The sequence below is a fragment of the Maniola hyperantus genome, chromosome 9, assembly GCF_902806685.2.
Source record: "Maniola hyperantus chromosome 9, iAphHyp1.2, whole genome shotgun sequence".
In the NCBI taxonomy this organism is placed as follows: Eukaryota; Metazoa; Arthropoda; class Insecta; order Lepidoptera; family Nymphalidae; genus Maniola; species Maniola hyperantus.
In genome coordinates, this window is record NC_048544.1 from 9,500,257 (window position 1) to 9,788,614 (window position 288,358).

The 288,358-nt window shown below is 37.2% G+C and overlaps 15 protein-coding genes and 1 long non-coding RNA gene across 29 annotated transcripts in view; 10 read left to right on the top strand and 6 right to left on the bottom strand.

Annotated features, from left to right (window-relative positions):
• Nucleotides 1-9,299: 9,299 nt before the first annotated feature.
• LOC138402830 (uncharacterized) lies at nt 9,300-12,354 on the top strand. The gene is made up of 3 exons (XR_011237173.1): nt 9,300-9,403; nt 9,497-9,672; nt 12,213-12,354. It is a non-coding gene; the product is annotated as an uncharacterized lncRNA (long non-coding RNA).
• On the bottom strand, nt 11,390-39,252 carry LOC117984860 (retinol-binding protein pinta-like). Its single transcript, XM_034971519.2, has 5 exons — nt 38,889-39,252; nt 21,921-22,080; nt 17,165-17,345; nt 13,956-14,147; nt 11,390-12,674 (listed from the first exon to the last, which is right to left on the bottom strand). The coding sequence occupies exons 1-5, from the start codon at nt 39,034-39,036 to the stop codon at nt 12,432-12,434; spliced, it is 924 nt and encodes a 307-aa protein (XP_034827410.1). The 5' UTR covers nt 39,037-39,252; the 3' UTR covers nt 11,390-12,431.
• A 2,009-nt stretch (nt 39,253-41,261) lies between these two features.
• Nucleotides 41,262-67,144, top strand: LOC117985246 (citron Rho-interacting kinase-like). 4 transcript variants are annotated; one of them, XM_034971937.2, is made up of 32 exons: nt 41,262-41,592; nt 42,157-42,254; nt 42,715-42,867; nt 43,742-43,938; nt 44,555-44,720; nt 47,504-47,619; nt 47,853-48,033; nt 48,492-48,627; nt 48,973-49,066; nt 49,479-49,661; nt 50,604-50,868; nt 51,677-51,742; nt 52,493-52,702; nt 53,178-53,294; nt 53,817-53,969; nt 54,362-54,622; nt 56,031-56,099; nt 56,744-56,991; nt 57,586-57,742; nt 59,319-59,420; nt 59,842-60,009; nt 60,395-60,604; nt 61,266-61,382; nt 61,892-61,998; nt 62,481-62,549; nt 62,637-62,693; nt 62,790-62,843; nt 63,810-63,954; nt 64,555-64,747; nt 65,169-65,434; nt 65,544-66,589; nt 66,756-67,144. In XM_034971937.2, the coding sequence occupies exons 1-32, from the start codon at nt 41,388-41,390 to the stop codon at nt 66,787-66,789; spliced, it is 5,643 nt and encodes a 1,880-aa protein (XP_034827828.2). In that variant the 5' UTR covers nt 41,262-41,387; the 3' UTR covers nt 66,790-67,144. The 4 variants fall into 4 exon arrangements, with proteins under 4 accessions (XP_034827828.2, XP_069356600.1, XP_069356601.1 ...); XM_069500499.1 differs by having other exon boundaries at nt 44,555-44,681; XM_069500500.1 differs by lacking the exon at nt 51,677-51,742.
• An 856-nt stretch (nt 67,145-68,000) lies between these two features.
• Set1 (SET domain containing 1) lies at nt 68,001-92,840 on the bottom strand. Of its 5 annotated transcripts, XM_069501114.1 has the most exons (32): nt 92,483-92,840; nt 92,111-92,347; nt 91,453-91,702; nt 89,933-90,121; nt 89,093-89,238; nt 88,973-89,002; nt 88,314-88,433; nt 87,956-88,043; nt 85,900-86,085; nt 84,466-84,584; nt 83,299-83,450; nt 82,811-82,950; nt 82,557-82,712; nt 81,802-81,940; nt 81,218-81,339; nt 80,713-80,919; nt 80,013-80,222; nt 79,092-79,207; nt 78,864-78,987; nt 77,792-77,873; nt 76,930-77,069; nt 76,646-76,764; nt 76,213-76,438; nt 75,585-75,717; nt 75,114-75,243; nt 74,626-74,911; nt 74,163-74,355; nt 73,571-73,677; nt 73,074-73,268; nt 70,306-72,630; nt 69,494-70,237; nt 68,001-69,089 (listed from the first exon to the last, which is right to left on the bottom strand). In XM_069501114.1, the coding sequence occupies exons 2-30, from the start codon at nt 92,344-92,346 to the stop codon at nt 72,457-72,459; spliced, it is 4,515 nt and encodes a 1,504-aa protein (XP_069357215.1). In that variant the 5' UTR covers nt 92,347; nt 92,483-92,840; the 3' UTR covers nt 68,001-69,089; nt 69,494-70,237; nt 70,306-72,456. The 5 variants fall into 5 exon arrangements, with proteins under 5 accessions (XP_069357215.1, XP_069357214.1, XP_069357213.1 ...); XM_069501113.1 differs by having other exon boundaries at nt 69,494-72,630; nt 92,660-92,840; XM_069501112.1 differs by having other exon boundaries at nt 69,494-72,630.
• A 923-nt stretch (nt 92,841-93,763) lies between these two features.
• LOC117984867 (cytochrome b-c1 complex subunit 6, mitochondrial-like) lies at nt 93,764-95,805 on the top strand. The gene is made up of 3 exons (XM_069501126.1): nt 93,764-93,901; nt 93,995-94,089; nt 95,476-95,805. The coding sequence occupies exons 2-3, from the start codon at nt 94,000-94,002 to the stop codon at nt 95,647-95,649; spliced, it is 264 nt and encodes an 87-aa protein (XP_069357227.1). The 5' UTR covers nt 93,764-93,901; nt 93,995-93,999; the 3' UTR covers nt 95,650-95,805.
• Nucleotides 95,806-96,031: 226 nt separating this feature from the next.
• Nucleotides 96,032-146,426, bottom strand: LOC117984854 (rabankyrin-5). Its single transcript, XM_034971513.2, has 21 exons — nt 146,297-146,426; nt 145,887-146,192; nt 145,450-145,630; nt 142,498-142,598; nt 141,814-141,950; nt 109,989-110,215; nt 109,346-109,489; nt 107,539-107,908; nt 106,608-106,792; nt 105,485-105,672; nt 104,606-104,759; nt 103,638-103,800; nt 103,473-103,549; nt 103,069-103,237; nt 102,339-102,575; nt 101,592-101,809; nt 100,389-100,588; nt 99,865-99,977; nt 98,404-98,526; nt 98,086-98,210; nt 96,032-96,887 (listed from the first exon to the last, which is right to left on the bottom strand). The coding sequence occupies exons 1-21, from the start codon at nt 146,298-146,300 to the stop codon at nt 96,758-96,760; spliced, it is 3,552 nt and encodes a 1,183-aa protein (XP_034827404.1). The 5' UTR covers nt 146,301-146,426; the 3' UTR covers nt 96,032-96,757.
• LOC117984865 (uncharacterized) lies at nt 112,246-128,660 on the top strand. Its single transcript, XM_034971525.2, has 5 exons — nt 112,246-112,446; nt 116,856-117,019; nt 122,574-122,747; nt 125,332-125,488; nt 126,736-128,660. The coding sequence occupies exons 2-5, from the start codon at nt 116,968-116,970 to the stop codon at nt 126,857-126,859; spliced, it is 507 nt and encodes a 168-aa protein (XP_034827416.1). The 5' UTR covers nt 112,246-112,446; nt 116,856-116,967; the 3' UTR covers nt 126,860-128,660.
• On the bottom strand, nt 118,315-133,893 carry LOC117984857 (uncharacterized). 3 transcript variants are annotated; one of them, XM_034971517.2, is made up of 2 exons: nt 119,672-120,860; nt 118,315-119,556 (listed from the first exon to the last, which is right to left on the bottom strand). In XM_034971517.2, the coding sequence occupies exons 1-2, from the start codon at nt 120,853-120,855 to the stop codon at nt 118,749-118,751; spliced, it is 1,992 nt and encodes a 663-aa protein (XP_034827408.1). In that variant the 5' UTR covers nt 120,856-120,860; the 3' UTR covers nt 118,315-118,748. The 3 variants fall into 3 exon arrangements, 2 of the variants coding, with proteins under 2 accessions (XP_034827408.1, XP_069357225.1); XR_011237170.1 differs by lacking the exon at nt 119,672-120,860 and adding an exon at nt 133,855-133,893 and having other exon boundaries at nt 119,442-119,556; XM_069501124.1 differs by lacking the exon at nt 118,315-119,556 and having other exon boundaries at nt 119,668-120,860.
• On the top strand, nt 132,773-139,184 carry LOC117984866 (uncharacterized). Its single transcript, XM_034971526.2, has 3 exons — nt 132,773-133,211; nt 135,162-135,326; nt 138,820-139,184. The coding sequence occupies exons 1-3, from the start codon at nt 133,166-133,168 to the stop codon at nt 139,086-139,088; spliced, it is 480 nt and encodes a 159-aa protein (XP_034827417.1). The 5' UTR covers nt 132,773-133,165; the 3' UTR covers nt 139,089-139,184.
• A 614-nt stretch (nt 146,427-147,040) lies between the features above and the next one.
• Nipsnap (protein nipsnap) lies at nt 147,041-153,701 on the top strand. The gene is made up of 6 exons (XM_034971520.2): nt 147,041-147,227; nt 147,331-147,513; nt 148,364-148,532; nt 149,234-149,367; nt 149,937-150,070; nt 150,797-153,701. The coding sequence occupies exons 1-6, from the start codon at nt 147,178-147,180 to the stop codon at nt 150,943-150,945; spliced, it is 819 nt and encodes a 272-aa protein (XP_034827411.1). The 5' UTR covers nt 147,041-147,177; the 3' UTR covers nt 150,946-153,701.
• Nucleotides 153,702-154,308: 607 nt separating this feature from the next.
• On the bottom strand, nt 154,309-193,000 carry Tao (Serine/threonine-protein kinase Tao). 4 transcript variants are annotated; one of them, XM_069501123.1, is made up of 21 exons: nt 192,804-193,000; nt 183,552-183,635; nt 181,607-181,836; nt 177,142-177,259; nt 175,008-175,271; nt 174,604-174,726; nt 173,597-173,837; nt 172,510-172,646; nt 171,101-171,174; nt 169,481-169,785; nt 168,865-168,980; nt 168,020-168,190; nt 167,146-167,357; nt 166,713-166,863; nt 166,146-166,258; nt 165,304-165,430; nt 164,725-164,826; nt 164,071-164,205; nt 163,369-163,527; nt 163,014-163,132; nt 154,309-162,913 (listed from the first exon to the last, which is right to left on the bottom strand). In XM_069501123.1, exons 3-21 carry the CDS (start codon nt 181,828-181,830, stop codon nt 162,790-162,792), a joined length of 3,015 nt encoding a protein of 1,004 aa, XP_069357224.1. In that variant the 5' UTR covers nt 181,831-181,836; nt 183,552-183,635; nt 192,804-193,000; the 3' UTR covers nt 154,309-162,789. The 4 variants fall into 4 exon arrangements, with proteins under 4 accessions (XP_069357224.1, XP_034827406.1, XP_034827407.1 ...); XM_034971515.2 differs by lacking the exon at nt 192,804-193,000 and adding an exon at nt 183,981-184,246; XM_034971516.2 differs by lacking the exon at nt 192,804-193,000 and adding an exon at nt 183,981-184,245 and having other exon boundaries at nt 169,481-169,740.
• Nucleotides 184,433-192,701, top strand: LOC117984864 (chromobox protein homolog 1-like). The gene is made up of 6 exons (XM_034971524.2): nt 184,433-184,581; nt 184,945-185,034; nt 185,803-185,926; nt 186,573-186,719; nt 188,425-188,603; nt 188,998-192,701. The coding sequence occupies exons 2-5, from the start codon at nt 184,945-184,947 to the stop codon at nt 188,601-188,603; spliced, it is 540 nt and encodes a 179-aa protein (XP_034827415.1). The 5' UTR covers nt 184,433-184,581; the 3' UTR covers nt 188,998-192,701.
• A 1,992-nt stretch (nt 193,001-194,992) lies between the features above and the next one.
• LOC117985247 (uncharacterized) lies at nt 194,993-200,598 on the top strand. 2 transcript variants are annotated; one of them, XM_069501120.1, is made up of 2 exons: nt 194,993-195,498; nt 196,946-200,598. In XM_069501120.1, the coding sequence occupies exon 2, from the start codon at nt 196,952-196,954 to the stop codon at nt 200,459-200,461; it is 3,510 nt and encodes a 1,169-aa protein (XP_069357221.1). In that variant the 5' UTR covers nt 194,993-195,498; nt 196,946-196,951; the 3' UTR covers nt 200,462-200,598. The 2 variants fall into 2 exon arrangements, with proteins under 2 accessions (XP_069357221.1, XP_069357222.1); XM_069501121.1 differs by lacking the exon at nt 194,993-195,498 and adding an exon at nt 196,560-196,584.
• Nucleotides 200,599-209,820: 9,222 nt separating this feature from the next.
• Nucleotides 209,821-214,791, bottom strand: LOC117984855 (uncharacterized). The gene is made up of 2 exons (XM_034971514.2): nt 214,663-214,791; nt 209,821-213,469 (listed from the first exon to the last, which is right to left on the bottom strand). The coding sequence occupies exon 2, from the start codon at nt 213,461-213,463 to the stop codon at nt 209,972-209,974; it is 3,492 nt and encodes a 1,163-aa protein (XP_034827405.1). The 5' UTR covers nt 213,464-213,469; nt 214,663-214,791; the 3' UTR covers nt 209,821-209,971.
• Nucleotides 214,792-251,532: 36,741 nt separating this feature from the next.
• On the top strand, nt 251,533-264,335 carry LOC117984862 (pupal cuticle protein-like). Its single transcript, XM_034971522.2, has 3 exons — nt 251,533-251,666; nt 262,053-262,299; nt 263,755-264,335. Exons 1-3 carry the CDS (start codon nt 251,655-251,657, stop codon nt 264,159-264,161), a joined length of 666 nt encoding a protein of 221 aa, XP_034827413.1. The 5' UTR covers nt 251,533-251,654; the 3' UTR covers nt 264,162-264,335.
• Nucleotides 264,336-274,965: 10,630 nt separating this feature from the next.
• The window catches only part of LOC117984880 (glucose dehydrogenase [FAD, quinone]-like), a 13,905-nt gene continuing 512 nt past the window's right edge, over nt 274,966-288,358 (top strand). The window contains exons 1-12 of the mRNA XM_034971543.2: nt 274,966-275,072; nt 276,139-276,183; nt 280,424-280,663; nt 281,661-281,832; nt 282,638-282,837; nt 283,627-283,751; nt 284,397-284,577; nt 285,200-285,460; nt 285,898-286,049; nt 286,989-287,154; nt 287,820-288,030; nt 288,302-288,358. The exon at nt 288,302-288,358 is cut by the window's right edge and continues 133 nt beyond it. Of these exons, the coding sequence (XP_034827434.1) occupies nt 276,166-276,183; nt 280,424-280,663; nt 281,661-281,832; nt 282,638-282,837; nt 283,627-283,751; nt 284,397-284,577; nt 285,200-285,460; nt 285,898-286,049; nt 286,989-287,154; nt 287,820-288,030; nt 288,302-288,358 (1,783 nt within the window). The 5' untranslated portion in view covers nt 274,966-275,072; nt 276,139-276,165. The remainder of the gene's footprint in view (nt 275,073-276,138; nt 276,184-280,423; nt 280,664-281,660; nt 281,833-282,637; nt 282,838-283,626; nt 283,752-284,396; nt 284,578-285,199; nt 285,461-285,897; nt 286,050-286,988; nt 287,155-287,819; nt 288,031-288,301) is intronic.

Below are 288,358 nucleotides of genomic sequence, written 5' to 3' on the forward strand. Positions count from 1 at the left end.
CGTACCAAGTTTCATTGGGAATCCATTCAGTAGTTTCAGCGTGATGCGCGGCCGTGATACAGACAGACAGACAGACAGACAGACAAAAATGAAAAAATTCCAGTTTTGGGTTCAGTATCGATTATAGAGTGCCCTCGAAAAAAAAAATTTCAAAATATCTTCAATGTACAGAATTTCACCTGTTACAGTTTTATTATAAGTAATAAAATAATAATAATAATATTGATTCAGATACAAGTAGCCCTTGACTGCAATCTCACCTGGTGGTAGGTGACGATACGTCTTGCTTACGACTATTTCGGATCGGAAATTCTTGGATTCAGGTTAAATGCAGTGCAAAAAGAGAGATCATTAGGATTCCGTACCTCAAAAGGAAAAAGGAACCCTTATAGGATCAGTTTGTTTGTCTGTCCGTCTTACAATAAGTACGCAACCTTCGTACAAATAGTACTTTTTATTTATTTATTCAGATACAAGTTGAGCCCTTGACTACAATCTCACCTGGTGGTAAGTGACGATACAGTCTTGCTTACGGCTATTTCGGATCGGGAATTCTTGATTCAGATTAAATGCAGTGCAAAAGAGAGATCATTAGGATTCCGTACCTCAAAAGGAAAAGGGAACCCTTATAGGAATCAGTTTGTTGTCTGTCTGTCTGTCTATCTGTCAGTCTGTCAGTGTTTCGTGTCAAGAAACCTGTAGGGTACTTCCCACTGACCTAGAATGATAAAATTTGGCAGGTAGGTAATAACAGTTATAACACACGTAAGGGGAAAAATCTGAAAACAATGAATTTGTGGTTACATCACGAAAAATAAATAAAAATGTGTTCATTAACGAATAGTTAGTATTTTCAACTTTCAAGTAAGATTAGTAAACCAAGTGTGATATCATATAAAAGGACCTTACTTGTACATCAAAAACCGATTTATTTATTTTATCCATACTAATATTATAAATTGCGAAAGTGTATCTGTCTATCTGTCCCGTCTGTCTGTCTGCTAGCTTTTCACAGCTCATCCATTTAACCAATTTTGATGAAATTTGGTACAAAAATAGCTTGCATCCCGGGGAAGGACATAGGCTACTTTTATGATAAATAAGATTTAGTTGGATACCGCTATTTTTCTGGAAATAACGTTAGATGCGAAACTTCAATGGGGCTCTCATATAAATAACTTATCGAACAGACAGTTCTGCTGCATATGCGGTAAAAAAAGATTCGCCAGTTGACAGACATAGAAACGGCGAGACTAGTATATTTTAGTTACTTTCACAGCATTATGTCATACGGCATATTATTAGAAAAGAAAAAGAAAGAAAAGAAAAAACGTTTATTTTTTAAAGCTGTACCACACATTACCAGTTACCAACTGGTTAGGTTATCCCAGCGCCTCTTATACTTGAGTAATAAAGTCAAAAACCTCAAGTAGAAGAAGCGCCGGAATAAAGTATGTCATGTGTGGCACAACCAAAAAAAAAAAGGTCCCTACTCAGCATAAATGCATATTGTCTTGCACAAGTACAAAAACATACAGCGCTGGTTTTCAGTAGAAACCCTGATTCAGATGGCACCACGGAATTATTATGGGGTAATGCTGCTGATATAAATTCTATTTTTGTGCTGCAGAAAAGGGGCTGTTCGAGCCATATATAGTATGGGACCACGAGAGTCGCTGAGAACTAAATTAGAGAAGTTAAAATTATGACAGTGCATAATTCAATATATTTTTGAAAATTTATTGTACGTATATAAAAACATAAATAAATTAACAAAAAAAGTGACTGTCATAAGTTCAAAGTGACTGTCATAAGTTCAAGTTTTCATAAAACGTAAAACTAATTAAAAAATCCTATTACATTGTAAAGGATTATTTAAATGATAAGCAAGCTTGGGAATGAGTTGCTCGGCTTTGTGATAGTTCTAATAAGTTTAATTTATGATTTTGTAAAGTGGTGATAATAAAAAGAATACCCGGCTGAGTTAGCTGTGGGCTCTTCTCAGTCTTGGGCACGTTTGGATTTTGGAACCCTCGTAGCGTTTGCGAAATAATTATCACCACTATATTTTACAAATCCAACAACTGACAATCGAAAAGAGTAATTTATTACCTATTTTGAACAAATCATTTGACTTGACTTTTGATCCCGGAAAATCAAAGTTCCCACGGGATTTTTAAAAAACCTAAATCCTCGCGGACGAAGTTGCGGGCATCATCTAGTGCATAATAAATAGTTTTTGATTTATCATGCAAAATGTCAAAAATACTATTTACCTATTTATTTATTTTATTTTTCACTAGCTGCCCCGGCGAACTTCGTACCGCCTAACAGTCGATTCTTTTTCAGGAATTTTTTAAAAAATTTCTCTCCGTAAGAACCATATTCGTACTTCAAGGAATAGTATAAAAAAAGAATTAGCGAAATCGGTTCAGCTGTTCTCGAGATTTGCGATCAGCAACACATTTAGCGATTCATTTTTATATGTACCGAAATTCTAGTTACATAGTAGTAATAATTAAGGTTACATTGTAAATGCTTATCTCTAAACGGAGATTTAGAGATAAACATTTTACTATTGTAGTACGGAAACCTCGGGGCGCGAGTCTGACTCGTACTTGGCCGGTCGGTCTGTCGGTCGGTCGGTCGATTTATTTAGAATGCATCGTATCGCAGCTGGTGGTAGTAGTTTACATATATCCTACTAATATTATAAACTAGGTGAAGCTATGATAGCCTAGTGGTTAGGACTTCCGCCTTCTAAACGGAGGTCGGGGGTTCGATCCCGGGCACGCACCTCTACTTTTCGAGTTATACGCGTTTTAATTAATTAAATATCACTTGCTTTAACGGTAAAGGAAAAACATCGTGAGGAAACCTGCATGCGAGTTCTCCATAATGTTCTCAAAGGTGTGTGAATTCTACCAATCCGCACATGGCCAGCGTGGTAGACTATGGCCAAACCCTTCTCACTCTGAGAGGAGACCCCTGCTCTGTAGTGAGCCGGCGATGGGTTGATCATGATGATGATGATGAGGTGATGCCCACGACTTCGTACGCGTGGATTTAGATTTTTAAAAAATCCTGTGGGAACTCTTTGATTTTCCGGGATAAAAAGTGCCTATGTCACTCTCCAGGCCAACCATACCCATGCAAAAAATCCGTCGATCCGTTGCTCTGTTGCGACGTGATTGAAGGACAAACCAACGAACCAACAAACAAACACACTATCACATTTATAATAGGTGTAGTGATGTGTGTGTGTGGATGTTTGGATGTTGTTACTCAATCACACAAAAACGCTGAACAGTTTGGATGAAATTTGGAATGGAGATAGATAAAAGTGTTAATTTAGGGTATACCCTAAATTAACACATAGGCTACTTTTTATCCCGGAAAATCAAAGAGTTCCCACGGGATTTTTAAAAACCTAATTCCACGCGGACGAAGTTGCGGGCATCAACTAGTAATAAAATATAATTTGGACTTATCCGAATTCCGAAGTCAGGGTTGTCAAATCACACTTACATTATAAAGGCGAAATTTGTATCTGCGTGTGTGTGTGTATAGGTTTGTTACCCTTTCACGCAAAAAGTACAAGACGGATTTGGCTGAATTTGAAATAGTGATCGCTTTTGAAAGAGTTCTCGCGGGATTAAAAAACCACTATATCCTCGCGGACGAAGTCGCGTATATCATCTAGTTACAAATATAAGTATGTAGGTCATATTGTGTGCTTAGACAATTTAATTATATACTTGAGTTTTCGTGTAACGGAAACAAAAATGGATTGGCGGAAGAGGAAAAAGAAACGGTTTAGACTCGCAAAAGCTTCTCGCAAAAGCAAATCCCTTGCAAAGAGGAGATCTATTAAAATTCATCAGAATCTTCCAAACCATATATTATCTTGTGATGATAATGCCATTACTTTTTCGGGGTTATTCCCGTGCGTCACACCCGACGTGAGTAACAATGTGACTCGACGGGAATTTTATTTGACTGAATATGTACTTTTCCGGGATGCTGAATTTGATAATGACATTTATTTTCAAATCCAAAATAGCAGACATGCACTTTTCACAAAAAAATAGAAATGGGTGTCGTTTTCAGGGTTTCCAGGATGCTGGTTTTGATAATGACATTAATTTTTTAATCTAAGATGGCGGGCCAGCACTTTTTATAAAAAATAGACGCGAGTGTCGTTTTCAAGGTTCTCCAGGATGGTGAATTTGATGATGACATTTATTTATTTTTAATAATACTTATATATTATACTTCTATTTTAGTGGATCACGGGATTTTCTTTGGCAAGGAAACGACAAAGCAAAAAATCGAATTGAATTAGATTATGATGCTATCACACCGTACCATTTAGTAGCCAGCTTCTGAAAGGTTGACACTGTGTTTGTAAGTTGATATTATTTAGATACTAGCAAATGCCCACGACTTCGTCCGCGTGGGCTACACAAAATTTCGAACCCCTATTCAGCACCCCCTCCAGAGTTGAATTTTCAAAAATCCTCTTCTTAGTGGATGCCTGCGTCATAATAGCTATCTGCATGCCAAATTTCAGCACGATCCGTCCAGTAGTTTGAGCTGTGCGTTGATAGATCAGTCAGTCAGTGAGTCAGTCAGTCAGTCAGTCAGTCAGTCAGTCAGTCACCTTTTCTTTTATATATTTAGATTAGGAATTAGGGTTAGGATAATATAATTATTATGTTACTAGCTGCCCCGACGAACTTCGCACCGCCTACAGTCGATTCTTTTTCAGGACATTTTTAAATTTTTCTCTCCATAAGAACCATCCCCGTACTTAAGGAATATTATCAAAAAGAATTAGCGAAATCGGTGCAGCTGTTCTCGAGATTTGCGATCAGCAACACATTCAACGATTCATTTTTATATAATAATATAGAGATTTACTATTTGTTGTCAGATTTGTCAATGCTGAATTATGTTGTATTTTAGTGACTCAAGACATTCCTTTTAGAAGAAAAACAAGGAAAATAAAATGAATGTGCCCAATATACGTACCACTAAATCCAACATGATGCTGCAACATTCATTCCGTACTAAATATTGAAAGGTCTACCCATACCATACTTGTAAGTTGTTATGCTATGTTTTTTTGCATACATTCTATATAGATAATACTCACAATATATTTACGTTGATTGTATGTTTATTAATTCCAGAAATGAATGGAGAGCTTCAATAGTTCTGCGTCGAATGATACATCTAATGTGACTGTTGAAACAGAAAATGATACATATTGTGTTTATGTGTGTAGTGGGCTTTTAGAGGGAAATTGAATTGTACCTACTTCCTACTTATAAAAATAAAATTTTCATTTTGAGATCAAAGTGGAATTTATTTAGACTTTTTTATACACAAGTAGATGGTATATATAGTTTTTAGTCGCTACTAATAGATAAGTGTAGGCAACAAAATTTATTTTCACAGACAAACGAATGTGTAATCATGTGTTCCTAATAGGTAATCCGCCAGCACAGAGAATTCAACTCCTAGAGTACGCATATACAAGGATTTACATGAAAACAAAATCGTAAAATGTTGGCGGGGGACAGGGGAGAATGCTTTGTTGTGATTGGTGGACTGACTAATAAAAACAATGTGCGGAATGAGGGTACCGAACGGGCGTGGGCGATGATTCATTTAAAATTCCGTGGGAGTCACCACGATTTAGCAATGCAATTCCTTAGGTACAGCATCAGGGTCGAGAAGTGGGTCTTCGAGTTCAATGATAAGTCTTTACTTGGTAGATATAGGTACCTACCTCTCAATATCAATTTATAACCGACAGTTTTAAAATCCCATAAGTTTTGGTGGTCATGTCCCCTGCAGCATCAGGATTGAGGAGTTGAAATCCACATTTATATAGGACAATGTTGCAAAGTTTCTTTATCAATTAAAAAAAATACGCAAATCGGTTCAGAAATCTCGGAGATTCTGTGTACATAGGTAGAAAAACACAACTCCTTTTTTAAAAGTCGGTTAAAAAAGTATCCTTTGTTAATTCTCTACTTGTCTGTAAAGTCCCGTCACAATAGGTTCTGCCGTTCCGAAGATTAGCCCGTTCAAACTTCAAACAGACAGACAGACACGACAGTTTTTAAAAAACATTTGATTCAGCTGTTATGGTACAGTTCAAATAACAATATTATGAGCTTGCGTAGTTATTTCGAAATTACAGACAGACACTTCATAGAAGTATGGATTTCTATAATATAATATAAGTACGAGTTGTTTATACACGCTGAGGTAGTAGTTACCTAATAGGTATGTATGTAAGTGAGATTTTATAGGTATTCATCAAAAGATAAGTAGGTAATCATTATCATTCAAAAAAAATTTAAAAATATCTATTTCAGTAGGTAAAACAATTTCACATAGTGCGTAGTAATTGGGACCATCCCAGTAAGGTGTTTAGTATTGCTACGAGTACTCGGGGCAGGCGACCCCGCTCTTCCATAAAATCTTATACAATAATAATTGAAATAGTAGTTCCCTTCATAAATCATATATTTACAAAAATTCATCGGTGACATCTGTCCAACTATCTGTGTGCCATCATCATATATCCGGACGCTAGTGTGAGCGCATGCCTCGCTACACTGCTCATCACTGAGTCTATTTCTTTCTATCACAATGTAGGTGAAATAGCATACAGGTTACCCACGTGGGCCGAGCAGTTCGTACGTGCATCCAGCGTCACCTTAAGCAGACAAAACATTGGGGTTTGATGCAATATTTATTAAAAATATTTAAAAAGCACATAAGTCTGGCTCAAAAGTAAGCTTAAAAGCGAAAAACAAAATGTGTGACGGTGTGTTTTTTACCCTCCAGATCTACGGAAGGGGGCGTAAAAGCTCCAGAATTGTATTTTCATGGGTAAGTGTTTAATAATTATTTCATCGCTTCCAACCGCGATTTTTACTCCGAAAATTGCTGAAAATTAAAGATTTGCATATTATAAGTGTAATCATCTCGTGACAAAGTAACAAAATCACGTTTCATAGCGTAATTTAATATTTATTTAATGCATTATTTTAGGCCTCATTTGTAGTGATGTGTGTACATACTTTATCGATAAAATCAAATTTATCGTTTTAATAATATTTGCATACTTTTGTAGATTTCCAAAATGTCCTTGACCATAGTTAAACAAAAAGAGACCAACTATTGATTTGCAGTTTTGAGGAAGTAAATTATTTCTTATGTTTTAGTTTTTTTTTTAATTTTTGTTAAAAATGCAAAAATCCCTATGACGATCATAAGGATTTTTGCATGTTTAAAAGCATGACAAATAAAATTTTATTTCAGGTTATAAATAAACTAAAACCACGTCAAGAGCTGGCTAATAGTCAAACCAAAACGAGTCGAACTTTATCTACCTTAGAAGCCTTGGGTCTGCTGATTGTGAATAGATACCCAGGCTGGCTGCCAGGTAGGTATAAACTTTGTAACAACTAATCACTAATCCAACTCCTCAATGTCATGTTGCAGGAGTAGGTAAGTAGTTGGTAAAGACTGTTATTGAGGATAATTTTTTATTCAATTATAAACTTTTAGAAGTTCTTATTTTTGAATCGTCAAATACATCTATTTTTGGTCAGTAATAAGGAAAATAAAACTTACCAGGGCCACTGTAGTTCATCGTGAGTCTTATAGCTTTTTAATTTCATTACTTGTTTTTTTTAACAGATTGTAAAGAGAGTCGTATGGTGTTGGCGCAAGACCGTGGCGTGTGGAAATCCTATCCTAGAGAGTATCGAGCAGCTATAATATGCCAGCTGATCTCAACTTAGATCTGATTTGTTTCACGTATAAAGACGATCCTAAAACAAGTCACATTTCTTATCTACCTACATTTGAAGCGGTGGGAAGTAGAACCAACAAACTTTTTGCCTATCTTCTTTTTTACTCAATAAATTGATTTGAATTAATTAAAATGTGTTTCCTTTTATACTAAGTACTAGCTGATGCCCGCGACTTCGTCCGCGAGGATTAGTACCTTTCCTTTGTTACTTCTCCGTCCTTTCAAGTATATCCAAAATCAATTCGATTGGTTGTTTAGTTAGGGCGTGAAGGAAGGACAAACACACTTTCGCATTTATAAATAAAAAAATATTCGAAGAGATTTACTGTTTTTTAATGAAAGTGTTCCGTCATCTGAACATAGAGAATTAATTTAGCTGTAATATCGATATCCTTAAAAAATTCGTCGTCCCAACCGTATATGGGTGCACAGTGACAAGATGACGCACGCACACATAAATGAATTGACACGCATTTGGAGCTTAGTATCCATCGTAATCATTCATCTAAGATTTACTCATCACACAATCGAGCACAATGACAGAAGATGAAGATTAGCATTTGACGTTGACACGACCTTTTTTAAACTGGTTTTTCGGCTCTGGATTCTAGCCTTTTTGAGCCTTGATGTGAGTGACAAAAAAGAGTTAGACCATAGATAATAAAGAATCAGCGGAGAGGGGGAAACCACGGATGTTAGATCCTAAGCTTAGATGATATCATAGAGTAAAGTAATGATAGGTATCTAAGATGGAATGAGGAGGTTTCCAGGCAACGTTCGAGAAAATTTTCATAGATGGCGCTGCATTTTACAACCACTAAAGATGAAAAATAATACCTATATCTATATGAACTAACTTTAATCATTAATGTTTAGGTCTTAGGTCGTGTCAATCAATGAAGAGTAAGAGCTAGCGTGCACTGCAATTTTCCTTACGTTTCTTCCCCACAAAATCTGTGAACTACAATAGTAGTAATTAATTAATTTCGCATCCGATTTAAATTTAAGATGATATACATAGATATGGGTATTATCTTTAGTGGTGGAAGTTTTCAGCGCCATCTATGAAAATTTTCTCGAACGTTTGCCTGGAAACCGTCTCGTGCCTTCTCATTATTATTTTCAAAATAATACTTATGCATGACATTGACAGGGGGGCGCTGTTGGAGAACAAAGGCTTAACTTGACGGCAACATTAGTTCCGATCATCGCCACGCGCCAAGGTACCTAGCCATGTCCCACTGTAGTAAGTTTGGAGTTGGAGGCCTATGCCCTATACAAAATTAAAGACTAGTAATTAGTCATGAATACGATATGATCCTTATGAAGTATAAGGATACTCCAAGAGTTGCATTTTCTAAAATAATTTCTTACCGGATGTCGTGTAGTAATGCGTTTCGCAACTCGCCCAGATTGTTGGAAGGTGGCATTCATGTTAAAAGTACTCTGTGGTGGCATTCTAGATTTGACACTCCTCTTAAGCAAGTCCTAAACGTGTTCAATTTGATTCATATCCGGGGACCGTGCTGGTCACTCCATCACCGTTACACCAACATGGTTTAGGTATGCCTTTATCCTGCATTAGAAGATATGCCTGATATGCACTTTGAGCCCCGAGCATTATCCTGCATTAAAATGAAGTCGTTGTCAATACAGGGGGCAAATGGCACAACATTTTTCCAAGATGGCGGTGCGAGCGGCAAATATACGAAGTGGCAAAATGAAGATTCGCAAAGAGCACGTCGAAATCTATAAAATCACCAATTTTCAAAACTCCCGGAAAACTTTCCAGGCAAAACTATCAAATGACTGTTATTTATAAAAATCAGCTAGTAAGTACCTACCTAAGTAGATAGTGTAATATTACTTTACTTAGATACATTAGTCATATTTTCTGAGTCCTCGCTCAGTGCAACGAACTGCGGATTCTTATTTATAGATTACTGGAGTCATTATAATGCAAAGTGAAACTAGATCCTCATAGGCATCCCTGTGCAATGAACTGCAGTTTTTTACAACTTTTTATTAACCGTCCAATGGCGCGTCCACTCCATATACACAGTACTTAATAAAAAAAGTATAAGTATTAATAGTTCGCAATGCACCTTCGAGTACCTGCGCGCATAGGTACCTACATATAAATTATTTACATAAGTACATTAATTTATGTACACGAAGGTGCATTTGCGAATTACACCTGATTCGAAAAATGGTTTTCACATACCCGCAATTTTTTTGAAAACCTAATGAACCACAAGAGATAGACGAGAAAAAAGTTACGTCTAGGGTAGGTATAAAAGGTAAGTACTTACTGTAAAAAAAATATTCAAGATTTTTTACCACTTTGTGGGCGTTATTATAATAATAACCCCGGAGATATAATATTATGTACCTATATTGAATACTCATGCCAAATTACAGCTTTCTAGCACTAAGAGTATCTGAGCTAAGCCGCGCACGGACGGACAGACTGACAGACGGGCATGGCAAAACTAGAAGGGTTCCCACTTCCTTGTTGATTACGGAACCCTAAAAAGGGCTTACAGGATAGGTCTCCTGTTATACTTATTTTATATTTTGTACCCGGTTTATGTACCTAGGATATATTATTATGTTAGGTATACAACTTACAAGTGTGTTTTTTAAACTGGGACAGTATGGGGAAATCCAAAACCATTGGAGATCTTGGACGATCTAACCTAGGTTAGATCGTCCAAGTTGGAGATACATGGAAACTGTCTTAGGCACCTTTAGGTCTTTTGAATGAAAACACTTTTAGCATAGTCAATTTTTAGATCAAGCGTGAGGTGTCCATAAAAATCAATGAAATTGGCAAAAAAAATTCAATGCCTGATCGACTCGGTTTCATGTAAGGATCATTTCATTGTATCGAAAGAAAAAATCAGGACAGCAGTAGTTGATCAAAAAGTAAATATTTTTCATAAAATTATTATTTTTTCATAGTATTACTTCAACTGTCCCGATTTTTACTTTTCGATAATAATGATGAAATAAATGATCCTCACATAAAACTGAGTCGATCGGTATTAAAAAAAAATAGTCAATTTAATTGCTTTTTATGGACAACTCACGCTTGACCAAAATTTGATTAGGTATGCCAAAATTGTTTTCACAAAAAACAGCTAAAGGTTCCTAAGACAGTTTTCCTGTATCTCCAAAGGGATTTCCGCATACTGTCCCAGTTCACTCTGTAAGTGCTCCATTTACTCCATAACTCTATACTTACTCTACTAAGTAATATTACTCTATAGTACTGCAACTCATTACTATAAGTACGCGACAGGTCGAAATGGCAATCGGGGAGAAAACGCCTCACGCACTCGAATAGTTTACCCGATGCAGGCGAGCGCGGGTGACGTGTGGGTGTGCGGGGCGTCCCTCTACCTCATACCGCGATTGCCATCTCAACCTGTCGCGGACTATAGCTAGCGTCCTAGAGCAGCAAAAACTCGACAGTCGTGTGTAAGTAAGCCTTAGGATGCAAGGAAAAACAAAATGCGAGTGGCCCCCGGCGGAAGGGGCCTGAGCTATTATAGTAATTTTTTTTATTGTACTTATAGAATTTGTTTTCATAAATTAGCATTAATTCAATTACTTAAGTAGGTTTTTCTAATTAGGTATTACTTAAATTAACTATTATTATGTACTAGCTGCCCTGGCGAACTTCGTTCCGCCTAACAGTTGATTCAAATTTTTCTCTCCATAAGGTTTGAACCCCCAAGTTTTCAGGAGTTCCCATACAAGAAGAAGGAGTTTAAAAATATTTTTTTCCTACCCTAGTATGTGGGGTATTATTGTTTAGAGCTCATTGAGTAGAGTAGGAATATGTTTATTTTTTTTATCTTAAAAAATAAAGAAATGGGGGCTGGGGCATTTTTGTGACGTGGGCTATCTCGAAAACTAAACTACTGCAGGAATACGAAATTTCGGTATATTATGTACCATATAGGTACTGTATTTGAACAACAAATACTGAAAACAACGATTTATACTTAAAATAGTTTGTAAGCTGTGACCCAAAACAACGAACATTTTTTGGTTTTTTGATTTTCTTTCACGTGATGTTCTAGATCGGAAAAGATATATTTTATAGACCCATAATAATAAGTTCATAATAATGTACGGAACCCTAAAAGAACGAGGCCCGACTCGCACTTGACCAGTTTTTTTTTAAGATAAATAATATATTCGTATACCTAGGTACTCTACTCAATGAGCTCTAGCTTAGATAATGATACGTGCTATGGTGACAAGTTTTTTCCGGTTCCTTTTTTTACCTCCTGTTATATAAAATTTTTAATTAAGTATTGAGTTTCGTGTCAACGTTCTACACCAAATATCAAAATTTCAGGTTTGTAACAGGACAGCAGAGTGACATTACATGAAAGGTACATACGTATACGTAGGTTTTTAATTTTCATAATTAAGGTAGGTAGTTTTAAAAAACTGGCCCATTAGTCCTTATACCTTATGAATTACTATCATTAATAATAACTATGATGAGCTACCTATAGAGACTCCGTTAAAAAAAAAATACCAAGGCTTAAATAAAACTACGCATATCTAAATACTAGTCGATTTGGAGTTGTCTAAAGGAACCAACTGCGCCATAGATATTGTCCTCGTAAACTTCATCTGGCGTCACGTCACACAGCTCGCTGAGGTGCCGGAGGTATTCTCGTAAGTCATCAACACGACGGCGCCATTTCTTCGCGAGAACCTCGAGAGACTCCTCTTCACCGCCCCATTCCACTGGCAGCACTCTTGACGGGAAGTGATCGAACAACTCTTCCGTTTTCGAGTGCAAGTAATACTGGAATTTCAATGTCCGTTTTAATCTGATTCAGCGATATTAAACAATTTGAGAGTTACGAGGCCGTTTATTTTAATTTTGCATAACAGTAGCGGAGCATTAATTTCAATCTGAATTGCTAATTTCTGGGTCAATGTTTACTGGGTTCATTATCAAGGCAGACGCCCTTTAAACGCCTTATTGCATAATATAATATTATGTGTATGGCCGTATAACATTTCATATAATTAACACAGTCCAAAACCAGGAACAAAAATATGACCTCCATGATATTGATCGAGTAGGTAGCAAATAGCATTCATATAGGTAGCATAACTGTTTTAAGAATATTTAATAATAATAATAAAATCTTTATTTGTACAAAAGAAAAATAAACTGCCTTAACCCTATCTTATAATATGAAAACACACACCTAACCACTAGATACGCCTTAAATTTTCTATGTATGAAAATGATGTAATACATCATTATCATCACGATCAACCCATCACCGGCTCACTGCAGAGCACGGGTCTCCTCTCCCATAGGGTTTTGGCCGTAGTCTACCACACTGGCCAAGTGCGGGTTGGCAGACTTCACACTCCTTTGAGAACATTATGGAGAACTCTCAGGCATGCAGGTTTTCTCACGATGTTTTCCTTCACCGTTGTAGAGCATACGAAATCATTAAAGTTATAATCTTGTATGTTCTACAACGGTTTTATGTCTAGACTCTGCACTAGGTGCTATTATTACCCACATAATAGAAAATAATGTCGACGATATTGTAAATTTCAGGAAGGGTAGAGTGGTAGAATCAAGGAGTATAGGGAGCAACACCATCTTACTCGTAAGGGGCTCTAATACCTAGATATATTTATGAGAGAACACGATCTAGAGCTATAATAGTGATGAAATTGTCAAGCTTATAAAAGTCTTTAAGGTCGGCCGCATAATATATTTTTTCAGAAAATTTCTGTCAGAAAATTTCTGACGCACCCTGGAGTCTGGACGATCGTCCGCACCACCCCGACACACCCCACACTTACCTAATCTGAAATTTTGCTCCAGTTTGCTCCAGCTTTATGATTTCGAAGCTTTCTCCGAAGAATGGGATTTGCTTTTATGTATTTATGGAGAGTGTGGTAAGCATATTATGAAGCGGACACTCCGATCCGACAAAATTCAGACAGTCTGCGGAGACTAGTACAAAATGTATGAGCAGAGTTCCCTCTGGCACGTGGCAATTTTTTTTCTGACAGTCTATTTCTGATATGCGGCCGTTAAAGTTATTGCACTCACTCGTTTCCTGACTTTTTCGTTGACGCAGGATCGCATGAGGTTGATGGAGGAAGCGACGAGGGAGGGCGCGCCCACCACGTGTATGCGGCGCATGCGCTGCGGGTAGGCAGCCTGCGCGAGGTGGATGCTGCGCCGCACCGCGCCCGCCGCCATGGCCACGCGGGTCGCCAGCGACGCTCGTACGTGGGAACACTTCCCGAACAAACAATACACCTTCATTAGGTACTCTATTCAAATACTAACAGACACGGTGCGAAACCTTCCGCTAACTTCACTACCTACTCTATAGGTAATACATAGAAAAGACTCGTCGAAATTTTGACCAATTCTCAATCCTGATGCTGCAAATCGCACCACGCATAAACCATAAACATTCAGGAACTATTCATATGGTAGTTAAAAATAATAAGTATTGAAAATTCCGAGACTTCATTATGGAAGTTCAAATCCCAATCCTGATGCTGCAGGGAACTGCCCGCCCAAGATATGGAGATTCAGAATTACTGTTTTATTTTATTTTATTTGTTTTATGCAATCAACAGAGATATATACAATATAATTTTACATAATAACAGATTGTTGATGGTGAATTAATATTGTAAGTGCCTTGGGGTAATTTTGACAGAAATTTCTATGAGATGGCCTAATGTCTTCATTTCGGTTAATTATAATATAAACAATTTTTCTAATGAAATATGTATGTCCATTTATGATTCACCTGTCTTTACATACCTGAAAGATATTTGGAAAAACAATTGAAATACTGAATACTCATATAAGCAGATATACCTACCTACTTAGTTTTTTTATTTTAGCATTTGATTCGATCGTCTTTATTCCTGAAACAAAATATTATCACGCACAGCAACATAATCACATAAGAATACTTTTATATACTATTTTAATAGTCCCAATTGAACACAATATTGCTAGCTGGCCTTTATGCATAGTGCATTAACAAAGATAATTGTGTAGGTATGTATGTAGATTCTATTACCGTGTGCAATCGCCAAGTCTTTCTTTTTATTACAGAAATAAAGATGTTTTATATTGACACGGTCACTATAAAATGTTGTTAGTTAACTAATTAATTAGATAATGATTTATGACAAAGGAGAAGGGTCACGCCCCATAGAAAAAAAACCCAGACCCGACAGAAACGTTATCTATTTTTATTTTTATTTTTTATGTAGTTCAATTATATTCAATTCTGTCCCCTCTCACTTCTATCCTCCGCTTGGTGCTATTTGTCATAAGCTTGGTTTTTGACATGTTCATATTCATATTCATGAATATGTCCAGGAATATATTTACCTTGGCCAAATAGTTTCTTTTCAGGCTCGCCAAGATAAAGAAATCACAAGGCGTATCGAAAATGCCTGGAGAAGCTTTTGGTCATTGAAAGAACTGTTTAAAGGCAACTTTCCATTACATCTTAAGCGAAAGCTCATGGACATGTGCATTCTGCCAACTCTCACGTATGGTGCTCAGACTTGGTCCCTGACAAACTCTCAAAAGTCCAAGCTCAAGGTTTGCCAAAGAGCCATGGAACGCAGCATACTAGGTATAAAACTAGCAGATCGCGTAAGGAATTCTGCTATACGTTCCAAAACGCGAGTAGCTGACGTTGGCCTTGCAGCCGCTTTACTCAAATGGGACTGGGCAGGTCATGTGTGCCGTATGCCAGATGAGTTATGGGCAAAATCTGCTTCTTTTTGGACGCCCCAGAATCATCAACGCCAGCGTGGTCGGCCGAGGCGACGTTGGCGTGATGAATTAGATAAATTTACAGTTACGTGGCCTGAAGAGGCACGAAATAGAAAATTGTGGAAGGATCGGAGGGAGGCCTTTGCCCAGACGTGGGACAGCACAGGCTGATTTAGATTTAGATTAGATTAGTTCAATTATATTTTTTATATTTGAAATCAATGGCTAACACCAAAATATTGCCTTATGTTTTTGTTCAGGCGTTACACAAAAAAAATACAAAATGCCTATTTATCTATAAAATTCGTAAACGTATGTAACTAAATGACAATGCAAAAATCAAGTCCGGTAAAGAGAAAGCCAAAAATCAATAAACGAAATGTGAAAACAAAAACACACAGATCTCAACTCAGAATGCGAAGGACCGCGCCCATAGATAATACACTATTGCGCCGGCTGCGAAAAAAATAATTACATAATCCAGCTGCATCTCCAGGTCACTAAACTTTTCTTTAACAGCTTTTTAATTCGAAATTACCCCAGATCTTATTTATTATGAAAATAATATGGATGTATCCGAATCACCCCAGAGGGGTATTTATAAATGCACTGCAAAAACAGAGCTAACATAATATTATGACTCTTTACTGAATGCGTAAAAAGCGATTATCTGCTCGTTAAATTATCTTACCAAGACTCCAAGGAAATGATGTTCGGGTTATTACGAAGTACCAAAAAACGCGCGTAGTAAATCACGGAAAAAATCGACAAAATGCACCTGCATTTGACACTAGTGACTCACGACGTCTGTAGTGTAAAGGACAATAAATATGGCGTACAGCCTGGTGATCCTATCGGTTATCAGTATAATAACGCTAGTATTGGTAGAAAAAACGAACTTTCGCATTTACCCCAAATTCACATTTACTCCAAGGCACCTTACCTACCAAGCAACGACTTCGTGATTTCTTCCTACCAACTACCTACCTAGTAGGCCTAGACCTTAGTAGACTTAGTAGGCTGAGAAACAATTTTTTTTCTTTTTCATGGCTTTTAAACGCGTTGCTAAATTGCAACGTAGATTTATCATATAGATATGATGCAAGTACCTAGTATAGATTATTATTAGACAATAAAGTACCATAACAACATAAGTATAAATAGTTATATAATAATTACAAGTAATTAAATCCACGCACAATGCACATCCGGTCAATCTCCTACAGCCACAATACCTACAGAGTAGTTCACATGATGCCAATACAGCCAAGCTAGGTAGGTATTTACTCATTAGTTATTTTATAAACCAACAGCCAACTGCAGTGGTTGTTAGTGAGTCAAAGAACATCGTCAGTTGACTCTCATCTGTGTCTGAATTTTCGTCCGCCATAAAGATGGGCCACACCTGATTTCTGAAGAGATTTTGGTACTTAGCCTAAGATCTTAATCCCATATTAAAGCATTATCACTATGATATCAATACTGGCTTAGACCTAGCTTACCTCCCAAATAAAAGCATCTCCAGCGATCAAAGTCTCGTCGTGCATCCTTGCGTCGCTGATGAGCAACACCGCGCGCACGGTCGCCGCTATGTCGGCTGAACTCTCTGGATAGTTCGGCCGCATTCTGAAGATTGTGACGCGAAGACCCTCGTCTGTTAGCTTCGGGAGGGGTGCTATGTCTCTGTTGCAAAGAGAAAGAATATTGAAGTATTTAATACTTTCTTCTTTTCTATATTCCAGATACTTTATATAGGGTATCTTGTACTGGTACATCACTGTTAGTGTCACATGTAATCACATGATAAACGGACGTGATTAAAATAGATAATAGATGACCAAATAAAATCAAATGCCGAAGGGAAGTAGGTACTTAGGTGAAATAATACCAAGAAAATAAACAAATTCCTTGACCTGCATCTTGAGGAAAATGTAATTAGTTTAGTCAGCTAAATGCAGAGTAGGTAATGCGAAAAATATTTCTGCAGTCGCTTCTATAGTAGGTACCTATATAATAGGTTCATTTGAACTTACAAATATCAAATACGGGTAATTGATTCATTTAGGTAGGTCCTTAATAAATATTTTTTACAAAAAAAAACCGACTTCAAAAGGTACTACCACAACACAACCACTAAAAAGTAAAAAATAATTTAATTTATTACCGAATATATTATGTATACAAGAGTTGTATGTAGTTCTATAATAATATTTTTTTAGAGTCAGTGCCAATGTAGAGTCACAAAACTAAAACAATATGAAGAGTAATTTACCACTGGTTCGGAAAGTGAGGCCCATTAAACGGGGGCAAAAATGCGAGATGCATGCCACTGGACGAAAATTACTACAGTATAATTAAATGATACCACGTGGTATAATTAAATGATTCTACGTGGATATGTAGGTAGTTACCTACCTAGTCCTAATTAGGTAGGTAAGTACCTATCTACTCAAAGTTTAGTTTTAATTTTTTTTTCATTTCACGCGGGCATGATTTCTACAGTAGGTAAGGCTAATTAGTTACGGCTAGCTTTAAGTTTTATTGTAACATTTACAGTAAAAAAATGTATTATTGTTTTTGTAATTACTTATTCGCATCCTAAATAATTGTTGAAATAAGAATTAATTATTTTAATTATTTTTTTGGCCATGGATGTTTAAACTTTGCGAATTCGCGACAGCAAAAAATTGCATAAGTGTAGGTACAGTTGGTACGTAGAAAAGTTAAATATAAATGACTTAAACTGTTCCTGCGTAGTTTAAATCTTATACTTAATATAAAATTATTCCAATAAAATTAAATCAGTGAATAATTAATCTCATAGTATTTTTTCCTGCACTTAATTAGTTAGGTTGTTTGTCCGTTGTACGTGAAAATCTCATAGCTACCTACATTTATTTAAATACAGCTAAAATACTTGAATACTATTTGTATACGTAAGTAATTAAATAGTTTTTAATACAATATGTCAAAAACTAGAAGACCCGTCCCGTCTTTGCACAAGTAGTTACTTCCCTATTCCATAGAAATAAGACAGACAAAATATAATGTGTTAGGTATATAGTATGTACCTATAGGTACATATTTTTCTTGTGAAATATTCTAAATGATCATGAAACTGTACATTGAATTGCACTAAGTAGTTTAGATACCTACCAACCAATTATTACCAAATTAGGTAGGTAACCAATTTTTACAATTTTTTATTAGAATAGAAAGTACATAAATTTTTAATATTACAATAAAACTTAAAGCTAGCCTTATCTAATTACTATATAAATCATGACCGCGTGGAATGGTGCCAAGAATACTGGCTGCATTTCCGCGCTGGACAGCCAGGCTGATCCGTTGCGCAAAAAATGAGCCAGCCCTTCTGTCACCAGATGAGGCTATTAATCGCGGTGAAATGTCTCGTAAAAAATTTTTAGCACTAAGACTCCATGGCCCCAGGGTCTCCACGGCAAACGGCACAAAAATGTAACTCTCTATAAGAGAGGCATACTTGCGCCTAGGGATTGCAATCCCGCAGCTCACTCAATCCCGCGGGATTGATATGCGGGATTGATCAATCCCGCGCGGGATCCGCGGGATCCCGCATATTTGAAATTATTCACCTTTTTGCCCCGTTTGTATGTAAGATAAAGTATTAATTTTTTGATCTTATAGGGCTATTAAGATCGAAAAATTAATACTTTATCTTATTTAATATTATGTTATAAAATCGAATTGAAACTACAGGTTTTTGTTTAAAAAATCAAGTATTATTAATTTAACATGTCTTACATTATGTACGTATTACCACAGACCTTTACCAAGTTGATTGTCGTCGCCTTTATTCCCTTTCTCGGGATTCTCAGTTTCATTGGACTTGGACATGATTCATTTATTCGTTACTTGCAAGTATGTATTTAATGTGTACCTACTTGTAAGCAAATGTTCACGCCACATTACGACATCATATTCCCATTTACGGGCATAATCAACATATAAAATAGCACAAAACAAAAATAAATAGAATACATTAATACGTTAAACGCCGGACGGTGAATACGAAAACACTCTGTCTGTCACATACAAAACCACGCGCGAAGCGCACGGTGGTCGGTGAGTCTATGTGAAACGAAGCCACAAGCCAGCCCCCGCCACTGTGTGAAACGGCAACGTCGTGCTCGAGCCACTCGCTTTCTTACGCAAAATTTCACGAATGTTTTAGCGGTAAATTTAAATTTGCGGGATCCGCGGATCCGCGTTATGAAGGTGCGGGATCCAGCAGATTAATAAGTGGAGCGGGATCCCGCGGGAATGCCGGATCCCGTTTTGCGGGATTGCAATCCCTACTTGCGCCGCTTGCCGTTTTCAGCTGTTTCTGCTGCGGCTCCCGGTCTTGATGCCGTCTTCCTGATATGACACGGGGCCAATGTGTCAACGCAAGTTGCGTCCCACATTAGCGCCCGTCCCCGTTCCCAGGAAACCAGCGTCAATCCATCAGGTCTCTTGCCATCATCCCGACTAATCCCTGCCGGCTCAATGAGCGCAGGAATATTTATGGTGGCAAGAGCTCTTTTATTTGTATCGTTAAGAGAGCCATGCCTAAACAGCCTACCAGAGCTCCTTTGGCAAGAGAGTCCGTGGATTCCAAATTTATCAACCTCTTTTCCACACGGACATCTGTGCTGATGGCACAGTGGTGTTCCCAATCTGAGACCTAGAGCCACATGAAAACTTTCGTTATCTAAAAGTGTGCCGAGATTTTTTGATGGCAAGGCATGCAGCCAATACCCAGATTCCTTTTCGGATAATGCTAGATGCCTGGCACGATCTCTGTCACTCGTAAGATTTTGAACCAAATTCGTATGTGTCAGTTGAACCAATGGCAAATCCCAAAGTTTTTGTGTAGTACGTTCCTTCGGGATGTCGACATTGGGACATCTGACCTTCCAACTCTCTAGGGCCTCTGTGGCATAGGTCAATGATGAATTGGATTTGAGAATTTGAGAACTAAGCTCTTTTATACTATGCACAGAGGACAGAAAAGCCGGAAGAGCTACACTGGAAATTTTCCTCACGCCGATGCCACCGTACATAAATTGGTTTCATTTAAATAAATATGTATATTATATACGAGTAGGTACTCTAACCTTTTAATATAATATACCTACTTACCTACCTATACCTAGCCTTAAAATTGATTTTTTGTCTAGAATCTAGATTTTAGAATAAATACTTAGGTTTCAGTTGTATTCGGAGTGCAGGCCGCTTATATCGACATGGTGCTATTAATGATATAGTCCGTCGCGCTCTGGCCACTGCCTCCATCCCAGCTCAGCTAGAACCTTCCGGCTTGTTCAGGGATGACGGCAAGAGGCCAGATGGGATGACTATAGTACCATGGTCGATGGGGCGTGCGCTGGTGTGGGATGCGACCTGCGTCGACACGTTGGCAGCGTCCCATTTATCGGGCACGTGCCAAAAAGCGGCTGCAGCAGCCGAGTCAGCTCAAGAGCTTAAGCGCCGTAAATACTCAGTCATTAGTAAGGACTATGTATTTGCGGCGCTTGCGTTTGAGACTCTGGGCCCATGGTCATCGGACACGAAAGCTTTTATAAACGTCGTGTCCCAAAAGCTGATCCACGCGTCTGGTGACCCAAGAGCTGGTGCTTATTTCGCTCAACGGTTGAGCCTTGCCGTTCAGCGAGGTAATAGCGCCAGTGTTTTGGGCACAATGCCCATAAATGACCATTTGGAAGGCGTATATTTTTTGTAAATATAAATTTTTAGTAATAAGTTTTTCTGTATGTTTTATAGACTAGAGATAGACTCTAAATGATCTTAGGTTTAACTTAAATATTTTTTTATTTAAATTAAACCATTTGGTTTGATTTAAATAAATTTTATTGTATACTTTCAATGCTTTTGAAGTCGGTTCACTTTTTTTAAGTTGGGTATCATTTACATACATATACCTACCTGCGACTGTAGGTATAATAAATAAGTAAGTATTCTTTTTCGGGAACCTACTAAGTAAGAAGGTAAGATGGGAACCTACTATGTTAGAAAAAATGTAGGTACTCAAGTGTCAACAACAACTGTACAAAGTTTCAACTCAATCTGATGAAAGATGGGTGAATTCATAGGTAGGTATAACGGTCAACAAACGAAAACAAACATTAATTAAGTATTTTTTATACTAATAACTATGGATAATTTCGATATACCTAGGTAAGTATACTTAGTAGGTATAAATTATGAAGGGCTTACATGAACTTGCAAACGTCATTTAGAGGTGGTTCATTGAGCGAGCGATGTTCAAAGAGGTCTCTGTACCGCGAGCGAGAGTAGCAAAATGTTTCCAATTTTTTTCTAGCTCTTTCGAAGTCCATACGGCACCCTCGCAAAAAATTCAATAGAAAATGTGTTTCTGTGAACAAAAAAAAATTAAGAATATTAAAACCAGAACTTTCCCCTAATATCTATTATCATGATGATAATAATAAAAATGAAAGTCTATATACTTAATTTGGACGATATCTGTAGGTACATATTTTTTTTAAAAATAGAGATAGCGAGCAAACGAGCAGGCGGGTCAGACGAAGTGATTATTGCCGCCCATGAACATTTGCACTACCTATCTACCTACCTACCCACCTATTGACATCATCATCATCATGATCAACCCATCACCGGCTCACTACAGAGCACCAGGTCTCCTCTCAGAGTAAGGGTTTTGGCCATAGTCTACCACGCTGGGCATGTACGGATTGGTAAACTTCACACACCTTTGAGAACATTATGGAGAACACTCAGGCATGCATTCCTCACGATGTTTTCCTTTACCGTTAAAGCAAGTGATATTTATTCAATTAAAACGCACATAAATGCGAAAAGTTAGAGGTGCGTGCCCGGGATCGAACCCCCGACCTCCGATTAGAAGGCGGACGTCCTAACCGCAAGGCTATCACAGCTTTTGACATACTTACCTACCTAAAATAATTCGTACAAAAATTAGATTTCGCTTCCGCTATTTTAGTATAATAGAAGGTTAAAACTAAAAAATTTAAGTAGGTATTACGAAATTATGGCTATCGAGGGCCAATCACGAATCACGAATAAAAGTCTTTATTGGCATGACTACGGAACTCTGCTTAACTTATCCATGACCTGACACGTAAAATTAAAGACTGGTTATTTAATATAACAATAGAAATGCTAATATAATAATAATATTATTTATACTTACTTAGTAGGAACTATGGAACTATCGGAGTTATAAAAATTTAATAGGTAGGTAAGTACGATACAAATAACGATCTATTTTTAGGGTTCCGTACCTCAAAAGACAAAAGGAACCTTTATAGGATCACTTTGTTGTCTGTCTGTCTGTCCATCTGTCTGTCGTGTTTGTCAAGAAAACCCATAGGGTAGGTACTTATTTGTGAACGTCAGGATGGCTGGACCACCACAGAATTTGGAAGTTTAAGCCATGCTAGGATTTAGTACCTATTTAGTACTATTTGGTACCTGACATCAAATAATTAGTACCTCGATAAATAGGGAGAAATTTTATAATCAAAGTGGTCAGCCATTCTGACCGTCAGGATGGCTGGACCAAGTCGGTTTTACTAAGTTGGCGGCGTTAAAGTTAATATGTTTTATCGTAAGGATTTAGTACCTAGTTAGTACTTAAACATAAACACTTTTTTTTATTTATTTGATACACAAAAAAAAAGTTATACCCAAAATCAGTTTTGTATGGGAATAGGACCAAGTCAGTTTTTCTCAGTTAAAGGCGTTATAATGAATTAATTTTTACGCAAAGATTTAGTACCTAATCAGTACCTAAATATGAATACTTTTTTTTTGATTTTTTCGTTACACAAAAAAAAAGTTATACCCAAAATCAGTTTTGTATGGGAATAGGACCATGTCAGTTTTTCTCAGTTAAAGGCGTCATAATGAATTAATTTTTTCGCAGAGATTTAGGTCCTAATTAGTACCTAAACTTAAATAGTTTTTTTAGATTTTTCCGACAAACCAAAAAAAATACTCCAAGAATTGTAAAGGAGTAGTAGGTACCTACTCTACTATACATGGGGCCAAGTTAGTAGGATGGGTAACCGACTTTAGAGGTCCAATTTGGTCTTTACATTTAATCCGTGCCTCGGAGAGCACGTTAAGCCGTCGCCATCGGTCCCGGTTATTATCACTTACATTTGACAATATAACTGTAAAACCTAATAATCGAAATTTCATTCCCGTAGTGAGTTGTATGCAGAAGAATAATGTTGTTGGATGCAAAAGAATTGTTGTATGGTGAGGTAACCCACCGCATTAGTATCCCAAGAGAACTTCAGCCATTATATGATTTATGGAAAGGAGTCACGACCCTCAGCAATGAGAATTAACGACTATAAAGAAGAACCTTTATAAAAACAAAGAAACAGCAGAATAAGCCAGTACCAGCCAGAATAAGCAAGGCCAGTAACTCAGTAGTGGGTCGGCGGCGGCGGTGTGTTGATGATGATTATCTACCTACCTACGTCGCGGAGACCAATCCCTAATCTAAGACTACTTATAATTATGAAAATAAATCATAAGGACAGACATATTTTTTTTTTAATCAGACTTACATACTAAATTAGATCTAAAATCAATAGTTACCTAACTTACAGACTTTACTTAACTTTCAGACTTAAGTACATAATAAAGTTAAATCTAAAATTAATAAGTACTTAACTTTCACCACATCTAGGTACCCTTTTGGCACTTAAATTAGGACTTTGATTGCTGGGTGACTAGTCGACCGTGCGTAATGGCTCTAAGCGAAACCTATCATATAGATTAGGTGTTATTTAATGCATATTCCTTTTCAAAAATTTAAAAATAAAACATGTCAGTACGTGGTAGAATTGGCGCGATTGAGTATTATAATTATTTAAGTGTTTGCGTTTTCTTAAAACCGATCATGTGCGAGTCGGACGCACGCGACGGGTTCTGTACCATCGTACAAGATAATATAACACTTTTATGTGCAATACTGCAAGTTAATGACGGGTGGCGCCATCTACATTTGATTTAGTAAACTAATTATTTGTTCTTGAGTCTTGACACGTTCTTCCACTTCCTTAACACACTTCCCCGCTCCACACCCGGGCAAGGAGGCCATGCCTCGAGGCCCGTACCCCCATATTAACCTAAGTCAAACGGAGAAGACCCCGCTGCTGTTGAAGGTCATCTAAATATATAAAAGGAAAAGGTGACTGACTGACTGACTGATCTATCAACGCACAGCTCAAACTACTGGACGGGACGGGCTGAAATTTGGCATGCAGATAGCCTATTATGACGTAGGCATCCGCTAAGAAAGGATTTTTGAAAATTCAACCCCTAAGGGAGTGAAATAGGGGACGGTCGCGAGCATAAGCTAATTTTATATTAATTTTTAACCACCGACCCAAAAAGAGAGGTGTTATAAGTTTGACGTGTGTATCTATCTGTGTATCGGCATCGTAGCTCCTAAACGAATAAACCGATTTTAATTTGTTTTTTTTTTTGTTTGAAACGAGAGCGTTCTTAGCTATAATCGAAGAAAATCGGTTCAGCTGTTTGAAAGTTGAAGTCAGCTCTTTTCTAGTTTTCTTATAGAGGTTTTTGTGTCGGGGGTTTTTTAAATTTTGAGTTATTTGTGATGTAGCCACAAAGTCGCGGTTTTCGGATTTTTTTCTTTACTTCTTCTATAAGACCTGCCTAGCTGCTAATCATGATTCTAGTTCAACGGGAAATACCCTACAAGTCTAGATTCCCTTGTCTTGACAGACAAGACAGACAGACAGGCAGACAAAGAAGTGATTATATTATAAGGGGTCATTTCTTCCTTTCGAGGTACGGAACGTTAAAAATGAGTGCCTATATAGGTACTTACCTTGTTCATCGGAAGAATTTTTAATTCGTGCGTAATTCCGACTCGCACTTGATCGATTTTGCATCCCGAATTTAACACATTTCCGGTTGCAGTTTAGGAAATGTATGTAGAATGCCTAAATAAAGTAAGATGATGCGGGGCTATTCCGTCGGCGGGGCCATTGCGACTTTTGCCTGTAACTTTTATACTACAACTAGAGGATGCCCGCGGCTTCACCTGCGTGGATTTCAGTTTTTTTAAATCCTCTAGGAACTCTTCGATTTTCCAGGATAAAAAGTAGCCTATGCCCTTCCTCGGGATCTAGCCCAAGTTTGCACCAAATTTCATTAAAATCAGTTCAGCGGTTGGGCCGTGAAAACTTAGCAGACAGACAGACATACAGACACACTTTCGCATTTATATTACTAGCAGTTGCCCGCGACTTCGTCCACGTAAAATTTCTGGTTTCTCATGAGATCTGAAATTTTCCCGCTGCAAAAGACCTCACTTACCTACTCACTCAGTCTCACCTTAAGGCACGGAACCCAGAATACCTAAATGCCAATTTTCATATCTCTAACTCAAAAACATAGGATTTTCGTATAACTCATATGCCGTATTTCGTATGCCGGCCTATCGGTATTTTACAGGACATATTTCGGAGAGTGTGCTCAGGAGCTGTTCGACTTTGTCCCTCCCTCACCTTTCTACCACCGTACCGCAAGACTCCGGGCGAGTTTCCACCCCTATGTCGTCAACATTCCATCTTCGCGTACGAAACACTTTGCGTCATCATTCCTCATACGCATGGCTAGGGTCTGGAACACTCTTCCAAGATCAGTGTTTTCTGTCAATTATAATCCGGGTATCTTTAAAACAAGAGTGAATAGGTACCTTCTAGGCAAACGCGTCCCATCTTAGGCCACATCATCACTTCCCATCAGGTGTGATCGTAGCCAAGCGTGCGCCTATAACGAATAAATAAATAAAAAACTTTTCAACCCCCATTTCACCCCCTTAGGGGGAGAATTTAGATAGATCCTTTCTTATTCAGACCTACCCCCTAGAAAGAACCCACGTTGCAAATGTCAAGTAAAAATAACAATAGTTAAAACTTTTCTATAAAATCTTTTCCCCCCTATTTTACCACCCTTAAGTGGGGAATTTCCCAAATTGAACTATACAGATTTTTATTATTTAAAGCTAATAATCTAAATGTCGATTTTCATGTCTCTAACTTCATAAACATAGGACTTTCATACAACCTCCCCCCCCCCCCCCCCCCCTTTTACACCCTTAGGAATTTTTCAAAACCGTTTCTTAACTGATACCTACGTCCTAGAAAGAACCAACCTTCCAAATTTCAAGTTTGTAGGCTTTATAGTTCCTGAGATTTCGTGATTAGTCAGTCAGTCAGTCAGCGAGTGATGATTTAACAATAGCGGCATCTAAGAACGCATAGCAAAAACTATTCTTCTTAGATTGTCATTTAGATGGCACTGCTAACGTGTTAACTGTTTGATCGACAGTCATGTGTGTGTCGGACACCATTTTTGACAAGTGTGGTGAAAATAATTAAGCTCCACGGATTTTGTTTCGAAAATGAGTAAAATTTATCATTTTTTATGGTTTTTATGGGTAAACGACGATTTAAGAAACGGAATTATTATGTGCTATTCAGTTTTACTATGCGCTTTGTTTTTACTGAGTTATTTGATGCGACATAATAACCCCTCAAATTCTAAGATGGGGGTTATTCCAACCAAAATCTTATGACGTAATAGCCCCACTATTTTAGTATGATAATTGAAAAAGTCAGTGATGTGCTAGGGTCGATATAATAACGATAAATGTTTATACGGGGCTCTTACTATCTGATTTATAGTTAAGTAGTGTTCGAACAAACCCGACTTTGTTTTATATATTAAGATAATGTATTTTTTAGTTATTTCGTGGGCATTGTAATGTGTTAGCGACTTTTTTACTAGCAGAGCTATCACTGGCACTATGAATATTGCACAAAAATGATAAAAGTAACTGTGATCGTTACGTTTCATGCGCTGGCCGCGCAGCCGCCGCGTACTTGTGTCCATAAATATCATTATAATATTGTTGTGGCTTAGTCAATAGATTGAATCCATACTAATATTATAAATGCGAAAGTGTGTCTGTCTGTCTGTCTGTCTGTCTGCTACCTTTTCACGGCCCAACAAATTAACCGATTCTAACAAAATTTGGTACAGAGATAGCTTATATCCCGGGGACGAACATAGGCTATTTTTTATCCCGGAAAAATCAAAGAGTTCCCGTGGGATTCCTAAAGACCCATCCGCTTAACCGATTTGTATGAAATTTTGTACCTAGGCAGCTTGCATCCCTGTAATTGATATAGGCAACTTTTTATCCCGGAAAATCAAACAGTTCCCACGGGATCTTTAAAAACCTAAATGTGGATTTAGATTTTTAAAGATCCCGTGGGACACCTAATTTAGTTTTTTTTACTATCCTACAAACAATAATTACCTACCGTTTTTTTAATACACTGACTATTATTACAAGAGTACTTGGTATTAAAACTCTTACTATTCGCCGTTAAAGAAAGATAAAGCTTTTTTATCAATAACTTAACGATAACAATTTGAAACCGATTAGAATTTATCGAGTTATTCGGCACATCACTAGAATGTATGGAGGCGCGTCGCAATTGTCCCGTAATTAACAAAAAAAAAGATTTTAAAGGAATTTGAATCCCCCTACCTTTTTGTAAAACTTAGAATAGTATGTTTTCCGACGTGAATTGTATGAGCCACTAAGTATTAACTAAATAGAATCATAGATGGCAGAGACACAATCAAAAGTCGAAAAAGCCCCGCAGCGAGGTTATTCCGCCATTTTCCAGAATTCAAATACAAATTCTTGGTTGTTACAAAAATATTGATTTTCTACAGAAGTAATACAACGTAACCATTAACAAATAAATTATTTTTATGATGCACTTACTAATTTGTTGTTATTGCTTGCTGTAGTGAAATAGCAAAGATTTGAATTTTACACGTCACTTTTTTTGGCCGAATAGCCCCGCATGACCTTATGAAATAAATAATGTTTTATACATTGCCTGGATATTTTAGGTATTCCAAAAAATGCATAAAATATTCATTTCCACAATAAACAAATATTGGCGATAACATCTTTAGGTTGGTAACTACTAGTATTATAAAGAGAAAAGACTCTGGAACTACTAGACTGATTTTAATAATTCTTTCGCCATTAGAAAGCTACCTGTTTTAACCAGATTTATTTTTGGTAATTTATTTTCCTTTGCACAATTTATATTCTTTCTTCTTTCAAATAAACATTACACTCATTTATACTAACCCACTACTCACATGCAAAACTTCTTCTAGGAGTATTTTTTAATATTTTATCGAAAAAATTTAAAAACCTATTTATCTGCAGGTACCAATTAGTTAGCTAAATCTTTACAAAAAGATAAGTTAATTATTACGCCTTTGATTGAGAAAAATCGACGTGGTCCCATTTATAGTAGAGTAGGTACCTACTACTCCTATACAATAGGCTACTTGACTCATATCTAATTTCGTCCAATAAATGATTATTTATTATAGTATTTTGCTTAAGACAACGAAATATATCAATAACAATTATTAAAAACGCAGGATGGATATATAAATCCAATTTAAAAAAATACAGTTTTTATTTTTATTTGAAACGCAGAAAACGCTGTCCGCCATGATGTGACGTCATTAAATATGTAAACAAAGAAATGTCATCCCGATGTGACGCGGGGACTAACGTAGTATCCATATATATAAAATTTAGAGTCGTGACTAACTTATATATCAACGCACAGCCTAAACATCTAAACAGCTGATCCTAGATACATGAAATTTGGTGGGTGTGTTCTTTGTAGGTAAAGAGAAGGTATCCACTAGGAAAGGATTTTTTGAAATTCCACCTCTGAGTGGGTTAAATGGAGGTTTGAAATTTATGAAGTCCACGCGGGCGAAGTCACAAGCATAAGCTAGTTTTTATATATTTCTAAAAACTCATAGTAAACGTAAAAAATTATCGTTTTCTCTTTATAAATTGAATAAGTTATTAAGTAAGACTTACAACAAAGTGATCTTTGCAAAAATAAATTTGGGTTGAAGTCGTTAGTCATATAGGATCCCTTTAAGCAAGTCTTCGCGTGTTACGTATATTTATTTCACTGGGCACTCTAATCCACAACTTTCCTGTGGTCTTTATCGATGCGTTTTTTACATTCTCGGATGATACAATAACGATAATTACTATATTTTTCATGTAAACTAGTATAATAGAAGTCATGTTTGTTAACTTTGGGAGGTTATGCTGTTGTTTACAAATGCATGACGTCAGAGCACAGATAATCTATCGGCCAAACATGGCCGACAGTGTTTTCACCTGTCTAAGAAAAATATTTTTTTAAATTAAAGTTTTACGGTTTTTAGGGCGCAAAAAAATATAGTGTTAATTTTTTTGATATAATAGGACAAATATTAACCATTTAAGACCAACTTAAAAAAATTGTCAAGTAGCCTATTCTAGGAGTATTTTTTGGTTTATCGGAAAAATCTAAAAAAACTATTTATGTTTAGGTACTAATTAGGACCTAAATCTCTGCGAAAAAATTAATTCATTATAACGCCTTTAACTGAGAAAAACTGACATGGTCCTATTCCCATACAAAACTGATTTTGGGTATAACTTTTTTTTTGTGTATCGAAAAAATCAAAAAAAAGAATTCATATTCAGGTACTGATTAGGTACTAAATCTTCGCGTAAAAATTAATTCATTATAACGCCTTTAACTGAGAAAAACTGACTTGGTCCTATTCCCATACAAAACTGATTTTGGGTATAACTTTTTTTTTTGTGTATCAAATAAATAAATAAAAGTGTTTATGTTTAAGTACTAACTAGGTACTAAATCCTTACGATAAAACATATTAACTTTAACGCCGCCAACTTAGTAAAACCGACTTGGTCCAGCCATCCTGACGGTCAGAATGGCTGACCACTTTGATTATAAAATTTCTCCCTATTTATCGAGGTACTAATTATTTGATCTCAGGTACCAAATAGTACCAAATAGGTACTAAATCCTAGCATGGCTTAAACTTCCAAATTCTGTGGTTGTCCAGCCATCCTGACGTTCACTACTTATTTCCCGTTGACCTAGAATCATGAAATTTCGCCGATTGGTAAAATAAATAAAATAAAAATCTTTTTTATTCGTATAAACTTTTACAAGCACTTACGAATAGTGGAATGCATCTACCACTGGTTCGGAATGCCTTTCCTACCGAGAAGAACCAGCAAGGTAGGTTTTATATCACAGAAAAAATACGAAAACTTGAATGTGTGGAATCACAAAAATAAAATAAAATATGTTCATGAACAAATAAATAATTAGTGGTTTAGTTTATTTAGCTATTGGTATTTAGGTTTAATTTTACACCACCTCCCATTGTCCATTTGTTCGTTTTTTCCCTAGCGTTAAGGTTGTCTGGAAGAGATCGCTATTTAGCGATAAGACCGCCTTTTTGTACCTACTTATTGAGATTTCTTTTTGTAACCTGTCATTTGTGTTTCTGTGGTGCAATAAAGTATATACATACATACATACATACCTATTTTCAACTTTAGTAAGATTACTTACTATACCAAGTGAGTTATCATATGCAAGGGACCTGTATATTCTAAAACAGATTTACTTATTTTAATTTTTATACATACTTAGCAGTTTTTGATTTATTGTGCAAAATGTCGCTAAAATACGATTGTAGTACGGAACCCTCAGTGCGCGAGTCTGATTCGCACTTGGCCGGTTTTTTTGTGTTTGTGGTTATTGAAGTCGGTTTTTTTTCCACGTTTTGCACGATAAATCAAAAACTACTAAGTATTGGAGGCCGGCTATACTAGCCGTCTGCTATTGGAGGTTGACAACCATTAAGCTCTTTTCAGACTACGCTATAATATAATAGCATTAGCATTAGCATAGCACAACGATATCGCGCACAATACATTGTTATGGATACGTTCACACTTTACTGTACGATATATTATTGGCTTACTAGCATTAGGTCCTTATGTGCTATACTATATATATCACAATAGTATAGCGTAGCCTGAAGCCCGCTTTAGGCAAATCTGCACCAGTTAGGACGCATCATGACTCATCCCGTACCATTGAGTCACGATGTTCTTCTTCGGCCAGGTGGTCCTTTGCCGGCTATTTTCCCCTTAATTATGTGCTGAATGAAGCGGTATTTGGTTCCCATATTATTTATAACTAGCTGATCCCCGCGGCTTCGCCCGCGTAGATTTAGGTTTTTAAAGATCCCGTATAGCCTATGTCACTCAGGAATAATGTAGCTTTCTACTGGTGAAAGAATTTTTAAAATCGGTTCAGTAGTTCTAAAGATTACCCCCTACAAACAAACTTAACGACATTACCTCTTTATATAATATACAACGGGCCGTGCAGCAGAAATCGTAATATTTTAATTTCGCCATAACTTCAAAACCAAACGTCCAATTTTAATCATTCAAAGACCAAATATTATCTCCATAAACTGTTCTTAGTGATGAAATCATTTATTTTGATAAGGATTAATAGCATGAGTAAAATAAACGCGTTTAAATGTAGTCCAAAAAAAATTCAAGATTTTTAAATAAAAAAAATGGTTGCTGTGCCTCACTCGACATAGATGGGTATAGTGTGTCGCGGACTTTTTTGTAGATATTTATAAGATCTACAATTAATTAGAACATTTTATGGTTCTATCTTTTATAGTTTAGGCAGCGTACGCAAAATAAGTAACTTTTCTGGTTGATTTTTTACACCTTGTGTCCGAAAAACCCAAATATCTTACGGAACCCTATTTTTTTCCAAAATAAAATATAGCCTATGTTACTCGTGGATAATGTAGCTTTCGAATGGTGAAAGAATTTTTAAAATCGGTCCAGTAGTTTTTGAGCCTATTCAGTACAAACAAACAAACAAACAAACAAACAAACAAAGTTTTCCTCTTTATAATATTAGTGTTATATTTTAATTTCGCCATAACTTCAAAACCAAACGTCCAATTTTAATCATTCAAAGACCAAATATTATCTCCATAAACTGTTCTTAGTGATGAAATCATTTATTTTGATAAGGATTAATAGCATGAGTAAAATAAACGCGTTTAAATGTAGTCCAAAAAAAATTCAAGATTTTTAAATAAAAAAATGGTTGCTGTGCCTCACTCGACATAGATGGGTATAGTGTGTCGCGGACTTTTTTGTAGATATTTATAAGATCTACAATTAATTAGAACATTTTATGGTTCTATCTTTTATAGTTTAGGCAGCGTACGCAAAATAAGTAACTTTTCTGGTTGATTTTTTACACCTTGTGTCCGAAAAACCCAAATATCTTACGGAACCCTATTTTTTTCCAAAATAAAATATAGCCTATGTTACTCGTGGATAATGTAGCTTTCGAATGGTGAAAGAATTTTTAAAATCGGTCCAGTAGTTTTTGAGCCTATTCAGTACAAACAAACAAACAAACAAACAAACAAACAAACAAACAAACAAACAAACAAACAAACAAAGTTTTCCTCTTTATAATATTAGTGTAGATAAGTACTGCTGTAAAAATCTGGTGTATTGCGATGTATACCTAGACTACCTGTTTTTAGATATACTTAGCTATTATTTAGATAGGTAGGTACGAGTATTTAATTATATGCAAAGAAAATAATCACTACGTAGTAGGTGTAATACAGGTATGGATAAGTATGCAGCTTTATAAGCAGTGTCTAGAATCATAGATGCCTAGATACTACATTCTAGGTCCAATATTAGCATATTCAAGTAGGTACCTACAAAGATTGTGTAAATATTTCTATACTAAGTACCTACGCAATTTCTTTGTTGCTTACACAGTAGAAAAAAAACTACCTAATACGTAAAGTAAAATAAACATGTTTTAAGTGTTCAAACAGCATTTCAATGTGTCCTCGTGCAATGTAAATATGCCGTGTAATATGACTTTAAATAAGGACTTGAGATTTTTGGTAAACTAAGAAGAAAGGCATCGCAAGTTGGTTGCAATTTGCACCCAGTTTGAAACACAATATGTCATGTGGTCTGTGGCTGTAAGTAAGTAGGTACCTACGTAATTATGTTGGACGTAAGTAGTAAGTACCAAATAGTTTACTGTTGTATATTTTTAAAACAATTTCGGGCTATCCTTATTTAATCATATACTTAGACAACGCGACTCAGGCCTAGGCGACTGTTTTATATCTTTAAAACAATCCCGGGCTATCCTTATTATAGAATATAGACAACGCGACGCAGGCCTAGGCGACTGTTTTATATCTTTAAAACAATCCCGGGCTATCCTTATTATAGAATATAGACAAAGCGACGCAGGCCTAGGCGCCGCCTCTGTGAGTACCTAATGTAATTTGTGAGTTGCAGGTACCTAGGAGGGCTTTCCGATTTTTTTTGTCATTTCCGACTCCCAAAGGTCAAATCGGTTTGTGATGGGTTTGCTTACCTACCTACAAAGGTGGTTAATTCATGAATCAAAATTTCGATGGGCTAAAGGTTTAATCAAAAGTTTTTAAATACCTAGTCATAGTTCAGTTACTTGTAGGTAAGTACTTACTACATGACAAAGAATGATTATAATATTTTCATAATAAGCAGTTAAAGACAGTATTTATTTAGGTCTCGTATTGTACCTACTTGTAAATGCCTTATTTGTAGTGAATTCTTAGTGATTTATTGAAATTAACGTACTTAAGTAATTAGTGTTACACAAACTACAAACTCAAGGGCCTCAAATTAAAATGTCCTGACCCGACGCATGTGACATGCGATACAAATTGCAAAACATCTAAACTAGACCGTGACTAGAAATAAATTCAATAGCTCAACGGTTAAAGGAGCGGACTGAAAATCCGACAGGTGCCGGTTCAAACCCCGCCCGTTCCACTATTGTCGCATCTACTCCTAGCACAAGCTTTACGCTTAGTTGGGGGGAAAGACGAATATTAGTCATCATGATGGACTTGGCTAAGATAACAATCGGGCTATGAGGCAGGGGGACGCCCCGCACACCCGCACGTCACCCGCGCTCGCCGGTGTTCCCTCGCGATTGTCATTTCAACCTGTCGCGTACTATAGCTGGTAGGTATAATACCTTATAATAATATTATTGTTATCTATATCTAAATAATTGTTGTCCTTCGTTTTAGTCAAATGGTCAAAGTTAATTTCTGATCGTTAACTTCAGGTTATGAGTATCAATAAAATTTTATATCTTTCGATTATTTATTAAATCACACGCTTAATTACTGATTTGTTCGAGCATGAATATTTAGGTACCTATACAAAATAATAACGCCGTTTTTTTGTTTGTATCACGATATCAGATTTCTTGATAAATAAATTTAGCAGATATATTTGAGGAAAATCGCTGGAATTTTTTTGGGAGGATAATTATGCTAATTGCTAAACACGTACAGTATGTATTCTATACTATATAAATAAAAATAAAAAATAAAAATGAAAAACTTTTTTAAACCTTCCTGAAATGTTCTGAAAGATAGCCGTAATAAACCCGTATCGAATTGCACTGAGAAGTTTAGATATCAATTTTTTACCGTAAATTATGATAAGTTATGTACAATATGTAATATTATGTTTTGATAAGTCTTCGTTTTACTGATACTTTTACTGATACCCGTTCAGGACTTCCGTCCTCTAGCAAAGTAAGTAAAGGGTTATTTAAAAATGATAAGAAAGCTTGCGAATGAGTTGTTTATAACAGCTTTGTGATACTTAGTTCTAATAAGATTAAGTGATTTTGTAAAGTGGTGATAGTAAAAAGAATACCTACCTACCTGGCTGAGTTTGTTGTGGGCTCTTCTCAGACTTGGGCGCGTTTGGAACCCTCGTAGCTTTAGTTTTAAGTTTACGTAATTAATAATTCATCATGATCAACCCATCGCCGGCTCACCACAGAGCACGGGTCTCCTCTCAGAGTGAGAAGGGTTTTGGCCATTATAGTCTACCACGCTGGCCAAGTGCGGATTGTCAGACTTCACACACCTTTGAGAACATTATGGAGAACTCTCAGGCATGCAGGTTTCCTCACGATGCTTTCCCTCACCGTCAAAGCAAGTGATATTTTAATTACTCAAAAACGCACATAGCTCCGAAAAGTTAGAGGTGCGTGCCCGGGATCGAGCCCCCGACCTCCGATTGGAAGGCGGACGCCCCAACCACTAGGCTATTATCACCACTATATCATCTTACAAATCTAACAATTTTGACTATCAATAAGAGTAAATGTTACCTATTAATTTCTAAAAAATCAACAGAGATTCCGACGAATTGAAAAGCTCCTCTTTTTTTGAAGTCGGTTAAAAACTGCTAGTCTGCGAAATGGCTGAACCTATTCTGACGGGAATTTCGCACTGCTGGTAGAAGACTAGCATTTCTATGCTATTTAAAGTGATCTAAGCTATATTTTATTTCAGGAAAACAAAAGGAAAAAAAAAACAAAATAGCGTGCTTTTAAAAAAGCTAATTTGTCAACGGCTGAAATATTTTTATTTACGTACATAATCCCATTAGACTTTATTTGTCCATTAAATCGCGTTCAAATATTTACGTTTGTTATTTTTAAATATGAAGGATAATGTTAAGTAAGGATCGGCAAATCATATATAAGTAGGTATACCTATTACCTACTTACTTACATAATTTTAAGCAAAATAGGTACCTGTACGTACCTACATTCATCGTTCGGCATTAAACGAAATAAAAATTGAAGGTAACAGGGGATCGTAATTCATAATATTAAAGGCCATGATATACATTTAGATTAGATTAGATTTATTTTAATAGCTATCTCTCCGTTCAATACCTACTTACTACTTACTAGCAATTTAAAAAAAACCGGCTAAAATATGCAAATCGGATTCACGCACCGAGGGTTCTGTACCTACCTTGGAAAACACGTAATGATTTTGTAGTTTTAAATAACATATTTTGAATTGTAAAATAAGTAGGTAAGTAACTTTGTAAATGGTGTATAATCACAATTTTTTTATGTTACTCAGGTACTGTAATTTTCGGATATAACAGGTGTGATGAAAGTAAACCTTGCTTATTGCCAAATTTCATAAATCTAGGTCAACCGGAAGTTGATACCTACCTACCGGCTACCCTATAGGCATTGACTTATATATTACTTCGTATGGACAGGGCCATTGAACAAACAAAATGGCACCGACTCATTGGTGCTTTAGCACCAACGCAACCTCAGTGACGTCTGGATTCCAAACGGGTCGTTCATTAGAATTTAAGAGGCGCTGATTTATTTGGTTCCAAAACCGTGAAAAATTTTGTTCGCTTGGGCATATCTTGTCATTTATATAGATGCTTATAGGTTTTAATTGATTTGCGAATAATCATTGAACTTCAGGTAGGTAGACTGTAGACATAGTCCGCGACAGGTTGAGATCGTAATCGGGGTATGAGGCGGGCCCCGCGTACTCGCACATCACCCGGGGTGTTCCCTCCCCGATTGCTATTTCAACCTGTCGCGTACTATAAGTACCAACTTTTCGATCCCTTATTGTAGTTACAACGTAAAAGTTTTTATGTTAATTTACTTGGTCGTCGTTAGATGTTTTTTTGGTTGGTTTTTTATGGGTTTGGGGTTTAGGTTGTTTTTAGGGTTCCGTACCTCAAAAGGAAAAACTAACCCTTATATTATCTCACTTTGTTGTCTGTCAATCTGTCTGTCAAGAAACCTATAGGGTAGGTACTTCCCGTTGACCTAGAATTATAAACTTTGGCAGGTAGGTAGATCTTATAGCACACGTAAAGGGAAAAATCCGAAAACAGTGAATTTGTGGTTACATAACAAAAAAAAAAATGTGTTCATGAACAAATAAATAACTATTATAGTATCTATATTTTCAATTTTCAAAGTAAGATAACTACTTATACAAAATGGGGTATCATATGATATGGCTTACTTTACCTGTAGTATTCTAAAATAGATTTATTTTTAATTTTTATGCATAATAGTACCTAATTGTTTTATCGTGCAAAATGTCGAAAGAATACGACTGTAATACGGAATACGTATCCCTCGATGCGCGAGTCTGACTCGCACTTGGCCGGTTTTTATTTAGTTTGTCTTGGAGGTTGACGAGATGCTCTACGATGTCTCTTCTTCCAATACAAATTCAAATAAGTAGGTAGGTGAGGTATGCATCAATGATTAAAGTAGTAAACTCGATCAGAATTTAGAATTTGCTTAAATCTTGCGAAATTTTTACACATGATCAGAATGAAGACGTGAGTTATATTGTAAACAACTAAACATTTGTATTTATTTAGCTATACATTCACGACTACCTATCCTCATTTACTTAAATCACTACCCATATTATAAATGTGAAAGTGTGTTTGTTTGTTGGTTTTTGTTTTATTAGTTTGTTGGTTTGTTGGTTTGTCCTTTAATCACGTCACAACGGAGCAACGGATCGACGTGATTATTTGCATGGGTATAGTTCAAGACCTGGAGAGTGACTTAGGCTACTTTTTATCCCGGAAAATCAAATTCATCAGGCATCAGGTAATAATAAGTAGAGCAACTTGAATATTTTTGTTACCTAATAGTTAACCTTAGATTTATTACGATATATTATGTTTGTTGGACTGGTATTTAACAGGGGGACTTAATATATAAGTATAGTATAAGCAATTTACTAACCTATATATGCTTACCAAATAATTTTAATTAAGTACCTACCTATATATAGTTTGACTTTTAAATGTGAAAACTTGAATCAGAATAACGACAAAATTTCTAAATAGATTATTTCAAGGCTACTAAAACCTGTCTAATCTCTAATTAATTATACGGTCCACAGTTTCCATTGTTAAGGGAAAAAGTATTTTATTTATTTAAATAATGTGGTTGATAATAATAATAACAATAATTTATCATCGTTTATATAACGTTGAATCTAACATCAGTTTCTCTTTGATTTATATTCCACACTAAAATGCAATTACATGTACCTACCTAGGTACCTATCTATTTACCTAGGTAGGTACATGGTACCTACCCTACCTAGTAGGTAGGTACCATGGTACATAGGTGCATAGGTACATTTCCAAGTATTATAGTATCATTTAAATATTTTTAACCGTCGAAAGATTAGTAGATTTTAGTTTGATATTTTTAATATTACCTAAACATTCTGGATTTGGCAGGTACGGGTTCGCTGCACACATACTACGAAGGTCCCGGATCCCTCTCTCCAGGTCTCCGGGCATTTCGTTCACTTCTTGTTTAATCATCTCTTCTTGCTTTGGCGAGGGTCCTTGAAGGAAGGCCATAGCTTTTAAATTTCACAGTACCGAATAAAAAAAATTAAAACTTTATGACTCAATTAAAATTAATTGAACTAATTTTAATTTTAAATAAAATTGAAAAAATATAACGCTGCGAACTCTAGCTGAGTAAGGATAAAACTGCTAACGAGTCATTTTCAACGTTCATTTATAAACTAACTGGCTTGCACTATCCGCAAACATGACATCGAACCGAACACATTCTTTGTATTACATTAGGTACTTATAGGTTTTTTGTTTTACTATGGGTCATGTAAGAATTTTCAATTTATGGACCAATTATCAAGTTTAGTTTTTAGCATCACTAATTATAGTGACTTATATGGTTTTCTAAATAAGTAGGTATAACCTTGAAGTGTTGGCTTGAACTTGGCTTGAACATGTTAATTATTGGGCTTTAAAATCTTCTTCCTGCGTAGCTCCCTCAATTTTGAGGATCGTGGCTCCCCTTTGATATAATCTTTACTACGATGTTTTTCCATTTTCCTCTGTTTCTTGCCGCGTGGATTGCATCGCAGATAGGTGTGTCGCACTATTTTATTTGGTCTGATCAACGTCTCGGGCTACGTCCGCGGGGTCTCTTTCCTTCCATCTTCCCAGTGACCATGAGTTTTTCAATATTGCTGGCGTCTTTTCTTGCGATGTGACCGAAATACTCGAGGGTCCTCCGCAGACAGATGTTAGATAGCCTCATTTTTATTTTTAGTTTGTTAAGTATTGAGACGTTGGTTCTATGTTCAGTCCACTATATGTTGAGCATGCGTCGCCAACACCACATCTCGAAAGCATCAATTCTTTTCATCAGTGGCTTTATGAGTCCACGTCTCAGCTCCGTAAAGAAATATGGAAAACACAAGAGTTCTTACTTTAAAATAGATAGGATTTATTTTCAAATAAGTAGGTAAAGATGGAATTTGGAAAGATTTTAAAATTTACCTACTGTGATTTAAGACGAGTCATAAAAGATATGTGAGATGTGTGTGTGTGTGTCTGCAAGGAATTTTTATGCTTTGAAAATACAACCACAAATGTGACCCGAGAAAAGGTTGTGCCTTGTAGAAAACATTTGCTTCTGATGATTTTTAGCTATGCTCTATTTTTACCAAATAAAAATAAAACTGAAAGGTAGTAAAATTATTTAAAAAACCGCCTTCTAATTTGGCGGAATCTCGTTTTTTTAACTGGCATTACAACTCTGGGTCCTAGCCTGCCATCTAAGACAAAGAATCAAGGTGGACTTGTCAGACGCGTATATACCCGAAAACAAAACAACAAAAGCAAATAGGTACCTAATATGCCTAATACAGTAAGACAAGGCTATATGGCGAAAATCGGAACTAACGTTGCCGTCAAGTGTCCCCTTCATCTTTGTTCTCGTTTGAATATTCTAATTCTAAGCCTTTGTTCTCCAACAGCGCCCCCCTCTCAATGTCATTCAAGTGCCAAGAGAGCCCTGTCGCACTGTACTTACGAATGAAAGGTTTCTTAATTATTTGCGCTCGCTACTCAGAATAAGGACTGTTAGAAGTAGCCCTATTGTGACACTTACTGTTAGAGCGAGATAGCTAAATGCATTTAAGCTCTTGTTAGAACGTGACAAATAGATTATGTTTTGTCCTTATCACCGTGGCCACTTTTTTTTGTTTGTCAAAATGTATTTGTACGTGAGTATTTGACAAACAACGTGAAGTGTAGAAGGAATGACATTTCACAAGTAAGAAAATCTGCTTGAGCGAGAGGGACTGAGAGGGCCACGCTAGTTGCAAATCTGGACATATCTGTGAACGTAGTAGTACATCCAAATTCTTTGCCTGTCATCTACTTACTTGACTATGACAAACAACAAGCACTAAACTGGCAAGCGTGTGGACGGGTATTTGCTTTGCATCATAGAGATTTTGCATATTATGCTTGCAATCGCTTGGGAGCGCTTGTCATTCAATCCGATTGGCTGCAAGCGTGCCGCAAGCTAAACACTGTACGTATTTATAAGTACTTAGTACTCTGAGCTGAGGTGTTTGCCGATGTTTGCTGAATCTGAATGTTATTTGACGCAAGCGTTTGGTGACGCCATAATGACTTAACAGCTAGAACCCAGAGCCGTAAAGCCCGTTGAAAAAAAAATATGATTTGACAGGTGTTGTAGTTTATGAGTTTGTCTTGTTTGTCTATGGATTCCATTTTCAAATAAAAACGTTAAAATACCGGACTGTTGGCAATCAAGTTGGGATCATGAAAAATTATGAATTTTGTACCTAACCAGTTAAAAACTTTAACATAAAGACAATGGATACGATGGATTGTGTTTGATCAATTGTGATTATAAAATTAGTAAGATGGAACCCTCAAAAGAGGCTATTGCTGTTCGCATCACGCGGTTAAACCGACAAATTTTGGGAAAAGTGACCAGTGGACCCAGTAAACTTTGTAAGAAAATAGACCGTGAATCGTTATTGGATGCTATAACAGTTTTATATGATGAGTGTAACGAAGATCCAGTCAAAAAATGCGATGAACTTGTGCGAATTTTTTTGGATAAGTGTAAGTTAAAGTTGTCTAAGATAACACTAATTATTGGATAACACCTGCTCCTATGGAATGTTTATTTCGCTACTATGAATAGAATCGTTTTCATTGAAGTATGAGAAAATAATTTTTATTTATCATATTCATATCTTACTGCTTTAAAAAACAATTTTTTCTGATTGACTTGATAAAAAATATTTATTTATTATTTCATACTTTATTGCACACAACACAAAGTAAATATTGGAAAAACATACAAGGATCTTAATCTAATAGCTGTAGCATGCAAAGGCGGCCTTATCGCTAAAGCGATCTCTTCCAGGCAACCTTTGACGAAAGGAATCACGAAAGCACGGGTTGGTGCGGCAGCCGAAAATGGCCCTAGGTATATTATATTATTATAAATTAGACTACATACACAGTACATACTAATAATACACAAATATATATAAATATATATACCTATATACACTTAATTCCTACTACTTAGTACTTAATTCATAAGGTATACATGTTTATTTATAGATGTCAAATATCAGCATAAAAAATCCAAATTAAAATTATTTGAAATTATTTTAGATCGAAGCACTTTAGCTGAGCTACGGAGGGCTAGGGTATGTGTGTCAGATTTTGAGATGATTCAAATGATTGGCCGTGGGCACTATGGAGAAGTACAAGTAAGTTGATTATTTTTCGTAATTTTGCCCATATATAATTTTCATTTTTCACATAGTGTAATAAAATTAGTAACAAATAGATATACAAGCTTGTGATAGCCTAGTGGTTAGGACGTCCGCCTTCTAATCGGAGGTACTCTTGTAACTTTTTGGAGTTACGTGTGTTTTAAGTAATTCAACATCACTGGCTTTAACAGTGAAGAAAAATATCGTGAGGAAACCTGCATGCCTGAGAGTTCTGCATAATGTTCTCAAAGGTGTGTGAAGTCTACCAATCTCTCTAATGCCTCTTGTACACCTTACATCTTTTATCGTCATTATCTTGCTTCAGTACTACAAAGGATGGGTAACATTATAAGTGGGTTTCCACTAGAAAAACCATGTGCTAATATTAATATATAACAATGACATTCAAAAATAGCATGTTACCAACTCTTTCCTTTTCCTTATTTATTTATAGATGGTACGAGAGAAACAAACTGGGGATGTGTATGCTCTAAAAAGTGTTCGCAAAGATGAGGCACGTAAGAGAGTATCTGGAGCCGAGGATGAACGAGACATACTTGCTAATGGCACAGGACAATGGATACCACGTCTGCAATATGCTTTTCAGGTTATCTTTTTCATTTTATGATAACAATAAAATTGCTACAGTCCATTTTAGACAATTTTATTATGATCACACTAATATTTTGCATGAAATTTTAGTATTTGACACAGAATTTAGAAAATAAACAAATTTTTGTTTTTACTAAACCAGTCGTTTTTATAACTCAAATCATAATCTTTTTTTATCAAGTCCATTGTATTCATCTAATTCTTAATTTTCTGGTTTGTAAACCAAGTCAAATATAATTAACTAGCAACTGCTTGTTGGTTCGCTCAGCGAAAATAATTCTTAATTGATAAAAGCATACCAAGGGTTTGCCATGGAGAGATGTTACAGTCACCCAATTCAGTGAGGACATCCAAAAATCTGCCCTTCTTCCTTGTCTACATTATACAGGGAACCTCTGTACAAAATATCAGCTTTGTAGGTCCAAGGCTGGGTGTTAGTGAGTCAGTCAGGTAGTTAGAACACTTTTTATATATTCCTGCAACTTCGTTCGTGTGCATTTAGGTTTTTAAACTTTCGAGATCGCAGGGATGCTGTGAGATAAAAAGTAGCCTTTATGAGCGCAAGCTATCTCTGCACCAATGAGATAATGCCTTTAATTTCGTCCATGTGGAATTAGGTATTTTACCAGTGGGAACGCTTTTCTGGGACTGAAGTAGCCCGTACCCATTCCTGAAATGCCAGGTATCTCTGTACTACCAGGTATCTCTGAAACGCTAGCAGACAGACAAACAGACAGACAGACTTTCGCATTGATAATATTAGTATGGATATGGATTTAGATCAACTTATCTTAAATGTATAGTAATAAATATTTCATCTTTTCCCTAATATTAGAAGTCAAAATCTTACTTTTATGTACTTTTTACAGGACAGCAGCAACCTGTATCTAGTAATGGAGTTGTGTAATGGAGGTGATTTAGCTGGCCTGCTTGCGCGACGTAACCATCCGTTGTCGGAGCGAGATGCGGCCTTCTACATCGCTGAAGTGGCACACGCGCTGAAAGCCCTGCACGCGATGGGCTATGTGCATCGAGATGTTAAACCCCAAAATATATTGTTAGACAGGTAAGTCAAAGTCAAATTGAGCAGCGATTTTGTATACTTTCTGATAGTTAGCTTAATTTGCTATACAATGATGTAGTGGTGATAATTATGTAAACTTAAAACTAAAGCTATGAGAGGGAACCAAACTCGCCCAGGTCTGAGAGGTAAAGACCATTTAACATTTTTGGTACACACACACATACTTTAATTAGAGCACTTTCATTATAAAATATTAGGTGTTTGTTGCACTTAAATAAAACCAGGCCGGTCTTATTTGGTGATGTGACCGAGATGTGGTGCGAGCCGCCGGCGGTTCCCGGTCCCTTTCGATCTCATAAGGGAGAGATCAGAGAGAGATATAAGAAATAATAGTTTATGCGATAGAAAGATGTTTGTTGTGTTGCAGTGCTGTGCGAGCTGAATAACTGTACTTTATTGCGTCTCAACAAGTCACTATTTATTTAAACGTCTTTACAAAGTGATCCTTCTGTACCTGAAAGTATGTGTATGTACTAACTAATAAATAGCTAAGTAACAATGTATGTGGTCCAATTAAGAGAGGAAATAAAAGAAAAGAAACAAGTGTAACGTTTGGGGGCGATTTTGACGTAAGTGTCGTTTGAACGTTACGTTTTAGATGCGGGCACGTGAAGCTGGGGGACTTCGGGTCGTGCGCGCGGCTGTCGGAGGGCGGCTGCGTGACGGGCGCGACGGCCGACTACGTGGCGCCCGAGCTGCTGGACGACTGCTCCGGCGCGCACACTGTGTGTCTCGAGTACTGCCGCCGGGCTAACACTGCCATTGTGGGTTCGCACGACACTAACGCTTGTACTGGAGAGTTACTCTTCTAAAGAGGACATGACTTGTCACTAACTTAGCGTAGGTTGTGGTGGAATTGCTTCTTGTCTTCTGCAAATAGACCGGTTTCCGCACTTAGGCTGCATTTTTACGCTACGATACGCTCTTTTCTCTTCTTCTTTGCAATACCGGCAGGCGAGGCGGATGTCATGATCGGATAGCAACATCGCAAACCTGTTTGCAAGTATCACTCATCAAAAGCTTGTAAAAAATTATTCCTTGATTTCGGCGATTAAAAATATTTTTAATATGATTGATTTCTCTGTAATATGTACGGATTCATAGAATTCAAGTGTTTCCGCCAATCCGCACTAGACCAGCGTGGTAGACTATGGCCAAACCCTTCTCATACTGAGAGGAGACCCGTATTCTGTACTGAGCTGGCTATCGGTTGATCATGATAAGTGTTTCACCTCTCGAAAACAATACCCTATGCCAATAGTGTATTGGTATCTCATTTTCTCGAAAATTCATTGCTGTCTGCTGAAGTTAATATCTTTATACTGGCGATGGCGGTTGACAGCCAGGACATTATTCCGCTAACACTCATCGTTGCCCACCGAAAATATAGCAGCTGCAGACGAAAATATAGCGGACCTGCGTATTTTATTCCGCTCCTACTCATAGCTGCCAACCGAAAATGTAGCTTTAGATGGTTTTGTTTCTTAGGCGTGAAGAATCCATCTTCCCACTTGTTTGATCCCTGTAGCCATCTATACTCACTCCAGAAGCCTTGCAAACCTCCTACTTTGCAAAGGCCATTCTGCAGCGAGGCTGATTTTCTCCAAGCTTGTGTATTATCCACGCTAATGCTGCTGCACTTAAGTGGATTGCTATAAAGTATTTAAAACTAATTCGCAAACAAAGCTAGCTCCGTGTGATGTAAACAGTATGTAATTTTTTAAATTTTCACTGTGTTATGGTAGAAGGTTTGTGTATTTGCATTTTTACGTTATTTGGCATGTATCTTTGAAGTACTAATAGTATTGTAATAATTGTTGTACCTACCTAATCTGTTATAATATTTATATTCATTCCAATTTGTAATAGAAGCAGTGCTGACAAAACCAGAAAATTAATGGTAATACATGGTCTAAGAGCCGATTGTTTAGTCGCCAAATAATTTTTAACTGAGGAATCATCATCATCTCAACCCATCCCTGCCAGCCCACCACTGAGAATGGGTTTCGCGAGAAGAGCTTAGGCCACAGTCCATCACGCCGCGCTGTTGTTAGACTTCACACACCTTTACGTGTGAGAATTCTCCATAATGTTCTCAAAGCTGTGTTCTCATTCTGAGAAATCCTTGCTCGGTAGTGGGTCGTCGATGAGTTGAGATGATGACACACCGCTTTGAGAACAATATCGAAAATTCTCAGGCATGCAGGTTTCCTCACGATGTTTTCTTTCACTACATTTTCAATTGCTTGAAAGTAACTCAGAAATAAAATTACTACTTTTAGTACAGAACACTCAACTCAATGCCTCAGTTGGGTTTGGAAGTTTCAGCCATTAATCAGTTTCTACAATAACACTCAACTCAACTTAATTCCTCAGTTAGGTTATCAACAATGACATTCTTATTAACAATGAAAGTTTCAGGCCCTTAATCAGTTTCTAGAGAAACATTCAACTCAACTTAATTCCTGAGTTAGGTTATCAACAAGGAAAGTTTCAGCTCTTAATCAGTTTCTAGAGAAACATTCAACTCAACTTAATTCCTGAGTTAGGTTATCAACAAGGAAAGTTTCAGCTCTTAATCAGTTTCTAGAGAAACATTCAACTCAACTTAATTCCTGAGTTAGGTTATCAACAAGGAAAGTTTCAGCCCTTAATCAGTTTCTAGAGAAACATTCAACTCAACTTAATTCCTGAGTTAGGTTATCTACAAGGAAAGTTTCAGCCCTTAATCAGTTTCTAGAGAAACATTCAACTCAACTTAATTCCTGAGTTAGGTTATTAGCAATGAAAGTTTCAGCCTTTAATCAGTTTCTAGAGAAACATTCAACTCAACTTGATTCCTGAGTTAGGTTATCAGCAATGAAAGTTTCAGCCCTTAATCAGTTTCTAGAGAAACATTCAACTCAACTTAATTCCTGAGTTGGGTTATCAACAAGGAAAGTTTCAGCCCTTAATCAGTTTCTAGAGAAACATTCAACTCAACTTAATTCCTGAGTTAGGTTATCAACAAGGAAAGTTTCAGCCCTTAATCAGTTTCTAGAGAAACATTCAACTCAACTTGATTCCTGAGTTAGGTTATCAGCAATGAAAGTTTCAGCCCTTAATCAGTTTCTAGAGAAACATTCAACTCAACTTAATTCCTGAGTTAGGTTATCAGCAATGAAAGTTTCAGCCCTTAATCAGTTTCTAGAGAAACATTCAACTCAACTTAATTCCTGAGTTAGGTTATCAACAAGGAAAGTTTCAGCCCTTAATCAGTTTCTAGAGAAACATTCAACTCAACTTAATTCCTGAGTTAGGTTATCAACAAGGAAAGTTTCAGCCCTTAATCAGTTTCTAGAGAAACATTCAACTCAACTTAATTCCTCAGTTATGTTATCAACAATGAGAGTTTCAGTCCTTAATCCGTTTCTTGAAAAACACTCAACTCCTCAGTTAGGTTATCAACAATGAAAGTTTCAGTCCTATCAGTGTCTAGAAAAACTAATTTCATGTAAGTGGTTCAATAAACATGTAAGTCTTATAATATAATGTTTCATTTTTACAGTCTGCATGCGATTACTGGTCACTCGGCGTGGTGGCTTTTGAAATGGTGACGCTTAAGCGACCGTTCTCTTCCGATGACGATGACACCGTAGCAATAATCCTAAGTAATATACAAAAGTAAGTATTTTGCACCACAATTTATTACAAGAGGCTGAGATCTATAGAACGCACTCTGACTAAGCTTAGACTTAATACAGAGTCAAAACGAGACAGAGCTATATCTCTCACATAAAACTGTCTCGCTTTAACTCAATCTTAAGTCTGAGCAAATTCAAAGTGCGTTCTATAGATCTCAGCCTTACAATATATGAAGTATAGCAAGTATCGTTTCTATATTATAATCATAACAGGTATGAAAGGGATTGCAAAGCTGTGCCTCCATTTGAACCGCTACCCAACGGTCCTTCCAACACGTGGCGCGCACTAGTCAGCGGGTTACTGCGAGTGTCCCCCTCGAGAAGATACAACTATCTCGACACACTGCAGCATTCCGCACTCGCGCATCTCGCCTTGCACGCCATACGTGATCAGGTAACATGATACACCACAAGCCAGGTACCAGCCATACCTACGTAACCAGCTAACTTGAACTACGAGCTATGTGCCAGACATACGTGAACACTATGTGTCATACATGGTCAGGTAACAAGATACACTACGCGCCTTACGTGATCAGGTAACAAGATACACTACGCGCTAGGACCAGCCATACTTGACCAGGTGACATGATTCACTATGAGTCATACGTGATCAGGAAACATGATAGCGCTTTACAAATGTTCAGATAACATGATAACACTACGCGATATTCGTGACCGTAGTATGGTATAGTGATACGCACGCGCCGTCGTGCAGGCTGCACGCAGTATACATATGTACAAACCTCGTTCTACCTGCACTGGTTAACTGCACAGTTTATCTCTTGCGGGACTTTAGGCGAGTAAATTGCGTAGTTAACAGTTTGATAGAACAAACACAAAATGTTTTAGGTACCGCCATGGGTGCCACATCTTCGTGGTCCCGAAGACGCCACTTTCCTCCCAAGCCCAACCAGAGAGCCTTCTCCGCCTTCCGCTGCGCCCTTCAGAACAAGACCTCCTTTTGCTGGACATCTACCTTTTGTTGGTAAGTTGGGCGAATCAAACATTTTTTTCGATATATTTCCATAGGTATCCTATCATTGTAAGGTTTATATCTTGCATAGTACCTATTTATTTTTTCTCGCTATCATTTAACTTGATAGACTGCTGAGTGCTGAGCTATTTTTATCATCAAATTCCCTGAAAGTTGTAACATTGTATATCTTCTCAAACGAAATAAAAGATCTGTAGATCTGTGTGATCTACAGATTGACAAATAAGTCATAATTACAGAGTTAGAAGTTTTCTATTTTATATCTTTGATGTGTCTTTATTATTATTTTATGTTGTTGCACTGTTAAATGTTTGTTTCGTTCATCAATTGCTTCAGGATATTCATACGTGGCTCCGGATGAAAATGAGGACAGCAGCGGTGGATTCAATGCCTCACATGACTGTACAACTATTGATTTGGCCACATTCAAGTAAGTGTATTGGAGAAAAAAAGTCCACTAAACCACCACTGGCTGCATTTATTTGACAAGAGCCATTCAATTCGAAAAATGTATGTTTTGATCAATGATGGCGATGTTTTATGTTTGAACTTAGAAAATGGAGAGTCATTCCTCTTTAAAGATTGTTGAATGTGTTTTGAGTTACATGTATGTTAACCTCACAATGCTTTTTAGTTTAATAAAAGCCATTTAGTTCGAAAAATGGATATGATATGGTAGATAATTGTTTTTATATTTTGTATTTTTTCGCCATTCTTTGCGTCACTCTTTCCAAAAGCAACATAAAGCGATAAAACTGACAATTACACCAACTTTTTTTATTTTATTTAAGTTAATTTTATTCTTCTAGGGTTTCCTTGCGATAATAATAAGGTGTTTTCAGGTCTGCAGAGAAGCTAGCAGCGATGCGTGGTCGCGAAATCGCGTCACTCCAGAGCAAGCTCGCGGCGGCCGAGGCGGCCACCAACGGGGCGGTGGATACAGCGCGGCGCCGCGCTGACGCCGATGCCGAGACGCAGCGCGCCAAGCTGCAGGCCGAGATCACGGCGCTCTCGCTGCAGAACAAGTAAATCTCCTTTTGACCCTTGCAAACTAAATATAAAAAGCTTTTATAGCCGAATGGTTAGGTCGTGTCCGCCTGCTAATAGGAGGTCGGGATTCGATCTCGGGCATGCACCTCTAACTTGTCGTAGTTATGTGCGTTTTAAGTAATTAAAGATCACTGGTAGTGGTAAGGTTGTCCTTTGTTTTTTAGCATATCCTGTATTTATTCTTTTTCATAGTATTAAGCAATAAAGATGTTTTAAATTAAATTAAATATCACTTGCTTTACAGTGAAGGAAAACATCTGCATGCCTGAGAGTTCTCCATAATGTTATCTCAATTTTAATGTGTGTAAGTGCCACTCCGCACTTGGCCAGCGTGATAGACTATGACCAAACCCCTTCCCACTCTGAGAGTAGATTCGTGCTCTGTAATGAGCCGGCGATGGGTTGATCATGATAATGGTGATGAAAACACTATAAATACTAAATATCCAGGATATTTATTTTTTGATGCGTCGTTATTTTACCGTACTCGCCTAGTTGGTAATCAGTTTGTTTTAAAATATCGCATTTTTGACTTAAAATCTTTTTAACTGAATGCATCTGCTACGAAATAATTTTTGAAAATAAAACGGGTTTGAAATTTGTGCACTCCACGCGGATGAAGTCGCGGGAATAAGCTAGTATAGTTCTATATAAAATAATGAATATAAATAGTGATTACAGAGACAAATAATAATTAACAATAACTTAAAGACCTTTGTGTTCATGTATAGATCACGAAATCTCCTTTAAAACCTCTACCACTGCTAAAGATTATTATAGGAGTAGAGATTTCAAATGCATTTCTGTCACAAATGGTTTTTTTTTGTTACAAATGAAAAAGAAATAGACCTTATATTTTACTAAACTGTGGTTTTAACATGAACGCAAAGTTTACATAATTCTTGTTAACATCGCAGGCGTCTCGAACGACAAATAGAAGTGGAAAAGGAGGAGCGCATGGCTTTGCAGCGCACCAACCAAGAGTTACGGTCGGGCATCGCCGAGCGGACCAATCAAGAGCTAAGAGCCGTACAGAATCAGGCCTCTGAGCTGCAAGCCGAAAGGGACTTGTTAAAGAGCGATCTAGCCAGGGTCGAGGCGAGGATGAAGGAGCTCCAAGTGGAATGTTCTAGTGCTGTGGCCGCGGCGGATAATGCTCGAGCCCAACATAAACATTATAAGGTAAGCTTATGTTGTACAAAGATCTGGTGGATTCTGGTGGAAGTAGAGCATTTGTATCCTTAAGTGGTCGACATTGAATCTACTAGTACGAAACGTTTTTGCTCAACGTTTCTGATACAAATCGCTAAACTGTGAAATGCGCATCGGGCGTCCGGGTTTCCTTTCCTGACACATAATTTAAATGCCTTCAAAGCAAGAGTTGGTAGCTTGGTGGATAGCCATCTTATAGGCACGCTTCATCCTAGTGCTTTCCATTAAACATGATTGTCGCTAAGCGCAAACCTATTTTGCGATAATAATAAAAATATTCACTGGATGATTCGAAATCACGGTCTAAAAGTTCAAATAAAATTCTTTCCAATTTCAATTTCTAGAGAAAATTATAACTCAAAAGTAGGCTTGGTCTTATGGCATATTAATTAATGATAACCAACTCTCTTCTGTGAATACCAAGCTTTTAAATGAGATTAAAAGTTCCTCAAAAATTGTTAGTGTTGGAACTCCTCCTGGAACTGAAAATGTTTGTTATCAGCGAAGGAGACAAGCGTGCTTGTTTGTTGGCTATTTAATATAAAAAAATTCTAGAGCTGCTAAGCTCGCCATGTTGGGTTAAATTTCCGCCAGGAATGTGTAGGCAGTAGGCACTGTATCAGGCCCATAAGTCTGAACAACCTCAAACCCACCGAAATGAGCATGCGGAAGATTTTTCCCACTAAAGCTAAAATGAGAAATTGTCGTACATCCCTAGTGAAAGGCAGCCTATAATTTTTATCATTATGCTTTATTGATGCATGTAAGTTTTATGCAGGATGTTATTCAACACGTGCAAGATTTACGCCACAGATGGCTCACGGAAATAAATGTGAAGCCTATTGTAAGTGTATCAGATAGATATGGTAGTTAGATGGTTTTTTTTCATTTATATTCATGGTACTTATCAAAATTGTAGTTGTAGCAAGTGCATACATAAAAAAGGTAAAGTATTTGTGTAGATATACTCGTAGTTTGTGTAAAATAGTTGTAGACTTCAGATTAGGAAGTGATTTTGTCCTTAGTTGAACTACATACATCAGTTTTCCACCAAAAAATAACACGTCAGTTTTACATATTTCATCCGTTTGTTAGTGAAAACATTAAATAACTGTGTTAATTGTTGTTTATAAACGGTTTTTGGTCTTAGATGAATCTTACTAATCAATCGGTGACCGCAGTCTGACTAAATATATGAGGATTAATAAATTGGTATGAAGATAAACTATTTTAATTTTTGGCGTCTCGTCAATTCAAGGTCACAGATGGAACGGACGCCAAATTGATTGCTCTATAATAGCCGCATTAAAGCTATATGTGACTTTGCTCAGACTTTACTTGATAACTTGATAAAACAAGACATAACTCTGTCTCAAGTAAAGTCTGAGAAAAGTCAAAGCATTTATAAATCTCAGCCAAGGGCCCTTTCACAATACTTGCGATGCGAGGTCTCGTCGCAGGAACGACTTCGCATCTCCATGTCACTCCATACTATCATTATTTAATGTCCGTGCGTTGTCGTAGACTTTTACGATGCGCAGTCACACAGAAAGTATTGTAAAAGGGCCCTAATTTTTTTTGCGGATACTCTTAGGACACAGTAGCAAAAGAGCGCGCAATACGTCGTCAAACGCTAAGCGGGGGCGAGGCGGACGGGGCGCGTGTAGCCACGGCCGAGGCGAACGCGGCTCGCGAGCAAAGAGCGCGCCGCGAGGCAGATGCGCGCCTCGCCTCGGCCGAACAAGAAGTTATGCAGCTACGGGCCCACGTCGAACAGTTGAAGGAGCAGTTGAATAGTGCAAAGGTGAGGCTTTTAGGCTTTACGACTATATAGTTTGTATAAAGCAAAAGAGCAGTAGCAAACGAGCGTATGTTGCGCCATACATATTGAATTTACGATGATGTCACTCTGTATCAATCATAGCGATTAATCTGGAGGCTAGTACGGATATAGTGATTTCCGTGTCAGCCCCCACTCCGGAATCAATTATATTGGAAACTAGCTTATTCCTGCAACTTCGTCCGCGTGGACTACACAAATTTCAAATCGCTATTTTACCCCCATGGGGATTGAATTTTCTTAGCTGATGTCTACGTCATTATAGCTATCTGCATGCCAAATTTTAGCCCGATCCGTCCATTATTTGAGCTGGTGCGTTGATAAATCAGTCAGTCAGTCAATCAGTCAGTGCCTTACCCTTCCAATACTTCTCGGCCGTCAATAATTGCTTTATTAAGTCAGGAAGAAAGTTCTTGGTAATTGTACTATTGTTTTGTAGGAGTGTGTACGTGACAAGGAGCGCGTTTATGCTGCGACGAGCCAGCAGCTAAGCGAAACGCAAATACAGTTGGCGCAAGAGCGCATGCGCTGCTCCTCATTTGCTGCACAAGTTCAGGTATATTAATGAAACCTTGCTATCAGTGCTTCAAAAGGTAAGTAAGGGACAAGATGGCACACTTCTAAACTTTAGAAAATTATGACAATAAAAAATATAAAATCTACATAAATAATACTTATTATAAATACCTAAGGGATTGGGTACAAGGTAGGAGAAGACAAAAATTCAAATTTTTGTATTTTTAACTACATACAAAAACATTGGCTAAATTATCTTCATGTTTGTGTCGATAAAGCCTTATAATAAATAATATAGAAATAGTGCAATGGCCAGAGTAAAATAGACAGACCGCACCTATTTTTTTAAATCACCATGTTCAAGTTGTGCCATCTTGTCCTCTATCTTTTGTCTCGAAATATTAACGCGACAAGATAAAGGAGTCTGTCATAACGATTACAGTTTTTAGTAAGCGTTCCGGTAAACCAAGTTTCGAGCCAGATTTTGAGATTACTGTTTTAGTTTATACAATCCCACGAAATTTCGACGGAAATGGCTCTCTGACTACAGCTGTGTGTATAGGAGTTGGAAAAGGGCGTACACGAGGCAGCGCAGCGCGAGGCGGCGCTGGAGGAGCAGAGCGCGCGCACCGAGGCGCGCCTGCAGCAGCGCTTCGAGGCGGCCGAGGCGCGCGCCGCCACCGCGCTGCGGGACGATGCGAGGCACAGGGAAAAGGTAAACAATATACTACCACTGTAGTAAGTGTAGTAACAAAAGATGTTTAACTAAAATAAAAAATATAGATATATGTGTATAAACCGGCTCAAACTCACATTTATATGCCCAACTAGTTTCAAACTAATTAACAGGTCTCTAATCTAATTGATTTGGAAGATACGAGAAGCGATCGAAATTAGCCGTTGCATGAATTATTTCAATCGAGACAATAATCGGATGCTGCCCCCAGCTTAGGAACCGCTTTCCAAGATAACGCCATCGTTCTTGGACCATGACTTCGGCATGCCTGAGAAGTCTAAAAATAGTGCTGTCCCTTTCACAATATATTCTGTTGAAAAATATAGCACTATTATATTATTAAACATGTTTGATGATGTTGGATTATACAGGTGAACACGTTAGAACAGCTTGTTCGTCAGCTCGAGCGCGAAGTGAGTGCTTTGGAGAACCGTTCGTGCACGCGTTGTGTGAACAAATCTGAGAGCGCCGTTAAGGCCCAGGTCACCAGTAGTACCAACACTGAGGAGCCAGAGGAAACTGACGCTAACAGAGACAACAGGAGCGATACTGAGAGCGTGACGGACGCACACGTGAACGCGCATGTTTCCGTCCTTAAGGAGCAATTGGAACGCGCTGAGGCACAGTTACAGGTAAGCTGTTATCCCTAGCAATATGTCTAGCAATCGTATAAATACCGGACCGCATTACAGCGGCGCGTGAAAATATTATTTCAATCATTTCGTATGGTGCATGTCGCACTAGAGCGTTGCTAGGCGTCGCGGCATACAGACCATTCACTATAACTTGACCCTGCCGTCTTGTTGACACCATTACGTTGTTTGCTTTATTCCGTAGAACTTAGAGCTAGCGCGCACTGCGGTAGATTTCCGCACGTTTTTTTCCGCAAAATCTGTAAACTATAGAACCATAAAACTGGTATCAAAGTTTTACCACATTTTGGATGACGAAAATCTGGATAATTCTCTGCTAATAGACGCCTGAACATGCACTGCAGACCGCGACGGCAAAGGCAACGCAAATCTTTGTATACTTCTTATACCCGCGTTATGCAAATTGCCATCGCACTATGTCTGCTGCTATCGCGCGACTAGTTTTGTTGATAAACAAATATAGGCATAACTTTTTTTATAATAAGATAAAGTTCAAAACTAAAACCCCACTACGATCCCCTTAATAAACGCTGAAATATAGTAAAATTGGGTTTCTGTCGCTTGGTGTATTTTAAAAGTATACCAAGCGCATTTATGAATTTCCTCTTTGATTTGACATCCCACTATGCAATAGCAAAAAAATTTTTTTGGAGATTTCCCACTTTTTGGATGTTATATCCGTCAGATCAATTTTGTTAGTATAAAATGTAGCCTATGACCATAACAAGGAATCAATTGACATCTCATTCATCAAAATTAGCCTATTAGTTTAGCCGCTACAGTTTAACACACATAAATACAAACCTACATACATACACAGACTGCCAAAATCACAACCCTTGCTTATGGCTTTGCCATATTTGTGTAAAAAGGTAAACGGGCACTGTAGCCATACCTACCCAGTATGCAAACTACGACGTACACAAACGAAATTAACAGCGTATATTCAAATACATCTCTGCTGCTCGATCGCGGTAGAATGATAGCTATAATGTTACAATTGTAATCACCTTTGATTGGTTAACGCTCGCTCACTATTGGCTACAATGCATTGTTTCAACAAGAATCGCACAAATTCAGCCAATCACAACAATTGAGATTGTAATAATGATTGATGCAGGTTTTACGAAATCGTCCTACTTATTTACACTGGCAGGTCGCGTTGTTGTAGGTCATGAGAATCACAAAATAATTTAAATAAATTTTGTACTTACCATGAAAGATTTATACTTTTTTCAATGTTTAATAACTTTTCCCCCATCGATTTTGAATCAAATATTTATATTTACAGAAAGATTTTGATTTAAAACTATTTTGGTTCATGCCCGCAACCGCAAAGGCGGGTCCAAAATGCCCGATTACCTTTACTATATTCTTTTGTTTGAAGGCCCGAGCTGAGGAAATAGCGACACTACGTCAAGAAACCCGAGCTGCTAACTTAGCAAGATGGCGCAAGGTAAATATTGTATATAACCCGTAAAATGCTTTACCCACAATTGAAAATAATTTTTGAATGAAGTCAGCGGGAGTTGTCAAGGTCATCCTATTAGCAATGGACGGTATAATTGAGGAGCTGGCGAACAAAACAGACTAAGATAAAAAAAATGAATTGATGAAAAAATACTCTGCCGTCCTGTCCGTTGATTTGCGCAGGCCCTTATAGTACGCGGTATAAAATGTAATGTAATGTACATCGACCTATAGAAGGAGATAGCGGATTTGTAGAGCATTGTCTCTGACGTTGAAACCGACAAAATGTCATATACAACCCGTCGGAAACATCCGCGAACCTGGCTTAATGACGTCATGCAATATGCTCGCGTTGGCAACGGTATTGGCACTGGTACTGGCAACGGTACTGGTAGAACGTAGTGTTTACATCCTCTTTGGGTACTGGATAGGCGAAAATGGGCGAGATGCGGGGAAGCACATTCCAGCGAAGTGCGCAGATATTTCCGACGGGTTGTAGGTATGAGTGACACAGAAAACGCTCTACAAAGCCAAAATGTCATTCTAAAGGCCGATGTACATTATTTATTTTGCTTTTATTTTTTGCCGCGTATTGTAAATATGTTATTGTTTTGTATTATTTTGTTTTAGGAAAAAGAATTTAATGATTTATCTCTAGACGCAAAGATAACAGCAAGAGAACTAAAGCGAGTGGAAGAGCGCCTGACATCGGCGCTCGAAGCGCGGAGATCCGCCGAAGAGAAGGCGGGGTTGGTCCACAAGGAGATCACTACGATAAAGCCGCAGTACGAACAAACTAAGAAAGAGGTCGACAAATTGAGAGAACAGGTGGATAAGTTACAGAAGACTAATCAAGTTTTACAGGCGGAGGTAGACAGGTGGGTAAACAATTTCTTTACACTTATTTGTTTCTCTTCATATTTATTATATACTAGACTAGAATAAATGATGCCCGCGACTTTGTCGGCGTGGATTTGGGTTTTTAAAATACCTGTGGGGACTCATTGATTTTCCGGGATAAAAGTAGCCTGCTTGCCCAGGATGCAAGCAATCTCTGTACCTAATTTCAGAGACTGACAGACAGACAGACATACTTTCGCATTTATAATTTGTATTAGTATGGATAGTATGGATGACTTTGTCTGATTGGATTTATGTTTTAATAATCCCAAGGGAACTCTTAAGGTTTTTCGGAACCAAATTAGCCTATACGCCCTTCCCTGAGATGCAAGGTATCTATGTACCAAATGTCAAAATTGGTTACAAATTCCTAGCAGTTAGTCATGAGACGAGACAGCTCTAAAATCTAAAAACCGCGCGTTGCTAGAACTCTTCATACAAATAGGAGGTTATTAATAGGGATATTAAAAGGGAAAGGTTTTTGAGTTGAAACAGTTATGATCTAGGGGTGCTTTATTAAAAAAGAACAAGTTTATGAAAAATAATCATTTTGTAACTTTACCGAGATTCAGGTCGCGGAACGACATACGCAAACTGAAAAGTGAAGTACAGTATAGCGAGAAGCGTAGGCTGCACGCAGAGGAGCAAGAGGAGCTTTCGTCGCGGGAGCGAGCGCAGCTGCGGGACGAGCTGGCGCCGCTCCGCGCGCAGAATAACGACTTGATACAAGTAAATTCATTTTTCTTTTATTGAGAACTCTGGTTACAGTAAATGCAGGTGAAAAGTATTTTAAAAAAAATTCTGCCTACGAGCATGCTATATTTTAAATCTAAGTACAATCTACATAAAAGTTCACAAATTTCACATTATGTAAGTATAAAGAAAAAAATTACAAAAATTAAAATTAAATTTTAAATTTTCTATCACGGCACAAATTGCAGCACGTGTTATGGTTTCGAACCGCAATATAGTTGACAATAACTGAACAGAGATATTGAAAATAATTAATCAAATCACGGGAGTGTTTACCTCACCAGTTCCGAATCCGTCCGCAGTCCTGACACCAAAACCATCACCATCAGCGCTTTCCAGCTTAAATGGATCTATTTAAAAATAAAGACCCTCCCTTTTCGGTTAAAATATTTATTAATCATCATTTATTTGACTAACTTATTCCCGCGTGAACTACACAAATTTTCAAACCTCTATTTTATCCCCTTAGTGCTTGAATTTTCAAAAACCTTTCTTAGCGGATGTCGTCATAACAGCTATCTGCATGCAAATTTCAGCCCAGTAGTGTGAGCTGTACGTTGAAAGATCAGTCAGTCAGCTTTTCCTTCTATATATATAGATGACAATATAGTTTTAACTGTTTAATTTCTGTCGCAATAAGCATTAAGACAATGAACTCTAAATTCCTGCATGTAATATGTTTAGGTTGTTTGTTTATTTTCTTTGTCCTGAATGCCTGACACATGTTTTTTGTAAACAATCGATTACAACACACAATGACTAACACCTCTGTCACTACTTAACAAACTATTCTTCACCAGGATGGATTAGAAACGTGGTTACGGTGCGCTTATACTGTAAGGCCAAATAATTATTATTAATCAGCTAAATAAAAGTGTCAAAAAGTTCTTAAAACTTCATATAAAAATCGCGGACGCAGCAATCTAACCAATCCAACGTTTTGGACGTTTTAACCTACATTAGGACAGTCTGGTTGTATTGAACATACAACCAGACTATGTTCAATATTTCATGACCGTGTCCACGAGTTTAGTCAACACAAATAAATAAATAAGTGGTGGTAAAAAGTTGAGTAAACACGATGTCGGACTCCTGCCGTCGTGGAACAAAATCTGTTGGGAATAAACCCACACTTTGGCCCAAGCCCGTTCACCCACAACCAGGCAGGGCGGCGTGGGGACAACGCATGAGGCTCGCTATGGCGGCCGACATGCTCGAACAACGATGCCAAGCCATTGCCGCTGCTCTCTTTGCGTTACATGCGCATTTGGCTACGGTAATTAATAATTTTACAACCTCATCTGTGCTAATATCTAATTAGGCGCATAATTTGCGACTGTTTGCCCGAGTTCGTGCTCAAACGTTGACTGACTCACCAAACAGAAATTGCCCCTCTAATTCAAGTCAGTCGCAAATTATATGCTCGTGAATCCGCGCTCTAAAGACATTTTTTGAATTCGCTCAACTTAAAGAAAATAAAATGTCAGATCCGGAAAAGAAAATGAAAACCTTCAATTTCATGTTTGGATATGTACGGTAAATGTTGTTTCAGAATAACAAAGCTTTACAAGAAGCGTGTAGTCTGCTGGAGGAACAGCTCACAGATCTGGAGAAGCTTGCGGATCTTCATGAACTGAAGAACAAAGATCTGGAGGTATTTATTACTGAACAATAAATATTTGAATAGGAATTGTTTTTGTTACAAACACATCTAGCAATTTGCAAAGTATATATAGTATTTATATACTATATATAGTTTTTTTGTTGTTGTATTGACCTGTAAATTTATAATAAATTTATGCAAACATTAAAATAAATTTGCAAAGCACAATCATTTGCCATACATGTATTGTAAGTGTGTTTTGTTTGACTCAATACATCACGATGTTATTGAGTTAAATCAAATCGTAGTATGACCTGAATATGACCTGAAACACTACCAACACCCTCCTTGGGATGCTACTACATCCAGATAGGCGTGCTACTGTTGCGTATACGTACCGTTCTGCAAATGTGTCTACATCAACGTAACTGGTAACGTGCTTGTTGTCTATACGTATTTGTGGTTTGTATAGAATGAAATGACCCGCTTGCGGAGCGAGTTGGAATCGTGTCAGAGCCGGTTAGCGGAGGCCGAGCGCCAGCGCGCGGAGCGGGCGGCGGCCGCGGCGCTCGCCGAGCAGCGCGGCGACGAGGCTTGCGAACAACTGAAGATGGCCAACTCGCATCTACAAATTTTGCGTGTAAGTTTTCATTTCTCTCCAGCTATTTTCAACAATTTTTAATAAAACCGCATTCAAAATTCTTAGTAAAATATGACCACGGTACATTTAGTACTTTTTGGAGAAACTTCGTAGAGATAATGGAGACTTAATTTGAGCTTTCATCAAATACCAACGCGCCAAGGGCTTGGTTCGTAGAAAGACTCTTTGGAAAGATGTCATTAGAAAATGCCAACCAGAATCAACTGTTCGTTACTATTGTAAATGAATGTAATTTTCAGCATCAGCATCTACCTTATTTATTCAATCGCAACAATCTGCTCATTTTATCAAGACATAATCAAAAACAATCAGATTCTAAAAGAAGAACTTTTCTTTAAACCCTCTTATAATACAATGTTGATAGGAGCGGCTTGATAACCGGGAGTCTCTACTTGCGGAACTAGAAGGACGCGTGGTGACGCTCGAGAGCGAACTGGCTGCGCGCGACTCGGCGCTCGGCAACGCGGGGCGGCGCGTGCGCGACCTGCAGGAGGAGTGCGCCGCGCTGCGCACGCGAGCGCACCACCACCACTCGCAGGCGCTGCAGCTGCAGGCCAGCCTCGCTGATGCGCAGGTAAATAAATAAATTCGATGCAAAGCGAGCTAGTCGTGAGGTCGAAGCTTTGGAAGCCAAAACTTCAGCTCACTAGTTTTAAGGCCAATCTAAAAGTGCCTGAATTTCTAGTCTAACCCCGAATTGGTAAAATGGAGTTTAGTCTTTGGATTAGGAATTTAGGCAGTTCAAGATTGGCCTGACAACTTGATAGACAGAAGCCGAAATTTTGTAATTAACCTTATAGCGGTAGTGGAGTGCGAAAAGACCGAGCTTAATTGCATGCAGTGCAACTTGCAACATTGTTCTTCTCAATTACTGAGCGTACGAACAAAAAAGATTCATACCATCAGTGAAGACATTTTTGAGAATAGCATATGCACAGGAGTGATTTAAGTACAGTTAATATAAGTGGCTTGTAGCTGAACTACTTATAATTACAATGAATATTAGTAAAAACTGCACGTTTTTATGGTACTTGCAGTGGTGATATCTCTTTTCTCCGGTGGTTTACAGTGTACTGCCCATAATAAAAATTAAAGTGTGTGATATAAACTTTCATTTCATAGACAAGTGGTTTTATTGGATATGCCGGCCAACTTGTCCCATTGTCCTTTTAACTTTGTTGACTACAAAATTGGTCCTTCGAACCGAATATTCCAAATGCATTGGTATAACGTAGGAGGAGACTGAAGCGGCGCGCGAGGCGCACGCGGCGGCGGCGGCGTGGTGGCGCACGCGCGAGACCAAGGCCGACGCCACGCTGCGCCAGCAAGCCAAGCTCATCGACTTCTTGCAGGTAATGCGCACCACGGTCCCCACCGCGCTCGAACATCTCCACACCCACCAACCCTAGCGAATATTTTCATTATCAACTTACATAGTCCCCCACACTGGCCAAGTGCGGGTTCGTAGACGAAACACATTTGAAAACATTTTGGAGAACTCTCAGGCATACAGGTGTCATCACGATGTACACCGTTTAAGCAACCCTTCCAGCATCAGTTTTCCTCTTCAATTATAATATCCTTATCGACCTTCAAGTCGAGAGTGAATAGGCATCTTCTAGGCAAGCGCGATCCATCTTAGGCATCATTACTTGCCATCAGGTCTGATTGCAGCCAAGCGCTAGTCTATAACTTTTTTTTTTTTTTTTTTTAAACGTACAACTAAATAAAAAGTTTAATAAATGGCAAATACACTGTGACCTGACTGCTGTACCACCTATAAAATGTGTATTTGCAATAATAAATTATGATTATGATAAAACGTTGTTTGGAATTCTCAAATGTATTCATGTTAATCCAGGCAAAAGTAGAAGAAGCAGGTCGGAAAAAATGCTCGCTGAGTAACAAACTGTTCGGTCGTTCGGGTCGCCGCACCGCCGCCTCGCCGCCCTTACTGAGAGTCAACAGGTAGACACTTCTAGAAACATATTACTTAATTAGCTGATGCCCGCGACTTCGTACGCGCGGATTAAGGTTTTTTAAAAATCTCATAGGAACAATTTTGTGTGTCTACAGAATGCAAGCTATCTATACTAAATAGATGGTGTCTACGATTTCGTCGACATGGGTGTTAAATACCGTGGGAACTCTGATTTCCGGGACAAAAAGTACCCTTACGTCTGTCCCGGTAATGTTATATATTTCTGTAGCTTTCGCCAAAGCCGTAAAAAGTTAGCAGACACGCACACTTAGCATTTATAATAGTACTAGCATATGCCGCGATTTCGTCCGCGTGGACTACACAAGTTTCATAATCCCTATTTTACCCCCAGGAGTAAAATTTTCAGAAATAGTTTCTTTGCGGATCTCTACGTCACAATAGTTATCTGCATGCCAAACAGTCAAACAAGTAGTTGGAGCTTATTAATAATTACAATGCGCTTTTACAGAGAACTGCGTGAGGAAGTGGAACGTTTACGAGCTAAACTCGCTGCGGCAAATGCCAATGGAGAGGTCAAGTATGTTAGATATTTGCGTTCTTCTATATTCACATATGTATTTATGTGTAAAACCGTCAATTTGTAATAAAATGTATCGCATTTCAGTTTCATGCCAACACCGAGGCGAGAGAGAAAGGAGAAACCAAAGATAATAGTGAATGGGTAATAATTTATATATTTTTAAGTATTTTATTTTCAATCCTCTGTAGATTGTACAAAGACTACCAAAAACATTACCCTGTAAACTTTTATTTGCAGTGCTTTTGACATTGACACGCCAGATGGGAACGATGATTCTTTATTGATAATATGGTAAGCAGTCCTATTTTTTACTATATCTTACATTACAATTTAACTTGCTATGGACATCGTAACTAAAACTCCAATCGGTTGTGCATTTTTATGCTAAATTCATCGAATTCAATTCGCTTCCGAATAAAACTTGTGTTCCACAAAGCTGTTAAACGTGTTGGTACTGTGTGGTTCCGAGACGGTCAAGCTGCTTGATGGAAAAGCATGCAGCTCGATGCGCCTGTCAAGCAGCTTGAGCTAGCAAGAGGCACTTTTCTCATTTCGTACCCGATCGTCGTACTTATCGGTGAATGGTGATTTTACTTTCCAAAGCTCTGGCGCGTCTCGGTATAACGATGTTATTAATAATAATAGAAATTAGAAACTCTTTTTAGTTCCGTTGTTTGATATTTTTTTCACTGTCGTCTGACAAAGCGTCATGATTGCTAACTGATGCGCGTTTGAGATATGCTTCATCAAGCCGGCGTGAACATTAGCCAAACATCGCGTCAAGCAAAAATTTTAAATCGCATCAATCACGGCCAATCTTGCTCGTAAGCACGTAAATGCTTGACTCAAGCTTCAAGCAAATATTATAAACGGTCAATATGCTACATCATCATCATCAGCAACCGATAGACGTCCACTACTGGACATAAGTCTCTAGTAGGGACGCGCCAAGGTCTTGCGCCGCCTGAATCCAACATGATTGGCTCAAGCAAAAATCAACGAGCTTTGTCATCAAGCCGCTTGATCACTTGAAAGCCCTTAGGCGCGACTGCGCCGATTTTTGCGCCGCGCAAATTGACTCCTTTAGATCTTTGACCTTTCGCTTCTCGCGCCTTAGTACTTTACAGGAGTACAAGTGGAGTGAATTTTTGCAAAGAGTAACCCACCAAGTTTCTTGCTGGATCTTAAGTACGAAGGACGTTCTGAATCAGTGTTAAATTCACTTGATTGGAAAGCACTGTATTGTGTTTCCCGCAGGTCTGACGGGTCCCGCGAGCGTGTGCAGGCGTGCGCGGTCGAGCGCACGCTGCTGCTGCGGCGCGGCGAGCTCGAACTGCGCGCACGCTTCGTGTCGGCTGAGGCGCGCGATTTGTCTCACAACGAGGCTAACAGAGCGTTTACTGTAACTATACTTACTATAGTTACCTATCTAATTAGTTGTTCCCACTTCAAAGTTATAAAATAAATAAGACGAAGTTGCATCCTGCAGGCATAAACTAGTATTTTTGAACTTAGGTAATGCAATTGAGAGCTTTGCAGCATAACTTTGAACTTTGCAACATATTTTTGATAAATAAATCATTATTTATTTATACAACAACCCAAACGACTTCCGGACTTGTAACAGGCCGCCATGTTTTAAAGCATGCTCGTGTAATAATAATTGTATAGTAAGTATAACATAGTTTAAAGTACACTGTCGCATTAGGGCTCCCTGTGAGGACACACACATACATAATAATAAAATGAATGAAATGAAAAAACAATATAATACCGAGCTTGATTTTCAGAGTTTGACCAACATTTGCGTATCACCACTTACACTTAGCCCAATGATATTGTCCGTTCATCGTAACTTGACGCGTGAGTAGTATGTTGGCACCATTGCAAATCACACAATAATAAAGCCAATGGTGCCAACAAATTACTCACGCGTCAAGTTACGATAAACAGATAATAGATTTCTTTCTCTGTTCGTATTTTATAACCCCTTATACAACAGATAAAGGTAGAAAACTCGGATCAAGGAGCCGAAGCAATAGCCGTTTGCTCCACAATAGCGGCGCGCACCGAGTGGCTCAACAAGCTCGCGCCGGCCAGCAGCCCCGGCCGCGGCTACGAGCCGCCCGCGCTGCTGCGGACGCGCGCGCCGCCCGCCACCGCGCTCTACGTCGCGCCCAACGTTCTCGCTATAGGTACGTATTATGCAGACACGATTAATGAGGCATTGAGGGCTGATCTTTCAGTCGACAAATAAACTTTAACTGATGGATTTTGATGTTATGACAGATTTTGTATAGGAAATAAAAAATCTGCCAATACTTCAAGTCCTCTTGCAACAGTTATTTGGCCTCAAGTATATTCTGGTAACTTATGAAAATTCGAAAGACCCGAAGTAGATGTCAATCGATTCGTAATATAGTCCGGGTGATATAAACTGTTGTACATTTTATGTTCAAATAATATCAGTAAGATGGACTGCTCTGATTTTTTTTGCCATGTCAAATGAAAGAAGAGATATTCTGAGTTCATAAAATAATACCAAGCGACTGAAAGATAGTTAGAGTTAGTGCTAGTTTTGAACTTGTTTGATAAATGTATGCCTCCTTTATTTAGGTTGTCTGGACGGTTTACACTCGCTGCGCGGTCCGATCCGTGTGGAGTGGGAGGGGGACGTGTCGCCGCCGCGTCGCGCGGAGGCGTGCGCGGTGCAGCTGGCGGCGGCGGCGGGCGCGCGCGCGCTGCTCGCGTGCGGCGGGCAGCTAGCGCACACCGGCCTGCTCGCGCTGGGCTCGGCTCTGCGGCGCGCCACCTCGCTGCGACCTGTCGTCACATTAGCCAGGGTTCAGCTGCCTGATACTACTGCACCGCACTTAGTCAAGGTACGGGCACAGAAAACTAACTAAAGAAGCAAACTCACGTCACGTGATCTCCAAGAATCGTCTTTCTTCTATATAGAATGACTATCACGAATGTATTCTCTCTTTGCAGGGAATTGCAGATGTTACGGAGGGCCACTGCGCGGCCGTCGCCTGCGGTCGCCGCGTGTTCCTCCTGCGCTTCGACGCAGCGAATGCAGAGTTCAAGATCGCGCGCTCTCTCACCGTCGATCGCGCGCCTTACGCTCTGCTTCTTACCCAAAATTTCATATACATCGCAGGAGAAAAACCCTTGAAAGTGAACTTGCCCTCGGGAACGCTCGAAGCCTTTGCCATGGATGAACCCATCGTAGCCGCTGCATTTAAAAAGCACTCCGCACCCAAAGCGATTGTACAAATTCAAAGCAAACCCGTTGAAATACTGCTCTGTTATGACGAATGTGGAGTATTCGTCGATAAAAATGGAAAGCGAACACGGAACGAAGACCCTAAGTGGACCACAGCCGTGCACGCCTGGGAATACGTCAGTCCGTTCCTCTACGCCGTCGGAGAAGACCGGGTCACGATCATTTATATCCACGACGACACCTACAGAGCACCGCCTTGTACTTGCGACACTACCTCTTTAGCTTCATCGGCGTCGGAATGTTACCAACCCGATATATTTAACTACAAGTGCAAAGAACCTTCGCTATTAGGAACGGCGCCGAATGGTATCATTATTAAGTCAAAGGTTGACGATGAATACCAAGTATCGATCGTGGAAGGCAAGTCAGCATTTAAGAGCATAGGTACTTCATTAGATTCGTTAGCGACTATATCGGATTCGAAAGGTTCGTCGACTTCGGACCTCGCTCAATCTTTAACCGATGTAGCGCCCCAAGACGTGTCTCAAGAGAGCGTAGAGTTGACTACAGGGTTTTTAGCTGATATAAGAAAAAGAGCTCAGCAACTACGAGCAAAACATCGTCAAGAGAGGTCTGCAGATGATGTAATTAAAGAAATTTTGACTACAGAAGTTGGTTTAAAACGAACTTCAAATGGGAGGAGATCCCCTGCAGTGATATCAGAGTTCGACTCGGATTCCGAGTCTGAGAGTGAAGAGGGGACCGGATCCACTAAATGTACAGCAGACTTATGCGCTGAAATGTTTTCAAGGCAAGTTCGCTTCAATAAATAGACTACATACCAAAAGTACCCCTTAGATCTTGTCCTAATAAAGATGATTACATGGTTACAGATCCCTAGTCCTTAATAATCTTAATCAAAATTACTTAGATTTATTTACTTGACAGCCTTACCGTAAACATTTTATTTTTTGCAGACGTAAGTATTTTACTTTAAAATTAGAAATATGAAACAATGGAATTCAGGTTAAAATGATACTGGTGAAAATCATTTACAGAAAATGAAACGCATTCTTATTAGCTCTAAGTGCATTGCTGCAGTACAATGAAAATTCATGACAAATGCTGTGTAACAGTATATCATCATCATACATTATTGATGTAGGGATGGAAAAATGAAAAGTTCGTACAATCGACTTTGTTAAATTAAAGGATATAAAATATGTGTATTTCCTGGTACTACGTACTTATTAGTTGTAAATGTGTTATTTATTTGTATAATTTACCTACGTATTAGGTATTAATTACTGACGCAATTTGTACTTAAGTTATTATTGGTTCATTTTATTTATTTATTCAGATACAAGTTAGCCCTTGACTGCAATCTCACCTGGTGGTAAGTGATGATGCAGTCTAAGATGATAGCGGGCTAACCTGGAAGGGGTATGGCAGTTTTTATTAAACCCATACCCCTTTGGTTTCTACACGGCATCGTACCAGAACGCTAAATCGCTTGGCGGCACGGCTTTGCCGGTAGGGTGGTAACTAGCCACGGCCGAAGCCTCCCACCAGACAAACTTCATTACTTTAACATAGTAATAGTTTTGAGACATGACTTTATTTTAGTTTTTTATATTGTATACCATTACGGAGTGTAGGTATACAGTTTAGTTAGAAATATTTTACACTTGCCTTTCGAAAATTATTATACTTAACCAACTTTTACTGTGATTTGATAAGCACTTTTAATTTGTTTACGTAAGATTTAGTAATTATGATACGTACTGAATATTATTAAGACATGTTTGCCTAATATTATACTTACTGTAGTAATAATTATTAGTTAATACATAATAATAAAATATTTTTAATAAGTTCTGTTTTTTTATTCTCTGTAAAAATACCGGTCAAGTGCGAGTCCGACTCGGACACAAAGAGTTCAAGAAATAACATAGGTATTATGTATTTCGTGATGTTACCACAAATATCTCCCAAGTGCCAACAACTTATATGATTCTAGGTCAACGGGAAGTACCCTTTGAATTTTGATTCCCTTAGCTTGTGTTGACAGACAGACAAAGTGATCCTTCAAGTGTTAGTCTGAAGATACGGAATCCTTAAAAAAGGAAGTATCTCGAGGTCCACAAAAGCGGTCTATGAATAGTTTGCCGAGTAATGGATCTATCGCATCATCTCTTGGAACAAATAAAAACGTTGGAATATATTGTTGGAATCTTTTATTTACAAACTTATACATTTTACATTATATAGTAAGAAGTGCTTTTGGAAGGACTAAATCATTTATGATTTTTGCTATTCTGTTATAATGGGGAGAAAAGTATATTCGTCCTGAAATAACATAATGTACTTAAGAAACTACGACACAACAAATTTTATCTGACAAACGGCAGAGATCTTTTTATTCACAATAAAATAATATACAACACAAAATTATACCTACAGCGTGTAAATCGCGACATCCTATGCCTAACGAATTATAGATCATCATCATATCCTATAGATTCAGTCAAAACCGCATATAATACATGACTCATTATTTATTTTTTATTTACTTACACAAATTCACTGGGTTCAGTATTTTGATCATTTAAGTATAAGATATGCAGTTCCATAAAAATCTAGAAAGGAGTCCGTGTCGAGTTTATAATTATTATTAATATGGACAAACAAAATAAAAACACATTTACCTTCAATCTTTAAAACCCTATACACTTGCGTTTGTATTTTTTCAATTTTAATTGAAGCACATCGTAAGATTGGCTTAGGTACTAGCTAGCGAACTAGCAATGGGTGTAATCACGGGCAAGCATAACTTTTTCAGGAACACTTGACGAGCATATCTTGTACATTAATGATCACAGGTCCACTATTAAAACAATATAAGATATACTAGATCACACACCACAAGCACACAAAAACATCAATTTTTTACATTATGTATATTATCAAAAGTAGAGGCAGTTGTTAATAATATATTACTATAATATTACCAGGCTCATAGCCAGTCTTGCACTTTCTTTGTAGTGTTTGTAAGCGCATTTCAATTGAGAAGATCATCGGCAAAGTAACTCGCGTACTTATCAAACTTATACCACTATCAGCAAAACTTTCACTCGCTATCGCTGTTTTTATTTTTAAACAAGTATTACGAAAAAGTATGAGTAATAAAATAATTTTGAAAATACGTACAAGTTAGACCATCACCTTTATGGCGGTGTTTTTCCTAGCTGATACGCATAGTATGTTTTTCATAGAATGAAAACCTTACCATGTTATTTGACTGTTTCAAGCTTTAAGGTTCGTACGCACCTGAGCGGCGCGGCGCGGCGCTTCAGTCCGACTGCAGAACGCGTCACCTCAGGCCGCTCGACGGTGCCTACCGCACTACAACTTCAGTACGCGGCACCTCGCGTCACTTGCGCGTCACTTTTATACCCGTTCGCGTACGAGCGCGAAGCGCCGCGCCGCGCCGCTGGGTATGTCGCACTAGCGTCACTGCACTGCGCGTCGCTTCGCTGCGCTTCAAAATATTCTCTCCAACCGTGCCGCGCGGCAACGCGCGGTGAAGCGCTGTGCAGCGCCGCTCTAGTGCGATATGCGCCATACAAAATGATAGAAATGATATTTTGAAGCTCTGTGCCGCGACGTGCAGCTCGCTGAAGCGCCGCGCCGCGCCGCTCAGGTGCGTACGAACCTTTATATTACAAACACAATACATAGCCAGCTACAATAAGTTGAGATTGCGAAAGTGACGATTTCATCACGAAATATTAACGATTTTTGTTACAGCAATACAGAAACAGAGTTCCCACTCTAAGAATGGTTGAGAAAAAACGCAGTTAGAGTTTCGTATTCATGCTTATAAAAACCGTCTTTGCAAAACAAGAATACATATATTTTTATATAATCGGAAAAGTTAGTTTTGTGTTTTTTTTTCATTAGTGTTTGTTCGACAGCGCACCGATCGCATTAGGTATAGTCCGCGACAAATCGAGATGGCAGTCGGGGTGTGAGGCGGGGGACGTCCCGCACACCCGCGATCGCCCGCACTGGGTTAGCGCAGGGGCTATGCGGGGCGTTCCCTCCCTGATTGCCATCTCGACCGGTCGCGTACTATACCTTGTTCGACTATAGTTAGGTATTGGTCTCACATTGTAATAATTCTTCATGCTACATGCTAACATCCTAGGTTTTTTCAGATTTTTTAGCATATTGATTTAGGAGTTGGGGCTTGACATTCAACTCTTAAAATTGCCACTTTAGGGCTCTTTATTTTGTAAACCACATATTTTTTTCGAAAAACTGTTCATGAAAGCTCATAATAATCATTTTAAATTACCTTCTTCTTAACGAGGTCTAAACTCGAGGATGTTTGCCAAAAAAATTCGAGACTTCATTTCGGATTCAGAAGTACCCCGATTAAAAAAAAAATTAATAACTAGCTGATGCCCGCGACTTCATTCACATGAACGAACTAGCTAACAGCTAGTTACTAATATGAATAACTAGCCGATGGCCGCGACTTCGTTCGCATGGATGTAGGTTGTTTTTAAAAATTGCGTGGGAACTTATTGATTTTCCGGGATAAAAAGTAGCCTATGTGTTAATCCAAGGAATAATCTATCTCCATTTTGATTTCGCCTCAGTCTTTACGCGCCATAACTGTGCCAAACAACTTTACAGACTTTTTTGACGATACCTAGCAATAGACTGGACGAAACTATACGGGTTCCTTATTTACTGTGAAACCCTAAAAATGGTTCTCATATTATGAATATCTGTAGCAGTCTTGTATCCTTTTATTGCTTTCGTAGTAATAAGCCTAAAGGGTGCTTGCATAAAAAGGCAGGTTTCCGGTACCGACAGATCAGTGTGGGTAAATTAATAGCCCCCATATGCACCGACCTGTCAGTACCGAAGACCCTGGTTCTTTATGCAAGCGCTTAAGTTTTTAACACCAACTTGAGGTCGCTAGTTCTTAACGTGAGTTGTGAATATTTTGTTTAGCAGAGCGCCACTCGAGACGAACACGATTAGCCGTGACAGATGTTTTATAAAATAATAACAAAGAAAAATAATTTGCTCTAGTTTTTATAATTTGATAATTAAAATCAAAGAAATCCTTAAAGAATACCTATTAAGGATTGACACAACACATTTAAAAGAGAAAATAAGACACGTCAGTATAAAAACATCTATATAATATAATAGTTATTATTTTGCACAATTTGATTTATACACAATATTGTCTTTTATTATTTTTGTATTTTAAATCGTCATATTCCCATTTCGATATTGGGCTTAGTAAATTTGAAATATAAATAAGAACAATTATATTACAATTGATAAACCATTTTATAACACAATTCGGTATAATATTATAGTTTATATGATTGATTTCTTTAACGTCTGTAACTACTAGTTAAGCAACAGAGAGGCTTTTTGTTGTCCGCGTGGATATAGTAGTTTTATAAAAATCCCGTGGGATCTCTTCGATTTTCCTTGATAAAAAGTAACATAATGTTCGTCACCGGAATGCAAGCTATCTCTGTACTTCAAAATCGTTTAAACGATGGACCTATATAGGTTTGAGATCAGGCATTAGAAATATCTACCCTCATCTGTTATTAAATCGTGATATTTTTTACTGTTTATCACCATTGGCAAATGATTTAGCTAGGCGACCTATTCGCGATGTATCAATCTGTACATTATCTAGCATATATTCTTTATCACGATTAAATAACAGATGAGGGTAGATATTTCTAATGTGGGATTTTAGACCATATGGCCTGCGCACACTGCAGGACGGGACGACAGAGGATATTAAATTTATCAATTGAATTTGATATTAATCCAATCGAAAAAAGATATATATATATTTCAATGCTCGGTTGCTCGCGAGAAAACTACGCTGCGATGCTCCGAGGTCAATCGCAATTTTCGCATTTATAACAGTATGGATTTTTACTGGGTTTATGATTCTATAAATTGCGTCCGCGTCGTAGCGATGGGATTATGTCAATACAAAACTGCAAATTTTCCCCATACGAAATACCATAATGTCATTAAAGATAGTGATCCCTGGAAGTTGTGATTCTTACGCAAAAATCGCAGAGTTCCGTAAAAATTACTTAAGGGTCACCAAACGAGCGAAAAAGTGAGTTATTATGCTGCATTCTGTTTCATCACTTCCCATAATATTATATTATTATAAATGCGAAAGTGTGTTTGTTAATTTACTGGGTTGTTGGTTGTCCCTTAATCTCGCCGCAACGGAGTAACGGATCAACGTGATTTTTTGTATGGATTTAGAAAGACCAGGAGAGACGGGTTATTTTTATGCCGCCAAAGAGTTCCTACAGGATTTTTAAGAACTTAAGTCCACGCTAACGAAGTCGCGGGCATCATCTAGTATTATATGTATACGGTTTCTGTCAGACAACGACGCAAAATGATTTACCCGTTCATGTTATTAATGTTACGAGACCCACAAATCCTTTGACCAGGCCTCATCGGGCCGGACTACGTCAGACCGACGGATACTCTCTCTCAATATTGGATTGGAACACATCAAACTTGATTTCAGAGTACCAAACACGAAAATGATATCTAACCACAAGCAGCACGACGACAATGAGCAGCGTACAGCATGAATCAGTTGAGGAAGCCGCGGCACTGCGGCGCGCCGCACAGGCACGGGATCTTCTCGTCCTCGAGGGGAAACTTGTAGTCGTACGTGATCTCCTCGTCCACTGCGATCGGCTGCTTCGAGTATATCACGATCTTCTTCTGCGACTCTATCGTTATAATCTTCGCGTAGCAGTTGGGCTGTTGGACAAAACAGTAGTAAGGGTGACTGTTCACTGAAGCATATCAGACTTTAACACGTCATCTCTCAAAAATCTGATTGGTCCACTAAGCACATACCCGTTCTGCTTCGGTTGTCAGGCACCCTTCCTTACCAACGTTGATAGTATTCGAGCGTTGAAACACTTCAGCATTAAAGTAAAATTGACTTTAATTCCTTATATTAAAGTTCAAGTTTGTCCATACATCTACAGCCAGCGCCAAATTAAAATCGGTGGTAGTGAATTTTTGACTTTAGGTATGTTTTACTCGGCCGTTATTGTAAATTGTCGACACACGAATTCTATCATCGTTGGTGAAATGTAAAGTTTCACATAATTATGATTTGCGTGACCAATAAATAATAAAAGTTTGGAAAGAAAGTACAAAGATGGCCACACCATATCATAGAGAAGTGTACTAACATTGCAGCTGTGGTTGATGAAGCGCGCGAGGTTGCCGCACTTGGTGGCGTCGATGATGGTGTCGAGGTCGATGCGGAACAGGTACGAGGAGCCGATGCCCGTCGCCTCGTAGTGCGCCTCCCGCACGTCCGCCACTATCGGCCGCACCATTTGTCCCACGTACTCTATTACCATCTCGTCTGCTGCTATAGGCTCCTATAACAATAATTACGGTTAATGAATTAATTCTTCAGGTACGTCAACGGTAGAGAAAAGTTAATTGTAGTGTATAAGAGTACAATCAAGGCGTTGAATAACTACTGGTAAGAAATAAAATGCGAGGTGGGCCGCATATATGACTGACCTCGGTCATCCACTAGGGAAATTAATCATGCATATCAGTCAGTTAAGTTGACAGCCAGAGGAAGTTGAGAGAAGTTAAAAGTTAAAAGTTAAGTAAGAAATAGGAATCGATATTGGGACTAGTTAACACTTATTTATTCTTAAAAATATAATACCTGAGCAAAGAGTCCCCAATCGTGAATTCCAGATTTTGCAAACTTGAGCTGCTTCTTTCTGAATTTCAGTTGATTGAATTTGAGAAGATCCGAGTCCGTATCCAAACCTGTATACATATCATTTCATAAATATTTGAAAAAAAAAACAGATACGAGAAAGGCATTCAATATAAATATTTGAAAAAAAAAACAGATACGAGAAAGGCATTCAATATAAATATTTGAAAAAAAAAACAGATACGAGAAAGGCATTCAATAAGTCCTCATTCAAATTTCAAATCATCCAGATCCTTTAGTGCATTAGGAAGTTAGTTTAGTACCGAACAGATAAACCGACAAGAAAGAGAGTTAATAAAAAATCTATTATAGTCCACAATAAAATTCCAAAGACTATTAGAGACATTGATTTAAATCAATTTAATGTAAGTCACATGAAATTTATTTAAATTAAGATTAAGGTGGCTTGCGGAAATGTGCGTTTACATTGAATTGAATGAGATGAAACATTTCTATTAGAAAATTATATACAATCTCATTGTAAAACATATTTGAAAGTATGAAGATGTTAGAATGTAAAGAATTTGAATGGTACCGAAGGCGGTGAGCAGGCGGCGCTGGTTGGAGCGCGCCTCGCGGGACAGCAGCTGCATCTTGGACGCCTTCTTGTCGTCGGGCGGCGCGGCGGCCAGCGCGGCGGCGCGCCCGTGGTGGTACTTGTACTTGGCCTTCAGCCGCGCGTCCATCTTGTAGTAGCCCTCCGTGCGCGCCGACCCGCTCGAGTGACCCTGCGACAACACATGTGTTTTAAAGCTCTATGAATGTAAGCCAGATTGAGGTTGAGTAGGATCAAATTGGTGGTATTGGATACACTGGTCGTCGGTCGGCAGCACGCCGTACGCACAGCGCAATACTCCGCGTCCTTGATGACAACACTTCGTACAGTCCGCGACAGGTCGAGATGGCAATCGGGGTATGAGGCGGTGGGTCACCCCGCGCACTCGCACGTCACGGGATGTTCTCTCCCCGATTGCCATCTCAACCTGTCGCGTACTCACCTGCAAGTCTTCGTAGATGTTGGTGTGCCTCTTGGACTTCTTCCTAGGCGGCGAGTAGGTGAGGTCTGTGGGCGGGTGGTCGACCCAGTGCGTGTCGTTGAGCCAGTAGCCCTGCGCGTCCTCGGCCAGCAGCGCGTCGTAGGCGCGGCGCAGGTGCTCCACGTCCTCGCGGTCGATGCCGCGCGTCAGGAATTCGTACATGACCTGCAGCTCTGCCATCATGTCGCGCGGCTTGAACGTCACGCTCGAGTACAGCTTGTTGTAGTCTTCCCGAGGTTCAAACAACCTGCGCCAAAAATATAGTTAGCAATCCCTGAGACTTATGAAGGCATGTATACTAGACGTACCGTGGCGTTCTAGCCGCTGCTGATGCTCGAGGCGTACTTCAATAGTGTTACAACCACAACACAGTAATGTGTCAGAAGCTTTATTAATGAAATGAAAAAATGTATTTGGAAGAAAATCATTTTGAAGATTTGTAAACATACTTATTCTGTATCTCCGCCAACTTTTTGACTTCATGTTTTCTCTTATATGGTTTCTTAGTCTCTTTCTGTTTAATCTCATCGAGTTCAACGCGCGGGCATTCGGTATCCGGCTCTGCCATCCAGGTATATCCTGATGAACAAAATGAACATTACATGCAAGATCCAAAAAAGTGAGTCTAGATGACTACTTGGATTCCTATCAAGGATTCTACAGCCATCGCAGGCTGCGGCGAAGTACTTAACAACAAACAAACTAAATGTCGCCATAGGATCTTCCAGCTCTCGCCATCACCCTCTACTTAACCATGAAGGAATATTCTCTACGAAATTCTATATACAAGTTCCAAGATAAAACGGTCGGAACAGCTGGGTATGGTATAACAAAAATCTAGAAGAAGATTTTCATAATGTTACGGTTGAGCACATTTCACCTGATCCTGTACAAAAGCAAGGAATGACGTCTTGACGTACCGTGGTCATGCTGCAGATGGTTGGGCGCGTGCGCGCGCGGCGGCGGGCGGCAGTAGGAGTGGTCGAGCGCCACCTGCGACGCCTGCGACGCTTGCGACGCCTGCGAGTGAGGCGACGACGAGTCCGACAATGCCTGTTGGCGAAAAACATATTTTGTGTATCATCATACTAATCATAAATAATATAAACCATACTTACCATACCTACTAATCTTATAAATGCGAAAGTGTGTCTGTCTGTCTGCTAGCTTTTCATGGCCCAACAGTTTAACCGATTTTGACGAAATTTGATACAGAGTTAGCTTACACTTCGGGGTCGGACATAGGCTATTTTTTATCCCGCAGGTTATTTGTTATTGACGCAGGTAACCCTATTTTCTTTAATTTTACGTCACCATAGCACTCGATTGATATTTGACATATTGTCGACTCAGGATCAAACTGAAGTTCCCTCACTCTACCACAATCGACTGAAAATATGCGCTGTCCCAAATAGGTCACACTCCCCTTAATTTTCATTAGCAACCGCCTAGTTTCTTGCTTGTCCTGGTTAGTAGGAAGAACATTTCGAATCAGTGGCAAATTCCCTGGACAATTCTATTCCATAGAGAAGACTTACAACGACTTACTTCTTTAATACCGTTAACACTGGGCGCTGATTCAGTGTCACTGAGCGAAGGGAGTCTCTCCTTCTTATCCTTAGGTTGCTCCGTCTCATCCTTCCGCCTCTCTTCATGTTCCCCTTCTGACGTGATCTCCCCTTCTTCTATCTCATGGGGTTTACTCTTCTCCGGAGATTTCAAGTGATTTCTGACGGGACTACTTCTAGGTTCTTCTTCTTTAGGCTCTGGTAAACTGTTAACAAAATTCTTTCCATAAAAATGCCATAAAACAACGCTTTTCTTAATTTTTGAGCTTAATTACAATTTTCGAAGCGAAAGTTGGCACAGAGATGGTTAAAGAACCCACAAGAATATTTATTATGACGAAAAAATATAAATTGTACGGAAAGTTGCAGCCCACATTAAATTACAATTTTCTTAGTATATATTTAGAACGTACCTAGTGTCAGGCGGTTTTTCGGGCGGAGGTCCAGCATCCACCTCCATCGTCTTTCTCTGTTCTTCCAGGAACTCTCGCTCGATCTGCTCCATATATTCTGTGTTCCGTCTTCTTCTCTCCTACAGTTGAAGGTTGCATTTTATATTATAAACTGAGAATTTTAGTCAAAGTAAACTCTTTCTAAAGGTCGATGTACAATATTTTCTGCAGATACATCTTAGTTTATAGTTACATTGGCGTACACTTTGTTCTAAGGGATATGCTAGTAAAATTATTATGTTTACCTGGTACTCTCTTTCCTCTTCGGAATCGGAATACACGCGATCAAGTAACACACCCCGTGGCTCTTCCTCTGGGGAGAGAATCGGCGAGCCCAGCCGGTCGTCCGTGTCGGACGCTTCCACGGGAGGTATTGGAGTTTTTTCTATAAAGGAATCACAGAATCAATAACTAGAAATCGACTGACATGATAACATACAGATCAAACTGCTGGGTCTATAAAATTAAGATTAGGCTGGCTAACACTATTATTTTGAGGCATTATTTTATAAGTGTTAATTTCTCATTGGAGACTGCTTTGGTTTAAGTGTTTTTATATATATACTATCTATTTATCTAATTGTAACTGTTTGTCTCTACAAAAAAAAAAAAAAAATCGGGCCGTTTTTGAAGCACTTATTTACAGTGTGTTGTCTCTAAAGTACTGCCCACTAAGGCATTTTGAGAAATTCTAACGGGATTTCACACTTTTAATTTTATGGGTTTTTAAAACCCGACAAGTCACAGGCTCTGACTTCATTTCGTGGTAAGTAGTGGTGCAGTCGTCTTAGACCTGAAGATGGTTAATCTGTTATAGCTACAGTATAATACGGGTATTATGGATTTGTTACACCCATAACACCTGTAATCACTTTCTACGAGGCATCGTACCTAAGGATAATAAAATAACTATGGCTGAAGCCCCCAGTTTAGAAATTACCAAGCCAATTAAGAAATTATAAATTCAAGCCAAAGTCAATTAAGAAATTATAAATTTCCTGACTGCTGGGAATCGAAACCAGGGCTCCCACAAAACATATTAGACAGGGCTCAGCAGTGTACTCGGGCGGTTGTCAAACAAATGAAATAGTAAGAAATGTACCATACCCCTTCTTCTCAGCTCTTCTTCGCTGTCCGACGATGACGAGTACACCTTTCTTAGCCTCTCCTTGTTTGGTATGACCTTGAACTGTAAATAAACATATTTTTTTACTAGTTGCAATGGGTGGATGCTATTCCCGTTGAGCTTTCCCATTGACGGTAATACTGGCACTACTTGTATAACTATTCCCGTTGCGTTTTTATACCTCGACAATTCGCGACCAAGAAAACGCTTGTTTATTTCATTCTCGAATCTCGACTCAATATTATGACCTATTCATAGATCTCTAGATATTGTTTCATTGTCTTGTTGTAACTTTTTTCTGTAAGATATCGTCGATTTTAATTTTAAGCAGGCGTTTAAAAAAAACGCTCTAAATGGGAAATTTTGTAGGAGTACATGAGTCTCACTATTTCCATTCGTCGTTTCTTAAGTCAATGAGTATAGTGAGACTGATTTGAAAAAACGTAGTCTCAGTAATTACCATTGCAATGGGTAGTGGGAATAGTGAGAAACACACTTTGCTATTTGTGTTATAGCGCGCGCAAAATAAGTAGCCCATTCTGAACACTAAGGGTCGAGTAGGTGAAGCTGAATGAATGAAGGGACAGCGGAGTAACCCATTCAAAAAAACTTGATACTCTGCCCTACTAACGAATGAGTCAATTAATCTATTTTGCCTTAGTTTAGTAAATTAATTTAGAGTCATAAAAAATATATATTGATACTGTCTATAGTTACCGATCTTATAAAATAACATTTAATTTGAAATTAACTTTTTCAGGGTTTAATTTTTTTTATAGCACACAATTAAAATGAAAATAGTTTTAAATGCTCGGCCGAGAAAAAATTTAAGTTAAACTGAACTTTATTTCATTGTAACATGACTCGCTATTAGCGCCACGACGGGTACGTGGGCGATACGGCTGGTCCACAACTCGCTCCGATATCTCACCTGCGAAGAGTCCAGCTCAGGCTCGGAGTCGTCGGCTCTTGGGCTCCGAGCGCTCTGACCCTGACCATGACGAGCGGTATAGAGGTGTTACGACTCGTCCTCAACTCGTTGTGGTATCTCACCTGCGAAGCGTCCAGCTCGGGCTCGGAGTCGTCGGTGTCGGAGTAGATGCGCGGCGCGGGACCCTTGTGCTCCGAGCGCTCCGACCCCGACCACGACGAGCGCGACGACGACGACGACGACGACCTGACAATAATTATGGTGCTCAAATATATTTGCGAATGCGATTCTTTATGCGAATCTTTGCCCATTAATTCCAGTTTTAACTCAATATTTGTGAAAAAGCTAACCTCGAAGAACTGGTGGACTGGCGTCTTCTACCCGTCGATAAATACGATCCCGTAGTTCTATTTCTCGGACTTGTTGGTAGTTCTTTTTCTTCGTCAGAGTTCTGGACGATTTCCTCCTAAGAGAAAATTCGAATAGTATAAATAAGTAAATGTTCATTACTCCTTCCAGCAGGATGGATCAGAACTATACAATGTTAAGCCATTTTGAGGCATTATTCTGGGGCGCGGTGTATAAAGAAGTGGTAAATGCCTGAGAGGTAGCGTGGACGTATCTACTAGACTAAGAATCAAGTTACTACCCAACGGATAAAAGTTAATAATCATTTTTGTTGTAAGAGAGGAATATGCAATGAACTCATTAGTTTTAAAGAGTGCAGTTTTTGTCTAAATAAAAAAAAATTACGCAGTAAACGCCAAAGCCCAAATCGAGCCCGTAAAAATCAGTACCCTTATTATAAATGCGAAAGTGTGTTTGTTTGTTGGTTTATTGGTTTGTTGGATTGTCCTTCAATCACGTCGCAACTGTGCAACGGATTGACGTGATTTTTTGCATGGGTATAGATAAAGACCTGCAGAGTGACATAGGCATACTTTTTATCCCGGAAAATAAAAGAGTTCTCACGGGATTTTTAAAAAACCTAATTCCACGCAGACGAAGTCGCGGGCATCAGCTAGTATTATATATTGCATAATATTGTAAATCGAATCTTTGAAACAAGCAACGACCGAGTGTCTTATTGGTAGAAAGGGCATTCGGAACCAGTGATGGATTCATTTTCAAAAAAGGTGGAGGTTCTCAATTCGTCTGGATCTTTTTTATTTTTTGTGGATTCAAAAACACTTAAAAACCTTTCTATTTCTATTTAACTCTCCGACACTGTATTAGCCGCGCCTTGGAAAGTGCTTAGTTAATTAACTTACCTGGTCACTAAGTCGCTTAGAAGAATCTTCGTCCATAACGACGGGGGAGGGAATTTTTCGCTTGCGTCGAAAACTGGGCATCTTCGGTATGGCCGCGCGCAGACCTAGACCTATGCCCATGCTGTAGCCGCCCAGATCTAGCCCCAAGTCTCGGGATTCCATTATTGATTTTATCGAATCCACACTCTCCTCCTTTTTGTTGGAGATATCCTACAAAAAATATTAAGATGTTATGTATCTCTAGGAAGAAATATGGTACAAGACTTAAAAAATTGGAACATCTTATTGGTCGAATCCTGAAACATCCTTAATAAGCACAGCACGGCGGTAGCACAGAGTAACCGACATAGCTCAAGGGTTGCGAAGCGTAAGTGGCAATGGGTAGGAAATAGGTATAGCAGGAAAAACCGATAGACGTTGAGGTCCCGAAGTACTAGATGGCGACCTCGCATGGGAAAGCGCAGCGTTGGCAGGGGCAGACGACATCAAACGTGTCGCTGGGAGCCACTGGATTCAGGCGGCGCAAGACAGTGGTTTTTGGAAGTCCCTACAAGAGATCTATGTCCAGCAGTGGACGTTTATCGGTTGTTGATGATGATGGCTTGTGTGTCAAAACAATTAAAATTACAGATACGCCTACATTTAAGGAAGCGTTTCAGTGTTCTTGGGTACACCACGAAGTTAAAGACAGCAGACTCACTTGAAGTGGCTGAGTGACGTCTTCTTTCTGGGTCTTGGTGCTTTGCCTGGTCTTTCTGCTCTGTTCGTCCCACCACATTTCAAAGTTCTTAAACGCTGTGCTTTCGATCATCTTCTTGTTGAAATCTTTTTTAAGGATCTGCTTCAGTTCCGTGGTGACGCGCTCTATCACGCTGTTTATAGTGGGGAAGTGAGGGTTGTCATGCTCCTAGAAAAATACATTTTTAATCTGGTTTTTGCTCCAAATAGACTTACGTTTATTTTACAAATCGAATTTGTTTGTTCTTAATACTTGTTACTACTAGGTATTACTTACTATTTCTTAATGTTATCTAAGAAATCAATGCAAATTATAAATTTATTTATTTTGTACAAAATGTGTTTATTTTACAGTACATATGCCTTAAATAAAAAAATTCTTTCCTTCTTTATTTTGATTCGACTAGGGGCTTTTCGGGTAGAAATATAAACCTCGACAGGTACAAACCGCAACATCGTCTGTATACCTGTCGTTCGGCGGGCTGCGCGGGCGGGTAGTGGCGCGGCAGCAGCGGCGGCGCCGCGAACCCGCCGCCCGGCCCGTACGCCAGCGCCATGTCCGGCACTCCGGGGTATGCCGCCGGGTAGCCTACGATAATATTAAAATATAAATATAATCCTTATTGCACTTTAAAAAGCTGTGAGGTATCGTCGGACTCCCGACGGAAGCAAAAGTGCACTGTCTCACTCACTCATATTGGCAACAGTACACGCTGCCCAGCAATGAAAATTCATATACATCCGATAAAAAAGCCAGTTTAAAGTCAGTTATGGTAGATTAATATTTTCATGTAGTAGTATCCAAATATAGCAAAAAGTCAATTTAGAGTTTTATAATACCGTTTTATAGTAAAACCGACAATGGGGCCGATTCTCTTGTACACAATCTCTAAACTAAACTAAATTAACAGGTTCCGCAAGCAACATTATGAAACGGATAGCAATAGATTTAGGCGTGACATTTTAGTTTAGTTTAGAGATTGTGTACAATGGAATTAGCCACACTGTTCTACTATAATAACTATTCTTATTCTATTGTGAAGGGGTATACCTGAGGTGGGCCACACCGACTGGAAATACGGGTGCGGGTGCGGATGCGGATGCAGCGTGGGCGGGTACGGGTAGTAGGCCTCCGCAGGCACTTGCTCCTCGATCTTTGCTTCCGTCGACGACAGCGACGATAACGACATCTGGGGTAGATGATTTAATACTTTGTAGACTTCTAAAATACCGTTTTCTTAGAGCGGTTTAAGATAAGCCTTTTTCACACGCACATCTCGTACGAGCGTAGACCCGCTTATAATTTTAAACTCGTATATAAGCGCGAGCTACGAAATACGCCAATCCATATCGTTATTGACTCAACACGGACTGATTGGTTTGAGCGAACACGCCAGAACAAGCACGTTCGTTATATTGAAGAGCGATATGTAAGCGCCAAGCGCGTATACCAAAACGAGCGAAAAACGATAGTGTGAGACCACCCTTAGGTTGCCTGGCGACTGAAGCGAAGCTTAGCAGCACATGTTAGTGAACCAAACAGATTATCTTTTGATAATGTGACTAGTCTACATCTCTAACTCTTTTCAATGTGGAATATTTGCATACTCATCCGTAACAACCATTATTTTCTACTATAATAATAAATGCTAATAAGATGACATAAGTCGTAATCCAAAGTCAGGTAACTTCTGCCGAAATCACAAAAGTTGTCCTCAATCGGCAGTGCCGTTTGCGTTATTCCTGCAATAAGAAAGCATCACACTATTACTACTTATTAAATACTTTTCTATAAAAAGCAAATACCTGATCATCGTCCAAATTATCCTGGTCTTTGTCGGGCGGCGCGAGCGGCGACCGCCGCGGCTCTCCCGAAGTCAGCAGCTCGTCTTCGGAGGACGATATATCTGACCCTATTTTGTCTATTTGCGGGAACTTCCGGCGCTCCTCCTCTTTCGCCCTCTTTAAAATTATACATCTTTAATAACTACTACTAAATAAGTAAATACGCTAAGTTACATAGTTACAAGCGACTCGCGGTAAGCAATAAAACTTCTTACCCTTTCTATAGTCATCTTGAGGCATTCGAGATAGAATTCTCTACTGAGGTAAGGCGACGGCGTATTGGATAGGGGCTCTTGGTTTACTTCTGTCGGTTGGCTGATGGATATTATACTCTCCCTGTCTTCACTGCCCGAACCTGTTTTAATGTAGTAAAATTTATCGTAAGATTGTGTTCATTCGTTCTTCTTTGTATAGCCGGCCAAGCAATTGAGGTCCCGTTCACAGGCCATTAACATTGCACGTTTTTTTTTGCAGGATAAATATTACTGAATAGGTATAGGCGCATACTTAGTATATTCATACGTTATTCTGCAAAAAACTTATACAGTTTTAACTGCGTGTAAACTGTTTGCAGTATATTCACAAAATACGACTATAACGTATGACTTAACATGATTCGGAAAATCTTTGCAGCAAAGTCTTGTTACATTATTATGTTTTTGACTTTAAACTAGATTCGTCACTAAGCTTAACAATCACTAACCTTCGTCATCCGAAGGTGGGTTATGGGAATCCAAGTCTGGTATTTTGGCGGGCAAGCGGTCGTCATCCTCCTCTTCCGAGGAAATGCCGAGGGAAAGGAAAGGCGGCGCCAACCCACCGCCGCCGCTCGCACCTTTGAGGAGCATGGCGATCCTGCAACATTCTCTTATTAGAATGGCTGCCTACTTAAAGCTGTGGCTGCTGGATCTGGGTAGTGTTATCCTTCTCCCAATGTTTTCTGTGGCAAAGGATGACACTGCTGGTCCTATGTTTGCCTGCTTAAATAAATATTAATGAATATATATTAAACTAGTAGGGTGCGTGGGTGCGCGGATCACTGAAGTGGTCCGCAAGCATGCAGCGTTGTTTTTTCAAAATGTGGACTTTATTCGCCATGCATTTTTTATGGAAAAATAAATTCCGCCATCATGAATTTTTTTCTATTAATCGAGTAGACCTTTGGATCCTGATCATCTTTTGCGAAGAAACTACTCTTCCATCTTTTATACTCTTCGAGATAGACACCGACGTTTGTATGGCGGCCATCTTTTTTTCGCCATTTTGAATTTTTTTTCAGCTCACTGGCAATCGGATGACGTTTCGAGTGACATTTGCTCGAGCATCTCCCACGTATCTTCAATACCTTAAGCGTGCTCTTCACCTGACTCCGAAATCCTCAATCATCAGCTCTCTCCGTATTTTTCCTCCGAATGAATTTTTGTCCTCTATACGAAACCATCAGTGAAAAAAAAAAATTCATACAATAATGTTCAGGAGAGGTGATCAATGAGTGAGTCAGTCAGTGAATCAGCACGAACAGCTTTATATATATATATATTAATATTAATGAAATTAGATAATTTAGAAATAATTTTGCACGCCATGCTTGGCAGGATATGTAACTGATTACCTAACTTTTAAGACCCCATGTAAATAATATACATGTACCTACCATATCTAAGCAAAATAAATAAATGATTATGATTATTATTATGATTGTATAGTCCGTACAAAATGACTTTTCACGCGCCATTTTAACTCTATGGGTCAACTGTCATGTCAAAAGTACGGTTCACCTTTAAAATAAGAACTAAATCGTACTTTTAACATAAAATTTGCCACAAAATGTTAAAATGGCGTGTGAGAAGTCATTTTTTCCGCATTATACCTAGTATCCAAGTCGACATTTTTCGGTTCGTCAGCAGGCGGCGGCGGCTTTGACTCTGGTTCCTTCACCGCAGCTACTTCCGGCGGAGGAGTGGGCTCCTCGCTTTTGCTTTTCACCTCCTAAGTAAACACTTTATTGGGTTTCCTACACATTTTTGTAACATAGCAATTTAGGAGACAGGGATTTTAGGCCGGAAACATTATTTACGTGTCGTGACGCGCTTATTTCATACATTTAGTACAATTAGAGACAGACACGACACAAAGCGTCACAAAACGCGCAGCGTCACTATAATGTGTCTCTAACCATACTAAATGTATGAAACCGATATGCTTCTGGCGCCTCACGCCACGCCAAGACACGTGAATATGTTTCCACCATTAGAATTACAAGATACTAAAAATAAATAGCAAAATCAAGTTGCAAATAGGACTCGATAATGCGGTATTCGATTTTCTTATCATTTGCCTAGCTTTCAAGTCAACATAACATACACAAACCACAATACATACAACAAATAAAGCTATAAAACATGGCGCAGAAAAGGGCACCTAACTACATTCTAAGCTGACGAAACAAACACAACAAAGCATGCAAAAAGTAATGCTAAATGGACCAAAATATTTATTATTGAAGTTCTTATAAAGAACATACCTTTACCTTTTTTATTTATTTGTAACAGTTGAAATAGAAATACAAGAAGTTGACATCTGATGTTCACGACATAGGTACATACTGACCTTTAAATTAATTTTAAGTTAATTTTAATATATATTAATAAACAGTCCATATATGTATAGATACAGGATTACGCGTCACCTCATCTTTTCTACTATTAGGTATAAACTACTATATTGACATATATTTTTACCAAATATCTAGCACTATAGTAACTATATGCTGCCTTTCCACCAGGGATGAGATAAGATGCGTAACAAGGCATGTATTGAAATAAGGTCACTACATTATCATACCTTAGTTCATTAGATTTTTTCCACGAAGTAAGTTATAAACATGAAGCAATCATACATTCACAGTTCACACATGCCTCCCTACGCCTCCTCGCACATCCCTTTTGTAAAGACAATGTTATAAAATATATATACATCGATCGTGCACCGCTACATAGTAGATATTATGATAGTCATAACAATAAAAGTCGGTGTATAAAAGTAAGATTTCTGAAGGTCGCGGCCGAAGCGACTGAGGCGAGCGATGGCCGCGCAGCGGTTAACGCAACAATAGTAAAACCACAGAATACTTAATAGTCTAAAACCAAAAATCATGAAAATGTACGGCGTTAGCCGCACGCGAATGACGTGGGACCATACATTTTCATAGTGTTTAGTATAGTCCTGTCGTCGCGGCGCGTCCGTAGCATTCGTCATTCGCTTCCGCCACGACCCACAAAGTCTGTCTTTGATCCAATCGAACCTTGTCGTTGATCGTGTGTTGCAGTGGCGGGAGGGGCGTGTGTGGCGTGTGGGGCGCGTGCGGCGGGAGTGGCGTGTGCGGGGCGGGCGCAGGCGTGTGCGGCGCGGCGGGCGTGCGCGGCGCGCGCGGCGACGGCGGCGGCTCGCGCCCGCTCCACGTGCCCGGCCCGCTCGACGACTGCTCCGACTTTGCACCATATTAACTACACTTAGTAGGTCGGCCACATATAAAGGTGCCTACCGATTTGCTCCATTTTTGACGGTCACTTGTCGCTCGAGATGCTATTTTGACGATCAATAAAATCTGTCACCTTCTGACAGATTTGCTCGATTTTATCGATCGTTGCTATTGCATGTTGACGATCGATAAATATCTAGGTTTAAATCGAGCAAAAGTAGACATTACGAGTACTTGTCGATTTATCAATTGACAAAAACGATCCACGTGATCAACTAAAAATATAATGTTTTTTTAAAAACAAAGCCTTACAATGTGCGGTACACCACTTACACATCTTCTCACTAGGAAGGGTATTCCAAACCAGTGGTAGATTCATTTTATTATAGGTCCAGTTCCAAGTACAAATAAAGCTCTATAGATATCAGCCTATGTATTTGGCTTAATAATAAATAATTATGTCCAAAGCAAACAACTTGTATGCCTAAATGAAGTATGACTGAAAAAAAAACAGATAATACACGAGAAAAGGGGCACAATCACACTCCTGTATGGTATGGATTATGTACAAGAATGAGTTTATTGACACTGTCCAAAGGCAAAAGCAAACATAATTTTTGTTTAGCGAAATAAAACAAAAAGCTGTTAATTAAGCAGGTTCATATTACTATATCATTCCAGTCCAACAAACCAATCCAGTGCTGGAATGCTACTAGAATAACGCGAATAGCGATTTGATTCCAGCAAATTTAGTCCAGCTAAATGCGGATCATCAACGCCAGCGTGGTCAGCCGAGGCGACGTTGGCGTGTGAATTAGATAACTTTACAGTTACATGGCCTGAAGGGACACAAAATAGAAAATTGTGGAAGGATCGGAGGGAGGCCTTTGCCCAGACGTGGGACAGCACAGGCTGATTTAGATTTAGATTTAGATAATGCGGATGGGTTATGGCAGTTTTAGTACTACCCATCATACACCGGATTTTTCAACTCTGCACTGTAGTGAATTATATCATTTGGTGATATGGCTTTGCCGGTAGATTGGTGAATAGCCACGGCCAAAGTCTTCCACCAAAGACCAGTCCTGAGCTAATTTAGAAATTATAAATGCCAAAACGGACTAAGCCGGGAATTGAAACCCTGATGAGATAGAGAGGTCGTCAAAATACTGACTGGAATAATAGAATCAATAAAAAATAACAGAGGCAATGGGGACAAAATTCTGTTGTGTACAATCTCCAAACTGACAGGTATAAAATATACTTTCCACTAGAAGCATTATGAAAGGGATAGCAATTTTAGACCTGTCATTTTAGTTTAGGGATTGTATACAACAGATTAACCATGCCTTCCATTTCAGTCCAGCGCTGAAATAAGCCTTACAGGATGGATCATATTAATGTGAACTGGCATTATTGATTCAAAACAGTAAAGTTTATATTATAAACATTAGTGACGAGATAATTGGACATATTTTCTGAAAAAGTTAAAATTGAGATATTACGAACAAACTGATTACGGTAAAGTGAATTGTGTATCGCAAGAGAAATATCCAATCCAATCCATCAGCCTGTTTGCGTCCACTGCTGGACATAGGCCTTTCCGAGAGCGCGCCACCAAACACGGTCCTCCGCCTTTCTCATCCATCCATCAAGAGAAATATACCTACTGAAAATATATCTATGGTTGGGTCGGCATTATGGATCCTCTGGAGACGCTTGACGATGGCGATTCTTGTGAAATAATTGACATATTCAATAAAAGTAAGTATATTAAATGGTATTTCTGACTTTACTTTTAATTTAACAGTTGGAACTTTTTCAGTAAGTATGTCCAAAATTATTATTGTTGTAAGTAATGGTATGGTGTGTGACTCACGTGCGGGTGGTGATGCGAGGCGTGCGGCGGCTGCCTCCAGTCGCCCCACCACACCGAGCCTGAGCCGCTGCTGTACCCATAGTTGTAGCTATGGGGAATCAATGTGTATGTTTAAAATATTATGCATATAAGTATTGATGGGATTGCCGTGTTGCAGTGCGTCTCGGTTGTTTGCTGAGGCTCACACCGATGATTTTTATTCTATTATGAGAAAAGAACTGCATCACTGATTGATTGTAGTGGGGAAACCTTTTTATAAAGCACTGGGTGTCTTCCACACACGTGAACATCAAGTTCCCAAGACGGTACACAAAATAGATTAAATAGTATATATTATATAGTATAAGAGTACACTCACGGCGAGGGCTGGTAGTAGGGGTCGTAGGGCACCTGTGCGGGCGTGTACGGCAGCTCGGCGACGTGCGCGCTCGCGTACGTGTCGCTCGTCTCGCTCGTGCGCGCGTACCGCTCTCTGTGCCTGACGAGTTAACGAATACATCATTAAACTATACAAAGAAATGTAAAAAACTCGGTCAAGTGCGATTCGGTCTCGCACACGTATAAGTTCCGCAAATTGCTAATGCGGGTGGCCGCCATTTTAGTGACGTCAGCACTAGACTGAAGTTTCGAGCTGATGGTATATTTTTATTTCAGCTGACGTCATTTCGATATTACACACATCGAGAAATGGTTCCAACGCAATAGCAATTTGCGGGACTTATACTAAGGGCGAGGCTTATACGAGGCTAAGTAGTAGGGTGATGGCACCTAAAAAACGGCATGAGCGTTATAGGATCGTAGCGTTGCTTTCTTTGTAACTGGTATCGAAGCTCGAAAGAAAACTAGTTTTTTAAGGCTGTATATTGCCACCCGTCCCTCATCACCTAATTGTCATAGTACTGCCTGAGCGGGGCCTAGTTCCTTATCCTCGTTGATATTCTATGACTTGTTTCAATGTCTAATCAAAATTTCAGTCTACCAAACGATTTTAAAATTATTAATTCAAATTAAATGTACCTTCTCTTACATTTCCTCTTGCAACGTTTGCTTGTAAAGTAAAATATTCAATTTTAGGGATCATGTTAAAATTATAATAGCTGCATTATAAGTATAAGCAAAGCTTGAAACTACGCCTACCTATCTCTGTCTCTGTGACTTTCTGTATCTTTGCTCCTCTCGCTGCGGTGGCGATGCCGATGCCTGTGCTCGCGCTCGCGCTCGTCGTCCGAGCAGCGAGTATTGCTATCATTGTGCTCCGCATCCTTGTAGCGAGGATAAGGTTCCTTGTGACAAAATTAGGTACATTGGAATTTTAGGCAGCATTCTAGTACTACTCTATTGTTACTTTCACACTAGAAACCACAATAAATACACTGACTGCGTACGCAGTACTGACTTACCTACCTACCAACTATACAGTTAGTATTTTACATTTGGCAGAATTCGATAGTCCAAACCTTTTAGCTATATGAAACATAACTGTATTGGTTTAGAGCTCCAGTTTGTCCATATATTTATAGGGACACATTTATTTAGCTAAGTTCACGGCCGAAAGTAATGTACATCGACCTTTAGAAGGAGATAGCGGTTTCGTAGAGCGTTTTCTCTATCGTTGAGATCGACAAAACATCACATAGGTATGAGTGACAGAGACAAAGCTCTACAAAGCCAAAATCTCACTCTAAAGGTCAATGTATAATATTTCTTGCCGGCTACTGTAGCAAACATGACAGTCAAAATAAGTAATTATAAATCTACCCACTTGTATTATCTTTTGTTATAAAAAGGTAAACAAATGGGTAGGGTCTCGTATATGAGAAATAGATATGCCCTCTTGTGCGGAGCACAGATGAGCTAGCTAGTTTTTTATATAGGACAATTGTAACTTAAATTAGCCCACGATACCAAAAACAAACCACTAAAGAAAATCTAACATTCATTTTTATAGATTTTATATACAATTGTAAAATAGGTTACCTTTTCTGTCAACTTAGTTTCTTCCAATCTTTTACTAAGCGCTGGATCCAGTTTAGTAGGTCGAGCATCTTCAACTAAAATCGGAACCTTGACAATTGCAGGAGCTGGTTGAGGTTTCCTTTCCATCGTTCTACCTTCGAACATCTCATGGCATTTCTTACCAAATGGATCATGAAATACATCCAGCACCTGAAAATGTGATAATTAACTAGTTTACGTCCACAACTTTTGTTTTTGAGGATTCTGGTTTTATTCCTCCTGGAGGAATCCTTTATTTTCCTTAAAAAAAAAATGTCTGTCCTTTAAGCTATGTGCCAAAAAAATCGGTCAAGAAATTGAGTAACAAACAAGCAGACACAGATACATGTTTTGATTTGTAATATGTATTAGTAATATTTAGATTTATGTATCATTTCTTCATCCCGACATGTTTCTGATTTTAAATTCAGCTGGTTCATTGCGGAAAAACTGCATCATTATTACTATCTCATTACCAACAAAACCAGTATATTATGCTTTCTCTTTAGTTGACGGACCACCTGCAGCATTGTCAACTACACTGCCAGGTGATTAGTGTGGTTAGTAAGTATTGTTTTGTAGTTGCAACTATGACCGACTGATCACATGATAAGACACAACAGAAAAAAACTAACAAAAAAGGATTAGTTCAATACTAAAGACCTTTTAGTTTTAAACAATTAAATATGACTGACTTTAATGGTGAATGAAAACATCGTGAGGAAACCTGCTTGCCAAGTTCTCCATAATGTTCTCGAAGGTGTGTGAAATCCGTCAATCCACAGCATGGTGGACTATTTTCATTCTGAGAGTAGCCCTGTGCTCTGTAGTGGATCGGCAATGGGTTGATCATGATGATGATGAAAGATCTTTAAAGTGTAGGTAATTTTTTGTCACTGTGCTGTAAAATTTAATTTCGTAGACTGGTCCAGTTCTGTTAACTGGCTCCTCAAATAGCATTTTGGTAAAAGGGATAAATGAAAACATCAGTTTCTCAACCCAACTCATTGGGATGTTGTCAATGTCATACAGACATGTAGCACAATATTTTAGCCTCAGAATAAGGACTGTTAGAAGTAGCCCTATTGTGACACTTACTGTTAGAGCGAGATAGCTAAATGCATTTAAGCTCTTGTTAGAACGTGACAAAATGATTATGTTTTGTCCTTATCACTGTGGCCACTTTTTTTTGTTTGTCTAAATCTATTTGTACGTGAGTATTTGACAACAAACAACGTGAAGTGTAGAAGGAATGACATTTCACAAGTAACAAAATCTGCTTGAGTGAGAGGGACTGAGGGGGCCACGCTAGTTGCAAATCTGGACATATCTGTGATTTTAGCTTACTCGTAAATACAGAATAAGGAGAAAGATAGTCATGAACAAAAAGAAAGGTTGGATCACTGAATGAACTACTTTTCTAAATTCTCATTGTAGGTCTTTCTCCACAATTGTATAAGTGTCTTTACTTGCTATATCACTGATATATAAAATTTACATACCTGACCCATAACAGATTTCCCATTATATTTTTCAATACATATTTTAGAATGTTTTACGTCTTGAAATACCACTCTTGCAAACCCTAAATGTCGATTTGTTATAGGATGATAAAATATTGTTAATTCCTCATATGGTCCAACTTTGTTTATCATATCTGATAAAAAAGCTTTATCAATGTTATCATTTAAATTCCCAATTGTAACTTCTAATTGTGGTGGAATTCCTACATAATTTTTGTCTATCCTAAATCTGAAAGAAACAAAGTTTAAAATTCCCGCCAGCAAATGTCAAATTCTTATGTTGGCGACATTGATTTAATGGACAATAAAAACATAACATGATAACCAAATTTTGGTTAGAATGTTATATTTTTTTAGTTTTCTTTAGTTTACAGAAAAAGAAAATATTCGTTCTATATAATAATATAAAAAAGAAAACTACAACATCCAATTTACGTGGTAAATCACCAAGATGACAACATAACCTATAAGACTACATTAGCATTTCATTTTGTGGTTTTGCTTTACCTGAATTCTTTCAAAAATTGCATTTAACTACAACAAAGTCCTTAGACTGTTATGCAATTAGGTATAATAATTGTTTAATATGAATATATTCATTATTTTAAGTGACTAGTGTAACAAAATATATCAATACCTAGGAAGAGGTAAATCTGCTGGCTCTGTCTTATTCCATATTCTGGATAATTGGGACCTTGGATCTCTGCATTGTACAGGTGGATAGGATGGATCTCCAGGGACAGAACCATCATATCTATACAACTTAGTAGCTCCCTTTACAAGAAGTGGGTCTATAAGCAATTTGTAGTTTTTAGGTGCTTTGTGAAGCACTGCATTATGACCTGGGGTTTTATGCTCCATCCCTCCATTCATTCTGAAAAAGTACAACTTATATTAGACCTAACCTCAAACTCTTCAGAAATACGTAAATATTTATAGAATATATTAAGTGTGATATATTTATTAATTTGTTACTTAGAGAAAATAACTTATTTGATTGAAAACAAACCTGAAATGTTATAAAAAACAATAATGGTAAAAATAATTTGCAATTTAGAAATAGCAATACAGTTGAATCATATTGTGTTAGAAAATAGCTAATACAATGTACAATACAATAAATATTTTAAGGAAGAAGCATTTCACTGAGATTACAACGATATTGAATTATAAAATATTTCTTTACAATAAGCACTCTCCATGGTGACGGCCACTCGACTAATGAAAACGTAATATTTATCAATTATAAAATCAGTATTGCTAATTAATGTTATGAAGACATTATTATTTAGTTATAAATTCATTTGAATCAATAATTTATTGTTAATTTTATTAAAATAAAAATAAAGTATTTTATAAAGGATGCTGATTTGACTATGTACCATAGACTACATACCAAAGAGTATGTCAAAGAGAATAATAATTGGAGTATGTAATCTCTGTGCTACACACCGTAGACTGAGTAAAAAAGCTAGACAAAAGAACTGTGTAACCGTGTGTGAGATAGCGATAGTACGACGTAACGATGTATAACATGATTATTAGAGCCTCAATAGCTCAACCGGTATAGGAGTGGACTGAAAACCGAAAGGTCGACGGTTCAAACCCCGCCCGTTGCACTATTGTCGTACCTACTCCTAGCACAAGCTTGACGCTTAATTGGAGAGGAAAGGGGAATATTAGTCATTTAAAAAATGGCTAATATTCTTTTTAAAAAAAAAAAAAAAAAAAAAAAAATTACCATTGTTTAGTAGTTAGTCAATATTTGTATAAACCACTCAACAATATTTTTATTAAATTATTTTATGTGAAAACAAGTAAATAACTAATGAGAAATACAATGACGCCACGAATTCTCAAAGTTTGTTTTGCAACTAAAGTTGTATTCCTTGAAAAAAATCGGTTATATGATAAGAGACAAAAAATAGGTTAGCTGCAAACGTTCCTGCATCTACCTATTATTCTATCTACGGTTAGTTCCGATTTTCGCCACGCGCCAAGATAGCCTTGTCGCACTGTACTACTTCTTGTTACTTTAAAAATCTTTGTACGGAAGCTGCTATACCTAGTCTAAGGGAAGCTTTGATAAAGTTTATGTTGGTAGCATTGGTATTTAAGCCGCTTACAGATTAAGCAATATTACAGAGAAAGACTTGGAAACTTGGAAAGACTCCTCTGAAATGCCTCTGAAGATACAAGTCATACCTACAAGTAATTAGTCCGTGGCTTTTTTTTCTGGTTGGTGGTCCGTGGTAATCTCTTCATGCCAAAGAGTACTCACTCATTCACTACATTCTCGGTTCTCCATGGTTCTCTGGTCTAGTGATTATATTATTATCATTATTATATTTCCGTGTGCAAGATTTTAGTTGTTGCGTCATCGAATTGATCTGGGCGAACTTTTACATTAAACCATCTAAGCATAAAAGTAATAAAATTGCCTTTTAATAACGAATATTTTGTTAGATACCTAAATAATTAAAACACGGTGATCAATCGGCTTTAATCTCATTCATTACAGATACAATGTCCTCTAAAATGATCCCGGTTGTGAAGGCGGAGGAGGCCGTGGAGGCCGAGGAGGAAGAACTAGTGGATCCTCAAGTAGAATTACGAGTATGTAACTTAGACATCATAATACTATAACAGTAACACAAGCTGTGTGATTCGTTTGTACCTACTTCCCGTTATAAATATCTTTCTGTTAAGGATAACCTATTCATTTACTATCTGCCCTATTCCTTCCTTGCATAACTACAGATTTTTTTTTGAAAATAGATTCAGTATAGGTAGGTAGGTACTTCTTCCTCGGTGTCTTAACACCTGCCCCAGCTTTGCAATGGAGAGTGTATCTAAGATTAAATTTGAATGTGTTCTACTTAAAAACCTTCCTCATGGAATAGTCTAAAAATAATGTAAATGACAGTGAGAACCACTGACCACATTGGCAATTCAAAAAGACAGAAGTTATAAGCAAATGTACAAGTATAATATTATGCTGACAGATTATTAATTATACTAATAATAAAAAAAACTCATTCAAGTTTCAAGATCCTCAAATTGATTATATTATTGTTTTCTGTTCTTTTTAGCTTGAGAAAAATATTTTTGAGAAACCGAAGCAAACAATTTCCCTTACAAAGGTTATATTGATGTACCTACATAATATATAGAACCCATTTACTAAAAGAATGTGGACGCAGAATGGACCTGGTCCATTAAAAATTAAAAATATTAAAAACTCAACAAGCGGCAGACAAAAATTCGTAGTAGGTACGTGTATATTCGCATCTTTGTCACTGATACATGTACTTTGTCTGCCACTTGTTGAATTTTAATGTTTTTTTTTTTAAATCGACGCCAAGTCCATTCTTTTAGTAAACGGGTTGTAGAAAGATATTGTGGCTAATTCCGTTGTACACAATCTCTAAACTATACTAAAATGGCACGTCTAAATCTATTGCTATCCCTTTCATAATGTTGTTTGCGGAAAAGGTTAGCACTAGATTTAGACCTGTTAATGTTGTTTAGTTTAGAGATTGTGTACAAGAGAATCGGCCCCAATGTCATTCATAAGATCGTCGTAAATTGAATAGATAAATTCCATGTTTTCTCCATAGTTTTTTTTAGTAAATCCAATTTAAATGATTCCATAATCATTTACTAAAGTAGTTATTTATAGAAAGTTATTTTTTATTGTAAAGAATGTGAAAATATTGTTTGGGTATTTTTATCAGTATCAGTACATAGTGGCTGAATTTATTACTAGCTTTTGCCCTTGACTTCCTCCACGATACATAATATATAATAAATAATTTATAGTCTATATAGTATTTGGGGATAACATAGCTATCTATCAGTGAAATAATTTTTGAACTTTGATTGTAGTTACGGAGGTTATCTCCCACATTCAAATTAACAATTTTCACCTTTTAATAACATTAGTGTAGTTTTATTCATTTATTGAAAATAAAAAGTAATATGAAATATATCTTTTTCCAGGAAGTCTGTAGCCAAAAAGCTGATGCACAGAACTTGTGGGCAAAATACCAGGAGTGTAATGACCGTGTGAACTCCCGCTCAAACACTGCCGAGACTTGTGAAGAGGAGCTCATTGACTACATTCATGTCCTTGATAAATGTGTTAACAAGGACCTTTTCAAGAGGCTTAAGTAGATTTATAATTTAAATTTAGACAAATGGGTTATTTTGTCCATTTGCCATTTGTAAAATATTATCTGCTTTAGGGTGGTATGTAGATCATAGATGATTAGTAAATTATTTTACCAAGTAACAATATATGTTTTTTTGTAAATAAATAATCACAGTTCATTATTTTTATTTTCTAGTGGCTTCTACCCCCCACATTTTTTCCCTGACCGAATTTACAATTATCACCATACTGGTACTACTGATAGCTTATTTTCGCAAAGATCTCTTTTTATTGGATAAAACCGTATGAAAATCTGTATAGTCGTTTTTGAGATCAGCCCGAACAAACACGAACTTAGCGCGCGGGGGACCCTAATTTATAATAGGGGTTAAAATATAAACACCATTTCAATAATAAAATTATAATTTTCATAGAATTTAGAATCAAAAATAAATTGTATCCATAGCCACAATGATGAATGAAATGGCAAACTAAGCCAATCAATAAAAAATATATAACTTACTATAAAAATAATTTTTTAACAATAAAAATGGAATGACAAAAATGCATTTTATTCTGTATAAGTGCGAGAGTTCTACCATAAATGACTACAGATATTTTACTCAACATTGTTTAGCTTATAGAATTCTTCAACCTTGAACTTAAGTAGCTAAACAATAATAATATTTATAAGTTTTAACTTAAAGCTATAAATGTCAAGAAAAATAAAAAGCACTCTATGACTTTGGCATAGTAGATCTCAAAACTGTTAATCTTAACTGTACAGGCACTAATATTTTTGCAGCAATCACCTTGGAACATAAACAAGTACATTATTTGAAAATATAGAGAGGGTGTCTGTATAATTTAAATTAAATATGATATCCTATCAATCTAAATGAAGTTATAAGTAAGAAAATTGAAATTAAACTTTTATTATACAACAATTTTGTGACAAAATATTAAAATACAAAAATGCCTCATAATTTCTAGGAATAAATTTAGCCATTTACGTCATTAATTATAATTTTATTGCGTAACATTTCTCAAATAATGCAAAAAGCCACGTCTAATTTTATTAGTATCAAATTGCTTATCACAAATTTCTATCGAACTAATTATCATCTTCCACTAACTGGCGCCAACTTGCAACACGTTGAAACATATTTCACAGACTCTTTGTGGTTTGTTCATCCCAAACTTGAGAATAGGAACGTCTTGATTGGAACATTGCTTACATAACATTCGCCCGCAATGTCGACTGAAAAAAAAATCAATTTGATAAATGATAAAGATTAAATGTTGAGGAAACAAGGTCGTGCCACCTCTGTATTGGGCGATGAATAGGTACCGAATTGCGTACCTAGCTAAATAATTTTAAGCATAGACTAGCTCCACTCGCATAAAATTCGGGTAAGGCACCGTATCAGGTTCAGCAATTCATTTTGGATCATATTAAATTAACAATAGGTACGCAAATCTGACAACACGTCTGGCTTTACTGATTAGTAGACACCGGAATATATGCATTTGCATAAAAAGCTATTTTATAGCGTTATTGCATATTTTAGTACTGTTTCATTAAGAGTGCATATTTCAGTGGTTAATCTAACTCTAGAGACTAAAAACCTTCCTTTGTATATAACTTGCTAATGCTCGCGACTTCGTCCGCGTGGAATTAGGTTTTTTTTAAATGTTGTGGGAAATCTTTGATTTTCTGGGATAAAAAGTAGCGTATGTCACTCTCCAGGTATGTCACATCTATACCCATGCAAAACTTCACGTCAATCCGTTGCACCGTTGCGACGTGATTGAAGGACAAACCAATAAACCAACAAACAAACACACTTTCGCATTTATAATAATTAGTATTATATTCTCGGATTCGGATTCTCTATAAATAATGGGAAAAAATTATGGAACAGAATAACGCCCTTCCGATTTCACTATCGGAAAAGTCCGTGGAAAATTAAATGCTGTTTTATATAAAAACCCAGATCTTGAAGGGATAAAGAAAGTTAACGCATTTATTAACGTCACCGGACAAACTCTGCCTGAAGAGGTTTCTGCACAAATGGCGCTCAAGTCAGAGTGAACTAGTTCTGTCCAGTAACGTCAGTTGGGGTAGAGAAGTCATCTTACTTATAATAGTAAATAGTGGGACCGATTCTCTTGTACACAATCTCTAAACTAAACTAAATTAAGAGGTCTAAATCTAGTGCTATCCCTTTCATAATATTGCCTGTGGAAAAGGTTTTCCACAGGCAATATTATGAAAGGGATAGCAATAGATTTAGACGTGCCATTTTAGTTTAGTTTAGAGATTGTGTACAACTGAATTAGCCACATTATTTTGATAGTGCATATGTATATTCCGATGTCTACTGATTAGTCTAGTAAAATTAAAATAAACGAAAAATGCCCAGCAGTCATCGCTATACAATACAATGAACACGTACCAGTGATGCTTGCGCATGGTGAGCGTGAACTTGGTGCCGCACTCCTGGCACAGGTCGCTCTCGGCCCACGGCGCCTCGGCCGGCAGCGCGTCCAGCAATCGGTGCAGCAGCTGTTTCGTTGCTACCTACCAGTATAAGTACATATATTGAGAAAATAAATTTTAGTAGCTCCTGAACATGACAAGTGATTAAAGAAAATTTGAAATACACCAATGAATTCATACCAAAATTTAGCTTTCCAGGAATTTTTACAAGTTAAAACTGGTTTATTCAAATTCGCTGGATTATTATTAGTATGTATTAGTTGATGAACTCTACCTGATAATTGAATATAGAAATGCCGTCCTTGTTCTCGTGCGCGAGGCAGGCGCCGGCGCGCACCAGCGCGCGGCACATGGCGCCCTGCCCATTCATGTAGGCCAGCAGCAGCGGAGTGTTGCCCTGTGCAAATACACTGGTGTACAACAAGGCAACAAACTACTCCGCATTCGCGCGGAGGCATTCACAATTAGGCCAATGTACGCTCGTAGAGTCTGGCTAACGAAAGAAGAGACTGGAAAAGCGCGGATTAAAAAAAACGGTATGTCAGCTCTGAAATTAGTATGACAGACCTGGAATAACCTAATTTAATAGAACATAAATAAAAATAAGTAATTCTAAAGTACCGCATTAGGTTATTCCAGGTCTGTCATACTAATTACAGGTTGGTAAATGAGCAGGTCATACCGACGATATTGCTTTTAAAATTGTTCAATATTTATGCTATTTTTAACCGAACAAATTAGAATGCAGTGTGTACCTATAATTTAGTGTTAATACAGTGTATTGATGGTGGCTGCCATACTTACATTTTTAAATTTGCCGCGCTTTTCCAGTCTCTTTCGTTAGCCAGACTATCACGGAATATTTCATAGTACCGCAGGTAAATAGCGACTCTTGTTGGACGCAATTCAGCTCATCAATACTTATAATAAAACTGTAACAGGTCAAATTCTGTACATTGAAGATATTTTGAAATTTTTTTTTCGAGGGCACTCTATAATCGATACTGAACACAAAACTAATTTTTTTCATTTTTGTCTGTCTGTCTGTCTATCTGTCTGTCTGTCTGTCTGTCTGTCTGTCTGTCTGTCTGTCTGTATCACGGCCGCGCATCACGCTGAAACTACTGAATGGATTTCAATGAAACTTGGTACGATTTGAGGTCATACTATGAGGAAGAATATAGGATACTTTTTATCCTGAAATTCAGCATGGTTCCCGTAGGAGAGGGGATGAAAGTTAAAATGTATACTGAGTTGTAATTCACTAACGCGTAGTCCGATTTCATTCATTCTTTTTTTGTTAGAAAGGGGATATTTTAAAGATTGTTCCGTAAATATTTCAAGGTCATCGGTTTTTAACCGACTGCCAAAAAGGAGGTGGTTCTTTTTTCTACATCGATTTTTTCGAGGTTTCTGGACCGATTTGCAATTTTTTTTTTAAATCAACAAAAAAAGTTTTCGTGGTGGTCACATAAAAAATTCTGGATTCAACTCCTTAATCCTGATGCTGCAGGGTTACTGCCCGCCTGAGTTATCAAGATTCAGGAAGTGTTCATAGTGAATTCATATTGTAGGTACCAAGCAACGACTTTATTCTCAGACTTCAAGTCTCAACTCCTCAACCCTGATGATGTAGGGTACAGCACTCCTAAAAAGTTAAAAATCAGTTTCTACATTTCAACAGAAAGAGTTAGAAGACTTATTCCAAGTTTCAACTGTAGTCTGTATACCATACCTGTAAATCAGTCCTGTTGATGGGGTAGTCCGGCATGAATTCTAGGAATATTTCACATATTGTGGCCGCATTGTCTTTCTTGCACCAACACAACTCGTGGAGAGGGTTTCGACCTAATATGAAAGTTTGTCAATTAGTTTTAATATTTTTGTTTATGATGTATGGATGTGACCATTAATATCATCATCGTTAACCGATAGCCGTCCACGGCTGCACATAGGTTTCTTGTAAGGATTTTGAAGCTTTGCCTGTGCTCTCCGGTGCGAGGTCGCCAATATTGCATCATGGGACCCTAACATCCATCGCTTTTTCGTCACTTCGCTTTATTGCATTTTGACGGATTCGTATAAATACGAACTAAATTAGTGCACAAGCGTGAGTGCATTTTGTATGACGGCCACTACGTATCGTATTTTTCCGAAAACTAATACGAATGAGTGCACAAACGCCTTACCCCTGCTTATATCCTACGCCGCGCTCACGATGCCCGCCGCCGTGTATCGAGCGTGCACGCCTACACTTACCCTTGAGGTTGGCGGCGGCGGCGTCGATGTCGGTGTCGGCGAGCAGCGCGCGCGCGGCGGCGGCGTGCCCCTCGCGCGCTGCCACGTGCAGCGCCGTGTCGCCGGCCGCGTCCGCCGCGCCGCACTCTGCGCCGCCGCTGGCCAGCGCGCTCACAATGCCCGCCTGCCCCGCGCCCGCCGCCACGTGCAGCGCCGTGCGTCTGCGGGTCACACCATGACTCCGATCAGCGACAACGATTCAGAATACAGATGTTACTAGTACTACACTAATCAAATTAGCAACTCCACCAAACGTCAAAACGTGCCTTTAGTATACTCTATCCGCGAAAAGTTTAGCGCCCACTGAGACTTCTTCTCTATCATTTGTATGGGATTATATAACAGAGAGAGCGTTGTACTAACTTCTTTCCACGGATAGTTTAGAATGGGAGCTGGATCGAAATAATGAAAGGTGACGTCATAAACATTTGACGTACTTTTGTTGAAGCCGAATCGATATTTATAAAAAAATTATCAAGCTTAAAAAATTAAGAGGATTTTAAGTAGTTTAGAAGACCCTCTTTTTATAATCACTAAGAAACATTATTTATTTTTGACATAGGCAACATTTTTACTTCTGAGTTCTGGTGGAGAGGAAGACAATATGCCGTTTGCACTCCCAATAGCAGGCAATGGTGGGAATTTCTGAAACGCGTTTGCTGTCGAAGAAGATCGGTGGTTAATGGCTATAATAATGATGAGAGAAAAGTAAAACAGCGACCTGAAAGACACAGTGCTGTTATTTATTCTATCTGAGTTGGAAGCATCAGCATCAGAAACCCTGCCAGCAGTCCGTAGTTAGAATTTAGATTAGGATGGGTAATAACAGTAAATTCAACATCATATTATTATGATGTCGGATGCCACATCGTTACAATTGAGGGGTTGCAAGTTTTATAATGGATTACCATTATAAAACTTGCAACCCCTAGTATAGTATTTTCATTGTAATTGTTCGGGGTCATTTTTTTTCTATAATATAAAGTTAAAAGTACACGCAAGGATGTAACTATCCATCTTCCGTAAATCAGCAATTGTCTTCAATTTATGCGACACCAAAATTTAAAATGCTTCTTCTGAAAGAGTTACTTTTTGCATAAGTGACAGTGTTGCACCAGTGGGGTTAGGTGCGATAATAATATACTTGATCTCAAATGAACTTACTTGTGTGCATCCCTGTCGTTAGGTCGTGCGCCAGCCAATACCAGGCTTCGAAGCAACACCTCGTTCCCGACCGCGGCCGCCAGGTGTAACGGTGGCGCTAGTGTGGCGTCCTGAACTCTGGAGTTAACGTCCACTTCAACCGATAGAAGGAACATAACGCTTTCCATGTCACAAGTTTGAATCGCCACGTGTAAGAAGTTTCGACCTTTTTTATCGACCTAAACAATGTACACAAAAAACATTCAAACCAATTTCAACTCATTCATTATTATAAACTAGAATAAAATAATCATGCTTTTAAAAAAAATAGCTTTAATATGACGAGTTAAAGCTTGCTTTATCTCGATATCTCCCTCGCACGGCCGCACGTGACGTCATGTCTAGTAAAGCATCCTCTTGGCCATTTGCCAAGGACCCCTATCAAGTACCAACTGGTTTATAACATACTGGATATTGGACAGTGTAACATGTTGATAAAAAAATTGAGTCATCTGCTCTATTTAATTTTATCTTATTGTTTGCCAACAGATAATACATTCTTCTTCTTCTTCTTTCTGACCTTAACCCACGCTACGTGGTCTTCTTCTTCCACTCACTTCTATCATCAGACCCACAGATAATACACATTTATACAAAAAATATAATGCACAGAGAAAAAATGTAACTGGCGTTTCGGCATGCATTTTTATAAGCGTTCAAGTGCAGAGTTACCAGTTAATATCTAGTAAACACTATTTAAACCCATACCTGTTCAGCTGCTGAAGGATTCTTTTCAAGTATCGCCTGTGCTGCCTTATTATTTCTGGCGGTAAGGGCGGCCGCGAACGGAGTAACGCCTTTATTGTCCCGTGCGGACAAATCGATGCCCGGTTGGGACAGGAGAAGGGATATGATGGCCGCGTGTTGGTTTTCTATCGCGATGTGGAGCGGCGTCTTGCCTTCTGCGTCCTTTGAGTTGATGTTTGCACCATGCTCGAGTAGAGTCTGGATGATTTTTTAAGATCTTATTTAATACTGTGATTGTACATTTATCAGTATTGAAAATGCGTCTGCACTTCATCAGACACAATTTAATAAAATAGTCAGCAATCCATGCTAATATTGTAAATGCGAAAGTGTGTTTGTCTGGCTATCTGTCTGTATCTGTAAGGGTATCCTCGTCTAAGAAGCATCTAAAAAATCTCGACCAAACATCAATAATGAATCGAAAACAGAACCTCCTTTTTTGAAGTCCGTTCACTTTAGCTCACCACCTCACATCGTTACTACAAAAATATCACTTTGCAAGGAAAATACTTAGCATGCATTAAAAAATTGAGGTCTTACAATTACAAAATATCTTGAATTAAAATAAATTGATCGGTAAGATGTTACAATATGGCGGATACAAATTATTGATATTGGTATTTGATCGCTTTGAGCAATTTATTGCCAAGATTTTTATCCCCAAAAGTAATCAGACAATACGGAAACTCACTTGTATAACTTCCGTGAGTCCCCAAGTGCAGCACAGATGCAGCGGCGCCTGTTTGTCTGCCGCAACGTCGGCCCCTTCGCCGTTGGGCCCGGGCCGGCGCGGGCTCTCCACGTCGCAGCCCGACCGGACCAGGAAGGTAGCTAGCGACTCTTTGTTCTCGTCTATCGCCCTATTTGAGAAGCGGACTTCTTTAATTAGTATAAATTAGTTCTGAAATTAGCCATGATAGCCTAGTGGTAAAGACGTCCGCCTCCTAACTCGGGTCGGTCGGGGGTTCGATTCCGGGTACGGATCTTTAACTTTCGGAGTAACGTGCGTTTAAGCAATAAAATATCATGAGGAAACCTGCATGCCTGAGAGTTAATACATAATCTAAAGTAATTACAACTTATATATAATCTTACTTGTGCAACAAGTTTTGTAAACATCCATCTGGACCCGGACCCCAGCAGTCGGCGTCAGCTCCATTACGAACCAAAATCTGTAACAGATATTGAATTTACCTCGACTTCAATTTGTGGCATAAATGAAACAAAACCGTAAAAAGTAGTATATAAAGTTCAACTTACGCTAGCAACTTCCTCTTGCCCGGAGTCCAATGCCGCCCAGAGAGGGGGAACTCCGTTAGCATCTAAGCGGCTCATGTCCACTCCCCGTACACATAATGCTTCTACTACCAAGCCTAGCCGGCAATGTATAGCTAATTGCAGAGGAGTTTCTCCCGCGTCAGTCCTAGTCAGACAAAATGAATCCTTTGTAATGTCCTATTGCTGAGCAAATGCCTCGACCTCTCATGGGAGAGAGGGGTACAGTACGCGGCCGAAAGTAATGTACATCGATCTTTAGAAGGAGATAGCAGATTTGTAGAGCAGTCTCGGTCGTTGAGACCGACAAAACGTCATATAGGTATAAGTGACAAAGACAACACTCTACAAAGCCGAAAAGTCATTCTAAAGGCCGATGTACATTACTTTCGGCCGCGTACTGTACGTAGCTTAAACCTATTTCAGTGCAGGTGGTTGATTACGAAAAAGCTATACAGCTATTGGTACAATCCAAATTGTTGCGTCTGGCTGAATTCTGAATGAAATAAAGTGTTGTGTTTGACTGAATTCTGAATGAAATACGGTTCCAACCAACCATCAAGTCAAAATTGAGATATAATGAAAATAACTGACTGCCACTCGGCGATCACTGTAAAATGACATATCACATCACAAAAGAAATATCATGCCTGGATTTCTGCGAATTGGTTTTGCGATGCGATCTGTCATTTTAGCGTAATCGCCAAGCTGTAATCAGTTTTTCATAATATCGCTATGTATTTCAAATTATCATAAACTTATAATCAATGTTCGTCGACTGATGTACAGCAATGAGTTTTCGAGATTATTCGGTAAATTGTTTTTTTTTTCGACTATCCCTTACCCCTTCCAGGCTAGCCCGCTTCTATCTTAGACTGCATCATCACTTACCACAAGGTGCGATTGCAGTCAAGGGCTAACTTATATCTGAATTAAAAAATCCTATTACTTACAGTGCATTCATATCAGCGCCGTGGTCCAAGAGGAAAATGGCGGTCCTAGAGTCCTCTTCAACTATGGATTGATGGAGTAACGTGAATCCTTTCCCATTGCGAATATTAGGATCCGCCCCCCCTTCGATAAGTGGTGCTACTAGATGCTTGTGACCTTGTGAGTAAATTATTACAAAAGTTCATTCGATTATTTCCAGACATTAGATGCTATCTATACCGAGAAAAGAAACAATCAATGGTAGTTATTGTCTTGACTTCGAAACTAACTGATTTGGATCTTGGAAGTCGGTACAATGTACCTGTAGTACGCGATTTAATAGGTTGAGGTGGCAATCAGGGTACGAGGCGGGAGGACGTCCCACACACCCGTACGTCACCTGCACTCACCCGAACTAAGTTAGCGCGGGGTCTGTGCGAGTGTGCGGGGCGTTCCCTCCCCGACTGCTATCTCGACCTGTAGCGTACTTACCTACTTAGTATATTAAAATTGAATCGCAAAGCAACTGCAATGGACACTATTAAAATTTTATGAAAGTTGCAAGTTCGCAGCACAAGAGTAGATTTTGATGCACATATTAATTATTGAGGTGTGTTGCGCGGGGAACATGAAATGGACATTTCTGGCGCAGCTTACTGCGTGCAGCTCGAACCAAAGCAATCATCAGCCCATCGGTCCACTATACTAAGAATAAAAAGGGTTTAGGCCATGATCTACCACGCTGTCCAAGTGCGGATTGGACGTCTTCACCGCTAGGCCATAACCACTCAATGGCAACCAATTTTCCTCTTTTCATAACGCGTAGATTTGTTCGTTGGTCCCGTACCTTATAAAACTAATCTGTTGAAAAACTTTATAAGATAAAATATAACTTTATTTACCTTCAGTAAGCGCTAAACAGACGGGCGTGTCCCCTTCAGAGTTTTTCAAGTTTAAATTCGGCAATAGACTAACAGTAGTTCGATCTGTTGAAGGTAGATCACCCTTTTCTACTGCTCTTTTGTGATCGATAATGGCCATTACTGCTCCTTCATGGTTATTTAATACCGCTAGATGAAGAGGAGTTTGCCTGGAATATAACTGGTAAGTCATAAAGAGAGACAAATTTATTGGAATCCCGCAATCAGAAAAATGCGCGCGGAAAAGTGTACGATGGCAGGACTTGAATAAATGGCTTTGACTTTGACACGGAATTTCGGCAAGATTTACTACTGATTTTCCGCTCAGAATTGTCCAAAGCCTTGACCACAAACTAACAAAGCAAAGACCGCGGAAATTAAACTTGCATTCCACGGCGTTGGGTGAGGTGAGCCTTTTTGGTAAAAGCAATGTTGCTGAATTAATGAGTCATTTATCTCACAAAAAGAAACTCGTGACGATTCGTTTGCCCAGATATGGATCTTGCATATATTATCATGACCCGATGCACAAATGATGAGCGCAAAATTTCGCAACGTTTTTCCCCAGCCTTAGGTACGGGGCTAATTTTTCTTATCCGTAAACAGTCGGAGGTTTTGTGGCTTTTAATATGTTCCATGCCGTCGTTAATATTGAGTAACAAGAAGAGACAATTTAATTGGTACTTTGTTATCACATACCCGTGAAACTTTACACTTACCTACACAAAAAATGAACACACTGGTGTTCAGTTTTTGTGTAAGTGTAAAGTTGTAAAATTGTGCAACATTTGCCTCATACTGTACTTTCGGCAAAATTTTGCCAGTCTGCGAGGTCTAGTACAAAATGTAATGAGTAGAGTGCCTTCCGGCGCGCGTCAATCTTTTTTCTGACACTGTGGTTAATACTGTTGTAAACAGTCTCTAAGTTAAACTAAAATACTTAACAGGTCTAAATATATACTGTTATCCCTTTCAGAATGCACCCTGCAAAAAAGATAGCACTAGATTTAGACCTGTTTATTTAATTTAGTTTTGAAATTTATGTACAACAGAATTGATCACGTTTTCTCATAGTGTTTAACTGGGTTTAAAGTAAGTTCCTCACCTGTATACAGTGTCCTCGTGTTCGCCATACGCTGTCTGTAGGTTGGGCCTAGCGCCGTGCTCCAAGAGAGCGGCAGTGAGCCGCGTCAGGCCGTTGGCACACGCCGCGTGCAACGCCGTCACCCCCGCCTCGTTGCTGTGGTTCAAGTCACCGTTTAGGTGGGAAGTCAGAAACACCGCCGAATCCTGAATATTAAAACATCAATTATCTATGCTAATCCATACTTACTAACATTACAAAGTCTTGTCTTTCTGTAACCTTATAATAATGGTTCAAGCGCTAAACCGATCTTGTCAGATATGGTACCAAGACATTTAATCCCTAGAAATCAAGACTTTCCATGTGATTTCAAAAACTTCTTTTTACAATTGTACTGCAAGGAATCGTCAAGGTCTGCAATGCTCTGCTCTCTCTCTCTCTCTCTTCCACGAATACGTACGATTTAGAGCATCCTTTCGGCATCAGCTTTCTCCTCCACTATTAATATAAGTACTTTCAAGTTAAGAGTGAATAGGCATCTTTTAGGTCTCATCACTTGCCAGCAGGTCTGATTGCAGCCAAGAGCTAGTTTATGAATTAAAAATCTGAATCCACGCAAACTAAGTCGCGGGCATCAGCTACAGGAGGTGAGTGTGTAGCGGATGGTACCTACGCCGCATACATGACAGTTCTTAATTCTCATATTATTGTGCTATGCATTACAATATAATCTAAATGAGATTGGGTGCGACGTTATTAATTTGTACAGTGACTTGTGAGCACTTGCATCTTCGTGCTAGATTGAAATGTAAGCACAATTAATGATATACATTTTTGTAGAACTGATTCGAAAAGGAACAAAATAGAAAATCGGAGCGAGGTGTTAGCCCTATCGTGGAACTGTCTACTTAGGTAAATAAGATTAAAACGTTTTATTGGTCAAAGTTCTTACCTCAAACCATCCTTGCGCCAAAATATGCAGAAGACTATCGCCCGACCCCGAATATAATGGATTTGGTTGACAGCCTTTTTCCAACAATTTTGCTGCAAAGCCTCTTTCCACAATATTTTCCGATTTACCTTCTACTGGGTCTTCGGTAAAGGCGTTTTTATTTGTGACAGGGGTGTCGAATGGATTGGAACCGTTCATTACTAATGTTTCACTAGAAGATATTGATGCTCGCCTATCATCGACCAGTGCGTAGTATAATGGTGGGTGTTCATCTGACAAAGTCCGTAAATTAGTGTCTAAGTTAGGCTGTTTTAGTAAGAGATCGAATATTCTTTGGTTTCTTGCTATTACTGCTTGGTGGAGAGGTGTGCTAGAAAGAACAAGTATGTCCCTATACCACTGTCATATGTCAGTGTGTTTAAATAAAAATATTTTATATCTTAAAGACTATTGTGAGAACTAATTAGATACTATTACAATGCGCTCAAAACAAGCAGTTTAATCTGAAGTTGCAACATGACGGTTTGTGCAGGCCATAGACTAAGGATTAAATACAGAAGTCCGGCTGAGATCTGTTTTTGTACAATGCGCAGTCATACGCCTCGTGTTCAGATTGGATTACTTGTATTGCGCTCACTATATCTAGACCAGCTTCTAACAGAATTTAAACTGGGACTAGGCAATTCAGCAGTAAGTAACAAAATGCAACATAATTTAAAAGTAAACACATATTAAGGTGTGTTCAAAGAGGCTACGTCCAAGCAAAGTACTTAGAACGACTGTGTAAATATTTAATACTATGCAGTATACACAAGAATAATTCGTAAATACTAAGTATTTGTTTGACATCCTTGGACGTAATAACTCAGTTGTAACTTACGTAGGTAGCAATTAAGTACTAGAATTTTACAATCATTGCGTGTGGCTTTTAAATGTACTCATTTTTCTTTACCTACGTCATCATTATTATATGTATAGAAATAGCAAAGTAAAGTAACTAAGTATAGCAATAAATAATAGCTGGGTAAAATACATCAAAGAACTATTATAATCCATACTTCCATACTAATATTATAAATGCGAAAGTGTGTCTGTCTGTGTGCTAGCTTATGACGGCCCAACTGTTGAATCATCCCGAAGAAGGACATAGGCTACTTTTAACCCAGAAAATCCGACTTCTCACGCGATTTTTAAAAACCTAAATCCACGCGGACAAAGTCACGTGTATCATCTAATCAATACTTATAATATTAATGAATAAAAATAAAATATGCTCCCTACCACTTTTATTTATTTATGGTTTTTTGCAAGATACACAATACAAAGGATTGGAAAGATGCGTCTCATAATTAGTTCGTTTGATTAATTTTTGTTATAGTCTAAATTAACATTTAACATCTTTAAACACATTTGATCGCACATAACACTCAAACCAAGCCGAACGTGGTAAATTCAAACAGAAATTAAAATTCGACACTCAATGAAAAAAAAATGAAGTTTCCCCTTGTAATAATGGAAATCACTCACGATAGTTTAAACGCTAAATTATAAAATTCAATGCTTATTGGTACTATCTTATTTATACATTTGGAGATAAAATTTGGTAAATTAAAGAAAAATTAAAGAGTTCCTACGGGATTAAAAAAAACTAAATTCAGAATCATCTAGATTTATTATAATGCATGAACTTTGAGAAAGGACTCTGCATATTTACTCTACATCATGTCAAAAGTACAGTTTACCACACTAAATCGTACTTTTGACATGACAGTTGAAAGCTAGAGCAAACAAAGTGAATTATACTCACTATCCTTTCCTATTTTGTCGGTTGAGGTCTGCGCCCTTCTGTACGGCGGCCTCCGCTATTTCCACCATTTGCTCCATGGTTTCCGCGTCGCAGGAACTTGTTGTTAGTGCCGCTATCAGATGAAGCACCGTGTCACCTTCTTCCCTTAAATTATATCAATTTATTTTGATTAACCAAATTTTACTTTCTGTGTTATCTACTGGAAATTGAATCGATTGTGTTTTAATGTCTTAAACCGAATTTTAACATTATTTTACACGTGCCGAAGTTGTAATAAATATAGGCCTAAGGTTACCAAAGAATATTTTACTGTTTCTCTTTTGAGTTAACATTTTCTTGATTGTCCCCGGGGCTTTATGTACTACCAATACTGTACCGATAGTCGATACTGAATTTCGTTTCAGGCATCTGAATAGTATGCAATCAATGCACTAGATACTTCCTCTTAGGGAAAAGGCATCTTGCCACCTGGCCTGATTGCAGCCAAGCTAAAAAAAATGTTCTTAGGATATTCTGAAATGCGGAGTTTCTTAATATGCCTGTCAAGAAATAGTGGGTAAAATTTCCATTGTTACACACCGATCAGTGATGCGGGAAATAGTGGGATGCGTCTTTGTGGATTCAATTATTTGTAAATTCTCACTTGGTTGTTAGACTAGGGTCTGCTCCGTTGTCCACCAAGAACTTTGCTGAGAAGGCGTCTCTTGCGTCCACTGCTCGGTGCAGTAACGTTCTGCCGCGAGGTCCCCGTGCATCGGCGTCTGCGGAATGTTGCAGTAGTGTGGTCGCGATGGATGCACTGCGTCCACGCAAGGCGAGCTCTAATGGCAGCTCTCCTCGAGAAGACATCGCGTTTACTATGTCTGTTAGCTGCAACAATAAAAAATATAGCCTGGTCATTACTGAGAAAAATTTAAAAAGTAGTGGCTAAGGATCGTGTACTTTATCTTATCTTTTTTACCATGTTTAAGAATTTCAATCTTTTCTGGACCATCAAAGCAATGCTAATAAAAGGGATGAATTGGTTACTTGTCTTCTGGAAGATGAAGCTGTTTGTGATCGTGATTCTGATCACAACTATACTGCAATATCTTTAACTAGATGCATAATCGTCTAGAACGGATTTAATGAAGGTATTAAGGATGCAGGTACATAAAAAGGGAATTCGACATGGAAAATGCCCAAATTAGCAATGGTTGTGAAAACAATGACTTGCTTGACTACCCAATTGGCAAATCCATTGAGTAGGTACGCTTTGTAGAGCGGGTCAAATTTTGCGACGGCGGCGTAGCGGTTTCGGCAAACATAGTCGATAAAATTATGAAAAGATCTCACGTTACGGTTACTCAAGTATTAAGTAATCCCGGAAATAATGATGCGAATGAGGTAACGGAAGCGTCATTTGTCATTACTGATGCGTATGCAGTAACAATTAGTTGCAATATCGATCACAAACCAAATTGAATGTCTGAAACCTTCGCCGCCTCCTTAAGGATGCTACACACACCGCGATTCGGCGTTGCAGCAGAGTGTGATGAATGATAAGCGTCCACTTTCACATTTATACAAATTTATCCAACAACAATTTAGATTGAAGGGTTTGATTAATTTTAACATGTAGAGAATATATTATACATACTATATTAATACATATACTAATATACATACATAACATATATTAATTATATAATATAATATACTTTACATTAGCTGTCCAGGAATAGACACTTCTTTAAGCTTAGAGGTTTCTTATGAACTCTCGTTTAAATAATAGTATCAAGAGAATAAATACACCAAGGAGGATGCTCCTTAGCGTTCAAGAGTCAATTGGCAAATTATCGTGTGCGATTCCGGGAAGATATTCCAAAGAATAATACTGTAATGATCATTATTACCAATGACGATAATGACTACAAACCTATCAGCAGTGCTACAGAAGAGCACGTACTAATGGAATTTTAAGATGACGTGACTAAATATATTATAAACAAAATTCTTTTACGTATTAGCTATGTAATCTTCGATAAATTAAAGGAGATCGCCCGTGAACGGGCCCTCTTTTGTGGCGTCGTGTCATAACTTAATTTTTTTTTTTTTTAATGTGTTATTTTTTTACGATTATGTTTTATAACGACTTTTTTTCACTCTATTATTGAAAATATCCTCAATTACAGTTAGAATCGTAAACATGCATTTATTTTGAAGAAGTATTAATTAAATATAACCTCAATATCAGCAATATAAAAAATAAGATTTCTTAATAACCAGGGTGAATAAATAGAAATCGTTTGCAGAATATAAAGAGTGAATTATTTGTCTACAAAATAAAATTAAAACCATGGTGACATAACAATTATATTAGGGGGGCCCAAAGCTCCTAAGAAAATGGGCAATCTCTTTTCAATCGAACTCTTAAGAAAGGTTTTAAATAACTCGTCATAAAGGTTATTGATAACTTATAAAACTACTTAATTTCTATAGACCTAATAAGTTCATGTTGTAAAAACAAACGTTGCTTAACGTTTGTTTTTACAAGATTCTTTACATCTAGGATCTCAACTGGATTTGAAAAATCAATAGACCTTTACAAATTACATGGCCAAGGGTATCAGTGTGGATTAAGGTTATCGGACTTTCATTGTCTTGAAGGTCGACGCAATAATGCAAGACAAATTCATTCTCATCTGTTATTTCGATCGCGTTTGCCTCGACGTCTTTTAAAACTTATCGATTTCAAAATAACCATTATTGTGTGGCATATAATACTTATTAGGAATTTCTTTGATAAGAAATACGCATGTCCAATTAAAAATAACGTGTTTTGTGAACTTCGCAAGATTTGAATTGTTTCTTTTCCGAGCGGTCAAGTACACCGCATGTTGTTACGTAGAATGACACAAATCCTTGCAAGATCGCGAGCGGTCTGCGCCGACGCCGGTTGTTAGTAAAGACTTTACTACGCGTCGAGACACGCGTTGTTTGCTCGCATATAATATAGACTACGATGCCGATGCATTTCGTTTGTTAAATGTGTAAATATGTGTTGTATATAGTGCAAACGTGCGAAATTCAGTAATGTATATGTAGATTTTAGAGTTAAGGTAACTACCCCTTTTGGCAGATTTAAGATTAAAGCAGTTTTAATTAAGGTATACTTGTCATTAGAAAATCATTAAAAATGGTTTATACGTCATAATCCACCTTTAAAGATTTATAGTTTTGAGTCATTTACTTTACTCTCTTAAATCTTTTAAATGGAATTGTATGTCAGTATTGTAGGAGTAGGTACCATGACTCAAAAAAATATTATGTACATTTTTACAGGCTTTGTAGGAGTTTGTTTATCCTCCATTGGGAGCTAAGCATACTGTTGCGTACGTTCTTACTAAGTAGAGACTCGCTCAGTCTAACAGGTAGGTACAGATAAAATCTGACCAGATGCACATCTTGCATAAATATATTTTTACTTCGCTTTTTAAAGGTTTGACAAAAATAAAAGATTCTGCTTTGCTTATTAAAATTCAGAATTGATTCCTGTTCTTAAAGTCTTTTATTTTCCTAAACAGTAACTAAATGATTTACAGATTAAAGTCGCAGTTGCCAATACTGCAAGACTCAATATTTAACCAATATTAACTGTACCATGCCGATATTACATCATTACGATCTATGTCAAACTTGTATTGAGTAATATGTAACCCTTATAAACATACAATAAGTAAGAACCGGTTAAACTGGCTTACTATACATACAAATTATAATATTAATAACAGTAATGTAATATAATTATGCCGTTAAATCACGAAATAACGCTAAAATCATAAATAGAATTGTTCATAAAAGGCATAAATACAATACTTATAAATGCGAAAGTGTTTGTTTGTCCTTCCTTCACGCCCTAACGAAGCAACCAATCGACTTGATTTTTGGCATAGAGATAATTCAAAGGACGGAAAGTAACACAGGCTACTTTTATCCAGGTAAGTCAAAGAGTTCCCACGGGATTTTTAAAAACTTAAATCCACGCGGATGAAGTCGCAGGCATCATCAAGTTGTCAAATAAATGTAAGACATAAGGGTCTTTAAAATTAGGCTTTCGAACTTTCGTATTGCAATGAATGCATGCGTAATATTGTGCTAAGTAACACAGTTACAATATGAGCATAATATAAGAAATTAAGATTGCAAGCGGTATCAGTGTCGCATTAATTACCAAAAAAGTAACGAACTTTATTATGACGTAACATCAAAGAACAACTGCTGAGTTTCTTGCCGGTTCTTTTCAATAGAATCTAATTTCTGAACCGGTGGTAGAGTCTTGACAAATCATAAGCGTCACAGGCTGGTTCTATATGAAAAAAATAAATCCATTTCATTTCATCGACGATATATTATTACGGTTAACCTATGATACTACACTTTGGGTATTTGTAGGGTTCCGTACCCGAAGGGGGTCAACGAGACCCTATTACTAAGAATCCGATGTCCGTCCGTCTGTCAGCGGGTTTCGTGAACCATAATAGGTAGAGACCTGAAATTTTCATAGAATGTGTATTTCTATTGCCGCCATAAAAATTAAAAAGTGTTATTTCTTGTACGATGGTACGGAATGCGAGTCCGACTCGCCCTTGGCCGATTTTTTTTAAATGCGTGTAGAGTTTCTTCAATACCTACTTAACTAACTACCTTAAGCTCTTCTTCAGTAGTACAAGTGTCAGCAAATCCATATGAAAACTTTTTGTCTTTTTTTCTTATACGAAGTAGGAAGTAACTAGGTACTTAACATTTTTATTTGAATTTAATATATTATACAGAATAATAATATAATGTCTAACGAAAAGCGGGTCTTAACTTGAAGGTCAACGATAAACGTGATGTTTTATTTATGGTCATCACAATGTTATAAAAAAAACTTGCCAAAGTGTACTAAAATAGATTTTTGGGGTACAACTCTACAAAGCTAGTATTATACAGAGTAGGAATAACGCAGGTTCGCATGTCCATTATTATATTTTGATAATATAGATATATATACAAATACATATATATATATATGAAAACACAACTGCGCTGCGTAAGCTACGTTCATCACTTACTTATAAACCTATGAATCATATTTACTTATTTATTCTGTGTACTAAGAACTACAGAGTACAGACACAGTGTATATTTTAAATATTATTCACCCTATTACGAATATAAAATTACTTTGAAGTTATGACGCGACCCATGTTGGTCGCGTCAAACTTTAAAGTACGTAATATCGTAAATTTTATTCAATAGCAATATTGTCAACAATAGGTAAACCATAATATGTATATTATATTACATAGTCATTACTCTTCCGTGGAATTATGATGATTTTAGTTGTAATTGTGAATCTAAGTAGCGTGTCTTCATTCACCTTGCCATCTGAATTACTCACTATTTGCGTTGCTGATTTTGAGGAATTTGATTTGTTTATATTAAGTACAGAAACATTACATTACAGAAAGTCTTAAGACTTTATCATTATTTACCGAACAAATCGAGATCTTAGAATCTACTTGGGGTGAATTTGCATTTTTATTCAACAACTTCGAATTCACAAAAGTAAACCAATGAATCGTGAATGAATGAATGAATGAATCATGAATGAGTAAGTCAAATGAAATTTCTCATTTCTAGGCAATTTAGTCAATTATGAGGTCACGACCACATGAAGCAATTTACAGCAATACCTGAAAATTTCAGCAATGTTATGCAAAATAATTGACCCAGATTGCTCTAGATTGCTCCACATTGATCCATACGTGTTGCCAAGCAACAATAATTGCTTAAAAATTGCTCATGCAAACGCACCACAAGATAGAGTATGGAGTACCTATAGCCGAAGAACTTTTTTCGTTTTTCGTAACAACTTAAACTCAGCTTTATTATTATGGACGTATGGTTGAAATGGGTACACCGAAAACACTGTTTCCACTATGCCAACTTAAATAAACCTTAGTCTGAGTTGTTATCTAAAAAGTCGCTGCACCTAGGATCCACTCCTGTGCAGGTAGATATACGATGCCGATGCGCCCTATAATCTAAATGTTATCATTTAAGTACATCTTTTCATAGTTAGCAATTGACCACAAACATTTCAACATACCTAAGGCTCACGGCGGATCCCTGTTAGATATGACATCATTATTATTATTGTTTTCTCCTTGTAAATAAAATAACAATAGCACAATGTCATCAGCATCACTATGTCTTCATATGAATTTTATGTATAGAATAATAGAGTACATGCATTCATTCAATTTTTATTTTTGCCCTTGCTTACTATGCTGGTTACTGCGATTAAGACAGTTGTAGAGAGAGACTACCATGATCCAAACAAACATCCAAACAAACGTTTCTCCCATGAGTGTTGGGGACAATACGCAAAGAAACTTTCAGCTTTTATAAAATAACGAAGGTCTGACACGCACTGGCTCTTAGTCCATTGCTAGTAAGACCATGAAAAGTGCCTTTTGTTCTAAATGCAAAAACGATTTATGAGTCGCCTTGTCTAAGAAACAATTTATCAAAGACATTTATGAACCATATATCTTATTATTACATTGCAAGTTGCAACAGTTATGGAAACCTTGAAAACCTCTTTATGGAGTTGCGACACAACTTATAGCATAAAACCTACGCCTAAATCCCGCAATTTTTAGCCGAATAGAACTTTGCGAATTCGTCAAATTAGCATACTTATATTTATGTGTTTTGTGACTTGATCTCTTACTAGCTGATGCCCGGGACTTTATTCTCGTGGATTTAGATTTTTAAATCCCGTGGGAACTGTTTGATTTTCCGGGTTAAAAAGTAGCCTATGTCACTCTCCAGGTCTTTAACTATACCTGTGCAAAAAATCACATAGTTGCGTTGCTCCGTTACGACGTGATTGAAGGACAAACCAATAAACCGACAAACAAACACACTTTCGCATTTATAATATGGGTAGTGATTGTTTGAATGGTGGTAGTTTATTCTTAATTTGTTAGAACTTAGACTTGAGATTTTGTACCCGAAATGTTATAAGTGCAAGTAATTAATATAATAGAATTTGATATTCAAAATTTAAAATTCAAAATGAATCTTTAAATGAGTGATACTTATTTTATTTTAGGTTATCCTTGATATTGGTGTCAAACGTAAGAGCTCACATCGTCTCTTACGTAGGTATAATGAAATGAATGACAAAACTGGGACTTTGAAAACTTAATCGAGCAAGTCAAGTAATTAAAAAAAAAAAGAATATTAGCCATGTTATATGACTAATATTCCCCTTTCCTCTCCAACTAAGCATCAAGCATGTGCTAGGAGTAGGCACGACAATAGTGCAACGGGCGGGTTTTGAACGGTCGACCTTTCGGTTTTCAGTCCACTCCTTTACCCGTTGAGCTATTGAGGCTCTATAGACTTAGTTATCTTAGTTACTCTACAGACTTTAGTTAATAAAGATAATTTATCTCAGTCTATTTTGTTGCAGTCTCGATGACAGCGCAACCTTGTCAGAGCCAATGGATAAGGAACTTGGTGACTTTAAGTAATGACAATTACGCAAACGTTAACTGGAGCAAACACCGCGAGTGACTAAAACCATGGAGCAATACCTACTGGCCGTGGCGGGTCTCTTGTCATTTGTGATTACAGGTGCGTTTTTAACATGATAACTAAATTTTGTTTACATTATAAATGAAAGGAAAAGCTGACTGACTTATCTATCAACGCACAGCTCTATCTACTGGGCGGATCCCTAAAATTTGGCATGCAGATAGTTATTATGACGTAGACATCTACTAAGAAAGGATTTTTGAAAATCCAACCCCAAGGGGGTAAAATACGGGTTTGAGATTTCTGTAGTCCACGCGGACGAAGTTGCGGGCATAAGCTAGCCACGTTATAAATTAAGGGCACTACCTATAGAACTGTCTTTGATTTACCTAGTTGTGTAATTGGAACCATTAATTAGAAAGAATGCAGATTAAATTAGACTAACGCTACGTTACATAATTATTATCAACATTCTTCTGTGTGACTGTGAACTGCAATTTTATCTGGCAATCCCAATGATGGAATTAGACTGTCTGATTGACTGAGCTATCAACGCACAGCTCAAACTACTGGATGGAGAGCGGTCTGAAATTTAGCAAGCAGATAGTTATTATGACGTAAACATCCGCTAAGAAAGGACGTTTGAAAATTCAAACTGTGGTAAAACAGGGGTTTGGTGTAGTCCACGCGAACGAAGTCGCGCAGATAAAAAATTATAAATCTGCTAATTCTGGTTTTACATTTCACGAAAAACTTGCTTGAATTGTTATAGCAAACAGCATGCGTAACACATAATGGGCTCTGTTACTTCAAAGTTGATTAAACATGCAACCATAAAGTATGCTGTAATCTTAATAAATCATAAATTTTATTTGCACTGCTGCATTAAATGAGGTGTTAAAGAAAATAAATTGTGCTGTTTCCTCTTTTGAGCAATATCTCAGAATACATAATCGTATACAGGCACACATAAATTCTATCGAGATATCAGTACCCTTATTATAAATGCGAAAGTGTGTTTGTTTGTTGGTTTGTCTTTCAATCACGTCGCAACGGTGCAACGGATTGACGTGATTTTGGACACCTGGAGAGTGACATAGGCTACTTTTTATCCCAGAAAATCAAGAAGTTCCCACGGGATTTTTAAAAAACATAATTCCACGCGAACGAAGTCGCGGGCATCAGCTAGTAGTATATAAAGGTTCTAATTTTTTTAAATTTTTGTTCTAAAGGCTAAAGCGACCTTGAAACTCTTACAAAGTGCACCTTAACCTAAAACAAAGACCGATTCACAAAGTAATGGATCTAGTCATTCGTTAGAGATATACAAATGTAATGGAAAAAGTTTTATTATATGTATACTATAGATATATGTTTGGTGAATATTACAGTGAAGACTGTAGCATAGTGTAAGCCTAGAGAACTTATCATGCGTCAAGATTTCGGTTAGTGACCTAAGTTTGACTATTATAAACTAGATCGCCCACTGTGTGGGAGCATACTGTGATTATGATACGAATTTACCAAGTGAAGTTCAATTTAAATTTTTTAAGCGACACAATTTAATATTACTCAATTAAAATATATTACCTATATATTAAAGGTACCTTTAATATATAGGTAGGTATTATCTATATTATTAAAGGTACCTTTAATCGGAGAGCGCCAGAGTAGCATCGATGAATCACTTGAGATAAGTTTTTGCTGTTATAATAAAAATTCCCACATCTCAATAAAATTTACTGAATATTGAGCTCTAGTATGACTCATAATTCCATTTAGTTACACTAAGGATAAAAGAGAATGTTTTAATTGAATTACAGTGGTCTTAATTATTTGTTTGTCTAACAACCCCACTAAATAAATCGTATAAAATCAGCGAAAACAAAGCAATAGGAGCAGCTATAGCAATAAGTCTATATCCCGGAGTTGGGTCTCTAAAATCGTAACATAGGCCATGATAGCTCCTGCCTTTCTCTACACACATAGATCCTGGACGCCCTGGTACATAAATTGATTCATCAGAATCACATCTAGCCTCGCTTTCATCAATGAACGTGTATTTCGCAACCAACCGGGCGGTCGTACTTCTCGTCCCATTTTTAAAATCACCAGATTGTTTTCTTATCCAGCCTTCTTTGTACAGTTTAATTAAGTTATCCACTCCCCAGTGTGATTCTGCTATACTTGATTCTGTCACAGTTGATGCCGTTGTACGAATAAAGTTTTTAGCGAGCTTATTTGTTGCAAGTGAAGCGGTATTAGGAGAGAATTTAGAAAAACTGCGCCATTTTATACCTAAAGATGCTAGGTATATAAGATCTGTTATATTTTCATTATTACGTAGGTATTCAATGTCGTTGTGTGCAATTATACCACAATACAATTTAGTATCCAGATAAAATGGAGCACCTGGTGAAAAATTACAAACAACTCTTATATCACCATTGGATCTTTCACCGAATGCGCAACCAATTTTGCTTGTTTTGGCCCAAAGCAATTGAACTGTGTGGAAAGTGGATACCGAACTGCGACCACACAGAACATCTCGTTCTATCAAGCTTTTTCCAGCACTGGAATACCAAATGTGTATACAACCAATAATAGGATATATATAGCATTCAGGCCGGGGTACACTGTAAAAGAAGAAAATGAGTTATGAAATATCTTCTCTTCACAACAGAGAGGGTAATTCAAATAGCTACCTATGGAGTATGTGCATTGTGCTCGTTGAACTATAATAAATTTTACCATTTCGAAAAACTTTTAGAGGATTGTGAACAGCAATACTTTGCATATTTAGTGCATTCTAAGTGAGAAACTAAATTTCCATCAAGAGCAGAACATGGAGCTGGACCAGGCAAGCACTGCCGCAGCCACGCTTGAGCCATATCTTCTAAATCGTAATCGTATGTTATTTGTTTCATATTTGCAGCACTAGGTAAATGTGGATACTTTTTCGATACACCATTGGCGACATGGTTTCGCATTGTATTTATTGTGTTCACTAAAGTAAATTGGTCTAAAATATTTGGCACAAACACCTTATATTCTTTATCACATATATTCGAAATAACTGGTCTGGGAAATAGACAAAGAGTATGGTCTCCATAACAAGGCTCTACTTCACACCATTTATTAATAACGTGTGAGATCGGTGGTTCTACTGGTTTATAAGTGCTTGTCATTTTAGTCGAGGATTCGATAACATTTACTAAGTTTCCTCCATAAATCAGAAATACATCATGTTTTTTCTTTTTTGAACCCAACTCTCCGTACAAAATAGGCAGATCCCAACAAGGGAAATCTTGTGGAACATACCAAGTTTGATCATATATGTATTTTGTTTGATTAAAGGTAAGATCTTGGTCTACAGCGGGTTCCAAATTATAGAATTTAGCATAAGGAATATCAGGTTCAGTCTTGTTTTGAGATTTTAATGACTTCTCTTCTGCAACTTGATGTCGTAATGCTTGCAAGCCATCTTCGTCTGTATCATAGTCGTATTTATAATCATATTCTTCAAAAGAATTAATTCTTATCGATAAAGTATTGTGGGAAGCGTTTAGTACAGATTTTATGGTTGAAAAAGTGCTACCATTACCACCTTGAAGAAGGGTAGGTGTAGTTCTAGAAGTAAAAGATTTTTCCAAGCAAGCATGTTTTTCTCTCGCAACATTGTAAGATAATATAATGTTGTCTTCTTTATCATCATCTTTATTAATATTTTTATAGCTAGACAGAGCAGTATTTACAGATACATTAGTTTTGGGTGAAAGATTGTTTTCTACCGTTCTTCGAGCATCAGATTCATTTGTTACAGTATGCGACGTATCGGGGATTTCATTTTGATCTATATAATATTCTTCACCGATGCCTAAAGATTTGGCTATTAATGCGAATAGTATGAGATTTTTTTTATTTATAGGATACATTTTATGTCAAATATGAGACAAGGCCTGCTTGATTTATAAAAACAAATATTTTCTACTAAACTTAAAAAAATACTACAGATAGTTTGCTCAAAACGACACACTTGGACTACCAATCGAAGGTTTTCTTTTAAAAATAAACCTTTTACGACAAATTACCATATTTATAAAAAATTAGATAATATAACAGTGAATACACGAAAATCATGTCTAATGCTTATGTCCGGCCCCACCCAGTAATCGTTGAGAGCTCTGCACTCGAAATTGTAGACGAGTATATATACCTGACACACAATCCAGTTGGGTAGGTCCAATTTCGAGAAAGAGGTCAACCGCCGAAACCAACTCGGTTGGGCAGCGTTCAGGAAGCTTCGAGATGTCTTCTTGTCCAAAATTCCTCAGTGTTTGCCAGTGATGACATATGGATCATCATGGTCGCGAACTATGGGCCTCATAAGAATGCTCAGAGTCACTCAGCGGGCGATGGAGAGAGCTATGCTTGGAGTTTCTCTACGTGGTCAAATCAGAAATGAGGAGATCCGTAGGAGGACTAGAGTAACCGAGATAGCTCAACGGGTTGCGAAGCTGCAGTGGCAATGGGCAGGGCACATAGTTCGTACAACCGATAGACGTTGGGATCCCAAGGTGCTGGAATGGCGACCTCGCACCGGAAGACGCAGCGCTCACTAGGTGGATGGACGACATCAGACGAGTCGCAGGGAGCCGCTGGATCCAGGCGGCGCAAGACGGTGGCGTGTGGAAGTCCCTACAAGAGACCTATGTCCAGCAGTGGACGTCTATTGGTTGATGATGATGATGATGAATACACGAATACACGAATTGTTTGAAGGAATACAAAAATCAAAAAGTCAGGACACAAGGTATCAATAGCGGTCGTGCACTGACGCATGCGTAATGTGAACATGCGTGGGCGTTGAAGAAGTAAATGACTCATCGTGGCAAAACAATGGATATGATTGAATACCGAAACATAAATAGCTCTATAATACTAATATGTTTATTCCCATTCACATATTGTATTGACGTAATATTATTACTTATTTGCTCTTCTTAAAATTAAAAAAAAACCCATTCCTAACTTTATTATATAAAATCTGATTGGTAAGGGCAGGATTTTGTAAGAATTTGAGTACAGTTGAATGAGTTGATGACATAATAGGTATCCATGGTAAAGTTTATTGTAATATTGCATATATGACAATATTATAATATTACAGTACCTTCGCGTGAGTTGTGACACAGTTAAATTATACTGATTAAATTCTAGAACTATGGAATTTACAATTCAGATTACTACTTTGTAAAAACCTTGAGAAGCCAAAAACAAAAATTAAAATATACTATTTTTTCTTGACGTAATCGTTAATATAGTCAACGAAAATATCGCTACTACCAGTTTGAATAAATTCTCACTCTTAAGAATTAGCTTTTATTATATACTAGATGATGCCCGCGACTCCGTACGCGTGGATTTAGGTTTTTAAAAATCCCGTGGGAACTCTTTGATTTCGGGATAAAAAGTAGCCTATGTCCTTCCCTAGCATGCAAACTACCTCCGTACTAAATTTAGTTAAAATCGGTTGAACGAATGGGCCATGAAAAGCTAGCAGACAGACAAACACATTTTTACATTTATAATATTAGCATTATATTTTTATCCTACAACTTTTATAAAGTATATATTTCATTGTCGGTTACAGGAGTTTCGTCGCTACAGTGTTACCAGTGTCTGATCAATCCACCCCTCGGCCAATACTACAACACAACGAAGAATCTCTGCGTCCACTTCGATTACTCCGAAAGGTTTATTGTCGAGTGCCCCTTTTCCACTATGTGTATGAAACAGGAATTTCACCTCGACATTCAGAATGGTGGTAAGCTGATTGCTCTAGTATATTTTTGGTAGAATAGCTTTTTCCCGGATGGGGGCTATGTATGGATGACAAAATAAATCTATCAACTAAGGTGCCCGGTACTCAATCTGATCTGTGATTAAATTTACATCAAACTCAATGATCGTGATCTAGATTGACCGTGTAAGACACAGATTAGCGGTCATTCTGGATTGCGATCATTGATTTGATCGCAAATTGCAGATCCGTGGCCCTACCGCGGTTGTTTGACAGCTACAATGTCACGATCGCAATCAACTCTGATTGGTTAATGCTCGCTCACTATTGGCCACAATGCATTGTTGCAACAAGAATCGCACAAATTCAGCCAATCAGAACAATTGAGATTGTAATAATGATTGATGCAGGTTTTAGACAATCGCCCTACAGACTGACCGGCCTGCCGGGCGTCTAAGATGATGAAATAATTAATTCACAATGACAGAGCCGAGTTAAAAAATCGATATTCTAAAATTTAAAATAAGTCTTCGTCATCACGGTAGTTGTACTTTACATTCTGGAAATAGAGAGTAAATAATATGCCATGTAAAATTTTACCTTAACGCCTCGATTAGCTTCGCCTCTGTTTAATTGTGTATCGATCCTAAGACAGAGTTAGAATATAACACAGACAAATACATCACGTTGTAGAAACATCATCATCATTCATGATCAACCCATAGCCGGCTCACTACAGAGCACGGGTCTCTACTCAGTGTGAGAAGGGTTTGGCCAAAGTCCACCACGCTGGCCAAGTGCGTGGCCAAGACTTCACACACCTTTGAGAACATTATGGAGAACTCTTAGGCATACAGGTTTCCTCACGATGTCTTCCTTAACTGTTAAATCGAGTGATGATAATATTTAATTTCTTAAAACGCACATAACTCTGAAAAGTTAGAGGTGCGTGCCCGGGATCGAACCCCCGACCTCTCGAATATAAGGCGGACGTCGTAACCACTAACGCTATCACGGCTCTTTGTCGTAGAAACACTAAATAATAAATATTAACTTAAAACACAAAAGTCATATGTTTAACAACATTAATTCGATAGAACGTGTTGACGCCAGACAAACAAGGGCAATGGTAATAACACAAGGCCAAATATAAATAATAATTAATATGCAATATTTAACTCAGCCTCTTGGGTCTTGTCAAGGAAAGTAGATGTTGATGTTCACCACTAACAGTGTCAAGCTCTGGAATTCTCTCCCAGCTGAAATACGTCAGGCGAAATCCTTAAACACCTTCAAAAATCGTTTGAAGAACTATTATTTATCTATGTAAACAGAATTATGTAGTATATTATAGAGATATGTATATGGGAATATATAATTATATTTATTTGTGTATTATTAGAATGTACTGTGTATGTAGTCTAATTTATAATAATAACTAGGGCCATTTTCGGCTGCCGCACCAACCCGTGCTTTCGTGATTCCTTTCGTCAAAGGTTGCCTGGAAGAGATCGCTTTAGCGATAAGGCCGCCTTTGCATGCTACATCTATTAGAATAAGATCCTGTATTGTGTTTTTTCAATGTTTACTTTGTGTTGTGTGCAATAAAGTGTCAATAAATAAATAAAAAAAAATGTTGTAAACACGTTAAAAAGCAATTGGCTTATAAGGGTTTGAAATTTGAAGTCGCGGGAATAAGCTAGTTTAAATATATTATTATTCTTAATACTTTTGAGATTAGGTACAATGTCACCGTAATGGCTAAAACAAGTAAGAAGAATAATAACAAAGGCCAAACAATTTGTCTGCGACTTTAAACTTGTATCGGATGTTGGTCAAGGCAAATAGCTATTTTATTTATCGCCATATTATATTATTAAAATGATCTTAACTTATAAGTGCATTACACGTGTTATGATTAATTATCATTATCACTAACCATATTATATCACTACCCATATTATAAATGCGAAAGTGTGTTTGTTTGTTGGTTTACTGGTGTTGGTTCGTCCTTCAATCACCTCACAACGGAGCAACGGATCGACATGATTTTTCGCATGGGTATAGTTATCCCGGAGGCTATTTGTTATCCCGGAAAATCAAATAGTTTGCACGGAATTTTTGAAAAACGTAAATCCACACGGACGAAGCCGCCGGCGTGTGTCAGCTAGTTATTCGAATAAATACTATTTTTCAATTTTATATATTTGGACACACATTAATATCTGCACACTAACAGATTATGACGATAATGTCTATAAACCAGTCTAAATAATACAAATATTTTTTTTTTTGTAAATAGGTAGTAATCTACCTATCCTACCCAAAACTTAAAAGACATCGTTTTTGGTAACGCTGTTTAAAAAAAATTAACCATTTTATATTCACTTTACGAAAACCATAACAGCATTAATATTTAACAATGCAAAGTAATTGTTTACCCCAACGAAGTTTGGGCGTTCAGAATTGACTGTAAAGTTGGTAATAATTAAAGTAATTCGTCAACATTTTTTTGTTTATTAATGTAATCAAATGCAAACAAGTGGGTATGTTGGTAACTAACGACGTCGAAGCATATAATTAAAAGTTTTCAAATCTTTAATTCCAGTGAGAATTACTGGCGTCCTTCTAGACTGCGCGCCTCAGAAGAACGAATACCACGATTTCAAGAACGGCAGGTGGTCGCCCAAAATGGAAATTTTGGAGCCTTATGAAGAAGGCTGCTCAGAAGTAGATGACAAGGGAGAAAGAACAACTCCTACTAAGTAAGTAATTAAAGATTTTATTGATATTTTAGGGCGGAAATATATTCCTAGTGTCATGGGACATTTAGAGCTAAGTAGTTTTAAAAGTTAAAATTAGTTGTGAAAATTAGGCTTTCAGTCTGTGACATACCTATTACCTATAGATAAAAATATGTAATTATCATAATTCTTAGTGCATAACATCGACAGTGCAATATTAAGACGCAATAGCCTAGTGGTTAAGGCATCCACCTCCAATTCGGAATGTCGGGGTTCGAACCTCTGTCTTTTCAGAGTTATTTGCGTTTTAAGTAACTAAAAATCGCTTGCTTTAACGGTGAAGGAATACATCGTGAAGACTATGGCCAAACTCTACTCATTCTGAGCGGACACACGTTCTCAGTAGTGAGCCGGCGATGGGTTAATCATGATGAATACTAAGACGTAAGTTTAATCCTTGGAACTACATATAAATTTATAAAATAATGCGTAAAAACTGTGGAATTTCTGTAGAAACCGTTTCCTCATATTTGAGGAATTATTTCTTACATCAAATTACAAATCCAAACAACTCTTCTAATCATTGACCTTCACACTCAAAAATATTTTAAGGTCATATCTATTATTATAATTATTATATCGCAATGTACGGTAGTGATTACTGACGTATTGTTTTATAGCTAAAATTATAAAACCTAAATTGTCTAAATACATAAAATTTAAGAATCTACCAAACTAATTGTAAATATTAAATTAAGCTGAAACAATTTTCTCTTTTGGATTTTGTTAGTTACTCGGTCATAACATAATACATAACAGCTGTCATTGCAAATTACAGTATGAAACTGAAAGTACAAGGTCAGACTTAAAAAGTGGGTTTTGTGTTATTAATATCAGTTCAGAGAAACGAGTTCTCGTACGTGCAATATACATTAAAGAGAAAGGGAAGTAGTTTCTCAGCGAACGAAGGGTTGAAACACGCGTTACAATGCAGATTTATTCAAAATCCTTATTGTATTACAATACTGCAACACACGTCGAAATGAGGCAGTCCACTTTTTTGATATCAGATGAAAAATAAAATCATCATCTGCTTTTCCAAAACGTTCTTTAGTATGTCTGTACTTCTGGGACTCCACTGCATTATTATACCAAGTAAACCTCCAAATATTAGCTAATTATTTATTAGTCACGACGACCCCCGAGTGCGTAGTCCCCCGCAAAATTGAATTATGTATATTACTTATTAATCGTGTTATTTATTTCAGATACTGTTACTGTCGGAAAAGCCTGTGTAACTCATCGCCCAGTTCGAACCACGAAGGCTACACCGACATCATGGGCGTGATAATGGTGTTTAACCTCATGAAATATATTAACAGTCTTAGGTAGTATCTGTACAATTTGTACATAAATTAACAGCATTACGAGATTTTATAGCATTAGAATAATTTATTTCGCCATGAACGTATGTATATTTAGCATCGTTATAATAGTATTAGAAAACAATTAAATCTGAAATGTTGTAATTCAGTAACGAAATTTTGAAAAAATATATACGTTGAATTTTGGTAGAGGTGTAGAAGGGTGTCTAAAACAATATAAATATTAAAAATTCTCATAGATCTCTACAGTTTAGTACCTTTCCCTTATAATCTTAAAAAGGGCTAACTTGTATATGAATAAAAGAAACAAAGATATATCTAAAATTATGTATATTTATCGAAATAAAAAGGCCCTAAAGACCCAATTAACTCTTTCAACCACGTCATAGCAATCTTCCAGAATTTTCAGTAGGTATATTATTCAGAACTACATAAACAACTCCACCAAAACCCAAACTTTCACCAAAATTATCTGACTTAATTTTAGATGCCCTTTAAATTTAAACCTTCCTTTACTGCACAAAACATTCAAACTAAGTAAAAAATAAGTTATAGCAGAGACGCTTCAGGTTTTTCAACTCAAAAGAATTCAACTAAAAATCTATTTTTAACTGGAGAAACTTGTTTTTCAAAATATTTTTTCGATCCTTTCTAAAGCTTTACCTACTGATCGAAACGCCGGCGGTCGGTGGTCGCGATAACATTTCGCTTCAAGTTTTGTAAAGTTGCATGTTACCAATCCTTGGATTACGTAGCTCTTGATGCAATTATTGTTACCGCTGCGAATACTGTTTTCGGGCGTTAGTCTTATCTGGATTCTGACTTTATTTTTTCCAATTAAGATTCTTGTTATTTCATATACTCGTACCTACCTACTACACTACTGTCACGTGATTTTTAAATTTTGATGTAATCAGGTATGTATTTTTTTGTACACACATTAATATTGCGTTTCTCAAATTATAAGTATATCAGCACTACAATGGAAAGTCATTAGTTTTATGTGTTAATGTAATACTATAGCGACGGACGACTATGTGATATTGTATTAGTCAATAATGTTAGAATATTTAGTGACTTAACAAAATGTAAATACTTAGTTTTGTATGAAGAAGAATTGTTTTGTATTTTGTCTGAATTTATTTAAGTTTTAACTACTTTAAGGTTTATAATACTTGCACAAGAAGACTTAAGGGCCAAGACACGGGTCTGCCCGCGAAATTAAAATTTAATTTGGTTTTTCACAATTTGTAAACTAATGCGACAAAGTAGACTTATGGCATTAAAATTTCGCACCTAGCAATATCATCTTCACAGGTTTATATAAAAAATCTTACTTGAAAGTGTCCAGTTTAAGAAATTAGTCAAAATAATGAGTTTGACGTGAGCTACTCACAAATTAGTAATTATATTAATTAATTTCTTAAACTGAACACTTTCAAGTAAAGGTTTTTATATAAGCCTGTGAAGATGATACTGCTAGGGGCTCAATTTGAATGCCATAAGCCTACTTTGTCGTATTAGTTTACAAATTGCGAAAAACCAAATTAGGTAAATTTGAATTTCGCAGGCAGACCGTGTCTTCCACCTTAAACTGATTTAATCAATTTTTTTTATGTTGTCAATTTTCGGCAACTGCAGCTTTTGTTAAAAAGTGACTTGAAAGTAAAATTTAACTAAATCAGTTTAACTGCCCTTGTGCAAGTGGGTCTTGTTTATTTTATTACAATAACAATATCTGCTGTTCCAGAGGTTTTGTACATTTCTAGGGTTTTTCTCTTTACAAATAAAAATAAATAGAAAACCTATATTTTGATTGGGCTAATTCGGATTGGATATCAATATATCCAATCCATATATCCAATCCAAATGTTTGCATCAACGTGAACCTTTATGGTTACAATGGCCAATTAAATAAGTAGGAGCAACTAATAATTATCTGCTCTTCAAATTGTTTTATTTTAACACTGGTTTAAGCTCGGGATTTCATCCGCGTGGATTACGCAAATTTAAAACTCCTACTTTATCCCCTTAGGGGTGGAATTTTCAAGTATCCGTTCTTAGCGCATGTCTACGACAATGGCTATCTGCATGCTAAATTTCAGCCCGATCCATCCAGTAGTTTGAGCTGTGCTTATAGGTCAGTCAGTCAGTCAGTCTTTGCTTTTAAATATTTAAATGTAGAGTCGCAAGGCAAACCGGTGGGTGTCATTGAAATACTATACGACCAGTAGATGAGAAATTATTTCACAATTACTGGTTTTTTAGACCTTGACCTTCTCATGATTTCTTTAGATCGGCACATGATTATGAATATAATTAAAGCAAAACTTAAGACAAAATCATTCAATAAAATACTTAAGTAATCTGTTTAGTAGAAATCCTACAGCAAATTTTTTGTAAACGATTAATGAACCGATGAAGCTTTTAAAAACGAAGGTATATATACAATAACACAACATTGTGGCTAATTCCGTTGTACACAATCTCTAAACTAAACTAAAATAACATATCTAAATCTATTGCTATCCCTTTCATAATGTTGCTTGCGGGAAAGGCTAGCACTAGATGTAAACCTGTTAATTTAGTTTACTTTAGAGATCCTTAAAAAAAGAATGTTTTATTTGTTTATTAAAATTATCTCCCTTATGTTCTGGTTGGAAATCAACGGGTGTACACTTGGTAGGTATAGAGTCTGGCCAGCGGAGGAAGAGACTAGAAAAGCGCAGCGAATTCAAAAAATATCAGTATATGACAGCCCCAAAACTAGTATAATGGACCTGTAACTACTACTAGTAAGACACTATAGTTATAACGTCCCATACATAGCTTAATTTTTGTTCTGGTTTAAATATGAGTACATAATACCTTTTTTTGCAAGGTCCTTTTATGAATGCAGAACCTACATAAAAACCGGTAGACTTTTACTTGGATCAACTTTATTAAAACCGCAGACTGGCGTGACATCAGCAACATTCGTGTTTCGTAGACACGACAACAGACGCTCCCATGTTGTGAAGATCAATATTATTTAATTAATTTATATGTCAAGGTTCATAATAAACCTTAACATTATCCCAATAGATTAGATCTATATTTTTTTTATCTTATAGCTCTAATTGATACCTACACGGATATTTTCAGTTAAATAAGATTTAGCAAATAACCGGTCAAGTGCGAGTCAGACTCGCGCACTAAGGGTTCCGTACTACAGTCGTATTCATAACAATCATAATTTCATCAAATGAAAATTATATCAAGTTTAAAAAATGCTCATCTCTGTCTATCTACCACAAAACGAACTTTAGAACGAATGAAAAGAGATTGGTAAGTTTATAACGAGTAAGACAGGTATCTACATAACTTTATTTATGTACATAACTTTTTAATGTACCTTTTATAAAATATGCTTAAACTTTTAAACTTTAATGCCGTCTGACAGAGGATTGCCATGACACTAAGACCCAATTTAACCAAGCATTCAACCCCCGTTTAGTTAAACATTTGTAATGCTATCCCTTTTTGGCAGATGACATACGCGATTTTCAAAAAGGAGAGATACAAAGATTGTGTCTGGCAATTTATGACGTGATTTCTAATACTATTTCGAAGTAAGTATAAAGAATTAGGCTTTATAGACGTACGATTTTTACACCTTTACTACCTGTTATCTCCCAAAGCCACCATGATCCAAATTTCATTGTCGCTGATCGTTCTTAAAATCCCATATAGCTTTAAATCAATCCTCTATCTACCTGCTTGTGAAAATCGATTCAAAATCGGTTCAACCGGAGATCAGAACAAACGGATGTTACACTGACATTACACTAGACCGATTTTAGTGTGCCTTACTCGTGAACGGAAACCGACTCTATATTGCATTAATATTTTTATACTTACGGTGTATATAAATAACATTGAAACAAAAGTTGTGCATTTTACTTTGGTACCTACGCAGATAAAACACGCGTGTGCTATATAAAAATTGCCAGATCATATCATGTAGGCATTTATCGTCAGAAGTAAAGGATGTGGCGTTGATATCGAAAACAGTGCTTCATATAACAAGTGGACAGCTTGCAGAAGCTAGTAGATTTAGCACATTTTCTATTTTACATGTATCAACTTGTATCTAAAATAAAATCCATACTCTTATTATAAATGCAAGTGTTTCAGTCTGTCTATATGTCTGCTACCTACGTTTTCTGCACGGCCCATCCGTTTGACTGATTTTGACGTTTAGAGCAGAGTTAGCTTAAAGCCCGGGGTTGGGGACGGTCATAGGTACTTTGTTTCCCGGAAAATCAAGGAGTTCAAAGGGGATTTTTAAAAAGCCCAAATCCTCATGGTCGAAATCGAAAATTCTGGAGACGGGCATAAGCTACTTTTTAACCCGGAAAATAAAGTTACTTCGGGATTTTAAAAACCTATATCCACGGGGACGAAGTCGCGGGCATCACCTAGTATTGTAGTAATATATAAATAGTATGCACCGAAAATATCGGTAGGTACAAATAGTAAATGACTTAGCACCTGATCAGTGTGACACACACTCTTGAAGAAGAATCGTTTAGAAATCTTAGAATACAAAACGGAACTACAATTGCGATTCCGGATTCGTCAATATAATTATCATTTCATTAACACGTAAAACAAGCATTGGTGGATGGTATTCACGAAATGTAGAACATCAACATGATATCAGTGGTAAGTAATACTAGGTTACACTTATGTTTGAGATGTTTGAGATATGCCACGAATTTTATCAGTAGGTACATCTAACAGAAGGTTGATAAAAAGCAAAACAATCAATGATATTAGAAGAAAATAGGTAGATACGTTATACGCGGACCGCAAGTGGCACGTTAAAACTAAGCTAATTAGCAAACCTGAGCTCAGTCGCCCGCTGGCGTCGCGCTATCGCCGACGTCGTTGATAGTAATGTGTATTTTGTTTTCGTCTCCCAAAACAACCGAAAATGCCGTCGTGTGTGATGAGATTCCGCACAAACTACACAAGCAAGGTTTCCAAAAGTCAAGGAATCACATTTCATTCGTAAGTAAAACTATTTCTTTTATATAATTCGTATTTTTCACTTATTTAACAATAACAAACTCGTGCACGTTCGTGTAAAATGCAACTCATTGCAATTTCGACCTTATGTCACATGCCATAAGTACGTATCAAGTTATCGTTGTACGTATTTTAAAGTTTCCGATCAAAGAATATAAAATAAACAGATAGGTCTCTTCTGAGTATTGACAATTCAAATAGTGTGCATATTTCCTGTTTTAGGGAAGGATTTAATTTAATTTAATTTTTATTATTTTTGTTATAGCGGCAATAGAAATACATTCTGTGAAAATTTCAACTGTCTACTTACGAGATACAGCCCGCTGACAGATGGACGTACAGACAGCGGAGGCTTAGTAATAGGGTCCCGTTGGCACCCCTTGGGCACGGAACCCTAAAAACGAGCGGAACCGCGGGAAAAAGCTAGTTCGTAATATATTAAATACCACAGTATAAGATTTTTATTTTACTATACAACTACAGTGTAGGCATAAATCGGCATTAGCCGAAAAGACTTTACGGATTATTTTTTCTTTGGAGTTTCTAGTATACCGTCTCGTCCCGTCTCTTTTACGCTCGCATTATTAGGCATATATCCGTCCTTCTTCCACTCTTCTGTGCAGGACGAGGTAGTGCAAAATATAACCGTCTCTTTTTCGTGCGCAACTGAAGCTGAGGTTATTAGTTCACCGTCCTTTACTCTCTGTTGTGTGAGGTTAAAATACTATCTATGCGTTTATGTGTGTTGAGTCTTTCGGCGCTGACGCAGCGTGCCATTAATAAACATCGAATTTGATATAAGTAACCTATCTACCTCTTTTTCTTCTAATATCATTGAAAACAATAGTCGAAACGTCGGGCAGGCGAGCTACAAAAATACAAATAAAATCAGACCGCCAAAAATTGGCCAGTGTCGTGCTGGCGCCATCATCGATCGCATGAATCAACACAAGCGCGCAAGTTTTAGAGGCTTATTTTTGCGGTATTTGGATATGTCCCGTTTCGCTACTGGGCTTCCTTCCTGTGAATCATGAGCCTAAGCAAAGAGATGCCGATGTCAGTCGGGTGTAAAGCACATGGAACCATATGCGCCTCGAGCGCGGGCGCGTATACCAGTGTTACGCGTTCTATGTAAATTAATACGATTACAATTATTTGTTTTTACGAATCGTAAAGTTTCATTAAAATAAACACTTCATATATTTTTATTTGTGCTCAAGTGGAATGTTTAACTCAGAACATGGAGGTGCCGGTGTTCTTCTTAGTACTAACCGTGTTATGGAAAAGTGAGTGATAACATCATTGATAAACATTGTAATTGTTTTCAGTCATTGACACTGACTGTAGACAAGAAGTTTGCACGCAAAAAAACAATGCAACAAATGCCAATATCATTTGAATACCCACTTAAAATAATAAAGCGGTCCTTAAAATATAAACAACTATATGCATTCTAAACAAATAATAAAAGGAAAATGAATCAACAAAATCACAATAGCTTGATGGCCTTAGTCTTGTACATTGTATTATTTTAGCTGACATTCAATATAACTTAATTTCGATGTAGGTATATAACAATTGTCAATCGTTTTAAAAATACTTTGCTATCTAAAATCTACATAAAATTAGTAGAACCCAGTTTTTGAAGATATTTTAACAAATTTTTACGCGTTGTTTCATGTCGACCTGATATTTCATTATCAATTTTAAAGTATTTATTGTATTTTTATCAGTTTATTCGGTTTTGTAAATGTACCTATATACTCAGCTAAAGTTACGGTGACATGGAAACATAACTATGTAGGTATGGTAAATAAACTACCTGCACATTTTTCCAAAAACTATTTAAGTGCAGTTTGTAATTTCAGTTGATAGATATGAGATAGTATAACATAAAATTATGTTGTTACAAATAAAATATATGTGTACCTAATATAGATAAATCCATACGTAAAACTGGTACCAACCTTCAACGTAAAACACTATGATTGTGAATATTTTGTCATGATAAAGTCGCACAAACTACGATCTATGTAACATAGGTAGGTAGGTACGTATATTGGATAACACTCGGGTATTGTTAAGTTTAATTATATTATAAAGCTTTTAGAAGGTCTCAAAATACCGTTATAAGTATGTAGGTTTATTTAGAACCATACAGATTACAAGAATTTGACGAAATCATAACGCAGTAAGAAAAAGCTTCAAAAACGATACATATCATTTACTTTGTACAATTAGTGTTAGTGCTAATTGTTTAAAACGAGCAAATTTTTATTCAAGACATTAATAAAGATCCGTTACCATAATACTGTATCTGGCTTAATGGGCGGCCTCTGCGGTCAATGTATGGCGCGTAGTGCTAAGTGTTTATATATTTTCTAATAATACTAACTTCATCACGAATACACATTAAAAGGCTAACGAACCTGTAGTCAGACGTGGTACTAATTAATCAGGTGGAGGAAAAAATATTTTTCCCGTCTGGCTTTTGTCTGCAAGGAGTCACTACTAGGTACTAAGTAATAAAATATACGAAAGTATTATGTTTAATTACAATAGAAGTTTATCAAAAATATATAATCAGTGAATATTTTAAAAGCTAGATCGGGTAAAAACCGCGGGTGGTTAGTTTAAATATTTAGGCAAACTAAGATTATTTTAAAGCTGTGACACCATTCAACACGTGTTTAGCTACATTATTCCTACGAGTTTAGGCTTCGTTCCAGGCAAATGTTTTCGATACACTATATTTAAAAATAGTCTATTAAATAACACCTTGTCTGATTTTGCGTAGGTAGATGTACTTATAAGCATATGATCAATTAATACCGCCTGTCGCTTGACCTACTATTATAAGGTCCTTGACATCATGATAGCATTATTTCTAAGCCTTATTAGTATTCAATTTCTACCACCATTTGTCTAGTCCTCCCACTGTTATGAATTTTTATATCACATTGACAGAACATGAGTCGAAAACTTATACGAACCGAAAAGTCAAAACTGTGATCAAAACTTTTACAATATTTATATCGGATGTATTTGTTATTTTAACACAAACTTTTAAATTAAAATATAATATAATATCCATATATAGCAAATATAATATCCATAATAGTATACTCATAAACATAATATATTATTGTCGAGAAAGGCAACTAAGATTAAAGTTTATCCATAACATATAATATTTCCACACTATTAATATAAATATTTAATATTTTCATTTTCAGCCTCTTCGTGTGTACGATGTTTCAAATGTTTCCCTGAAAATACATATTATCACGAGAGCAATCTATTATGCAAACAATTCGACGACAGCGACAAATTTTTAGAAAATTGCACCAAATCTACGATGTGTTTCAAAAGAGTGACCACATTAAGTTTAGCGGATGGAAGTAAGTATAATACGTCTAAATATCAATATTAGCTTTAATATTTTTATGAAACCGAACTGCATTACAAGGTTAAGTCAGCCGACACGTCTTTTCCTTGCCATTATTATAGGCATTCCGAACCAGTGGTAGGTGCATTTGATGATCCTACAAGTAAAAGTTTGTATATAAAAATCTTTCTCAAAAGCTGGCCAATTAATATTACTACTTGTGAATAGATAAAATGGTAAGGCGGCAGTTGTCAACCCACTTAGCATTATAGGCAGTCCAGACAGACACATTTAATAAAGTATTTTATTTGTTAAAAACATATCGCTTGAACCGACTCATTTAGATGTTGGTTAAGGCTGGTCGCATATTGTCAGAAATAGTCTGTCAGAGAACTTTCTGTCGCATTCGCTCTGGGAATATGCGAAGCGTATATCCAACGCGGCAAGCGAAAGTCTACAACGTGTCTGCAATGTCCGGATCTAGTTCAAACAATCCGGGTATCTTTAAAACAAGAATGATTAGGCATCTTCTAGGTAAACGCGTCCCATCTTAGGCCACATCATCACTTTCCATCAGATGTGATTGTGCTCAAGCGTTTGCCTATAATGAATTTAAAAAATATATATAAGCAAACCTAGCTCAAGCAGAGTGCTTTTTAGCGCACGTCAGATTTTTTCTGACAGAAAATTATACGGCTATACTACTAATACGGAATAATATACGGCTGGCCTAAAGGTAGTAAATAGTAGTTAAAAATGTAATTCCTATTTTGAATATAGAAAAAAAAATCAAATCCATAGGTAGCATGAAAGGATATTTTCGGTCAGCGTTCGCTACAGTTTCCTTACGTCACACAAGAAAGGATAATGCACTCTCTTAGCAGATTCAAATTAAGTAAATCCTTCTGAGTCATCAAACATATCCGCCAGAAAGTTTTATATTCGCTTTATTGGCTGGGTAAAATTCTTAGCAAGTGTGCTTATCATGACGTCATTATATACACTTTTGTGGGTCATAATCATTACCTACTAAAAATTTGCTTTATAATAAGCTTTAAATCGTATCAACCAGTGGTTATTCTAAGATAGCTAAGTTTCATGGAATCAATCGACTTGGCATTCATCTGATTTCATGATTCTAGGTCACCGGAAAGTAGGTACCTATAAGTTTTCTTGACAGACACGACAGACAGACATAAAACAAAATTTTGAGCCTCAATAGCTCAACCGGTACAGGAGTGGACTGAAAATCGAAAGGTCGACGGTTCAAACCCCGCCCGTTGCACTATTATCGTACCTGCTCCTAGCACAAGCCTGACGCTTAATTGGAGAGGAAAGGGGAATATTTGTCATTTAACATGGCTAATATTCTTTATTTAAAAAAAAGTGATGCTATAAGCGTTCCTTTTTTTCTTTTGAGGTACGGAACCGTAAAAAAGATAATTAAAAAAACCACCGTGCGGGTCTGACAGTAATAATAATATAAACTGTAGCAATCGAGTTTACATATACAAGCCAAAAACCTATGAAGTCTATCTATTAGAAACGAAAATGGCAATGTTCTCATTTCAACATTTGCAAAATACTAAGAGGGACTTATAAGATAAATCACTCGCATGTTAAAGCTTATTGGGCGACGGTTATGTTTAAAAGGCGCCATTCTGTGTCGCAATTTTATGATCTCAAAGTGTCCTTACTCCTTAGGTTATATATACATAATATGTATTACGCGTCCTTATTCCACTTAATCCGGCGAGTATGAGTACCAAGTAATAATATATTTACGCATAAAAGTAAATATACAATTCTGAGCAAGTGTGTTAAAAAGATAAATTTTAATTCGCATAATAAAACTTATACTCCTTTTTTAATCTATTATTTAACGATACGAACGATAACTCCTCCAAATTTATTCCCCCGGAATTTTCATTTTTTTTGAAATGGCATGGGAATAATTTGATTTTCCGGGATAAAAAGGAGTCTATGTTCGTCTCCTGCAAACTATCTCTGTGCCTTTCGAAAATTGTTTAAGCAAATGGGCCATGAAAAGGTAACAGACACTTTCGCATCTATAATTATTTTAGTATAGTTTTAGGGCATTTTTGTTCCATCAAGCATTTAGCTGTCTGCAATGTATCCTTGGCGCTAGTCCGAGACTAATAGGTTGTACTCGCGTTTTATAAAAAAAACAGTCGTACATTTTAGCTTAGGCGCCGCTGCTGAATAGCCAGAATATTAATGTGTAATAATGTCTCGTATTTATTGAATTGGATACGTGAATAAAGTGTTAAGCTGTGTTATAGAATAGTAAACACTGCAATAACATAGTTATGTTACATGGCCTATTTAGTTTAGACTATGTTTTGTCCTTGTTAATCCTGGTCCACAAATGCTTCAAGAAATTCCAATCAAAGTTATTATTGTATGTACGGATTTGGCTAGTCCATGAATTCATTCTAATATTATAAAACGAAGGTGTGTTTTTTGTTCTCTATTTCTTTACACCTCATTTTTTACCAAGCTTAATCACAACTTGATAAGGCATGTCTATCTTCTTCTTATCCCGGTGATATAGTTATTCCTACAAACTTTTAAAAACCAAAATCCCCGCGAATGAATTTGTAAACAAAAGCTATTACATTATAAATACTATCTGTCCCGGCTTACTCACGTGTGTAGTCGACGTTAGCCCGACTAGTTTCGAACCCATACGGGGTCCTAAGCCTGAGTAAGCCGGGACAGATAGTATTTATAATGGAAATCACTCACGGTAGTTTAAACGCTAAAAAAGCTAGTACGTAATAAATGTACTCAACTAAGTTTATTATTGGGTGGGCGCGTACACAAAGAAATTGAGCGGTAGGTAGGTATTTCCTTATTCACAGTAGGTATTCGTTCTGATGATAATTATTATTAACTAGAGGTTGCCCGCGACATCGTCCGCGTGGATTTAGGTTTTCAAAAATCCCGTGGGAACTCTTTGATTTTCCGGGATAAAAAGCCTATGTCCTTCCCCGGAATGCAAGCTATCGCTGTACCAAGTTTCGTCAAAATCGGTTGAACGGATGGGCTGTGAAAGGCTAGCAGACAGACAGACAGACAGACACACTTTCGCATTTGTAATATTAGTATGGATAATCCTAAGTAAATAATGTTTGTTTATTGCAAAAATGAAATTACAATTGTTTTCAATTTTAAACTGGTAAAATATTTGTAAAAGGAATATCTTTTAACAGTTTTTTTTTTGGAATTTAGAGGCTTTTTATTGGAATTTAGAGGGCTATCGATTTGAAGTATAAGACTAGCTTTTGCCCATGACTTCGTCCACGTGATATATCATTAATTATAACCTCGGATATGTATGTCTCGGATATAATGTAGCTATTTATAATAGAGTTAGTTGCATCCCCGAAACGAATATAGACTACTTTTATTTCCGGAAAATCAGAGTTCCCACACGATACTATGATGATGAGTGATGACAATAAATATTTTGTTTGTTATAGTGACATCAGTAAGCGTGCACAGAGGTTGCGCGTCACAAAGTTTGGGACAAGAGCAGGTAAAGGTTAACGGAAAGTGGCTCCGGCAAACCATAATTCACGACAACGTTTACGAAGAGAAATGCATAGAAGACTTAAACGATTTGGACAGACCCACAAAAACACTAAATTGTTATTGCCGTGGAGATTATTGCAATGGCTCTATAGCTAATTTCATAGATTTTAAAACAATTTTATTAACATTTCTTTTTTATGTATACCAATTTAGGTAGTTTCATTGAACGCAAGTAGTAACGCAATTGAGTAATTCCCTATGGACGCATTACAAACATTGGCGCTCATTCGATAGTACATTAAAGGTAAGCGTGCCCAGTTCCGCATCGCACGGACTGCACGCATCAGCTTGTCGGTAATACCCGAAGCAGTTGCTACAGGCAGCTTTTCTGATGGGTACCGATGATACAGACGGACTGCCGGCCGTTTTGCCGCACCGCCGCGTTCCCTTTTTATGGTTCCGTTACATGAAGAGTGCCAACGGAGGAGGCTTAGTAATAGGCTCCTATTACTAAGCCTCCACTGTTCATCTGTCCTTCTGGCTGTCTGTCTGTCAGCGGGCTGTATCTCATGAACCGTAAATTGGTAGAAAATAAAAAAGTTCACAGAATGTCTATTTCTCTTGCGGCTTGCCGCTATAACAAATAATAAAAGTACATTCCGCACGTACGCGTGTACACGTCACTATACGAAAATCCGAAAGTGGCATCGGCAATCTGATGATGGTAGTTGCGTCGGTAAATCCGATCGCTGGCGATACAGTGTACGCATTGTGAAAAACGAATCCGATTGATGCGATGCGTTCGATGCTTACGATGCGGAAACGTGGACGCTTACCTTAAAGGTCTCAACGCACTTGAGCTGAGCTGCGCGACGCGGCGCTGCAAATATAGTTTATATGAGTTTGTATAGAGCAAGGCACTGCCGCGTCGCGTCACAGCGCAGCCCAAAAGCGTTTACCTTTATCCTGAAAACTTTTCGGTCAAGAATCTAAATTAACAAGTCTATTAGTAGATTAATCCTTTTCCGCAAAGTACATTGTGAAAATGATGACAATATTAAGCTTTGTCAATAGCTACCTAAGCTAAGTAACGACCTATAAAGAACCAATGCCTTTTAAAGGCTCTTAGAAAGGTTATAAGCATATATTGGTGTTTTTCGGTTGTGCAAAAATCTCAACTCTTCAAAAAAAAATCGAAATAGTATCTATCTATAAGTAAGTAGAGCCATCTTTTTCTGCAATTAAGATCTTTAGTTTAGAGATTTTTGTACAATCGAATAAGATAAGAATCTTAAAATTTTTGATGACTTATATGACGGTAACTATTTTTTTTTCTTCAGTTCTATTTCATGAAAACAATAAGCTGTTAGATTAGAACAACAAATGAAACCATTTAAGGTTCTTAGTCATGAGGTCCTTATTCAAATTGTAGACATTAGTCATGTGTGAGGTTATTGTTCTTGCTACCAAAATTTAAACAAAAGGACATTGTAAAGAGTTAATATATTGCAATTTAAATTATGTGATTTCGACCGACAAAGAACGTCTCCTTGTGGGTCTACCATTAAAAAAGTTACATCATTTCCTACAACTGCACCGCACGCCATCGCAATCAATTCCATCATCATCACCTGGGTTTATGGAGAACTTCGACCACCCGTTGTGCCAGATCCTTTTTTCCACGCACATGCAAACTGTGGAATCAACTCCCTTATGTGGTGTTCCCTTTAGATTACAATATGGGGTTATTCAAGGGGCAGACCAACAAATTCCTAAAAGGCCGGCAACGCATCGGGCGGTTCCTCTGGTGCTGCAAATGTTCATGGGCCGCGGTTATCACTTAACATCAGGTGACCCGCCTGCTCATTTGCTCGCTATCTCTATTTTAAAAAAATATACATATTTTGAAATAGATTTTTTTGATTGTCTAATAGGGTTGGCACTTGAGTATATGATTATTGTATAGGCTTATTTTACAATGAAATTGTAAATTTGAAGCTCCATTCCAAATAACGACATAGGTAGTACTTATTAATTAATTTTATTATTGCTAGTCATAATTTTAAATAACTTGTGGTTAAAATTATAATACCTCACTCGAATAATAATAAAATCACTGTCATGTTCGTAAAATAAAATCATATTTTTTTGTGTAAATAATTCTAAACTTGTAAAGTCTAGTAATGTTAAGCTGCAAAAAATTCCGGTTGATGAACAAAGTTCATTAGATAAATTTATTGATAATAAAAGCATACAATAACCATTGTAATTATTTTAGCCTTAAATATTCAGCTATATTTGATGAAAAGAACAAAAATGGTTTATAAATGCATGTGTTAACATAGCAGTTTTCCGTGAACGTGCTGTTCATTCGGGTCCTATATATAATAATTCAAAGTGGAGATATTCTCGGCTTCGGAAAACGAAATTCGGCTTTAGTGCGCAACCGTTCATACTAGTAGTACTACGGCTACTTCGGATCGAGAATTCAAAAATTCGGATCGGATGCGTACGAAGGCTAAGAGCGATCACGCACTCATCCGATCTGAATCCGTGAAAATAGGGATACAAAAATATCTACGTCATCCATACTATCCATACTAATATTATAAATGCGAAAGTGTGTCTGTCTGTCTGCTAGCTTTTCACGAGACTCATATATTCAACCGAATTTAACGAAATTTTATACATATAGAGATAGCTTGCATCCCGGGGAAGGACATAGGCTACTTTTATCCCGGAAAATCAAAGAGTTCCCACCGGATAATTAAAAACCGAAATCCATACAGACGAAGTCGCGGGCATCATATAGTATGTCATAAGCTACCACACAATAGTTCTAGGACTACTTCGGAACGTATTTTCAAGGACTTGGATCAGATGAATGCGTAACCGCCCTAAGGCTGTCATTGTGAGTATAAGTAAGATAAAGATGTACTCACACTGGAGTGGTTCTCGACGAGGCAGAGGAACACAACGTCCTCGCGCAGCAGCCTAACGGCGCCATGCAGCGGCTGCGCGGTTTTGCTCTTCAGCATGCGGTACAGCAACGCCGACGACATATGCGCAAAGTCCTCTCCTACGTAATTAAAATAATGATGCCTTACTTAAAGTAATAGGGATGTGAAGTAGTTCAGTCCTGTCATTGTGAATGAGTCATGTAATTACATAGTTCTTACTTATTTATTTTAGATTGTGGTCACCTAATATTAATTAACACGTACCTAGGCATAATATGCATACTTCAATATAATAATGTAATATATACATTGTACATATACCTACATGGATACCCAAACTCATCACAAACAATTGTATTCATTACACAAAGGTTTGTCTAGTGCGGGAATCGAACCTATGGCCCATAGTGTCAAAGTTAGTTGTTTAGTCTAATTCTAAACAGTCTCATTTTTATGTTTTATATGAGATCCTCACTGTACTGAGTCAGTGTATCAGCCTCTTTTTGCACAAACACGTTATTTATATTTTGCAAAATACAGTCAGCACAGAAAATATCAATTTGCTTTAAATAAAAATATAGATTATAGAGGAGAGTCTGTGTTCAAGTATGCATAGTGTGGGGTGCCTCCCAGCACAACTGACTGACAATATAAACAATAACGAACCTGTTAAATCATCCCAGTGAGCTGATATTAGACCTGAACAGTGCTCTTTCAGAGCCGAGGCCCCTATCTCATCTGCTGCAGAGTAGAACTTCACACAACTCCTGAAAATACAACAAAGATTAATTAGTTGTAAACTAATTTAGTTTTAAATTTATGTTATGATCTGGTATACCTAATGAACCACCTCTCAGGGAAAGGGATTTATGACTAATATTTCTGTTTGCCAATTTTATGCTTAGTATTCAAATGTCTAATGTCTCTAATCATATCCCAGTGATACTGACCATGAGTGCCCAAGCAATAACCAATATGAAAAGGCTACAACTTTACAATAAAAGAACGGACTGGGAAGCGTTTCGTAGTATAGTTAATGATGAGCTTCAATTAGAAATAGCGCTCAAATCGGAGGAAGACATTGATATTGCTACTACTAAGTTTATGACCACAATTCAGTCAGCTTGTTGGAAGTGTACACCAGAAATCTCCAATTCTTCACCAAGACACAATGCAGTTCCATCGGAAATTAAATTTCAAATCTTGGAAAAAAGAAGACTACGCAGAGTATGGCACAATAGTAGACATCCAGAAGACAAAACAGTACTTAACAAAGCAATTAAGGACCTTAAAGACACCATAGCTAAATCAAAGGATACTTTAACAAAATCATATCTGGAATCGTTGACAGCAACAAGTGCTACTAATTACTCCCTTTATCGTGCTTGCAAAAACCTAAATCAGCCTGCAGACCCTAAGCCACCACTCAGATTGGAGGGCAACATATGGGCTAGAAGTCAGCAACAAAAAGCTGATGCCTTTGGAAACCACCTGGCCCAAATATTCACGCCAAATGAAACTGATCCTGACACTGATGAAACAGAAATAGAAGACGTCCTCGGTCAGCCTTTTCAATTGGATATGCCCATTACGCCAACAAACCCAAGTGAGATTATCAACATAATAAAACATATGGATAGCAAGAAAGCGCCTGGCTTTGATCTAATTGATAAAAAAGTCCTATCAGAATTACCCAAAAAAGGTTTTGTGTTTCTCTCCATTTTGTTTAATGGCATCATTCGTGTTGGCTACTTCCCAGCACTGTGGAAGGTCTCACAAATTATAATGATAGCGAAGCCTGGTAAACCTGTCCATGAAGTAACCTCATACAGGCCAATCAGTTTATTACCTGTGACATCAAAAATTTGTGAAAAAGTTGTGTTGCAGAGACTTATGAAGGAACTCTGCTCAAGATGTATCATTCCAGACCATCAATTTGGCTTCCGGCAGCATCATGGAACTGTCGAACAGGTACACAGGGTATGCAGAACAATTAGAGATGCACTTGAACATAAAGAATACTGCTCTTCTGCATTCCTTGACGTGCAGCAAGCATTTGATAAAGTGTGGCATACAGGACTATTGTTCAAAATTAAATCGCTACTACCTCATACATTCTTCGGATTATTGAAATCTTACCTGACTGATAGGATATTTCAAGTCAAGGAAGCCGAATACACCTCTTCGTTTCACCCAATTACAGCTGGTGTGCCACAGGGCTCAGTGCTAGGTCCTGTACTTTACACCATCTATACGAGTGACCTACCTCGAATTGACGATGTTACTGTGGCTACATTCGCAGATGATACCGCTGTCCTTGCTCGCAGTGAAAATCCTGACGAAGCTTCGGCTATTCTACAACGTGGTCTAAACGAGATTGACAAATGGCTGTCGAAATGGAGAATAAAAGCTAGCGGTACAAAGTCAGTCCATATAACATTTACTCTTCGTCGAGGAAACTGTCCTCCAGTCTCACTGCGGAACAATCAGCTTCCGCAATGTGACAGTGTTAGATACTTGGGCATGCACCTAGACAGAAGGCTCACCTGGAAAAAACATGTTCAAACCAAGAGGGATGAGATCTATCACCGATATAGAGGACTGTACTGGATGCTCTCAAGGAACTCCAGACTTTCCCTAGACAACAAGCTCCTGATATACAAGACAATAATAAAGCCGATATGGTCATACGGCATTGAGCTCTGGGGATCAGCATGTGACTCCAATATTCAAATTGTACAAAGAGCTCAAAATTACATTTTGAAACAACTATCCAACGCGCCATGGTTCTTGCAGATATCGGAACTCCATGAGCACTTAAATATCAACACAGTAAAGGAAGAGATTAGAAGCTATAGTTGCAACTACAAAACAAGACTTACTAACCATCCAAATCGTCTGGCAGTGCAGTTGACAATGCCGCAGGCGATTCGTCGACTAAAGAGAAAGCATATATTGGATAATTAGCTGAGACCCATGGAGTTTTCCCGCTGGGGAAGTTGTCTCCAATCACGCCAACCAGTCCTCCAACCAATCTGCTCATAGTCCATCGACTGATAGCATGATAAGGCACAACAAAAAAAAAAAAAAAAAAAGTATTCAAATGTTTCAAATGATGCAAGCTATAACTGTGCCTTACCGAATGTCAACAAAGATACTTGCTTTTTAACATTAATATGGTAGATAGTTGTAATTGCATTTAGGAAAGTGCTGCTACACCAGGTGGGCAAAAGTACTGGTCAGGAAATTTGAAATAGTCGCAATCACCATGGATTGAAGACTTGACATTATACAGTGACCAAAGACCTGCACAGCCACAAAAGAAAAATTTGGTAGTTAATGATTTAATAATGAATGGTAGTTAGTTAAATTAAGTGAAGGATGAAATGCATAGAGGAAGCAAAGACCCACCAAGGGTTGTAGCACCGAAGTATAGTAGTTAGTATTCAACATATAGTATAGTATTGTTTTAACTATATAGGCTTGCGCTTAAATGTGCTTAGCTGCAATTAATAGGTTGATGATGAGCATGCCTGGATATAAGGTGCATATTCACTCTTCTTTTGAAGGTACCAAATACCAATATTATAGCTGGCATATCAGTATAGCAGTATTTACCTCACTCCAACAGATGCAATTAGAGCCTGTTCACACTTTCCAACTAAACCATACAGTTTGAAATTGGCTGCTGATTTCATAAGTTGAAGTGCAAATGAGTCTCCTCGAGAAAGGTCCACCACATCTGTGTATAGCCACTTAAGCAATGCTGCACCCACATCATCGGGGAGAGATGACCAGTCTACAATGGAAAAGAAAACATTACCATGATGACATGACGATGATGATGTGCATATGTGTACTTCGAGATTAGTTATGTTGTCAAGCAAGTTTTTCTAATGTGCAATAATTAATTTTGGTAGGCATTTGCCCACTCATACAGATTAGATAAGATTAGTAAAAGCCGCAAATTACTGTCATACTTAGACTGGATAAAAAATTATACATAAGTATTATCCTACGAACATTTACGTAGGATTAGATATTGCGAATGTTACCTAGTTCTGTAAGATTCCTTAGAGCCTCCTCATTCCAGTCGTCCGAGCGAGCGTTAAGCACAAACTTGTGACCGGGAACAGACTTGTTCTGCAGTTTAACCACGATATCTGAATAAGTATCCCTGCCGTAAAGAGTGGACACCGTCATTAGAAGTCGAGCGACAAAACTGGTTTCACTCAAGTCACCAGCCGACGCCGCTGCGAGCATATATTTCCGTTCCACTTCCGCGCAATGGCTCTGCAACTTGCTATATTCTTCTTTCAGAAGCGTTAAATGCTGCTGAAGCTTTGTCACTTCGCTCGACGCTGCATAAATTAACAAAATTTCGGACACACAAAATATTAATAAACAACACCGCCCACTAATATTTATTTGAACAAAGGCTCTAGAACTGTTCGCAACAACTTACCCATGACGGAGATTAAACAATTTGCAGAGTCCCCTGATTAAATAATTGTTATTATATGTTTAATAAACGAAAATAAAACTAAATTGATCCGCAAAGTAATTTATCAACAAAATCGCGAAATTGACAGAACTATTGAGTGACAGTTGACAAAGGACAATTTTGAGTAGTAACTGGTTTAATGGCTATAGGTTCTAGCCCTTTTGGGCCTGGAAATGACAATAGTTTGGCACTAACCACAGACTCTGTCACGTTAACCATAGACAAATTTTTAACAGAAAAATATTCTGTGTGGATGGGTAACTTTAGAACTCATACACTTACCTCAGCTGGTGCGCAGAGATGGTTTGGTTTATATCTGTGGTTTATTAGGGTTCCGTAGTACATATAGTTTCGCCATGTCCATCCATCATTCACAGCAGTAACTAGTATACATATATATTATAATCAATTTTAAAGGAAAACTATCATGGCTAAGTAGAGTTCACAGGTTAAGAGTATGACTACGGAACCCTACACTGCACGTGGCCCGCCACACACTTGGCCGGTTTTATATCATATCTCTGGCAATATGTTGGAGTCCCAGAACAGCACAGAGTAGGTACCTACATTGAATATCAGAACAGCCTAGAGCTTAGCCCCAGCGCCGTAAAGCCAGTTAAAAAAAGTATTATGATAACAGCTGTCATTGTTATCAATGCTTTTTGTTATCGATAACAGATGTCTCTGCAATGTTTCAGTTTCTGTCTTCGATGATTCTATTTTCGAGATAACCTTCAAGTAGAGTTAAATGAATTGATAACAAGAACGAAGTATCGCAGTGTTCTTTATATTTGTTAATATAAAATTAATACAACAACTGTATTATTGTTGTATTCCTGAAGATGAATTCTTTGCATAGGGTTTTAGTTTTAAGCTCACCTAAAAGTGCCAGGTAAGAAAGAGGCAACAAACTAAGCTATGCTTCATTTTTGTTACTAATTATTATTAATGTTTAAATTTCGATTGTTTTTAATGAAGTAAAGTTTACTTTGCAGGCTAATTTCAACAACGAACTCGCGATCAATCTCTGACGATGGTTGGATTTCAAAGTTGTTGGTGCGAAAGATTGAGCCAACTAAAGAATCCCATAGCCGTATGCTAAGCGACAAGGAGATTGTATACGCGTTGCATACTCACAACATTAGACCAGATTCCGTTGATAAATATTTACAAAACTAGTAAGTACATATACTGTATCACACGAGTCACGACTTATTTAAAAGTTGTTACTATGTCCTACCGGTAAATAAGCCGATTATGCAATGTTCTGTAAATAGATCTTTGGTAGTTTGTATATAAAAACTCACGATAGCGCAACGTTGCCAAAATGTCAGGGATTCCATAATTTGCACAAAATATCAACCATATGGGAATCCAGCCATGGGAAGGCATCTAGCAAAGATACTATTTATAATGTTATTGAAGTGTTTACCTTTCTAAAATACACTAAAAATACATTTAGAAATCTATTAGGTAGGTACTTAGATGTAAGTAGGTAGGTAGTAGGTAGGTATTCTTTCAATTTAGCAAGTATCTTCAATCTCACTGCATTCTTACTTTCCTGTGTGGGATCCAGGGCAAATGTGTCATCATTCAGCAATAGAAAAGCTCAATTTATTTAACTGGAACTTTGTTAAGTAATTATTATAAGTGAAAGTCCCCTGCCGCACTGAGTTCGTGTTTGTTCAGGCTAATCTCAGAAACGTCTGTATGGCTTTTCATATTGTTTTTACCAATAGGATGATGGATTATCTAAGAATGTTATAGGCTATAATTTATAGACATTTGGAAAGTTGGAGAGTATAAAAATAATAGGTATTTTTGTATTTATTTTATTATCACTGTGATTATCACAAAAGGTCTCATATTATCATATAAACATACCTTGACCCTAACTTACAATAAAATAATAGTATGTACTAAGACAACATTAATTTAATTGTTGTTGTATGTTGTTTTGTTGTTTATTTAAAGTAAAAATAATACACCAGAAGTAAAATTTCTCATTAAGAATCTTCTCTTCTTTAGTAAAACATCATCAGAATTTGTGGAGTCTCGCAAGTCAGAACTAGGATGTGAATTGGTTGGATCATGGACAGTATCAGTAGGAGACATGGACCAGGCGTTGCATTTGTGGCGTTACGTCGGCGGCTTTGAGAAGATTGATAAAGCAAAGATTCTCTTCAGAGAAAATCCTGTAAGTGACGCTTTGTTAGATTCTAAAGACAGAGGACGGCAGATCTGACTTGTTTCATATATTTGTCTTTGCTCGCTGCGCCGCACTTCAACATGAATCCATCGCCGGCCCACTACTAAGTACGAGTCTCCTCTCGGAATGAGAAGGCCGAAGGAAATAAGCCATAGTTGAGAACATTATAGAGAACTCTCAAGCATGCAGGTTTCCTCACGATGTTTTCCTTCACCGTTAAAGCAAGTGATATTTAATTGCTTAAAGCACACAACTTCGTGCGTGCCCGGGATCGAACCCCCGACCGATGAGGCTTAAGAAAACACAGATAGTTCCTAATATACCTATGACTTGGGGGGACGCACCGCACACCCGCGCTATTCCGCACCGGCTTAGCGCGGGGGCTGTGCGTTAAGTATTATTTTGATAGAAAGTACTTTAGTATTTATATACAGTTACTAGCTGGCCCGCGACTTCGTACGCGTGGATTTAGATTTTAAAAACCCCGTGGGAACTCTTTGATTTTCCAGGATAAAAAGTAGCCTATGCCACTCTCCATGCCTTAAACTATACCCATGCAAAAAATCACGTCGATCCGTTGCTCCGTTGCGACGTGATTGAAGGACCAACCAACAAACCAACAAAAAACACACATTCGCATTTATAATAGGGGTAGTGACATATATACATTCAATTATTTAATGTTACAGGATTACAGAGCGCTTGAGAAGGAGAGAGGCAATTTCGTGAGATCGCGCCATCTTCAATACTTGTTAGCTTTTAGCTTCTGGCCGTCAGGCGAGCCGCGTCCGGGCAAGAACATCTACGAGATAAGATCCTATAGGTATGCCTAATTATTATTGTTACTAATTTCTTTTGTTTTATTTTAAGTAGCGTTAAAATTTTATTTTTAGATTCCTTTGTACCTGACGAATGAATAAATTAAATTTGCACAAAATAATTGTGTAGCTGGTTTGTTATCTTTTAAATGGCTTGGTTTCTGTATTTATTTACTACTAGCTGATGCCCGCGACTTTGTTCGCGTGGATATAGGTTTTTTTAAAATCCCATGGGAACCTTTTTTAAAAATCCCTGCCCAGAAAAATAAAACACCTCGCCATATTATTGTGGAAAACCTGTGGAACTAATTTGTACAAGACCACATTACTTATTGACCATAAACAATATACTAGTGGCGCCACAAGAGACAGTTTTTTATATACCCTGGTCAGGTCAGGCTATAAACTTAAAACTAAAGCTACAATGGTCCTAAACATGCCCAGCTCTGAGAAGAGCCCACACAACAAACTCAGCCGGAAAAAGCTTGTTTCGCGATCACTGTACACTGTACAGAAGTTGCAATGGCCTACTTAAAAAAAACTATTGAAATACTGTATTACTTTGCGGTTTCAGTTTAAAGCCCGGCACAATGATCGAGTGGGGCAACAACTGGGCGCGCGGGCTGACATACAGACGTGCCCAGAACGAGGCCTTCGCGGGGTACTTCTCCCAAATCGGCAGACTGTACAATGTCCATCACATTTGGTGTGAGTTTAAGAGAATTATAAATTACTAGATAATACCCACGACTTCGTCCGCGTGGATTTAGGTTTTTACAAATCCCGTGGGAACTCTTTGATTTTCCGGGATAAAAAGTAGCCTATGTCCTTCCCCGTGATGCAAGCTATATCTGTCGTCAAAATCAGTTGAACGGATGGACCGTAAAAGGCTAGCAGACAGACAGACATACAGACACACTTTCGCATTTATAATATTAATATGGACTAGCTGACACCCGCACTTTCATGCGTCAGAAATTAAGTTTAAAAAAATTCCGTGGGAACTGATTATCTGGGATAAAACGCTGATGTCCGCGGTTTTATCCGCGAGTATTTAGGGTTTTTAAAAATTTCGTGGGAACTGATTATCCGGGATAAAAACTAGCCTATCCCATCTTCAGAAAGCATTCAATCTCTGTATAGTCCGTACAAAATGACTTCTCACACGCCATATAAACTCTGTGTCAACTATCATGTCAAAAGTACGGTTCGCCTTTAAAATAAGGACTAAAATCGTACTTTTGTCATGGCAGAAGACACAAAGTTAAAATGGCGCGTGATAACTTATTTTGTACGAACTATAAACAATTCGGCTGTGAAAACGAGAAATACATTCGCATTTATAATATTAATATGGATTTATTATTGTCACAATATAGTTCATTGAAATAAAGACTCAGAGTGGATTAAAAGTTCCTGTTTGTCACCATCCAGGCTACAAGGACCTGCAGGCGCGGCGCGAGACGCGCGAGAGCACGTGGCGCAACCCGGGCTGGGACGAGTGCGTGGCCTACACCGTGCCGCTCATCCGCGAGATGCACTGCCGCATCCTCGAGCCCACCGAGTTCTCGCCCACGCAGTAAACTCTACGAACGAACACTGCTGCTGCCACACTGCAGTTACAGTACGTGGCCGAAACTAATGTACATCGACCTTTACAGATAGCAGATTTATAGAGCGTTGTCCATATCGTTGAGACCGACAAAACGTCATATAGGTATGAGCGACATAGACAACGCTCTGCGGCTTTACAAAACCAAAATGTCATTCTAAAGTCCGATGTACTTTACTTTCTGTCGCATACTGTAAAAAATGTTATTTAACATTTGCCAGCTAACATTTTGTCACAAATTGTAGCGAACTATACCAAATGTACCAATTTCACCAACGTAAAATAAGTCTTATCCCAGAGTTAATTTGATATTTTGGCAGGTTTTCAATACAAAAACTGTCATTACATGGTCATTACCCGATTTATTCTTCGGTTAAACGTCACTCGATGTTGGTGAAATCGACGCCAATGTTAGTAAATGTTGTGTCAGTTAATTTTCAGTAATGTTTTAAAACATTTTATAACTGCAATGTGGCTTTAGGGCGCTTGTCGACCGAAGCAGAGTAGAGCGGTTTACGCTTTCAGCGGCCCCACGAAACTAATGAATACTATAAGCGGCTTATTGCCTCTTCAGTGAGCGGACCAATCAGATTATCTAGATCACGTGATAATTTTATTATGTGTCACAATTGGTCTGTTGAATATCTACGCTCCGCTTCAGTGGACAGGCACTCTAAGCCCGGTATTAACCCCAAAGAGCAGGTGGGCAGAGAGTCTTAACTGTGTCAACAGGAGCTAATAAGCTTATTTATTTTGAGACGCGAACGTAAGTGATATACTACGAATAGTTGGCGGCGGCATTTGATATAGATATCCTCTTCACTTTGATGGAAACACTACATGCTGCGCCGCTCTTCTCCCCTCTCCACCCATTTCCGCTTTGGTGGATACTGGGCCTAGAACAAAGTTTGCAGATCTCGACAACGTGGACAGATACGAGTGTCGCAACCGTCGCAACACTAACGGTAGATAAGAAAGATAAGAAGACCTAAAGTTTCTTGCTTTAAAGTTGTTCTGTTCATTACCTAACGAGAGCTGTTCGTAGAAAGTCAGGAATCTATCAACGTTGTCGCAATGTGTAACAGCCTGAAGTTGTACACGTATAAACAAGATACGTTTCCTACGATAGGTATATTGCATACGATGGTTCTAATGTGAAATCAAGATAGTTATTGTCATCTTTTAATATACTTAATCCATTTTTGACTATATGAAATGACTTCGACGTGACACAAGAGAAGTAGCGCCTTGAGTAGCGCTGATCGAACACTACTAAAAGTGGCCGTACACGGGCATTTTTTTTTCTCTTTATTTCGACCAAAATAATAAATGTACATTTATCCGCTTTACATCCAAAAACTCTAGAGTTTGTGTGGATGTTGCACATTCCTCTTATGATAATAAACTAAGCTAAGGTCTGTAGGTAATGCACGAAATGTTACCCGCGATTTACGTGTAATGACGTCGCACCGCGCACCGTGCAATCTACAAGCCGACGCCAAACCAGTTTGTGCAATGCGGAGCGCCTATGCATATAGCTCAATAGCTTATATAGCATATAGTTCGAAGCAGTCATGGCAGACTGCTTTCCGTGTAAGGCCGCTTGTAGTCGAAGCGACTGTTTCTTTTGTCATACACTAGTAAATACTAGACTGCACCAAGCAGTCGACTGCAATTGAAAATTCAACTGCAGTCCGCTGGTCGAGCGATCCGTGTACGTGATCAACTAGGGTTGCCTGTCACTCCTTGATTTCTGGGTTACCAGCATCAAAAATACGGGTTTTAATTTTTTTTACGGGAGACAGTGTTTTACTTTTTTTTTAATACTTATTGTTTGAAGAAACAAACAAACTTTTGAAAGTTCTTCATTTTGTGAAACAAATGTAGGTATAAAACCTAATCTTCATCTTGCATGTTACCTTAAAATTACATTTAACTTGTAATTCTGCCTTCATAGTATCAATACTGAGTCGGTTTCGGCTACGCGGGTATTGGTAAACGCATTGCCGCACAAAAAAAATTCTTTCTACTGGACAAAACGGCAGGGTTTGGTTTCGACAGGTCCGTCTGGATTTGTGAAAATACGGGAGCTTTATTTATCCCCTATTTTATTTTAGCAATTACGAGTTTCTGTATTATCATACCCTGAAATACGGGGTAACCTGTAAAATACAGGGCATCCGGGAATCCTATGATCAACTGTACGAGCTATCTGTAATATGGCCGCTCGATGACAATAATACTCTTTGATAATAATGAAGTGTTGGCACAATGAAGTTTTAATCTACTCTTAGATGTTTTTCCTGTCTCGATAGTTATTTATTTCCAAACTGCGTAACCCGTCTATTTGGCTCAAATGTATATGCTTATGAAATATAGCTACAGGGGCACAACACAAGCCATTGATATCAAGATTCTCACGTTGTATGATATTTTTCCATCCGAATGCATTGACTGTAGAGTCGACACTAATGATAATAATTTTTTAATGTTTTTTCTTTATATCGTAATTATTATTTAATTAAAATGAAATCAAACAAACCTGTATGCCAATATCTAGGATACGGATCTTAGAAATTAAGCACATCCCTACACTATGGGAGTAAAGTATAAATGTAAATAGAAATCAAACAAATGTTTTTATATCTACGCTAAAAAGCGGCATTTTTTAATAGCTGAAGATAAAATAATGTATTTAAAATAAATTGTTATATTATACAATTATAATGCATTTTCTTATAGTTAATGTCAGGACATATAAGTACGAATTACAATCCCGGGTATCTTTGAAACGATCTTTAATTAAAATGAATTGGCATATAAACACGTCCTATCTTAGGGTGATTACGCACTGCAATCGATCCGAATCCGTGAAAATACATTTCGAAGTAGTCATAGATCTATTTGTATGTACGTACTAGGTCCGTCTTGCGTCATCAGAGTTCTCCGTGAAAATATCTCGGAGGGCCTCAGATTCAAATCGGACATATGACGTAATTTGTCAAAGATGTCCACTGAATAGAGGATTTCCAAGGATTTCTGAGGTCGTATTAGTGCGTAAGCAATACTATCTGAGTTCGGTCCAAGTTTTTAATATCCGTATTTTCACAGACTGATAAGATGAGTGCATAACCACTCTTTAAGCCACGTCATTTTCTATCATGTGATTATGGTCAAGCGTGCCGCGCCTATAAGTTAATACTGAATTTAAAAAAAAACATCGCAATCATGCGTTTGTGGATTTTAATTCTAAATTATATTCTTTTGTGTTTTGTAGTCTGAAGTAGTATGCTAGTAGTAGTAGCATGAAGGTGGATATTGAAATGAATACACATTTAATTTTCATTTCTATTATTTATTCTCAGTTTGATTTTTCATTAATAAGATTATATTACAATATAATAATAATAATAATTAAAGATAATAATTATTTTAAAACTACAAGTCGATTGTTATTTAAATATATAACAAAAAATAAAAAGAAAACAACAACAGTGCGTGCAGACAACCCGCGGGCCACTCCCGCGACCGCTCCGCACCTTGTCGCACCTCGCGCGAATATTGCTAACTAACGTCCGTGGTAGATGACTATACAATGGTAAAAATAAAATAAAAATAGTTACAATGTACATAATACGTGATCGCTAACTACGAGTTTGGTACTTCTATAGTATAAAATATGTCACTCGCGACATTATGGGTGATAACATTCTTAGTCTAACTAGCAAGTGGTGGGAGGTTGGGAGGGGAACCGATGCACCTACGCTCTACGCGCGCTCTCCTCGCCGGTGCAGTCATTTGTACGATCATTGTGATAACCTTAAGCTGGCTACACACGTGCAGTTATTTTTACAGTCTGACTGTTCATTTAAATCATTATAATAAGTAGGCATTAGGCAACATTGAGAACTGAGGGTTGAACTGATAACGGACATTCATCATCACCACCAACTGATAGATGTCCACTGCTGGACTGGATATCTATCTTACAGGGACATCCACACGCCACGGTCTTGTGCCGTAAATTCAATTTCAATCAAATTTTGCCATTATACTCTATCCGCGGAAAGTAAATAGTACAGAGCTCTCTCCATTACGTTATCCCACACAAATGATAGAGACAACATCTCAGTGGGCGATAACCATTTTAAGTCAACAACCAATCAAAAACGAAACTATGTTTTGTAATTGGATTTCGAATGTTTTTTGAAAACATGTTTGTGATTAATTGGTGCCTCAAAATGGTTAACGGCCACTAAGTTTTTTGTCTCTATATTTGTATGGGATTACGTAACAGAGAGAGCGCTATACTAACTTCTTTCCGAGAATAGAGTATAGAACAGTTAAAACGGTCAGTTATGACTGCTCGTCTGTAGCCACCTAAGTCAATAGCTGCATTTAGCCGTGTCGCATAGCCAAAGTCCTGCCCGGCGCGGAAGAGGCTCTACACAGCGACAGCTACGCGCCTAACCTTAAGTACCAACCATCTACTGCACTCAAGCAAAGTTACAGCTTACGAATCAATTCCATAGTGCTTCATTACCAGATATTGCTACGACCTTGGTATAGTGTACAACGGTGGTTATACGAGTTTCCAGTCTTTATACAAAGTTGCCTTAAACATTAAATATATCACTGGACTTATACGGCTAACGTTCACAAATGCTACAAAACAAGTCGTGCATTGTTCTGTACTTTCGTTGGCGTTTTGTGTTTCTCAAAAGAGATACATATTTTCTAGTGCTTTTAGAGATATATGTAGATACGTTTTAGATTTAAATAACGCATACAGAGCGCTGCAGGACGGAAACTTATTAAATTTTAATAATCCAATCATTAAAAAACAAAATAATAGGTAATTTTTCTCCATTTTATGGGAAACCTTTGATTTATTCTTGGTGGCAACTAATTGGCAAATGTAATAGATGCAAAAAGTTTTACCATACCTATACACAGGTATTTCTACAAATAATTTTTTCTAATCTTCATAAATATAAAATCTTCATAATATAAAACACTACTGACAAACAACGCACAGCCTAAATTGTAGAAACTTGAAATTTTGCATATGTATAGGTTCTCTCTATACCATAGATCCGCAGAAGGATTTTGATTAATAAAAAGGGATCCCTAAAAACCAAATTCACGCGAACGAAGTAGCAGGAATCTAGATGATTCCTGCTACTTCTACTACTACTATACTATGAAGTATAATTTTCTACCTAAATTCGCAATGCTCTGATGTATGATTTTTTTATCAAATGCCAAAACTTTCTGTTGCAGCGCTCTGATGCGTATAATATGATCAGACTAAAGAGAGAGTAGAATATGACCACCGCTGCACTTTAAGTTGTGGTCCTTTCATATAGTTTTTGCATTTCACAAAGACGAGTGGCTCTGCATGCTTGTGGGTAAGTCGTATCGGAATAAGTGCGTTTGCGAGCGCTTGCTCGCGACTGATTGGTCCGACATGAACGCACACGTACGCAATGCCCATAACATGACAAACCACGTAACCACAAGTAAAGATCAATCGTCTTCGTGAATCGCAAGAACTGTAACAACAGTATGGAGACGAGATGACAAGTCTAGTTCGGCTGTGTCTAGAGATTATTGTCATTAATTTGGTCAGTTCGGGAGGAGGACAGTGTTGAAGTTACTTTTCTATACATCGGTACACAATGCCACAATATAACTACTACACAAATATTCGGTAAAATAATTAAAACAATATTTTTTTCAAAACATTCAATTAACATTGTGTATCGACGTAATTGTCAAACGGTAAAAATACTCGTCCGACATTTTGATATACTTTAGCTCCTATGTTATACATGCTAATTTCTCGAATATTGAAATATCTAAACAATGAACCACTAAGACTCGAATAATATAAAACGATCACACCGTGTGATGCTTACAAGCAATGTGATATAGAAGAGAGTTCAAATACAAAACAATAAAATAATTAACTAAATTTGGATAATTATGACTAAAATCGGCGTTAAATTAAATAATATGTATTCGTCTATACATATATTATGACTGGTAAGCTTAGTTGACAATACAATCCTGTATTAGAACACTAAATAAAGAAAACAGCACTTTGTACCGCGGGGCGCGCCGCAACACCGCACTCGCCCTTTACAAAGTAACCAGCTATGTATATGTATAGCAGTTAATTATATATTATCGTTCTATATACAAAACGCCGAGCCGCGCGCGTCCCTCCACCGGTAAGGCAAATCGTGTGCTCGTTACATTAAATATACATACATATTATTTTATAGTAATATTTACAAAACATAATTGGCAGTCAGTTATACAACATTCAATACACAGCACCTGCATTTTTTTGATTCAATAAAGCGTGTTATATTTTATTTAAAGTCTAATAAAAAATCTAGCGCAAGCATAATACACTTTGTATTGGTTTAATATTTCCAATACCTAATACGAGATAAAATCAATTCTAGGCCAAAACAAACAAGATTAGTCCGCTCATTAAATTTTTTAACAAACAAATATATGCAAAAATGGCGCCTAAATTAAAACCTAATGATATGAATATAATAATTTTGACTATCTAATATTATAAATAATAATAATATACTCCTGTTCAATAGTAAAGCGTGAGGCGCGCGGGCGCGGCGTCGGCGACTGCGCTCGCAACCGAGGCCTTCGGAGTTGGGACCAGTCGCCTGAGACGAGTCGGGAGCCTTTGATATACTAATTTATCTTTTCTGAATATAAAATAATATTTTCGTACCTGGACCGAAATTGGAAAAATCGCAAAAACTTACATAATACTTGCAGGTATACATATATTTTTTTGCTTTTGAATGTATTTCACATTCGAATATTAGGAAAATTAGTATATAAAAGCGAACGTGACCATCCATCTAAAACACACTTTGAAGAATCTTCGCTGAACTACAACGTTTACCTTAGAATATCATTTGAGGTGTTTTAATGGTATTTTCGGTAATTTTTCGATCTTGAATAATTTGATAGGGGATCAAGATGAAAAATTTGCTAAAACCACTATAGAAACTTACGATAGACTACATTTTTTACAAGAGTAGAATTATTATAGTTAAATAATGCGTCCTACAACCTTTCCTCCATTGATTTAGCCGTTGACAAGTACCGTATTGTGATGGACGGCCTAACGTTTTTGAAAAATTTGTAACCACGTTGAAAATAAACATTTTATCTGAAACAATTAATGATTAAAATGGTCCAAATATGTAAACAAAATATGGTCGTATGGCAGACACTATAAATTCATTAATTAATAAGTAAATCCACGGTTGTGTACATACCAATTACAAAACAATATCGATATGATTTTCTCAAGTAAATACGATTTCTCATTTTGTTTGGAATAAATATTATACAAGAGCTAACCTTTGACTATTTCAAACAAATCGATTATACAAATAATTATGTTTTGCCTATCTACATTTGTATTAGAAGTAGATAATAGTCGAGTATAAAATACGTACCATCGGATAAATAAATGGAGCTAGGTTTTTGAGTAAAATTTCTAATAAAAGCGTCTCATGCTCACATCACTGTTACATCATTTAAATCGCGCTTTGGGCACATACCGCGAGTCATTCTATATTTCATAATTCTTTACCACGCATACAAACATCTCTCATTTGTACAAAAGTGTGTTTCTAATGCCCTATTTTTTTTCGTTTTCATTATAATATGACATATAGATATTTTTATGTAGTATGTAAATTTTTATATTTGTATGTATGACTTGGAACATAATAAGAGCCTTATCAGACTGGATGGCGTTTTGCGATCATGATCTCTGCGTCTGCGTAACGATGCAAAGTATTTGCACGCGAGTGCAAGTGACTGTGTGAGATATTTTGAGAACGTCGCAAGCTCGTTCATCGATCGTCTCGCAAAACGCTAGCGTGATTATGACTCTTAAATTTTTGTCCAAGTCACATTTGGAATCATCTGCCTATTGACAAGTTTTAAAATTAACTTATAAAACAAATAAATTATGTTCATCGGACCACGGCCCTATTAAGGTGCTCACTGTAACAAATGTTCAAAACACACTTACACATTACAGAAATACACTTACAGAATTAATTATTATTATGGAGTGCTTAAAAACTTAATATTGTAATAGATTATAGGAAACGCCCTCCCGGACCCTATTTATTGGCTAAATTAAATACTGTAAGTATTTTTTGGAAGACTTAACAAAAACATTAGTAGACAAAAAATAAAATAGAATAAAGCAAGTTTTTGAAACTACAATATAAAATACGCGATAACAATTTTTATATTCACAATACACTAAGGTGGTCGCCGCCACGAAAGTTGATACAATATGAGCAATAACAGTAAATAGCCTTTACTAGCAAACAAATTCTTAATACCTATGTCTATATAATTCTGAAGTCCTTTAACTAAAAAGTGTAAAAACATTAATTGTTGAATTATCACTAAAAATGGAGAGTTTCCAAAAACCAATGTTTCAAAAAAAGAATGCCACGCAGGACCGGTTTTTAGTTAGTTTTTGTTTGGTCCTAAAATGCATTATTTTTTTAGAAACATATATCATCAACCCATCGCCAGCTCACAATTTCAAGCACGGGTTGCACGCTCTCAGAACGGGAAGGCTATTTAGGGGATATTTTTATGGCCAAAAACGTACATTTCTACGTTTTTGGCTATAATTCAAAAAATTCACAGAATTTTTTTTTAGTAAAAGGCCTTCAGAATTCGCGCCTAAATACCATCTATCGATAATCGAACGATAATTAAGATCACGTAGCAAATTGTTTCAACTTACGTGACGGCTCATGTAATTCGGGATGACCTTATCTTCGCCCCTTTGTGATACGATAAGTGTTAATTCGGACGATAATACTTATTGTTAAAAATGTTTTATTGCGCGTTTCTGACGTATGAAATGTGAACACATAATACGGGAGGGCTGTACAGTCTCAGTTGTCAAAATGGGATGATGGGGTGACACACTGTCGCTTAAAGTTATCGCAATAACAATAATCGTAAGAAACGCTGCTATTTAGGTTGTATACAAAATCTAAACTATTAGTACCCGACGGAACGTCAATTTCTAGCCGAAACCGAAGCTGATTAGTCGGCTGTCACTACAGCTTTTCGCCAAAATTAAAGTAACCATAAGAAATTCTATTAAAAATTTCCTATAAGTGAGTAAAATATTTTTTTAAAGTCTATTCTGTTAAAATAGTTTAATTATAATTTTAAGTAATCTCTTTTGGCCTTCTGTTATACCTAGATTTAAATTTAAATAATAATTATGTATTTACGCTGTTGATTACTTTCAAATAAACAAAAAAAAAAAAAAAAAAAAAAATAAGTTCTATACTCCATGTAGGTACATGCTACTTCGCTACGTATTCGATATTTATCCCGCAAAAACAGTGTTATTGTCGTGTGAAGCTAGACAGGCTGTAGTGATAACGCGACAGTAGGCGATCAGAATGATATAGATAATAATTTGTCGTGTCGCTCTGCCATTCGAGAAGTGTTCAAATTGGTCGTTCATCGAGCCAGACTAAAAGACAAGAAATGTTTACGACACGGATCAATTAAGTCGGTCAAAACTTTTTGATTTTATTTAATTAACAAATCTAGACAGGACTAGAAATTAAGTGAAAAAATATGTCATGTACAGTCACTTTAGACCTGTTACTTTAGAATTTGTGTACATTCAAATTAGCGCCACTGTTTCTTTCTTATTGTTAATTCGGCTATTTAGGCGTTTCCACATTACTCGACCAGAATCGTGATGTAAGATATCAGTAAAATGTGTATGAATATAAATTTTAATTTAACGATATTGAATACACATTTCATAAATTTTACCGCATGAATTGGAAGCATAATTTAGAAACGCTCCTATTGTCATTCATTTATTTTCTAATTATTGTTATTTTCTTAAATATTTGAGCAATGAATATTAGGCCACTATTAATGATACCGACGTAATTTTTTTTAGCTCCAAATATGCCTGATACGTGTAAAATAACCGAAAAGAAAATACATTTTCGGTGCAAAGACGGCAAGAAAAAGTAACATTTAAAATGAACTTTTATAGCGACAGCGCTGGTAGGACGAGAGAGGTAGGTTCGTCGTCGCTTAGCATTTAAAAGGGTTCAACACATAACGCGCGACGGTAACTTGCCAACGCATCCCGTAGAAGTTATAATACAAGGAACTGTATGCGTTTTTCGCTCCGACTATCTGTAGGTATAGTGCGTAAAAAATGACTTCCCACACGCCATTTTAGCTTTATGTGTCAAATTTCATATCAAAAGTACGATTTTAGTCCTTATTTAAAAGGTGAATCATACTTTTGACATGACAGTTTGGCCCAGACCATAGAGTTTGGCGCGTGATAAGTCATTTTGTACGGAGTATACCGTGCCGTCACAATCGTATGTCGGCGACGCGCTTTATTCAGTTCCTTGTGTAATTGATTGAGCACACATACGCGCGCTCAGTTACGTTGTACCGCACTGTTGCCGTCGCCCTTTATATGAAAACATTGTGTGTGACAACAGTGAAAGGTTCGTATATCGGCATAATATTGAAAGTTCCATCAAAATCGGTATACTTGTATGTATTTGGAATGCACACTACAGAACTTTTTATATTAAAAATAAGTTATCAAACGTAAAGGGTGATCAATTTATTTTTTTACATATACATTTTTGTAGATGGAAGTTTCTTGTACGGACTTATAGTGTTACCAAGCGACGAGATAGTATTATCACAAAACTGACACAACCCAAAATTACCTATTTTTTAATTAAATCTTATTTAAATAGCATAACCGTAAGCGATATATACATACACAAATATGTAAAACATACGCTTCTCTGTCCACTTTTACTTTCTTTTTTTATTGTGACGACAACTTTCTAGTACAAATTAAAAAAACTGCTCGATTTGTGACGCCAATTATATAGCCATAAAACTGAATTGTTTTCGGTGTTGAAGCTTTTGTTTGGTATTGTCAAAAATGCAATTCTTTTTTGAATGAGTGACTAAAAGTAAACTACAAAACTAGAACATTTTGAGTTGTGACACTTCTGATGTTTGCATGCGACGAGCGAATGGTAGAATGTACGAAGGTGTGTGTAAAGCTGATCACAGACTATAGCCGCAGTGCTCTAGAACCGAACTGCACGTGTCGGTCGAAGTGCTAAAAAAGCGAATGACGTCAGCATGCTCCTCGATGATATCAGAGGTGCTAAAAAAGGTTGTAACTTCTATAGCTTAAAGTTTAGGTTTGCACTGGATCAGAGAGGTCCTAGGATCTAGTTCCACCTGTTGTACTATCGTCGGTCTCCTGCCAGCTCATGCTTTATTTGGATGGAAAGTCTTACAAAACAAATCGCTCACTGAAAGCAAAAATAGTACTATTCAAAAATTAGCAGTTCTGAGTTATAATTACATCAGTTGTTATCTGCGAGAAAAAACCATATCCGTGCGTTTTCATGGTAACTTCTATACTTTTTACGTTGTTTATGCTCGATTGCTAAATGCAAATCTTACTGAAAAAAAAACAATATTTTTGGTTTTGTTTTCAATGTGCGAAATAGACGATTTTAACAACATAAATTAGGGACGTATGGCTCGTGAAGGAGTACTGATAACGTGACTCGATTTAACAATAACGAAGAATGTGTTTCATCTAGCACGTGCGGTGCGTTCTAGTGTGTGATCAGTTTAATGTGTGTAGGTGAGTGTATGTGTATGTGTGTGGTGGGGGGCGGGGCGCAGGTTAGAGCGAGCCGGCGGGGAAGCTCGCGGACGAGTTGCTGTGCGCGAGTGACAGCATCGAGCCAGAGAGAGACTGCTCCTCTTCGCCGTACCCCTCTCGACTGCCTTCCGCGATCGCTATTGGACTGTCGAAGAACATATTTATTTCATCATTTCAGCGTTCAAACTATCGTGAGTGTTCCGTGTGTGTACGAAAGGTTGTATTTCAATATACTCTACGCTTACCTGAAGCCGAGGTTTGTGCTCTCGTTGTCGAAGTGCTCGAGCTCGCGCTCGTGGCGCTCGTGCAGCATGCGCGTGCGCTCCGCCCGCTCTGCCTCGAACTGCGCGCACTCCGACTCCATCTGATCCACAGATATGGACATATTACACAAGCACGCTAGATAAGGCGTGCCATACAAAATAACAGTTATTTTTTGGCAGGCAGTTACGGCACATTATTTTAACACTGAAGTGTTTCGATCCTCAAATTCTGTCGACGTCGTTGATGAGACGTAAAATCACATACTAAGTAACAGGACAGGAAACAGCGCAAATCCAACCGACTGCGCCAAATATTCTTAGTGGCTTACAAACCTACCTTCGCTTTGAGCAGCGCGCGCCGCACGGCAACGCGGTCCTCGAGCTCGCGTCGCTCGCGATCGCGCTGCGCCTCCGCCTGCATTTTGCTCTTGCTCTGATAGGCCGTCAGCATGTCCAACTCGTGGTCCAGCTGCATTTTCAGTTGCTGACACTCCATCTGGAATAAAAAAACCGGTCAAATGCATGTCAGACTCGCACACGAAGAGTTCCGTACCATCATACAAGAAATAACACTTTTTTTTGTGATGTAACCACAAATTCACGATTTCAAATTTTTCCCTTTACTTCTGCTATAAGAAAGTGCTGCCAATTTCACGATTCTTAGTCAAGGGGAAGTACCATATGGGTTTTGATTCCCTTGATAGGTCTTGACAGATAGTGAAGTGATCCTATAAGGGTTCTTTTTTATCTGGAGATATGGACGTTTTTTCGTATTACTTACAAGGCTGACCATAAATTAATTAACTAGATGATACTTGCGACAACATATGATACATCCAAATGGATTTAGGTTACGCTGCCTATTTAACCTACCTAGGTAAGGTTAGGTAGGTAGCGTAAGTCAGGGGATGCTATCTCGGTACCAAATCATCCAATTCGGTTAAACGGATGGGATGAGAAAAGCTAGCAGACCAGACAGACACTTTCACATTTATAATATTAAGTATGGATTGAGTTATAAACATGCCATAATCCTTACCATCTGACTCTCGTCGAGGCGCACAGTCTGTTTCTGCAGCATTTCACTTATACTCTGGTCATATTGCTCGCCGAGAAGAACTAATTTGCGACGTTTTTCATCCTTCAAAGACTTTATAACCTCCTTTTGTTGCTCCTGAAAACAACAATATTAAAAAATACTAGCTTATGCTCGCGACTTCGTCCGCGTGGACTGCATAAATTTCAAACCCCTATTTCACCCCCTTAGGGGTTGAATTTTCGAAAATCCTTTCTTAGCGTATGCCTATGTCATAATAGCTATCTGCATGACAAATTTCAGTTCGATCCGTCCAGTAGTTTGAGCTGTGCGTTGATAGATCAGTCAGTCACCTTTTCCTTTTATATATTTAGACGATTGCTATCATATTATGCACTAGCTAAAAGCCCACGATTGTGCATACCATATTATGCTACTTCTGAATAAATACTAATGGTGAATTAATTATTATCAAAATCGATTCAGAAGCTTCAAAGTTTATCAACTACAAACAAATAACCAAATCTTTCCTCCCGCCTGCTTGTTTGCTCGCTATCTCTAATTTAAAAAAAACCCAGAGTTTTCAGTAATTAAAGTGTTCGTTAATTCTAAGCTGCATTCGCAGTATCTAGATTCTAGTGTTAATAAATTGTGTACCTTTGGCGTCATCTGCAATATCTGTGCTTTGAGTGCTTTGTACTGACGCGTCTGTATCTTACACGTTTCCCGAAACTGCTTGCGGATCTGCATTTCTTTTTGCTGTAAACGAAAAATAATCATACTGGTTAACTATTTAGGTATATAAGTAACCAAACAACAAAATAGTCGATACCTATCAATACCTATTGAAGTTTGCAATCGCATTCACTTTTAATCGTATAGTATCCTATAGTAGCCGGCAAGAAATATTGTACATCAACCTTTAGAATGAGATTTTGGCTTTATGTTGTCTCTCTCACACGGACTATACCGCGACAGGTTGAGTCCGCAATCGGGGTATGAGGCAGGGGGACGCCCTGCATACTCACACGTCATCCGCACCGGTTAGCGCGGGGCTGTGCGGGTGTGCAGGGCGTTCCCTCCTCGACTTGTCGCGTACTATATGTGACGTTTCGTCGGTCTCAGCGACAGAGAACACTACGAAACCGCTTTTTCTTTCTACAGGTCGATATACAATATTTCCTCCCAGGTATTGTACGTAGTCGCCTTGGTACGATAAATAAAGAAAACGCTGACCTTGAGGCTCTTGGGTTGCTGTTTGAGCTGCAAGGCGTGCTTCTTGCGCAGCTCGTGCTCCGCGCGCTGCATGTACTCGCGCTGGTTGGCGAGCTCCGTCGCGTGCTGGTTGGATAACTGCTCTTCCCTGCAAGTTATAAAACATGGGGCCGATTCCCTTGTACACAATCTTTAAACTAAACTAAATTAACAGGTCTAACACCCGTATTCACCATCATTACTATGAAATCGCACAGTGCGCTCGAACGCATAGTAAGGGTTCCACCAATCAGATTATTGAAAATTGACGTGACAAAATAATCTGATTGGTGGAACCACACACTGTGCGTTCAAGCGCACTGTGAGACCTCATAGTAATGATTGTGAATACGGGGGTAAATCTAATGCTATCGTTTTCTGCAGAAAAAAGTATGAAATGGATAGCAATAGATTAAGACATATCATTTTAGTTTAGTTTAGAGATTGTGTACAATGGAATCAGCCACAATATGCCAATAAATGTTTATACCAAATAATTTTGTTAGATTAGTGCAGTTTGTTTTACGCAAAAATCTTCCCATTATTGCCTTTGTAATGAAACCGGTTTGAAGGTCTATAGACATTTGTGTTGTCATAAAATAACAAGCATGATGAAACCGCAGTCTCTTGCTGGTTCCTCTCAGTAAGAAGGGCACTTCGAAACAGTGCAGTGTAAGATTCTCTTTACGATTTAAAAGCACCTGTAAAAAGTTTATGACAACAAAAAAACTTTCTATTTTACGCATCGGCAACTGTTGTAATACTGGAACAGCTCCCAGTAGTAGGACATAAGACGTGATGTCGAAGTAATACGCCTGACTCACCTAAGCGCGTGCACACCCTTTTGCTGGCGGTACTCGAGCTCCTGCGTCTTCTCGTGGTGCCGCAACAGCATCGTGTGTGCTTGCTCCAACTGCTGCTGCCGCTTGTTCAGCTCCTACCAATTGGAATATAGCAATTTACAATTGCTATAAGTTCAAATGCATTAAGAAAATTGTTCTCAATTTATGTCTAACCCCGCCTCTTATTAGTAATTTTCAAAATTCAGTGAGGGAGCGGAATTTATATAATTATTTATACTTTATTGCACAAACATGAATTTTTTAATTTTAAATTGAAAGCCCAAATAAACTTGAAAAATCACAGACTTTCATACCAACTTTTAATCCCGTTGAGATGGAATTTCTGAAATTGCAAAACTTAATAACGATTAAATTCAATCACCATTAATTTAATCTGATTAAAATTAATCAAATTTTATTTAATTGATTAAAACATTAATCAATACTGCCACCAATTCGTCGGATTTTCTTTTTATTATCACCATTTCACAATATCACTTAAACTTATTAGAACTATAAAAGTTATAAACAAACAAGGACAGAGAGTACCTCCCGCAAAAGTTCTTGTTCCTTGTGATGCTGCGCCAGCATGCGGCGCCGCTTGAAGCGCCGCAGCTCCAGCTGCAGGTACTCGTGCTGCGCGCGCAGCAGCCGCGTCTCCTCCTGCGCCTCTGCTTGCTTCAGGTTATCCTTTTGAGACCTAAAACATTTATTATATTATGACTAACAATCGCCTGCAGCTTTGCTCGGCGAAAATTCAAATCCTCATTATTGTATATCCTTATATATCCTATACAGATGGTGAATGTAAAATGATGTTTTTGGTGACCTTCTTTTCGGCACTAGCGCTTGCGGTGCGCCTCGACCACCTTCCTGTCCTGTTCTTGACTCACCGTGATGTCCTAGTTGAGCTTTTTCTTCATCTGCGATTTGCTCCTGCTTCCTCTCATGCTATACGGAAGTGAAGTTAAATAAAACTCACTGTAACGTGGCATCCCTCTGCCGCTTGGGTGTAGCGTCGTCCATACTGAGCTCCTTTTTCCACCGCTCCTTGTTGGCCTTGTACTCGCGCTTGCGCTGCGCCTCGAACGCCTTCCTGTCCTGTTCTTGACGCGCCGTGATGTCTTTGGTGAGCTTCTTTTCGGCAGCGGCGTTTTGTTTCTGCTTCCTTTCCAGCTCTTGCGCGTGTTTTGTCTGTGAATATAATAGACATCGATCAAGTAGATCAAACACTAGTAAGCAGAACAGCTCTTCAGAATAAGTTAAACAACTTCATTATGCCAACTTTAGCTAAACATATGGCAGAAATATGTTTAAGCTAAGTAAAAAGAACATGTAAATTATATAGTAAGGGCCATCATTAAAAAAAGAGGTCTAAATGTAAAAGTAGCATGATTCACTGTAAAACTGTAACAAAATTTAAAAAAAAATGTACAGTTGCATGTACAAAACCAAAAATATCCAAGCTATTTAAAAAAAGGTAGCAAAGATCAGCGCCGTATATAGCCGGAGCCCGGATCGACGCGAAACATAGCAAGTCATCCCTAGACGGCGAGGCCTTAATGGCTGGTGCGAGATTGTTGTATCCGTAAATAACAAAAAAAAAAACATTTCAATTCTCGCTCATCCAATCCACTAAAAGCCTCGCCTAACGATGGGCGATTGTTCCAAAAAACATTTGAATAAATCGAACAACTAAAGAATCGATTGTTGAATTATTCGTCTTCACAATCGACCTCGCCTCGCCGTCGGCCGCGTACCTTGTGAGTTGTGCACTATAATATCTTACGCTCAGATGGCAAATCTCCGTGGAGATTGGCCACTGGCCGAGATTCGTTCGGGAGTACATTATTTACCTGTAATCGCTCCAACTCGCGCGATAATTGTTGCAGCAGCGACTCGTACTCGCGGTCCAGTTGCGCCTTGTGCGCCTCCACGTCCGCCTTGCATCGCTCTTCCAGCTTGAGCAGCGCGGCTTGGTGCTCGCGCCGCATGCGCTTGTAGCCCGACATTTGTTCGTGCATTTCCTGCCAATCAATGAAAACAATTTAAAAAAAAAGCAAGGAAAACCCCTGGCCGTGCTTTGCACTGCATTTTTTCAGCCCTACCATTAAAGCGCATAAAATCCACCATTTTATTTTTTAAAGAGTTTTATGTACCCAGAGACAATCGCGACATCAAGACGCATCATTTGTCAAAAGCGATTGAGCCGTTGAGTAGTTACGAGCGGACATAGGAACGGACGTACACACAGGTTAAAAACACGACCCTCCTTTTGGACTTCACTACAGTTAGGTAAAAAATTGTAGTCAATGGGATAAACTCTCTGTTCTTCTTATCGAATTCGCTGAGGGTCGTGACTCCTTTCCATTAATCATTTAATGTTAGAAGTTTTCATGGTTTAACGAAGTGGTGTGTCCTCAAATCATTCTGCATAGAACTCGACTAAGAAAACGAGTTATCAACTCATAGGTTTTTGTAACTGTAACATTATCAGGTGATACTAGTGATAGAAACCAGGATCGACAGTTCAAAGAAAACGAAATGCCAAAGTCGGTCATCATTTTATATATTGTGTTGTCAGCAATCATTTGATATTCTTTGTCACAAATAGACAGACATACAGACACACTTTCGCATTTATAATCTTAAGTACGGATTAAGTATGGAGTACTTATTAATACCTAATGCAAAAAAATACCTGATTATGTTCCTTCTGTTGTTTTGTAACGATACTGGTGGTCCGTATCGTTGCAAAGTTATTCGCGCCGTGCTCCGACACCAGCGATATCGCGGCGGAAACGTTATTACTGACGCCTAAAACCAAAGGTTATTCATTTGATTAACAATTTATCGTGTTTAAAAACAGTTGTTCTCACAATGATAGCTCTAAATGCTAAATGGCAGGATGCCAGGTGTCAACTATGTGACAATCGAATCTTATTTTGGAGGTATCAAGCTAGCTGTATTTTGGCGCACTTACAAAACGCCACAGTTCACAGTACAACTGACTCTAGATTTAAAATTAGGTCATTCATTTATGTGGGTCCATTTTGAGAAGATGCGTGAGTATTAACCGTAGCGTTTCTAAAGAGCTGGTGTATTTTTTTTAATTTATTAACAGTCTAGATTCCAGTCCTTCGATAAAAACAGAGAATTCTAATTCTGAACCTTTTTACACTTTTTCTTTACAAGAGGATCATACTTGGTTGTTCAATAAGAAAAACCACCTGTTGAGCACCTCAAGTATTCGTTTGTACATTACGAGTAGTTAGGTTTTGTTTGACGAAGCAAAAGACATGAAAGATCATGGTCACCTCTATGCGTCTGTCGTCGCTGCGTATTCCTATTGTCGTCCCCGCCGTCCTGCTGCCACGTGGAGGGCGCGTTCACGTACTCCCTGTACTCGTGGGCCTGTCTCTCCCTCTCCCTCTCTCTTTGCGCTTCGCGTATCGCTTCCCTGTTCGCGTAGTCCTCCCCATAGTCGTCGCAGAGGGAGTCTCTGTTCGCGTAATCCCGCAGCACGTCCCTGTTGACGTAGTCGTCGTGAGACCCGGGTATGGGGCTCTCGCTCTCTCTGCGTATCAAACAGCAACATGAGAAAAGCGAACGCTTGCGGGCTCTGAAAGGAATGAACTAGCTAATGCGCGAGGTGCAGTCGGTGATGGGTAAAGCGTATTTTTAATTCGTATTTTTTACTTTTTATTATGTACAGCGGATATTCTATTTCAGCCAATAAGAACGAAACTAAACTACTAAAGCAAAATATTCGAGTGATAATGTAAGTGTTCAACGTTGATGCCATACAGAATTTAGATTCACAATCTGCAATCAAAATGTTTTAGAGAGATATGAAAACAATGAGTCAAGCATGAACCACTCGTTAAAAAGTCTTTACAAATTGAATAGTGAATCTAGGTTTTGTATGTATTCAACGTTTATTGGTATTAGTATTGCGGGAATAAATAGTGTTAGTGCACATGAGTGAATTAGTGATTGTTGTAAAAAGACAATTGTTTTGGTATTTGACATTTTACGATCAAGATGAATTTAAGGCATCCATTAGACACATGAGTGATGCTGATGATAGATTGATGGAGCAGAAGATTATCCAGATATTTGTCACCGTAGCTCATTACCGAGAATGTGGCAAAACCTATCATATAATGGACGTCTACCGCACGTTGGATGCGTTTTCGAACGATTTTGACTCGTGCGAACACGTACGAACGCACGAACAATCCCGACCTTCCAATTGCTATGGGGTCGCGCAGAGCAGACTGGGCGCCAGTTATTATACTTATAGGTATCTGTGCCGGTAGTTCCGACGTTCGAAAACCACCTATCTAATACTTGTTGGGATTTTAAATATGTACATTGCATTTCGTGCATGGAAGATAGAAATTTTGTTATGTAGAAAAATTCATTAATTTCATTTACAGACGCAAAATGTCTGTAGGATCTTATTGTGATCAAAGAAGAGAATTATCTTGAAGATACAGAATACAACACGCACCAAAGAGGTGCAAAAGCGACATCACCGGTTACGTATCTCGCGACAGGTCTCGCAATCATTGCTGTCAAACGTCACACGTAACAGCGGCTAGAGAGAGAGCAATATTCACAAAGCAAAATAAGAAGAAGAGAGTCAGCAAATGAACTTTCGCATTGCTACGGCTGTCGCGTTGCTGTCGCTACTGCAACGTTTTACGTAATGGCCACTGTCTAATTGACGGAGAAAAACGTATTCACTGTGTGCACTCAATTTGAACGACCAGTATTCATGCGTTTACGTACAACACAATTTCCCATCCAAAGTGCGGTTAATCTTAATAGCATCGAAATAAGAGTGCAGTTGGATAAAAAAACAACAATTATCTATTTACAATGGCGGGTTAAATGTGAAAACATGACATTGTTCAAACAAAGTAGGGTACCTGACAGAGTGGGCGGGTTGGTGGTTGTATTGCTGGTATTGCGCCTGTTGCTGGTTTTGGTGGTTTGCGTTTAGCTGCAAGAATACATGTCGGTCATGTGCTTGTTCGGTTATGGTGCTTGTTATACAGAAACGTAAACAAAATAATCATAATACAATTTAGGCTTACTATTTTCTTTTGTTTGAATTTATTTTTGCCATCGACTACCCTAAAGATCTGAAGGTTGATTGATTGATTGGATTCAAAGGTTTCCGCTTAGAGCGCTGTATTGAGATGAATGGACGAACTTGCGCTTTAAAACAATGTCGCTAAGGTCCGTTTTGCTTTAAAATTGATGTGTTTGTAGTTTGGACGCTCGAATACTATCAACATTGTTGACATGTAAAATCTTAAATAATGCGTCCGAACCAACGAGGGAAAACGTTTACATGTTGTGAAGTCTTAGCTACACATTTTCATTCAATATAATATGTAAGTATTTTAATATATTTCCAACGGATTTTATCCTACAAAATCTATAGAAAATATATTAAAAATATATTGAATCAAAATAATATTACAGTGAAAACCATTTATAACAACATCATCTCGACATATCGGTTATAATGTCCAAAATGCAAGTCTAATGCAGTTATTTGTTGCATAAAGACAAAGCCCCAGTTAATTTATTTTTATCTTATTGCACCACCAACAGAATTATAAAAACAGTTATTATAAAATTCCAATAGGGTATTTTACCCTTTTTGAAAAGTGTCTTAATTTGATCCTTAAGTGATAATAAACAACCAAAAAATTTACAAAAACTATTCGGTCGATAAGTGCAATAAAAATGCATTTAAATTTTGCATCTCAAATATCGCAGCAAAAACGTCATCCGCCATTTTTTTAGGTTCATGAGCTGTCATGACGTCATACGGATTGGTAAGCAACGGTGTTTTCTTAAGAGAAATACAGTACAATTTCAATCTATGTGACGTCACAGTCGGAATAAACATGACGGCTACGTATTATGCATTTTGGATATTTGTAGAATAGATAAAAAAGTAATAATTTTATAAACTGAAATTATCATTTTTTGATTACTTATTGCTAATACAATGTTGTTAATACATTTTCAGATTTTTCTCGCTTGGTGTAAAATACCGTATTATAGGCGGTGCAAATTTAGACGGAGAAGTAGTACGAGAGAACTTAAAATTAACAACATAATATGGAAGAAACACAAAGGTAAGAAAATATAAAAATTAAATGCCTTTTGCGACCTAATAATCATGGTCCCTTCAATGTTTTTATAACAGATTTTGACTGTATATTTCTAGCTAAAACGCTACAACATGGTGATTTTTTTTTCCTTTTATTAGTTCGAACGCATTATACTAAGTCCTAGGGTGATGCGAAAGTCCACGTACCGGGCGCGGGCGGCGGCGTAGGCTGCCGGAGGACGAGCTCTGGCTGGAGGCGCCGGCCGCGCTGTGCTCCGACGTCGCGGAGTTCGACTTGGAGCTGTCCCCGCCCGAGCGCTCCTCCGCCGTCTCTTCACTGTCTCCTATATCAATACATACCCATATTATTATTGTGGCGCAATCATTATTACAATAATGAGTGATGCAGCTTTTCCGGAATCGACTTCCTGGTCAACACTCTAACTATTGGTTGCAATAGATTGTTGCAGCAAGAATTCTATATAAATTCAGCCAATCCCAATTAGGATGTTAATGATTGATGTAGCTTTCCCGTAATCGACCAGCTGGCATTTTCAATAAGTCACTATGAAGCCCGAATAGGCTAGTTGACACTTTTTTTAAGTAGGTCTTAAATTGTTAATATTTGTCCTATTAGATCAAAAAAATTAACACAATATTTTTTTGCGCCCTAAAAACCGTAAAACTTTAATTTAAAAATATATTTTTCTTAGACAGGTGAAAACACTGTCGGCCATGTTTGGCCGATAGATTATCTGTGCTCTGACGTCATGCATTTGTAAACAACAGCATAACCTCCCAAAGTTTAATAAACATGACTTCTATACTAGTTTTTATATTTTATATATATGGATACTACGTTAGTCAATAGGGATGACATTTCTTTGTTTACATATTTAATGACGTCACATCATGGCTGACAGCGTTTTCTGCGTTTCAAATAAAAATAAAAACTGTATTTTTTTAAATTGGATTTATATATCCATCCTGCGTTTTTAATAATTGTTATTGATATATTTCGTTGTCTTAAGCAAAATACTATAATAAATAATCATTTATTGGATGAAATTAGATATGAGTCAAGTAGCCTATTGCGCAAACGAATTTTCATTACGGAGCACTATTTACCTACATGTACGAGTTTCAAGATACAACGGTCAGTCCCCGGATATGATACGGCCGTCAAGAGGTAGATCTTCCTTTTACTGCTGTTTCTGCTTTCTGCTTATAATATTAGTATGGATTTGCGTGGTTTAGTTCTTAATAATTTAGTATACTTATATATTTAACTTACCAATAGCACTTTCGGTGTCGCCATCAACCATTAGAATTTTCTTCATTTTCCTATAATTCAAGTTGTCTAGATCCCTAACGGCGGCCTTGGTCCTCTGTATTAGATCAACAAGAACGTTGATAGATCGAGGCCGAGTGATGTACGGGTGGGAGAGCAGCTTCGTGGACGACGGGCGATCCTGGGGGTTCTTTTGTAGACATGCTTCAACAAAATATCGAAATGTGTCTGTCCATTCTGGGGCCTGTAGAAAATATGTGAATGAACATAAAACTTTTACTTTAATATTTCCTGTCACCCACTACCATTTTAATAGGGATGTTGCCAGCTAATGAAATCAGCAACTCTTTATCAAAACGTCAAAAAGCGCGCTTTATGGGAGTTTGTACAAAATAGTATAATGTGACGTGATAGATATTAGGGTTACTTTTTGAGATGTAATCGGTAATTTACAATGGTTGGTATCAAACTTAACTTAAATAGTTAACAGAGAACATGGATTTTACGTAGTTATGTTGGAACATCCTCTATTTAATATAATCACAAAAAAATAAAATAAAAAACAAACTTAACACATAAATTATTTTTAACATAGGCAACATTCATTCCTATTTATAAATCAGAAAATGTTTCGGTATTTCAAGAAGACGACATTACATTGTACCGACCTTCTTGCAAATAAATAATTATTTATCTATTTTATTTATTTATCAATCAAAAGGAACAAAAGATCAAATTCTATACTTGGTACACAAAAAATCAATTCTCAATCGGCAGATACTGATTGTTTAGCCAACTTTTGAAACTTCATGAAAGTTAGCAGCTATTAGTCAATTGTTGTGGTGTATTGTGACGGACAGGAGGCGATTGTGTTCATACATTTTACTTGAAGGCGTGCACACTAATCTGTCGTTGCGCTGTGACGCGCTGACGCTCGAGGAGCGCTCTGATTGGTCGATCGTCGCGACACATTAAACACATCACCTCACATTTGTGCAGCTGAAACTTACTTGTAAAGTAGGCGAATCGTTTTGAGCGATGTGGTAGAGAGCAGACATGGCGTTCATGTTGAAATACGGAGGCTTCCTTTCTGCCAGTTCGATACACGTTATACCGAGAGACCATACATCCACCTGTAAATCAAACGTGTGCCATACAAAATGAGTTTTTTCTTGTGTATTGGGAATTAAAATTGACAAATTGTATCAAATGGTCTTCGTGTAGACAATGTTCACTTACACAGATCACTTATCACTAAAATTTAGTTCCGAGTACACTCACATAGCACTCACTGCTGCTATCAGCGCCAAAATGGCAGAAATAAAGTTGCTTCAAAACCAGATCGGTAATCGCAGGTCGAGCGAACTTGTATTAGTTAGAGGTCAATGATTTGAGAGCTTCAAACTATACGAACCTTCCCATCATATTGTCCCTCATCCATGGCCAGTATGACTTCGGGCGCCATCCAATAGGGAGTACCGACAAAACTGTTGGCGGGACACTTTATACTGGCACTGCCAAAGTCTGCCAGTTTCACCGTCCCATTCTCTGTAAGCAGGATATTGCCGGCTTTGATGTCGCGGTGAATCCGACCGAGGCTGTGCAAGTACGACAGACCGCAGACAACTCCTTCACATATCGCAGCGATTTCTTCTTCTCGCAGGGGGCGTTTGTGAACCTAGTGGTATAAAAATAATCATTATTCAGAATATTATGGAGAACTCTCAGGCATGCAGGTTTCTTTCACCGTTAAAGCAAGTAGTATTTAATTACTTAAAACGCACATAGCTCCAAAAAGTGAGAGGTGCGTGCCCAGGATCGAACCCCCAAACTCCGATTAGAAGTCGGACGTCCTAACCACTAGGCTATCACAGCTTACTTAGTGGATATTTAAGTACTTGAAATACTTTCTCACAAATACACGCATAACGCATTCATAATGTCACAATCGGTAATCAGTAAGTAGGAAGAATTTCGATAAATTCTCCTGTGATTGATACAATACGTAATATCGACTGATAACACAAATGATATATTATGTATCGTAGGGCTGCGATTGCGAGATGACTCAAAAGCTCGCGACCGTCGACTTGTCATGAGTTGTTCTTTTAAATCACGCCTGCTTCTAAGAAAATGACCTCATTCGGAAATTGCACATAATTTGCTTGCTGCACCATCAATTTCGAATTCCGATATTTCTACAAGCTTGGCCTAAAATATTGTTCCAATTCAATTTGATTGTCTTCCATAGATCACTGAATCTTTAATAAGAATTTTTAATAAAAATCCAAATATAAAGGATTATTTAAGTGCTTGGGAATGAGTTGCCAAAAGCTTTGATAAGTAAAGTATAAGTGATTTTGTAAAGTGGTTATAATATTTTATATTATATACCCCGCTGAGTATGTTGTGGGTTTATTCACCGACCAGGGCGCGTTTGGAACATTTGTAGCTTTAGTTTTAAGTTTGCGTAGTTAATTATCACCACTATGTATTGCAAATTCAGCAAGTGACCATCACAAAGTGTACCATACCTACCCAATTTGAATGAATGATTTGAATTTGTTTTGAATTTTGAATTTTAAGGTATTTGGAAATTGTATCCTGTCTTTAACACTGGGACAGCACAGAGTCACTGATTTTTAGCATGTTATTCAGTAGTAGATAATGCCCGTGATCTTGTCCGCGTGGATTTGGGTATTTTAAAAATCTGTGGGACTCTTGAAATCTCCAGGATAAAAAGTATAATTCTATATCTGTCTGGGATGCAAGCTATCACTGTACCATATTTCGTCCAAATCAGTTGGGCCGTGAAAAGCAAGCAGACAGACACTTTCACATTTATAATAGTAGCTGGATTAATTTGAAATACCAATAAATATTATCTCAAGCATGCAAGCAATGTAAATCAAACTGAAACATTATGCCAAGATGTCTCTTTTACACTTATCTTACACATGAACCTGAAGCTCTTTCACCATTTCTATACCTATTCTGTGAATTCTGTGACTTATAATATGAAGTAGTACGTTATATCCAATATCGTATTTTATAGAATTCCATATTAAGTTCTCATTCCCTCTTTCCAGTCTATGAATGAAGTGAACATCGTAAAAGTTAAGCGCGACGGTCTCCTCTAGTGGTCTGAGGACTGGATAATCTTCCTCATGGTCTCTTACATTCTACATTCCCAACTACAATCAGCTTCTCAATAGTAACTTATTTTGCTAATCTATATATTGGAGTGTAAATTTTCTATTGTATGCAATGATTATACTTAAATTATAATGTATTATACTTTAATATTGTACGCCATTGCATGGCAGATTGTGACATGTACCTACTTAATCTCTCTTATACTTACAATCATGCAATAAATGAATAAATCTTCATTTCAGCGGCAAGCAATAGGTATGTCCAAAATAACTATATGTTGAAGGTATATTGGTTCTTATTCATAGTAAGTATATGTCATGAGGAAAGCGGCTAGGTTATCAATTTGACAACTATAAAACCCTAAAATGTTATATACTAGCTTGACCACTTACCTCAATTATATCGGAAGCCGAGCCTACACAGTACTCCATAACAAGCCATGCTGTATGCTCCCTTTTATAACACCCCTTGTATTCTATAGTGTTAGGATTATCCAGCTGCTTCAGGAACCTGGATGCAATCAAATGAGGATTAATTATCATCATCTCAATCCATCCATACTGTGCACCGGTCTCCACTATATGTATAAAACGATAAGCTGACTGACTGATCTATCAACGCACAGCTCAAACTACTAGACAGATTGGGCTGAAGTTAGGCATGCAGATAGCTATTATGACGTAGACGTAGTTTTGGGGGTTGGTGTTGCTCGCGTCCGTAGGTTGTACCCCATTACCCTACACGTGACCCCCGGGTGGTGCTAAACGAGTAACATAGGTGGTAGGCTTCGGCCGTGGCTAGTGTAACCACCCGTCGAGCAAAGCCACACCGCCAAGCGATTCGTTCTGTGGTATGATTCGTCGTGTCGTAGGGCGGTTCGTGTTCCGGTGTGATGCTCGTAGTAGCCAGTCCAAGGGGGGTGGGTCTGTATTGTTGCGCTGCGTTTAGAGACAGGACCCGATTTGCGAGGTGACTGCACCGGACGTCTCGACCTGGAGCCTAGCGGGATCCGAAGCACGGTTAACCGCTGGCCGACCGCAGTCAGTAGGGGGCCCAACTAGTAGGTTAGCCACCTATGAAAGGCTGCCCCGCCAACTTGCGAAAAATCCTGGGATGGCCTCCATCGCGCCGGTTGGCGACCGGTGAGAGGACCCGATGGCAATTCCCAGGGGGGTTCGGGCGTCCCCGCAGTCTCCAGTCGAGCTTTCCAGCAGTGTGGTCTCTTTAAAAAATCGAGGAGTCTAAGAACGTAGCGCCTGGTACAACTGCCACTCCGCTTCCTATTCACCCCTTTTTAAACAATGAAACACAAACATAAGAAAAGAAAGTATAAACAGCGGCTGCACCTCCTCTTACTCAAAGTGCACCTCACAAACATCAGAGGACTGCACTCTAATCTTTTCGCAGTCCACCACCATCTGGAGACTGCAAAGCCGCACTTATTGTTCCTCACGGAGACGCAAATCGGAAATCCAGCAGATACTTCATACCTACAATATCCCGGGTACTCCCTTGAATGCAATTTTAAACCGCACGCCGGGGTCTGCTTGTATGCCCGTAATGATATCTGTTGCCGGTGTCTTCGTAACTTAGAGGTACCCAACTTTTCTGTCTTGTGGTGCCTTCTAGACTCAGGCAGTGATCAAACACTCTTTGCCTGTGTCTATCGCTCACATAGTGGAGACAAAGAGACAAATCAACTCTTCGAGTACCTCAGTGTAACGGCCGACGTTGTCCAACAACGGTACCCTTTAGCTCATCTCGTCTTTCTGGGAGACTTTAACGCTCACCATCAAAACTGGCTATACCCATTCCAGAAAACCGACCACGCTGGAAAAGAGGCATATAAATTCGCTCTTTCTCACAATCTCACCCAGCTAGTTCAGGAAGCGACAAGGATTCCAGACGTTGATGGGCATACTCCAAACTGTCTAGACCTCCTACTGACCACTGATCCAGACCGTCACTCTATTGCTATCTCAGCACCTTTAGGCTCGTCCGACCACTGCCTAGTGAGGTCAGTATCAAACTACCGTCCGCCCATTTCAAGTACTGGTTGCAAGAGAAGAGTGTGGCGGTATAAGTCAGCGGATTGGGACGAAATGCGTCACTTCTTCGCATCCTACCCTTGGCAGCAAACATGTTTTTCCTCCAACGATCCATCGAACTGCGAGACCTCCATTTCCGAGGTGATTCGTCAGGCAATGGAGTTTTTTATACCATTCGCTGACGTACCCCTTAATGGCAAAACCCCGCGGTGGTACAATGCTGAGTGTGCCCATTCCGAAGCCCAGAAACAATCAGCATATATAGCTTGGGTTGACGCTCGAAGTCGTAAGACTCCAGACTTGAAATCAAAGAAGAAGGAGTTCAATGTTGCTGCCAAGTTACATAAGACAGTTTTAAAGAAGGCTCGATTCAACCGCACTAAGCGGATCGGGAACAAAGTAGCTTCCTACCCCAGTGGTAGTAAGGCTTTTTGGTCCCTAGCTAGGTCGGTTGAGTCGAACTTCTGTCGGCCTACACTGCCGCCGCTGCTCAAACCTGACGGATCGCTTGCTTTCACAGCACCTGACAAGGCAAATCTTCTCGCTTCACAATTTGCTAAAAGTTCACATCTTGAGGCTGGAGATGCCTGTCCACCCGCTCTCCCCACTTGTGATTCCATAATGCCTGAAGTGCATATCCATCACAAGGAGGTTCTCAAAACACTCCGTTCCCTTGATGTGAACAAAGCCAGCGGTCCTGATGGGATCCCAGCAATCGTCCTGCGAAACTGTGCCCCTGAACTATCTCCTGTCCTGACACGTCTGTACCGTCTCTCTCTGAGTAAAGGTCAAGTGCCCAAATCCTGGAAAATCTCTAATGTACAACCTGTACCAAAAAAAGGCAGTCATGCTGACCCGGCGAACTATAGACCTATAGCTATAACCTCGCTACTTTGTAAGAGCATGGAGCGCATACTAAATACGAAGCTCCTGGCATATCTCGAGTCCAATGATCTACTCTCCGACCACCAATACGGGTTTCGTCAAAAGCGGTCCGCCGGCGACCTACTCGTGTATGCCACCCACGTATGGGGAGAAGCTATAGAGAAGCACGGAGAAGCACTTGCTGTCTCTCTCGATATATCTAAGGCTTTCGACCGGGTCTGGCATGACGGCCTTCTTAACAAACTTGCAGCATACGGCCTCCCACCATGCCTATGTGACTGGATATCTAACTTCTTGAGTGAACGTTCCTTCCGAGTAGTCGTTGACGGCTGCTCGTCGGATCTTATGGCCGTCAATGCTGGTGTTCCTCAAGGGTCTGTCCTCTCCGCTACACTTTTTTTGCTGCATATCAATGATCTGTTACAACCCGGTATCATTGGGTACGCCGACGACAGCACTGTAGTGGAAAGTTACATATCCAGTCCGCGTGCTGGTGGCTCAGAAATCAGTGAACTCAGAGAGGCAATGGTTGAACGGTTAAATTCCACCCTGAAATATGTTTCAGATTGGGGTGATGCCAATCTGGTGGAGTTTAACGCGACAAAAACTCAGGCGTGCCTGCTTACAGCTAAACGGAGTCCTTTCACCTTGACTCCCACTTTCCGAGGTGTCTCCGTTCCTATCACCGATCATATTGATCTCTTAGGTCTCGACATTTCAGCCAATATCAACTTCGGAAGGGCTATCGAAGCTAAAGCCAAGACTGCTGCCAAAAAACTTGGTATTCTCAACAAAGTCAAGCAGTACTTCACGTCGCACCAACTGGTAACCTTATATCAGGCCCAGGTCCGGTCGTGCATGGAGTACTGCAGTCATCTCTTCGATGGCTCTGCTAAATACCAACTAGCCGCTTTAGACGCCGTTGATAGTCGAGCCAGGAGACTTATAGGCGAAGATTCACCACTTTTGGGGAAGCTTCAAAGTCTTGATCACCGCCGAAAAGTTGCCGGCCTATCGGTGTTTTACAGGATATATTTCGGAGAGTGTGCGCAGGAGCTGTTCGATCTTGTCCCTCCCTCACCTTTCTACCACCGTACCGCAAGACACCGAGCGAGTTTTCACCCCTATGTCGTCAACATTCCATCTTCGCGCACGAAACGCTTTGCGTCATCATTCCTTATACGCATGGCTAGGGTCTGGAATACTCTTCCTAGATCAGTGTTTCCTGTCAATTATAATCCGGGTATCTTTAAAACAAGAGTGAATAGGCACCTTCTAGGCAAACGCGTCCCATCTTAGGCCATATCATCACTTTCCATCAGGTGTGATCGTGGTCAAGCGTGCGCCTATAACGAATAAAAAAAAAAAAAAAAAAAAAAAAAAAAGACATCCGCTAAGAAAGGATTTTTGAAAATACAATCCCCAAAGGCGTAAAACAAGGGGTTGAAAGTGTAATCTACGCTAACGAAGTCGCGAGCATAATCTAGTCTCAAAATAAGAAAAGTTTAGATCACTACACTGGCAAAGTGTGGATTGGTACTTCATACATCTTTGAGAACATTAAGGTGAGCTCTCAGGCATGCAGGTTTTCCCACCATGTTTCCTTCACCGTTAAAGCAGTATTTTAATTGCTTAAAACACTATCAACTTCGGAAAGTTTGGCTTCTCTTAAATTATTATTTTTTACAAAAAATACAATGTAAGCCTTATATTATAAGGTATTAAGGTTAAGTTCCTTATATGTTTGTCAATATGTTTACTTTGTGTGTGTGTATTAAAGTATAGATAGATAAATAAATAAATAAAAAATTACACAATCTATGCAAGTTGAACATAGAAGACGAATGATGTACAAACACACCTGCTATTCCAGTTTTGTTTTCTACCTTGAATTGTAGCAAGACAACAAACAGTAGACACTTACTTTATCTCCTTCAAGATATCCTGCCACTTCTCTTCACTCTGCTTTCCCAGATAGGACATTTTCTTAATAGCCACAATCTCTTTAGTGAGATTGCAGCGGGCATAGTATACCGCCCCGAATGACCCATGGCCAATTTCTCGGAGATCCTCGAAGATCTTTTCAGGATCATGTTTACTGAATAACTCAGCAATGTCGGGATCCTTTAGGCTGCCAGGACGTGGCATTTTTCCCTGTAATTACCATAATATAATTACAGTAACTTAACATGAACATATAGAACTGTATGAAACGCGTATAGTGCATGAAGAATAGAAGTGCTCGATATGTATAATATTCCTAAAATATCGATATATGCACTTGATATATCAAATCAATCCGATAATATCGAATCATCCGATATCGATAATAGTATCGATATATTTCATCTGTATATTTTATTGTACAAAATTCAAAGTAGGAACGGTACACCCTTTCAGCATTTTACTCAATAAATTCAGAGTTGTTTTATGGAAATAAAAAGTACCATATGAAACCATATGAAAGGGCTTCACCTATGCATTATAAAACAGATTTTTATTTATTTTTATGCATCATAGTTTTTAAGTTATCATGTAAACTGTAGTATTGTACCCTTGTTGGGCGAGCCTGACTCGCACTTGGTCGGTTTTTTCTCTGGAGATACAGAACCTTATAAAGAGCCAAATTGAGAACCTCCTCCTGTTACTTTTATTCCTAAACCTCCTACAGTCCTCCTTACTGGGCAAAAGAAGGTGTAACTTTGCACAGGGCAACCTAGTACTATTTAACGAATTCTTATTGTATTATAATAAAATCTCACTTTGTCATAGGCTTAAAGCCATAGGTGTATAAAAACAAAAGTGTGAATTTTCTCTTGTAATGTTATCCAATTTCAGTCTTAGGGAGAGACCGAAAGTAATCAACTTTTTAGGAAATAATTAAATATTTTTTGATGTACCTAAGTATTATTGCAAATATCATTTTACTTCTACAAAAAATATAAAATTTTTGTATGTCCTCAAAAGTAAGGAAGGGTACTGTGGATATGTCTCTATGGCTTGAAGCACACAGTCTCATCATCATCATGATCAACCCATCACCGGCTCACTACAGAGCACAGGTCTCCTCTCAGAGTGAGAAGGGCTTTGGCCATAGTCTACCACGCTGACCAAGTGCGGATTGGTAGACTTCACACACCTTTGAGAACATTATGGAGAACTCTCAGGCATGCAGGTTTCCTCACGATGTTTTCCTTCACCGTAAGTACACACACAGCATAATCAATACTAATATTATAAAAAAAGAGGAAAAGATTTGTTTGTTAGAGTGTTTCTAATGGATAAGCTCTGAAACCACTGAGCCAATTTTAACAACACTTTCATGATCAGAAAGCTATTTATCAAGAAGAAAGAATATTTACTAATATTTAAACAGAAAAATGTGTTTGTTTGTAATTGATAAACTCTGGAACTACTGAATTGATTTGAATAATCCTTTAAAGGTACTTTATCCAGAAGTAACAAAGGCTACAAATTACATATTATGTGCCACAGATGAAGTTGCGGCCAAAAGCTCCAACTGACTGATTCAGCTTAAACCACAAGGCCTAGAAACTTGACATTTTGCACAGGTTTTCTCAATTCCACCTGAATTCACGTACCTAACATAACCATTATTTCGAAACTGATTTGTTTACACTGTGTTCAAATGCAATTTAGGCAAGCTAGATTCCAGGTGTATGACATAATAGATTATTTATTGAATAGTAACTATCAATTGAGAATTTCACTATTTGTTAAAACATAATTAAAACATCCAAACGTAGATTTGTTTTATTTACTAATTAAAACATTTGTTATTGAGATAAGCCTACACCAAAATATCTACTAGGATAGGAAGACGAAATATAGATAAATATAGAACATACTGCTTGTGCCAGCTGTGAGCCGGCAAGGTCCGTCAGTTAATTACAATGATCCCGCCGCCTCGGGCCATCCTCCGCTCTCGCTATCTGCAACAGTCGGAAATGGCACCGATAACAGGCCACGCCAAATTTTAGACTTTGTTTCCTACATCCGAAAGTAAATAAAGCGGAATACACTTTACTATCACTTGTAATACTGAGCAATAAGAATTTAAACCATTCCTTGTAGATACCTAATCTAATTAAAAGGCTGTCCTGACAGACTGGAACCAACCTACCTCGGGGGATTCACGATCCCGACCTGACACAATGCTCCTCGAATAGGATCCACTCCACTACAATCGCTTTTTATTTTCATTCGTATAAATAAAATACAATAATACCCTGTAAGAGGGTAAGAAACGAAAATATTGCAAAACACTTGGCACTTACAATATAAAATTTCGCCTCAAAATGGCGTTGGGATAAGTATGCGATGATAGCTTTTTGTTTTTAAAAGGCACACACTTTATGGTTTTCCATCACTGTCGTCACTCACTTGCTAAATCAATCACTTTTTATTTTATACGATGTATTTGATTTGTACGTATAATAAAGAAATTTTATCGAAAACTATTTACAACTTTCCCGTCGCAGTTGGAAAATAATCTCTCTCAATGACTTCAGTCGAAATTCGGAGACTCGGCTCGGAGCAAGCGCCCTCTTTTTTGGTCGTTTATTACTATTTGACATATTCATTTTTTTATTAAAGTTTGTTCCAAGGTGGTTCCAAGGTTTGTTCTTCATACTTTACTCTATGGTCCTTCACATGGGTACAGTCATAGCCATAGATTATCTACTATATTACCTAGAGCCGCTGCCGAGCCGAGTCGGCTCGGCTCCAGGCTCCAGCTCGTATACATATTAATCTATGCTCCAGCTCGGCTCAGCCAAGGACAGCGTCGTTTTGTTTTTTTTAAAGTAGCCGTGGGGTGGGCGCTTGCGAAGCTATTTAAACTGAGTTTGTTTTTATCGACTTAATTGTGATTAAAAGGTAATTCAAGTTATTTACAACTAATTCCTCAATAATTTGACATTGCTAATTCTTCGAATTGTTAGTTTTAGTTATTTTCTACAATTTAACAAATTTTGGTTAGGTTTGACGAGGCATTCAAAATGGCGCTTATATTATTTATTTATTTATTTATTATTATTGTCTAATTTACTGAGTGGTGTCAAATATTAACATTTGTGAAGCTACATTTTAGTTGAACTGATAGTTTGTACAAATTATAATTTATTCTTTGTCTGAAGCTGTGTTTACGTGCCATAAACCGTTAAAAGTTCAGAACAATGCCGGTGTTTTTCGTGTGAAGCATTATCATTTTTGTTAATTTAAGTTTATTATTATGATTAGATGGGTGACAAAAAGGACGGTGCCGAGCCAGAGGGAGAGGAAGAGTTTTCTGTAGAAAAAGTCTTAGATCGTCGTGTGAGGAATGGAAAGGTTGTTTGTTTGAAGTACCTACTTCGATATACTATGATCAAGAATAAATTGTTATACTTCTTTCTTCTATTACTTTTTATTATTGTATAATTATCAGCCATAATCTTCTTGAGTTTATTAGTTGAAAATAATAACCAATCTACTTAAAACCTTTGTCAATAAGTTACTTAGCATAGTTAATTTTTCAAAAACAATACAAATTTTGACAAATAAAGACATTGCTAACGGCCAAAATTAATTAATTATTCTCTATGTAATCTATCAATTAGGTTACTCAGCAATGTTATTTGACAAAAATTATGTGATCCTTTTTGACAATTAACAATATAAGATTTAACAGGTAAAATTTTATTTGTAATCTTTTGATAACTTAAGTCAGTACGTTGTTATATTTTGTCAAAGAAGATCATACGATGTTTAACAATGTAGCAATGTTGTAAAGTAATTTATCTACAGACTAGCTGACCTGCCCTGGCTTCGCTCGGGTAGAGTTTAGAAAACTGAGGGAGATGTTGAATTAAATTTTTCTCCCCGTAAGAACCATGGTCGTACTTCAAGGAATATTATAAAAAGAGAATTAGCGAAATCGGTTCAGCTGTTCTCGAGATTTGCGATGAGCAACACATTTAGTAATTCATTTTTATATTATAGATTACAGATAAATTTGTTGAAGGAGAAAAAATTATGTCAATAAGTTTATGGCTAAAATGATTATTAATTTTGGCTGTTGAGTTTGGCTTTATGCTTACAGAAAACATATTATTTCAGGTGGAATACTTCTTAAAATGGAAAGGTTATAATGATGAGGACAATACTTGGGAACCGGAGGAAAATCTTGACTGTCCTGACCTCATACAGACCTTCGAAGAGGCGAGAAAAAAAAAAGAAGCTGGTAAGAAACTAAAGTACATATAAAATCACTATTGAAACTGTTTACAGTAGCTGGCAGGAAATATTGTGTATCAACCTTTAAAAAAGAGTTAACGGTTTTGTATTACACTGATTGTGAGCAATTTACTTTTATCCGTTGAGGAGTTCCATTATCTATATTCAAATATGTTTATTAGATCTTCATCGAATTTATACGGGACTACCTCGGAAGTATACCCTTTCAAATAAAAAATTTAAAAAACAAGTCGAGTAGTAAATAAACTTTGATTTTTATTTTTTTGGTCATTACAATTTACAACTATCTACTATCACAATGAACAGTATTGTACATAAAAGAAGAATGCTGGCAAGAAATATTGTACATGGACCATTAGAATGACATTTCGGCTTTGTAGAGTGTTGTCTGTCACTTATACCTATTTGACGTTTTGTCTGTCTTAACGACAGAGACAACGCTCTACAAATCTACTATCTTTATGATGTTGATGTACATTACTTTCTGCCGCGTACTGTACATAACTAATATCCACCATTTTGGAAATAGGAAGTATAGTTCTATCACAGAAAATGTGGGTGTTAGATTGTTAGTCATGTTTAACATTTGAAAAAAAAAACCACATTGATAGGTATCACAAAATATGTTTCAGAGGGTAAAGCAATCAAAATAGATAAGGACCCCAAGAAGAGAAAATCATCTGCGGCAACACCCGACTTGAAAGGTGCTAAGAAAAGTAAAAGTGATGACAAAAAAACCTCTGGTTTTGACAGAGGCCTAGAGCCTGAGAAAATTATTGGTAAGATACTGTTATCGTCAACTATATGATGCTTGCGACTTTATCTGTATGGATTTAGGCTTTTAAAATCCTGTGGGAACTCATTGATTTCCAGTTTAAAAAGTGGCCTATATTAATCTCCAGAATTTAACTATATATCATAATCAATACTTATAATAATCTTTATTATATACACTGAGAAAATCGAATCAGAGTTAGGTAGCTAGGTAGTAGGTTCCTGTACAGTGTATATGTTAATCTGTTGCTTTGTTGTGGTGGGATTGAAGGACAAACCAACAAACACTTTTGCATTTATAATATGGGTCGTGATAGGCAGAAATACTTATTACTCATAAAGTACGAGCTGATGCCCGCGACTTCATCCGTATTCCGCATGAATTTAGGATTTTGAAAATCCTATGAGAACTCAGATTTTTCAGGATAAAAAGTAGCCTATGTGACTCCAGGCTGTTATATAGCCATGCGAAAAATTACGTCAAGCCATTGTTGCGACGTGATTGAAGGACAAACGAATAAACCAACAAACACTTGCATTTTTAACATGGGTAGTAAAGATGGGCGTTATTGGCTATTTACGGCAACGGTTAATCAACAGTTACTTAGTTTCAATACCAATATTGTTAACCGTTGCCGAATATCGGTATCAGAGTTGTGTTTCAACTAATTTAATATGCGCAACGCGCAGCGGTTTCCGTAGTAGTAACTAAGCTAGCTGCCGTATCAATACCGTCTGTATAGCTAGCGCGCGCATATTCACTAAAATAAAACCAATTTTACTTTCATGAATATCGTGAAGTAATCACAACCTTAAGTTCATAGCAGTAAAGTTTAATTTGATCATTGACATAGGTCAAACTATAGTGGACGCCTGCACGAATAGTTTGCCACAGTCCAGTTAACCAAAAACATTTCATAAAGATTGATAAACCAAAGAGGACCTTATCTCTATTACTCTAAGGCTAACTGTATTTAGAATGATAGATCAAAGTGTAATGGACAAGTACTTGTACAGTTAAGCCTTAGCGTAATAGAGATAAGGTCGGCTTTGGTTTACCAAGTTCTTAGTTACTAAGCCGGTAGCCAATAACCGCTCCTTCTCAGCTTTCAGTGAAAGAAAGAAAGAGAAGGCATAATTATTGCGTTTCTAGTTACCCAAAACCAAACAATGCATTGTCGGTTGCCAGTTGGCAGTGTTGCGTTGTCAGGTGGTTCGTCATAGATGATAACTGAAAACCGTTGCTAGCTACGACAATAACGCTATGGTACGCTATAGGCATGGCAGCGGTTTTCAGTTAAGTTAAGCTATAGCGGACACATGTCTAATGGGTAGTGGTTGTGTAAGGATCTGCCAGGTTCCTATAGAGAATAGATAAAGATGACACTTAAAAATCCTGTCCCACACCAATAAAAAACTTTGTTGATCACTTTATTTGGTGTAAATACTTTGCTGCAAATTCGAATTGTTTACCAGACAATGGTACTGATTCTGAGCACAACTAAACTTTGGAGCATTCGCATCCTCTTCTTACTCGCGCGTCAAGCAAAAATATAAAAAGTAGATACTTGACTCAAACAGCAAGCAAACTTTGTAAACGGTCAAAATGCAGTTTGCTTGACTCAAGCAAAAATCTACGTGCTTGACGTCAAGCCAAGGAAGCTTTTAATATGCAGCTATCTAATGATTGATAAAATGCTTATGATACAGGTGCAACAGATAGCAGCGGTGAGTTGATGTTCCTGATGAAGTGGCAAGGGACTGACGAGGCAGACCTTGTACCAGCCAAGCAGGCAAATGCGCGATGTCCCCAAGTTGTCATACAGTTCTACGAAGAACGATTGACGTGGCACACACCAGCTGCAGATGAAGGTGTTTCCGAAGATTAGGTAAGACAGTTTCTTTGGTGAAGTGTTTGCTGCTACACATGACTTAAGAGGAGTTTATTTGTAGTGCGCTCACAAACAAACAAACATAGTTTTGGTTTTCATTTAAATATTAACAGCAATGAAATAATGTAGACATATATATCTAGAAACGAGCTTATGCCCGCGACTTTGTTCGCGTGGACTTCAAACCCCTGTTTTACCCCTTTAGGATTGAATTTTCAAAAATCCTTTCGTAGCAGATGTCTGCATCGTAATAGGTATCTGCATGCCAAATTCAGCCAAATCCGTCCAGTTGTTAAGCTGTGGTTTTTTTCTATCTGATATGATCTTTTCCTGTATTCTAGTTTAATAAATAATACTAATAATGTTAGTAAACATAATCTTATTTCTCCAGGTCCTGTGAAGACTACGTCAAGCATCATCAATCTTATGATTGGTTTTTAAAGAAGATTCTTTTATTTTCATCGGTTTGATATTTCCTTTTACAACAAGGTAGAGTTGAGTTGTACATATTATAGAATATAGGTAGATTTATAAAATGCTGACTTAAGATCCAAATGGAGTGGACGTCTTCCAAAATCGTTTCGTGTGTGTGAAAAACGTATTCCAATTGAATGGACGTCGTCCAGATTTGATTTCCAAACGAATTGAAATCCATGCGTCCAGTCCAAATGGACGTCATCCACGGCCGACTGTCTGTGGCGAAAACGTGCGCCACGCCATTTGGACGCCGTCCAAATTGTCTGTGTATGGGGAAAACTACGTCCATTTTTTATTGATTTTCGTCTCAGTTTATGTTCAGGCGTTGACGGCGGTACATATGCTGGATGATAGGAGCTCTGTGGCTGAGTCTATCAAACGTTTAAACAATATTGTCCGGATTGAATTATATGTTACTAAATGATGCCCACGACTTCGTCCGCGTTGATTTAGGTTATTTGAAAATCCCACGGGAACTATTTGCTTTTCCGGGATAAAAAGTTGCCGATGTCCGGGGCGCAAGCTACCTCTGTACAAAATCCATATCCATACTAATATTATAAGTGTGTCTGTCTGTCAGTCTATCCAATGGCCCAACAGTTTAACAGATTTTAATGAAATTTGGTTCAGAGTTAGCTTACATCCCGGGAAAGGACATAGATTTTTTATTCCGTTAAATCAAAGAGTTCCCACGGGATTCTGAAAGACCCATCCGTCTAACCGATTTATATGAAATTTAGTAGCTTGCATCTCGGAAATTGACATAGGCAACTTATCATCCCGGAAAAACTGAGTTCCCACGGGATTTTCAAAAACCTAAATCCACGCGGACGTAGTCGCGGGCATCCTCTAGTTTCATATAAATCAGTTAAACAGATTGGCCTTTGATTAGGTGTCCCGTGAGAACTCTTCGATTTTCCGTGATAAAAAGTAGCCCGGCCCTGGGATGTAAACTAACTCTGTACCTACCAATTTTCATCGAAATTGCGTGAAAAGCTAGCAGACATACAGACAGACAGACGAAGATCGAAGTGACGGAGCGTACGTCCGAACAGACGTATCGTCTGTGGCTAGCTAATCTGGAGTACGTCCATTTGGAAGTAATCCATATGGAATCATTCCAAACAGACGTATCGTCTGTGGCTAGCATTAGAATTATGATATATCTATGTTCTATTTTTTTGTACGTCATTGTAATATGCTAATCGTGCATTACGCAATACGCCGCATGCCATGACTACAGCGACCACATGACGGGTCAACTCGTTCAAAATGTATGATGCCCAGTGTCATACTAATTTTGACAGCTTCATAGAGCAAGATTTTTGTTTGTAATAGCCCTTCTAGAGGTACTGATTTAATTTGATACATGACTAAGTTCTTTGTGTGTAATAGGGTGCCTATAAATGAATTATACACGATTTTTTTATTACTTTGTTACCCAAAAGAGAAACTTGTTAATTGCCCAAAAATATAAGCCTTTTACAGGCATAACGCATACGGATTCCTGCGGTGCGGGAGGGGTGTGATGACGTGACGCGAGAGCTCAGCGAGTCGTCAACTTGTGACAACTGTCACCCCACCCGCACCGGTACACTACCGCAGGAACCTGCGCAATAGGCTACTTGACACTTTTTTAAAGTTGGTCTTAAATGGTTAATATTTGTCCTATTATATCAAAAAAATTAACACTATATTTTTTTGCGCCCTAAAAACCATAAAACTTTAATTTAAAAATATATTTTTCTTAGACAGGTGAAAACACTGTCGGCCATGTTTGGCCGATAGATTATCTGTGCTCTGACGTCATGCATTTGTAAACAACAGCATAACCTCCTAAAGTTTAATAAACATGACTTCTATACTAGTTTACATGAAAAATATAGTAATTATCGTTATTGTATCATCCGAGAATGTAAAAAACGCATCGATAAAGACCACAGGAAAGTTGTGGATTAGAGTGCCCAGTGAAATAAATATACGTAACACGCGAAGACTTGCTTAAAGGGATCCTATATGACTAACGACTTCAACCCAAATTTATTTTTGTAAAGATCACTTTGTTGTAACTCTTACTTAATAACTTATTCAATTTATAAAGAGAAAACGATAATTTTTTACGTTTACTATGAGTTTTTAGAAATATATAAAAACTAGCTTATGCTCGTGACTTCGCCCGCGTGGACTTCATAAATTTCAAACCTCCATTTAACCCACTCAGGGGTGGAATTTCAAAAAATCCTTTCCTAGTGGATACCTTCTCTTTACCTACAAAGAACACACCCACCAAATTTCATGTATCTAGGATCAGCTGTTTGGATGTTTAGGCTGTGCGTTGATATATAAGTTAGTCACGACTCTAAATTTTATATATATGGATACTACGTTAGTCCCCGCGTCACATCGGGATGACATTTCTTTGTTTACATATTTAATGACGTCACATCATGGCTGACAGCGTTTTCTGCGTTTCAAATAAAAATAAAAACTATTTTTTTAATAATTGTTATTGATATATTTCGTTGTCTTAAGCAAAATACTATAATAAATAATCATTTATTGGACGAAATTAGATATGAGTCAAGTAGCCTATTATGCGCTATACGTGCATTTTCTCATGCCTCGATTTAAAACATTATAATTTTAAAACATTATAATAGTTGCCTCAATTGAGAATTTAGATAATGTATGTCACGTAAGATATGGTACAATTTCATTCAAATATTCAAATTAGTCGTATTTAATAAAAACACGAATGCGCTGTCAGAAACGACCTAAAAAGTATTAATCACATTTGAAAATGGCGCCATACAGCTAGCCGCCATCATTCAGAAGTTATCGTGGAATAGACACTCGCGTACATAAACCCTGAGAACGTAACACTTCTTATTTTGGGCTGTCGTGTAAAAAATCATTGCATGCGGCGGCGGTGGCTAATACGCAATCAGCTTAACCAGGTTTTTGATATCATTGACTATATATAAGGATTATTTTTTGAAATGGTGTAAATATCCACCAAAACGGAGATTAGAGGAGAGGAGAGACATTTCGTAATTAATCAATAGGATCTTCCCACATCTCTTTGTTTAGCTTTTTCATTGGAATCAACGTTCAAACAGACTTCGCTCGTCTCCGCTTTGATAGATACCGGGCCAAGACTCCTTTCAAATAGAATCGGAGCGATAGGTGCCTACAGTTGCGCGTCAATATGAATACAATTTAATGCGTCGCGTCGGGTGCGCGTCATACGCGCATCATTTATCCTTTTGACACACTTAAAATAAAAATAAAATTAAAAAGCCTTTTATTTCTTGTTAAAGTTACAAAAGATTTTTCCGCTAAATTAATTTTGGATGATGTATAAAAAAATTGATTAACTATTTAGCATACCCACGATTTTTCAGAAGGCGGATAAGAAGATTTATTGCTAAGTACGCCATCTTATCCTATTATATGATCCTATATCTATTGTTTGCGACAGGTCGAGATGGCAATTTTACCCGGTATGTGATGTCACGTCACTAGAAAATTGCCATCTCGACCTGTCGCGAACAATAGGTAGTTAGCGCCATCATTATCCATGGTATAAGATTATAAAACAATAATTGCGTTAAATATTAAGACGCAATTGAAGTCTTTTTTAAAGGTCTGTATAAGATAACAGGAAATAAAATGTTTTGTCAAATATTGCGTTTTTCTTTTGTTACCGTACCACCTTACCTCAGGAATCTCTCTGAAACTGATCTGCAGCCCGATTGGAGTGTCCCTTAGTATGAGTGTCCCGTTTATTTTATAGAACTTGACATCATCGGACAAAATGAGACAGATTTATCCTAATTTGTTACACAGAACAGTTGAGTTTTTCTTTCTTTGATTGTGTTATAGATCAAAGTAAACAAACTTTTTTCATCTCACTCGCTCGGTAACAATCCTTTTGCCCTTTGTGGAAAGTGGTAATTTTGCTCCTTAAGGCGCAAAGTACGAGTTGAAATTCGAACGTGACCGTAGATAGAGTAATAAAGGTAGATACAGGGACGTATACTTTCTCATTCACACTAAAAAGAGAGCACAGATAAAGTTACTAATGTGATAAACAGAGACGCAGCTAACCTATTTTTTGTCCCTTATCGTGTAACTGGTTTTTTTCAAGAATACATAGGTACAACTTACATACAAGGCATGCAACTTTAGTTGAGTTGAGTTATTTACTTGTTTTCACATAAAAAAGTTTTCGTACCACTTGCTCAAAAAAGTGACATTCTATGCCACAAAAAGCGAACATAACAATAGTCATTTTTAATCTGTTAAAAACGGAAAGAAAATTGTACTGAATTTCATTCATCCTCTAGGGGGAGAATGTGATTTAAGTTTGGAATACCTACTTACCGAAATTTATACTGAACTTTACACCATTGAGTTTGTATATAAAGTATTATACATCTTTTTGAAAAAGGAATACGCATTTATTATGCAGTTATGATTATTAAATAAAATTACGAAAACCGACGAGGCCGTATGAGCTTGCTGCCTTTGCTTTTCCGACAAAAAATATTTGTCTAGGAATTTGCCGCGTTTTTGTTTTCTTCAAATACATAAACGTTAAGTTTATTTCAATTTATTTTCATACATAAGTTAATGTTCTAAAAATACGTTAAATAAATGCTTATCTCATATTATTATTGTGTTATTTTTTTCGCAAATGGTACGAAAAGTAGAGTATTTTTCTCGGTGATAAAGCTGTCTTAGTCTTGGGTGAACTTAAATCGTCACCCGCGACAGAAGACACTGCTTTATCCCCTTGGTTAATAATCTACTATTAATACAAATATTGTTCATCGATTAATACAAATATTGACTAACTAAACAATGGTAATAATTGTCGTGTTATTCATCGTTACGTCGTGCTATCGCTATCTAATACGCGGTTACACAGTACTTAAATCTACCTATTATTCTATCTACGTGAATAAAGTTTTTTTCAGGTGCGTTCAGAATTCAAATTAAAATTCTTACCACAAAAAAAACATTTTTATAATTCAATGAACTTCATTATATTGTTTACTCAATAAAGCTGAAACAGATTGTTTAATTTAATTACCTATAAATAAAAATAGAAATGGTTTAATTATATTTTTATTTAATAAAAATAAAAGTTCCTACGGGTCACTTAACAAGTTAGTAAATAATAATAAATAGTAAAGACAGTAAAGACGAACCGCGTTTCTGAACGTTTCATTATCACGTAATATTTTTAGTTGAAATAAAAAATTAAAAAGTTTTAAAGTAGGTAGGTACGCAAGCATAGACGCATCTAAGACGACAGTTCGTCACTTTCGAATTTCAACTCGTACTTTGCGCCCTAGGGAGCAAAATTACCACTTTCCATTGAGATTTCAAATATCCTATATGTTATTGGTCTGTGTTTCAAAGGGCAAAAGGATTGTTTCCGAGCGAGTGAGATGAAAATATTATTATTATCCTCTACTTGTTATAGCAGGCGCCACTCGCCAGGCAGGCCGTACGCTATCACAGAGTAGGACGCTATGTTCACTACACCCAGTGTTTCCATGTACACGGTAATTACCGTAGATGCACCGTAATTCAGTCCTAATCTACCGTCAAGGTAAACATGCCATTACCTTGACCGTGTCATCGTAATACAAAAATCACGTAAAAAATTCATAATATACTGCGTAATACGAGTACGAATCTCAGTCACGTTAGCATATTTCGTAATGGCAGCATTTCTCTTGCTCTGGGTTTAAGCATCAAATCTCAGCAATCTATTTTCGTCCTTATTCAAGCAATTAGGAAGGAGTGAAATGTAAAATTAATGAGATTTAACAAAATATTAAAATGAATAAATCCGTATATGAAAAAGATATTGCTATGCTAGGAGAGTCAGATTCAGAATAATATTAATAATTGATTAAAAAGCAAATTCGTGACTTTTTTCTTTTAAAAATGACACGGTTTTAGGTACCTAATCTGTGAGTCCACCGTTCGTTACATGTTTCCCACACGCTATCTCTCGAGTCGCAGGTAGGTAAGTCGTAGGTATTTAACGCAAAACTTACTTTGATTCTTGTAAATAGAATACATTCTTCATTGAATTGAACACTATTGAATTTGTATTTTTATCTCGTTTTTATCAATATGATATGAGTGCGACGGAGTGAGGAACATTTGGTTGATTAAATTGGTTCTGACTCATGGCAAAGCCGGTATGTTAGTACATTTTTAGTAGTGTATGAATTGTTTCGTGTGTTTCGTCCTGTGGCCTTTTTGTGGTTGCCGCTGTTCAAGACTCAAGTATAATAAGAATAAATATATTATTCCTTGCCGTCTGCCGACCTGACTGCTGAGACCAGTGTTGAGCTTTTTTACCTTTGAGAAGATATTAATTATCATTAAGGTGAGTTATAGCTACCTACCTACTAATATGATTGTTTATGTTTAAGTTTGGAAGTAGGTAGGCACCTACTTATGTAATTTAAATAACTATCTATCTAAGCATTCAGGTGCTTTTAGGATTATATTATTATGTATGTAGGTATCTACCTACCTAAATAATAAATACCTACCTATATCCTATGTAGGTAGGTATTTTTTTGTTTCTCTTTTATATCTACCTACATCTAATAAGAAAACTACTTATTTGTTTTAATGTTTAGTTGTTAACTGTAATCTGTTTATGTATTTATAAGTAAGTTATTTACATTAATTGTACCTACCTATTTATATTCGGGCGAAAGACTGGCTTCCCATAGCACAGGGAATCCTAGTTTGGGGGCCAGGAACTTTGCATTGCTACTACCAGGGTTATGTACTTATATATACCTTGTAAATTTTTATCAAATAAAGATTATTTATATTATTATATTTTATGACTATAGGTTGGCATGACCTCAGCCCGATTGTTAAAAAGATAACGGTTAAGTATCAATATTATAATTGTATGTAGGTAGGTACCTACCTACCTAAATTATTGTCCCTGCAATAAAAATGGGGCGGACTATATAATAGCTACTTAGGTAGGTACCTATTGTTTAAACTTTGTAGGTATTTGTTATAGTAGTTAGGTAACTGGTAAATATACTTAAGTTCTAATTTATCCAATTCGATCCAATTTATTTTCGAAATATTTTGGGATGTATGATTGGACGTAGGTAGGTAGGATATTAAAATTATGGTTCCACTAGTTTCCTCAGACTATTTTAATTTTTAACAGGTAGGTAAGTAGGTATACTTAGATGAAAACTTATAAGGTTCCTACCTACCTATAATATTATGCATGATAATACCTATTGACAAAATATTGTGCAACAGAGAAATAAAATTATCGATCATTAACTATGAATCATTAAGGTAGGCTACCTATTAAGTAAGTAGTTAGGTACAGGTAGTAGGTAATATCTGTGGTGATAATGATACTTGAGATCCTAAAGTGTAGGTTTAATTTTATCATTTAATAGGTACCTACTAGTGGTTCGCCAATAAGGTTCGTTATTGTTGTATTGTAACAATTGTAGTTATTTTTAACATTTTGAATGACATAATTCCCCCTTTCCTATTGGGTACTTACTAAGCCTTCGCTGACCATCTGTCCGTCCGTCCGTCCGTCTTTCCGGCCGTCTGTCTGTCAGCGGGCTGTATCTCGTGAACCATAATAAGTAAAGACCTGAAATTTTCAACGCATTTCTATTGCCGGTAGGTAGGTATAGCAACAAAATATAGCTATATTTATTTACCAAAAATTTCAAAATTGCCGCCATGAAAAAATAATAATTAAGAAGTCATTTCTTGTACGATGGGTACGGAACCCTTTCTGTGCTTTACTATTAATTTATTATTTATTTCAGGGCACAATGGCACCACTGTTAGTAGCAGGAGACACATTAGGACAAAAACATCAAAACTACAACAAATTAGTAATTGAAGCAATCAAAAATAATCCAACTGAACATATAACCCCAATAAATTATGAAGAGTCTGATTTGGATAACCTATACAAAATAGATAGAGCGTGTAACAGTAGAAATGTGGAATATGTCCTTGAAGCTCTCAATTGTGAAGACATGTTATACGTCTCTCGAGTTATCAAGCAATCTTCTTGGTTAATAACCGATCCGCAATACTCATCTATTATTAATCCTGAATATTTGTATAACACTCTTTATCCACAGATGACATCTAAAGCGTTCAATAAACTCATTCTGCACATAAGGCTTAATTTAAAGGATGAGAATCGCGTTGAAGGCTTTTTCAACTATTACAAGGAAAAAGATTTACAAAATGCACTCAAGTGGTTACCGGGTTGCTCTATTCCCTTTATTGAAAATATCATTCAGAAACACGATGAGGATATACCAAACCAATTACTAAAACGATTATTTAAGAAATCTATTAATTTCCTAAAAATAATAATAAGAAGTAGTAAATCGTATTATAAGAGGGAAAAGGTATCACTAGGAATGTTTCATCTAAAAAGAAACTATGAAAAATTCATGGATATTATAGATACAAGTGATATTGATGATATACCAGGTTTCGGACCGAAATATACAAAAAGAATTATGGAGAAAAATCCTGAAAGGATAATGAAAAATCCAGAAAAATATGTACATAACGTCGATGTAGCCACTTTTGCAAAATTCCTTAAAAAAGAAGAGGCCAAAGATTTTATATTAACTAACATCAAAAACAAAGAAATGCGTTCGTGGTTCAATCATAAAAAAATAAAATACTTTCTGAACCGATTGCCAATTGAGGAACGATTTGATTTTATTAAAAAATATTTCATCGAAAAAACAATTGAAGATGAAAACCTGAAAGATGAGACATGGGATGATATAATACAGTACTGTAGTCCACCTTTAAAGGGAAATGTATCATCATCGCAAAATATATACAGCTGGTACGTATATGCACCATTTATAAAGGCTTTTGGAGATTTGAAACAGTTGATTCGAAGTGAATCAAATCCAAGTGAAAGAATATGGATTTTGCAAGTAATGCTAACATGCGCAGGTAATGATAAGAAAAATATACTTACCTTGCTAAAGTATTACCGTGAACATCACATTAACGAACCATTCAAGTTTAAAATTCAATTCGTAAATCATTTGGTTACAAAGACTGATACTCACAAGTATGATAAAGAAGCTTGGGGGTATTTAAATGATTTTTTTAATAGCATGGAAGTGTACACTAAATCTGACAAAAATGTACAATCATGTGTAAGATCCATAATTTTACGTAATATAATTAATGGTGAGAATATTCCCGAAATTATAGAACAGAAATTTGAATTTGAAAATTTGGACAATAAGAATAAGTTTAATACGGAAGAAAGAGAGAAAATATTCAATTTCTTATACAAATATTTGATTTCAAAAATAAAAAATGATTGTGGCACTGAAAAGGAATTTGATGAAACTGTGGAAATCATCATAAAGGTTTTGAATCTACTTAAAGATTGGAATAAAGAACTCAAAGATTATTCATTAATTCTACAGATAATTAAAGATCTTGTTATTGTTAGGAAAGAAAATGGTTGGATCCAAAGTCTTTCGGATATATATAATATTAATAAATCTTGGAGAAAGCTTTTTATAGCAGAATCTATTCTCCTAAGTCCTACTGAAGAAAGCTGCATTAACGCTCTTAAACATGGCCCACATTTATTTGAAATATATAAAAAGGAGATAAACGAATTATGCATAAATGACAACTTGTTCTTTGAAAGATTCCTTAAAAAAATTCGGATTTACTATCATCATACTCTAGCAAAATCTTTCAAGAAAACATATCTGGAAAATCTGAACGAAATAAACGATAACGTTGCGTTGATTAAAGGACTCTGTATTTTACTGTCACAAAAAGAAGTTTTGGATTTTATACAAAAATATGTACCTACAGAAACTAAAATTGACTGGAGCAAACCTGATGATTTTGAGTTGCGCCTTCGCAAATATATCGCCAAATGTATGCACTTAGCAAGACCCCATCCTCCCCTTGCCGTGGCTCTAGATTACGCAAAAGGAGATTACTTGCAATATGTACTACCCTCTTTAAATGCAATACTTTATAACATAAGTGCTACTTATATTTGCGAACATATACCAGAACTTCTTAATACACCAGTATCCTTACAAAAACATGGCATTCGCGTTGCATTTTCAAAGCTAAAACATGATGAACTCAAAAATATATTCTCTGAGATTTGGAAGACTAGTAATAATAGTACCATTCGAACTGATATTTTTTGTCAGACTTATAAGATGCTTTGCAAAGAAACCGAGCAATCAGCTATTTTAGAAATATGGGAGTTGTTGAGTATATTTATTGATAAACTTAATTTCGATGAAAATAAAAATATATATATGACTCTTAGCAAAGCTGATAATGTGCCACTGTCGGTTAGACCGTCGTTTTGGATGAAGAGTTATGAATTTCTAAAAAAATTACCGGCTAAGGCAAATTGTAAAAGCTTCATTGATGATTTACACACGCAAACACACGACATATTGGAGTTTCTAGAAATTGATTTTATGGCAAAAATATATTTTGAAAACTTTGAAAAGAAGTTTAGCGCACAAAGATACGATCACTGCCATCAACTATCTATGTATATGCTGTCCGCAAAGACTGAAGAAGCTCAAAATGAGCGTTACGAAAAAATTCTTCTACCTCTTCTAGAAAAAGCTCTTGCTATGTGGGATGAGCAACACGAAAATATTTACTATACAAGATATAATTTACGAGATATTTTTGCTAATATGTCCAGAGAATTTCAAGATGTTGTTTTAAACAAAGAAATGACTTTTCCTATCGCTATGTACACTGCGGCATTAAACCAACTTGAAAATAATCTGTCGGTAAAAGAAAATTATATTATTTTGACCTATATAAAATTGTCTTTAGGATACATAAAAATTTTACATGACCTAAAAATTAACAAAGATGTAGGGTGTTCTGATTCCACAGAAAATGTTGGCCAGGACCAGGAAGACAAATGGAAAAACGTGCACACCGCTGCAGTCCCAATTTTTGCAAGGTTGTGTTTAAATTACTTAAAGGAAGATGTCGCTAAGTATTTTCCTTCGATATATATTATTTTTGCAGATGTTTTGGATGTTATACTCGATTGGTATGTTGGGAACTATGGAATGAATAAATTGAGAGTGTTAAAAGATTTTCTTGAAAGCAAAGATTTCATTCAAGGGCACTTGTTGGTGTTGAAAATAATGCCAAGCTATTTTTTATCCGACCACGATGAAAGGGCTTTAAGACTTGATATACTTAATGAAATTAGTTGCCATTCTTCGGAAGAAGTCGCGATGCATTATTGGCTTTTCCGAAAAAATGATATCTAAATCTACGCTTTTTAAAAACAATAATTTTGAATGTTTATTTGAATGTTATATTTATACAAGTATTTATTAAAAATTAGAATTAATTGAATCTTGTTGATTACAATAAACGATTTTCGTATTATCTACTTACAGAAAATTAAAAATGAGTTTTATTTGTGTAAAATATGTACTTAGCACATAAAATTATTATTAAAAGATGTACCTAACATAAGATTAGGATTAGGTACCTAATAAACCTTGCTCCGTAATAGATCCGTGCTCAGTAGTAGGCCGGCAATGGATTGAGATGATGATGACGACGATGTAGTAGAAGGGCAAACTTTGAGCCGTTACGGTAAATTACGCCTGCTTTCAATATTCAGTCTATCTTGGTAATGTGTCGATAAGTTACTTAGCAACGGTGCTATTTTTTGCATGGTCTTTTCTAGGGTTCTGTATCTGAAGGGTCCCAACAGTACCCTATTACTAAGTCTCCTGGTAGGGTCGTCATTTGGGGATCCTGGTTGGTGGAAGAGGTGAGAAATGAGAAGACGTCCAGTACTTTACCTAGTAGGTAGGTAGGTATGTTAAGTAATAATCACATCAAGATTCAAGACATGAGAATACAAAGCAAAGCTATTGGCACATCAAGGTACACTACACCGTCCGTCTGTCTGTGATTGGATTTAATCTTGTGAACCGTAATAGGCAGAGTTGAAATTTTCACAATGTGTAGGTATTGCTGTTGCCACTTTAATAACAATTAATAATAAAAATGTCAAAATGGTCGCCATGAGAAGATAAATAAATTAAAAATTGTTACTTACTTCTTGTACGATGGTACGGAACCCTTCATGTGCGAGTCCGACTCACACCAGTAGGGCGATTGTCTAAAACCTTATTACAATCTCAATTGTTCTGATTGGCTGAATTTGTGCGATTCTTGTTGCAACAATGCATTGTGGCCAATAGTGAGCGAGCATTTACCAATCAGAGATGATTGCGATCGTGACATTGTAGCTGTCAAACAACCGCGGTAGAGCCACAGAACAACGTTGCTGAGTAACATCGGAACAGACTTGAGTCTTGACTCTCTTTTTAACCGATTTCCAAAAAGGAGATGGTTCTCAATTCGGCCCGTTTTTTAATTACCTACCCAATATATTATGTATACAAGAGTTATTGTAGTTCTATAGTAATAGTTTTTGGAGCCGGTGCCAGTTAGCCGCACGAACCGTCTATCTACTCTTCATATTGTTTTGTGACTCCACATTCGCACCTCATTGGCACAGACTCCAAAAAATATTACTATAGAACTACAATAACTGTTGTATACATAACAGATATTGGGTAATAAATTAAATAATTTTTTACTTTTTAGTGTTTGTGGTTATTCAAGTCGGTTTTTTTTTGTTTTTTTTTTATTTCACTTTTTTTAGTGGCCCCATTGTACAAAAATATGATATGCCTGGCTAAAAACCTACTGTTTACTAAGCTATTACACTGATCGCGAGCAATTTACTCTTATCCACTGAGTTCTGTTGTCCATCTCCGAAGATATTCATCAGATCTTCACCGAAGTAAAATAGACCACTCAAGTATGTCCTACCAAACAAAAAAAGAATCATCAAAATCAGTTTATATTTGGCGAAGAAATCGCGTAACAAACATACAAAAACATACATTTCAATTGAGAACCTCCTCCTTTTTTGAAGTCGGTTAAAAATATGCTATACCAAAACCCTACTGTTTACAAAGCTATTACACTAATCGCGAGAAATTTACTCTTATCCATTGAGGAGTTCCGTTCTCCATCTCCGAAGATATTCATCAGATCGTTAAAAAAAAAAAAGATTCCGACGAATTGAGAACCTCCTCCTTTTTTTGAAGTCGGTTAACAAATGTAGTATATTATAAATATAAAATGTGGGTATTTCAGAAAGGAATTGCAATCTGTCATTTGTTGTATTAAGCAGTCCGGAATAAACCGTTGTGGCGACTTGGTGTTTTCTTTGATACATTACAGTGGCGCAGTCTAATTAATAAGTTTTCTTTGGTTTAAAGTGGTTTTAAATGTCGGGTAAGATGTCGGTTGGCAAATTAGGCGAGTTTAATCTCAGTTCGGGTACGTGGAGTACCTACCTATATCGATCGAATAGAACAATATTTTCTTGCCAACGACGTTAAGCCTAACCTACAAGTGCCTACGTTGCTTGCGTGTGTAGGTGACGCAACATACGAACTGATGGTGGATTTGTGCTCTCCAAAGAAGCCTGGGGAGATGGCATTCGGTGAATTGGTCCACCTAGTGAAAAAACATATACAGCCAACGCCATCGATTCTCGCAGAGAGATATAAATTTCGGAAACGAGTACAGGCTCAGAGTGAATCGGTGGCTCAGTTTGCGGCAGCTTTGAAACACTTTTTTTATTATTTATAACAAGCGTAGGTACACCAAATATTTACATTATTATTTTCTCGCCAAACTGGTGAGCCAGTTTGTTGGCGAGCTGGCGCTCCTTAAAAATAACTATAATCTACGTATTAAATTGTACTTATGTATGTAAACTTATATTCTAACTTATAAACTTATACTCAGATTAAGGATTGATCGCTGCAGCGAAATGAACGCTTTAGAGATCAATCCTCAATCTGAGGTAACAAACAAAATAAACTAAAATAAAAAACAAATAATGATAATAAATTAAACAGTAAGGGGGTCCCTAAGGAAGCGAGGGATTGCGATTTCAAGGATAACCTAGAGGAGAACTTGAGAGACCAGTTTGTTTGTGGTCTGCACAGCGAAACTACGCGACAAAGATTATTCTGCGAGGACAGCGTGACCTTCGCGTCGGCCTTCAAAAAGGCCGTAGCGTTGGAAGCAGCCGCGAATGACGCTGCGGCAGTCGAACAACGGACTACGGACGGCGCGGTGCACGCACAGGGGGCGCGCCGAGCGGCCAGCGCTGCGGAGCGCACGGAGTCGCGGCGGCGGTACGAAGGTTCTGGAAGGCGGGGCAGTCATGCAGGTGGCTTAAATAATCGACAGAAGACCGGATCTTGTTTCTGTTGTGGAAGCAGAGACCACACAAGGCTGGACTGCCGCTATCAGAATTATACTTGCAGGGTCTGCTTGAGGCCTGGACACCTGCAGCGGGTATGCCCGAGTGCGGGGAGGAAAGCGGAGGGTCAAGTCCTCCGGCTGGATACAGCACATCGAGCGGAAGGGACAGAACGAAACGATGACAGTGACGACGAACGGGGCAGCACGGCTGGGTATTATGACGACGGAGGAGTCGGAGGGCCCAGCGGGCTTTACATGGTACGACTGACGGGATCCGAACCGGTAGTGGCCGAGGTAACCGTGGCGGACAGACGGCTGGCCATGCATATAGATACCGGTTCGCCTATATCGTGTATCAGTGACAGAATATATGCGGAAATGTTTTCGGAAAAATACAAATTATATGATAATAGTTATAAGCTAAAAGGCTATGATGGAAGTGATATTAAATGTGTCGGTTATATTATAGTGCCCGTTAAGTATGGTCTTATCAGTGAAAATCTTAAATTATATGTAATTCATAAAGGCGCGGTGCCGTTGTTAGGCAGGGAGTGGTTAATTAAGTTGCGTATGAGTATTACGGTGCCTAAATCAGTCCTCGCTATCGGTAAAGAAAAAGGTGCCAGATTTACCTGTATAAAAAAAAGAAACAAACTTTATAATCTATTTAAAAAAATTCCCAACCAATCTGTCAATAAAGCCAATTACTTAAAATATAGAAATATATGTAATCGAATAATAAAAGAAACAAGAGAAAAATATTTCAGAAAAAAAAATATTAAACACTCAGGGGATTCTAAAAAGATATGGGAAATTCTAAATGAAGCCTCTAATAGAAAAACTAAACAGAAGTTGTCTATTAGAGAAATGTTAATAATAATAAAATTCTAAATTTTCATCAGAACCTAACAAGATAACAAATACTTTAATAATTTTACTGCTCAGTAGGACATGACCTTGCCAAAAAGCATCTGAATACTATAGGCGTCACAGAGGAAACCCTATGCAACAAAATTAATTTCTCCCTTGTAGATAAAGTTTTTTATTTAAAGCCTACAAATCAAGCTGAGGTGAGTAAATTCATAGGGACCCTAAAAAATACGGATTCTTGTGGACACGATGGCATTACCGCTAAAATAATAAAATTACTGAATCGCGAAATTGCTGCTCCACTCTCATGTATTATTAATTTAAGCTTTAAAGCAGGAATATTCCCACAGACCTTAAAAACGGCTATAATTATGCCACTACATAAGAAAGGGCCAACTAACGTAATGTCAAACTATCGTCCCATTTCTCTTTTGCCAACTACTGCAAAAATTATTGAAAAAATAATGAAAACCAGGATTATTGCATATACTTCTGATATTTTATATAATAATCAATATGGGTTTAGAGAGAACATGGGAACCGGTGATGCAATAGCTGAATTAACAAAGCAAATTGTACTGAACCATGAAAATAAAAATAAAACAATTGCTGTGTTCATAGATCTAGCCAAAGCTTTTGACACCATTTCACATCAATTACTGCTAACAAAATTAGAGAGGTACGGATTCACTGGAAATGCTCTAAACTGGTTCAGTAGTTATCTTAAAAATCGGAAACAATTTGTACAAGTTGAAAATAAAATTAGCGCTGAAAACAAATCAGAAATAATATTTGGTGTCCCTCAGGGGAGCGTATTAGGCCCTATCTTGTTCAATATCTATCTTAATGACTTTTGTTCACTATTGACAGACAATCAGACAGACTCAAAATCTCTATGTTTTGCAGATGACACTGTTTTGTTATTTTCAGCCTCGACGGGGAAAGTACCAATCCAAAAGCCGAATATGGCCTTCGTCTAGCTAAGGGGTGGTATGACAATAATCTGCTAACCCTAAATGATGATAAAACTTTTATGTATGTGTTTCTCCTCCCACCAGTGCCGGTCTTCCGACCGAGACTCCGAAGATTAGAGTGCACTCTTGTTTGAATAAGTCTGACTGTGCAAACTGCAAAATATTATCATGTACTAATAGCACAACTTATCTCGGTATTATTGTTGATCAACATCTGAGGTGGGATAAGCACGTAGACATGCTTCACTAAAAAGTCCGAAGCTTGAGCTATATATACAATAATTTAAGAAACATTATGAGTATTAACCTACTGTTAAGAGTTTACTGCTCTTTAACTCAGTCGTTAATATTATATGGCATTATAGCCTGGGTATCATGTGGATCAACTTTACTAGACAAACTAAATAAAGCTCAAAAACTTAATCTCAAAATTATCTTTAAAAAAGAATCGACGATTTCCTTCGGAAGAATATTTAAGCTAAGTAAAGTACTAACCCCAAGAAAAAATATTCATTTGGCAAATAACAATGTATATGGCAAAGTATATAGACAACGTTCAACAATCGAGCAAACTCCCAGTCACCTTAGGCAAAGGCAACTAAGAGGTTCAGTTCCCCGACGAACGTCTGGAATTCTCGAGTAGACATTTACAGCATGCGGCACCGAAGCTCTTCAATAACCTTCCGCTGGAGGTATCTAATCTGATTTTATGTGCCCATCGCCCATCCTTAAAGAAAAAACTTAAATTCTATATAAAGAAATTTCTCCTAGAAACCTCTTTTGAAAATTTTAAACGTCTTTATGACAGATCTGTTGAAACGAATGCTTTCACTTATTAAAATGTATCCTATCATTTAAATTATATATCTAAACTCCGTATGCATTAACACTGTTTGCCCAAATAAAATATAGTTTTAGTATGTATGAATATATATAGTTTAGTATAAATATAATAAGGTATATACCTAATATGATATAATATAGTATGAATGAGGTCGATGAACTTTGTCAGCCCTAGCACAGACTACGGTCTATTTGGGCTGCAAACTGCCAACACCAGTCTCGGCTTTTTATCTAGTGCTTTGGTCTAAAAGTGGTGTAAATTGTTCACTTTTCGTTTTGTCTAAATAAAAAAAAAAAAAAAAAAAAATTGATAAAAATGAGTTCATAAGTACCCGGGAGTGTTCAGTGGCAAGCTGGGCCGGCTGCGCAGCCAGCGCGCCACGCTGCGCGTGCGAGAGGGGGCGCGCCCGGTGTACCGGCGCGCGCGCCCAATGCCGCTCGCGCTGCGCGGGGACGTCGACGCGGAGCTACAGCGCATGGAATCTGCAGGTATTATAGAACCCGTACCGTCCTCAGACTGGGCCTCGTGTTTGGTAGTCGTTTTAAAGAGCAATGGCTCCCTAAGGATTTGTGGAGATTACAAAAGCACAGTAAATCCCATGCTAGAAATAGACAAATATCCGCTACCTAGGTCCGAGGTATTGTTTAATAATTTAAACGGGGGGAAAAGGTTCACTAAAATCGATTTATCGGAAGCGTATAGCCAGGTGACCTTAGATGATTCAAAGAAATGTACCGTCGTTAACACCCACCGGGGGTTATATGTTTACAATAGACTGGTTTACGGATTGTCGTCAGCTCCGTCGATTTTTCAGCGTATTATGGAGCAAGTGGTAGCGGGAATTCCCAACGTTTCAGTATTTTTAGATGACATTCTTATCACTGGTAAAACGGAAGAAGAACATGTAAAAAACTTGAATGCTGTGTTTAAAAGGTTGGCGGACGAGGGTCTTACAGTCCGACAAGAAAAATGTTTTTTCTTCGAAAAAGAAGTTAGCTATTGGGGTTTATTATATCGGAGCACGGGGTTAGGACGGACGATAAAAAGACCGAAGCTGTAGTCAGGGCACCGAAACCGAATAACGTGTCTGAGTTAAAATCATTTCCTCGGAATGGTTAATTTTATTCTAAATTCATTAGTATATATGGGGGCTAATAAAATAGCTATTTTATTAGCCCCTCTTTACACATTGTTAAAAAAGGGTGTCGAATGGAAGTGGAGGGAGGAACATGACGAGGCGTTCCAGGATATTAAGGTGGCATTAACTAGCTGTCCAGTTTTAATGCATTACGACGAGAAATTACCACTTACCTTGTCGTGCGACGCGAGCGCGCGAGGGGTGGGCGCGGTGCTGTCGCAGCGCGGGGAGGACGGCGAACGGCCCGTCTCATGCGCGTCTCGCACGCTTAGTTCGGCGGAGGCTAACTATAGTCAGATCCAACGTGAAGCACCGGCGATAGTATTTGCGGTTAAAAAATTTCATACATACCTTTACGGTCGTAAGTTTATCTTGCGTACTGACCACCAACCTTTGATAGCAATTTTCGGGTCGAACAAAGATATCCCGCACATGGCGTCGGGGCGGTTAATTCGATGGGCTATTTTACTGTCAGGTTACCAGTACGAAATTGAGTATGTTCAATCCAAGGCGAATAACGCCGATGCCTTATCTAGATTACCTATACACGCACAAGAAGGTAATAACGACGCGGACACGTTTATTAAATTTATTGAAAATAAATTTCCAATTAATTCGAATCAGATTAAGATAGAATCTGCAAAAGATAAATATATATCTAGAGTGTTAGAGTTTGTGAAGACGGGCTGGCCCAAATCGGGTTTTAAAGAAGCGGACCGAGAAATGATCGCATATTGGCGGCGTCGCGACGAGCTATATGTCGAGAACGGGTGTTTGATGTGGGGCTGTCGCGTGGTCGTGCCCTTCGCGCTGCGGCCTGCGGTGTTGGCCGAGCTGCATGGCTCACATTTAGGTATGGTTAAATGCAAAGGGCTCGCTCGAAGCTTTGTATTCTGGCCCGGTCTAGATGACGATCTGGAACGGATGTGTTCAGCGTGTCGGACGTGTGGGGACGTAGCGGATTTGCCATCAAAAGTCCCATTGGTGCCGTGGCCGTGGCCGTCGAGTCCATTTGAGCGGGTTCATATAGATTTTTTTGAATTTAAAAATGTTTCCTACTTAATTTTAGTTGACGCATATTCTAAATGGTTAGAAGTTGTACCTATGTCCACTACGACTGCATCGAATACTATCGTGAAATTAAAGGAGATATTTTCTCGTTTTGGACTTTGCAGGATCCTGGTAAGTGACAACGGTCCGCAGCTGTCTAGCGAAGAATTTTCTTAGTTTTTGAAAAATAACGGCATTAGACATATTACGTCGGCGCCATATCACCCTTCTTCCAACGGGGAAGCGGAAAACGCCGTTCGAACGGTTAAAAGGGCTCTTAAAAAAGCGGAAGTTGAAAAAATCAACATAAATAGTTTTTTGCAAAGATTCCTTCTCGACTATCGTAATAGTATCCATGGTACTACCGGGGAAGCACCTGCGAGATTGATGTTCGGACGTCACCTTAGATCGCGGCTAGACCTATTAAAATCGGGAGTCGTGGAATCGGTTTCGGATCGGTTGCAAAAAAGAGCGCTCGCAAAAGGCGGAACGGAAAGGGGTTGGATAGAAGGGGATAAAGTATGGGCTAAAGACTTTCGTAAGAATAAAAGGTGGTGTACAGCGATAATTAAGAGTAAAAGGGGACGAAATATGTACGAGGTCGAGACTGAGGATGGTTTGCGATGGACGCGACATGCAGATCAATTGCGTTCTAGTTCAGCAGAGACCAGTCGAGATTCGACGTCAAGTAACAGTCGTGGTCAGCCTGCGGTATCTGCCCAGGCAGCGTTAGCTGACTTTAATAGCTGTCCTAGTGATGAGGCTGACGACGATGGGGGCGAGTCTCGTACTGGAACATCCCCGGTACTAAATAAACGGAACCGAAGACGGCCAGCTCGTTTCGGTTACGATAAGGTTTGAAATTAAAATTAATATTTAAAATATTTATATAAGTATTAACCTTAGTATTTAAAATAGTTATGTCAGTAAGTTAAGCAGTGTCTATGATTATCTTTTAGTGTGGCCTACGGAATGTTTAGTTATAAGTGTACCTACTAGGACCTAATACTGTAATTAAAATGTACCTATATTAAAGGGGGGATAGTGTAGTATATTATAAATATAAAATGTGGGTATTTCAGAAAGGAATTGCAATCTGTCATTTGTTGTATTAAGCAGTCCGGAATAAACCGTTGTGTTGACTTGGTGTTTTCTTTGGTATCTCTCTTCTCATAAAAGTCATAAAACACGACCACAATAAATGACAAATGCTGTTCTAATATCACTAATGACCAACTTAATCACAGTAGGTACAATAATTAAATTAGTAGGTAGGTATAAGCTAAGCTAATTCCTATAGTTCATGTCACTACATCACTATGACTAAAATATTATGGTAGTTCGCTTTGATAAAAGTATAAGAATAGGTTAATAATACCTAAACCTACCTCTTAACGGCGTAGAAAAAGAAAAAACAATTTCAGTATACTTATTATATAATTTTATTTTTAATAAAAATGCAAATACATACTAAAGCTTACAAAAGTAATAGACGTAAATATTTATAATGAGTGAAAAAAATACAAGACTCGAAGAAATGGTTTTACAAAAGTGAAGTAGTTAAGTAGGTACCTATAAGTTTTAATTGCTATTATGTTTCCAGAATAATACTATGACAGTGCATTTTGACTTCTAATGATGGATGTTCAAATATAACGTGACGCACTTTTTCAACTTGTTTATTACATTCTTCATCATCTGAAGAAGTTTTGGGACAAAGCTGTAAAGCAGCTAGATAACCTAACACGAAATCTTTGTCGTGAATTAAACATTCATATATTAACAATCTTGAGGCATCTCTGATATTTTGGATGAATAAATTTAAAATAGTTTCCAGAGCACGCACGAACAGAATGTAAATGCGAGGAAAATATTTTTTACTATGATCATATAAAATTTGATAACAGTCTTTACCAAACTGAGGCGCTGCTGCAAGACATAGCCCATACCAATCACAACCCTGATGTCCATTTAAACTCTTAGTAAATGCCAAAGCCAATGTCCATTTTGTTAACATCAGATAATTTTCTGTTTCGGAAAATATTTTTTCCAAATCATCTTTTATAGCTGAAAACATTTTTATAGGCAGAACCATTTTTTTTTCGAAGAAATATATTTGCAGGTCTTCACACAGTTTGTCCAGTAAGATTTCAAGATTTTTGATACAATGATCTCTATTTTTGTTTTCTTTAAATGAAGTAGTGCAGTGCTTCACAATAGGAACAAATATTTCTTCGTACTTCTTCATTTGGGTACTTTCATCTTTTGCTGTTAACAGATAGGAGGTTATTACGACTATACTTGCCCTCATGGTATAATAACTTCCACTTTCTTTGATGAAGTCTTCATTAATAAATTCTAGTAGTATATTTGCTACAAAAGATGGTGGTAGAGTATCCATTATATCACGAGCATAGGGAAATAATGTATATTTGAGACTGGAACTGTACGTTTCATATTCAATTTTAGAATTTTGTAATTTTTTTAAAAATGTATAGCTCTTTACAAAGAAATCAGCTCTGATGGCTATAGGAGTATCACTGACCTTTAACAATGTATCGTATACATTTTTATTTTCATTAAAAGTTAAATTATCTATAAACATTTCCAGTAAATTCCATAATGTTTCAATTCCTACGGGATCTTTTTCCTTACACACGAGATCGTGGACAGTTTTAAACAAAACATTCCTAATCGTAGTATTTTTGGAAGTTTTCCAGACTTTTTCATAGAGAGTAGGTATCTCGTAAGTTTTCATTTTTATAAATGAAAAACGTATAGCATGCTTTTGTAATGAAACTTGTGCATTCAAAAGTTCTGAAATATATCTTGCACTTTTTGCTCCACTTAAATTATGGTAAATAGACAGTAATGAGGGCAAAGAACATTTCAAGTAATCTCCCTTAGCATATAATAAAATGATTTCAGGCGGCGGCTGAGGTCTAGCAATGTGCATATTTGTCGCAAAACATCTTTGCAAATTTAAATTTAATTCATTGATATTGCCGTAATCTATTTTAGCATTCTCAGGCGCATATTTATTCAGAATGGTTAATAGATCTTCTCTTGGAAACAAAATACACACTCCACGAGAAGATGCCTTTTGATTGTTCAAGTTATCGAGCTTATTAATAAAAACATTAGTCCAAGTCTTAGTAAGCGATTGTGCCCAATAAATTTTGATCTTTTTTAAGAACTGAATAACAGTTTCCTTTTCTTTCAAGCAAAGTTCTTCTGCTTCTGATTTATATCGTTCAAACATGGTTGGGTCATGCTTGACAGCATTAATAAAAACAGACTGACAAGGACATAGCTCAAAGGACTCTTCAAAGAGCCATTTCTTCCACGATTTGTTTTTATTGTACAAAATAGATAAATCTTTCTTCCACGAATTTTGTTTCTTAACATTTAAAAGGTCCTTAATTGTGCTGATAATTAATGGATATTCTCGTAGATCTTTGTTCCAATCATTTAACAAATTTAATACCAAATCTAGTATTTTAAGAGTTTCATCAAATTGTTGTTCCGTTTTAAAATCGCAACATTCCAGTAATTTTGTTTTTATGTAGTCGTATAAATAACTAAAAATTATAATTTCATCTTCTTTATTAAATCTATTTTTATAGGTATTCAATGAGTTAAATTGAAATTTCTTTTCAAGTATCTCTGGTACTTTTTGGGAATGAAGTACTTTAAATATAATTATAGACTCTATAAATACCTGGATACTCTTATCAGCATCAATAATATCTGGCATCATTATATCTTCTAGTATATTCCATGTGCTTTGATCTAATTTGTGGAAATTTGTTTGGCAAATTATGTCTTTTGTAAATTGGTACCTCAGATCAAATGAATCATTTAAATGCTTTTCTCGAAAATATTGTAACAAACTATTTACATTCTGATCATTATGTTTAGCAGTTAATACAAGAGTTGAAAACATATTTTTCTTATCTGAATTTTGTGTTTCTTGGGTAATAAGTTTCTTAATATGAGAAAAAGCAATATCAAAAGGAGCGTATTGATACAACTGTAGTTCGTTATACCATCTTTTGTTCTTTATACAATTGTACAAGTAACTCATTGCCCTTATTTCAGAATCGGTTAATAAATTACTTTTTTGTGTATGAATTTTATCAATGAAAATTTGTTTTATGAAATCAAATCTTTCCTCTTTCGGCATGGCCTCAAAAAAACATTGTAATTGATGTTTATTAAAAATACCCGCAGCTCTGTTTTGTTTTTCAGCCCTAGATGCTTGTTCCAAGAGAAAAGTTTTGATATTGTTACTTTTGAGAAATTTTATGAACGTTGGTAAATGAATGTAGTTACAGTAATTATCAAACTTGTCAAAGATTCTTTTAGGTGCTAGCCTCATTATTAGGTTCGTGTTGGACTTGTTTAATTTTGGATACTCATAATTTTGAAGTTTTTCTACTAAATCCAAATACTTGTTAATATTATCTGAATTTAATACAAATGCGGTTGCTTCAAAGACTATGCTTTTAGGAATAGGGCTGCAGGCCTCAACGAAAGTTTCCAGTACCATTATGTTTTTTTCACATAGTCGTTTAATTAGGGAGATTTTCAAATGGGCCATATGTTTTGAAATATTTTTAATGATAAACTCTGGTGAGCAGTGTGGCAACCAGTAGACAGCTTTCTCTGGACTTTTTTCATAATCATAAAATTGTTCAGCTCTAGTTGTATCTTTTAGATTGAGCTGTATATATTTTGTAAATTTATTAACGCTCTTGGTATTCATTTGTGGAAAGAGCGTGCTATGTAAATATTCAGGGTTGATAATATTCCTGAATTCATCACCAGTTACTAACCACATGCTCTGCTTGATCGCCCTCGATACATATAATGAGTCTTCGCAAACTAAAACTTTCAAAATATAATCGACATTTCTAGTTTTATTTGCTATTTCTATTTTGAGTAAATTTTTGATATCTCCATCTTCAATGTTAAATTCGTCTATTGTATAATTTTCGTCCGCAATAGCTTCTCTTACTAGTTGATTTAGGTGTTGGTGTTTTTCACCAAGATTTCTTCCATCTAGTTCTATAGGTGTCATTGTGACCTGTAAACACAAGCAAATATGAGTTAGATAAAGTAGTCTTTTTCATCCGAATACGATTTACTTTTTATTCCCATTCGCCTAGGCCTTTAAATACCTAGTAATACTTCCAGGCGACGTCGATTCGGGGGACCCCTACTTACAGTTATTCACTAACCTATATAGTACTACTAGCTATTCTTTCTGGCAGTACGTACTCTCACGTAACCATGTGTGGAAAAATTACTACCTACTTAAAGGCCCAATAAATTATTTTCACTTTTTAGAGAATTTTTGTGTCCATCATCCGACCTTCATCATCATCTATCTATAACATATTCAGAGAGAACATTCTAATAAACCCAAACACTGTACATCTGCTGTAAGTTGCCGAGGAGTTAGGTATCCTGCAGATTTTAGGTGATGCTGCAGCATCAGGTCAGTGCTACCTAATGCTGTTACTTCAGTAATATTCACTGAAGTAACAGCATAAGTACCTACTAAATTTCAAATTGATCAGACTAGTGGAAGATGCTCACATTCCTTTATCAACTAGAAAAGAGCTGATGATCTTGAAACAGCTGAATAGATTTTCTTGAATCATAGCTAAGAACACTCTCAAATAATTCACCTTTCAAACAAAAAAAAAACTAAATCAAAATCGTTTCATTCGTTTAGGCGCTACGATTCCATAGACAGATACACATCAATATTGCTATTACTCAATAGTATGAATTGCCTACACTCGTAGGTAATTCATGCTATATGAACTGCAAACTCCATTTGCTGTGCTAAGGTTAGAACCAAAATTCCAAATATCGCCGATCTAGATCGAGTGTGTTAGTAGCATTCGCCTATGAGATCATCAAGGATCCCAAAATAAAAATAAAAATTTAGGCGTGACATCACCACATACCTACCTACTTACCTACTATTTAGCTACCTAGCATTATTTTAACACTCAAAACACAGGGCACGGTACTTATATGTAAGTAATTAAATCAGTAGGTACCTACCTAGGTAGTTATGTTGTTAATAAAAAAAACTGGGTCTGTTAAATTGGGCAGGTAGATATAGGTAAGTACTTACTTTACTCACTATCTAATAAATTTACTTTATATCATAACGTAGAATTCTTCAATTCTGCTTACAATAATACATAAGGTACCACTTACTTCATTAGGTACCAGTAGAATCTCTATTTTAATTTGACTTACCTACTATCTTCAAAACTTTTAACACTGAACCATCAACCATGCACAGAAATCCGTATTTTTTCGACTTGTCGTTTCTTTAATACTTTCTGTCAGATTCGTAAATATTCCGCCCTCAGTGTTCCTCACTCTGTCGCGTTCGTTCCCTATGAACGTGAGAGAGAGCACAGCTAACTGTAATTTAGTTTGTACCTATCAAACAAGAACAAGCCTTGATACAGTGTGATAAAATTCTGTTTCATTTTCTAACAATTGAATGAGCCATCGATCGGCGTGACTGTGAACTAACTAGTCAAATAACTAGTTGATACAGTGCTGCCAGATGGTAAATGTGGCAAATCCTACGAACGAGACTGAACTGAAAGGTAGAGGACCGGTAATAAATAGCTTTTAACTTACGACGCTGCTGACGTAGAAATAAATAAAAATAGAGTATTTATGTGTGTTCCATTGTAGCGCCTAAACTCCTGAGCCGATTTTGATTAATGAGGTGTCAATCAATTCGTTATTATGGTCTGGTTGACATAGGCTACAATATTTTAAATGAACAACACCTATTTATCATAGGTGTCCAACTCAGCATAATGTCTGGCATCATTATGCATGCATAAAATGCAGGACGCTGATTTTCAGTTGTAATCCGGAAACGTAAAGACGGAGTCTTTAGACGTAAATGATTACGCATTCTTTTATCGACATACCTACTTGCCTACAATTGGACGTTCAATCAAGCTTATGTACGTAGGTACACGATCAATAGCGTGTTATGTGGCTTCTTCGAGCCGTCTAGTTATACTAAAATATCAATATTTACAGTTCACACTGCTTGCAAAATCAAGATTATCATACAGACATTCAAGTACCTACCCTACCTATGCTTTCACAAAATGATTGTTCATGGAGCCTTCAGGCTTGTCAAACTTACTTTATAACTTTACTTTACAGTTTACAGTCGTTTATGAGCATAGTTCATGTGAATACATTTTTCATCGCTACTGTCACATAATCATCAACGGATTCCATTTTTTAACCGACTTCAAAAAAAGGAGGAGGTTCTCAATTCGTCGGAATCTTTTTTATTTTTTATTTTTTTTTATTTTTTATGTATGTTCCCCGATTACTCAAAAACGCCTGGACCGATTTTGAAAATTCTTTTTTTGTTTGAAAGGGTATACTTCAAAGTTGGTCCCATTTCAATTTGGTGAAGATCTGATGAACATCTTCGAAGATAGGTACTGGAACTCCTCAACGGATAAGAGTAAATTGCTCGCGATCAGTGTAATAGCTTAGTAAACAGTAGATTTTTAACCAGGCATAGCATAATTCCATGGGGCCACTAAAAATTGTGAAATAAAAAATTTTTACAAAAAAAATAAAAACCGACTTCGTTACATAAACACTAAAAATTGAAAAATAATTTAATTTATTACCGAATATATTATGTATACAAGAGTTAATATAGTTCCATAATAATATTTTTGGGGTCGGTGCCAATGAGGTGCCATTGTGGAGTCCCATAAAAATATGAAGTCTAGACGATTCGCGCAGCTAAAGCTAATTGGCACCGGCACCAAAAAGTATTATTATGGAACTATATTAACTCTTGTATACATAATATATTCGGTAATAAATTAAATTATTTTTCAATTTTTAGTGTTTATGTAACGAAGTCGGTTTTTATTTTTTTTGTAAAAATTTTTGTGTTTCAAAACAGCTACGATAGACATTCGAATAATGCACTTATCGCTCCAAATGTTCATAATAGAAGGCGGGCCACACCCAAGCCCGCGTTCTTGCTCCAGTATCTCTCGATTACTCTTAAAGACCAGTGTTACATTCACAATAGCCCACTAGCTTAGGAATAATATTTGGTAGGGTTATTCGATAGGGGAATTTGTGTCACAAACACATTATCGACTGAATTTTGATAAGAAACTTAACCCCTGTCTCCATATAAATTACTATACAACGATCCTTGCAACTTTGTCTGCATCAGATTTTTAAAATGCCGTGGAAACTTATTGATTTTCTGGGATAAAAAGTAGCCCATATCTGTCTCCGGTATGCAAACTATCTTTAAGTAGTTAGGTTCTTAGTACTTACATTAAAAAGTGGGAATAAACTACACATATAAATAGCGGCCCAATGAGCAGGCAGCTCACCTAATGTTAAGCGATTACCGCCGCTTCTAAACATTTGCACCACCAGAAGGACCGCCAATGCGTTGCCGGCTTTTCAGGATTTGGTTGATCCGCCCCTTGAAGATACAATTATTGATGTTAAGTCCTAGCTTATTAAAGTTTGTGTGAACATCGCCGAAGGGTATTCGTTCCACAATTTGCATGTGCTTGGGAAAGAGAATCTTATATTCAGCTTAAACATATTATAGTACGCGACAGGTCGAGACGGCGATCGGGGTGGGGAGGCCCCTCACGCCCGCACAGCCTCCGCGCTGACAAGGTGTGGGATAGCGTGGGTGTGCGGGGCGTCTCCCTGCCTCATACCCCGATTGCCATCTCGACCTGTCGCGTACATCATTTTTTGGTTGAGCTATCTTAGTAAGTGTCGAATGTAAATTGGCTGCAGTTCGAACTGGAGTTGCACTAGGGGCTATTTAGTAATTTATTGTGGGGCAACACGCACTCATACGCAACGAGTGTTTGCCTTCAAAATGTTGCATGGTAGACGCCGCCGCCGCCGTTTGCAACTTCGAATTTCTAACAAAATACATCTCATGGCATTATTATGAATGCACACAAATAAATGTTTATGAAAGTGGGTTCAATTGTCTTCAATTGTCATCCATATCTATACTATACTAATTAATAATATTATAAATGCGAAAGTGAGTCTGTCCGTCTGTCTGCTAGCCTTTCATGGCCCACTTCAACCGATTTTGACGTTTGGTACAAATATAGCTTGCATACCAGGGAAGGACATAGGCTACTTTTTATCGCGAAAAATCAAAGAGTTAAGATTCTAAAAAACCTAAATCGTCGCGGGCATCATTACTTAGTGTAAAATTAAAATCAGATTAAAATTTTGACTAAAGTATATAATATCTATGTATCTACATAATTATATATGTTATGTGTGGTTGAAAAGAATAAGTGAGCCGTAGCACTGCACGAAAGTGATTTGCTGTTTTCTGGTAAGGAATTCAATTCTTTATCATCTTCACCGAGTTTAATTAATGACCTCCAACTTGACCCTTTCAAATTAAGAAAATATCAAAATGACACTGCCGAAAATACTTTGTTGAATTGAAAAATATGTCTTCTTTATTTGAGGTCCAGTATAGTTCAGTCAGTAGAAGCTGTGATAGCCTAGTGGTTAGGACGTCCGCCTTCTAATCGGAGGTCGGGGGTTCGATCCCGGGCACGCACCTCTAACTTTTCGGAGTTATGTGTGTTTTAAGTAATTAAATATCACTTGCTTTAACGGTGAAGGAAAACATCGTGAGGAAACCTGCATGCCTGAGAGTTCTCTATAATGTTCTCAAAGGTGTGTGAAGTCTACCAATCCGCACATGGCCAGCATGGTAGACTATGGCCAAACCCTTCTCACTCTGAGAGGAGACCCGTGCTCTGCAGTGAGCCGGTGATGGGTTGATCATGATCATGATGATAGTTCAGTTTCAATAAAGTGAATGCATAGGCAACAGTAGTGGTACCTACCTAAAGTGTAAATCATACCTAATATTATAGTACTTACTATCAATTATCATACACAAAAATGTCCTATAAGAAAAAGTAAGCTAAGAGGTTTTTAAGAAAAAGAAAGAGATTTCCTATCTGGAGAGAAAGTATCTAAGTTTATTTTTTAAGACGGAAGAAGTTGTTAGAAAAAAGAAGTAATATATGTATATTGTATGTATCTACCTACCAGTACCTACCTATCATAAATAAAATGAACACACCTGCCTTATGAAATGCTTACAATTTACCTTATTATTACACAATTCTTGTTATCTTTTGTTAAACTCATAACTATAACAATTGTTGTGTGTAACGTCGTCTACACAAGTTTTACAAGAACTTAGCATTTTTTAAATGAGTGGATGGCATCAATTCATTTATTTCTACACTAGCGACCTGCGCCGGCTTCGCACGGGTAGCTGATTACTTTCGTAGGGATCTCTAATAAAAAAAATATAGCCTATGCCACTCAGGAATTAATGTAGCTTTCTACTAGTGAAAGAATTTTCAAAATTAGTCCAGTAGTACAGTGGTGGCTATGGCAGATAACAGGTAACAAAGACGTATTAAATCTTTGTCAACATAATAATAATTATGTATGTACTAGTCTATTTTTTTTATATTTTCTTCGGTATCGTGGCAACCCCCTATGCCAGACACCCAAGACATATAAAAGTTTTAGGGTTGATCTGACGGTAGCTCATCCTCCCTACGACCCGGGTTGGGTGATGTCCATCGCGCACACAGATCGCGCAGTTGGCAAATGGCACCCAGAGCTTGGCCTATTGTACCTAAATCTGTTACAGCTTACACGTCACTTCATCCCTGGTCTGATTGCGGCTAAGCGCTAGTCTATAAATTAAAAATAAACCGGCCAAGTGCGAGTTAGATTCGCGCACTGAGGGTTCCGTATTACAATTGTATATTATCGACATTTTGGACGATAAATCAAAAACTTTTATGCCTACAAATAAATAAAAATCTGTTTTAGAATGTACAAGTAAAGCCCTTTTATATGATACCCCACTTGGTATAGTAATCTTACTTTGAAAGTTGAAAATCGCAATATTTGTTCATGAACACAATTTAAATTTTTTTCTTCTGATGTAACCAATGTGTAACCACAAATTCACAGTTTTTAGATTTTACCCTAATGTCTGATCCTACCTACCTATCTGCCGAATTTCATGATTCTAGGACAACGGGAAGTACCCTCTAGCTTTCTTGACAGACCGACAGACAGGCAGACAGACAGACAGACAGACAACAAAGTGATCCTATAAGGGTTCCGTTTTTCCTTTTGAGGTACGGAACCCGAAAAAGGTACCTACCAGTAAAGCTTATTTATGGTTGGGTAGAGTAGGGCTTTATCAGAGTAATGTGAATAGGTAGGTACAACTAATTTTAACGTTTCATAACAACTGATCTATCTACTCGTATAAGAATTACTACCACCAACTGTTTTTCAACCTTCTCTGGTTGATAAATGGAATAGTTTAATACATAAAGGCAGTAAAATTATACAATACAGCTTACATTTACATTTTATGTGGACCACAGCCTGATTACTATACCTACTCTTTTTATATTAAGTAAATGTTTATTGAAACAGGGTTAATTCACTATCGGTAGGTGCACAGTATAATCTTGCACTTAGTGATAAGTCTGTAGGTACGTAACTACTACCTACATGGTTTCTATGGACATGACAGCTTTTCTCATTCTGAGAGGAGACCAGTCATCAGTAGTGAGCCGGTGATGGGTTGATCATGATGATAAGTCCACGATAAGGCGAAGGCGCGGATAAAGCTATTTAAAGAATAAATATTTTGCTATTCGAAAAGTGCCTCAGTATATTTTAGATTAAACTATCATGATTAATAAAAACCTATTGAATTTATAACCTCTTAATTTTACAACCGATGCCCGCGACTTCGTCCGTGTGGAATTAAGTTTTTTAAAAATCCCATGGGAACTCTTTGATTTTCCGGGATAAAAAGTAGCCTATGTCACTCTCCAGGTCTTTATCTATACCCATGCAAAAAATCACGTCAATGCGTTGCACCCTCGCATTGTGACGTGATTGGACCAACAAACCAACAAACAACCACACTTTCGCATTTATAATCAGGGTAATGAGGTACTGATATAATAAGGGTACTGATAATAAGGGTACTGATTAGTTGAAAATTCTCTCTTTCGAATTGTGATCGCGAGTGTACAGAGAATGTCGGTGGTCCAGACAAGTGAGCGCGGTGGGTAGATCAGTGAATTGTGTTTTCGTACCACTTGCACTATTTCACACTATTGTAAGGACACGCATAGACTAATCTAACAGATTCCGCGGGTTGATTTACAAAAATTAAAATAACGAAGCCGATAACGTGGTTTAGTGCCCCCGACTTCATCCGCGTGGACTACATCAAGCCCCTATTTTTAGGGGTTGAATTTAAATTTTTAAAAATTCTTTCTTAGTGGATGTCTACGTCACAATAGCTATTTGAATCAGCCCGATTCGTCCTGGAGATTGAGCTGTGCGTTGATAGTTTTAAATATAAGATTTAGATTATTTTCAGTAAATATTTCAAAGATCATTAATTTAAATAAATTAGATTTAGTATCTGTAAACAGAATATGTAAAGTTGCCTTTACGCTCTGTGAACTAGCTGGTAATGGCACAATTACGATAAACGCATTGTCATTATTGCGTGGATAGGTACTGCGTACAGGCCTTTTTATTAGCTGTCTGTAAAATGTAAATATAGACATAATAATTACATAAATATCTGGCTTTGCTTTCATACATATTGATTTGAACTGATTGAAAATATAATTAGGGGTCTGTTTCTGCAGCTACTTAATTATATACTTAGGCAGGTACTGTACCTTTCGTCGCTTTAAGATATTTATGTTGCGAATAGTTAAAGTTTTAGGCATTTCGTACATTGTCACAGTCTCAAATTATCTTTCCCTATCCTGAACGATCTTTATTGTTTTTAGGGTTCCATACCTCAAAAGGAAAAAAGGAACCCTTATAGGATTACTTTGTTGTCTGTCTGTCTATCCATCTGTCCGTCGCGTGTCTGTCAAGAAAACTTATAGCGTACTTCCCGTTGACCTAGAATCATGAACTTTGGTAGGTAGGTACCTACTAGGTAGGTCTTATAGCACAAGCAAAGGAGTAAATCTGAAAACCGCGAATTTGTGGCCACATCACAAAAAAATTAAAACACGTTCACGAACAAATAATTAGTAAGTAGGTATTTTCAGTTTTCAAAGTAAGATAACTATACCAAATGGGGTATCATCAGTGGCGTGCAGGTCATAGAGGCATATATGCACTGCTTACCCCAGTTGTAATATCTCAATGCATAATTTTCATTATGACCTGCAAGTAAACAGGTTCCTACCTAACTAATGCCTACCCTGGCTTCAAACCTGTGCACGCCACTGGGTATCATATGAAAGGGCTTTACCTGTACATTATAAAACAGATTTTTATTTATTTTAATGCATAATAATTTTTTAATATAGCGTGCAAAATGTCGAAAAAATATGACTGTGGTACGGAACCCGGTGTGCGAGTCTGACGCGCACTTGGCCGGTTTTTAGGATGAAAACTATCCTATGTATTATTGAATAGAATAGATAATTTTTTTTTCAAGTAAATTTTTACAAGTAGTGCTTTTGAATCGTCTAATAATTTTGACGTAGGCACCTATGGTGTTTTGATAATCGTCAAATTGACCCGGAGTATTTATTAAGCTATAAGTATGCCAAGTTGCGTTCAAATACGTTCAGTAGTTTCAGTATGAAGCGTGCAGAGACAAACAGACAGACAAAAAACCACTGTTTTGGGTTCTATATCGTATAGCTTTCTCCGATTACAATTTTCAAAATATATTTAGTGTAGGTACAGGAATCGATCAGTTACAGTTTAATTTACTTAGATAATTCAGATTTTTAGTATTTGTTGTTATAGCTGCAACAGAAACACATCATGTGTGAAAATTTCAAGTGTCTAACTATTACGGTTCATGAGATACAGCCTGGCGACAGACAGACGGACGGACAGACGGACGGACAGCGGAGTCTTAGTAATAGGGTCCCATTATACCCTTTGGGTACGAAACCCTAAAAACACGTTGATCCGATGCTCCGTTGCAGCGTCAATGAAGGACACACCAATAAACAAACATGAAGGGAAGAAGAATTAAAGTCTGAAACCTACCTATATCTAGGATAATATAAAATAAATACCAGCTTAAAACTAGGTAGGTAAGTAGATACCCAAACTAAAACTGAGTGTGTAGTTTGAACTGAAATACCTACTAGTGAAAGCTAACCGCAGCTGCACGTGGAGTGAAGTCCAATACCAGTGCTCATTGAAATTAGATAATTATATTTAGTTCAAATGGGCTTATTTTACAGCCTCTTTTGAAATGTCTATTTCTGTCGTCATCAAGTACCTACTTATTTCTTATTTGCTTGAGGCTTGATCTTGCAAACCTGATTAGGTAGGTACATGATCTGACGAAGTCACGAAGTGTGGATTGGTTCAAGCCCCAAACCTGCAAGTCGGACGATACATTTGTATTTTGCTGTCTTTCTAGTCTTTTCGTAAGCATGACTGAAGTCAAGCGCACTGCTGATCTAGAATTAAAAAAAAAATTTGGAAACCAAAGTTATGTAAGCAATGCAATCGTATAGAATCTACATAATTATTATAGGAAACTAATTATAATGCAACGCTTGATGATAGTTTAATCCAATTAATGCAACTCCCGTGCGCATCAGAGCGTGCCCCACGCGACCTAAGAATGTCGATTAACAATTACTACATGCGTAATTAACCTCTAGCCAGTAAACGATGGTTACTCGTAGAAGGTAAAAAGTCTCGTGGGCATTGGGCTAAACAGACCAGGCGGAAAAAAGCTCATACATAAAGCGTCACTTTTGTGGCCACATAAGTATAATGATTACATAAGAGAAGTAAACCTAGCACCATGCTAGAAAATTAAGCTGAAATTCCTATTCGACGAGGCTCACTGAAGTAAGCACGAGTGGGTACAAAATCCGAACTACAACATTATTAGGAGTTCCAGTTAATATAATTATTATCCAGTTATTTATTGTAACTCACGATAATAACGTAATTTCTAATAATGTTGCCGAGTAAATAATAATAACTAATTGCTCTTAAAAGGGTCAATAATTAAAATGAAAGAAACGTTTCAATCTCGGCTACATGATACGTTAATAATTGCTTTACTTTTTGTAACAAGATAAGGGCTTATATATATTGAGAGACAATTATTGTAAAGTATAAAACATTGCATAGAAGCAGGCATTACTAGGAATTCCATTATAATATTATACTTACGTACTACTTATAAAGAACCAGAAATCTGCTAAACTAGATCCTAATATCAGGATTGTAAAAAACAGTTTAATAAATTAAATTTTGTTTAAAACATGATTGAAATTTTTAAACATGTTTAAAACTGTTTTTAAACATAAAAAAACATGTTTGAAACGCCAAAATGTAGGTGCGTGCAGCATGTGCTATGATACAGTATACACTGCCCGCCCCCTGATACTATTATAATATGTACCTACATCTGCAGAAAAAGCAAGTACCTACTTAAGTTGTACTCTACGCACTACCACCACGCAACACTGCAAAAGAGCTCAGCTACTTAGTTGTCTAAAACACACTCATCACAAATTATATTACCTTTATCGTGTAGGTATACATGGTGTACGGAGCTTTAATGATTCGCTCTTTCATGCAATGCATCAGACGACAAGTGCATGTTTATACACTTGTGTGAATTATTCATCTTACGTTCTACTTCTGAGGTTTTTGCACAGAGGTACAAATACTTTAGCTTAATGAACTGTTTATTTCATTAAATGGGTAAGTAGTAAAGACAACTATGAGTGGAGCTTATGAATGGGTTAAATAATATCAGCACAATACGTTTAAACCAAGTGAAATTTTCTGAATCATAATAATGAAACCCTTATTGAATTGCACTGTACCTAGCTTCTACTATATCAATGAAGTGAGAAGCAAACACACCCACACATTATGTTCTTTTTCGAAGGCCTATTAGACGAACACTAAGTAGGCTCTGAATGGAGACTAGTAGTGGTCTAATAAGCCTTCGAAAAAGATCATAATGTCCCACACATTATCCCAGACGATTCCTATTGTTTCTCGGTATAGAAACTATCCTATATTAATATGCATCTAATATGTTGATCCAGAGTATTAGTTATGTTGCTTTGTTCAGGAAGCGTGTCAGACAAAAATTAAAAAAAAAGTTTTAAGTAATGTTTCCTCGGTTTTTTTTATTACAGTATGATTATAGAGATGAAGTAGTTAGTACCTAACCTACACATCAGAAAAAAGTCAGAAGTAGATTTCAGTCTTATATTAGACGTCTTATTGCATTACAAACAAAACTATAAAATTCTCAGGCAATTTGTTGTTTAAAATTACAAAAAAACATTTAGGTATCTACCTAAGTAGTTAGGAGCTATATATTCTGTGGTAGGAGTACTCCGAAAAAAAAACACAATGCGGAAGGCATAATTTTACATGCTTGTCCACTAATATTGTAATGGATAACTTTTGTTAAAATACCTACTAAAAGCTAATCTTTCATAGACGTAGCAATTTATCAATATAATGGATGGACTATTTGTTAATTCGTACTGGTTTGATCTGTATCGTAATTTTATTATTGACCATTGAGCGGAAAAGTCAAGGATGAATTGTAGGCAAGTCCGACTATGGGTAATAACAATTTAAACTACTTACACTACACTTACAATTAACTACTTACAATTTATTGTAGTGTCCACCTATGTTGATGAACACATTTCAATTTTTGTTGTGATGTACCTACCTACCTAACCACAAATTCACGGCTTTCGGATTTATTTATCGGAGTTTTATATTATTAGAACACTACTACTATACGATACTATACTATAATACTGAACAGACTACGAAGTCATCTTATAAGTGTTCCTTTAGTCCTTTTGAGGTACGGAACCCTACAAATAAACAATAGGCATCTTATCATACGGGTATTATTATAAAGGCAATCAAAGAGCGCAAGTATGAGTAATTGGGCGGTTATCATAGAATCAACGGCATGGCGGATATTACAAATGTTTGAAAAGGAAACATTTAAATAAATTCATCATAGAATATAACAAAATTCTTGCCCTGCTTTTGGATCTTCATAATATTTGAAACAGAGTATCAATTAAACAGCAGAGCTATACGCCGCAGATACGCCGTTTGTGAGGTGTAGTGCCCAGTGGCGTGCACAGTGTTTGAAGCCAGGGTAGGCATTCGTTAGGTAGGAACCTGTTTACTGGCAGGTCATAATGAAAAATATGCATTGAGCTATTACAACTGGGGTAAGCAATGCATTTATGCCTCTATGACCTGCACGCCACTGGTAGTGCCTATAGTATAGGGTGCGGTGTTGGTACTATTATAATATTAGGATGTACCTACCTATATTATATTCTAATGAAGCTGTGGTAGCCTAGTGGTTAGGACGTCCGCCTTCCAATCGGAGGTCGGGGGTTTGATCCCGGGCACGCACCTCTAACCTTTCGGAGTTATGTGCGTTTTTAAGTAATTAAAATATCACTTGCTTTAACGGTGAAGGAAAACATCGTGAGGAAACCTGCATGCCTGAGAGTTCTCCATAATGTTCTCAAAGGTGTGTGAAGTCTGCCAATCCGCACTTGGCCAGCCAGCGTGGTAGACTATGGCCAAAACCCTTCGCACTCTGAGAGGAGACCTGTGCTCTGTAGTGAGCCGGTGATGGGTTAATCATGATGATGATGATATTATATTCTGTAGCGGAGTGTAACGTTATATATATTATTAGGAAGGTAGGCGAGATTAAATTACTTGTGAGTAGACGGAAACGCAACACAGACAAATAATTACTCGTTGTTCGACCTGGTTTTAAAATGCCAATTTGTTAACTAATAGATGAACCGCCCCTTGGCCTTAGCTGTAGAAAAAAAACAACTTTATAGTTCTTAGGCAGCTTTTTTAACTGGGAGTTCTAACTCATAAACTCTCATTCTCTAGAATGAGAGTTTGATGTCAGAAAATCAACAATAGGGATACTTAATTGCTCATTTTGAAGCTTATTGAAGGAAAGGCTTACAAAGAGATAAGCCATAGAGTTCGCACTCTGAAGTTGGTAGTTTTCTCTAGAAAAAGAGATGAAGAAAAATGTGCAACCTGTAAATGTGAAACGTATAATTATGAGGTTCCCTTAGCTACGCTCATTGTAGCTCTGGTAAGAAGCATTCGCTACTCATAGATTTTTTACAAAATTATAAATAGATAGGTAGGAGGTTGGACCATCATCATTAACACATCGCCGGCCCTCAATAGTGGGCCGGCGATGTGTTAATGATGATAGTCATAGGGACACAGATTGGCACATGTCTCCCCTCAGAATGAGAAGGGGTTTGACCAGAGCCAAGGGTTTTTACACTGGCTGAGTGCGGATTGGCAGACTTCAGAAACTTTTGAGAACCAGTATGGAGAACAAGGTTTGCCTTCACCGTAAGACAAAGCAAGTGATATTTACCTATTTAATATTTACTTAAAACGCATAAAACTAGAAAAAGCTCGAGAAAGCTAGAGAAAGCTAGGAAAAGCGTGCCCGGAATCAAACCTCCACAATCCGAATAGGCCAACGTCTTAACCAATATATTACTGCTGTTAGCCGGTGTCATAATAGGTAGGTACCTATAATTATCCATATACCTACCAGATACGTAGTCATGTTTCACTGGACAGAGCTAGCCCGTAATATAATCGCCGACAGCGATCTCATTATAAGCGGAATAAAGGTCACACAAGTTACAAGACCTAGGTCCTGGGCTAGACGTATCAAATGATCTAAATTGTAGGACAAATCAAGGTATTATATCACAATGTTCCATTTGGTTGACCGAGCTTTAGGGTCAGATTCATCGGGGTAATAGGTACTAAGTAGGCGCATAATTTAAAATAATTACTTAATTGCCTTTAAATGGTAGACATTTTTGATAATTCCTTTATTTATTAGTGAAAATTTAAGTAAAATCTTTTCAGTACCTACCTTTTGAGAACACTTTCAAACAGACAGACGCATCCTTATCGGTGAACGAACCTTAAGTAAATCTGTAAAATAAATTAAATACCTACCTACCTAATACTAGGCACAAGCAATACCACTATCTTATTATTCAGCTCGTTTCCTCGTTGTCTTTAGAGCGTGTGATACTGATCAAACTATTTCAGCTCCATCTAACGTGACGGCTAAGAAATTGTTATAATTGAGACATCAATTATGTTACGATAATTTGTATTAGATACGTGATCGCAATGCTAGGTACATTTATGAATGAAATTAAGCGCAACTGCAATGAATGCGCGTGCGCAAATGTCGCGAAATATATTGTATCATTTATATCTGCAAGTAAAGTGACATAAAAGAATTCTCTAGACTGATTGGCAGTTTTCTAGACTCTCTTGACTCTAGATTGGTCTAGTTGCATGACAGGCGGTTAAAGTTGCGTTATCGTTAAACTTTGATCATCAATAAAAATCCGGCCAAGTGCGAGTCGGACTCGCGCACAGAGAGTTCTATAGCCGTATTTTTTCGACATTTTGCACGATAAACCAAAAACTATGTTGGTACTTAAGTATAGTAATTAAGTGTCACAATATCAATGTCATCGAATTAAATCAATGAAGAAAAAGGCAAAAAATACCAATAAAAGTTTTAAAAAAGGCTGAGGCACTAGTTTGTACCAAATAATTTGAAAAGGATGATTATTGATGTACCTACTATAGTAATCGACAGGTCGAGACAGCAATCGGGGTGTGAGGCGGGGGGACGTCCCGTGCAGCCGCAAAGCCCCAGCAACCCGATGCGGGATAGCGCGGGTGACATGCGGGGCGTTCCCACCCCGATTGCCATCTCGACCTGTCGCGTACTATACCTGCCTATGCTTTAATTTTGTACTTTATCTTTCTGTACTTACCTACCTACCTTCTGTTTCGGATATGAAGGAGTAAATTCATGTAAATGGCATTTATTATTGTACCTATGTACCTATTACGAATATGTGCAAAATGTAATTTGCCAGTCACTTTACTTAGAAGTAGATACTTATAATACCTACTTGGGGAATGGTAGGTAATAGATAGGTCTGGATCTTAGAATAAGGAACTAAGTAATTCCAACTACTTACCGTTCGAAACCACATGGATCTATAAACTGTTGGAATTATCCAGAAACGTCTGTCCGGGTGAAAGGGTTGGCTGATTTGTTCAAGGTTAAGAACACAACACAAGGCAGTGCACTAGTTTGCGTTTGCGTGGGCTTCTCACTTCTCACACATATCTATACCTACCTATTCGAATAGGTAGGTACATAGATATCTAAATATATAAAAGGAAAAGGTGACTGACAGACTGACTGACTGATCTATCAACGCACAGCTCAAACTACTGGACGGATCGGGCTGAAATTTGGCATATGCAGATAGCTATTATGACGTAGGCATCTGCTAAGAAAGGATTTTATAAAATTCAACCCCTAAGGTTGTGAAATAGGGGTTTGAAATTTGTGTAATCCGCGCAGACGAAGTCGCGAGCATAAGCTAGTTAATTATATTTTAGCTGTCTGTATCTAAGATACAACAAAAATCCTTCACCAAGGCGCATTCAGTTTTGACGCATGGCATCTCCCTCCCACATCAGCTTGTCCTGCTGCCTAGGAGGAGGCCTATGCCTCCTTCAGAGACTTCTAACTCATCTCTCTTGTGTCATTCGACGTCACGTGTACTTATGTGGTCGACATCCAATCCACTCGCACGAAACGTTTTTGCTCAACGTTTCTGACACGAACGGCTAGCTAATGTGTAGAATCGCGGAATGCTCTTCCGGCGCGCCGGTGGCAGGAACCGAAAGTCCTTCAAAGCAAGTGAAATAGGCATCTTCTGGGCAACTAGCCTAGTTCAGTATTATAAGAGGAATGTGCAACATCCACATTAACTCAAGAGAGTTTGTAGCTGTCAAGCGGAAAATTATTATTTGGTTGAAAATTGGAATAAAGAAATTTAAAAAAAACTCTAGATTTGAAGGTACCCATATTAAAATTGGAGGGGAAAACTAATGCCTGTTAGTTGTTAACTATAAATCCATTTATTTGTTTTGTGTTTGCTGACTTCAGAGATCTTTCAAAACGATCGACTGCTGTCTGCTGTGACATCTGTAGCAAATGAATAATTGATAATATCAGAAGTGGCTGCACATTCCTTCTCATAAATCTTATTTTGTAATCCATAATATTAAAATGAATAACTATCGTAATATACTAGATGATGCCCGTGACTTTGTCCGCGTGGATTAAGGTGTCTAAAAATCCCGTGGGAACTCTATAATAATTCTTAAGGATAAAAGTAGTAGCCTACAATTATATCCATCCCCGGGATGCAAGCTATCTTTCTCTGTACCAAACGTCATATTTGGTAAAATTGTAGAATGGATATACTCACACTCAGTAAGTAATACCACAGAATACTATGTAATAAGCACATTCAAAAAATTTAAGTTTTTTGTATAAAATACTTAGGTTTTAGGCCAGGAATTTCTGAAGACGTATTTGGACTGAAATTCACTCTGCAACTTCTGAATTGATTTGTATATCAATTAGGTGTTATGGTTTTCAACTAAGTATTCAATAACTTGAAGTTCAAGGCGTAAAAACAGGTCTTATTTAAATCTTTCGGTCGGTTAAATCTGTCTTTCTATCGGTTCTATACAATCAAATGAATGCCTATCTACGGTCAATTTTTTGAGAATTGACCTGTGGCAAGGACTACCTATAAATAGTACTACCTAGTATTGAGTAGTGACGAGGACTGCAATGGATTCCGAAACTGTGATTACCTTACTCTGCATTATAATCATAAGTTAACGAATCGGAAAATCGCTAGGCGGCATAAGTTAAGTAGGTACCTAAGTCGTATTCCAACAGAACATATTCTAACATCTGCTTAAATAATATCTACTTTGTTAGACGAATCTTTTTATCCGTTTTGTTACACAATCTGTTTTAATTTACTTAAGTTGCCTTAATTAATCCATATTCATAGTACTACAAATGCTAAAGTGTGTCTACGTCTGTCTGTCTGCTAGGTTTTCACGGTCTATCTGTTTAACTGTTTTAGTCAAAATTTGGTAGAGAGATGGCTCACATCCCAGGGAAGGCCACACTTTTTGTTCCAAGTAATCTAAAAGTTCGAACTTTAGGGATTTAAAAAATCAAATCCAGCGGTTGAATTCGCAGGCACCATCTTCTTTAATATATTGATGCAGTACGAAAATTTCAGATTGGCCTAGCAAGGTTAAATCTATGATTAAAGTCTCACTAATCTTATAGTATTGGTTAACATACTCGTAGACAGTGGCGTGCACAGGAGTTCAAGCCAGGGTATGCATTTAGGTATGAACTTATTTTACGGCAGGTTATAATGAAAAATAAGCATTGATTTATTACAATGAGGGTAAGCAGTGCGTTTATGCTTTTATGAGCTGCACGCCACTGCTCGTAGATCCCAATCTAATCTCATAATGAATTTACTACATTAATATAGATCATAATTAGGTAGGTATTTCTTACATTCCTTGAATTAATAGACACATACAGACTAGTCTACATTTTCAATTAAGGGGCAAGGTTAGGTTATTGTAATGAAAAATAATTCTCATAGTTTAACTCATTTGTAATCGGATTTGTACAGAATTACAGCTACGATTTATTAATTATCTACGTTTTCATTAATTAGAGATAGGCGGGTAACGCATTGGCGGTTCCGCTGGTGCTGCAAATGTTCCTGGGTGGCGGCAATCACTTTACATCAGTTGACCCGGCTGCTCGTTTGCTCGCTAAGTTTTTTTTTTTAAAAAGGTACCTACTTTCAAATGGGCTATTTACGGTAATGCCTCCTGGCAGCTGATTATTATTCAATCTACAATACGACTTCAAGTCAAGATTTAAATAATCTGAGTTTGTATGGATTTAAAACATAATTGCTTGTACGTAAGAGCTAAATACATAGCATGCTACTAGATCACAAAAATGTCTGATAGTTTATTTTCAGATAAGATCGTCTTGCCGCTATTTTTACATCGTCTCATCTGTGAGCTTATACGTGGCGTGCGCTGCGTAAATAATTAAAGTTACGCGAAAACAATGTTGGGTGGAAATTGTCCCATTAAAAATTTGGATTCCAACTCTTCAATCCTGATGCTGTACGGAACCTGACCACAAAAATTGATGGGATTTAGAAACTGTTGGTTATAAATTGATATTGGAAAGTACCTACCAAGTAAAGACTTTTTGAACTCGAGGACCTAGCTCCTCAGCCCTGATGCTGTAAGGAATTGCATTTTTAAATCGTGGTGATACCACAGAATTTTTAACGAATCGTGAGTTTAAATATTTTTACGAAAGGTACTGAAATATCTTGCATCACGGGGAAGGGCTCCCGTTTTACCCTGTGGGTAGAACCCTAAAAACGTAGTCAATTAAAATATTATGTAGGTATTGTAAATGGTAGGTACAATATGTAAAAATACAAGCGAAGAGTCAAAGTCACACAGAAACCTCTAGACTTAAATAAACAGAATATCTATTTTAATATTTTACTGCCGGATCGAATTATTAGATCATAGATTATGAAATCTGAAGCAAATTGAACTAATAGAATTCGCCTTGGACTTTTAACTGAGTAGGCATCCTAATTTTACTATTCGTGTTTTGAACTATGAAGCTTCGGTAAACTTTTGTAATGCCTCGTGTACCTACCCGAGTAAATGTATTCTGTGACCTACCCGCTCCCAGTTTTTATAATCTAGTTTTCAAGTGAAAAGTAGATTATAAAAAGGAAAAGGTAAGTAATCATCTTTTAATAATTACAAAATAATAATGTTATATAATGATATGCAATATTGCTACCTATGTAGTTTTAAAATATTATACCTTCTAACTTCTACCTTACCGTCGCGTAGGTAACGTCTCCTGAAAGGAACCTACATGTCACCCATGCGAAGCAAGAGCCTGCTGCTAGTTCATGCAAATATAATTGGAATGGTATATAATTCAAACAGAAAGTAAAGTGTTAATTGACTATTTAATAAGATTAGGACAAAATTATTCAGATGTCTAACTGTTTATAGCAACAACGCCCAGTCGTGCAGATTCTGTTCCTGTGGCAGACATGCTGTGAATATAATAAAGGATCAACCACATGAATTTGTAGCATCGTTGGTAGAGGTATAAAAGTATTAATAGTAATATCATCATAGTGATCATAGAGAAGTTCATGTTGCCAGTGATGACATAATACTATGGATCCGAAACATGGTCGCTAACCATGGGCCTCATAAGAAAGCTCAGCGGGCGATGGAGAGAGCTATGCTTGGAGTTCATCTACGTGATCAAATCAGAAATGAGGAGATCCGTAGGAGAACTAGAGGAACCGACATAGCTCAAGGGGCTGCGAAGCTGAAGTGGCAATGGTCAGGGTAGGTACATAGTTCGTGTAACCGATAGACGTTGGGGCTCCAAGGTGCTGGAATAGCGACCTATTTTGAAAATTAAGCCCTGTGCCCAAGTAAGTCGCAGGCATAAGCTAAGACTTGGTAAGGCATTAACATTTCAAACAATCTCCTTGTTCACACATTAGAGTACTTACCTACTTATAAGTATATGTTACTTTTAAGGTACCTACTATAATGGGACTGTGCAGTGTGGCAGAACCATAAGATATTCAAAATCGGTATTCAAAATTATTAGTGAATGGAATAGCATGCACGTTTGATAGCTGTTTATCTGTTGAGTCATAAGATTGACAGATTAGACTAATAATAATTCAGGGTAGATCGTAGACCAATATTTCCACCATCCATATCATTTAGGTAGGTATATCGTATTTTGTAATTTTTATAAATTTTATACCTACACTTCAAGGAAATTTCTAAATAATTTTAAATACATATCAAAAATTGCGGACCGGCAGGATTCGAACCCGTGGCTCCTGATTCGAAATCGTGTTTAGTAGCGCGCTTTGAAAAGGCTTATGTCCAGCAGTGTACCATACAGCCTGATGAATTTGGAATGATTTTTGGATTGTATTTGAAATCAATCCTTCATCGAAAAACATCTTTGGATAAAATAATCATACATTCAACTACAAGCAATTGAATAATGACCCGACTATTTATTTACTTCCACATGACAGGTGATCAAATGGTCCAAGATCCCACTGCCGCCAGACACTCCTTATTTTCTGAAAAACAAAATGTGTGGGGCAGAGTAGTGCTAATGTGTACAAAGAAATTAGTACTCAACTATACTATAAGATAAACTAAGTATGTTTTTTTTTGCGAGCTTTAAAGCGTCTGGCGGTAATTACCGCCGACAGGAAGTGTCTGACAGTATCGAATATTAATTGTTAGCCCGCCCGCCCGCGACTTCGTCCGCGTGGATTTACATTTTTCAAAATCCCGCGGGAACTCTTCGATTTTCCGGGATAAAATGTTGCTTATGTATTAATCCAGGGTATAATATATCTCCATTCCGAATTTCAGCCAAATCCGTCCAGTAGTTTTTGCGTGATTGAGTAACAAACATCCAAACATCTAAACTTCTAAACATCCAGACTTTCACATTTACAATATTATAATAGGATTAGGATTAACAGTATTCTGTAAAAAATACATGAAAATCAGCAGTCAGACTTTAAGAAAAGTGAGTAATTTTTTTAAATAGGTACTTTCAGTAGCTGATACTTATAAATTAGCCCTCGGCACAAGCTAGCAGATATGCGTACGTTAATTAATATAATATAGTACACACTAACACTATTCTATCCCACACATTTTGTTTCCCAGAAAATAAGAAACGTCTGGTGGTCAATCCATTTATTAGCCTATATGCGTCCACTGCTAGATATATAGACCTGGCGGCTGTGGGATCTTGCTCTAAGACTTTGCTTAGAAACCATACTTATACCTATCTAGATAGTTTCATCTGGAGTAGGTACATAACTACACGGGTGTGCGAATTAAAGTCCATGATTGTAGTAGCTATAAAAATTAATGCCTCCGTCTGTAATTTGTATGCGTTAATTGAATATGACAACACGGACATTTTATAAATAATTATTTTGTGTGAGGTATAATTTTCATTTCAAAATGTCTACTTTTGCCAGCATGCCAATTATAACCAACATCAGGATTTAAAGGTGAACTTTTTTCAGTGTCTTTGACATTGGAATTTGGATGTTCTTTACTTTATAAGGCCAAGTATGTCGAACTATCTACTACACTACTTAGTAAGTACTTAATTAAATGTAAGTTGTACTCACACAAGTCAGTTTCTTCAAGTTTTAGGTGTTAAAACTTGCAGAGGATATTGACATAATTGAGCTGACTTCTGTAAGATTGTTAGTGGACGCACTTACCTACCTACCTAACTGCTTTACAGCATGGTTGTGAGCGAGCCCGGATGCCGTATGATGCATACCTACTGTGTATGAAATTAACTAATTTTTGATTTCTCTAGCTCATCTTAGTTTTGGGAAAAACCAAAAGTTTCGATCCAATACTAGACATTCAAAGACAAAAAATCTTATATTGCAATAGCAGTAGGATTAGATACTTTAATGTAAATAAAATTAAAGAAAATAGGAGCTTATTACATTTCCATAGCAAAACTTATTTTCAGAAGCTTGGTAGTATAATTTAATTAGGTAAGTACATATATGTAGGTACTTACCTAATTAAATTAAACTGTCAGAACCTGTTTTAACCACATGTTAAACATAAAAATAATTAATGTTATAAAATAAATAGACCGAAAAATTTAAGAATCGGTGCGCGCATTCGCTTATATACCTATCCCATTAATATTACGAATAATGAATTTACGTGCACATAGAAATTAACTTTATGGTCAGTCTTTAAAGATTATTTTTCATTGCACGCCCAATATTTGATTATTAGATGATATTATCAGCTGGGGTCGAAAACTGTAATAGCATAGCTTGTTACTAAAGTGCAGAGCAATAATGTATGAAAATGTGCAATACCAAAAGGCACGCAGAACCACTAATATAAAACAACCAAGATGACTAATGAACAGAATTTTCGAAGCGTAGCACACGTTTCCTTTTTCAATAGGTGTAATTATCGAGAATAGCTAGTATTTTAAATTTAGTAAACATTTATTATTTAATAATTACTTGAAGATGGAAACAAATAAACTATTAATAAACTTAAATCTAAAAAAAAAGAAAACAATATTAAATTAAAACTAAAATAAATTAAATTAAATCTAAAACCTCATCGAGACCACCGCAGCGAGGCATTGTACCCAAGATGCTGGCAGCATTACCCCTTTGGATGGCCAAACTAATTCTTTGGCCAAGGTAGCTGCCAGCTCTCGGGTCCCCGGTTGACTCGATAACTCTTTTCGCAATTTCAAATTTAGTTAGATAAGTAATTACGAATATTCTTATAGCAATTCTAGAAGGAAAGAATCTCTTGCCGGTTTTACGGTTAAAGGACGATTTTAGTCCTTATTTTAATGGTGAATTACTGTACTTTTGACATGACAGTTGACCCATAAAGTTAAGATGCCGCGTGAGGAGTCATTTTGAACGGACTATACTTAGATTAAGGTGGAAGACACGGTCTGGCCGCGAAATTCAAATTTAATTTAGTTTTTCGCAATTTGTAAACTAATACGACAAAGTAGGCTTATGGCATTCAAATTGAGCCGCTAGCAGTATCATCTTCACCGGCTTATATAAAAATCTTTACTTGAAAGTGTCCAGTTTAAGAAATTAGTCATTATTTTGACTAATTTTACTAAAAACGCGTAAGTACCACTTTACATCTTTTGACTGTCAGTTGTAGGATTTTAAAATAAATTGACTGGAAACTTAAAAAAACAAGCTACAAGCAAAATAGCGTCCTAATCTGAGAAGGAACCCTTATTAGGTACCTAGCTCCTTGACCGTGTATTATGTTACAGTAATATACGGTAAGTAGCTACCTATACTATATTTTTTTTTTTAGTTTTAGTTTTTTGTAATAGTTATGTAATATTTTTTGTGTGCAATAAAGTATTTCTATCTATCTATCTATCTATCTATACCTACAACCGTGTAATGTTAAACAATAAATTTCAAAAGTGTTAAATAAAAATTAAACAGTAGCATGTATGTACAAGATAAGATTACGAGATTACGAGATGTAAGTCACTACGTGGTCACTTATATGAATAAAAATGTCCTGTATTTAAAAATGCATACGCTCTGACATGTTCCGTTTCAATACAGGTCCTACAGATAATGATTAATTAAACATGATTGTAGGTAAGCCTGTGAGTGTTGACACTGCCTTATAATTATTAGCATACTCCGGTCGACTCATTTTGATTTCTTAGTATTACAGACCTGTTCAGGCTTAAATGCTATGGAAGTACCTATAGTCAGCGACAGGTCGAGATGGCAATCGGGGTATGAGGCGAGGGGATACCTCGCACACCCGAAGGTCACCCACGCTCGCACGTACCGGCTTAGCGCGGGGACTGTGTGGGTGTGCGGAGCGTTCCCTCCCCGATTGCCAACTCGACCTGTCGCGTACTACACTCACTGTATACTATTTGGCTCCATAAAAAGAACCCATTGATTTTTAGTTTGATTATTTTATTAATTGATTGGGGTATTTAAATATATTGTGTTTCTACTGTATAGATAAATAATGGAATTTAAAGTCAGATCGATAATTAAATCAACTTTAATTATTTTTTTGCAAACGTTTATACATACGAGAAAAAACTCGAGGCTTGATTCATTTCCAAGCACTTATAAAAAGTTAATATATATTACTGGTGCATAGGTACCTAATACCTTTTCAAATCGACACGTGGAGCGAGATATGGTCGCTAACTATGGGCCGCATAAGGAAACTTAGAGTCACTCAGCAGACGAAAGAGAGGGCTATGCGCGGAGTTTCTTTCCGTGACCAAATAAGGAGCTCCGACGGAGAACCAGAGTAGACGACATAATCAAAGGACGAAACTGAAGTGGCTATGGGCAACAGGCGGTGAAAGACCGTACCGTGACGTGTGGAAATCCCTACAAGAGGTCTATATGTCCAGCCCTGGATGTCTATCGGTCTATCTAATCTAAATTAGTAATGTAAGTACAAAATTAATCGATCAATTAAAATATAGTTAGAATATATCAGCTTCTGTACTTAAAAAAGAATAGGAAACGGGAAAAGCCTGTCTTTATACGTTGGCTTACCTTCAATAGTTTTGTGAGAGTAGCTGTAAGTATGTAGGTACGTAGGTACTTACGAGTCACAGAATATTTTTACTTTCATCAACAAGAAGAGGCGTAGATTGAAATCGTGTTCGACTGTCAACGGAATTGCATAATTATTGTAAGACAATAATTGCATTTGTATAATAAACTAGCTGACCCACCCCGGCTTTGCTCAAGTGTTATTTCGGAAAATCCTTTCAGAATCGGGGGCCTACTGAAATTTATAGAAAAAGCTTACATGCTTAAGTTTCTACTTTTCTTAGAGTGAATAGACCCAGCTGTTTGAGCTGTTGTTTAATGTCAGTTAGGCAGTTTTTATTTGGTCGATAACTTGCTTGAAACCATAGATCCACAGATTGTGATAGCGATAAGGCTTAGCGGTTTATAAAATTCACGAGTGGAGTAACCAGGATTTCAGAATTGTCCCACAGTTCGATAAATGTTCGTAGCATTCGGGCACGCATTTTAGAAATCTACACGGCCGGCGGCCGCGGCATTAAAATGGTTCCATATCGACCAATGAAAATGAGCCATACCATAATAATATGTAGGTAAGTACCTAAGTATTGGGCAGTAGGTGTTAGTTCTAAGGAGGCAGTAACGAACTCGATAAATTTTATGTACCTAGACCAATAAATCTAGATGACTTATATTTATTAATACCGGCTAGCCCACTGTCATAATCAATAACGCCATCAATTATAACACCTTCAATATAGAATAAGGATTTGGATCTGTTTAAAACAATATTCACATAAATAGTTATTAATGTTAATAGGTCATAAATAATGCCGGTAATCTGTGGCTGAACTGTTCTTAATATTTTATAATATTAAATGGCGAATAATTGATTAATATGAATAATTCGCAAATTGCAATTATAATTAGGCTTAGCAGCCGTGTATCAAAGTGTTGCAGCTTCCGTTTCCGTAGGTACCTAGGTAAGTACCTTCTGGAATTCATAAAGCACCGGCCAAGTGCGAGTCAGACGAGCGCACCGTGGGTTCCGTATTCGGGTATTTTTTTCGATATTTTGCATGATAAATCAAAAACTACTACCTATGCATAAAAATAAATAAAAATCTGTTTTAGAATGTGCCCTTTAATGTGATACTCCACTTGGTACCTATAGTAATTTAACTTTGAAACTTTGAAAATACGAATAATTTATTTGTTCAGGAACACATTCCAATTATTTTTGTGATGTAACCACAAATTCACGGTTTTCGGATTATTTCCTTAGCTTGTGCTACCTACCTGCCAAATTTCATGATTCTATGTCAACGGGAAGTACCCTATATGTTTTCTTGACAGAGACGATAGACAGACGGACGGACAGATAAACGAAGTGATCCTATAATAAGGTTTCCTTTTTTCCTTTTGAGGTACTAAACCCTAAAAAGCCTCTGTTCTGGCAGATAATTCCAGGCTTTTTACATTTATTCTACTATTTTGCAGTGAAGATCTTGAAAAGATGAAGAGAAGAGGCTAAGATGACGTGGAACTGCCCATTTGAGCTCTACACAATAAATGAAAATTTTATTTTATTTAGCTACACTTACAGGGTTATAGCATTAGTAGTAGATACTGACTACTGAAGTACTCTTAGATATGAACTCATGTACCTATTACGTGTTGACACTTGACTCTTAACCGGACTCTTTGTTGCAATATGAAGATCCTTCCAACAGAGAGTTCCAGTGTCCACGTCCATCAACAGACTCTGTAAAGTCCAGTTCCAACGTCCATCTCTCTCTCTCAGTTCCATTGCTTCAGTCATCAGCGCAAGTCATCAGAGAGGGATCTCTCAATCGTCAAGCCACACGTGTTTGTAAAATAACTCAACCGGATAGTTGGAAATATAATTTTTAAAAATCAGTTACCAATTTCCACCGAAACAACAAACGACTAAGTTATAGAAAGATTTTATAAAATACCGACAGATCTAAATGCTGCAACATAATATCGCGGAGAAGGCGATGGGCGGCCCAGATAAAATTTCAGTTATCCGTGGCATCACGATCCAGAATTGAGGCTTAAATGCTTAGAGAGAAAGAGAGAGTACCTAGGTAATAATTTTTCTAACGTCTGTTATGTCTGTCTTATATACGAATATGAATCCTGAATCCTGATGCATCTTGTAGAATCTTCATCTGGTGATTCCACACATAAGTGAGAAATCTACTAAAACAGTGTCCAATTACTTAGCAAGAACATTTAAGAGTGACCAACCTATTTTTGCTTTTCCTAGAAGGTAACCTGCTAATATATTTATTGGGCTAGGTCCGACCTTTAGCACAAATTCGCACGATCTTAATACTCTTAAAGTCAAACGCTTTCAACAAATCGCCGTTTACCATACTTACGATTAAAATTTGTTGTAAATAAACGTTATTATTTCTGATAGGTGAAAAGTTCTACCTTCAATTCGAAAAATAATTTCCTCAAAGTTTTACATGACCCATCCTGATTTCAGACACAAATTAATTGTTTTACAATCTACAGTACTTTAGAGGGAGACGATATTGTAGAGTACCGACGTACCTATGCATAAACAAAAAAAAAACACACTAGGTATATATTAATATTATAAAAGCGAAAGTTTGTGTTTATGTATGTGTGTGTTTGTTACTCTTTCATTCAAAACTAGGTACTCGACGGATTTGGCTGAAATTTGGAATAGAGATAGATTATACCCTGGATTACTTTTTATCCTGGAAAATCAAAGAGTTCTCCACAGGATTTTGAAAAATCTTAATCCAGTATTACAATCTAGTATTACATACAGGTCCTTTATGATATAAATTTACATAATATCTACTACGAATAATAATAAATGCGAAGGGGTCTCTGTCTGTCTCCCAGCTTTTCACCATCCGTTTATCAGTACAGATTTTGACAAAATTTGTAACAGAGATAGATTGTATTCCGGAGACGAATATAGGCTAACTTTTACCTCGGAAAATCAAAGAGTTCCCACGGAATATTTATAAAACTGGAACTTACGCGGGCTAAGTCGCGGACATCATCTAAATCGAGTGTAATTTATTACCTATTTTGAATAAAATATTTGACTTTGACTTATTTTCACAAAAACCTACTTAAGTAAAATCTGGAAGAGACTACGCGAGAGGTTTTTTAGTGTTTTAAGATTGCGCTTTTTCCTATAAAAACCTATCATGCCTGTGCTAAAATAAGTACGTCAGGCTTATTTTTTTTAACAATTAGCAAGTAATTACAATAAAAGAAAAAAACCGCTGCATATCTTCATACTATCTGCTATATACAGGGTTACAGGAAAAGAGGACACGATCCGGTTAGGGGGTTATAGTACAGGACATTAGCTATCAAACGACCCCTAAAGTGCTTATGCGAAAGTGTATCGTTTTCGAGTTATTATTTTTTTTATTTTTTTCTTGATAAAGGGGTGTTTGCCACTTTGAAAATTAATAAAAAAAAGGAACAATGTATTTCATCAGATTTTTTTTATGTCTTGCTAGTACATATCCTTGTTAATAATAAACAGTTACAAAACAAGAAAAATCTTCAAGCATTTTAAAATTACAGCCCAAAAACTGTACAAGTTTTCGATTTTTAAATTTAATTCTTTGAATAACTTGCAAATATTCTGTAAAAATTACTATGGCACTTATCCTGCGGATTATTTTAAAAACATCTACGTTTTAGTAGCTATCCATTGGTACAAAAAAACCATAAAACCAAGAAAAAATTACACAATAAAGAGACCAGGTAGAAAATTCTAACAATCTATTGCCAAAGAATTAAATCAGAATCAATGTAAAAACGAGTTTAATGCAAATTCGTCAAAGATTATTTTTCAATGAGGTCAAGAGGTACTATAAAATCAGTCAAGTGCGAGTCGGGCTCGCACACGAAGGGTTCCGTACCATCGTACAAGAAATAACACTTTTTAATTTTTTTTAATTTTCTATGGTGGCCATTTTGTAATTTTTAATATTTGTTGTTATAGCGGCCATAAAAATACACATTTTGTGAAAATTTCATGTTCGTTCGTCCGTCCGTCCGTCTGTCCGACCGTCCGTTTGTCGTCAGTGGACTGTATCTCGTGAACCCTATTAGGTAGAGACTTGAAATTTTCACAGAATGTGTATTTTTATTGCCGCTATAACAACAAATACTAAAAATTACAAAATGGCCGCCATAAAAATAAAAAATAAAAGTGTTATTTCTTGTACGATGGTACGGAACCCTTCGTGTGCGAGCCCTACTCGCACTTGACTGATTTTATATTACCTTTTGACCTCATTGAAAAATAATCTTTAACGATTTTGCATTAAACTCGTTTTTACATTGATTCTGATTTAATTCTTTGGCAATAGCATTTGTTAGAATTTTCTACCTAGTCTCTTTGTTGTGTAATTTTTTCTTGATTTTATGATTTTTTTTGTAATGTTTTTGTACCAATTGATAGCTACCAAAACGTAGATGTTTTTAAAATAATCCGCAGGATAAGTGCCAAAGTAATTTTTACAGAAAATTTGCAAGTTGTTCAAAGAATTAAATTTAAAAATAGAAAACTTGTGCAGTTTTTGGGCTGTAATTTTAAAATGCTTGATGATTTTTCTTGTTTTATAACTGTTTATTATTAACAAGGATATGTACTAGCAAGAAATAAAAAAAAATCTGATGAAGTACATTGTTCCTTTTTTTATTAATTTTCAAAGTGGCAAACACCCCTTTATCAAGAAAAAAATAAAAAAATGAATAACTCGAAAACGATACACTTTCGCATAAGCACTTAAGGGGTTGTTTGATAGCTAATGACTTGTACTATAACCCTTTAACGGGATCGTGTCCTATTTTCCTGTAACCCTGTATATAGCATCATATATAGCACCGAAGGAGTAGGCAGCAAAGCAACATAATAAGATGAGCTGCCATTGGTTACTTAGACCGTGGATGATCAATTAAGGCGAGTCACCGAGGCTAAGCGGAAAAAACTGGTTTGCTAGATCAAATGTTTTAGGTATTTACTATTAAATAATGGCCTTGCTAAAAATATACAATATACCTAAAGACATTGTCTAAAGAATGTGCTACTTTGATACAAAATAGGAAGTATTTCACATGATCAAATAAAATCTTGAAATAAGCCGAAATAAAAGTCTAAAACGAATTATTTAATACTAAAATTTCTGACTTGGCAAATAATTTTTATATGGAAATATTTGTCTTTAAGTACTACAGAGAACCTGCTAAATTTTGGTTTTCAACAGGACTTCAATAATTTATTAAATTCAAATTTAACGTTTGAAACACAGAATTTGAGCGTTGCCAAGCGGTTTACTTCAAAGCCGCGCTGCCCGCCTCGGTGACTCGCCTTAATCACAGTTAATAATATTATCATCATACCGTCCTCCATCGGCTATCCAATATAGACGTAAAGGTGTGAAAGTAATTGAAGGAACACTAATTTACTAATTACTTGAATTGTTAGTAATAAAAAAAACTTTCAATAGATATTGCGTTTACGCTAAGTAATTTTGCGATGTTCACACTCGTTGAACAGCGAATACTCAAGCTTATTTCACACTACGGGATATAAATTACATTATAGTCTGGTCAGGATAGACACTCAAGGGTACAATAAATCGCGGCTAAAAAATGGTACGAATGTAGGGAACATCAATTTATATCGATGGAGACTTTTTACAATTAATTATATATTGGTATTCCCAACATTCGTACCTACCTACCCATTTTTAGCCCTATGCGAATTATTGTAACCTTGAATGTCTATTTTGACCGGACTATAATATAATTTATATCCCGTAGTGTGAAATAAGCTTTACGGACTCATGAACTCACTAGTTCAATTGCTCGTCTAAAATGATTTCAGCTGTCTAAGCGGGCATGTCTGATGATTACCTACTACCGAGTAAGTAGTCTTGAGGCTAGGAAGTCGATAATTATTTGGTAAAACTAATTTGAGCACTATATTGTAAGCAGTGTTATTCGAAATAAGGAAGCGACACTGCACTGATTAAATTGGAAAATAGAGCTAACTTAGGTATTTCAAAATAAATAATATTAAGTTAGTAGTTTAGGTAATGGAAAGAATTTGAATAACTAAAATCCGATTACAACTCTCAACTTAGAAGTAAGAAAATATTGAAAAAAATTAACGCTAAGAGGCATGGAACTAATTATTAACATATATAATAATTTTTATTAAGCATTACTTTTGCGTTATCTTTACTAGTCCAACTTTAAAAACATTGATTTTTTTTAATACAAAATATTATATTATTAGGTTTATGATTTATTACAGGAAATGGTTTACAATAGATTGTTAGACTACATCGATGTAATTTTAATGAGCCACGCCTTACTGTTGTAAGTAGCCGATACAAAATAAATAAGGCTCTATCTAGATTCGTTTATGCTCTTAATTACAAATTACGTAACATCTCCCACCGACGTCTGGTAACCAGTGTGGACTGTGGACACATACTATCAGATAATAAAGTATTGTTATTGAAATCATATTAGAAAATAAAAATGTAAACGTTTACGTATGTAATAACAAGGGCAGTCTCTACATTACAGACGAATGATAAATATAGATAATATATAACGTTAAACCACGAAATAAGCTCAAAATCATTAGATAAATATAGTGTCACAAAAAGGAATGAAGTTTTAACGAATTTAGGAAGGTCCGGAGCTAATGATACTACTTCTTTTGAAAATTCTTACACTTATAAATAGCTACATTACCTCGAATGTATTGTCTATAAATTATATCATGCGGACGAAGTCATGGGCAGAAGCTAGTTATATAATTAAAATATAGTAGTCAGTGCCTCAGGGATTTTAATTTAAGCAAGTATGTTATCTATTATAATTATCACGTTAATGATGGCATTCTGTGATTCGGTGATAATTATTGCCTGGTAAATAGAATTAGGTGAAGTGGGTTAAGTAACGTATCTCTGAGCCAAGGTTAATTTTAACTGCGCTAAGCTAAGCTTAACTGCTTTGGCTGAACTTGTTAGTAATAGTAAAATATATATAATGCCGATTAATTATCTAACAAAAGTGAGGCATAGCCGCGAGCGAATAACTTTAAATGTTGTAAATTATTGTCAAACTACCCAATAAAATGTAGAGAATTCTAGAATGACTAAAATATACCCATTATAACTATGAATCTAAACATATAAAAATAATCCGACTGTCTGACATATTATCTATCTAGGTACGTACAAATTAATCTGCTACTAGAAACTTGAAATTTTGCATGTTGTAGTAGGCGATAGGTCGAGATGGCAATCTGGGAGGGAACGCGTCCGTCCCCCGGCCTCATACCCCGATTGTTATCTCGATCTATCGCGGACTACTGTGGACTGGTGTGGACTGTGGCGTAGTGTGGAGTCCACGTGGACTATGAAATAATTTTTAGAATTTATATCTGACCGAAGCGAAGTCTACAATCTAGTAGATACATCATAATAGCGAAAGTGTGTCAATCTATCTTTCTTTTACTCACTGGCATTCAGATTCTGAAAAGTTAAGATAAACATGGGATCCTTCAACCCCAGAAAATCAGAATTTTCAATGGGAGTTACAACACCGATATTTTAGTTTAAGAAAGCGGCGGGCAAAAGTTAGTAGTTTTTATAAGTGGATTTATAGCATTATTACGTGTTTATCGCTTCTCGCTACCAGATAACATGTAATTACTAGAGGCGTCACGATTTCGGATTTCTAGAGTTTGACATTTTATGTACTAAGTAATATACAGTCGTAATTTGGTAATGATTGCAAGACAAATAAATCGAGATATCTACCTGTCAGTAAACTTTAATACCTATCCATTAATTTAACAGGTTGTTATACTAATAAAATAATCATCAATTAAACTTAAATTTGTAAAGTTTAATTAAAATAACCAATAAATAAATTAATATTCTACAAAAATAGTCATCAATGCTATTTTAGCGTGATAAATATATTTGAAGTGCAAAATTGGTTTACCGCAAATAATTTTTATTAATTATTTGGATCTGTCTGTAAAATGTACGGAGCCAAGAGCACGGAAGAGTGTAGTCAAGACTCATAAAGTTTTACCTTTACTGATGGTTTATACTTTTACACTCGTATGGTTAATTTCACGGATAGGTATATTTAATGCTTTGAAATCATTGATGAAGGAGAAATCTACATGATATAGACAGTAAGTACAACTTTTGGTTTTATTTTATGCAGTTATTTTTTAAAGCCCAATGAAAGAACATAATATGTAAGGGACTGTTATAATAAGGGAATGAAAATCCGAATCCGCTTCCGAGTGCCAGTTTGCTACATTTCTGCCTATATTCAAGATTCTTTCGTTCTTAAAAATGCAAAAAAAATTAACCCCTTTTTTTAAAAGCTTTCTGCACCTTCTCAATACTCCCATACACATTTGAATATGAAATTAACGATTAAAATATGTTCCGTAAGTACTACTTTACTATCGGAAAGTACTCTCTATGTTTTAGTGATTTGAATGGCATTTTTAGTGTAAATAAAAATATTAGAAACAGGAATAGAAAATTTCAACTCGATACCTCAAGCAGATTTATGAAAAAATTCATCAACACGCGGAGGTCTATCCTTGTATAAAGGTACAACAAACTGACCTTATAGAGAGAGAGAGAGCCAGCGCGTGCCAGACCTTCGTTATTTTATAAAAGCTGAAAGTTTATTTGCGTATTGTCCCCAACACAGCGAGGAACGTTTGCTTGGATCATGGTGGCTTTGGGAGATAACAGGTAGGTAATAAAGATATAAAAAATCTATACATAAAGTATAAAGTCAATTTCTTTTATATTTTCTTCAGAATAGTATTCACGTCATGCATTGCCAGACACTAATAGTTATGGCAACCCCCTGCCAGACACCCTTAAACTTTTAAACTTTCCCAGTGTTGGTGACAATACGCAAAGAAACTTTCAGCTTTTATAAAATAACGAAGATCTGGCATGCGCTGGCCCTTAATCCATTATGCGAGTTTCAGTTACTCCATTATGAGGCACGGAGCTATAAAAACAGGATATAAACGAAACGTATGGGATAATTCAAGGATATTTTATGGCCAAAAAATGTTTTCCTCACCTTTGACAGCAATTAGTGACGTCGATTCCAATAAGGCCATTAAGCGGTGATTACAGGCAGTTATGGAGCTATTTTGATTGATAAGGACACACATTTATTATGACATATGTCATATTATGTTTTGATAGGTACATGGGTCCCTTAAATGATGTTTGTGCCAGGTTTGGGTCTTTATAAATACATAGCGATACCATACGAACATAGAGCCTCGATAGCTCAACGGTTAAAGGAGCAGACTGAAAACCGAAAGGTCGCCGGTTCAAATCCCACCCGTTGCTCTATTGTCGTACCTACTCCTAGCACAAGCTTTACGCTTAATTGGAGGGGAAAGGGGAATATTAGTCAGCAATTAACTTGGCTAATATTCTTTAAAAAAAACAATAAAAACTTGACAGTGGAGTATAGTAGAGCACTATACAGCCCGTTCAGTGATATTTTTACTTCCGGGTATAATGCCGGTTAAACTGAATAATATGTTATATATTTTATGTTAGCATATTGATATGTTTTCGAGTCCCGTAACCAGAAACCAAACAATCGGGTTAAAGATTATGTTATTCTCTGATTAAGGGCAGATTGGAGCTAAACCAAAATCGAAATATAAAAAACTGGTACAAAAAACCTTTTTCACTGAATGTAATTATAATGTCAAGAGTAAGTAGGTTTTCATAAATCGTAAACTTATTGAGGATTATTTAAATGATAAGAAAGCTTGGCCATTTTGATACTTTACTTCTAATAACTTTAAGTGATATTATGAAATGCTAACAATAAAAAGAACTGAGAGAGAGAGAACCTCGCTAAGTTTGTTGTGGGCTTTAATTTAAATCCCTTAATTTTAAACTTTAATAATTATTTTAAGTTAACATTAAAAAATTATCACCATTACATCATTATCTTATAAATTTCAACAATAGAATACCAGGCAGTGCATTCATAGAGGAGCAAGTTGACAAACAAAAACTCAAAATTTTTAGCCAATTAATGTAATTACGTTACAACTATTGCTTGTAAGATAACTTATGATGAACTAGATGATGCCCGCGACTTCGTCCGCGTGGATTGAGGTTTATAAATATCCCGTGGGAACTCTTTAATTTTCTGAGATAAAAAGTAGCCTATGTCCTTCCCCGGGATGTATAAATCGGTTAAACTGTTGGGCCGTGAAATGCTAGCAGACCGACAGACAGACACACTTTCGCATTTATAATATTAGTATGGATTGGTATGGATTTTCATGTGGAAAACTTTGGTACTCAAGTAATGACAAAATGTCAGAGGTTGTTGTTCATAGTGAATTAATATTTAGGTACCAAGCAACGACTTCATGCTTGGACTGGAGTCCAACTCCTCAATCCTGATGATGTAGGGTACAGCACTCATAAAGTATAGTGATAAAGGAACTACAGATGGTGCAATATTATTTTAGGTAACAAGCAAAGACTACATCATTGAATTTCGGATCCCAACTCCTCAATCCTGATGCTGTATGGTACTGAACTCGTAAGCCATGAGGTTTCGGGAATTGCTGACGGTGAATTGATATTTTAGGTATCAAGCAACGGCTTCATGATTGCAATTCAAGTCCGAACTCCTCAAACCTGATGTGCAGGGTATAGCACTCCTAAACCATAGAGATTCAGGAACTGTTTCTGGTGAAACAATATTGTAATTGTATATTTACGTATAATAAAGTTTATTGTAATTGCTATAAGTGACATTGATTGATAATATGTAATTAATTGGTGATAATGACTAATGAGGGTACTTCCGAATAAAGTTTAAAAAAACACAACATTGTAATGTTGTAAGTTCAGTAGCAAGTCGCATTTCTCTACATAATATAGTATGCGACAGGCAGAGATAGCAATCGGGGAGGAAACGCCCCGCTTCATACGCCGATTGCCACGTCGACCTGTCGCGGACTATACTTGTTACATAATTAATTAGGAATTATTCATATCAAGAAATTAGGCAATTGGCAAGTTCAAATGTTTGTTATAGTAGGTATGACGGCGGTTTTAAGATACTTACCATGTAATTTTTTTAAGAGTTGTTTCATCAGTTTAGTGTACCTACTCATAAAGCAATTGTGAAATGTAATTCAGTATGAAAACATTAAAATGCTAAGTTTCTATTATATGTTGGAAATGACCTCCTGGCCACTTTGGTTTACTAAGGAAAGGACTAGCAAATCCCAAAAATAGAATTTCAAACATGATCATCATCATTATTAGCTGATAGACGTAAACTGCTGGATATAGGTCTCCTGTCCTGCGCCGCCTGAATTCCGAAGCCGCTCCTGAAGCCGCTCCCTGCAACTCCTAGAGGTTCCATACGACTTAAAAAAGCTCAGAGACACTCAGCGGGCGATGAGAGAGCTTGAACCTTGGAATTTCAAACAGCATCTGCCTAATTATTGTTCGCGACAGGTCGAGATGACAATTTTCTATTGAGATGAATTTACGTATCGGGTAATCGATATCGATTATTTTGTTTGGTACAAAACAAAATGAGAGTAAAATTATCACTTTTTTAAAGTAATATTTTATTCGTCACAATGAAAATCAAATGAACTTATACTTAACATCGCTGCAAAAACTTGATTTGAATTGTGAAAGTGATTTCATTTGTTCATATTGTGGTCTTACTGATTTTGAATCGAATTTTATTCTGGGCATAGACTTTTTTTCGATATGCCAGTGTAAAATACAGTCTTATCCAGTGTATTTGTAATAATTATTTTTCCGTTATGTCACAATATTGTAATACATTTCAGGCTAAGTAGTTCACGTGTTTGAGAATGGATTTTTGGTTATTTTATTTTTACACGTGACGAACAGGCAACTGAAGTCATATTTTTCAATACACAAAACTGCAAGCAACAAGCAACGATGAAATCGATAAACGTGGTCAATACGGACTCCATCAACATTTAAAACTATCAACATACAATAGGAACGCCAGTCGTTTAAAAATTACAAAAAAGAGACATTGGACACATGGATATATCGTTAAATAATTTTGTAGGCCGTAAAAAGCTAGCACATAGATAGATAGACACACTTTTTTGTATGGAAAGAAGTATGAATAATAGGTAAAAAACGCAGCTTAAATAATGTTAACAAGGTGTTGAGTTACGTAGTCAAATAGGTATATTATTATTTACAACAATTATAATGTTGCAATTCTACTAAAAATCTACATTTTTCTCATTATCCTTGTAAAAACTGAAAAATAGGCTTGCTCATTGTTACAACGACATTGCAACATTGACTGTTTAGATCATGTTTAGATAATAATATAATTTTGAACTACTTAGCAAGTAACGCCCTCAAAAAATAGAGCTGTTTCCATACAAAAGACATCAACGCGCGTCGTCCTGTTTGTCTAGTTTGTGCCTTATTGGTCTTTTAGGATTTTTAATTTTTATTCTGATACAAGTAAGTCGATCGCAGTGAAGGGCTAACTTGTAATGAAATCAAGCCTTTGATCTCACCTGATGGTAAGTGATGATGCTGTCTAAGACGGTAGTGGGCTAACTTGGAAGGGGTACGGCAGTTTCATTAAACCCATACCCCAGAATTCTATAAACGATCTGTATTGATAATAGGATCAAATAATAAGAGGATAGATCATAAAATAAAATGAAAATTCTGACTATTCAGCTCAAATATAAGCTAGCAAAATGTTGAATAAACAACAAATTTCGTAGTCAGATATATTATTTACACCAATTACCTACTTAATGTTGCAATTCAAGTAAAAATCTACTTTTTTCTCATTGTCCTTGTTAAAACTGTAAAATAGGCTCTCTGTTATTATTACAATGATATAATATTGCAACGTTGTTTAGATTTAGTTTTGAAGTAAGTATATAAGTAACGCCCTATATCAGAGCCGTTTCCATACAAAAGACATCAACGTCGTCCTGTTTGCCTCCTTTGTTTGCAGGCCCGCCTTTCGGCCTTTTACTGCCAGGAATTTCATTGAGGAAATATTTGTGTATGTCCTCGTGAATGTTCTAGACCTAGGCTTGTTTAAGCGTTGCTATACAAACGTACATTTATAATGAAAGTGGTATAGGGATAATCGATTGTAAGACATTCCTATAACGTACCTATATTCCACAAGTTACGAGTACTTATAATGTATCCGTTTTAAGAACAGTTCGTAGAATTAAACTCGTACAATAATTAAAGAGGACGGATTTAAGTTTCTTATATTTATTTGAAAAAATAGAGCATTGCTCTGGGTAAGCGTGAACTGGGTACAATGAAATAAAAAACCAAAAAAAAAATTGCTACCAGTAGATAACACGGAAGAAATGGCAGTCACACTACAATTTTGTGCAATAATAAATACATGTAGATACCTTGTAGTAAATAATAAACTGAGAACAAAGTACAGCCTTGACCTTGAGACATGCAGTTCATCCCCAAAAACACCCCTTTCGTGTGCGTCTAGCCGCATCACAATTAAAATTACGGCATTGCACTTGCCAATTAATTGTTTCCAATTACGACTTACCTAGCGGGGTGCTACATATATAAGGGCGCAGGCTTTGAACCACAGCATTCCGACTTTAGAAGTGGTGGTGAAAACACGCTTAGGCGAAATTCTCTAGGCGAGTACTGACTCCCAGCAGCGCTTAGATAGTTCGTTTGAGATCTCCCAACCTTAGTTTTAAAAACAGTAATCATGCAGTCATTGGTGAGTTTGTGTTTAATTCATTATTTAATCAGTCTAGCTTATGTCTTAATATATATATATATATATATATATATATATATATATATATATATATATATATATATAAATATTTAAAAAAAAACATTAAACACATTAATTTAATAATATTTGGGATTAAAATAACTGGGAAATTAGTAAATTAACATTTATCTACTATAAAGATATGATTAATTTTTAAGAAAGACTTTTATTTTATAGCCAATCCTAAGAAATTATAGGAGAGGCTATATTTAAATACAGTGTTATCAAGAAAGTACAGACAAGACAATAATATTCAAATAGAATTAATCAAGTACAACAAAATTAGCATAAGTGCCATAAATCGTAATCAGTGTAGGATTTAGAGTAAAGTCGTGGTTACTTTGGACAAATTTGTTGAAATATTAGCATAAACTACGAATATGTAATAAGAAAATCAATATATCCGTTGAAAAATAGATATAAATTCTTGATAGGATCATTAATTTTATTTAACTAAAGATTGAAAGCGAACTAAAATGAGAAAAGCAGAAAAAATAATTTTCATTAAGAAATTTTGATCAAGAAAGAACATTTTGTATTTTCGATGAACAGCTAATGTTTTTCAGTAAATGGTTTCAAAAAGACAAACCGGAAGAGCCCAAACCCGATATTCCCAAAATTATCGATTGAAAGTTCCATCACCCTTCTATAAATAGGTATATCCCTCATATATCAAGTCTCTATGTTTAGCGGTTTGGGCTGTAAATTGCCTGTCAGTCAGTCACACAAGTCTTTTATTTATATAGGTTAGAGAGTTTTAAATAATAATATCACTTTTCCGTGTAACAATCACAAATAAATAAATGGCTTTGCCATCGTCTTCGTTCGTATGGATTAATGTGTTTCAAAAATCTCGTAGGAATTTGTTGTTTCGTGCTAAAAAGTATTTTTTGTGTGTTTGTAATTGTCAGAACAAGGTTTGTGTAAAATATTTTTCCCGAAGAAGAAGACAGTTCCCGCGGGACGCGGACGAAGTCGTGGGCAACAGCTAGTTTTTAATAACACCTAAGTTCCTACTCATCATACATATGTAGATAGATTATTATATAGTTACGTTTACCACTTGGGGGCGGTATCTTGGGCGGATTGTTGTATCTACTTAAATTTTAAATATTGTGTCAAGGTCGATTTTAAAAGACAACAATGCATTTGATGATTTATCAATTAATTCATGTACATACCCGGCAGTGCTGTCGCCTACGAGATTGCATGTCGATAGTCACATTACACTTAGTCATTGTTTTGATAAAAGTTTCATTTGCATTTTAGTTCTAACATTTTTTAACGTTGATAAGCTTGATTTTTTTTATAGTTGGCAAGATGACCTACCTTTGCTTGACTCGTTCTTTCTTCTTCGCTCTTCTTTTTCTTTATCCTGGGTTTCTCTTCCGCACTTAGACATAGTTGTCCGTTGTACATGAAACCGCTGGTGGGGCTCTCCGCTGGATTACTCTAGCAACTAGCAAGCCAAGCTCACTCCAGAGTCCAAGCAAGCCACCCAGGTCGGCAAGAACTTCAGGAAGTGTTGCTTAGGAGAAAATCTAGGCTTCTCGTTGGGCAGATGCATTAAAGCAGCACCTACGTATTCCGGTGTCACGTCGTTATCCATGCATGCTCTGCATAGAGGGCTGTCGGTGGAAACCTACATGCCTAACTCTCAATATTCTGGGTGCAGCAGTTGAGTTGTTGACATAGGAGGGTAATGGGGATGATAACTATGTCAAAAATAAATTATTTCTTAGCAATTTTTAAATAGAGGGTCTTCCAAAATTCGTAAAATCCACATTCGCTGCTAGTTTTAAGTTTGATAAACATTTTAAACTATCAATTTAATTAAAAAAGTACCTACGTGAAAAGTTTATGAGGTCACATCTGTATATATTTCATACAAGCCCCCTTAATAAGCAATTGTTTTGACGTTTGATAAAAAGTCGCTTATTTGACTAGTAGTCATCATCCCTCCATTTCCGGAAGCACTTTTCTGAAAAATTCATTCACCATTTGAAAACATTTGAAAATTACATTATTCCAGACGTTTTAGAGATTAGGTTATATAATATTTTGTTGTCCAGTCCGGGCAAAGTTGGGGCATGTCGCTATTATATTACAAATACATAATAATTATTCTAATAGTCATACTAATTATACCTGAAATCTATTCAATATTTAGTTTTTATATTTTCTCTACAAAAATGTTAATGTTGCTCCTAAAATTTCAAAAGAAAATAAGTACATACTCAATTTTCTACATTTGGTATCGAGTTCGTTTTACTTATTTTAACGAATTGGTCAAGGTTCGTCTAAACAGATGCATGAAAGAAATAAGAGCAACGCCGCAATCTAGTTAGTGTCAAAAGGTGAATGAAAAACTCTGAAAGACAAACTTACGCAAAAGTTGTGGGTGGCTGCCTTGCGTGAAGATGATTTTACGCCTCAATAGGTAGAGCAGCATCTTTTCGAAGAAAGAAAATGCTTTTTAGTTTTTATAAATAGTTATTTAAAGAGTTGACGTATTACTAGAGGTACTTATATGTGTCGTCTAGTGTTCTTTGATAACATTTTATAAATTTGCCTGTTTCTGCTTTTATTTTGCCTGTCAATAATATTATTGTTTTTATCACTTGCACTGTATGCAGCTCTTATACGAGTAGTAATTTAAAAAAAAGACAAGTAAAAATGTTTTTGAACTTTCAAGCATTTGTCGTTGTTATCGTCTGATGTAGGTACGAGGTGTGCTTGAGTGAAATTACATCATTAGGTAAGTATAGTACGGTATAATCTATCTCCATTCCAAATTTCATCCAAATCCGATCAGCCGTTTTTGCGTGATTGAGTAACAAACATCCAAACATCCAAACTTTCACATTTATAATATTAGTAGCATATGGCATTTTTTTGCTTGATTATTACTTTATAGATACGTAAAAAGCTTAATTTACACGTTTTATATACTTTTTCTTGTAGTTTGGAACGATAAGTTAATTTAAACCATAAACGATATTTAATTCGATGTGTGAACCAACACCAGACCAATAAAACTCGCTTATTTGTCAAGTTTCTCCTATCATTAACAATCATTGCAACTGACCGCAAAGTCGAACACACTCCGATTGAGCGTGACGCGGGCAATAAATAATTTCTATCGCGAAATTTTACTTATAGCTAACCTTCGTAATATTATTGACCTACTACTGTAACGTCTGTCTGTCAGCTAGCTTTTCGCGGCCACGGCAATTTTGAAGTTCCATCCATTGAACCGATTTTGAAGAAATTTGGCACAGAGAGCTTGCATGCCGGGGACAGACATAAGCTATTTTTTTGTGTTTCCTCAAAGGAGATTTTTAACTATATTATAGATTATATTGATCAATGTGAAGTCGCGGGCATCATTTGCCCGGCGGGCACCTATCTAAAATTTCAATCCTTTGTTTTATTAGTAAATCTTAAATAATCTGCATAACATCTAGCGTATAAGTTAGTAAGACGTTTTCTCGTGAAAATTTCAGACACCAGCAAACACCAAGTAACCTTCGGAAAATCATAACACTTCCTCACGCCCACTTCCTTTCTTGAGCAATGTAACTGGTTGTGCACCAGTTCACTGAATGATAATTCCGATCCGTTGCAAAAGAGACGTTTGCAACAGAATGCAAAGGCGAATCGATATGAGGTCCACGCCTTCAAATTATACACTTGCTTTGTTCTGCCCATAGAGCGATGTAATCATTTTCCGAACATAATACTCCAGTTTTACCGCAACAATGATAATAAACAGTAATTTCAGTGTCTATGAAAAAGGTAGTCGTTGCTAGGCCCCAAATACTGGAAAAAAATCTTACAAGTTAAAATAATCTTACATTTTAACATGTCTTTTGCGGTTTTTTACGTAACATTTACTATATAATACACCATACACCACCCCTACTATACCATACTACACCATAGCTACCCCAGAAATAGCTATTTTAAAGCATACCTACAGCTGTAAAACAAAGCATTTACATTAAAATTACATAAAATACATTACTCTTATTTATGTTATTTGTTCAATTTCACTAGCATTTACATATTAGTAAGAGTAGTTTCATATATTGCTATATGCGGAACCTCTCGAATATTCTACTATACGTCATAACGCATAGTTCATACAAAAGTAGTACCAGGAGAGACTTATATCTACAATTAACTTTAATATCATTCATGTTCACATAAATGCAAATTACCAAAGCGACTCGATGGACTCGATATTGTTTCACAGAATTCATAGCATTTCCAAATGTCAAAGGATCTTTTCCAAAAGTAGCTCCCACGTTGCTCCTAAGTATAAAGGGAACTAGATCGACCTTTAACGATTGACCGTGGCTATTCAATTGGTATTTCACAACCATCGATTGTTCATGAAACGACGACGGGGTGGTGCAGATCTTAGGTAGGCACCTATGTATAGTTGAAAGGTTTCGGAAAAGAGCCTAATTTATTTAAAATATTATATACCGTACCTACTTATGTTAGAATATTTTCATAAAAAAGAAAAGTTCTTGTTCTTGAAGAAAAGTGTCGTCTGTTACATAGAAATGCAGCTAAAACTAAAGGGAAACTTCTAAATTTCTTAGGAAAATGGCGAACTTATAAATGGTTCGATGCATACTTAGGTACATCACATGTTCCTGTGTTGCTTAGTTTTGGTTTAAGGCATTATTTATAATTATACGAGACTAATCGATGCATAACAGATACTCTCTATATGGATAGTTATTTATTTCTCACTTATATTAGGTATATATATACCTACCTGATTATATACAAATTTCTGATTTAGAAAAAATAGTCCTATAGTTACGCGATACTGCGACCTGTCGCGTATTGCACATAAATTATTATGTGACAAAGAAAAAAGTTTTAAACTAGAATTTAATCTTAGGAATAAAGAAATATAAAAAATATCAGATGTCAGAAGTCAGAACTAAGTTTCGCTTTTTAAACTGGAACGCGATCACGTTCAAGGCACGCAAGTGTTTGTAAAAAAGTAAAATACCTTCTTACAGTGTTGATTTGATAATAAATGGCCCAATTTTAATTTATAATTAACGTGTGTTAAAATTTAATTGGTGCGCAATACAGAATGTACCTATTACAGTCGGTTAAATGCGTTTTTAATTTTGCTTCCATTCGGTAAAATACTTCTAAGATGCAAGATGCAACTGCAATTTTATTACAATTTATCTTTATGAATATATATGAAGTCGTAGGTATGTTGGAAAATGTTATACCCATAAAAAGAGGCTTAATGTAATTTGAAATGCAGAAGTTATATAAAAATATCTGATCCAAGACGTATTTAAGGCAGAAGGCCTTCATTCGATGCAGAATGTAGAGCGAAGATCCGCCACGTTGCTCTCTGTGTACTAGTTCTGGTTGACCTAGCGCAGAACATCTATAATTTAGGGTAGCAAAAAGTGGATTTAACCATGTAAGTAGGTATAATATTTGTAATCAGATGGTATCCTCTTGCGAAATACTTTTATGGTCAATGGTTAAAAGTGTCTCCAGGTATAACGCAATTCGTATACATACTAATATTATAAATTCGAAAGTGTGTCTGTCTGTCTGCTAACTTTCCACGGCCCAACAGTTACACCGATTTTGATCAAATTTGGTACAGAGTCAGCTTACATTCCGGGGCAGGACATAAGCTACTTTTATCTCAAAAAATTAAAGAGTTCCCACGGGATTTTTAAAAAACCTAAATCCACGCGGATGAAGTCGCGGACATCATCTAGTACAAAATAAAAACACCATAACCATAACCTACCTTCATTTTAGCAATGTCCCTCAATGAAATAAGTGACATAGTTTTATAGAGTTATACATCACTGCATTGTTTTCAAAATCTAAATTCAAATAAACCTCGCGGTCAAAACTGTGTTTAAAAAAATGACATGATGATTAAGATTAATGAATCATGTTACAATTTTCCATGAATAGATAAATGTAGGGGCCATTTCGATATTTCTACAAAAGTAACTCTTAATAGGTAGAGCTACGCAATAATCTAGTTTTAAAAGAATAATGGAGAGTGATGCGACATTTGTTACACGTTTTTGTTATTATCCATTCGCTTTACCTTTGCAAATCACAACAACTGGCTGTTTCTACAAAATTGTTCCTGCCCACTTGATATTTGAAATGAACACATTGTAGGTAAGCACCTGCCTGTATACTTAGTCAATCTATATTAATTTGTATATTTCTTCGTAAAAGTAAGCTACTTGTTTTTTTTAAAGAATATTGTCCAGTTCGTAATTTCTGATATTTTAGTTTCACTCTAGGGTTGTTTTAGTTTTACTTTAGTTAGGGATTTAAAAAACTCAAATTCACGCAGACGGAGTCGCGGGCATTAGCTAGTTAGTGATAAATAAGCTAAGTTCGGAATTATAAGGGAATATAAACTAATTTCGGAAACTTTTCTGCGACTGCAAAAATAAATTTGTTAAGTATTTTAAAATTGTATTCAAATTACAATTTTTCCGATTAATTTTCGTTTAGGTAGCGTCTTTCATTTCAAAACATTAAATACCATCCAAATCGTTGATGCTGTCCGTGAAACCAATTAATACTTACCTACTTATAGACATTGTGCTGCCACCCTATCTTTACGTGAAGGTAAAAAGTTGCGGTTTTCGTACGATATTGAAATTCCAATAAGTGCGTGCGGTTTATTTTGTAATAAGATATAGTTTCCAATTGTAACTAGAGTCAGTAACTCTGTAACACAAGTTAATATAGCTTGGCTATTGATAGTGTTGTTAATGACTTTGTTAGTCATATCGGTAAAGTATCTAATCGATAAATAATTGATTTAAGGCTTGAGACTAGGGTCTAACGGGCCGTTTTAATTGTATCGTTAAATTATGCGAAGCTATGTAGATTTCAACAGATTAATTAAGCTATGTTGAACTGCAAAATCAGCAGGGACGTAAAATTTACGCTTAGGCCAGGTCTTTTTCTATTTTACTTACTTAAATTGTTTTCATAATTCCTACTTTAAAAAAAAGTCTATTTTTAAAATTAGGTACAAATGGTATATATGGTTATGGATAAATGTTGTATTTTCACTAATAATTTCTTTTTTCTTCTTTTCTCTCTCCTGTATCTCTAATCTCTACCTGTAAAATTAATTAAATTGAATTCTCCTAAAATTCGTATTTTTAATGCCTTTAGCTTATACTTACCCTAAATAAAAACATAGGCTACATTTTATCTCGGAAAATAAAAGAGTTTTTCAAAAAACCTTCGCAGACGAAGTCTAGACGCGAACATCATCTACTTAGCCTACTATACATTATTGTTAAAGATTTCTAGAGTCGTGATAGTCATATCGCTACCTGTTACATAAACTTTCGCGCTTACTTCAGATAAATCGGTCACTGTACATATAATTACCGGTTGACTTAGTTTCCCAGATTATCTGTTATCATAGTGCAATGCAAGCCACACCTTTATCACTTAAACTTGCTCCGATTATATGAATCATTTACATCGGCTTTACATAATATTCGTTAAGTACTGGAATTAATTTTGTTTATGGAAATCGTATTGTAGACTAGTCTGATAATGCAATACTTACCTAGTTTATGGCTAGGTTCAACTATCTATAGGTACAAACAATTATAACTGAAGTGTCTATGTGTGCCTTATATTTCTTTTCCCGGGTTAATCTCCGAAACTTTTACATCCACGTAGACTATTGTAAAATTTGGTAAGTCTACTTTTATCCCAGGATAACGAAGTAAGTATATTCTGCAAAATATTTAAAATCTTATTTGACGCGGACGAAGTCGCGAACAAAAGTTAACTAGGTAAGAGCGAGAGGAATTCAAGCACTTTTGATGTAGTAAATAGAGGTTAGATCTATTATACAAACTTTTTTCATTGGGTAAGTAGGTATGATTTTAATTTTAAATCTTAATAAACTTACTTTAACTTATCTTATCAACGCTAATAAAAAAAACGGTCAAGACTGAGTCGGACTCGCACACGAAGGATTCCGTATCATCTTACAAGATATAGCGCGATGTATAAATACGCACTCTGTGAAAAATTCAACTCTCTGCCTATAACGGTTCATGAGATACACAGCCCGCTGACAGACAGAAGGACGGACAGCGGAGGCTTAGCATGAAATGGTCCCGTTGGTGGCCTTCGACACGGGCACGGAACCCTAAAAATGGTCTCGTCAGGTTTTATTACTGCTCCGAATTTCTTAACTATGTTACATTTTTACGACCTTTTCATTCACACTGAGTCTACCTACTTACCTAAATGTCGAAATTAGATTATTAACACAAAACAAAGTGTACGATTAACAATTTACATCAGTAAGTAGGTTCACGAAAGAATTGTGTGAACAAATCTGCATTATTTTGGCCCGTATAACGTAAGAATCTTGGTATTACAGGTTTCCAGTTAATTTTGGCTGAGTAAAGTTAGCAAAGTTTTTGCTACTCTTTCTAAATGCACAACAGCTGACTTTTTATGTTCTGGATAACTGTACCTATTGAATGTAATAGACGGTTCTTTCTTACAAGTAATTCAATTTATACCGGTGCAGTCGATTAAGCGTTTTTAGAACTCTACCTTTCTCAATATACTTACCTATACAAGTAGGTATAGGTTGAAAATACTCGATTGAAAAATATTTCAATTAAATTCATTGATTGCAGTACTAGGTACCTAAAGCTGGAGACTGACTAGTACTGATTCGAGGCGATCTAGTTACAAATACAGGCGACACAGACGGACTTGTAACGTGTGTTTGTTATGTAACCTTCGAGCTCTTGGCTCAAGTGTGCTCCATTTTTTAGGACTTGCGCTTGCGATTTGCTCTCGCGAAGATGCGACCTGTAATGTACCACTCAAAGGGAATTCGCGAAAAAACTGACAGTCGATTGAGCATGCGGCACTCGCCGCGAATGCTAAGTACATAACAAACTGACGTTATAAATCAGTCTTTGGTTTGTGACAAACAAAACCAAAACGCTACAAGTCGATTGACTTGTCCAGCTTAACAAAGTACAATACCTACTTACTAATAAATATTGGAATTGGAAAATAAGGATTGGAAGTAAATGGTTATTTTAACTGACTAGCTGATAGGTGATAGTCGCGAATTCATCCGAGTGGTTTTTAAAAAATATCACGGGAACTCTTTGATTTTCCAGAGTTTTAGTGTATGTCACTTTTCAGGCCTTTAACTATCTGCAAAAAATCACATCGATCCATTGCCCCGTTGCGATGTGAAGGACAAACCAACAGACCAATAAACCAACAAACAAACACACTTTCGCATTTATAATAATATGAGTAGTGATGAACGTCATTAAATAAATTATATTGTTGTAAAAGATTTTGACTGGTGGTGGACCATACATTGTCGTGTCACGGCGCGGCGCGGCGCGTCAGTTGCTTCGGCCGCGACCTACGCGTCGGAATTATTCTCCTCCGTGGACGGAACTCTATATGTCGGCGACAGGTCGAGCTGGAAATCGGGGAGGGAACACCCCGCACAGCAAACGCGGGTGTGCGGGGCGTCCCCCGCCTCATACCCCGATTGTTATCTCAACCTGTCGCGTACTATATTTTTAGGAACAAACTTTACACGTGTCGCTGCCGTAGTTCATTGTCTGTCCAATCATTAAACATTTGATATAAATCAATTTCTGTAATATTTACTAGAAGCAGCCATCAATTAATATCACAGCCTTGTCAGATGTCGGCTCCACATAAGGGACTGCAATGCCCATAATCGTTAAACCACGTTACCGAGAAAAAGATTGATTGCATCGATAACTTACAAATTGTTATCAGCACAAATACCTCACAAATTATCCCACGATCATGAAGTGATTAACAATTAAATACAGACTTATTCGTACATTAAAAATTCCAATTCTTTCTTTAAAAGGTTTATAGCGTAACGATACTATTGATTACATTTTTTTTCTCGTTTTCAATAACTCTACCATTATCAATTATCATTACCAATAACATAACCATTTTGGTACTAACCCATTCTTTTGATTATGTGTTTTTGTTTCATTTAGTGACCGTGTGACCCATGCTCTGTAGTGAGCTGGCGATGGGTTGATCATGATGATAAACCAACAACGATTTCGCTCGGGTAGAATTTCTAAATGTAAAATTTCAAGTTTCTACGCGTATACACTATACATCGATGTGTCAGCTACTTTATAATTCTATACACTCATATAGAAGTTATTAATTTTTAATACATGATATTTAAAAGCAAACGATTGATTGTTACAGATTATCCTCGCCGCTTCCCTCTGCCTCGCGCAAGCATCCTACTACGCGGGCCCGCCAGCACACATAGCCCTCAGCCCCGACGGCAAATACCTGCTCGACACACCGGAAGTAGCACACGCAAAAGCCGCCCACCTGGCCGCGCACGCGCAGGCCTCCACCTCGCACGGAGCCTGGGCGCCCGCCGGCGGCGCCTACCTCGCCGGACCCGCGTACGGCGCGGGCGGACACTACGGAGCGCCTGCTGCTGGTACGATCTTTATTCATACCTACCCTTTTTATTCCACTACAAGTTAGTCCTTAGCTGCGATCTCATCTGCTGACTGATGATGCAGTTGATAGTAACTAGCCACGGCCGTAGCCTCCCACCAAACCGGACCAGAATTTTAATAATAAAAAACTAATTTAGAAATTCTAAGTTCTCAAATTGCTCCGCTGGGAATATATCCTAGAAATTCCCACTTATGAGACCATAAGGCTTACCACTACGCCAGGGAGGTTAGAGGTTTTTAAGGTTAGAGGTGCATGCTTGGACCCCCGACCTCCCGAATAGGAGGTCGAAGTCTGTACACCTACGAGTTCTCCACAATGTTTTAAAAAGTATGTTAAGTCTGCCAATCCACTTTTGGTCAGCATGCCCAAACAGTTCTCATTGTAAAAGTAGAGCCGTGCTCAGTAGTGGTTCATGGGCTGAAATGATGATAATGATTAGGAATAACACAGTTAGTCATAATGAAAAGAAAAAAAGTGCGATTTGTGGGCGGACGGGGTGTGTGATTGGTATGCGTTTGAAGGTTCGAAGGGTTTCATATTTTATTATTATAAAATCAAGTACAGTGTACAATCAACTGTGCAGTTTCAATTAAAATCAAACTAGGTTTAAACAGTTACACGTATATTTAAGTAACACTCATACCTTCTATTGAAATAAACCTAGTTAAGACAGATTTGTTGCCGACAGTAAAATAAAAGTAAAAGTAATCAATTGAAATCGCAACCTGGTAATTGAACAGGCGGTAGATTGCTTATCATGTCTGTCCGATGTAATAAAATGTATGTCCAGTTGTTACAAATGAGATTATGTATTAGATACGACTTACACAGTTTAGTGAAGTTATTACCTTAAGGCTCTTTCTTTAAACATTGTAGAGCCATGCAATATACCTACTCTTTCTTTATAAATAGTTATTTTGTGAATTTAAGGTAGGTAGGTAAAGGTATCTATCTTAACTAGAGGAGATCATACGTTCAATAAAATAAATAAATCTGACATCAACCCAATATTTTTATTTAAAAGAATAATATTAGATGGCTCTTTCTGCGTGGTACTTCCCATTGCTGAGTGACACCTTTCCATTAATTACTTAATGGTAGGAGTTCTCTTGAGATAAGTAATACCCAATGCGGTGGGTATGACTAAATTGACTTAAATAGGTAGGAATAGGAACCAATTCCTTTTTCACCGTTCACTAAGCATATAAGGCTTGTGCGACGAGTTACGACCAAGGAGTAATAATGATAGTTAGTAGCATAGTCCAAAAGGCGGGTTTGGAATCTAATGACCTTTTAAGTTTCGGACGAACCACTTCGAGGCTTCGAATTAGCTCATTTAACCGATCAAAAACGAAAGTTGTTCTCAATTCGAGAAGTTATTTTTTTCTCTTCATTCATTGTGTAATAAGCGCCTTCTTTTACTTATTTGCAGGTCTCATTAAATACGGCCCCGCTCCCCTAGCACATGACGGTCGCGTCATTGACACCCCCGAGGTCGCCCACCTGAAAGCCGCGCACATCGCTGCCCTCTCCGCGGCGGCAGCCAAGGCCTCTCACGGCGGGTACGCCGGCGCCGGCGCCGGCTTGGGCGCAGGCTACGGTGCTGGTTACGGCGCCGGTTACGGAGCCGGATACGCCGGCGGGTACGGCAAGTGGACCGGTCCCCAGGCCCACATTCAACTCACCCACGACGGCCAGTACGTCGTAGACACCCCTGAGGTACAGCACGCGCGCGCTGCCCACTTCCAGCAGTTCGCCCACGCCGCGCAAGCCGCCGCCTCCGCGCCCGAAGAGCCCTGGGATGCCCAGGGTGGTCACGGCGCCCACGGCTGGCACTAAGATCTACCTCCGATTCGGCCCCCGCACTGCCTGATAGTATTTTTTTATACAAAAGTGAATAAAAAACCAAAAAAAAATGTTAAGCTGTATAGAGTTGAATGACGATGTGTATAGCGATGCTAGAGCGATTTTTGTACCTAAATAATGTAATAAAAATCTTATAATGTTACAAAACATTTGTTTCCTTTCCCACTGCTCATAGACTGCTTCAAGGAATATACATACTACTCTCTGGACTGCTTGTCTTGTTTGGAACTGTCAAAGTAGAATTTGTACGTCTCAAAAAATCATTACTTCGTTCATCTAATATCTAATAATGGTCTCTACGCACAAAGATGTCTCTACCCAACGTATATACTGACATTCAAATGAACCCTTTCACTAGTGGATGCTTCGATGCAGAAACTTTTGTTTATTAAACTGTAGAGATACCTAGGTACTTATTTCTATCTCTTATCTCCATAATAATGTCCATAGTAATATCTCTTACGTCCATAATAATGGCGTGTAAAATCCGTTAACGTTAATAAACTCTAAACTTTTAGGGTGGCGGGCACGGGTTGCCATGATACTAAGTGTCTGGCAATGCATGACGTGATTTCTAATATTATTCTGAAGAAAATATTAAATAAATGACTTTATACTTCGGCGTAAGATTTTTTACTCCTTTTATTACTTGTTATTTCCCAAAGCCACCATGATCCAAATAAACGTTCCTCCCATTGTTGGGGACACTATGCAGAGAATCTTTCAACTTTTATAAAATAACGAAGGGCAGACTGGTCTGGAAGGTCTGAATTTAAAATTCAAATAAAAATGCACTCGTATTCTCTTAATAGTTCTTTGGTAATCCCACTAAAATGCTAAAGGTAATGATAATTATTTTAATAATCCTAAGGTAACTTTATCTGTCTGTAATTTCATGATCCGGTCAATAGGTAGATACTTATGATAAACTCAGGCTGAGTTGAAGTTGGAATCGAACGGGTTTAGGTGGTTTTGAAAATTGGTATTACATATCTACACATTTTCAAGACCTTGAGGAATCCTCAGGATCTTTAAAATATAAATTATTTTGCAGCTTTTTTATTATTATTTTCTAAAATATTCTGCAGGCTAAGAACCTCCCTGAGTTTTTGAAGAAAAATAGCAATTTCGTCAAGATACACACGTAGAAAGAAACTGTTGTCTGTCAGTAGAAACATTTATTATGCTTGTAGTTTCGGAGCCCTAATGTTTAGAGGTTATTTTGATTTAACAGCTGTTAATGACGAATTAGGTTGTCCTTTATATAGAAATCTGTGTGTAGACGTGAAGACTGAACAGATTTTTTTCATTAATTTTTAACATAGCAAATCCGCTACTTTTAAAAAAAACGTAATTAATGACCATTTCGCTTAATAATCGGAGCCACTTTAGTCCGCAGAAATTAAGGGTAATTTCTTTATTTTAAAATTTTGTGCAGCGTTTGTTCGTTCGTTCTAAGCTTGTTCTAAGAGTCATTTGACATCATTTGACAATGTTCAACAGTGGACGTCCGTATGCTAATATTATTATGATGACGATAATCATGATGATCATTATTTCATACGATTATTTATACTCTGATTATGTTCACTTTTACGGGTGACAACTTTTATCTGTCCCAGTGACCCTGTATAGTTAAGTAATAAAAAAATATTTTCGCTCTTGATTTGCGTTGATTTTAAACAGCAGGAACTCAAAGAACAACAGAGGTATATATAACAAGTATAGGTACCTATATATTATCTCTGACTTTTAATTAAAACTTACTGGTAACGTTTCTGACTATCGTTGGCTAACGTAGCTATTTCCTAAAAAAGGCATTGCCAACAAGATGGGGCTCATGATAATATTATCTTTCTGATGATACCTAGCAAATGTATGCAGCGTAAATTTTGCTATAGATTTTCCGCAAGAAAAAGCCAGACGCTACTAACGAATCCTAATCTTAATGATAATATTAATATCGGCTAAGTGCGAGTCGGACTCGCACACGAAGGGTTTTGTACCATCGTACAAGAAATAACACTGCACACTGAATTTTTAAATTTTTTATGTCGGCTATTTTGAAATCTTTATTACTTATTTGTTGTTATATCGGCAGTCAGAAATAATATAAAATCTGTGAAAATTTCAATTCTCTACCTATTAGGGTTCATGAGATACAGCCCATTGATAGACAGACGGACGGACGGATGGACGGAATGATGGACAGCGGAGTCTTAGTAATAGGGTCCCGTTGGCACCCTTCGGGTACGGAACCCTGCTTATGAATGTGAAAGTTCGGGTGTTTAGCTGTGGAATGGAGATAGCTTATTTATACCCTACCTAAATAATTGACACATAGGTTTCTTTGATCCCTGAAAAATCAAGGAGTTCCTGCGGGATTTTTTAAATGCTCACGCGGACCCATTCGCGGGCAACATCTTATATAGGAATAGGGTAAGGATATTATATTTCATCGTCGTCATTTCACGAGGATGGAAACGCGGGCGAAAGCTGGTGGATTTAAAATGTTGTACTTCATCTCGCTCAATCATATGAGCAATTATACGCGCTGCCCAGCCAATAAATCGATTACGTCATAATCTCATAAAATATAATTTCAATGTCACTCCTAAGTCCTAATCAAAGGAAAAGATCGCGAGGAAACCTGCAAACCTGAGAGTTCTTCATAATGTTCTCAAAGGTGATTTCACGTCTGCCAATCCGCACTTAGCTGGCGTGGTAGACTATGGCCAAACCTCGTCTCATTCTGAGAGGAAACTCGTGCTCTGTAGTGAGCCGGCGAAAGGTTGATCCTGATGACTATAGCACAGCTATAGTATTAAAAATGCGAAAGTGTGTCTGTCTGCTAATTTTTCACGGCCTATCCATTTAACCGATTTTGACGAATTATATATCTAATAGCTGCATCTCAAGGATGAAGATAGGCTACCTGCTTTTTCCTGGAAAATCTAAAAGTTCCCAGAAGATTTTTGAAAAACCTAAACTCACAAGTCGCGCGGGCACTATCTATTATATTTGGTACAAAATACATACAGAACGCGGCAGAAAGTATTGTACATCGACCTTCAGAAGGAGACCGATTTGTAGAGCATTCTCTCTGTCGTTGAGACCGACAAAACGTCAGTTAGGTACGAGTGACAGAGACAACGCTCTACAAAGCCGAAATGTCATTCTAAAGGCTGATGTACATTATTTTCTGCCGCGTAATGTACAGACGTTAGGTGCTCACATTCCGGACACGGATGGTATCTATGCTACTTTTTCGCTAGGAAAATCGGAGAGTTAGGTAGGAACCTTGAGATTTAAAAAAATCTAAAATCCACGCGGTCGCGCAGACGTAATCTAGTAGTTAGTAATTAATATTATGTACTTCATTTGTTTATCAGTGTAAGTAAGTATAGTAAGCATGATTATGTAAAATACTCGTAATCATATTTCATTAAAGCTTATATCGGTATCACGATTGTATTTTCCTGGATGATTCAGGGTTACACATAATTAGCCTAACGCGGAATGTATAAACAAGAAGATTTCTGCAACTGTTCAGGTTATAGAATATATAAAAATCGGTCAGGTGCGAGTCGGACTCGCACACGAAGGGTTCCGCACCATCGTACAAGAAAAAACTCATTATTATAGCGGCAATAGAAATACCATTTTGTAAAAATTTCAACTCTCTACCTGTTACGGGTCATACGAGGTACAGCCCGCTGACAGACAGACGGATGGACGGACAGCGGAGGCTTAGTGATACCCTTCCGGTACAAAACCCTAGAAAATAAAAAAATACTTTTCGTCCAGATGGTTGAAGATCGATTGACCAACGGAAAGCTGCAGAGACGTCTAGAGAGAGAAATCTGAGATCTGAGATCTGTGGTGCGGGGTGTGAGCCGTGTGAAGGATGAGAAATTTGCCTGTGTGAAAAACTATTGTCTCAAACTCTGTTAAAACAAATATGACAAAAATGAACTAGGCTTATTCAAACATTGCGAAACACTACCTATCAAAGAACATTTTAAATACACTATCCTAAAAGAAGAATTTTATAACGATAACTTACGTCGCAAAATAGAACATCCCATACATACACGGGCGATAACTGCAAACCGGTTGCACATTGCGCGGGCAAACAATGTATACGGTGAAAGAACTACGGGTTTTATTATACCTCGCCTTTTAAATCAGCTGCCTTCTTCTCTGGCGGAAAAGGTAACGCGAACGAATATTAAACGGAAGCTGAAGGGATACTTCCTTGGCAACCTATGAGCATGCCGGGTTGCGTCGGGGATATCTCCTTGGTTCCTGTCGTGACGATATAATAGTCGCACGTATAATACATAAATAATAATGTCACTGCATGTGTATGTATATGCATATATGTATGTATATACATATATGTGTAGGTATATGTATTATATGTTCTTTGTTTTTAACATTAAGTTAGTATATTATAATATAGTAATTCTAATTTTGTTTTTTGACAAAGTAGGCATGATGTAATGCGCAGACGTACGCATTGAGGGTCAAACCTCTGTGGTTTTTTTACAATGCGTACTACCTATTATATGTAAATTTTCTTGTATGTTAATAATAAAAAAAAAAAAAAAAAAAATTATCGTTTCTCTTTAAATTATTTTATATTTTATTCTTCTAGATTTAAAATGGGAACGACAATTATATTTAAAATAACTTAAATCTAAATTAAAAGTTTCTGTTTTAGAAATAGATTTTTACCCTAGAAAATATAGGTAGGTAGGTATATATTATGTAATTATTACCATATGAGACTGTTACAATGTAAGGTCGAATTGCCCCTATGACAGTATTTCAGATGTGTGCCAAGTTGCATTTATCTAAGTAGGTTTACCGAGGGTTTTTCTGAACTATACATGGAGAGGTAGGTAGCTATAGGTAGTTTAGTTTGGTGTACAGGCTAGTGTAGGCACATAAGTAGGTATAGTACGCGACAGTTCGAGATGGCTATCGGGGAGGGAACGCCCCGCACACCCGCACAGCCCCCGCACAAACACGGTGCGGGCGAGCGCGGGTGACGTTGATGTGTGCGGGGTGTCCCCCCCGCCTCATACCCCAATTACTATCTCGACCTGTTGCGGACTATAATGTAGATATCGTTACTCTGTGGTATAGGCGCATACCTGTATTATTTTTGAATGAATTATTAAGTTCAAATCAGACTTATTTATTTTCTTACATACATCTTACCGGTCTTATGATGCAGTCTAAGATGGAAGTGGGCTAATTTGGAAGGGGGTAGGGCAGTTTTTATTTCTTATCGGTAGATTATGTTAAGCACCAATTTCTGTCGAGAATGAAAATTCCCGCGATTTCGAGGGAATTCTCTCGCATTCTCGCGAATTTTTCATATGGCTAAGAAATTTGTGTTTTATGTGGTGGAGCTAAAAGTCAATAAGCTATGTAATATTTTAGAAATTTGCTCCGATTCCCTTTCAATGTAAATATTGAGCCTAAGGGTTGATTTATGCTAGACCGTGCCGAGCCCGAGCCGTGCCGCGTCTGCTTGCGCGCGAGACCATGAAGTTTGGATCATGGTGGCATTGTTAGATAACAGGTAATAAAGGTAAAATCTTACATCAAAGTATAAAGTCAATTTTTTTAAGTATTTTCTTCGGAATAGTATAAGAAATTACATCATGCATTGGCAGGCACTTAGTATCGTGGCAACCCCCTGCCAGACGCCCTTAAAGTTTAAGAGCGTCTGGCATAATCGTATTTTCCCATACCGTGATTCGTAAATACATAGTATGCAAATTATTATACTTATCTACTCACGTGACACGTCATAGTAATAATTCAGAATTCTGATACGACTATCATTGGCAAATCAACTGTTTGAGAAGCTTTTTATAACGATGATTTAATTTGCACTGGGGTTTTAGTAGCTAGGTAGGTATGATCACGAATAAGCCTTTTTCTAAATAATTAGCAGTACAAAACCCAGAACATATCGTATCATAGTGAGCAAAAAAGGTAATGTAGATATTTTGTACCCACTCCATAAATAAATAATTATTTAAGTATGTGTAGGTAATTCTACTTAATCATCGATGATTGAAATAAACAATTAGACCTAGGTACATAATAAATTTATTTTTGTTTTAGATGAAAGGCTTTTTATCATAAAGAAATGTTGTTTGATACGGAATTGACTGAGATTGATTGCCGTGCCAGATTTTACGGTCCTTTATTTGGCATTTAAAATTTAAAGAAAAGTTTGTAAGTAAGTAGGTACTTACTGAAAGGGTCTTTAAGCCTTTATATTTAGACCTTATATTTCTCTTTGCACTTTTTTTATTTTTTATTCAGATACAAGTTAGCATTTGACTGCAACCTCACGTGGTAAGTGATGAATGATGATGCAATCGAAGATGGATGCGGGCTAACCTGGCAGGGCATGGCAGTTAATATTAAACCCATACCCCTTTGGCTGAACTTGAATCAACTATATTACCTACCTACTCTATTAATTGATCTTATTATAACTTAATATACTTACCTACATATCAAGTAGATAGTTAAGATAGGTGAAACAAAATTTTGCACCATATTTACTTATTCAAATATAAAAGTAAAATGTATACAGAAAATCGATCAACATAATGGTAACGGTAAGTACACAAACAATGAGAATATTCTAGGGTTGTCACAAATCGAACCTTTTAGACACGATCAGCAATGCCTTTCAATCAAATCAAAATCAAATCAAATGGTTTATTCAAAATAGCTAGTAAATTACACTTTTTGAAAGTCAGTTGTTGCATTTGTAAGATGGATATAGTGGTGATGATTTTTACGCGAACTTAAAAATTAAAGCTACGAGGGTTCGAAACGTGCCCAGGTCTGAGAAGAGCCCACAACAAACTCAGCAATAATTAATGAACTGTCGCTGATAATATTTAGCATTTATCATTTATTTATTCAATGCATTCCAATATTAATAACATAATTAATTGAACAATTCTTATTATAATATAATGACAATATTGGAACCCCGTTGGGGCACAGCAATTTTAGCAGGGCAACGGCGCTGTATTAATCGTCATAGTATCGTTTATTTTATAATAGACTTTTTCAATATTAAGTGATATTTTACTATTGACCTCGTAGCGCTTTCTAAAATGCTTTAAAAAGATATGATTATATTTTAACTGTAAATATTTATACTACTCGATAAAGTGACAATGACAACCCTATATTATGTTGTGTAGAATTTAAATACAGTCGGTAACGATTGTCAGAGTCACGTACATTTGTGACCACACTGCAGCCTACCGATCTAACCAAAGGCTTTAACGGTATTTTAACCGAGAATGACATGAAACAAATTCAATGTTTTACGAGAGCTACTCGATTTTATACCAAAATCTTATTTACTGTAGAAACAATTAGCGGTATATTAATTACGTATAAAAAATTATTACGCAATTCAATTCCTCACAATTCAACCCAAATAGGGGTTAGAAATTGCAGCCCACGCGGACGAAATCGCGGGGATAAGCTAGTGATTTTATAAAGCACTAGATGATGCTCGAGACTTCTCCCGCGTCGATTGAGGTTTTTTACAAATCCCGTGGGAGCTCTTTGATTTTTCGGGATAAAAGTCTATCCATAAATCAGGCCACATCCATAAATCGAAACAGGCTACACAATAATAACAACGAACATCGTAAGCACTTATTGAATGTAAGAGATGCAAGATATCATGTACTGAGTCCTTAATTAATTCAAGAGAAAGTTTTGACATCCTTTTTTTATAAAATTTTACTTAATTCCCATTAAGTAAATGAGTAGGTACTTTATGGTGTTCAAAACTTAAAGTTTATTAAAACAAGCTACTTGTATTCAGCTAGTTGCAATCTTGACATAAAAGGAAAAGCTGACTGTCTGTCTGACTGACCGACTGATCAATCAACGACAGTTCAAACTACTGGACGGGATGAAATTCGGCATGCAGATAGCTGTTATGACGTAGACATCCGCTAAGAAAAGATTTTTGAAATTCTACTCCTAAAAGATAAAATAGGGGTATGAAATGTAGTCCATGTGGATGAAGTCGCGGGCTTAAAGCTAGTATTAGATATTAGTTCATGGCGTTCCAAGATAGGACGTGAAAAGGTAGGTAGCAGACTCAATTACGCATTTATAATATTAAGTAGGGATAGTTTAGTATAGGTATAGTGCCCGGCAGGTGTAAATATTCGCTTCTGATCTATGGTGCGAGTGCAAGCTGGCGCAGGTATTGTTCTACGTCTACGCGCTCATGTACTGTGTACGGATGGCTAGCGCAGCGCGCGGGCTGAATGACGCCTAAAAAATGCATTTGCGACGCGTCTTGCGGGTAACTTCAAGATCATCATGATCAACCCATCGCCGGCTCGCTACCGAGCGCGGGTCTCTTCTCAGACTTCAAGAACGACTACTTAATTGGTGCGGACTATACCTATTTATTTATTGATGCTTTATTATAGCCCGCGACTTTATTCGCGTGAACTACACAGATTGCAAACCCCTATTTTACCCCTTGAATTTTCAAAAATCCCTTCTTAGCGGATATCTACGTCATAATTATAGCTGCATGCCTTTCAGTTAAGCCCGATCCATCCAGTAGTTTAGCTGTATGTTGATAGATCACATACTTAGATAAAATACCTACTATCGAAATTACTAGTATCAATCAATCAGGCTGTTTGCGGACTGCTGGACCTTCCCAAGAGCGCGCCACCACGTCCGATTCTCTGCCTTCCTCATCCACCCACTTCCCGCTATCTTCTTAAGGTCGTCAGTCCAATGGGTTGGAGGTCGTCCCACACTGCGCTTGCCGATACGCGGTCTCCACTCCAGAACACGTCTGCCCCAGCGGCCATCGGTTTTGCGGCAGACGTGGCCTCCCCACGGCCACTTCAGTTGTGAAGATCATAAGACCATAAGAGTCGATGAAGTAGAAAATATAGTGATTACATTACATCAACTACAATATTTACCTTGACAGTGACAGTGGCTTTTGAGAGAACGCGGTCACCGTACCGGTCAATGACATACAAACAAAGATTACATACCTAAGTAGATATATTATTATCTAATTTACTGTTTAATTTATTATTATTATTTGTTTTTTATTTTAGTTTATTTTGTTTGTTACCTCAGATTGAGGATTGATCTCTAAAGCGTTCAATTAGCTGCAGCGATCAATCCTTAATCTGAGTAGATTCTAGTTATTTTTAAGGAGCGCCAGCTCGCCAACAAACTGGCTCACCAGTTTGGCGAGAAAATAATAATGTAAATATTTGGTGTACCTACGCTTGTTATAAAATAAAATAAAATATTATACTGCTATTAAGTTGTGATAGCCTAATGGTTAAGACGTCCGTTAACAGCGGTTCAATCCCGAGCACGCACCACTAATTTTTCGGAGTTATTTGCGTTTTAAGTAATTAAATATCACTTGCCTTAACAGTGAAGGAAAACATCGTGAGGACACCTGCATGCCTGAGAGTTCTCCATAATGTTCTCATAGATGTGTGAAGTCTGCCAATCCGCACTTGGCCAGCGTGGTAGACTATGGCCAAAACCCTTCTCATTCTGAAAGGAGACCCGTGCTCTGTAGTGAGCCGGTGCTGGGTTGATCATGACGACGTATCATAATAAGATGATGATGATGATGATGATGATGTTTGTTATTATACTTAGGCTGAGATCTATAGAGCGCACTTCGACTTTGCTCAGACTTAAAATTGAGTTAAAACGAGACAGATTTATGTGAAAGTTATAGCTCTGTATTAAGTCTAAGCAAAGTCAAACTCTGACTTAGACTTAATACAGAGCTATTCAGAGTCTCTATAGATCTCACCCTTGGACCCCGTTATCTTGTTGCATTGACTGGTGTCAACACAGACAATTGGGTAGGTGTGTTACTACTAAGTACCTATTTCTAAAAAAATGGTTAATTAATACTTTACTATTTTCTTTTTTCAATAATATTATCATTGTTTCAATTTAAGATTTTTTAAAGTGAGAGTTGAGACGTCTACAGTTTACTCAATGGTTGGACGAACCTATTTAGAACGTATTGCAAGAATGCAACTCTTTACTCTAGTATGTTCATTATTTCGTCATAGTTTCCCGATCAAGTAAAATTTCTCGAAGCTCGGGAAAGTTATAGCTTGCGTAGTGAAAACACTATGATTAAGTACCTACTGCAAAGTGCGCTTGCTTATATTAAAATCATAGGAAGGTGTATATTTGCTTTGTAAGGTTACTAGCTTATGCTCGCGACTTCGTCCGCGTGGACAACATAAATTTAAAACCCCTATTTTTTCCTCTTAGGATTTGAATTTTCAAATATCCTTTCTTAGCGGATGCCTAGATGCCTACGTCATAATAGCTATCTGTATGCCAGATTTCAGCTCGATCCGTCCAGTGATTTGAGCTGTGCGTTGATAGATCAGTCAGTCTGTCAGTCAGTTTTTATTTTATATATACAAATTTAAATTAATACAAAATATGTACCTACTTAAGTAGGTACTATGTAATTTAAAAAAGTATTTTTAAATATTTTAGAATCATTGATTCTTTCACTGACCGGCGAAGAGCAACTTTCATATCAGCAGATAATGAAAAGTTAAGTTTTTAGAGCTGATCAAAGTGAAATAGACTTGACAACCTATTGTTCAGTGTTATATTATCGTATTAAGCGGATTATCTATATAAACAAAAGCACAAGGCGCGCGTCCGGTGTCGTCGCGGACGCTTCTCACAGCGTACGCGCATTTGTTAAGAGCGCGCTCGTTTTGCGAAAAAAACGAGGTTGTGAACGTATTGTTATTTTTTTTGTTATTCTGGGTATGTTGAATATGTTATAAAATATAAATGTATGTAATAAGTTTGCATTGTTTGTAAAAGTTGCATTATTTCGTAGTGTCCTAAAATCTTAACCTTTCTCTTTTTCTTTTTTTCTTCTTTCATCTTTTTATTTTATGTTATTAATGCAACTGTACTAAGTTAGTATGTATCATAATATATTTAATTATTCTTTATTTCTATTACATATCAGTTATTACTTTTCTAGATATTTTCTTTTATATACCTACGAGTACTGTTAGTAACCTCCGGCAGCGCAGTAATTTCAATAAATCCGACCTTATTTTCTTGTTTACATTATAAATGGAAACTCTGTTCGAAAATTCAGCTTTCTAGGTCCAAAGGTATTTGGGACGGACGCTGATGAGTCAGTCAGTGATTTAGTCAGGACTTTTCTTTTTAGCGTATGAGATTTATTATTATATCTACTAAACCTACTAAAACTTTAAGTACCTATATATTACGGGCTTATGCTCGCAAATTCGTCCGCGTGAACTACACACATTTCAAATTCCTATTTTACCCCCTTAGGGGCTGAATTTTCAAAAATCCTTTCTTAGCGGATGTCTACGTCATAATAGCTATCTGCATGCCAAACAGCCGGATCCGTCCAGTGGTTTGAGCTGTGCGATTATAGATCAGTCAGTCAGCTTTTCTTTTTTTATGTATTTAAGATATTCATAATCTTTAAAATGACTTTCTACATAAATATCTAAAAGTAAATAAAACAGAAACCTTGTATTTAAGTAATATCTAACTTTATACACCTATTTTTATAAAGTATTTCAGATATAATCGTAAAAGTCATTAAAAATCGTTTTCCCAAGATAAAGCGATGAATCTAACAAGCCGGGTCTCTATTGTATAAATAAATACCTATTGGTATTCATAAAAACCATAGTTCTGATTTCAAAGATGAACTTATGTTATGTAACAATTGTATTGAGTTATATTTTATTACGTCATATTAATGTCCGGTATTAGATAAGTAAATATTTTTTTCAAGTAATAGGGTATTCAAATATAAGGTAAGTAATTTTTTTTTCAGAACAAAGTGATATACTCTCATTACATCATGATAAGGGCTGCAGAGGTGAGTGAAAGTAGATCGTATTCTTAACTTGACGGTTAATTATTCCATAATTACCTACTAGGTCTAGTAATTTACATTATATACAAGAGGCAGTGACTGTAGCCTGTATACCTAAGGTAGCTGATTAGCTCTGTAGCTGCTTTTTCACTAGGCCTTACTAGTGTTGCTAATATAATCAATCGCATGCCTTACTTATCCGTCCAGCGATTATTTAGGTGTACCAAGTGGTTAATAATTAATATTAGTTAAAATCATTTACACTTTAGTCAAATTCAGAATAATGACGACTTTGAATCCAGAAAAAGTAGTTATATAAATAATTATATAATTATTCACATTCAAAATATTTTCTTTTTAGGGTTCCGTACCTCAAAAGGAAAAACGGAACCCTTATAGGATCACTTTGTTGTCTGTCTATCTGTCTGTCTGTCTGTCTGTCAAGAAACCTACAGGCTACTTCCCGTTGACCTAGAATCATGAAATTTGGCAGGTAGGTAGGTCTTATAGCTGACATTCGGGGAAAAATCTGAAAAACGTGAATTTATGGTTACATCACACAAAAAAATAATTGTGGGCATGAATTAATAATTAGTATATTCAATTTCGAACAATTTATGTAAGTAAAAACTAAATAGAGTAATTTTCATCTTTCAAATAAGTAGGAAAAACTGCAAGGATTCTGATCTTGTTTTGTAATATATCTAATACCTTTTACTTACTATGACCTACTGTATAAGGTAAATGCAGCTATATGTGACCCATCATATATATGCAGGTATAACCGATCCATTATTTTAATTTGCATTTTTTGCATTTGAAGCACAGCTGAAACCTGCGGTTTCTGTTCATTATTTGTTTATTTATCTAGTTTCACCTACATAATGGATTGTTAATTGGCTACGGGTACGACAGGTAGGTGGGTAGAAGCTAAATAAAAAGAAATATGTAAGTACATAATAACGTACATCCCCGCATAGCAAAGCGAGATCTCCGAGTGACCGAGTCTACATAGACAAATTTACATTTGCCCGTTTTGTCTGTCTGTCTGTTTAAAAGCTTTCTAAACATAATTACTTAAAATTCACAAAGTAACTTGATGGCTGATTGCAAAGCCGATACTAAATAAAAAGTTAGGTGTTATACCTACGTACGTAGGTAATGTTTGCACAAAGTAAAACAATTATTTGAAGCATTAACAAAAAATTATTAATTAATTTGGGATGTTTTATACTCTATAGCAAAATTGTTCGATGCTCTACAAGTCTACAGCAATAGTTATCTACCATTAAAATTTATTTGGACGCTTTTTCCCGCGACTTTGTCCGCGTGAATTTGAAATTTTTAAACACTTACCTTTGATTATTTTTCGTTTCTTTTGTTGTTGTTATAAGCCCTTTGATTGCACTGAATTATCTCAAGGGCATATTTTTCCTCGTACATATATGCAAACTATGGAACCAAACTCCTATCGGCGGTGTTCCCACTAGATTTCAAAATTGGGTTATTCAAGGGGCGGATGCTACAAAATGTTCATGGGCAGCCTGCCTGCTCATTTGCTCACTATTTATATAAAAAAAGGTAATCTAGAATCTAGATTACTTCTTGCATTGACGTCTGTTTACCTACCTACGAAAGTGCAAATGCCCAATAAAAATCGGTTTAGACGTTTCGAAGATTAGTCCGGGCAATTGATAGAAAAATTAATATTTGTAAATGGGCTTCGATTTCATAACGCACTTAATATACCTTAAATATAACCATATAAGTCTTATATATAAAATGATGGTCGACACCACATACAGACACTTTTTTCAAATTTTTTGTGATTTATCTAGGTAGGTACCTATAAATAGAAGATGTATAGATTAGATGTTTTGTAACATCTACATTAATATTTTTTGCGTTGACTAGGTATTGCTTATTTTGGGTTTTTCCGTTATTTCATTGTTACTTCTAACAAAATAATGATGATTATAGCCTCCCAAAAGGCAATTAGGGATACCTACGTGACGTAGGTACCTACCTATTAAAGTTTGCTAAATGGTACAAGCTACGTTTATGAATCGTGAAGACACGGTGTATTTTGCCCACAGCTTAGTAATAAGCTAAGCTGATTTCTAGTTCTATGATTTTTACATATTTATATATTTTTACTAGTACAATCTAATCAAAATTAAAGAATCGACTGTTAGGCGGTACGAAGTTCATCGGGTCAACTAGTCTCTATATAAAAAATGAATCGCTGAATGTGTTGTTAAGCGCAAAGTGACTATTAATAATGTGACTAGTATTAAGTACTATTAATACGAATCTTTTGTATAGTAAAATAGAAAAGTGTTGTTTTTAGACTTTTTCAGGCAATTTTTAAATTTTTCCCTCCGCACCTATAAGAACCACCCTCGTACTTCAAGGAATATTACCTATAAAAAAAGAATTAGCGAATTAGGTTCAGGTGTTCTCGAGATTTGTGCTTAGCAACACATTCAGCGATAAATTTTTATATACTTATAGAAAAAGAAGATTATTTAAATTATTATAAATCTATTAAATATACTTATTATAAATTATTCACGGTGCACCGCGAACTCATAATAATTTATAGTAATATGCGGACAATAATATCCGGATGCAAACCATGTCACAGAATATATTATAATAGTATTTTTTTCATGGATACCTACCGGATACCGGATAGTGATGTCATACTCAACATCTACCTACCTACAATTTGAACATACCTAGGCAGGAAAATCTCAGTTCTTCAAATTGTTGTTGAGAAAACCAGGTTTTTAGTATCGGTAACCAATACCTAAAAATATTGATACAATAAATTATTATGTGTCTATTTACCTTTTATCTAAAAAAAACTTTATCCTATAGCGACCAGTCTATTCATTTGTTTTGTTGCCTACCTATCTATTGATTACGCTCGCGCTCGCATCATAAATTCCGTATGAATATTAATATCAGAGATAGCTTGCATCCCGGAGCCGTATACATATTAAGTATTTATATGAGATAGTTTTATCCCGGAAAACTAAAAAAATCCCACGGGATTAAAAAAAATGAAAGCAGATAAAGTCGCGGGTATCATCTAGTAAATATAATAACACTAGCTGATGCCCGCGACTTATATAATATATTGTATTCCTGGAAATACAATACAATTTTTTGTGTAGGACAGTGATAAAATTATTGTGTTCTACACTTTATTCTCGATAGGAAAAAATTAAAATTCATTTGTTAAGTATTGAGAGTGGAGGACCCTCCAGTCCTACCATCTATTTTGTAGGACTCCGAGTTTATATTCCAATCATCTCAATGTTCAAAAAAATACTTACCTACTGTAATTCAGACAATTTCAACATCCCACCAAATCGACAAGTTAAGCACCTGCACAGTACAATAACTACCTCTATCCAGAATTTTCACAGAGTAAAACTTGGGCGACTCTTGAAACGGAATCTACTCACAAAAATCCAGCCTGTTAGGTATTAATCAGAAAAAAAAATCCCTTGGCGGCTGCTGGACTATAGTATAATTTCCTCGTCCAATGAAGCGTGTAAAAAGAACTTTATATATGTCTTCAGTGTGAATGCGTCCTAAAATTTAGTTAGCAAGTAAACTAATTGCCTGAGTTACAACAATGACAAGAATTATTAGTTCGGTATGCTGGTTGCGAAATAGGGAAATAATCAGCTGCCCTTTGTTTATAATTGTTGCTAATTTGTTTTAAAGTCTCCATTACAAGTATTTAGAAAATTACAGAACCTCGCCTCGCGTCCTTTGTGTATCCTCCGTGCTTAGTTATTTTAAGTAACAATTTCAAGCGTATGTCAAGCTGAGTTAGGTAAATTAACAAAAACCGCCGTGCGCCTCGGGTCCACTTCACTCTGTAGATATGCGTCGTCGCGCGTCGCGTCCGTCGGTCCGCCCAAACGGTGACGTCAGGCGAGTCCATATCTGCTGCTCGATTACGGGTGTACTACGTAGTAGTACATACAATTTCTTTGATTACGGTAGAATGTCAGCTGACAATGTCACGATCGCAACCACCTCTGATTGGTTGGCTACAATGCATTGTTGCAACAAGAGTCGCACAAATTCAGCCAATCACAACAATTAAGATTGTAATAATTATTGATGCAGGTTTTACGAAATCGACCTATAGGTCTACTGCAGCGAACGGCTCAACGAACAACTTTCATTTTCATTTAGTTTTCATTAAAAAAAATTACAGACATGCGCGTGTCCAATACGCGAAATCGGGCCCTCAATGACGGGCTCATGCTCCAGTCAGTTCGTCCTATTCATGAGCATCTTGGAGTCCTTTCTCAACGGCAGATGCGACCTCGCCGACCCCTGCAACCGTGTGACGGATATAGGCGTTCCAGACGACAGCTACGATTTTGTGGTTGTTGGAGGTGGTACCGCTGGATCTGTTGTCGCTGCAAGGCTCTCGGAAAATCCTCAGTGGAAGGTATGTTTTTGGATTCCTGAGATGGCAATGAGTTTGGAATCTTTATATGTGGCGACATAATATAAAGATTCAGAAGTATATCACTACCCATATTGTAAATAGGAAAGTGTGTTTGTTTGTTGGTTTGTTGGTTTATTGGTTTGTTGGGTTTGCCTTCAACCACGTCGCAATGGAGCAACGGATTGACGTGATTTTTTACATGGGTATAGCTGTTAAAGACCTGGAGAGTGACACAGGCTACTTTTTATCCCGGAAAATCAAAGAGTTCCCACGGGATTTTTAGAAGACCAAAATCAACGCGAACGAAGTCGCGGGCATCTGCTAGTGTAACATATTATGTGGCGTTAGCAGATTAACTAAAATTTTATCGAAGGCCTTCATTACTCCAATGCCATGTTTGGGTGGGACCTATGCTAAAATATAATGCGTTATGCTGTATTGGCACAGAATCCCTTAAGTTCATCTTGTTAGACCTAAATTGGTGCTACGCTAGCTCTGATATTAGAATGCAGCTTCAATATGTTGATAGGTATTTCTCACCGCATTCACAGATTCTTTTATGATAGTACTACATACACGTCCTTTAAAACATCAGAACAATAAGACAATTTAACAACAATCTGACCTTAACTTAACCATGGCTAATTTTATCAGCTAATCAGGCATGTCGGCTCAACCCATGGTTCCGTGGGTATTGATCACGTCAATGTCTACAATTTTGCATGAAGGTATTGTTTCTATACTTGGTAAATATACTATAGTATAGTGGTATTACCACAGCAAGTATAAAGAGAGAGTAGGTACTCCGACGCCTTTGATCTCGTGGTAAATGACGACCACGACGACCCTCAACATACAATAGGTACGCGATAGGCTCGAGAAGTTTTGCTTTGTCGGGCAGTAGGTAGAAAATAATTAAGGCCATTGTATTTCTATGTTTTAGGCTATGATTTCTCATAGATATTTTTTTTTTGACAAATTATTTTTATAAATCCAGGTGTTGCTGATAGAAGCTGGGGGAGATGAGCCAATACCATCGTCGGTGCCTGCTTGGGTGACTGCGTACTGGGGTCGAAAGGACACTGATTGGGATTACTCCACGGTGCCTCAAGAGAAAGCCTGCCTCGATAGCGGTGGTGTATGTTCCTGGCATAGAGGAAAGATGCTCGGTATGCTGCTCTCATCGATATAAATGACAAGATATGCTCAAGCGAACAAATTTTTTTACGGTTTTGGAACTAAATAAATCAGCGCCACGATACTAATGAACGACCCGTTTGAAATCCAGACGTCACTGAGGTTGCATTGCTGCTAATAGCACCACTGAGTCGTTGCCATTTTGTTTGTACAATGGCCCTGTCCATACGAAGTAACGTTCGAAGTCAATGGCTGCTCTATTTTTAAAATTCGTTAACAATTATTGTCAACTAGTTCTATTATTTATATATTATACCAAGTTATACACGCTGAAATTGTAATGGTTGTTTTCCCGAAGCGAAATGATTTTGTCGTGGTATTACAATCGATTCATAAATATAAAAACTAGCTGATGCCCGCGACTTCGTCTGCGTGGATTTACATTTTTTAAATCCTGCGGGAGCTCTTTGATTTTGTTCATTTGTTCTCTTGATCATCTGCATCTTGAAGAAACCTTCCCAACAGACCAGGCGGGGTGATTCGCTATCTCAGTGTCTAATATTGAATGATAGAGATAGCCCCCGAGCTCATTTGACATTGGTTGGGTCTACATCGCTGTTTTACCGAGTGATAGTAAAATATTTTTTCGTAGAAAACCTTCAATGAATTAAAAATAAATGTCAAATGAGCTTGGTGGTTATCATTCAATATTAGACTCAGCGAATCAGTAGGCTGAACCAATTTAGAAATTGCTCTCAGGAAACCTAATCTGTTCTTCTTCTTCACCAATGCACATTTTGGACTGCATATAATATGAGTTTGCCTATTTATTTACAGGTGGCTGTTCAGTTATCAACGGTATGATGTACATGCGTGGTAACCCCACCGATTACGACGGCTGGGCGGTTAACGGTGCAACTGGCTGGTCTTGGTTTGAAGTCTTACCATACTTCTTGAAGAGTGAAGACAACAGAGAGATTGGCAACGGTGTATCTGGACAGTATCATAACGTTGGTGGACCTTTGCCAGTGCAGCGGGTAAGTTTTTTACTAAGTATTATTAGAGTTATCCCTTATACCTTTTTAGTACCCTTGAACTTGTTTTACATTATTTTTTGCCCCAATCTCATAATCTCTGCCAGAATTAATGAGAATGGCTAAAAATTCTTTATTACACACCAAAATGAGAACAAAATACCTAAATACTTAATATCCAAAAAATAGGTAGCATGAAAAAAAGCCTTATTGCTGTAAGGACTCTCTTCCAGGCAACCCTTGGCTACAGGGGAATTGAGGTCAGCATAAAAACAGAACCTGGTTTCCAAGTTTGTTTAGGATGGTCATACTTCCTCTTTTCTCTGATCTCCAGCCAATACCTATACGGTAATAAATAGGTAGTATTGAATAAATGTGTCTTGTTCATACAATAGTAGGTATACACTATACACGTGAAGAATCTATAGGTAAATTATTAACTACTAAATTAGTATAATATATTTTTCTTTCAACCTTGTTAATGACACATTAAAAACTCGTATCTGCATCATTTACTATCTTGCGAAATCGTGGTAAAAACAAACCTGTTGCACAAAAAATAAAAAACAAAATTTGGTGAAAGACACATTAAGTACCTATTTCGATTCTTGTCCGACCAAACTTTCTGAATCTAATTAGTGACCGTGAAAGTGACACTAAATTTCTTTCGTGCATAAATGTATACGTAGTATGTATTCTTCCCAATCACGTCACGGATGGTCTGGTAAAATAAAATATAAGGTGGAATACAGAAAAGTAAAACCAGCGTTTACCTACTCTATATTGTTGCAGTTCAACTACGCACCAAGATTCGCCCATGATGTGGTATCTGCCGGCATTGAAATGGGCTACCCACCTACTAGTGATCTCAACGGAGAAACAGGAACTGGCTTCACTATCGCGCAGACACTTAACGAGTGAGTGTAGCTTGAACTTGAACACATCGGTGTGGCTCTTGGATTTAATGTGACAAAAAAATAATGATGATTCTATTGCTGGATTTTCACTATTGTTACAAGTGTAGTCTAAACCAATGAGTCATGATATATCCCAAAATTCGTGCTCTAAAATTTAATTTTAAATTATTCATGTACTTATCTATATATAAAAGGAAAAGCTGACTGACTGAATGACTGACTGGTTGACTGATCTATCAACGCACAGCTCAAACAACAGGCTGAAATTCGACATGCAGATAGCTATTCTGACGTAGACATCCGCTAAGAGAAGATTTTTGAAAATTCTACCCCTATGGGGCTAAAAGAGGGGTTTGAAATTTATATATACTATATACGGACGAAGTCGCGGGAATAAGTTAGTTACTTATATAAATATATAAACAAAGGAAAGGTGACTGACTGACTGATCTATTAACGCATAGCTCAAACTACTGGACTGAAATTTGGCATTATGACGTATTATGACGTAGGCATCCACTAAGAAAGGATTTTTGAAAATTCAACCCCTAAGAAGGTGAAATAGGGGCTTGAAATTTGTGTAGTCTACGCGGACGAAGTCGCGAGCATAAGCTAGTATATTCATAATTTTTTTTAAAATTACAGCAATGGTTCGAGATACAGCACAGCACGAGCGTATCTTCGTCCAGCATCCAAGCGAGAAAACTTACACATTTTACTGAACGCGGAAGGTTCAAGAGTTATAGTTGACCCGATCACCAAGAAGGTGACTGGCATGGAATATATCAAGGACGGCCAAAAGAACATAGTGGGAGTCAATAAAGAAGTAAGTCTAGAATATGTTCTTCCATATCCATTGTGCTTTAGCTTCTGGGGCAATAGGGTACGCTGTGGTCTTATACAAGTTAGAAGTCCTAAACTAGGCTCGGCTTTGGTCTAGTTGGTTTTGAGAGGTTTTGGCCGTAGCTAATTAACACTTGCCAATTTTTTTATTTTTTTTAAAGATTATATTTTATTAGCCATGTTAAATGACTAATATTCCCCTTTGCTCTCCAACTAAGCGTAAAGCTTGTGCTAGAAGTAAGTACGACAATAGTGCAACGGGCGGGGTTAGAACCGTCGACCTTTCGGTTTTCAGTCCACTCCTTTACCGGTTGAGCTATTGAGGCTCTGCAATAATGCCACAGTTCCAGCAGTAACAACTAACAAGTTATTTATTAAGCAATCCGGTACGGTGCCACGTAAAAACTGTATAGCGGGTTTAATAAATTTCGTAAAGTAGGTAAGTATTTCGTCCTTTCCAGTTTCCACACTCTCAACTAAGGATGTATCGCTAGAACTTGCCTTTGCATAACCATCGCATTGCAGACAAAGGCTAGCTATAGCTTTTGTAATCGAATAATAACACTTTTACTCCACTTTTATCCATTAATGTTCTTCCTTCACAGGTGGTTTTATCTGGGGGAGCAATAAATTCCCCACAAATTCTCCTGCTCTCTGGTATTGGACCAAAGGATACTCTAGAACAATTTAATATTCCTGTAATCACGGATTTGCCAGGAGTAGGACAGAATCTTCACAATCATGTGGGGGTAGAATTAGAGTTCACGCTTACAAAAGAACCTGACGTGGCCGAACTGTCTTGGGAAAGTGCTATGGAATACATGCTGAAAAGGCAGGGGCCTCTCTCTGGTACTGGGTTGTCGCAGGTATGTCTGAACATATTATAATTTTTTAGGCTGTCTATTGCAGAAGTATTTACTTACGTTAGTATATGAGCTGCAGAACCCCGGCGACGTGTTTTGAAAAAACAGTCGTAAAGTCAAATTCTTATTTTTATGTCAATTTATCTAAGGCCGTTTATAGTTAGGTATCGTAGCCCGCAGTAAGTGGCGCAGACGGACACTTGACACAGGGCACGGATGAAAAATAGGTACCTGCCTACTTCTATTTGAAACGCTCGTACGTCGTTAAAAGTAAGTTTATATGTTTCTTGTAGGGATTTTTACCCTCCGCGGTCTTGTGCCTTTTGTATCCACCGTCTCCATGCGATTAATTGTGAATCTGTCAGCTAGTGTGGCATGTACGGTCTAATTAAATCTCTAATTATGTCTTTCGTAAATTCAATTGTGATTTGTATGCATAGCTAACGGGTAAAGTGAACTCACGCTTGGCAGCCGCGGGTGGAAGGAATCCAGATGTGCAGTTCTTCTTCGGCGGCTACTCTGCCGCTTGTGGGGATGGCTCAGTTGGAGATGCTGAGACTCTTTCTGACGAGAGCAACAAAAGAACTCTTAGGTTAGTATGTAATTTTGAGGCGTTTCTTTGAACTGTACTTACTCAATATTGTTTTACGCGATCCTATTTTTTGAATAATCAAATGTGAAAGAAAGTAGAAAGGTCTGCACTGGGTTGAAAGTTGTGTGATAAAAGGAAGTCGGTTTGTTAAATAAGATTTGCTTGTATGTATAACTTGTAGGTTTGACCGGGCACAATTAAATATCGTGTACAATTCTCGACTGGAGAGTTTGGAAAATCTAAATATAACAAAAACGGGCCGAATTGAGAACCACCTCCTTTTTGCAAGTGTGTTAGAAAAAGCTGACTGACTGACTGACTGTCTGACTGACTGACTGGCTGACAAAAACCAACCTACTGGATGGATCTTGCTGAAATTTGGCATGCAGATATCTATGACGTAGACATCCGGTAAGAAAGGGTTTATGAAAATTTAACCCCTAATGGGGTAAAATACGGGTTTGGAATTTGTGTAGTCCACGCGGACGAAGACGCGAGCATAAGCTAATCTATAATATAAAAATGAATCACTAAATGTGTTGCTCATCGCAAATCTTGAGAACAGCTGAACCGATTTTGCTAATTCTTTTTTTATAATATTGCTTGAAGTACGAGGATGGTTCTTACGGAGAGAAAAATTTAAAAAATTAGAATCGACTGTTAGGCGGAACGAAGTTCGCCAGGGCAGCTAGTGATTTATAAAACTGTCTCCGGTCAGATCTAATATACGGCTATGGCCGCAGTGCCATAACATCCAATCAGCAAAGCCGTACCGCTATAGAGTTAAGTTTTCCAGTACGATGCTGCCCGGCACCATAACGAAATCTCAGGCAAACTTTTTACTTGTTATCGAATAAGTATAAAAAGAAAAATAGAGTTGGCCTGATGTGTAATTATGTGACGCAATGTTTCTCATAACAGCAATAATTTATTCAACAGTATATCCGCCATAGCTCTGCAGCCTCGGAGCCGCGGCTACCTCACGCTGGAGTCCACAGACCCGCAGCAGCCTCCGAAGCTGCAACCGAACTACTTCCTCGACGAGCATGAGCTGGACGTCATTGTAGATGCCGCGAAAATTGCTTACCGTCTCGCCAATACTACGGTATGCTTGCTTGAACTAATGTGGTCCTCTGAAAATTGTGAAGGAAAACATCGTGAGGGAACCTACCTGCCGAAGTTGTTCATAATGTCTTCAAAGGTGTGTGAAGTCTGCTATTCCGTACTTGCTCAGCGTGGTGCACTGTGACTTAAATCATTTTAATTCTAAGAGGAGGTCCTGAGTCCTGACAGGAGGCTCGCAGTAGTGGGCCCACTATTATAGACAGAATGATTGCTGTCATCATTTTTGGGTTTCCAAATCTTTATTATCAGCCTATTAATATTCCGTTGCTGGATAAAGGGCTCCTTTCTTTTAGAACGAGTATAGAATAAACCCTCCTCCACAAAGTTCAAGTTAGGGTTGGCACAACAAGCTAGATTGATCAAGACTTGAACGTTCAACCTAGCGGTGAGCACCTGCGCTTTATGATTCTAGGGCCTAAGTCATTAAAGATTTTTTTTAGTAGACGTAGCTAATTAATTCAAAAGGAGACTATTTTATTATACCTACTTACTAACCAATCTGGCAATCCAGCAATTCTATAGCACCAGTGTCTCTGACACCAGGCCCATTATTGATCACTTGAACGTTGTATATTTTTGTAAACTTTTTTTGTGTAGGGACTTCTAAAAAACCTATCCTATTTATTACTTATCTAATCTTTGTAGATTTTACGCGAGAAATATGGCATGCAACCAACAGAAGGCTATGGTTCTGAATGCCCCGGCGGTGGGCTCAACCCCACTGACGAGTTCTTCAAGTGTTTGGCCAAATTGCACACCGCTGCGGAGAACCATCAGGTTGGCACGTGCAAGATGGGAGCTGCGGATGATCCCATGGCTGTAGTTGATCCGCAACTCAAGGTTTACGGCATTGATGGTGAGTTGTTGGTGATGGTGATACGTAGCTTACGTATGCGTAACAAGGGGAGAGCATTAAACATCTAGGTAGCAGAATAAAATTTAATTGTGGACTTTAAAATTGGGATTATTTTGTGCTTGTAATACTTTTATGGCGGAAATCACAACTTGACAAATCTAGCTGATCACAGCGTTGGATACATGAGTAGATCTGTAGCATTGGGTGTAAAGTGGTGAGCCCTATTTTATGGTGTTATAGTTTCTGGTATAACCTCACCTAATATTTCCAGGTCTTCGTGTGGCAGATGCATCAATAATACCTACTGTGGTATCTGGTAACACTGCAG

Coding starts and splice junctions, on each gene's coding strand:
- LOC117984860 (XM_034971519.2), bottom strand. CDS start 39,036: ATGGCCTTCCTTCAAGGACCCTCGCCAAAGCAAGAAGAGATGATTAAA. Junction 22,081..38,888: donor GCCAAATCCAGAATGTTTAG/GTAATATTAAAA, acceptor TTTTGTTCACAG/AAACACATTTTCTATTGAAT. Junction 14,148..17,164: donor GAGATGCTTTTATTTGGGAG/GTAAGCTAGGTC, acceptor TTGTTCGGGAAG/TGTTCCCACGTACGAGCGTC.
- LOC117985246 (XM_034971937.2), top strand. CDS start 41,388: ATGGAACCCTCAAAAGAGGCTATTGCTGTTCGCATCACGCGGTTAAAC. Junction 42,868..43,741: donor GTCTGCAATATGCTTTTCAG/GTTATCTTTTTC, acceptor TACTTTTTACAG/GACAGCAGCAACCTGTATCT. Junction 61,383..61,891: donor AGCTCATCGACTTCTTGCAG/GTAATGCGCACC, acceptor ATGTTAATCCAG/GCAAAAGTAGAAGAAGCAGG.
- Set1 (XM_069501113.1), bottom strand. CDS start 92,346: ATGAATGGAGGGATGGAGCATAAAACCCCAGGTCATAATGCAGTGCTT. Junction 81,941..82,556: donor ATAATTTGGACGATGATCAG/GTATTTGCTTTT, acceptor CATCTACCCCAG/ATGTCGTTATCGTCGCTGTC. Junction 73,269..73,570: donor ATTGGGGACTCTTTGCTCAG/GTATTATATTTT, acceptor TTATTGTTATAG/GAGCCTATAGCAGCAGACGA.
- LOC117984867 (XM_069501126.1), top strand. CDS start 94,000: ATGTCCTCTAAAATGATCCCGGTTGTGAAGGCGGAGGAGGCCGTGGAG. Junction 94,090..95,475: donor ATCCTCAAGTAGAATTACGA/GTATGTAACTTA, acceptor ATCTTTTTCCAG/GAAGTCTGTAGCCAAAAAGC.
- LOC117984865 (XM_034971525.2), top strand. CDS start 116,968: ATGGAGCAATACCTACTGGCCGTGGCGGGTCTCTTGTCATTTGTGATT. Junction 117,020..122,573: donor CTTGTCATTTGTGATTACAG/GTGCGTTTTTAA, acceptor TGTCGGTTACAG/GAGTTTCGTCGCTACAGTGT. Junction 125,489..126,735: donor GAAAGAACAACTCCTACTAA/GTAAGTAATTAA, acceptor TATTTATTTCAG/ATACTGTTACTGTCGGAAAA.
- LOC117984857 (XM_034971517.2), bottom strand. CDS start 120,855: ATGTATCCTATAAATAAAAAAAATCTCATACTATTCGCATTAATAGCC. Junction 119,557..119,671: donor TCTAAAAGTTTTTCGAAATG/GTAAAATTTATT, acceptor CTTCTTTTACAG/TGTACCCCGGCCTGAATGCT.
- LOC117984866 (XM_034971526.2), top strand. CDS start 133,166: ATGGAGGTGCCGGTGTTCTTCTTAGTACTAACCGTGTTATGGAAAA. Junction 133,212..135,161: donor ACTAACCGTGTTATGGAAAA/GTGAGTGATAAC, acceptor TTTCATTTTCAG/CCTCTTCGTGTGTACGATGT. Junction 135,327..138,819: donor ATTAAGTTTAGCGGATGGAA/GTAAGTATAATA, acceptor TGTTTGTTATAG/TGACATCAGTAAGCGTGCAC.
- LOC117984854 (XM_034971513.2), bottom strand. Junction 103,801..104,605: donor GGCGCTGATATGAATGCACT/GTAAGTAATAGG, acceptor TTGTCTGACTAG/GACTGACGCGGGAGAAACTC. Junction 102,576..103,068: donor GACTCACGGAAGTTATACAA/GTGAGTTTCCGT, acceptor AAAATCATCCAG/ACTCTACTCGAGCATGGTGC.
- Nipsnap (XM_034971520.2), top strand. CDS start 147,178: ATGAATTCTTTGCATAGGGTTTTAGTTTTAAGCTCACCTAAAAGTGCC. Junction 147,514..148,363: donor GATAAATATTTACAAAACTA/GTAAGTACATAT, acceptor TCTCTTCTTTAG/TAAAACATCATCAGAATTTG. Junction 150,071..150,796: donor CAATGTCCATCACATTTGGT/GTGAGTTTAAGA, acceptor GTCACCATCCAG/GCTACAAGGACCTGCAGGCG.
- Tao (XM_069501123.1), bottom strand. CDS start 181,830: ATGCCACGTCCTGGCAGCCTAAAGGATCCCGACATTGCTGAGTTATTC. Junction 173,838..174,603: donor ACGATTCGCCTACTTTACAA/GTAAGTTTCAGC, acceptor TATTTTCTACAG/GCCCCAGAATGGACAGACAC. Junction 164,827..165,303: donor AGCAACCCAAGAGCCTCAAG/GTCAGCGTTTTC, acceptor TTTCGTTTACAG/CAAAAAGAAATGCAGATCCG.
- LOC117984864 (XM_034971524.2), top strand. CDS start 184,945: ATGGGTGACAAAAAGGACGGTGCCGAGCCAGAGGGAGAGGAAGAGTTT. Junction 185,035..185,802: donor GTCGTGTGAGGAATGGAAAG/GTTGTTTGTTTG, acceptor ATATTATTTCAG/GTGGAATACTTCTTAAAATG. Junction 185,927..186,572: donor GAGAAAAAAAAAAGAAGCTG/GTAAGAAACTAA, acceptor AATATGTTTCAG/AGGGTAAAGCAATCAAAATA.
- LOC117985247 (XM_069501120.1), top strand. CDS start 196,952: ATGGCACCACTGTTAGTAGCAGGAGACACATTAGGACAAAAACATCAA.
- LOC117984855 (XM_034971514.2), bottom strand. CDS start 213,463: ATGACACCTATAGAACTAGATGGAAGAAATCTTGGTGAAAAACACCAA.
- LOC117984862 (XM_034971522.2), top strand. Junction 262,300..263,754: donor CTACGGAGCGCCTGCTGCTG/GTACGATCTTTA, acceptor ACTTATTTGCAG/GTCTCATTAAATACGGCCCC.